At 44.9% G+C, this 205,976-nt stretch overlaps 3 protein-coding genes and 1 long non-coding RNA gene across 6 annotated transcripts; 3 read left to right on the plus strand and 1 right to left on the minus strand.

Annotated features, from left to right (window-relative positions):
- Positions 1-2,351: 2,351 nt before the first annotated feature.
- Positions 2,352-46,535, plus strand: SLC6A13 (solute carrier family 6 member 13). Of its 2 annotated transcripts, none has more exons than XM_081878923.1 (15): positions 2,352-2,386; positions 7,416-7,702; positions 15,411-15,545; positions 18,312-18,452; positions 19,607-19,691; positions 21,285-21,417; positions 32,577-32,711; positions 35,787-35,890; positions 37,060-37,184; positions 37,890-38,002; positions 38,557-38,694; positions 41,871-41,973; positions 42,941-43,041; positions 44,598-44,768; positions 46,059-46,535. In XM_081878923.1, the coding sequence occupies exons 2-15, from the start codon at positions 7,486-7,488 to the stop codon at positions 46,176-46,178; spliced, it is 1,821 nt and encodes a 606-aa protein (XP_081735049.1). In that variant the 5' UTR covers positions 2,352-2,386; positions 7,416-7,485; the 3' UTR covers positions 46,179-46,535. The 2 variants fall into 2 exon arrangements, with proteins under 2 accessions (XP_081735049.1, XP_081735050.1); XM_081878924.1 differs by lacking the exon at positions 2,352-2,386 and adding an exon at positions 2,752-2,905.
- Positions 46,536-62,152: 15,617 nt separating this feature from the next.
- Positions 62,153-153,797, plus strand: LOC309351334 (sodium- and chloride-dependent betaine transporter-like). 2 transcript variants are annotated; one of them, XR_014160798.1, is made up of 16 exons: positions 62,153-62,417; positions 70,455-70,666; positions 71,824-71,958; positions 74,164-74,304; positions 78,419-78,506; positions 79,372-79,504; positions 81,787-81,921; positions 85,578-85,681; positions 86,779-86,903; positions 88,283-88,395; positions 90,226-90,363; positions 92,590-92,692; positions 98,713-98,813; positions 99,443-99,613; positions 110,194-113,627; positions 153,786-153,797. XR_014160798.1 is itself a non-coding variant. In XM_081878922.1 (15 exons), exons 2-15 carry the CDS (start codon positions 70,459-70,461, stop codon positions 110,338-110,340), a joined length of 1,842 nt encoding a protein of 613 aa, XP_081735048.1. In that variant the 5' UTR covers positions 62,153-62,417; positions 70,455-70,458; the 3' UTR covers positions 110,341-113,663. The 2 variants fall into 2 exon arrangements, 1 of the variants encoding a protein (XP_081735048.1); XM_081878922.1 differs by lacking the exon at positions 153,786-153,797 and having other exon boundaries at positions 110,194-113,663.
- LOC309351401 lies at positions 81,109-81,779 on the minus strand. Its single transcript, XR_014160828.1, has 2 exons — positions 81,608-81,779; positions 81,109-81,259 (listed from the first exon to the last, which is right to left on the minus strand). It is a non-coding gene; the product is annotated as an uncharacterized lncRNA (long non-coding RNA).
- LOC309351338 (sodium- and chloride-dependent GABA transporter 1-like) lies at positions 127,422-183,637 on the plus strand. Its single transcript, XM_081878930.1, has 15 exons — positions 127,422-127,462; positions 140,739-141,075; positions 147,705-147,836; positions 149,368-149,468; positions 150,974-151,083; positions 152,273-152,405; positions 153,600-153,734; positions 154,735-154,838; positions 157,014-157,138; positions 158,391-158,503; positions 162,625-162,756; positions 169,413-169,515; positions 169,731-169,831; positions 170,398-170,565; positions 182,785-183,637. Exons 2-15 carry the CDS (start codon positions 140,832-140,834, stop codon positions 182,887-182,889), a joined length of 1,806 nt encoding a protein of 601 aa, XP_081735056.1. The 5' UTR covers positions 127,422-127,462; positions 140,739-140,831; the 3' UTR covers positions 182,890-183,637.
- The last annotated feature ends 22,339 nt before the right edge of the window (positions 183,638-205,976 follow it).

Genomic DNA, 205,976 nt, shown 5'->3' on the forward strand with positions numbered 1-205,976 from the left:
ATAACAATTCATAAATCTGCAAAATTGGAAGGGACCAGTTTATAACCTTATCTTACTGCTTTCTAAAAACAAACAAACCATATTTGTGTCTTGATTCAAATAACCTAAAAGCTGAAAAATTTTCAGCAACAGTCTAGCAACATGTGGAACTTTCTTGTGTAGAGATGAATCGTTAGTCCATATCCCTCAGTGTTGCAGGGATATCTCCTAAAATTGCTACCTGGGCTCTTTTTACCTGAAGATGCCTTTGGAGATTCTGAATGCCACCGAACTATGAGCCCCTTACTATTTCTTATTTAAACAGGCTTTGGGGAACTAACAGCTTTTAATGAAAGAGCTGGCGCCATGCTGTTTTTAGCTGTAATTATACGTTTGTTTTTAATCTCTCTCTCTCTCCCCTGCATCTCTCTCTCTCTCTCTCTCTCTCACACACACACACACACACACACAGAGAGAGAGAGAGAGAGAGAGAGAGAGAGAGGTTTATCTCAATTCCCGGTATCCATGTAGGTTAACATATTTTATAATAATCTTAATAACCCAAGTATTAACTTTAAAATTAGTCTACACATTTGCAGAGAAACACTTAACTAGGACTCCTGGGATTGTCAGGTGTAGATCTCATATATATTTTATACACATCTCCTCAAGCATAGCAGAAAATATGTGCTCAGCATGCTGTGTAAATGTGGTGTCCTGTCTTTAGGCAACATAAGAAGTCACCCTAATGTCACCCCCTGGGCTGAAAAGGAAGGTGAAAAAAATATTTAAAGGGGTGAGGGCAGAAGTTGGCATTGAGTGTGTGAGGGCACAGGATAGAAATTAAGAGGTTGAAGAGTAGGCTAAAACGCAAGTGCAAGAGACATGGTTGGAAAGAGACTGTGTTTGGATGCTTATAAGCTAATGGTAGAAGCCTCCTAGCAAAGATTAGTGAGCTGGAATGCTTGGTCTTGCAAAGAATATTTAAATGCATTAATAACAGGAGACCTGCTAGGGAGGTAGTTGGGCCTTCAGATGACAAGGGAGTCAAAAGTACATTAAAGGAAAATAAGAAGAATGCAGGGATGCAGAATGAATTTTTTGCTTCTTTCCTCGCAGAATAACTTTTAGGGAAGATCTCTGTCTCTGAACTAACTTCCACAGGAAGCCTTGTCAATAAAATAAAAACAAATTGCTGGATCTGAATGCCATCTCCGTGAGAGTTCTTAAAGAACGCAAATGTGAAATAAGTAACTTGTCCCTCTGATCAGCCTCAATACCATAAAGGTTCTAGAGGGGATTCTGGAAATCACAGACTGGTTAGCTTAGCTTGCCTATTCAGTGGAGTTTTTTTTTTTTTTTTTAGAGTGTCAACAAGCACATAGATAGAGGTGTTCCAGTTGACACTGTGTACTCAGACTTTCAAAAATCTTTTCCCAAAGTACCTCATCAAGGACTCAAAAGTGAGCTTAGCAGGCATGGAATAAGAGGAGAGGTCCTCATATGGATCATGAACTGGTTTAGAAACAGGAAGAAGAGCAGGAATGAATGGGCAGTTTTCACAATGGAGGTATATAGAAAGTGGAGGGGGCCCCCCATCAGTATTGGGACCTGTGTATTTCAACCTGTTCCTAAACAATGGAGAGTTTGGGTTGAACAATGAGGTAGCAAAGTGTGCTGACGATACCAAATAGTTCTGTGTGGTTAAAATGGGGTTTATGAAGAGCTCCAAGGGGCATTCAGCCAATGCTGAGGACGCATTTCCCTGACCTGCCTTTTGACACTTGAAATGTCTATTTTAGGATTCATCTTATTTCGGTAATTTTAACTTTTAAACTGTTTTTAATATTGCGTAGTAGTGTGTTTTAATATTAGCGTTGTGTTTTAATTGTTGTAACGCACCTTCGGAACTTGGGGTGAAGGGCAAGTGGTAACAACAACAACAACAACAACAACAACAACCTCTTTGTTTGCTCCCTCAATATCTGTAATCCCCATTAAAAGATTGTTCAACAATGCTGTGGTATGTTTCAGTGGCTGGGCCTTGGAAGGTGAGACTGAACAGAAATTGACCAGTGACACAGACATGGTCACAGTGAAAAGAGAGACAGAACTTACACATTTGTGTGCATTTCTTCCACACGGACGGCGAAAAGCAGAGAAGGAGGAAAGTTGCCTGGGCAGTGGGCAAGGGCTCCTTTAGTAAGGCACATCAGAAGTCGTGTGTAGTTTATTGTACAGCCCTGGGGGGTGGGGGTGGAGGAAGGAATGTGGGCCGGGCAAAGTCTAGAATTACACCATTGCAGAATAGGTTTTTTCCTTGCATGCTTTAAATAGCCAGCACCTTTTTCTTATTGCTTTCACGGTTCCCCAGTCAGCCAGACCCCTGACAGCTCATTCCTTCAAGGTAACAACTTAGTTTTGTACCTCCTCCTCTGCTGCGTCGGGCTGTGTTGCAGTCATCAGGCGGACTGTGCGTTTGTGTGTGGTGTGCATGTGTGTGGACTGCCTAACAACTTTTAGTGGCAAAGATATCTTTATGCACCCACCTCTTTCTCCTTCTCTCCTCCCCCTGCCCCTCTGATTTAACATGATTTCTTGTTCCTTCTGTCTATGCATTCATGTGTAGCTTTCAAAGCACTTTGGGCTGTAGTATTCCTCCCTGTGTATTGGAATCTCTTGTTTTCTTCACAAAAGGAACTGGCTGAGAGAATGAATGAATCAAAGAATTTGGTTTTGACGGGCAGGCAGGGTGGTGGAGGAAAACGGTAACCTACAAATGGCTGATGCTCTTCACATGAATGATGCCATCACTATTTTCCTGGAGCGGTTCTCCAGAGGGAGCGGGATCCAAAGATCCTTTGAGGTGCATCTGGAAGTGGCATGAAGGAAGTTAGCATGTGATTGGGCCACTGTGAGTTTGTGTGTGTGTGTGAGAGAGAGAGAACTGGACCACTGTGAACTATTAAAGATTCTGAATTGGGAAGGTGGGGGAAAGGCAAAGTATACTCTGTACATGATGATTATGGGAACATTCTCTCACTGGGCAAAGCACTGAATGAGACATTTTCAAAAGGAAACACCTTGGTTGTCTTGTGCTTGAGGCAGGTGTGAAGAACATTTGGGGCTCCAGATTTTGTTGAACTACAAATGCAATCAGCCCAGCAGACCAGGGATGGTGGGAGTTTTAGTTTAGTAACATCCAGAGGGCCAAAGGGACCCTGGAGTATGAACTCAGAACTGACTCCCCCCCCCAAAAAAAACCCCACACCATTAAGAGATGGTGTGCAATAGTTGGCACATCGCTAAGGTGAACTAATGGGAAAGTGATCAAGACTCTCTACTTTTACAAGTTACAAAGAAGTAGGGATCCCAGCAGGTGGAATATCCTCTCCTACAGACTCATTAAAGCTGTGTTCTGGCTTGGCTCCCTGGATGTTGTTGGACTACAACTCCCATCATCCCTGATGATTGGCTAAAGTGGTTGAGAATGGTGGGCACTGTATTCCAGCAACATTAGGGGACCTCAGATTGAAGAACGCACTGCATTATTAAAATTACAGCAGATGTATCCTTTGTAGTTGTTCATCCTATTCTTAGCTGGCTCATTACTCCATCACATGTATGCAGTTTCTATTGAAATAATGCCCAAAATGGCCTTAAAAAGGTGGATTTGCACCAGATCCCTCATGTGCCAGATCTTCCTTGCATTTGGCCTCCCAGCTGGTATCCATTGTGTGTTTTAATAAAAGGGCAATACATGTCCAGATCTGTGAGCAGAATACAGCATCCTGAGAGTCTCATATTTTTTCCAGGGAAAGAAGCATTTCTGCTTCAGAGGAGGCAGGGGGCAGAACCAGTCACAACAGAGAGTCTGCTTAATTTTCAGAAACTAATGTGTTTGGAGAGATTTACCGGGCTCGACTACTTTTGCTAGCCTCTAAAGATCTCCCACATCCAGTCTCCGTCCCCTGTGCTGCTTCAGCCTTCCACAAAATAAAGGCTTTATGCCTAATAGTGATGTATTAATGTGCACGTATAATAAAGTCTGATTATGGAACTAGCTTTCCCTATTTCAGAATCCTCCCTATTTAGAACAATCTCCAGAGCCAGACACCGAAAGCTTTCATCTGCCTTGCAGTCCCCATTCCACTTTTAACACCACATCCAATCACCTAAAGCAGCCCTCTCTCAGCCCGAAGCCCCCCCCCCGCCATGTTACCACCTTGATAGTTACTTGGTCTTGGACTCTAATGGCCCCAAAGCACCATTGGTTTAAGAAGAATGGCAGACACACTTGCCTTGATCAATAAACAATGTTAAAGATTAGTGCGATGTGAGTTATGATGCTACAGAGCATATGCGATGCTCTCTGTCACTGCCTAATTTCTTAGGACTCACCACATTTCTTTCAGTGATGCACTTGGGATCAGTCAATGCATTGAAGGCAGAGTAGCCAAGATGTTGTGTACTCTAAATCCCACTGTCCCCAACCAGCACAGCCAATGGTCAGGGGTGATGGAAGCTGTAGCTCAAAATGTCTGGAGAACACCATTCTGACCACCCCTGGTCTAAAGCAATGGAGAGGTTTACAAGCTTTCTTCCTTCGGGCCCTGTCTTACAAGAAGGGCCGGGTTTAGGTTTGATGAGGCCCTAAGCTACTGAAGGTAATGGGGCCCTTTATATGTCCAGCTGTCCTTTGTCAACAACAAATTGTTGCTGTTTTTTGTGTTGAATATATGCTATATGGTAATTTATGGATCTAATAGGTATCTAAAGCCATTTGCACATAACAAAATATGTATTTTATCAAATAATTGTTATATTTTGGAAATGTACATCCAGTTTTTTTCCTTTAAATTTTTTTGGGGGCCCCCAAGAGAGTTGGGCCCTAAGCTATAGCTTGTTTAGCTTATAAGTAAATCCAGCACTGCTTTCAAGGGAACACTGCCTACCTGCTACAGAACCACAATCTGTTGCAAGGGGTTTCTGGTACATATTCAGGATTGTCCACTTCATTTGTATGGGGCAGCGGTCAGGCCTGTTGGGTCTCACTGTTGCACAGCTTAACTGAAAATGTCCTCCAGGACAAGGGTTGGAAACTTGTGCTCGTCTCCCCCCACCCCCAGATGTTGCTACAGTTCTCATAACCCTTGGCTGTTGGCCATGCCAGCTGAGTCCAATGGGAATTGGAGTCCAGCAACCTCTGCAGGGCCACATGCTTCCCCACCCCTGATCTAGAGCAGGGTTTCCCAAACTTGGACCTCCAGCTATTGTTGGACTACAACTCCCATCATCTCTAGCCAGCAGGACTAGTGGTCAGGGACGATGGGAACTGTAGTCCAGAAACAGCAGGAGACCCAACTTTGGGACATCCTGATCTAGAGCAATGTTCTTCAACCTCAGGTCCCCAGATGTTGCTGGACTACAGCTCCCATCATCTCTGACCATTAGCCTAAGCTGCCTGGGAATGATGGGAGTTGTACTCCAAGAGCTATTAAGTATAGAAAGAGAATATGGGAATGAAAATGTATTTCAACACAAGTCACCTTCAACTGTGTTGCTTAAATACTGGTAATTTAACTGGGCCACAATTTAGGGAGGCAGTTGAGGCTAGTATTTATCTAAAGTCATGTTCATTTTCTGATGGTAAGAGCTGTTTGACAGTGGAATGGACTCCCTTGGAAGGTGGTGGACTCTCCTTCATTGGAGGTTTTTAAGCAGAGTTTGGAGTGCCACCTATCAGCGATGCTCTAGTTGAGCTTCCTGCATTTCAGGGGGTTGGACTAGATGACCCTCAGGGACCCTGCCAACTCTACAATTCTATGATTCCATGGTTTGGCTTATTTTGATGAGTGCAGAAAGCCAATATGAAAAAACCCGGAAAGTGCAATTTTAAAAGTAAACAAGCAAACACTACCACCTCCACTTGTCAGTCTCTACCTGGAATACTCTAAAAGAATTTAGAAGTTAAATAGTGTCACCACCATTTTTTTGCAGTTGGGGGGGTTGGTTTTTTTTATAAAATAAGGGGACAGAATATGTGCCCATGAGAACAAAGCATAGAAGTCTGGGATTTAAAGGTGGATAAATCTCAGCAGACTCCCCACCCCTCTTCAAAAGCATCAGTAAGGTTCACCTCTGGTCTGAAGACTGGTGCTTTCCCCTTAGTTACAGGATGGGTCTGAGCTCTGAAAAAATTGGAGTCTACTGGTGTACAGAAAAAATGGGGAACCTTGGCCCTCCTAATGAATGATGCTCTTCAACCCCCATCAGTCCCAGCCAGCATTGGCAATGGTCAGCGATTATGGGAGCTGTAGTCCCATCTGGAGTACATCTCAAATAATAATAATAATAATAATAATAATAATAATAATAATATTTATACCCCACCTATTGGCTGGGTTTTCCGAACCACTCTGGGACTGCTCCCAACAGAATATTAAAAACATGATAAAACATCAAACATTAAAAATTTCCCTAAACAGGGCTGCCTACAGATGTCTTCTAAAAGTCAGGTAGCTATTTATTTCCTTGACATCTGATAGGAGGGTATTCCACAGGATGTGTGCCACTACCGAGAAGGCCTTCTGCCTGGTTTCCTGTAACTTCACTTCTCTCAGTGAGGGAACCACCAGAAGGCCCTCGGAGCTGGATCTCAGTGTCTGGGCTGAACGATGGGGGTGGAGATGCTCCTTCAGGTATACTGGGCCGAGGCTGTTTAAGGCTTTAAAGGTCAGCACCAACACTTTGAATTGTGCTTGGAAATGTACTGGGAGTCAATGTAGGTCTTTCAGGGCCGGTGTTATGTGGTCTCAGCGGCCACTCTCAGTCATCAGTCTAGGTGCAGGTTCTCCATCCCTGACACAGATCACAGGAGCATCCAGCTGGTGGTCAGCTATTGTTCAGGTATCCCAGCCCCAGGTTGTGAAGGATATTGCACTGATGCTCCATGGCAAATGTGAATACATTTTCTTGAAGGGGATCATAGGGCTGTTTCTATGGGTCTGGGAGGATGTGATGGGCCAGAGACAGGAGCAAACATGGCCCAAAACATGTCTGAGCCCAGTGCTTCTAGGCACACTTTTGTAAAAGCAAACAGGATTGCAATATCTTCACTGAATTGTTTTCACAAGTGAAATGAATTAAAATGAAAAGGGGAAGTAAATAAACAAAATACCTGGTGGTGTACAAAACATCGGCGAATGCTTACTGAAAGGATACTCTGTGAGGAACCAGAACATTTTGAGATGAATCATTTAAAAATTAAGCTGACACTGTTCTTCTAATCCAAAGTAAATACCTCCTGCCTCAGTAAAGTCTATGGGTACATCTTGTGCACTTGGAATGTCAACATATCCAGCTGTTGTAAGCAAGGAAGCTGTGGTGTGAACTTTTGAGCGTGTCCCTGAGTTTGTCTCTCACTTTTCCTCCAGCTTGAGAATTTGATTGTTGTAAGCATAACAGTGGAGGGGCGAAAGGCGACACTGACCTTTTGAAGGTGGGATGGATTACAGAGTCCCCGGGGCAGTGATCAATGGAGAAATACCTGCACAAGCCTCTGGGGAGAAGAAGAAGAAGAAGAAGCAAGAAGCAAGAGATCAAACACTAGAACGCGACCACTGGAACAACAAAATGGAATATGTGCTCTCTGTAGCAGGAGAAATCATCGGCTTGGGGAACGTCTGGCGGTTCCCTTATCTCTGCTACAAGAACGGTGGTGGTAAGTGCAGCTCTTGCCTAGCAAATTTACATCGCATCTGCTAGATGTCTCAACTGTGTCACTTTCCCATTGATCACAAGAGAACCTGCACACCTGCAGTTGCATACCATGGGGGGTGGGTGGGAAGGAATCAATAATGCCAGCCGAAGCAAGCCAAGTGCCAGCCTTTTTCAGTGTACAAAATGTTTTGCAAAGTTTATGCCATTTATCTTCACAGCACCCTTATGTGGTAGGTTAGGGTGAGAGAGAAAGAGGAACTTGCACAAAACCACCTAAGAGCTTCCTCTTCAAACCCCAGTACAAGGTGGGGAGGGGGGGGGGACTTAGGATCCCGAAAACTGTTTGTGTCCTTGAGAGCTAAGTGTAAAACCACACACAACATGAGATCTCCCGACATTACTAAAAAGAATACATAAATATTCATGCAACTATAAAGGCCTTTTATTTTTTTTGACTGAAGCAACGGTGCTGAGGTTCTTGGTGAACTTTTCCTTCCCATGTCGTTTTCCACTCCCATCCCATCAAAAAAAGAAAAAGGAGGCACACACAGACCATGCTTAATGCATGGAAAGCAGAAATAAGCAAACTAACCCCAACCCCATCCCCACTAATTCCCCTGGCATACCACCCATTATTCCGTCATGCAGCACAAAACCTTCAGATAAAAACCTGGCAAACCAAAGGCCTATATCACCAACAGACTTCTATAAAAATAACAAACCCTTGTCAACACAAGAAATACAAGACAAACTAGAAGACACCCAAATGCCTTGGTTAACACATCACCAATTACATGCCCTCGTAAACAATCCAGTAGTAAAATCAGCAGCAACTAAGCCCCTGACAACCTTTGAAAACCTCCTCCTAACAACAAAGGGACATGGCAAAGGAATGGTAACCGCAATACACAAAATGCTACTCCAAAATCCCACGAACCCCCTGGACGTAATCAAAAAACAATGGGAGGACAACATAGGCTATGAGATTTACCCCACTCAGTGGACCAGAATGTGGTCTAAACCCCCCTTTAAATCCATATCAATGGGAAAAAAAGAACTTACCTACAGGTGGTACCTAACACCAAGGAAATTAGCGCTAATTCACCTGGGAACCTCACCAAAATGCTGGAGAGGGTGCACCTCCACAGGCACATACCTCCACATGTGGTGGGAATGCCCCAAAATCCAACTATTCTGGACAACAGCCATACGAGAAATATGTAAAATAACTAAGCAAGTACAGTGGTACCTCGGGTTACAGACGCTTAAGGTTACAGACTCCACTAACCCAGAAATAGTACCTCGGGTTAAGAACTTTACTTCAGGATGAGAACAGAAATTGTGTGGCGGTGGCGCAGCGGCAGCAGGAGGCCCCATTAGCTAAAGTGGTACCTCAGGTTAAGAACAGTTTCAGGTTAAGAACAGGACCTCCAAAACGAAAAGTTCTTAACCCAAGGTACCATTGTATTAGAAATCACCCCAGAATTGGCCCTGCTGAACATCTTCCAAGACAATAATGCCCACTCACATCACAAATAACTCATAACCCACCTACTCTCAACAACCAGAAATATCATAACCAGACACTGGAGAGACCTGTCAGGAGTAAGCATGGACCAATGGTACCAAACAGTATGGGAAACAGCCCTACCAGAAAAATTAACCAATAAACTGAAACTGACACAGGAACAAAAATAGAAAAAGATGCCTTCACCGCAGTATGGCTCCCCTTTATCACATATACAGCCCAACAAGACAATGACAAGAATCCACCAATAGCATACAAATCAATATGGCTAATCTGATTCAAGAACACCCACCCACCCCACTCACACACAAAAACAAAGTTCACCACAGCCAATCACAAACAAGCAATCACACCCTAGGCCAACCCCAACCTCTCTCACCACCAAAGGAACACAAGCGAATAGCAAAGAGAACCTGCACAAACGACACTGACACAAAACCCCACACATACCTTAAGTAAAATAGAAACATCGTCTCCCGGCCCCCCCCCCACATGTCCCCCTCCACCTCTTCCCCCTTTTTCTTCCTAATATAACCCTAATGTCTCAACAAACGAAACTGACCTATGGAAAATGTAACTTGAAAAAAGAGACATTGTGCATACCTTTGTAAACCAAAAAAATCTTTAATAAAAAAGGGGGGGGAGGGGAAAAAAGAGAGCAGCTATTAACCCTACAAGCAGAAACAAAATGGACAAAGTTGAATTCATCCAAGTCCTACTCAGAGTAGACCCACTGAAATTGATGAACCTAAGTTAGTCATGTTTATTTCAGTGGGCCTACTTTGAATAAGGACTAGCATTGAATATCATCCATACGTTCCTTTCCAACCAAAGCTTGTGCTGATTAACATTCTATGGCCTTTTCAATGTGTTTGTGGGAGAGGAGTTATTGGTTTGTTTTTGCTCATGTCATGTGCACAATCTCATGATGCAAGCACGGTGCACGGCATGCGCACATCATGGCAGGATATTGAGGGCTCCCCCTAGCTGGCGCCCCTGTGTCCCAGTCTGCATGTAACAGACTTGACTGTGGCTTCATGGCTTCTTTCCTCACTCATGCTAAAGAAGCGAAAGGGCTGCACCTGTGTGCCCAGAACTCATTAGTATTTTGGAGCCTGGTTTTGATTGTCCAAACGTGGCTACTGGCTTCCTGTCCCTCTATGGATGCTTAATTTACAAAGCGAGTCTAGGATGACTGCTTTGTAGTGCTGAAATGGTTGCCGTACTTATTTTCCATGCTTGAATTGATCGGTTTCAGAAGGCACATTCTGCATTCCATGGCCATTTTCTCCTACTGCTTTTTGCTCTACGCTGTGTCCGTGTGTCTATCTCTCTCACTCACAAATATCCATAGAGAACAGTTCCTCATGCATCTGAAGTGAATGTGTGTCTACGAAAGCTCATGCCATAACAAATTAGCTAGTCTTTAAGCTTGCTACAGGACTTTTACTGTAAAAACAACAACCATCTGACTAATCTTGACAAGAGCTTGGAAAGCCAGGCAGAGTTATTGCTATATTGAGAGAAGAAGGACTAAAAACCTGGCTATAACATTATGGCTCTGTAATAAGGTTACCAGATGTCACTGTTTCCCGGGGACAGTCCCCGGATTTACAAATCAGTCCCCATACAAAATCCATTGAAGTTGAAAAGTGTTTCCGGATTCATTGAAAGAAATCTGGTAGCCTTACAGTCTGTAATGGGTTAGCATCCCAAAAATGACTCCCAAAAGTAAGGAAGACAGGAATGGCTTTGAAGCACTGGTTCCTCTCTCCTCCTCCTCCCTTCCTCTGCTGGGAGCCCCAACTAGTCAAATTAGTAGAAATAGTTCCTTGCATGAAGGAAGAAATTATTCTGTGTTCCCACTAAAGGCAGGGCTTTCCCCCTTCCCTTACCCATCTTTTGGAATGAGAGGACAGCATGACTCCTTTCCACAACATTACAATTTTGCCTCACATGGTGCATAGTCCTAAGATGTAATGAAGAGAGTTGCCACGGAGAGGTCTTCTTTTACTCTGTCCTTAGAAAGCTCTCTCTCTCTCAGACACACACTCGTTTACTTGTGGGTAAGGATGAGGGAGAAATTTGAATCAGGACACATTTAAAGGAGAACCTACCTAACCCACACTTTCTGAAATAATGTGCAAACCAAAACACAATAAGAGCCACGCTTCTCCAAATTTTGCCAGGCACATCCTAGGATAAAATGTGCATAAAATGTTCATATTTGTGAAAACAACATATAAGCATGTGCAGGATTAGGGGGAAAATTATTTGTAAAAATATGTATTTTAGGGGAAGTTGCATACAAATTTCTATACTGGAAGAAATTCACACTACAATGCTGACAAATTTTTCATGAGATCTTTTTTTTAAAAAATCACAAAGGTGGAGAAATGAATTTAAGATGGGAAAATGAGGTACTGAGAGAAACTGAAATTGACAGATTCTCCCATCTGTCCTTGTGGGGCATTCAAAATGAGGTAGGCAAGGGGTGAAGAGACTTGTTATGAGTCTCACAGTGATGTCCCAACAAGACACACATGAAATTATCATCCACAAAACAAAATATGTTGGGGCGAGAGAATTAGTTTTCTAGCACCATGTTAAGATGTTTGTGCTAGTAAACTAAATTTCCCCTCACAATGGAAGCATGTAGCAGAGAACACTATATAGGTGGGTTAGTGAGGCCCACCATTCGTTGCCATACCTGCTAAAAAAGGGCCCCATGGTTTTCTTTTTATGTTACAAAAAATAAAGTCAAGAAAATGTTTTCGTCTCTATATTAGTACCACTGGTGTGATAAGTTGCAGTTTGGAGATAATAGGTGTTCATCTCAACCAGCTCCACTGAAGTAAAAAGTGCAGTAACTGTCTTAGTAAGATTTTAAATCCGAAGAGTTGTATAATATGAGTACAGAAGTTCTTCTCTTCAGTTAAGATAATTTATAGGCTTTTGCAGTACAAGAACCTATTATAATAACGTTTCCTTTAAAAGACTCAACAGGAGTCATCTGCCACAGAGACGCTCTGTGCTGTCGTGTGGGTTATGTATGTGTTCTGGAAAAAATTACCTAGAGACGTATTTGGGAATTGTTCTCCTTGTTTTGTTTGATAACTATTTACTTAATCTGACTTTCTGGAAGCTTGTAGAAAAACAGGTTAGAAGGACTTGGTACTGGTAAGAGTTATCGGTGAGTAGATTTATGAACTCTGGTCTGAAATCTTTTGGATTTGCCTTAGAGGCCTACCTAAACCGCTTTCCCACCCTGACAGCATGAAAGGGATTAGCTACTTCCATGCCGGCTTTCCTTTTTGTTTCTCTTTCTGCTTGAGAATTTTGTTTTTGAGGAGGGATTAGAGGGGAGGCTTGTTTTTATTTTTGTGAGGCTGGAATGTTCCTAAACTTGAGTTCGCCAACCCTATGCATGTTTACTAAGAAGCCCCATTGTTACTTCGGGAACAGGCAACATGGTGCACTTCAGATGTTGCTTGACTATCAACTGCGCTAACTCCCATCAACCCCGCTACAATGGCCAATGGTCAGGGATGATTTCAATATTTATTTTAAACCATTTTTATACTGCTTAATATATAAAATTTCTCTTGGTGATGCATACCCTCTAACAACTTGATGGCAAAATCCAAGTCACAATATTCCCAGACGCCATCTTCCTGTTTTTTCTCAAGAGAATGTTGGCCGTTTTGGATGTCTTGATCTCGTGTGGTTTTGCACCACAATCCTGCCCCCTGAAAAAGAGCTTTTTTTCAGGCATGGTGCTCCAAATTGTGTATTTTGGGGACACTGCACAAGATCACAGCCTCAGGAAATAATTGTGGTGTGCAATTGCGTGAGATCATGGCATCCAAAATGGCCAACATTCTCTCGCAACAAAAGAAAAACCACAGGATGTCTTGATTTTTTCTAGGACACTTTTGGGGTCTGGTGATGTACAACAAATTAAACCAAACCAAAGCAATTATTACAAAAATATACAATGCAACCATCAATACAAATTGGAAATCAATACAATATAATAAATATATACTGGTAGCAATACTGTAATTGAATACTGATGATGGATATTCCTATCCACTCAACCACTCTGATGAGTTTTCTTTCTTTTTTTTACAGTCAAGTGATATATAAATTTTATTAAATAAATAAGTAAGTAGCAAACCTCCCCTTCATATAATGCTGCTTTAAATGTATGGTGTTGAATGTGGCCCTAGTCTCCCTGCCTTCTACCTCCCAGCCCCATTGACACCAGCCACCACTGACACTCAGTTCAAACTTGACCTACATGTGGATCTCGCTATTGGTTCCATTCCTTGTTCCTCTAAAATATGACCTGGCATCATGTTTTAATTGGACCCTGGATTTCTCTTTCAGCAAGAAAAAGGAATCATCTTTCAGCTGGTGTTCTTGACTAAACTGAAAGGTACATGACCTTTTAGCACACACACAAAAAGCAATGAAAAGCATGGAGGATACTAGCCCAGTTTCTGCTGTCAGGCTTAGTAAAGCATCCTCCTTTACTATTGGCTAGGAACAGAGGAAGGCAACCAGAGGAGTGATCTCACCTCCCTCTGCCCCCCAGGGTCTGAAAGCTCATTGCTTCCATAGCAGGCACAGCCTCCTGCCATGCCAGCTTGGTGTGGACTTCAGTCAAAGGGCAGGGAGCCCAGTCCAGCCTGCTAAGAGCTGGAACCGTTAAAGGGATTTCGGAGCAAATTAAAGTTAATTGTGATTTTCCAGTCAGTTAAATATTGGCTTGATCCTGGAATGGATGGAGGTGTTGAAAGTGGCTAGCAATTAACGCCAAGGAGCAGAGTCTGCATCTGTCCAAACCTGGACACAAAAGGCATTAGAATTGCTTTAATTCCTTCCCTTTTCAATCAAAATGTTAGTCATGGGTTGTATCTACAGTAGTGTTGAGTAGTGCATCCCATCAGTGCAAAAATTTCTGCTTGCTCAGTGGGACTTGACCCGCCTCCCCGTTCATGCCTCCAACCCTCCAGTCTAGATTTGGGGAGGACATGGGGTGGGAAGGAGAGGAGGGGGGGAGTCCTGTTGCAGAAATCCTTGTGTTGATGGGATGTGTTAGTTGGATACTGCCCCATATGTCACAAGGGGCCACCAGTTTGAACATTGCTGAATAGGTTGGTGCTACTGTGATAAGCATCTTTTGACTGCTTTAATGCTGGGCCAGCATCAAATATTAACACCATTTGATATTACATGACAACTACTGAATGCTATCTAATATTAACTATGGTTGCATGTCAGCTGTAAAAAATAACTTGCAAGGTATCCTTGCATGGCAGCAGTTGAGCACTGTTGAGTACGGAATACCATGTTGTATCAAGTATCAAACATTATTCTGGTATCAAATAGTGAAGCGAATATTGTATGTAAAATATAGATTTCCAATCCTGAGTAAGTATTTGGCAAACGATAAGAGTATTCCCAAAATATCTTCAACATGTGCAAAGTTTGCAGAGCAAAATATTGTGGAGAATAGTTGGGAGCATATTCATTTGGGCTCTGAAGACTAATGAATTGATAGGCTTGCTTTGTGCAGAGGGTTAAGTTAGACAGTGTTTTTGTTCCACGGCTGACTCTGTGATGTTACTAAACTCATTTTTTTAAATGCAATTTGTCTGTGATCAAATACAATCAAAGTTGCATTTGTCTCATCCTGATCAAAGGTTTGAACCTTCTTGTTCTGGTATGAAGTATTCAAAACCATATTTGTTGTAGTCTGAGCTTTCTTTCTAAAAACCATGCTATACCTGCTCACTGGGCCATTGGGTCAATGTGTCCACAAGCTCAACATTTTGCTGGCAGAATCCCGGAGAGGTGTATTGCTATTGGTTGGCCCAAACCCAAGGGATTATCTTCAAACACCTCTGAGGGTCAAACTACTTCAATTGTGTGGTTACAAACATATCTTTTCTAATAATAATAATAATAATAATAATAATAATAATAATAATTCAGTTTGGTTTTCTGAATATAACAAATGAACAACAAAAACATGCATAAATAAATAAATAAATAAATAAATAAATAAATAAATAAATAAATGCCCTTCCCTACTTGGCTCTTTGTCATCACCATAGCTTCCTATTTTGAAAGCCTGAGCATCTAACACCTCCATGTGTTTGTGAACCTGTAGGTGCCTTCTTCATCCCCTACCTCATCTTCCTTTTCACCTGCGGGATCCCAGTATTCTTCCTGGAGACGGCACTTGGGCAGTACACCAGCCAGGGAGGTGTCACGTCCTGGCGGAGACTGTGCCCTCTCTTTGAAGGTGAGTTGGGTATGATGGGGCCAGCTTGTTTGCTAGAAACTCTGTACCACCTTTTGCACTAAAGGAGCTATCTTACATAGGGCATCAATGGGATTTTCTGGGCCCAGTACACTTGCATGTGGATTGGACCCTCTGCCTGGCTTTCAAAAAGGGGCGCATAATTGCATAACATTTCCATACACTTTGTATCACGTGAAGATCTTTTTGCTCTGTGGCAGGTGGGGTGGAGGGCCCTAGCATAAATCAGAGGCCACGCTCAAGTAAATAAGATGTCTGATGGACAGACAGAACGTGAACAGGTAAATCCTTTGCCTCCCTGCGCACCCACAAGATTCAGCTGGGGGTGTCAGCATTCACATGCAGATGTCAACGTTTGCCCAATTTTGGATGTTGGCTGTAGCATTAGCATCAGATCATCGTGCATCAGCACTATTTTGGGTTTTAAACGACTGTGTCTCTTGCAACAGCAGCACCACTGCTTCTTGAAGCTTGAGAGTGATACCTGTCAGTGGAAAATGCAAACGCCCTCAGTTGTGACAAAGATCACTGTTGTGGAGGCAACAGAGTGTGGCTGAAGTGACCACAGGAATCTCAATTTTTATAGAAGAGGAAAATTAACATGATGAAAAGGGAAAACAGAAGCTCAGGTTGCACATTAGCTGAAAGAAAATGTTAAATGCAGATGTTTACTGATTAAAAGAAAGGATCTACCAGGTTGGGGGAAATTGTATTAATGCAGTGCCAATCAGCATGGGGTGGGTGCTAATCAAAGATCGTCCTTCTTTTTTTGTTTTGCTCTGTAAAATGCATGCTTATGTCTACTTTTGATGTTTTTATGTTTGTTTTAAATCAAAGATTCCCTCACTCTCTTCCGGCTGGGGTAAGGTCTGTTGGGAATCTGAGATGAGATCCCCACACAGCGGAAGTTGCCTCCATATCCAGTCACCACACAGAGGCAGCTTAGAGCCCCAAATAGTCTACTGCTGCAGAAGATAAAGCTTCAGTAATACAGTTCTGGATGCTGAGAAATATATATACAGGATGTAGCATATACAGCTACAGACACATACAAGTACAAAGCATATCTGTTGCTCCAGCAATTCAAGACGTAATGCCGACTCCCTTCACAAAACTGACCCGGACACACAACACACCCTGGCACAGATGAGCTGGCATGCATCAATCCTTACATAGGCGACCCTGGGCCATTGCCATAGCAACGGGCTTGGCTGGCCTTGCACCGCTGGCCTTTTCTAATATATAGAGTGATTTGTGCTCATGTAGGAAATTAACACCTTCCTCATGCCCAGTTCCTCCAACAAGGGCTGCCGTGCCAAAATCAAGACATAAGGCACACTTCGTAACTAGTGTAAAGTAACAGAGAAAAGGGGAAGCCTCTACTTGTTTTCCTGTAGGATTGTAAGATTCTGGAATATATGACACCTAGGAAATGTACAGTGCATAAACAGGTGCAGGGAAAATTAAAAAAGTAAGTGGAAATTAAACCAAGGGGAAGACATGGTGAATGAAAGGAACACCCAGAATGGTGAATGGAGCACCTGAGAAAATGGGAAAAAAAAGTTGATGTATCCTGCAATGAGAATGCATGCCCTATGGGGATTTTATGAAAATTATGGATTAGGGCAGGCGTCTCCAATCAGCCTCAGCCAGCATGGCAAATAGCCTGTTCTGAATCCCCTATCCTTCAGATTCAGTGGATGACACCCCCTCTTCCAAGTTCTAGTATAATGGAGCACTTCACTTTCTGATCAGATGTTTGCATGATTTTAAGGTTACTCAAAATCTGGATCAAATGGAAAGTTGAGGCTAAAAGGTTCCTGGGTAATTAGGGACTCTTGATTTATTTCTGCTTCATTCCAGGACAAATTACTGTGTTAATCACAGCCTGGCAGTTAGCTCAGGTAGGTAGAAGTGGATGGAGTTCATTGTTCACTGTAACATCGTAAGCAAAGGGCTGCTGGAATTTCTTGCCCATGTCAACAAAGGCAGTTGTTTCAATGCAATCAACAACTGATAGCCAGCTGACTTTAGCAAAGGGAACTTCAAGTCCTGGGGGCCAAGTATAGTCCTCCAGAGGATTTAATTTGTCCCTCAGGCCTCTCCTCAGGCCACACACCACCCCAAGGGGCCAGATACTCCTTTGCCTGGCTGGAATGAACCCTTGAACCCTTTGTTTGCATGGAAGGAGAATGGAGAGGGGTGTTATATGAAGCATAAGTGAGTGTGCTTGTGTTTGTGTATAGAAACCACTGACTTTTACAACTTGCTTGCCCACCACTGGGATGCAACCCAGGGCAGATCTACTATGAAATTTAAGAATCTTAAGTTTCAGAGCCTTTAACTCCAGAGGGGCCCCAGAAATGTATATAACATTTCCCTATTTCTCACCCCCTCCCAAGAACTTGAAAACTACAAGGCATGGGAAATATTTATTTACTGCAGTGACTTTGACATGGGAGATAATCCAGTATAGCAATTTTAATCAAGATCTGAGATGTCGTAGTTATTATTATTACTATTATTAAAATAATTGTGGGGATCTGTCGTGGTACAACCCCACTGAAGAAGATAACCAGTGGTTAACGAGACCTCCTTGCTGGTTGCAAAGGGGGCCCCATAACAGTTCAAGCTTCGGGGCACCCCCAAATGTAGGTGCAACCCTGAAAAAACTAAACCACCCTATCTTTATTACTCCAATTAATTTTCTTAAAATCCCCTTCCCTGTTTCTTTTGTTCACTCTGCAGGAATTGGTTATGCTTCCCAGGTGATTGTTGTACTACTTAATTTCTATTACATTATTGTTCTGGCCTGGGCCTTGTTTTACCTCTTCAGCTCATTCACCATAGACCTTCCATGGGGCAGCTGTGATCATGAGTGGAACACAGGTAATCTGGAGTCCCTCCCTTGCTGTTCTGCAAGATGCTTTGTATTACTTTGTACTGATTCCACCCCCACCCCCCTGCTAGCAATAACCATCTACAGTACTTCATTTCCCATCGTGGCTTCAACCCTTTGGAACTCCCTGTCCAGGGAGATCCACATGGCCACGTTCTTACTCTTCTGCCCCTCCTTCCCTGTGGGAGGCCAACCCAGCATATGCCCTCCTTGTGCATTAAACACAAACAAACTTCTACCCACTTTTGACAAGGCAGTGCAGGCTGCCTTGTCTTGCCCTCTGTCCATTACATATGGACATGGATATTATTGCAGATGACGGGCTGAAATTTAGCCCTAGCCCCACACAGGATTGGTATCATGGGGGGGGGGGGGAGAGGGGAATCCACCTCTGAACTAGCTGTAGTCTTGAGCTGTTAAGTCCTGAACTTCATGGGCTCTGAAAGAAGAAGAAGAAGAGTTTGGATTTGATATCCCGCTTGATCACTACCCAAAGGAGTCTCAAAGCGGCTGACATTCTCCTTTCCCTTCCTCCCCTACAACAAACACTCTGTGAGGTGAGTGGAGCTGAGAGACTTCAAAGAAGTGTGACTGGCCCAAGGTCACCCAGCAGCTGCAGGTGGAGGAGCGGGGACACGAACCCGGTTCCCCAGATTATGAGACTACCGCTCTTAACCACTACACCACAATGGTGTAGTGGCCAGTCAATTAAGAGTAGCCAATCTTGTCTAGGAAAGAACATGCCTCATCCTTTTCATAAATATATAGGCTTGGATGCCCAGTCACACTCATGAAGAGCTATCTCAATCAGGTTTGGCGCCAAACTTTGAGGTCAGTGGGTTCGGCATGATGCTGGTGTTGAGCACCTCACCATGTGCTCACCATCCTCATCGCTTCCCAGAAGTGCTTCAGTGGTAGATGGGCCCCACTTTGCTGGACACCACTCCCAGGCCTGCTCTCTGTAGGATCCTAGCCTCATGTGACACAGACACTTTCTTTCCTGAGCATCCTATTGCGTTCTGCAGTTTTATTCCTGGTCTCTCCCCCCCCCCCGCCTTTTTTAGGAAAGTGGATTAGTTGCATTTTGTGGGGATGTCTTCCAATTGTATGTTTTCAGTTTCTGTCACTTGGGCCTGTCTTACAGAGAACTGTGTGGAATTCCAGAAGACAAACACTTCGCTAAATGTGTCGGCCGAAAATGCCACCTCTCCTGTTATAGAGTTTTGGGAGTAAGTGAAGATTCCCTCCATTTTCAGGTTCGGTTTCCGCAGCTATGACCAACCACCAGCCGCAGGAGTGTTCTTCTGTTGGACGTGCGAAGTCTAACGATCTCGATAGCTCACATTGCTAACTGGGAAAGGCATGAACTGTGGGAATGGAATCTTGGTCTCTGAGCACCTTAACTCTTAATTTGCGATTTAAATCAGTTAAGTTCTGCACAAAGCGGAATGTAAAACTGGCCTTGGGTTTCTCGTCTATTCCTCATCTTTTGCATATTTTTAAAATGAACTATGAAAATTTCAATGCATACCTTGCCTGTAGGATGCATGCTCTTAACGTAAGGTCCACCCATCCGGTATCTTGTGGCAGCTGCTGTCTGCACCTTTGTACCAACCCAACAATGAACCCCCTCCTTCTGATTCCAGGCACAAAAGCAATAATGGTTGTTCGCTGCTTTCTCATAGATCGAGTGTACAAATACATAAATATAGATTTGTATATAAATCAGAAGAAGCAGTGAAGGAGGTGGCAGGAGAGGGCTGGCACTGGAAATGACTCAGGAGCACATAATGTATGCTCCAGCACAGTGAGCACATGGCACCTGCCTGGTTTCAGAAGCAGTGCAGGAGTGGCACTTTTTCGTGATCTAATCCTGTTTTTCCTCCACACATGCATTTACACCTCTGCACTCCTTTACCAGAGAGGACAATTAGGTCATTTCCATAGAAACCGCCCTTGCGTCTTCCTTTCTGAAATCAACTCTCTGCGTCAAATACTTGGAGGTTATTCAAACCCACAACACCAAAACCCACAAAGGAGCACTGTAAGAACGTGGCTTCTTTGGCGAGAAAATTTGTTTCAACGCATCATGACATCGGATGTTTGTCAGGTTCGTGGCCCTGCCCACCTGTCAAAATTGACCTGTGGGGTGGCAGGAGATAATGTTCTGGGCCACCGGGCCAGAACCGCCCCCCCACTCCTGCCCTTCATCAACAAACAAAGAGCTATCACATATATATGCCCTTGTTTTGAAGCATATTACAATGAATTCCTTAATGGATGCACAAAGAGGGAACTGCTCCATTTACTTGCTTGCTGTCACCTGCAGCTGTGCAAAGTCAGAATTGACCAGGGCTCCAAACCAGTCGGAAAGGACAGTGTGTGGGGGCAGAGCATGTACTGGGCATGCAGGTGTGCTCTAGGTTCACCCCCTCCTCAGAAACTCTGATGATCAGTATGGGGACTTGCTTGAATAGGTTAAATAAGTTTGCAGGCTACCAAAACATCAGGTTGGGGTTCCATAATCCAGTGGGAAATATTTTGACTTGGGCGACAAAATAACTTGACTGGCCTTGAGTATTGCTTTTCATTTTGACCTGGCAGGTGTGGAGGGTGAGGTGATTTGCCTCAGCCTGCAACATGGCTTGAAGTGGCCCAGCTCCTTCTGAGGTTCCCATGGCAACCCTCCACGACATTGCAAGGGGGCACCATGTGCAAAACAGTGTATTTGGGGGGAAGTGGTCAGGGGGGAAGTGGTCAGGCTGCAACATGTTACAAAGTGGACCCAGAAGAAATCAAGCCAGGCTCTGTTTCTTCCGCAGGAGGAGAGTACTCAACATTTCTGACGGCATAGAGCACTTGGGAGGTGTGCGGTGGGAACTGGCTCTCTGTCTCCTGCTGGCCTGGATCATCTGCTACTTCTGCATCTGGAAAGGAGTCAAGTCCACAGGCAAGGTGGGCATGTTTTATTTCTCTCTCTCGCTTCCTCCATCACAATACAAACTACTTGTAGCCCTCTGCAGCTGTGGGCTTAACAACATGTTACAGTACATTAGTTGTGTGGCTATTAGCCACATCAAGGAATTTAAATACACCACCCAGGAGAGGGTGGCAGCAATTATACATGTGCAGGATGCCAAGTTATGGAAAGATTGCCACTTGTACAGTGGTACCTCGGGTTACAGACGCTTCAGGTTACAGACTCTGCTAACCCAGAAATAGTACCTCGGGTTAAGAACTTTGTTTCAGGATGAGAACAGAAATCGTGCGGCAGCAGCGGGAGGCCCCATTAGCTAAAGTTGTGCTTCAGTTTAAGAACAGTTTCAGGTTAAGAACGGACCTCCAGAATGAATTAAGTTCTTAACCCGAGGTACCACTGTACCTATTTTTCCTGTGTGAGTGACAGGCAGAAATTCAACTTGGGCAGCTTTTCCTAGAATGCAAACATAAGAACAGAAGACAAGCCTGCTGGATCAAGCCAATGGCCTATATAGTCCAGCCTCCTCTTCTCGTAGTGGCCAACTAGATCCTGCAAGCAGAACCTGAGCACAACAGCACTCTTCTCGGCTGTGACTCCCAGCAACTGGTATTCAGAGGCATACTGTGTCAGGCAGTGGAGGTGGAACACAGCCATTGAAGCTGGTAGCCACTGGTAGCCTTATCCTCCATGAATTTGTCCGGTCCCCTTTGGAAGATATAAAGATAGTGGGAGGCAGGAGGCAACGCCTGAACTGATTTGGCTGCTGAACAAAGCCAGCAATTAAAAGGCATGGAGCTTATCTCAGCAAAAAGTGGTGCTAACTGGGTCCTTGGAAGGGGGGGGGGCTCTTTAGGATGTTTCCCATCCCCTAGGGAAGTCTGCTATCATGCAACATTCACATGCAAGGGGAAGCTATGCCAGCCCTTTCATTAGACAGAGGTCATTGGGGTGGGAGCCCATGCACAACCCTGCTACTCATGCATTTAGTATCATACTTATTTTGCCCCAAGAAAGTGCTTTATGCTTTACAGGAGAAAACACGCAGGCACCTCACAATGACCTCAGTGTTTTGCAGCCTTAGGAAAAGCCTAGTTTCTGTTGGTTTCCTGTGTCTCCATGTATGCAGTAACGGTTGGTTGTGCGCAGTACTGGACTCATGGCAGGCCATCACAGGTGCTCAAAATAGGAGGATGTTGCCAAAAACCAACATGGAAAAGGCTGCCCCCTCCCTGGTGTGTACTATGCGTTAAGGTGATTACGAGTTGGCCTCTCAACCGTTCCATCTCGTCTGCCTCCATCTCGGTTTTCACAATATGTCGCTGTCATTTGGCTGTGCTCATTAGTGTGTTTTTAATACACTCCCCTGAGCCATTCCCAGCCAGCTTTCTGTTTTCACTTCCATCTGTTCTTAAACTTCAAAATCATCGTCATGAGGAGACCGTCTTTTCCTGATAAGGTGCAAACCACAGCGTGGTTATTAGGCCAGATGGAATCAACACATGCGTGGCAAAGGTTTCCGTATTATTTTCCTCCACTGCAAAATGAAATGAGAGTCTGCCTTGAGCCTTGACACTGTAATGAGAGACAGAGCCTTATCAGCAGGTTTCCGTCAAGCTCCCCGCTGCCACAACACCCCCAATAATGAAATGGAGATTTGTTTGTTTGTTTATTTGTTTGTTAAATGTATATCCCGCCCTCCCTCCCAGGGTGACAAACAACAGCTGACGAAACACTAAAGACATCTTAAAAACAATTCCAATGCAGACACAGACTGTGAATGTTCTCTGCTTGAAAGTCTTGTTGGCAGATGAGAGTCTTCATGAGGCACCTTCAGGAGAGGGTATTCCAAAGGGTAGGGGGGTTAAAACACTAAAGGCCTGATTCTCATATTGTGTGGAAACAGTGCTTTTTTTCTGGCGCTATTGAATGGTACGCAGTACCGGCACCTCCCCCCCCCCCCAAATCTTGAAATAAGGTAAATAGAGGGTGGGGAGAGCAAGCAGGCAACCGTGACTAGAAGGGGGATTGCGAAAAGCAGGAGGCTGAGGTGGCGAGGAAAAGGAGGCCCTTGTTCAGAGCTGTAGTTGCTGCTCTCAGTTGACAGGTTGCACCATTTCCCCTCAGCTGCCCCACAATGGCGCTCTCTCTCCCTAGACGGGCCGCTATGCCGCTGCCTTGCTGCGCGGCAAGTGGACGGGCTAGTGTGAGCCCCTCTTCCCTTCTGTGTTTTCTCGCTCTTTTCAGAAGGAGAAGGGGGAAGGTGGGATGCTGGGTGGGTGTGAAGAGCAGATGGGGCAAGGTGGGGAGGTGTGGGTTGAAGAATGGGGAGGGGACATGCAAAATGGGGCTTTAATTAATTGGGAGGGAACAGGAGACAGTGTGTGTGTTAGAGAAAATGGGGCTGGGGAAGAGGACCATGGTGAGCACCTTTGTTTTCTAGAAAGAAAGCACTGTGTGGAACAGATCTCAAATGGAGTGGGAAGACAGTTCCAGAAAGGCGTTGGAGGGCTGCCATGTGTGTGCTCTACCTTGTTGCTCTTTGGGCATGGTAGAAGATGCTGCTCCGTCTCCAGACAGAGTCAGCTGCCAGGCTTCCGTACAAGGAACCAGGGAGGAGATGCTATCTTGTGTTTTGTCTCAGGCAGCAAAATGTATTGGGCTGGCCCTGCTTGGAATGTAGAAAAATAAGACCAAACATGCTGATGGATGACTGATGTAGTGGGGAAAAAAACCCATGTCTTGTGAAGCATATGCTATGTGAAAGCAAAGCTGGCATGCGACACAGAAACTCCGAAGAGAAGATCTAAGAATGGAAACTGTGAAAATGTGAAGTCTTCGGCACACATTCCCTGAATGGAGAGGGGCTGTTTACATTTTGCCCAGAGAACTTTGTATGGGGAGGCATGCAGATATTTAATAAGTAAAATAAGCAACTGTTAGTAACGAAAAAGTAACTCACTACTAACAAGAACAGATATGGGTAATCTATGGCCCTCCTAGATGTTGTCAGATTATAACTCCCTTCAAGTCAGGCCAGATTAGCCCAATGGTCAGGGATGATGGAAGTTGTAGTCCCACAACTTTTAATGGGCCACCAGTCCCACAGCCTTCTATATGCGATGCCACAACATGCTCTGGACTGAGTTTCCCTATTCAGGAAAACCGAAACAGCAATAATAAATTTACTATTCAATGCTTAAATTGTCTACAATTCCATTTTGTTCCACATTCCCTCCCACTGCTAACGTTTGTTGTTCAATTTCTCCTTAACGTTTCAGCTGTCTTGTTTCATTCTTGGGAGGTATCTCTGCGTTCATATTTTATGTCAATATAATAGAGTGCAAATGGATCTCTTTGTCTGGAATAACCTGGAAGTAATCTAGGAATATGTCTTAAACTTCGGCTCATTAAGATAAACACTAAATTTGCATTGAGCTCCAAATGACCAAAAACAACCCTGACTTGGCTTCTTTCCCAACACATGCTGGGCTCCTGTTGTGTGAGGAAATGAACATGATGAAAGTGTTCTCTTACAGCTTTGGAAGGCCCAAGAGGTCAAGGAAGGATTAAGGTAGGACAGGAAAAACACCCTTTCTAAAGGCATGTACACAGGTGCTTATTCTGTGATCCCTGTAGCCCACTTTCTATGAGAAACATTGGTCTGTGTTATGACTACCTCTCTGTAGCTGATTCACAACCAGTGGCTATGGTTTTGAGGCCAGTGCTACTCAAAAGTGGTGGTCCATGAACCAGCGCTGGTTCACAAGCCATCTGCTGCCTGTCTGCATTGGACTCCACCCCAGGTTGAGTGGGATGCTTGAGGGACCAAATACAGTACCGGTCCTCAGCAAATTGGGGCAGGGTAAATTGCTGGTCCACTGCATTAAATAGTTTGAGAAGCCCAGACATAAGAACTTGGTTTTGATAGGAATATTCTGGAAGCGGAATTTGTGAGAGGACCTCAGCAGCTACGGGGGAGTTGTGGTTAAGGAGATGTTGGTAATGTACTTTCCAGCACAGTGCAATAGCTTCTTTATCTTTTAGAACTGTGGTACCATCTGCTGAGCATAGGGGGCATATGCCATGATTTATTGGCCCATAGATGGTCTTTGTGGCTTTAAAGAAACTCTGTGCATCATGAGTGTCGAAGACAGGTGAACTAATATCAGTGTACTGGATGAAGCAAAGATCACCAGTGTTGAAGCAATGATTCTTCAACATCAGCTTCGTTGGACTGGTCATCTTGTGTGGATGTCTGATTATCGTCTTCTGAACTTAAAAATGGAAAGTGTAATGCTGGTGGTCAACAAAAGAGGTTTAAAGACTCTCTCAAGGCAAATCTAAAAAAATGTAGTATAAACACCGAAAACTGGGAAACACTGGCCTGCTAGCGCTCCAACTGGAGAACAGCCTTGACCAAAGGTGTCATGGACTTTGAAGATACTCAAACTCAAAACACAAGGGAGAAACTTGCTAAGAGGAAGGCACGCTTGGCAAATCCACATCGTGATCAGCTCCCGCCTTGGAACCAATGTCCCTACTGTGGAAGGACGTGTGGATCCAGAATTGGCCTCCACAGTCACTTATGGACTCACTGTTAAAACCATGTTTATGGAAGACAATCTCACTCGGCTACAAGTGATCACCAAAGAAAAGAAGATTCTGGGAGCAAAAGTGCTGGCCTTTTCCATGAATGCTTCCTGTGTTTTTAGTTTGGATTTATAAGAGCCAAACTAGATGTGATGCAGCAGCTGCATGATTCATGGAGGATAAGTCTGTCAATGTCTGTTAGTGATGACAAGTGGGACTGGACCTGCAACATTAATGTTGCACTATAGACTGCTCCTGCTGTTTAGGGTTCAAGCCAATAAGTTATTCCATCTTCTAGGGGATGCCTTTATTTCCCGCAGCTGATGGCTTTCTGGTTCTCTCCCCTACAACAAGCATTCCATGCATACACGTGCTCTGTCCTCACTGGGTGGTCTCCGCAGTTTCTTCAGACCTCCTGACACCTCCCTCTCATCCGTGGAGGGTGCCATTTTGGCTACATAACGACCAGCACTCAGAGGATTGAGTTCAGTATTAGTGTACATAACAGCTATATGCAGCTTGCAGGATTCAGAGACACCTCTGAAATTACCAGTTGCTGAGGAAAGACAGGAGCAGGCTATTGCCCTTAGCTTTGCAAGCCCAGTCTGTTTGCATCCCCCTTGTTGCTTTTAAGTCTTTTAAAAGAGTTGGGAGTTCTGATAATGTAGCTCCCACATAAGGATAAGTGTATCTGTCAGTTTTGGTTTCTCTCATTTTAAATTTTCCAGTCTTCAGTTCTCCATATTTCCACATCACTTTGCATTTTTGTTACAGTGTTTTGTTCAGCACTGTATTCATCCTAATATAGACATGGTTTTTATGCAGTTTTGCCTAATAACACACATTTTTGCAAAAGGTTTTCCCTTGATATAATGCTGCTATTTCATGAATATGCACAACTTACCCTAATATTTGCATTTTTGTACACATAACTTGGCTGGTGAACTGCAAATAGAGGCTGAAGGCCCAGCAAGACGGGAATTTACCTTTGCCCTTAACACGGGGCCAAGCGCCGCTATTGGTCAGCTGGTCCCACGCCCAGGGTACACACACTAATTCCTGTCACCATTGGCCAATTGGGTGGCAGGAGGATGATCTGGCCTGCAATAAGCCGGTTCACAGAGGAGGTCTGGGGGCCGCCCACAAAACTGCCTGCCTGAGAAGGGGCGAATGGACTTCTCCCACATCCCATGCCACTTTTTTTTTTTTTTTTTAAATGCTCTAAGTGGCTGTCTTAGGCCAGAGACAGATATTAGTATTTTGGAGAGGTGCCATCATTGTCTGCGATGTGACTGCTGGCTTTTTCCATTCCACCAGAGCAGGAGCTTCATGCACTGAACAGATGCATAAACTTGTCAGTGCTACAGGAAACACAAAAGTTGATATTTTGTCCCCTTCAATGGCATGGATGGAATAATTTGGCACTGATGATGCATGGACCAGATCCAAACAAAACCCTATCTGTTATAAAACAACGTGAGTCAAAGCACAATGTCTTTGATCACAGTTGGCTTTTTCATAGTCAAGTCAGTGTGAACAGTGCTCTAAAAATGCCAGGGCGGCGGGGGGGGGGGAGGGAGGTCACAACTAAGCCGAACATCTGCTATTGTTTCATTGAACCAACAATGGTTGGATTTGGGCCAGTCATTTACACCGGAGCAAATATTTTGCTCTTTTCAGGCACACAGTCCCATCACAAATTCTTGTAGGAGTTGGGAAAAGGCTTTGTCATTGCAGTTGTGTGCCTGTGTGGTACTCATATGGGATTTGAGAGGTGCAGAGTGTGGGAATTGAGGGAATCCTCCACCCAATGCATGAGTTCACAAACGCAGACCCTGCAAGTATCCCTATTTTCCAGGGATGCACCTGATTTAGAGAAGCCACCCTGGTTTCTGATTTGATCCCAGAATGTCCCACTTTCCCTTAGGACGTCCCTATTTTCATTGGGGAAATGTTGGAGGGTATGGAGTTATCTGACCCTCGAGCCATCTGAAGACAATCCTGTATAGGGAAGTTTTTAAAAATGTTTTATTATGTTTATATATACCTTAGAAGCTGCCCAGAGTGGCTGGGGCAACCCAGTAAGATGTGTGGGATATAAATAGTAAAATTATTATTATGGAATGGGACGTCCCTATTTCCATCAGAGAAATGTTAGAGGGTATGCGTAACATGGAGGAAGAAGGTGTTTGTCCATGGTTTGGGGGGAACCAGTTCCATAGGAGCAGTGAGCAAGTCCCTTTTGCCATGAGGAAAATTCATAATGAATAATTGGACTGGGAATGAATGGTTCTGAGCATATGTATGCGACATCTATAACAGTTTTATTCATGTTACAGATAGGTAGCCGTGTTGGTCTGCCATGGTCAAAACAAAATAAAAAAATTCCTTCCAGTAGCACCTTAAAGACCAACTGAGTTAGTTCTAGGTATGAGCTTTCGTGTGCATGCACACTTCTTCAGATACATGTGTATCTGAAGAAGTGTGCATGCACACGAAAGCTCATACCTAGAACTAACTCAGTTGGTCTTTAAGGTGCTACTGGAAGGAATTTTTTTATTTAGTTTTATTCATGCTTTTGATCCCCCTGGCTCCCCCTCAAAGAATCTAGTGAACTGTAGTTTGATGAGAGCGCTGACTCTCTCTGTTGGGTAGCCCAAGAGTGCAAGTATAAACACACACACACACACCAGAATTTGGGGAAGAAAAAATGACTAGGACACTAGTGTGGGTATACCTTCCATGTAGGCAACTAGGTTTCAAAGGATGGGTGTGTTTCAGCTCACATATTGTTTTGGAAAGTGACTTCACCTTTAAAATGCAAAACTGAAACAAATTTCTTTCCCCAACCCTAAATCTCAGTGAATTTGACTTCCACGTGCCTTCATTATTATGTTTTAATAAGGAGACCAGGAGGAGAATACTTGTGTGAAAGCAATTTTTGTTGTTGTATTCTACTGGGTGAGAGCATTAATGTGTCCTGCCTTGGGCTTTGGGGAGAAAGGTTCAGCTTAGGAGGGATTTATGCTGTTTCTAGGTTACAAACTGCAAATCCAAATAAATATAAAAGCTGGTTGTTTTGCTGTTGATGTTGTATGTGCATTTTTTTAAAGGAGGAATGCAGATGCAGAGGAAGACCATGGCTAGGATTCTTCCTTACTTATTTTGCGTATTTATTACATTTCCTCCAAGGGGCTTACAGAAGTGTAAATAAAAAGTCCCCCCCTCCCATTTTTTTATCCTCACAACCACCCTGTGAGGTAGGTTCAGCTGAGAGGGTGTGACTGGGCCAAAATCCCCTCATGGCTAAGAAGGAACTTGAACCTGGATCTCCCCAGTCCAGCTCTCTGACCACTGCATCACACTAGATCTCTCTCTCTTCAAACCCAGTTTTTATGTTCTAAGAAAGACATTAGCGTATTTTTCGCCCCATAGGACGCACTTTTCCCCCTCCAAAAATGAAGGGGAAATATGTTTGCGTCCTATGGGGCGAATGCAGGCTTTCGCTGAAGCCTGGAGAGCGAGAGGCATCGGTGCGCACCGACCCCTCTCGCTCTCCAGGCTTCAGGAATCTATCTGCAAGCCTTGCAAGCCCGGCGGGAGTTCCCACGGGCTCACAAGGCTTGCGGGCAGCAGCCTGCAGCCCCGGCGAGTGTCCGCAAGCCTTGCGCGCCCGGCGGGAGGTCCCGCCGAGCGCGCGAGGCTTGGGGCAGCAGCCTGCCGCCCGAAGCACGCGGAGCCCTCTGGAGGGTGCCCCGTGCTTCAGGCAGGTGTGTGCAAGGCTTGGGGCGGCAGCCGCGGCTGGGGGGGAGTGTCTGTGCTTCGGGTGAGTGTCTGCAAGCCTTGCACGCCCGGCGGGACGTCCCGCCGAGCGCGCGAGGCTTGGGGCGGCAGCCTGCAGCCCGAAGCACGCAGAGCCCTCCGGAGGGTGCCCCGTGCTTCAGGCAGGTGTGTGCAAGGCTTGGGGCGGCAGCCGCGGCTGGGGGGGAAAATAATTTTTTTTATTCATTTCCCCCCCAAAAAACGAGGTGCGTCCTATGGGCCGGTGCGCCCTATAGGACGAAAAATACGGTAATTTGTGTTCTGTGATCAGTCACCACTGGAAGTTGTTAGATTCTTATGTCTACTACTTGAGTGACAAACCTACAAGTAGGTTAAATGACTGTGTGCTATTTATTTATTTATTTAGGACTGTGTGCTTTTTAAATTGTGCGTCTGTTTGCCAGCCTGGGTTCCTTGGAGGAAGGGCGAGTTATTTCAATCAATCAGTCAATCAATCAATCAATCAATCAATCAATCAATCCTTGATCACTACAGCCTGTCGCTTCTTCAGCACCCAACCATTCCTCCTGCCATCCTCCCTTTGAGTACTCCTCAGTGTCCTACCTCCAATCCCTGGGCTCTGAGCCTTCCTCCTCTGGGGCTTCTCTTGGGGGTTCCCCATCTGGTACCACTCCTGTTATCTAGGGACTCAGCTAGACTGGTAAAGAAAAAGCGATTGATACGTGTTGTATATGCGATATAACATTGTGCCACCAGATGGTGCTGTGGAGTCCTGTTTTTCTCTACTTGTTTCCCCTGATTAAATTTACAACGCGTTTAACTGGAACGCTTCTTTGATGTGTCTAGATCCAGCCATGGATTCAGCTATACAGCTGCAAATAAAACGTTTTAAGTGTGTTTTAAGTGCAATATACAATGTGATGCTAGATGGCGATGATGAGCCCTATGGAAAATTCAATGTATTTTTAAAAAACACTTTTTTTGGAGGGGGGGAAAAGCATTTTCAGAATGGTTTTTATATGTGTGTGTAGATTCCACCTTAGCCAGTCCCTGACGTGCTGTAAGATCTGGACTCCCTCTGTCTAAATTCAAGTGCAAATATGTGAATAAACCATATTTCTTAAAGGTACTGCATCTTCAAATCTCCAATGCAGCACAGACCCTGCTTGAGGGCCAAAACCCCTGGAATTCCATGTGTGGCTTGGCAGAGATTGGGGTGGCCTGTAACAATATTCAATAACTGCCTCCCTCTCCCTTGATTCAATGTGATGGCAGGTCTATCTAGGGGAGCCTGCTGTGGCAGGTACTTCAACTCAGGTGACCCACAAACTCTGTTCCAGCCCTGTTGTTTCAATTCAGAAATAAGTAAGAGGAAAATTTCCACTTGGATTGTCTCCAGAACCATATAAAGCAAGGGAGGGGGGACAGACTATGCTTTTGTTTGAGAGTCCTCATTGATATATTCAGTTTTCACCTGAACTGCTGTTTTGTTTTAGCTTGGATCTTAGCGATCTTGAGATGGAAAAAATATCGAACAAAAAGATTCGCCCAGAAACCTCCAGTTCCTTCATTCAGCAATTAAGTTGGTCTTCTCAATTAAGTTAGTGGCAGTTAAAATTGTCAGGGTTGAGTATTGGAGATTGGATTTGGTGCCCTTTGTTTTTATAAGCACTTAAACACTTGCTATAGTAGGAATGGAGAAACGGGCTAAATTCCAACTGCACTTATTTATTAATTGCTTGGATACATATTGCAGTCAAGCGCTGCTAAAGTCATATATTCTATTTAATAATGTGTTCTATATCTGTGTATATTCTCATGATCTTCATAGGGAATATTAATGTACCAGGAAATGACATGTGAGCTGCTACATGGAGATGTGGGGCAGCTGGAATAAGGAAAAATCCTCTAATATCTGGGTCATCCACGATGTATTTGAGCCCTCCCAAGTCACCTTACCTTTCTGCATTCTCGATTTATATTCTTAGCTGTCACTTCTATGTATTCTAGTACACCTGAACAGCAGCAAAATTTGTAGAGTGACCTATTTGTTGTTATTTACTGCCTTTATATCCTACGTTTTCCTTCAAGGCTCTCAAGGAGAGCTTTGCCCCTCTCCAGATTATCCTCACAGCAACCCTGTGATTAAGGTTGGAGACTGTGAGAGACAATGACTGGCCCTGGGTCACCCAGTGAGCTTTGTGTCTGAGGAGGGATTTGAACCCTGCTCTCCCAGGTTCTAGTCCAGCATTCTAACCACTGCACCACATTTGCAGCTTTGACTGGAGGCCTGGATAAACAGAAGAGTCCAGCTGCAATGGCAAAGTCTCCATTTCAGTGAGCTTTCAGAGGGAACACGTTCCTTCCTTGCTTCCACCATCCCATCCCTTATACAGTGGTACCTTGGGTTAAGAACTTAATTCGTTCTGGAGGTCCGTTCTTAACCCGAAACAGTTCTTAACCTGAAGCACCACTTTAGCTAACGGGGCCTCCCGCTGCCGCCGCGCCACCACCACATGATTTCTGTTCTCATCCTGAAGCAAAGTTCTTAACCCGAGGTACTATTTCTGGGTTAGCGGAGTCTGTAACCTGAAGTGTCTGTAACATGAAGCGTCTGTAACCCGAGGTACCACTGTAATGTTTGAAGGCTAAGCAGGCTTTGCTGTAGGTCTACTCGAAGCTCCGGCCACCTGCCTGCCTAACCCAGCTGTTCTTCGCAGCAAATTGCTGATGCTGTGCCTGCGTTTTGCCCTCTTGCCAGGTGGTGTACTTCACTGCTACGTTCCCATACCTCATGCTGGTAGTTCTGCTGATCAGGGGTGTCTCCCTTCCTGGGGCATCTAAAGGGATCCTCTTCTACCTTTACCCAGACCTCACTCGGCTCAGTGATCCACAGGTAAGCTGAGAGAAGCAATGAGAGGCTTCCTTATCATCGTGTATCCCTTTTGCAAATCTCTCTTATCCCCCACCCACCCACAACCTGCTTCCTTTATGTTTCTTTTTTCTTTGTCTCCTTTTAAGGATGCCTCCAGACAGGTGTGTGTTGTGGGATTGATGCTGCTCATGTATGCAGGTTGTTTGCAGCACCTGCTGCATCACTGACATCAAAATGACACCCTTTAACCCCCCCCTTTAACCCGGATTTATCCTTTCTGTGGAAAATCTCATCAGATTTTTTTTTTTTAAATATAACCTTGCTGCCAATGAACCTTTTAGGAACATACCGATCTGCCTTATACGGAACCAGACAAAAAGCAGAGGAGGGGGTGACCCCGATACAGGTAACAAAAAAGGCAAAGTTGCGGGAACCTGATTAAGAACGATGTTGCTATAAATACGTGGAACAATACAAGCCAAGGCCGTTAAGTGCTAAGGCCGCTGTGTGAACGAAAACACTGCAATTTCCCAAACAATACAGAATATGTGGAAAATGAAACAATTCTGCAAAGAAAACGGGGGGGGGGATCTCTAGGGCTGAACCTCCGTATTATTTTTTATTTCTTCAACAAATGGAGGATATCCATGGATGACAGCAATTAACCCATTTTTGCCTCAGTTTTTCTTTCTGGATTTTTCTCCTGCCCAGGGGAATCTCCTTGTTGCAATTCTGTTATATGCTCCTGGGCAACAAAGGTGGTTGTGACTCCAAACACTATGATGAATCTTCCTTCATCAAGCAGGGCTGAAAATCCAGCTTTTATGTATACAAGCGCCCACCTCTACCATGGGACTCTCCCCACACTGCACCTCCTCCTCAGCCACCAAACCTCCTCTTCCCAGGCCATGACACAACCCTCAGTATGGTGCCCATAGATGCCTTTGGTGGCAGTCACTTTTTGTTTCTTAAAGGCAACATTGTGCCACCTTTATGCTTTTTATGGGCCTTAGTGAGTGATAGCTTTTTTCGATGCTCAGGTGCTTAGAGTTTGCTGAGGGGCAACAACAAGCGGTAAACGGATCTGGTGCATCTGTTCAGAAGCAGCTGTTGTAGCCTCCTTGGCCCCGCAACTGCTCCCCCCTCCTCGCCTCTCCTTTTCCCCTCAGTCACCAAAGCTCGTTCCACTTTGCCTGGCTGAAAAGTTCCTTGCCCAACTGCCCTCTTTTAATCTCTTCAAGACAAGTTCCTCCATGTCAAATCCTGGTTCCAGCTGAGCTGCTGTGCCAGCCTTTTTGTGTGGAGGAGGTGTCTACAAAGGAGATTAAGGGGGTGCCTGCCTGGGGGGGGGGAGGTCAGCAAAATCCTTTGTAACCCCTTTAAACCCCTCCCAGGCCAGCCTAGAAGCTTTATTTTGACAGCATCAGTAGAGAGGTGCTATTCCTGGAGGATAAGGCAATCAATGGCTACAAGCAATGATGGCTGTATTCTGCTTTCACGGCTGAAGGTACACTCCTCAAAATTATTCTTTGAATTTCAAAGGAGAGATGGTTACCCAGTCATTCTTTTCAGGTTTCAATATTTTTCCAAAAATTCTCTGAAAACCTGGCCGCTGTATTAAATTCCGACAGTTGAAAATTTTGCAATATTTGATAGTTCACGCAAAGGGATATTGAGTATTTGGCAGTACTGAAAGCCAGTGTCGTGTAGTGGTTAAGAGCGGTAGTCTCGCAATCTGGTGAACCGGGTTCACTTCCCCGCTCCTCCACATGCAGCTGCTGGGTGACCTTGGGCCAGTCACACTTCTCTGAAGTCTCTCAGCCCCACTCACCTCACAGAGTGTTTGTTGTGGGGGCAGAAGGGAAAGGAGAATGTTAGCCACTTTGAGACTCCTGAAGGGGAGTGAAAGGCGGGATATCAAATCCAAACTCCTCCTCCTCCTCGTCTTCTTCTTCTTCTGATGGCAGATGGTGTAACACAGTTGTTTTCAAGTCTGTTACCTTCAGTGAGCACAGCGGTGGAGGATTTTGTCACCCCCTCTGGGATGACACCTGGTGTGGACCGCCCCCACCGCCCCCCTTCCTACGCCCCTGAGTGAGCACTTTCCAAGTCAACATGTGCCAAATGCATGTCTACTGCAACATTCCTGCACACCAAGGAGGATTTTAGGTTATGTTCCAGGCTGCGTGTTGCCTGCATTTGCATGTTGATATTTCAGCTTAATCGGCTGAGATGTGGATGGGCATCATGCACCCACATGCATCCCTTTGCTGTCACCATGATCTTTCCTTTGCACCAACCAGGTTGTTTCCTGTAACATGCAGATGGAGAAACTAGGGCAAATGGCTTCTAAGCAAAGCAGAATATGAAGCCATGCTTTAAAGTGGGCTTGCAGATATTGGTTTATTTGGCAGCCATTTGCTATAATTCTGGGTTCAAATGTGATGAAAAGCTGTAGTTAATTATGGCTTCCTGGCTTATATAATACCTTCCAACTTTTCCCGATGCAAAACCGGAACGCACGTCTTTGGGATATGCTTCCGGGTGAGTCACGTGAACTGCACCTTGCTCCTGCCCTGGAAAATGTGCTATTTTGGAAGGGGTGGGGTGAGATTGTGGTCCCAGGAAAAGTGCCATGCTTTTTCATGAAACCACTGTAAACACTTGGGAGTCACCACACAAACAGTTTTGTAATCAGAGCGAAAGTGGCTTTGTGGAAACCGCATCAAATCCCAGTATTTCAGAAGAAGCCAGAGGATTGAGAGTAATTGTGGATAACATCATGTGTACATGGATTCGAAGGCTGGCGTGAAAATAGACTAAAGCCAGACGAAAGGGTAATGTGTGACAGAGGGACCTCACTTGACACAACAGATCAGCTTCCCTTTTTCTTCCCTACTTAATTTTACTGTTAGGGAAGGGGGACAGAAAAGGACTTTCTTTTGGGGAGGTAAATTGCCTCTTGATACTGTAGGCTGAGGTATTTTCTCTAGTGGAGTTATTGACAAACAAGTCCCATCCACTGTCTTTCAAGTGGCAAAGCTTCCTTGAGGTGATGCTCATTCCACTTTGCAATGTTTTTTCTGTTGCTTACAGGTATGGATGGATGCAGGTACTCAGATCTTCTTCTCTTATGCCATTTGTCTGGGATGCCTGACAGCTCTGGGCAGCTACAACAAGTATCATAACAACTGCTTCAGGTAACTGAATGTGAGTCCACCATGCAAAGTCCTGCCCTTTTCACTTGTTGTTGTTTTCTTTCTGAACCTTCAGTATACTTTCTGCAAAGCAGCAGAACTTTACTGGATTAAAATAATCCCTGCTCTGATCCTGTGTGTTGTGTTTCTCAAACTGCCTGTCTTTTCCAAATGAGTTTTTAAATTTGTTCGTTTTCCAGAAACTAAAAGGTGAGTCATCTGTTACAAGAAACACAAGGCTTCTACCAAAAATGGATCTTCCATATCAAGTTGTCCCCTTCCAGCCCTCTGTAAAATGTAGCAAAATTTAACCCACTTTTTCACATTGGTTGGTTCCACAATACTAACATAATCTGGAATTGCCATCCTTCACTCACTCACTCACTCACTCACTCACTCACTCACTTTTTACAGAAAATCCAGACAATGTCATTGCCAGCATTTAATTTCCCCCCTTCTCATCCTGTGTTTTCCCCCCAGACCTAATTTGTGACAAATCTTTAATTTACATTTTAAATGTAAAAGAAAATTGTCACTGGCAAAAAGTGAATTGAGGTTATTAGGAGTTACTGTGCCTTTAGTTACAAGCTTACTCCTTGCATCTTCTCCCTCCTCTGTTCCTTCCTATTTCTTGTGGCAGCAACTACACAGTTAAAACATCTAATAATAATTGTGAAGGAATAAATGAGACAGAAACTGCAAAGAGTAAGCTACTAATTAAAAGCACAGTAACCCTGAAAAACTTCAACACACTTTGCCAGCTATAGCTGTCTTTTAAATTTAAAATGTAAATTACTATTTTTTAAACTGTATTCCACTCATCCTGTTCCCTCCATGGTGTAGAGATGGGGCCTTAATTACAAAAAAAGAAAACAAGAAAAAAAAAGATAGAAAACCAGTAAATAAATCTGCTTTCCCTTCCACCAGGTAGAACAGCAAATGAGAAACTAAGCTCCAATTAATAGGCTATTCATCAGTAACTGATTGATTAATAATTCATGCAATTAATTTAGTGATTTCCCTAAGATGGACACATCTTCATTTGATTAATTCAGTCTTGTTGGCTATTGGTGGTGCTTATCATTTGATTGGCTGCCCGTCTTTATAAATGTTTCATTCTTACTAGATGTATGGTTTGTTTTGTTGCTCTGACATTCACCTGTTCTTCCTAGGGACTGCATTGCTCTGTGTTTTTTGAACAGTGGGACAAGTTTTGTGGCTGGTGTTGCAATCTTTTCCATCTTGGGCTTTATGGCACAGGAGCAGGGAGTGCCTATTTCTGAGGTAGCTGAGTCAGGTGAGTGGTTTATGCAGAAAAGTAGCATTATGATCATCAGCATCCTAGAATGCTGTATGTGACTGCACTTTTGGGGGGCGGGGGCAACGTGCCTTGATTCTATAAAGGGAGAGCCAAATTAGACTGGGAGGCCTTTTCTCTTCCCCCTTCCCCCTTCTCTTGTAGCAGTGCCCACAGCCAGTGCGGTGTAGTGGTTAAGAGCGGTAGTCTCGTAATCTGGGGAACTGGGTTCACATCTCCACTCCTCCACATGCAGCTGCTGAGTGTCCTTGGGCTAGTCACACTTCTTTGAAGTCTCTCAGCCCCACTCGCCTCACAGAGTGTTTGTTGTGGGGGAGGAAGGGAAAGGAGAATGTTAGCCGCTTTGAGACTCCTTAAAGGGAGTGAAAGGCGGGATATCAAATCCAAACTCCTCCTCCTCCTCCTCCTCCTCCTCCTCCTCTTCTTCTTCTTCTTCTTCTTCTTCTTCTTCTTCTTCCTGCTGAAGATGGTACCCAACACTTTAGCAGCCTTGTTTCTTTATTAATACTGTGCATGGCAGTGCAACAAAGATCCGGGAAAGAGGCTGGACTGCCATATAAATATAATTTGGCGAATGTGGCTTACATTTTGTCATTGTTCTCACTGCCTGTCGGGTGTTCATAACACCTCTTCGCAAAACTCTCTGATTCCAGCACACCTCACTTAGCCCCTTTCTCTCGGCAGGGCCTGGCTTGGCGTTCATTGCATACCCGCGAGCTGTCGTCATGCTGCCTTTCTCACCATTATGGGCCTGCTTCTTCTTCATCATGGTGGTTCTGCTGGGACTGGACAGCCAGGTAATAATGCCTTGAGAGGGTAGGTTCAGCCAAGAACTTAACCTCTCGCCTGGGAGGCAGAAGACACCTTGCTTCTTTTGCTGTGGGTGATAAACCACAACTTCACACTGAGGAAAAGGGCCTCGGACAGACCTAACAGGGCATGAAATATATTTTTCCCTACCTGATTAGACTTATCTTGGTGTGCTTACCCAACTCATCATCTGCCGGGGAAGGTGCAGGAGGCTGGAATCTTGTTGTCTGAAGGAGAACTTGTAATGTTACCTTCAATTAATTCATTGCTTGGGTGAGCAGCCAACGTTGAAGGTAAAAATGCTGTTCATGTTGGTTGGGCTCAGGACTGGAATCAAGCTTTGGGGACCCGGTCTGCTCACGTCTTAAGGTGTGGCAAGCATTAGAAGCCCTCAAATTCTTCTCCAGCTCAGAACTGCTAGGGCCGTGTTATGTTCAATACTTTGTGGAGAACTTGTTGAGTTGAATGATGAGGGAGGGTCTAAATTGGGTGATCTTCGGTGATAGGAAATTGTTGATGGGTGCCTAAATTATCTCCCTAGTTTGTCTGTGTGGAGAGCCTGGTGACAGCCCTAGTTGACATGTATCCTGGAATCTTCCGGAAAAAGAACCGCAGAGAAATGCTAATCCTTATTGTGTCCATCCTCTCATTCCTCGTGGGACTGGTCATGATCACAGAGGTATCGGAACTTACATTTCCTTTGCTAATATAACTTCTGCATAAAAAGGGAGGGAAAGAGGGTTTGCTGTTGTTGCAAATACAACATACTCTTTTTAACCCCATGGGTGCCAGTGGCACTAAAATGGACAAATTGCTCTACTTCCCCCTCAAGACACCCCTCTCGTAAGGAAATGAAAGTCACCTCAGAGGATCCTGTGGTCTCCCACTCCATACTGGGAGGAGTGCCCTGTTAAGGCAAGGAGCTGCCAGGGAGACTCAAACAGGATTTGAGCAGGGGTGGGAAACCTTTGACGCTTGAGATGTTGCTGGACTACGGTTCCCATCATCCTTCACCACTGGCAATGCTTGCTGAGGCTGAGAGGAGTTTAAGCATCTGGAGAGCCAAAGGTTCACCACCCCTGAATGAAGAGGCAACAAATTGGGGCTCTGCCTTTAACTGATCACCAGCACTTTATCAGTTGGTTTGAGTAATCAATCAACACTGCAGCCTGGGTTTTCATAGACAGCCAACTATCTAATCATGAAATGTAGCATAGGAGCCAATTCCTAGGGGCCAAAGGGTGTTTGCCCCCACCAATAAAATATTTGAAGGGGCTGCCCCCCAGCTGATGGGCATTGCCATTCAAATGGTTGCATGCACCATGTCATGTGATCAATTATGCTTGGTGGGTCTTACCTGCCCCCATATTTTATTTAAGTTGGCACCCCTGAAAGGTAGCCACATTAAGAAAGTCTCCTACTATCTGCTAGAAAATGTATCATCACAGTTGAGTTCCTTGTTATGACAGAGATTCCCCTCCTAATGCTGGTTAATTTTGAAGATTTAAGAAAAACATACAATAATCAGCACCTTTCATGAAATATATAAAAAACTGCAATTTTGCTGCCTTGGTTATGCATAAATTGTTCTCTGTTGATTTATGCACATTGCCTGGAAACATCAACAATTAATAACCACAAATTTAATAGCAAACAATCCAGAACAGAAAGCATAATGGAAGGACTAAAAAATTATTTGCTGAGATACGGGTCTAATAATACAGGTCTTCTGGAAAACAAGACTTGCATCTTCCTGGTCAAGCATACTTTTTCTTAGACTTCTGATATTAATGTCTAGAAGTTATGTGAAAGTGTATGAACCGCAGGTCCACTGTTGTGTTGTGAATTATCAGGAATTGCCTTCCTGGTCATGCCCTATGGCAGGAGTGGGAAACCTCAGGCCTGGGGGCTAAATATAACCCTCCAAGCCTCTCTAGCTGACCTTCAGGACCAGGCCATGCAAACCTCCCTGGCTTCACCTCTCACTGTTCCTGCCTTGCGCTCCCTTTGAGAGGTTTTGCCTGGCTGGGTGTTGTCCTCTGACAATGCCTCTTGCTTGCCTGAATGGAGGAGAGAGAGGGGTGTCTGAGAAACTATCTCACTGCACAAGACTAACGTTTACATTAATTGCTCTGCCCACTTTTGCCCTGCTTGCCACTGGGATGTGGCCCTTGGAAGTTGGCCCCAAAGAGAATGTGGCCCTTAGACCGAAATAAGTTTTCGGTCCTACCCTATGGGCTTCTGAAGGCTGATAAGGTGCCTTTTGGATGGAGATGAACAGCTGCCACACAGTGCATGGACATCTGTGCAGCGGAGCTCCCTCTTTTCCAGCTTTCTACAGAGGCATGAAATGACACAAGAGTTTTTGTAACTCGTCCTCCTGGATACCTTAGATTCCTAGTTTCTCGCCATGTGGAGGCTTAAATATAGGCCTGCTGCATACTTCTGCATTCCCAGACTATAACTTATCGTCTCTTTTCTGTCTCGTGGTAACAAGAGGCTGAAAGGAGAACATTGCTAAGATTGCATTCCAGAGACATTGGCTTTCCATCATGATGCGGCGTATTTAAGGAATAGTCCCTGGGGTTGGACTTTTACAATAAATTACTTATTATCCATCTTGGACCCCACTCCCGACAACATGCACACCAGTTGCTGCGTAGAGTACTTAACATTAAATAGTGCAATATATATAAACAGCCACTAGGGCCTATGTTATGCTACTACTTATTATTATTATATGACCTTTGCAGAGAGGGGAATTCAGAGTTGATACTGGAGCAACAGTGGTTTCCCCTAAATTCAGATATTTTTTGGCAGCAGCGAAGAAGGAAAAAGCAACAACAGGAATCTGGAGGGAGCAGATGGAGTCCACTGCCAATATAAGATACACTGACAGGATCTCCAAATACCAAATAATGGCCCAGTGGATGATAAATAAGCCAAGATGTGGACCACTGTAGAATCATAGGATTGTAGTGTTGGAAGGGACCCTGAGGATCATCTGGTCCAGCTCCCTGCAATCCAGGAATCCTGCCCACAGCTGTCCCTGGATGGGCTTGAACCACCAACCTTCTGGTTAACAGAAGGTTGCACTGACCCATTGCACCACAGGCTCTGTTTGCAATCACTTTGATTTTCCCTTTGCATGATTAAGCCAGGATGCAGTTAACCCTAGTTTCCCATTGTGTCTGAACTGGAAACTATGGTCAATGGCTTCCAAACAAGCCAGAATCTGGTAGCCAATTTTAAATCATGGCTTCATGTTCGGATTTTGTTTGGATGCCATTACCCATTGTTTCTTGGTTTTGATGTAATTTTTGTCTATCCACATGTGTAAAGGGAGACTGTATTGAAATGCCAAGTTGAGATAAGATAGTCTCCCAAACTGATATTTGGAGAGGAGGTTTCTAGATAAAAGAAAGTTATACTATACAGTGGTACCTTGGTTCTTGAACTTAATCCGTTCTGGGAGTCCGTTCGACCCCCGAAACTGTTCAAAAACTGAGGTGCAGCTTCTGATTGGCTGCAGGAGCTCCCTGCACTCAGGTGGAAGCTGCGTCGGACGTTTGGATTCCGAAAAACGTTCGCAAACCAGAACACTTATTTCTTGGTTTGCGATGTTCGGGAGCTGATTTGTTCGGGAGCCAAGCTCTTCGAGTACCAAGGTACCACTGTATTGAAGATCAGATCAGTAGAAAGCTATACTAGATCAATATTAGAATATTAGATCAATATTAGAAGAATTCATGCTGTCACTGGTTGCTTGGGAAGAGAGGCTCTGTGCACTAACTACAACCCTTGGCTTTCTCTCCTCTGTCTCCTTCTTTCTGCATCCTTAATTCCCCTTCTTAGGGTGGGATGTATGTCTTCCAACTGTTTGACTACTATGCTGCTAGTGGGATGTGCCTGCTCTTTGTCGCCATTTTTGAAACCCTGTGCATTGGATGGGTATATGGTAAGTGCAAATGCGATGGAAAAACATGCCACTGTTTAAAGAGCACATCTCTATTGTTTCTGAAGCAGGCATTAAAACCACCAGATGAGGGGCTTCCCAAGATGTCATTTTTAACACACATTAATGATTTGTGCTCACAATACTAATGGGGTGGTTGGAAGTGATGCCTCTTTCAATATCGTTTCTACCCGCAAAGGTTTTGAGGTGGTCGCATCACTTTATTTGCAATCAGTACACATCTCATAACTTCCTGCTGAAATCTCATAACTTTTTATATCACAAGTGCCCTGGTTTACAGTGGTACCTTGGGTTAAGTACTTAATTCGTTCTGGAGGTCCGTTCTTAACCTGAAACTGTTCTCAACCTGAAGCACCACTTTAGCTAATGGGGCCTCCTGCTGCCACTGCACCGCCAGAGCACGATTTCTGGGTTAGCGGAGTCTGTAACCTGAAGCATATGTAACCTGAAGCATATGTAACCCGAGGTACCACTGTATTTTCGTCCTGCTTCTGGTGCACTGTAGCCCCTCCAGATAGCAACAATGTGGGAGGATCGGTCAAACATTGCAGAACAATGCTAAAACACTAGTGCACTATTATTTTTAATGTTTGATGTCTTACTATGTTTTTATATTTTGCTGGAAGCTGCCCAGAGTGGCTGGAGAAACCTAGACAGATGGGCGTGGTATAATAATAATAATAATAATAATAATAATAATAATAATAGTAATAATGTCAAGAGCATGTTGCAGAATATACCTGCAATAATACTGAAGAGGCCTTAGAAAAACTCCTAGTGAATGAGGCACCTTGATGTCACTTCTCTGGCCTACCCTATATTGCCTTACTGGCCAGAGAAGTTGCCAATCATTGCTTTGATACCTTAAACAGGTGCTGCTAGCCTTTCCTTCTCCCCACCATATGTTTCTAGAAGACTGCTTTCCCACTCCTCTTTTTGCTTTTCACAGGCGCTGACCGTTTCTATGATAACATCGAAGACATGATTGGCTACCGGCCATGGGCTGTCATCAAATACTGTTGGCTATTCATCACTCCAGCTGTCTGCGTGGTGAGTTAGACATCCCAGTCATTTGATCAGGAGGCACAACAGGAAAGAGTGCACTTGGGCAAAGGGGCAGTGGGCAGTGATTTTCCAAAATTGGGGTACCGATAGTCTTTATTCTTGCTGTACTGTACTGCAGGTGGGATGCGGGTGGTGCTGTGGGTAAAACCACAGTGCCTAGGACTTGCCAATCATATGGTTGGCGGTTCGAATCCCCGCGGTGGGGTGAGCTCCTGTCTTTCGGTCCCAGCTCCTGCCCACCTAGCAGTTCGAAAGCACCCTTAAAGTGCAAGTAGATAAATAGGTACCGCTTTATAGCGGGAAGGTAAGCGGCGTTCCGTGTGCTGCGCTGGTGCAGGCCCGCCAGAGCAGCGATGTCACACTGGCCACGTGACCCAGAAGTGTCTGCGGACAGCGCCGGCTCCCGGCCTCTAGAGTGAGATGAGCGCACAACCCTAGAGTCTGACAAGACTGGCCCGTATGGGCAGGGGTACCTTTACCTTTACTGTACTGCAGTGTGTGGTTCCTCAAGGAACTGGGGGATAATGATAGGATTCTGCATAAGTGGAAACAGACAGAATCCAGAAGAAGTTCAGGATGCCTAAACCCAAAACTGGATGCAGGTTGGTTCATGTCCTGTAGTTCAACATCCTGACAGTTATGGGATTGGCCCTTTCCCACGTCTACTGTTACATGTTTGTGCTGGAGTTATAATACTTTAATTCTGATGGAGGTGGGTAATAAATGGGGCAGAAGTTGATAGACAGGTTCTGTTACCCAAAATGCAATGTGTGGTCAAATATTGCATTGTGGGTAATTGGCCATGGCAGGTGACTGTAGCGGATCGGACTCAAAAGTGCTGCCACTCACCAGAAGAAAATGGGCCCTTCTGAGCTCCAGGGGCCTGACTACACCAACCCCTGACAATGGGCCTGGGAAGATATTTGATTGTGGATCACCAAGGCCAGCCTATACTATTGGGCAGAGTTCCAGCTAATTTTTGGGTGCCAGGCAGCTAATTTTTGGGTGTCAAGAAACGGCAGCAAATGCTTCGTTATTTAATGGATGGTGATAATGATACATCTGCTGCTATGGGAGAGGTGTCTGTGAGATTATTATTTTTTGCCTCAGATGCCAAAATAGCTTGGCCAGCCATGAGTATTATGAGTGGGGAAGTGGGGAGTGGCATTTGCTGCTTTGCCTCAGGCAGCAAAACATATTGGGCTGTCCCTGCACATCTCACCTAGCTCGGCCCTGATGGTATCTATATGCTGTGGATAGCCAACAAGATATGGTTGGGCTCTGAGACTCTTCTTCCCCAGCCAGCTGTAGTTCAACAACATCTGGAAACTAACCACATTGCCTACCTCTCCTACTGTGTGTGTATGCATTGTGTGTGTGTGTGTTGGGTCATCAGGAGAAGTACTTCCTTGGCCAGAACTCAGAAATCTTGGTCAGGGAGGTTCTCATTGTGTCAAGGCCATTTTGCTCTGGCCATAAAGTGAGCAACATGAATTAGGTATGGATGGTGTGCTTAACCCTTCCTCCTCTCCTCTCCCCAGGCTACATTTCTCTTTTCTCTCATTAAATACACCCCACTGACATACAACAAGAAATATGTGTACCCATGGTGGGGAGACACGGTGGGCTGGCTGCTGGGACTCTCATCCATGATCTGCATCCCGCTCTGGATTGTCTATAAACTTTCCACCATCAAGGGCTCCCTGAGAGAGGTGAGGTTGTTGTTGTTGTGTTTAAGAATTGGACTTTGAGAGGCTGCTTGGGCGAGGGAGGCTTGCTGGTTACTCAGCCTATTGACGCGATGCACTTTGGAGGCCGGCTTGTTGTGCTGCAAAAGTAATTAACGGGGACATTGCACTAATTTTTGCCAAGGATCATTCAGTTACTGGCAAGAGGAGTTCACGGCTTTATCGAGCTCCGCTTGGCTCGAGGGCTAGGCAGATGAAAACTGCCTTCCTGTGAGCTTGTTATTGACTGCACAGCATTTTTAAAATGTCACCATTTGAGAGCTTCGCTTTGCAGTGCTCTCTGGCTCCCTTCCTTCCCCTCCTCCTCTGCTTATTGACTTCCAGAGAAAACACTTCATGTATTTCCTGTGTGATATTTTAAATTTGTTTTCCACTATTCAGAGCTATTGAAGAAGTTGCAGTATCATGAATGCCGTGGGGGGGGGGATTGCCACCCCCCTCCCCCGTAGTTGGAGCTGTGCCTTCTTAAAGCCATTTCAAGTTTCTTTCTCTACCCCCCAAATAATTCATAGCAAGTTTCAAAAGCCTTATTCAGTATTAAATTACACAATACAACAGTATTCTCAGCCCATGCTGCTTTGTTCTATTTCTTCTTTTCTACATGTTATGATTCTTAGTCATGGTGATTGATTGATTGATTAATTAATAAATGTTGATTATATGTTGATATTTCTTGACTTTATTTCAGTACCATTCCTAATAATTTGGAATGGTGTTCTCAGTTATGGGACCTGATATAGACAAACTAACAGCGTATGTGCAGGAAAGGAGATCGGGCCAAAAATCCAAAGGGTTCCTCCCCACTGTTTGGCATGACTTTATCACCTATGCAACACTGAATGAGCATGGGCACAGAACCCTGCCACCACACAGAGTCCTTTGGAACAGTACTTTCATTTGATAAAAATGCCAAGTTTCACTTGTTTCACTTTTTAATTGCTTTGCTTTTAATTTCTGCAGGGCAGGGGGAGGCTGGAGGAGGAAGAGGGCTTTTTTGTTTCTTCTGAATTATAAAATAATAACAATAAAAAGCTGGAGAAGAATTTGTAGTTGGTGACAACTTTATAAGCTTATCAGGGGGTTAATGAACTCAGGAAACCCTGATCTCGATTGACCAGTAGCCTGACTTAGGATAGAGCAGCTTCTAGTGTGTGTGTGTGTGTGTGTGTGTGTGTGTGTGTACAGAGTGACACTTTGATTGCTTAGAGGAATAATCTTCCTTCCCCTTTCTCTTCTTCCTACTTTGTTTTTCAGAGATTCCATCAACTTGTCTGTCCAGATGAAGACTTGCCCCAAGGCATGTGCCCAAGACAATCTTTTCCAGCCTCCAAAACTAGGCTCTTGATGCTGACTGAGCTGGATTCTCACTGTTAGAGGGAAGCAAGCCCCTTCTGCATTGGACAATCCTGGACTTTGCCTGTGGCCAAGGAGAGAGGGACCCTGGAGCTGATTTCCCCTTCCCCCCTTCCGAAGGATCCGTGGTGGCTGCTAGGGAAAGAGAGTTCTCCCAAGACGTTGTGGTGGAAGCTGATTCAGCTTCGTCTTTTCTCTGGGGGCACAACCACAGGAGATGGTTCAAACCAAAATGTTCCTCTTGTGAGATCTTCCAGGAGTGGGACTGGAAGGACAGAAGCCTGGGATGGAAATACTTAACACCGTCACAGAAGCATTTTATCTTGCATGGGTTTTAGGGAGCTTCCCATTCCATCTATAAAATCATTGTTCTTTCCACATATTTGTGATGTGCATTATTGTCTATTAAAGTGGATGGTGATCTGCTGCTCAAGGCTTTGCACCTGTTCCATTTCCAACTTGTAGAAACATATGGCTTGGGACAGAAGTACAGTATTCCAGTATTGGCCTTTTACCTTGTTGCAGTAGGATTTTGTCCCCCTTCCCTTTTTTCTTTAAGGCCCAAACTGTGTACAGCATCAACAGTAGCTCCTTTCCTCATGGGCTGAAAGTAGCTCTTTTGGGAGGTGGAAGCAGTCATCATAACCACGGCAGGGAGGTGTGATTTTAAAAAATCCAATGGTCCCATTTCTTCTGACCCCCAACAGCTGCTGCAATTATTACTATTACAGTCGTACCTTAGTTTTCGAACAGAATGCGTTCCGGAAGTCCATTTGACTTTGGAAACCAAGGCGTGGCTTCTGATTGGCTGCAGGTGTGTCCTGCAGCCAATCAGAAGCTGCGCAGGACGTTCAGCTTCTGAGGCAAAGTTCGCAAACTAGAACACCTGACTCTCCAAATGATCTTACCACATCCATAAGCAAAGATGTTTTCTGCATAATGTCTTTCCTTCCATAACATTTGGTAATCCCTGTTCCTTCACTTGCTTACCTATTGGGACTTTTGTTACTCATTTTAAAGAACACTATTAGCTTCTATCACCACCACTCCTAGATGCAAAATTGCACACAAACATGTGCATATTAGGGTAAATTCCCACTAAAATGCTCATGAATTTTAGGGAGGATTTATATCTATTGTAGGAATGTGGGTGGTGCTGTGGGTTAAACCACAGAGCCTAGGACTTGCTTCATAAATATGGTAGTATTAGCAATTGTAGCAATTATTAGCCAGCAACGCAAAACATTTCGTAGAAATAGACTGCAGCTGGCATCATTTAGGGCCCTGCCCTCCTAGGCCAAGTGGAAATGAATGAGACAGAATATGGGGGACCAACCCTTTCAAGACTCAAGGGTTTGCATTTTAGTACCAACCTATATAACTCATGGGACGCGGGTGGCGCTGTGGATTAAACCACAGAGCCTGGGACTTGCCGATCAGAAGGTTGGCGGTTCAAATCCCCGCGACGGGGTGAGCTCCCATTGCTCGGTCCCTGCTCCTGCCAACCTAGCAGTTCGAAAGCACGTCAAAGTGCAAGTAGATAAATAGGGACCGCTCCGCCGGGAAGGTAAACGGCGTTTCCATGCGCTGCTCTGGTTCACCAGAAGCAGCTTAGTCATGCTGGCCACATGACCCGGAAGCTGTACGCCGGCTCCCTCAGCCAGTAAAGCGAGATGAGCGCCGCAACCCCAGAGTCAGCCACGACTGGACCTAATGTTCAGGGGTCCCTTTACCTTTACTTTATATCTATTGTAAACGTGGAGAACCAAACATGAGACTGGAAAAAATAGAAGGCGAAATCAACATATACGCCCATCCCTAATCGCAATGAGCACAAGCAAGGGCATGGAACATCTTCTTTGTTAATGGCAGTGAGGGTGTCTTCCTACATGCAGGATTCCTTTTTGAGCTGTTGCTGTGCCTTCTGAGCAGAATAGTGGCTGTCTAGTGGCCCATGGAAGGGGAAAGATTAATTATATAGCAATGCTGTTCAAATATTCAAAGCAAATGTTTTTGCTGAAAATGATGGCCAGCTTTTTTTTTTTAAACAGAAATCTTGCAAGTATTTGTTGCCACAATTTTTTGTGTGTGAAAGAAATCATTTTTCTTTTGTAGTCCAGGCATGAAGACATTTGTTATTCAGCAGTTCATTATTCACTGACTTCATTATTTGTCCATTATTCAGTATAGGTTGGCAAGCTGCAGACTGATGAAACTGCATCACATGATGAAGAAGGAGGTGCTGAGGTGCTGTAGTGTGGAATACTAACAATTATTTGGGCAGCAGTCCAGCATATTGATGGAACATTGTAAAAAGTCCTAGATTCTTTGAGGGAGATGGATTGAGGATTAAATCTGTAGATTAAAATTTAAACCTCCTATACACATGTGTGGGAGAAATGGAAAAGTAAGCAGGCTGCGAAGCCTCTGTAGCTGAGCAAAAACACTTATATGTTTTACAGTTTGCTGAAGTTTAAGAATTACGAAGTTATACTGTTTTACCCCCTTTTATTTGTGATCTGCTGACCTTCCTCTCTTCACCCCCGTTGCAGAGAATGAACCAGACATTTTCAGTAAGATAAGCAAAAGGTTTTACTTACATTTCAATGAAGGCAGCAAATGCATCAAAGTAGTGTGCAGAAAAATACTTCTAAGTTACCATAATATAAAAGTTGGTAGTCTCAAAATAGTGTGTGTGTGTGCGTGCGCATGCGTGCATACTTGAAGCCCCAGACACATGTCTGCCTCAGACACATGTCAGAGGCAGAAGGAAGTGTAAGGGATTATCACATTTGTTACAGAATTGCGCTGAGAAGGCAAAGGAAGTGGCCTCACACAGAGGGTCCTAGCAAAACATGCACTTGTGATTTGGCTACAAACCCCACAGATTCCATGTATGATTTCATACATTTTATCTCACTGGTTTTCCAGCTCTAGCAAATTATTCTATTCTATTCTATTCTATTCTATTCTATTCTATTCTATTCTATTCCTGCATAATACACCACTTGATTGTAAAAGTATATATCACAAAGTGGTTTAGAAAAGATAAAACAGAAGCAAGAAACATACAAAAGTTAAAACGCTAAAATTAAGATTACAATTACCTCAACTTTCTAAGCATCTGCAGAAAGGAAGACTGCACAGTGCAGGCCACTGGTGAAATGACTTGTAGAATGAAAGAACACTTGCAGGCAGGGCCGTCTTAAGCATATCCGGCGCCGTGGTGCAAAGATCCCTCCAGCGTCCGTCCCCCCCGTTTCCAAGAATTGACCTTTTTTAAGGGGGGGACGACACCCCAAAGTTGTTGACCTTTTAAAGGAAAGGTTCCCCTGAGTTGTTGACCTTTTTTTAGGGAGCTGACACCACGCTTAACATAAACGAAGAACCAGTAAACAGTTAGGCTGCAGCTTAACTATATCAGAAAAGCACCCAGCCAATTTGGTTGCCAATAAATACTCCTGCTGAAATTTCTGAGATCATGGTCTTTCCAACTAGTGGCTCTGTTAATTGTCTTACTTTAAATGTTGTGATTATCCTCTGCCCTTTTAAAATGTGGTTTTGGGAGTGGGAGGTTATTAGGGTTGTTGTTTTTATTTTGATTATGTATTTTGTGGTTTTATATTTTGATTTTATTCAGTGAAGCGCCCCGAGACTTGGGGTATAGGGCAGTATATTATTATTAATAATAATAATAATAATAATAATAATAATAATAATAATCCCACTTCCTACCATCCACATGCCCCTTTTTGTCCCTTTACACTGTCATGTTTTGCACCAGCTTTCTTCCAACTAGCATAAATAGATGAAACTGGAAGTGGGTGGAGGGGGAGAGAGGTAGCAGTGAGAGAAGAGAGACAGACATCCCCTCCCATATCCTATGCCTTCCTGCAGCACTACTCAGAAGTAAATCTGACACTGTATACAATGGGGCTTCCTCTCAGGTGCATTTACGTAGGATTATCATTGCTGCAGAAATGATACCTTTATATTGCTTTTAATTATCACCTGCCCCAGGAAGGTGACCTTTGCAAAATGAAATCGCAAGGCTGCGTTGCAAGATCAGAAATACCGAATATAAAAGTGGTTGGCAAAGGGTGAAGGGTGGAGACAGATGGCTGGTGACGCACAAACTACAATGCTTCATCCAGCCCACATCATAGAAACAGCTCCCCCACCCCTTCCCCTTTTAATTTCGTGGGGAGGGGAGAGCAGGGGACCCTTATCAGCCGCACTCAATAGAAATCATACCCCACCACATAAAGGTAAAGGTAAAGGGACCCCTGACCATTAGGTCCAGTCGCGGACGACTCTGGGGTTGCGCGCTCATCTCGCTTTATTGGCTGAGGGAGCCAGCGTACAGTTTCCGGGTCATGTGTCAAGCATGACTAAGCCACTTCTGGCGAACCAGAGCAGCGCACAGAAACGCCGTTTACCTTCCCGCTGGAGCGGTACCTGTTTATCTACTTGCACTTTGACGGGCTTTCAAACTGCTAGGTTGGCAGGAGCAGGGACCGAGAAACAGGAGCTCACCCCATCATGGGGATTTGAACTGCCGACGTTCTAATCTGCAAGTCCTAGGCTCTGTGGTTTAACCCACAGCACCACCCGTGTCCCTCTCCCCACCACATACCCAACTATTAAAACTCCCTCTTGCCAAGCAGCAGGGGCAGGCACAGCGACGAAGGAGGTCTCTCGGCACTGCCCATAGGGAAGGCGTGGGAGCTGCCCAGAAGGCAGAAAAAGGGGACATGGGCTGGGAGGGATGCAGTCCTTGGCTCACCCCCACCCGCAGCCACCTTCGTCTCCTCCTCCTTTCAGGGCAGGGCGGGGACTCAGAGCCTCGCTGGAAGCTGGAGAAAGCCCCTTGACAGCTCTATGCTAATCCCAGGCACCCAGGGAGGAGCCAGGAGGCCACCTCAGTGCCTCGCTTGGCCTCGAACTCACGCAGAGCCGCAGTGAAAGAGCCTGCTCGGCGCCCCTGGGAGCCCAGCACTGTGGCGCCACGCGCCACTAGAGACAATGGTTAAGATGTCCCTGCTTTCAGGCAAGCTTCAAACATCTCAAAAATGTGTAACGAAAGACTCTGCATTCCCCCCGCCCTGTGAAAATTTCACCGAAATTATGTTAACTTTTGAATGCAGTTGGTTTAAAATTAATTGATTGAAAAATAGTCAGGAAAATAGCGGGAGAAGGTTTTGGCACTTACAATTCAGTATTACTTCAGCTCAGCACTTGAACACAGTAAAGGTGAGCTACACCTGGGATCTTATAGGTACGGAAGGCTCGCATGAACTTGCCTAGGTCTAGAGCAGTGGTTTACAGAGGCCTTTGCTTTTGGCCATTTGATTATTATTATTTAAACAATGAGGGGCAAAGAACTAGAATATATTGTAAATCAGAGGACTTCTGCAAAAAACAACAACCCCAAAAAACAACAAACCATATCCCCACACCCCTATAGTACCAGTGGGGAGTTTTATTTACCAGGAATGTCCATCGCTCAGTGGTAGAGCATCTGTTTTGCATGCAGGTTCAACCTCTTGCCACCTCAGGTAGGTATGGCTAGGAATGCCCCCTACCTGAAACCCTGGAGCTCCACTGCCTGTCCGTGTAGACAGTTCTGAACAACACCATACCAAGGCTCTGACTTGGTATATAAGGCAGCTTGCTATGTTCCTACCAGGCCAAAATAAATAAATGACCATTTGAGTACATATAGCTCCCATGATGTCTTACTGATTAGCTTTGTGGGTGATATCCCTCAGCAATTTCTCACAGCAGCAGCAACTGGGATTGCATTTTAAATAAAATTATAAACTTCATTCTAGCAGCCACAAGGTGTCCCCAGTACTTTAGCTCCTTTTGGTGATCTGGGTGCCCTGCACAGCAATCGGATTGGAATTTGGGAAAAGCAATTTAAATGAACTTTAAACAGTTGGATTCAAGGGTGATGCTGAGTCTTTTGCAGCAACAGGATTCCTGTACACTGCGGAGAGTCCAAAATACGCCCATGGCATGTACTGTATTTCCTGATTCCAAAGCATCATCCTAAGGGTTCTTTTAAAAAAATGACTCTATGATTGCTGAGTACCCTTGGGGAGCTCATTCACGAGAAAGGCTTTGGGAGTAAACCCTGAGGAAAAATCTATACCCACTGCCTTGCAGGACATATTCAGGAGAAGAAAAGGCCGAGTAAATCCTACCCAAATCTGGAGTGGAGTCCCTAACATGGTTGAATGGTGCCCTGTTCGCCTTCTTCAAGCAATTCCTGCAGCCAGGCTGGTGCCAAGCATATTGCTCTGCTTTCCTTTTGGACCACATTAGTGAGGCTGAAAGAGGGTCTTCTTCTCTGGGTAGCCCAGGACCTCCATACACACTGCCCAGGCTTGTGCCTCAGAGAGGTGATTTCACTGCTGCTAATGCAGCAAAATCAATCAGCGCTGTGATTCTCCATTGGTTTGACTTATTCCCTGGAGGCGCACTCCATTGTCTCTCGAGACAGACAGTTGTTGCCAACAACAACAACAACCCTTGGGGAAGCCAGCTTTCCTGGGTACCCAGTCACTATAGCTCCCATGGCGTCTGATTGGGTAGGATTAATCAGATGGGATGAATCCAGTAAATGAATGGATGGTACATATAGGAATATAACTTACAACTGGCAAGTGGTGTTTAATACTTTATTATAGGAGTGGGGAGCCTTTGCACCCCCCAGGTATTGCTAAACTACAGCTTCCATCATCCCTAGCAAGCACGGCCAATAGCAAGGGGTGATGGGAATTGTAGTTTAGCAACACTTGGTGCTTTTTTAGCTGTTCTGTAATGTGTTTTTGAGTATGGTTTTGCCCAAGGTAAGGTGCAACACCCACCTCACCTTCAAGGAATGGTGTGTTTGCACATGTAGGACCTGCACCATGTAGGACAGTGCACCTCAATGTCAGGATGTTCTCCTGTTCAGGCTTCCTTCCAACTTGCAAAAAGTGTGAGGAGCTCAAGCAGAACATTCTCTGCTCCCTCCCATTTTCTATTTTACTTCTCCAACAAACACCAGCTCTCCCTGTGTGTGTTGAGGTTCCTTTGGTTTTTGGCCCCAATAGTGTTGTTGTTGTTGTTTTAAAAAAGTTTTGTTTCTACATCTGCAAACACCTGCTCCCCTGTGTAACTGAATGCCTCCCTCTTTCTCAGAGGTCTCATTCTAGCCCTATTTTTTTGTCAGCACTCATCATCTTGGTTTGCTAGTAGAGGGAGTGATTAATGATCTAGCAGGAGTCTTCTCATCTGTCAGGCAGTGCTGCTGTTTTGGTTCCCTGCCTAAGACAATCTTGGTGACACAGAAGAGCTGCCACAGTGTGCATGATGCCAGGAGGAGCTGCCTCAGCACAAGGATTTTCAATGCTGCATCTCCCCTGTGTTTTGGGGAGACTTCTCCCATGCCTCCTGAGATGCACCGCAGCACACAAGGGGTTCCTTGGCAGGAAGGCAATTCAGAAATACTCCAAGTAAATAAATGATGGAGCCTTCTGCATTATCTATAAGGACTGCAGACTTCCTGCTGTTCAGAGGGCTTTACCCTAAATGTTCGATTGCCTGGCAGAATTCTAAACCTCCAAAAAGAGAGAGAGAAGAAATATTTTCATTTTGCAGTTGGATATGGAGGGTGATTTTAGGTGTCCAAATGGAATACCTGCTGGTCTGGTTCATGACTTGGGCATAGGGGTGTTATGTTACAAATGGCTCAAAGTTTAGAAAAGGATGGGATGCTCCATGTTACAGAACTGGCTTGGACAGCTGTTTATTGTCCAGGACAGCTGTTTATCAGCTCCATCTGGTACGCAGGCTGAGACCCTACCTACCCACAGACTGCCTCGCCAGAGTGGTGCATGCTCTGGTTATCTCCCGCTTGGACTACTGCAATGTGCTCTATGTGGGGCTACCTTTGAAGGTGACCCAGAAACTACAATTAATCCAGAATGCAGCAGCTAGACTGGTGACTGGGAGTGGCTGCCGAGACCATCTAACACCAGTCTTGAAAGACCTACATTGGCTCCCAGTACGTTTCTGAGCACAATTCAAAGTGTTGGTGCTGACCTTTAAAGCCCTAAACAGCTTCAGCCCAGTATACCTGAAAGAGCTTCTCCACCTCCATCATTCTGCCCGGACACTGAGGTCCAGCGCCTAGGGCCTTCTGGCGGTTCCCTCGCTGCGAGAAGCCAAGTTACAGGGAACCAGGCAGAGGGCTTCTCGGTAGTGGCACCCGCCCTGTGGAACGCCCTCCCATCAGATGTCAAAGAGAAAAATAACTACCAAACTTTTAGAAGACATCTAAAGGCAGCCCTATTTAGGGAAGCTTTTAATGTTTAATAGGTTATTGTATTTTAGTGTTTTGTTGGAAGCCGCCCAGAGTGGCTGGGGGGACCCAGCCAGATGGGCGGGGTATAAATAATAAATTATTATTATTATTATTATTGGTGAAACCAGAGCTACAGAAGCTGCAGATGAAAAGTCCCTCATTTAAGAAGCCTCTGTGCACACTTTGGAAACTGATTGTGGACATTGCAGAGCTGATGCCAGCCACTTGCCTGGTCCTTTCTGTGGTGTAAGCTGTGCCAGGCATAGAGAGGTAACCAGCAGCACCATTGGTGGTGCCATTTCTGTGCACATATTGTACTGCAGGGGCTTTCAAAGGCCATCACCGCTGTGCCTTTGGAAAATCTCGGAGCAGTTGAGCCCTAAAATCACTGGTGGTATCTCTTCCCCAGATTTCAGGCGACAGCATGGAAAGCTTAAAGCAGCCAACATCTGCTTGCTTGTTTCCCCAGCCTTTGAGTAACAAATCCCTTCTCTGACTTTCAGCTTACATAGCGTAATCTTGACAAGTGGATCCTTTGGCAGTTTCCTCTTCATGGAGATGCAGCTTTCCCCACCTATATTTCTTCTATTGAGGGGGGAAAAATGTAGTTTCCATATGAACTAAAATAAATTGGAAAGAGAGCTCCACAAAAGCCTAGGCTTAGGGCGCCATTCACGTTTAAAGCGTTACGATATGATTTTAAACAGTCATGGCTTACCCCATGGAATTCTGGGAGCTGTTAAGGGTGCTGGGAGTTTCCTGTGAAAAGGGATTTACTGTTAAGTGACTCTGATAATTGTAGCTCCAGGAGGGGAATAGAGATCTAACAATTGTTAACACCCTTAACTACAGCTCCCAGAATACTTTGGGGGAATGTCATGACTGTTTGAAGTGTTATGACAGTGTTTTAAATGTCTGGGGGTGTGGGTGACCTAGGTCTAGAGTCAGGCCACAGAAAGATACTTGGCTTTCCTGATCCTTAAATATAATGGACTGCAGGTCTTGTTCATTCAACCTTCCCCAAGCAGGCATTAGCTGTGTCACAGATGAACACTTAGAATCTCTGTAACAGGACATGTATCCAGATGCCTTCACACAATACATTTTTAGCTGTTTACAGATTTCATGCTGAAAGAGTAATGTGTGAAATGTCTAAAAAGCAACAAATGCGCTTTACAAATGCACATATCATACAGGTGGGCACATCAGGGGACTGTGATTGGCTAATGACCCACAAGCCCACATTTACTTGGTATGGTGACTCATTGATTTATTATCACATGAATTTTGGACCTTAGGTCTTCAGCAGATGCCTGCTTCATGCATTTTAACTTCAAACGTTTGCCAATTTTATAACCATGACTTGAGGCACCTAAGCAAAAAATTACTTAACTCCTATGAGCACCTTATGGCAAACGCTCACTGGATCTTCTGTCAGCTGCCAGAGAGCAGTTCCCAAGTGTTAAAATGTAAGACTTGATCCTTCCCAAAGTTCAGCTGCAGATGTCAACACAACATTATAATATGCCAACAAAACAAAAGTTGTAAGTGATATTCATCATACCAGTTAAGGATTGCAACCAATAATTATTTTGGATTTACTTATGGAGCCTGCAACCCACTTGCACAGGTGAGCCACAGATTGGGAAGTGCTGAGGTAGAGACCTGGATTCCAAGTGCTTAGCAACTGAGGCAGCACATCAAATTCAAACCATGTGTCTATTATCTGGAGGACATTGGGACAGAATGCAATCAAATAAGAACTCAAATACTGCATCTAGATTGAGGTTGGTTTTTTGTCCGGCATCTTTCCAAAACCCACAACTTGCTGGCCAAGATCATGATGATTGACAAGAGCAAACCTAAGCCAAAGAAGCAAGGAAGTGGAAAAGGGTATACCAAGCACAGAAGTACCATAGGTGGAAGTCCAACCACAGGCAATGCAGGAATCTCAGCTATAGCATCCATGACAGATGGCCATCCAACCTCTGCTTAAAAACCTTGAAGGAAGGAGAGTCCCCAACTTCCCGAGGGAGACTGTTCCACAGTTGAACAGCTCTTGTGTGGGATAACAATTGCTTGGTGCATAACTTCCCCAGAAACAAATCAGAATGAATGATCACTGAACAGCCAGCATTATATAACATCCCCATAAGCTTTTGCAAATAAATCAAGATGAATTCTCAGTTAATAGGTGGCCTGGAGCTGACCTCTGTGTGGACTTCTGCTTTCTCTGTCTCCAGCACAAGGCTTGTGTGACAGGAAGGGAGTTCCCTGGAACATCTCCCAATGGATCTTTCAGAAAGACATCCGCAGTGTTAACAGACCAGGTGGGAGGGCCGTGAGTCAGCCCAAGCAGTTCTATTAAAATCTCTGCACCTGTTTCAGGAAGAAAAGGGCCAAGCAGAATAGGAGACAGAGGAGGCTCTGCCAGCTGGCAAGAGATGAATAGAGGAAGAAGAGGGCTTGTCGGAAGAAGAAAACTGCTGAGATGTGGCTTTTCCCCATTGTTAGGTTTAGTATTTGGTAAGACAGGAAGGAGACTGCAGCACAACACAGGTTATGGAAGAATAACTGAATCCCGACTCAAACATTGGGATTAATCCAGCAGTGGGTGGTGTTGTCAGTCAGGGATGGCAGGGAGGAAGACAGCCAGTTTACTGGTAGGTGGTGAGACAAAAGCAGGCAGGTGGGAACTGGCTGAGGGCAGACTTGAGGCTGGTGGGGCACTGGTCCATTCACCCTCATGAACCAGCCCCAAGCAGATTAGTCTTCTGCCATGTCTGGTGTGCAGTTAGCAAGCCAAATGGAGATATTTTGCATAGGGGCAGTAAAGAATGCTGGGAATGCATGTAGTTTCTGATACTATAAAAGGTAAAGGTAAAGGGACCCCTGACCATTAGGTCCAGTCGTGACCAACTCTGGGGTTGTGGCACTCATTTCGCTTTATTGGCCGAGGGAGCCGGCGTACAGATTCCGGGTCATGTGGCCAGCATGACTAAGCTGCTTCTGGCGAACCAGAGCAGCGCACGGAAACACCATTTACCTTCCCGCTGGAGCGGTACCTATTTATCTACTTGTACTTTGACATGCTTTTGAACTGCTAGGTTGGCAGGAGAAGGACCGAGCAACGGGAGCTCACCCTGTCGCGGGGATTCAAACCCCCGACCTTCTGATCAGCAAGCCCTAACCTCTGTGGTTTAACCCACAGTGCCACCTGCGTCCCTTTTGATACTATAGTGGTTTTTAAATAAAGCAAAAATTGGGGTGTATGGGGTGTTGGGGGACACAGTGTGCTCCTTGTGGGGTAGTTTGACCACTTTTGGTCCCCACCCCGTACTCAGCCTGTGGCTCCTAGAAGCTGCCATCACGCAACAGCAGTCACATCATGGGAATGGCTTCAACTGGCTGGCTAAACCAGGTGAAGGTAGCCAATGGGTCTCAAACTCTTGGTGAGTTAGGAACTTCCCTTGCATTTGAAGACAGGCTCTAAGAGATTGAGTGGGTGAGATCAATAGTGGGTCCAACAGTCAAGGAAGCAGTTTCTGCACATGCTGTAGAGGAAAGTGAGGGGCAGATGTGGCCTGTCAGCTTGGGAAGGTAGCTCACCTAGGAGAAGGAAAACTCTGATCCTTCAAGATGGTGGCATACATTTAAAAGCAACATTATAAAATGCAATGTAGTAAAAGCAAATTAGTTTAAAACAATAATTAAAATACACCCAAACCCCTTTAAAACCAGCAATTAAAAACAGCCTGCCCTGACAGCGGTCCAGTGATCAGCATTGTATATACCTTAATTTTTGGAATAAGGTCTTAGCCTGTTGGTGGAAGGATAACAAAGAGGGAGCCAAGTGAGCCATTATTGGGAGAGAATTTCATAATGTGGGAGCAACCATGGAAAAGGCTCTCTCTTATGATGATGATGGAACAGAGGGAAGGTGTTCACTCAAAGATCTTACCACCTCGTCAGGTTCATAGAACCACATAGGGCTTTATAAGTCACGGCCAGCACTTTGAATCGTGCCCAGAAATTAGTAGTTAGTGAAATTGTTTTAACCAAGGGTCAGGGTTGGGGCTTTGTCTTCTGTAACTAAAGGTGACTGGGGCCTCTCCTTTCAGAGGATACTTTATAAACTTCCTAATTTGGCTAGAACAATATAGGTGGCAGCACTAACTGACTTCTAAACTTTTCGAATACAGATCGACAAACTTCTGTCCGTTGAACCCTATTATTGCACTTTGGAACTTTTTTTGTCAGCAAAGTTTTTAAATAGATTGTGTAGCGATGTGGCAAGGATAGCAAATTCCCAAATGAACTTCGTATAGTATTCCCTACAAATACAAAGGTTTTCTAATCCTTGTCATAGGATCTCCTCATTCATGCAAATCTTCAGTTTTTGACTCTCTGCTGCTATTCCTTCAGCAGCAGAAGATTGCCTCTTTAAAGAGTCTTGTTTAAACAATTAGCTTCTTTAAAACGTTGGCATTTTACTCTAGACCCCTACCATAAGCAATGATGCCTATTCAACATTGCTTTTTTTTAAAAAGCAAACCATCTGGCTGCCTAATTATATTTCAATGAAAATGTTATTGTATGGGGTAATATGGTTTGGTGGAATTTTTATATAGATATAAAAAGAGTATCAGGTACCTAGTATGGTTTTAAAAGGGTTTAGGATATGGCACATGGGTCTACTGCTCATTGAGAAAGTACCCCTAGTTTCAAAAGTGGTTTGCCATTTGGTATTCAAGGTCTGCTGCCTTAGAACCTAAAGCCCAGAAGAAGAAGAAGAGGAGTTCGGATTTGATATCCTGCTTTATCACTACCCAAAGGAGTCTCAAAGCGGCTAACATTCTCCTTTCCCTTCCTCCCCCACAACAAACACTCTGTGAGGTGAGTGGGGCTGAGAGACTTCAGAGAAGTGTGACTGGCCCAAGGTCACCCAGCAGCTGCATGTGGAGGAGCGGAGATGCGAACCCGGTTCCCCAGATTATGAGTCTACCGCTCTTAACCACCACACTGGCTCTCATTTCTTCTCTGATGTATCATATGAAAATACAGCTGAGGGAAGAGTGGAATATAAGATATCATAGTCTAGATCAGGAATGTATAGTAGTCAAAGGAGAAATTGTATTTGTTAGGTAAACTAATTGAAAACAAGTCGGACCCAGAGCCTGTTTGCCATGTTGTTCTCAGCATCCTGGCCACTGGGAATAAAGGCTGTGGCATTCAACATTCAGCTGCTGTGTTCCCTCACCCCACTTTTCTGGTCATGCAAACTGACTCAGTCTCCTCCTTATTTATGTCTTTTAATAACATCTATGGGCATTTCAAGGCAGTGGTTCAGGGAAGGTGCTCTAATGTTAGAAGGGTCAAGTGGGTGCAACCGGGCGTGGTTCGAAATGTACAATAGCAAATAATGTGGATATTGTATGAAGGGTTTATCAATTCGGAAAGGTGTGGGAGGGCCCTTATTGCCAGATGTTTTAAAAAGAGCATAGCTTCTGTTTGCTTAACTTAACTGTGCGATTCTGGAATGTTGCTGATTAGCAATATGCACTGGGAACTAGAGAGTAATCGCTTTTTAAAGAACCTGGCCCTGATTTGGATGTGGTATAGTGGCTAGGAACAGGGAAAATCTGGGTTCAGTTCTCTGATCAACCATCAATTCTCTGGGTTACCTTAGGCAACCCATGACTCCTGGCCAAGATACTGTAACAGGATTGTTTTGGACAGTGGCGTAGCGTGGGGGGTGCAGGGGGGGCGGCCGCACCGGGCGCAACATCTGGGGGTTAGGGTTAGGGGGCGCAAATCCACGGGTTAGGGGGCGCAAATCCACGGGTTAGGGGGCGCAAATCCACGGGTTAGGGGGCGCAAATTACTTGCCTTGCCCCGGGTGCTGACAACCCACGCTACGCCACTGGTTTTGGAGGATGAACCCATGAATAATGCCCCGATTTCCTTGGAGGAAGCAAGGCATACAATTAAGAAACTTGCAGCACAGAGGTCCACTACAATTGTCTGTCCCCTTGCCAGCCCTTACATTAAATGCTAGTTTTATGGCCCTGGCTGCATGCCCTAGTCTCTGCAGCCAGTTCTGCAACATTAGTTTCCCAGCTTTTAGCAATCTTTATTCTGGCTGCATAAAGCCAATTAGATATTTATGTGACATTCCTTCATTCTCCCCTTCCCATACATTTAGCAAGCTCTTGCTTTGTAAATTTCATTCCTTGAAAATTAACTCCCAGTGCTTATATACCTCCTCGCAATGCCAGCACATGTGAGGATACAAGCCTCTTTGATTGCATCCCCTACCGCTGAATCCATTTACGAATTTTCATAAATAAGTATCCTGTATGAAGTTTCCCAAATTGTTGCCAGGATGGACTTGATGGGCTTTTCCCTCCGCAATCTAACCAAAGCTAATAACTTTTAAATCTTGTTTATTCAACAAACAAACAAACAAACATTTATTTTATTTATTTCCCAACTCAACTTAGGTGGAGGCGTGATTTGCTTGTCAGCCTCTGCCTCTCAGTTTAAGCTGCCTTCCGGGGTTGTTGTGAGGGTAAAACACGGCCATCCTGAGCATTTTTGAGGCAGGAGAGTGGAAAATAGAAATGAAATGGATAAATCCAATGCTATACAGTGGTACCTTGGGTTACATACGCTTCCGGTTACCTACGCTTCAGGTTACACACTCAGCTAACCCAGAAATAGTGCTTCATGTTAAGAACTTTGCTTCAGGATGAGAACAGAAATTGTGCTCCGGCGGCGCAGCGGCAGCAGGAGGCCTCATTAGCTAAAGTGGTCTTCAGGTTAAGAATGGTTTCAGGTTAAGAACGGACCTCCGGAATGAATTAAGTACTTAACCTGAGGTACCACTGTAGTTGCAGAACATGGGCCCACTTTGCGGCTCACTTTCGTGGTCATTCAAACAGCAATAAAGTGGTAGCATTAAGGAAGAATTGCACAGCAAATTAAAGCCGCATGAACCCACTGCTAATGCATTATTATGGTGACAAGAACACCCCCCACAAGGTCATGCCCACACCATACATTTATTTTTGCAAAACACTTAGAGGTGTGTGTGTGTGTGTGTGTTACAATCAAGTGGTACAGAAATCTTGCTTAAAGAAATATATTCACAGCACCTGGCTTCCCCCAGAGAATCCCAGGGACTGTAGATTACACCCTACAGAGCTACAATTTCCAGCACCCTTAAAAAAAAAGCCTATGGTTCCCAGGATTATAATTTATTTTTTTTGAGGGGGAGAGCTATGTGCTTTATACATGCTAGAAATGTATGGTTCCAGTTGTTAGCTCCCTCCTTCCCTCCCTCTTTGACAGCCAATTGAGATGCTTTTTACTTGGGCACAAGTCCCACAGAGTTAACTTCCTAGCAAGCACATTTATGACGGCACAAGTCGCATGTGTGAAAAACGCCCCCTCAGTGTTGTGAAATGATCACGGTCTCCACATTTTTGGCCTGCCTGCTGGCCTCCCTCCCGCCTTCTCCTCTCACTGCTTCATAAAGAGAAGTATTATAAGGCAATCTGAGAGAGAAAAAGAGAGAGAGAGAGAGAGAGAGAGAGAGAGAGAGAGAGAGAGAGAGGGCCCTTTCTCCCCCCTCTTCAGAAATGCATATACACACCCTGACCCTCCACCCACAAGAGAACTCTGGTGATAATTCGCTTGGAATATCTCATGTAAGGGGAGGGAAAAGAGGAGGAGAGAAAGAGGAGAGAGAAGGGTTTGTTTGCTCAGCCAACTCTCTCTCCCTCTCTCTTTAGTGGCTCCGGATTTGCTTTTTCCTTAATATTTTGTTGATGTTGTGGCATTCTCCAGCTGGTTTGTGGTGACTTAACAGGAACAAGACGGAGGCGTTTGTGGGACCTCGGGTGAGTGGCTTTTCTTTTTGCCTGTCACTGATTTTGGTGCCCTGCTTCAGTCGGAGAAGCCTTGAGAACCAGCACAATGCAACATAGGAAATTGTACTGGAGACAGCAATGCTTTGGCCCAGGGAGAGTAGACTAATAGTGCAGTCCTAAGCCCCTCTGTGTTCAGTGGGGCTTTGGCCCCATCGGCAATATATGTTCAAAACAGCACCATGCCACTTTAAACAGTCATGACTCCCCTGCAAAGAATCCTGGGAGATCTAGTTTGTAAAGGGTGGTGAGTGTTGTTAGGAGACCCCTATTCCCCAACACGCATAGTTACAATTTACAGAGTGATTTAACAGTCAACGCCTGTTCCCAGGGGATTCTGGGAAGTGCAGCTCCACGTGTGCCTAGGATTGCAAGCTGATAAAATCCTGTGCAAGCAGGATTTTTTCCTGTTTTTACACTCCTGTCCACTGGGGAGCCCTAAAGAAAACGGTGTTGAGAGTAGGGATGGATGAGAAATCTGATTCAGTTCCCATTTGAAGATGAACCCACCAAAATTTCACTTTCTGAAACAATATGCAAACTGAGACCCAGCCATCTTCTGAAAATCACACTTCTCTAAATTTTCAGTGCAGTTCTGCAGCCAAGTAATGCTGCATATACTAGGGTAAAAATGCACATGTCAGTGGAAAACACCCGCAAAAATGTGTTATATTAAGGAAAATTGCTTTGCAAAATTGTGTATATTGGGACAAATCCTCATTTAAAATGCTGGTGAATATTCACAAGGGCCATTTAAAAAAATCACACACTTATGTGGAAATGTGGAGAACTGAATTTAAGGTTGGAAAAAAGGGAAAATGGGGAGAAACTGAAATGAACAGGCTCCCTCATACCTAGCGATGGAAATGGAGAGGAACAGGGCAATGAAGAAGTTGTATGTGGGTGTGGAAGGACAGGCCATGACAGGGTCAAGCAACATGAATCACAGGCTGGAAATGAATTGTGAAACACTGCAGACTGAAGGCCCAGTGGTGTGTGTGTACATGTATGGAAAACAGCAGACCAGACTCCAAGAATTTGTTTTCATTTCACTGAGGTTGAGAAATCACATTGCTTCCCTGAAAACAAGCACCTTGGGGAAAACATGGTTTGGTGCTTGGTGTGTGTGAGAGCCAGGCTAATACCTCTGTGAAACAAATCTAGGCTCCTTGATATATTCTTTTTATTGTGCATCCATAATGATTTGGTCTCATGATGTTATTGGAGCGGTCATACGCAATACCATTGGCACTTGCCAACGTTTTGGGGCAGGGATACTGCTCCATTCACACCTCTTGCCCCCATGATAGAGGGGACCCAGGGCCGTGTGACATCAGTGCAATGTTTGTGCATGCCTCACGGTGTGCAAGCATGACATCAGCATACAGGTTTGTGCCCATGTTTTTGCCCTCAAATGAGCACACATCAACCCAGTGCTGGCCCGCCCATGAGGCAAGGTGAGGCAACTGCCTTGGGCGGCAGGATCCATGGGGCAGCAGATCCTGATGTAGATCTTTATTTCCCACCCCCTCCTGTTCCTGATGTAGCTTTTCATGCACCCATTTTTCCCTGGTGGAGAGGAGGATGCCATTCTGTGGTTTGCCTCAGGCTCCCAAATGTCTTGAGCAAGCCGTGCATCATCCCGTGTGGGGTTTATTGCTGCATATATCAATTTGTCTGTATGTGAGCCTGCAGCAGATAATTTAAAAGAGTTCCTAAAGGAAGTCCCTTATCTATTGACCTTAATATTGCTGCTGTGAGCACAGTTGCGCCACTCCTTCAACTAGCAATTGCTGACACAAGGTGTCAAACCTTGGACTTTACCTCTGGGGCTGTTCCTCAGTCTGGCTTGGCAGGCCTGTTCTGAACACTGGCAAAGAGAGTTGCTTCCATAGAGATGTAGGCAGAGATTAACTTGGCCAAAAGTCACCTGGGATGAACTGCAAATGTCTCGATTGCTTAGCAAATTGACTCTCTCACCTGCATAGGTGTGCAGCAGGACAGCCCACCCACCACAGGGAATTGTGGGCAGTCCAGAGTGCACTGTTGATGATCCCTCATCTCAACCAATGCCATCGTCTGAGACAGGGCTGTGCCAAACCAAACATTTAGGAATCCCAACCAGCCACCCCTTTTAATGGAGCAATTGGTGGCAGTGCTGGTGGTGGGGAACCCTGGTGTTATAGCCATATCTCTGTTTAGAAGTAATCATCACTGAGTTAGATGGGACCTACTCCCATGTAAGTGTGGATAGGACCCCAGGTGTGATCTAGTGCAATCCTCTGCAATGCAGGAATCTCAAATACAGTGGTACCTCGGGTTAAGTACTTAATTCGTTCCGGAGGTCCGTTCTTAACCTGAAACTGTTCTTAACCTGAAGCACCACTTTAGCTAATGGGGCCTCCTGCTGCTGCTGTGCCGCCGGAGCACGATTTCTGTTCTCATCCTGAAGCAAAGTTCTTAATCTGAAGCACCATTTCTGGGTTAGCGGAGTCTGGAACCTGAAGCATCTGGAACCTGAAGCGTATGTAACCCGAGGTACCACTGTAAAGCATTTAAGACAGATGGCCATCCAACCTCTGCTTTAAAATTTCCAAGGAAGGGGAATCCTATGTGGTCATCTCCATTGTGTTGGTATATCTTTTATGGGACTTTGTTGATTTTATTGCTTCATGTATGAACAGGAATTGAAGGCATGAGTCTGCTACAGTGCAATCCTCTGCATATTTACTCAGAAGTAAATCCTACCAAGTTTGCTTACTCCCAGGTAAGTGTGCACGGGATTGAAGTTTTAATTAAGGATCCCAAAGTGCAATCTGCAAACTCAAAATGGAAGGTCCCCTGCCTTCCATTTCGGAAATGGTCATTCTTTCTAGACTAGCTCTTATAGTATCCATACATAGTATCCTTGGGGGGAAAAGGTGTTTTGCAAAATTTCTGGAAATGGGAATGCAGAGTCCTCCCCTTAGGAGTCTAGTCTAAAGGCAGCAATATATACTGCATACAAACTATTATAATGTAAACCTGATACCCTTGTCTTATACGGACAAACTTTGTGAATGGACTGCTGTCTCTCTTTAAAAAAAATTTATACAGCCGAGGGAGACCCAATTTGGATTGGAAAGGTGGTGCTATAGCTGCTGGAGGTGAGGAAATGCAACACATTTTTTTAAAAAGGATGAAAGAGGGTGCAGATTTGAATAAATTTTACATATGCTAATTTATACCTATAAATGCGGATTTAGGAACACACACACACACACACACACACACATAACACACACACACACAATTATAAAATAAACAGAAACAAATGCATCACACCATACTGGGAAAGACTGCGACTAGAGGCACTTGCAGTCTTGCAATTTTCAGGTGGGATGCATAAAAGGTAAAGGGACCCCTGACCATTAGGTCCAGTCATGGCTGACTCTGGGGTTGTGGTGCTCATCTCGCTTTACTGGCTGAGGGAGCTGGCGTACAGCTTCCAGGTCATGGCCAGCATGACTAAGCCGCTTCTGGCGAACCAAAGCAGCGCACGGAAACGCCGTTTAGCTTCCCGCCAGAGCGGTACCTATTTATCTACTTGCACTTTGACGTGCTTTCGAACTGCTAGGTTGGCAGGAGCAGGGACTGAGCAATGGGAGCTCACCCCGTCATGGGGATTCGAACCACTGACCTTCTGATTGGCAAGCCCTAGGCTCTGTGGTTTAGACCACAGTGCCACCCACGTCCCTTGTGGGATGCATACAAACCAGCAAACTCAGGTTGCATGATTATAGTTGAATGGGAGGTCCTGAGTTACCAGCCAACTTTCCTGAAATTGCAAACTTTTTGCAGTAAATAAAATGAAGGGGGAATGGAAAACGAGCAAGGTCCCAACCAAAGAAGAATGGTAACTTAAACTGATGGAATATGCGCAGCTTGCAGATTTAGCATGTAGAATAAGAGAACATGAAGAATGTATATTTAAAGAAGTCTGGAAAATGTTTACTGAATATATGGGTGAAAACTGTGTTCATTTAAAAATGCTGGTAGCACTGAGATAAATTCAACAGTGTATATAAGTTTTGGTGGATGTAACAATAGATTACTGAATGGTTTGGTTCATATAAAATATGCAGGGATGTATGATATGCAAAATGAACTATGGAAAGAGAAGAATGGAAGTCATTGATTTAAGGTTGTTTAAATGGTTATTTTGAAATGTATATTAGAAAATTTAATGATTATATATATATATAGGAACTGCACATGCACACATGCGCCTGCAGGCGCATGGATCCCTACCTTTCCATCTAGGCATGCAAGAGGCAAGATCCTATTCCTGCACCAGCAAAAGGTGAACCAAAGCACAGACCAGAGGTGGGGAAAGGTGTAGTCTGGGGAGTGGGTATGGGCTGGAGAGAGTCCTGAGGGCCAGTTAGAGAAGCCTTGAGGGCCACATTTGACCTCCAGTTGGCTTGAGGTTCCCCATGTTGTAGATTGTGCAGGGATTTCCATCAGTTTGTCCATTCCAATTCCGATTCTTGTCTACAGAGCTCAGCAAGCCCAGGTCCATCCCTGTAGAGGCGCCAGTAAGGAATGGCGCTGATGAATCCTACAAACAGAGAGACACAATTCAGGCTTTAATCATACTGGACATATGACTTGGGAGTGCTTTGCAAGCGTCATGCCACATTATACGAAGTGCTTAAAATAGTCTTCTTAGCAATTTCATAGTGGTCTGTGAATTTTGCAATGATAAATCGATCTACAGAACTCCCCTTTCTGCTCTTGCCTTAAAAAAAAAATAAGATATAGGAAGCTGACTTATAACACATTCTGGCCAATAGGCTCATCTAGCCCAGGGCTGTTTATCCTGACTGGCTGCTGTTCTCCAGGATTTCTCTGGCAGAAGTGATTAAACCTTGGATTTTGTACATACTAAGTATGTACTTTTGGGGAAAGTTGCAGGAACTTTGAATTCTGATTTCTGCAGTGGTATGGATTTTCTGAAAAATTCTGAATGGGGAAATTTTCCAGTAGTTTTTGCTGATGTAAACAACCCTGTGCAAATCTACATAACGTAGTTTGCACCAAAAATGTTCCTGATGCCCCAGAGAAGGATCCAGTTTAGCACGTTTGCTTTACTTGCATTTATATGCAGTAAACAAAGTCAAAAACTTTTGAAACTGCCAAGCTGGCTTAATATTATATTTGCACTTGGCACCCATTCATTTCTACTAACAAACTTATTAAATGGACAAAAAAGAATTCTGCAGAAAAGATTCAGCTCCGCATCGATGTAAGACCGTCAAGGTTTGTGCTTCATCAGAACAAGTGTCTGATCGAGTGTTCTCATAATGCAAGTAAATAGTTATAAAAACAGGTTGGCTATGGAGATAGGCTTTGTTTTCATCCCTAATAAGCAAATAAATTGAAGTTAGATCTTCTGCTGTCTGCCCATAATGACATTGCTAATAAGCGTTGTCCGAAGCACTGCTCTGCTTGATGATTTGCATTTGGCAGACGCAAATTGGAATGCGGTGAAGACTGTGACAGTTCAGAACAGGTTCCATTACAAAGCATTGGCTTGCGTTCACTTGACAAGCCATGGAGCTCTGACGAGATGGAGGAGGCATCTGCGCTGAACAGGCATTTTCCTTAGCTGATCAGCCAGATGGCATATTTGCAACAGATCTGGATACAGCAGATGACTCTCTTAGCAATCTGAGGATCTTGGAGAAGCAGGGTGGTGTGTGTGTGTTTGCAAACAGCGAAGCTGATCCTCAGCGCAGCAGGTGGCAGGCCATCAGTGAAAAAGGACAAGGTGAAAATAGGGTTCATTGGGTCAGGGTCATTATACAGCAAGCATATCAGGTTTGCTGACACATGCGAGGCACAGACATGGGAAGGCAATATGGGATAGGACAAAGAGGAGAAGAGAAGAAGAGTTTGGATTTGATATCCTGCTTTATCACTACCCGAAGGAGTCTCAAAGCGGCTACCATTCTCCTTGCCCTTCCTCCCCCACAACAAACACTCTGTGAGGTGAGTGGGGCTGAGAGACTTCAGAGAAGTGTGACTGGCCCAAGGTCACCCAGCTGCTGCATGTGGAGGAGCGGAGACGCGAACCCGGTTCACCAGATTACGAGTCTACCGCTCTTAACCACTACACCACACTGGCTCTCACCACCTTTGAGAGGAGGGTGCAGGGCCTGGGATGGAGGAGAGGAAACAGGAGTGAGGGAAAAAGGGGAGAAACACAAATAGTTTTGTGCGCTGCCACCATCCAGCTTCCTGTGGCGGCCCCTCCCTACAACTGCTGCCACAGGGATTTCTGAGGGAGCATCTTGCCCTGAGGAGAGAAGCAGAAACAACTTCAGGAGTCAGGCTCCCTGCTGCCTTATATAAAGTTTAAAAAGAAAAGATGCTCATTGTAAGGAACTTACGCAAAGTGTCTTGTGAGTTCTGCCTAAAAAGTGGTGTATAAATATCTTGAATGAATGAAAAATGGTGCCTTGTAGGAAGGGTTATTGTGTGCCTTGTGGTGGTGGTGGGGTTGTCAAGAGAAACTGAAGTTTTTAAATCTTGTCTCACTGCAATTTATCTTATGGTTAGGTATTTGGGATTTTTTAAAATATAAGTTCAGAATTTGAATCACTGAAATTCAAAAATTCTGAGTTCAAATAGCACATGTAAACGACACTATTTGAGTTTAGTCTTTGGATTGAATTAAATATTGGGGTGTTATAATTGTGCAGGCAGTAGGATGCGCACTGGTTTTTTTATTTGCGATGATGAATTTTCTTCAGGTTTTTCATCATATACAAAAATGGCTTCACAGATATAAATTAGCTTGCTTTTCACTATTATTGCTTTTACTGATAGATGAAAGTTCTCAAGGTTACTACCAGGGCAAGCCTATATTTGCCTAAGCTGTTGCAAATTAGACTGAAGTGATGCAAAGCTTCTGAGGAATGGTTCAGCTAGATAAGGATTATAGAATCCGTTACTTCTGGTTAAACAGTTACATTCAAGGTTTTAAATTTTAGTTTCATTTTCTTTTCTTTTCCTCCTTCCTTCCTTCCTTCCTTCCTTCCTTCCTTCCTTCCTTTCTTCCTTTCTTTCTTTCTTTCTTTCTCATGCTCTGGCCATTGCCGATTCACATAGATGTGAAGAAGTGGTTTTAGACCAGTGAGGGCTGTGGATTGAATCCAATGTAAGCCATAATTGGAGTAGACCCATTGGAATAATGGACACGACTTAGGTTTATTCATTTCAATGGGTGTACTATGAATAGAGTAAATACAACCCTGTATCATTTTCCCCACAAAGGTCCGCCTCAAGTAGCAATTTCTGTAGTTTATATTTCTCATTTTTCCAACCTTAAATTCAGTTTGCTGCTGCTGCTGCTGCTGCTAATAATAATAATAATAATAATAATAATAATAATATAAAATGTGTGTACTGCCCTATACCTGCAGGCCTCAGGTTGTTGTTATTTTTTAAAAAGATCCTCATGAAAATTCATCAGCATTTTAGTGCAAATTTCACTGAATAAATACATTTTTGCATGTGGTTTTGTCTAATGTACACATTCTTTGCTGATAATTTCCCCTAAAATAATGCCCTTTTGGATGTTATTTTCATGAATATATTTATTTTTATGCACACCATCTCTAATATATGCATTTTTTTAAAAACAACAACAACAACCCATTGTTTGGAAAATTGCACCTCAAAATTTGGAGAAGTGTGAATTTTGAAGGATGGCTGTGTTTTAGTTCTCATGTTATTTTGGAAAGTGCAGATTCAATAGATTCACCCTTGGATGCAAACTGGATCCAATTTCACCCCCCTTATTTTCACTGTCTCACTCCTTGGTTCATGGTCACCTTGAACATAAGAAACTGTTTGGACAAAGCAAAGCAAAGCAAAGCAAAGCAAAACAGCTTGATAGGTATCCTATGAGAATTCCCCATGTCATGTGATCTGCCTTCCCCTCTGTCATCCCTTGCCCTTCAGAGCCATGGAAAGCAAAGGACCTTGGGATGGGGAATCCAGTGGGATTATGGTTGTGCCAGCGGTAGAAGAAAAGTCAGAAGAGAGGAAGGATGAGCTTGAGGACAGAGGACAGTGGACCAACAAAGTGGAGTTTCTACTGTCTGTGGCTGGAGAGATCATTGGTCTGGGCAATGTATGGAGATTCCCTTATCTCTGCTACAAGAACGGAGGTGGTAAGTGCACAGCATCCATAATTTTTCTAGTGCCCTTTATTTCATTGTAGCCATTGGTCATCAGGAAACAATAAAAAAATAATCGTAGCAGCACATTTTAAGCTTGCAATACAGCAAGCCATATGCAATATGCAGACTAAACATAAAACTCACTATAAAATTTATGACGTGCAATGAAGAAACTAATTAAAAATATATCAGATTAAAAAAAAATCATTAGATAAGATGGTCCCCTTAGCAGCTGCTAATCATATTTTGTGCAGCAGATTTATTGCAAAGAGGACTATTTTATGAGCTAGATATTTGTCACAAAGTAGATAACAGATTTCCACAGCCTTGCACAAGATAGGTTTTTTTTGAAACTGTGCAATCATTTTTTTGTGTCAAAGAACTGTGAGCTCGGTTCACCCCCTCCCCAGTGGTGGCACCAGAATTTTTTTGGGGGGAGGAGGACACACATAAGGGGCATAGTATATCTCTAGGTGGATGAGCTGTTTCCCACATGATCACTTCCGGATTTGTGGTGTTCGGGAGCCAAAACGCTTGAGAACTGAAAAAATTAGTAGCATATGTTATTGACAGGAGTCCAGCAAAGGGGAGGGGCCAGTGGGAGAGGTAAGCACCTTGTTTGGGTGGGTGCTTGCCTCCCTTGCCCCCTGTTGAGAGAGGGGGAAAGTAGCTGGGGGTGTTTTAGAACAGAGAAGAGGTAGTCAGCATAAGGATTCCACTTCTTCACTGCTTCTCTGCTCTCGTTTGTCACTGCCCTCCATTTTGTAAAAACAAAAAATAGTGATGGAACTCTAGTGCAGTCATACCTTGGAAGTTGAACAGAATCCATTCCAGAAGTCCTTTTGACTTCCAAAATATTCAGAAACCAAAGAGCGGCTTCTGATTGGCTGCAGGAAGCCCTGTCGGATTCCCAAAAATGTTCACAAACTGGAACACTCACTTCCGGATTTGTGGTGTTCGGGAGCCAAAACGTTTGAGAACTAAGCTGTTCGAAAACCAAGGTACGACTCTAAATGTGCATTTGTGGAGGCAGCTATTTTGCAAGATCATTAATCCAGCCCTGTGAAAATATCACTTTCCCCTCTTTTTAACAAAGGTGTTAATAATGAATTTGCTTCAGCTTCTCTCTCTGCTCTCTTTCCCCACAGGTGCCTTCTTCATCCCATACCTCATATTCCTCTTTGCTTGTGGGATCCCAGTATTCTTGCTGGAGACAGCCCTTGGGCAGTATACCAGTCAGGGTGGGATCACTGCCTGGAGACGGATCTGCCCTATCTTTGAAGGCAAGTTGGTAATACAAGGGAAGTCCTGGTAGCTTTCCGCCAAACACGCACTGTACTTTTTGATCTAATTCCCTCTGAGCTCCCCTGCTACAGGGCATGGCTCAGAGCCAGCTGCCGTTGTACCTGTTCAGAACTGCAGTCTAAGTCAAAAGCGCGAGTCATTCTGAAGTGTAGATATTGGAGGCAGAGCTGGTTCTCAGTACAGAGTCAAAAGGTGGTGGCAAAGAAGCAGCCAAAAGCAAAACAAGTTTAAAACTGCAGAGCCCCTGCCAAGGCAGGTGTGAAAGGGCAGATATTCAGAGGAGGAAGAAGCGGTGGCGACAACAAGGAACCACAAGTCCGCAAGTCTTTCTGTGTTTAAGATAAAAACGTGAGCTCCCTGTCTGCAGCAGCAGTGAGGAGTTGAAGAGTGAGGTGATTTCCTGCAAGGCATTGTTTATGCTAGGAGTGGTAGGTTACGCTGCAGAGGTACTAACTGATCATGTACAACAGGGATGGGGAACCTCATGCAAAGGGCCAAATGTGGCCCTCCAGGTCTCTCTGCCTGGCCCTAGGAACTCTCCACAGGCCACACTCCTCATGGCCATTGCTTCACCCCCAAGTGGTTTTGCCTGCCTGGAATGTGTCCTTGAATTCTGGTAATGTTTATTGCTTGCCTGGATGGAGGATAGAGGTGTGTGTGTGAGAGAGAGAGAGAGAAAGAGAGAGAACTGTCTCTGAAAATTTACACATCACTTGGGAAGACAGGCGAACTAATACTGGCGTACTGGAAGAAGCAACAATCACCAGTGTTGAAGCAATGGTTCTTCAACATCAACTTCGTTGGACTGGTCATGTTGTGCGGTTGCCTGATTATCGTCTTCTAAAGCAACTACTCTATTCCAGACTTAAAAATGGAAAGCGTAATGCTGGTGGTCAACAAAAGAGGTTTAAAGACTGTCTCAAGGCAGTTTTTAAAAATGTAGTATAAACACCAACAATTGGGAAACACTGGCCTGCGAGCGCTCCAATTGGAGAACAGCCTTTACCAAAGGTGTAATGGGCTTTGAAGACACTCAAACTCAGGACGCAAGGGAGAAACGTGCTAAGAGGAAGGCACACTTGGCAAATCCACATCGTGATCAACTCCCGCCTGGGAACTAATGTCCCCACTGTGGAAGGATGTGTGGATCCAGAATTGGCCTCCACAGTCACTTACGGACTCAATGTCAAAACCATGTTTATGGAAATACAATCTTACTTGGCTACGAGCAGGGGCGTAGCGTGGGGGGTGCAGGGGGGGCCGGCCACACCAGGCACAACATCTGGGGGGGGCGTGCTCACCGCCTCCGGAGTCGCTGAAGAGCCTCGGGCGCAGGCTGTAGCAGAGCCCCATGTCTCGCGGAACCGACGAGCTGTGCGCGCGTCTGGGCTGAAGGCGTCCAGCAGGCAGCGGCTCTCAGCACTCACCGCGGTCCCTGCGTGTCAGGGCCGCAGAAGGCGCGCCAGGCAGCCCCTCCTCACAGCCCCGCTGCTGCTGCTGCTGCTGCAGCTGCTGGGCCATGTTGCATTTTCCTCGCCTCTCTGCCCTCCTCCTCCGGGCAAGCGGCGTCGTTTGGGCGGCAGCGCCAGCGGCAACTCGCCTCAGATCACCTGACACGGACCCGCCGCCGCCGCCGTGGCTACCTTACCGTAAATACCCCAGCCCAGGCAGCAGCAAGAAGGAGCTGGCAGCGGTGGCAGGTTAGGGGTTAGGGGGCGCAAATTACTTGCCTTGCCCTGGGTTAGGGGGCGCAAATTACTTGCCTTGCCCCGGGTGCTGACAACCCACGCTACGCCGCTGGCTACGAGTGATCGCCAAAGAGGAAGACTCTACAAATATGAAATTTGCATCCATTGCCCTGTCCACTGTGAAGCAATGGTTCTGCCCTCCACAGGCATGTGGATCTCACCTGCCTTCAGACCAGAGTTGGGGAACTAGTGACCTTCTGGACATTGCTGGACTCCAGTTCCCATCAGCCCCTGTGAGCACGGCCTGGGATGATGGCAGTCACATCTGGAGACCCACAGCTTCCCCACCTCTGCTTCTGGCCAGTCTCTGAACTATGTTTGGTCCTATCAGTAACTGAAAACCTATGTCTTTTTCAATCACAGCTTGACAGGAAATTGTGGCCCTTTTTGTCTGTTTTTAACCATCACCTTTATCTCTCTCTCTCTGCCACTCAGGAATTGGCTATGCTTCCCAAGTCATCGAATCGTTCCTGAATGTCTACTACATCATCATATTGGCTTGGGCCCTGTTCTACCTATTTAACTCCTTCACTGCTGTTCTACCCTGGGCCAGCTGCAGTAATACCTGGAACACAGGTATGACTCTGGCAAGCTGCCACCTCCTGCCTGGCTTTCTGAAGAAATGGAACTGTAGTTCTTCTTACTTTGCTATATAAGTTCAGGCGCAAGATACGTTGGCAGACGAAATTAAAAATGGAAATCCTTTTTCTCACCCCCTTGCTGGTGAAAATATAATAAGTAATTGGCAATTTAAAGTAGCAAAAAATATTGGCATTTGAATATTGTCACTTCTGATGTGACATTTGTGTCCATTTATTCTTTTGCGTAGACTGACTGCTTAGTCCTATGTAGGACATTATTGGCAGATGATAACATAAACTGGGTTGTATCCAATGCTACTCAGAATAGACTTATGGAAATTAATGTACATGGCTAACTTAGGCCCATTAATTTCAATGGGTCTGTTCTGAGTTAGGACCTAGATGGGCAGGTGAATGAACCCCAGATGTTGTGGTTGATACTACTGGAAGAATTCAAAGGCTATCCCAAATCTGTTGGCTGAGGTTTCTCCATCATTCTCTGCCTAAGGTTAGGGATGGCTCTGGACCAAGGCAACCTAGCGCTTGTGATACGTCTTTGTCTTGTCTTTCAGAAGATTTGATATGGTCTATTTTCTCTCTGAGCCCAATCACGATGATAGAGATGTGGGGTGTACCTTTATTTTATTTATTTTATTTTAAAAAGACCTCATGATGTCTTGGAATGAAAAACCCTTGTGTGAGGGTTGTGGCTGTTTTAATCTCATGAGTGCAACTCCCAGAGAGTGGTATTTGTTTTTGTTTTGCTTTTGGGGGCATAGGGGAAAAAAGAGAGAGGAAATACTCACTGCACATTCTTCTCTTTGCTTTCCTCCTTAGATATGTTGTAGTCAATTCTGTTCTGAGTAAAAAAAAAAGTCTAGTTCTTTTCCCTTAAAGCCTTTGTGTGTGTGCCTGGCTGGTTCCTGGCTTTGTGGACAGCCTTTCTGTGAGCTGAACATGACCTTCTGAACTCATGACTGAAAGGATAAGAATGTTGTACCACTGACCTCCTCACATGGCAATAAACACTGCAACCCCCCCCCCCGCCTGCCTCTCTCTTTCAAGTCGCTGAAGAGACCAGAGTCTCATGCAGTGGGGCTGTGAACTCCACCTTTGTACACTCAGCCTTTGCTTTATTTCATTTTATTCAGAATCCACAGGGCCCTGGAGAAGCAAGGCAGAGGTTCCACCTGGCCTCTGAATGCCTCTTGCCTTCTGTTACAGTCTTTTGCCTCTTTCTCTGCAGGCTGGAACAAGTGTATCCACATTAAAGGTACCCCTGCCCGTACGGGCCAGTCGTGTCCGACTCTAGGGTTGTGCGCCCATCTCACTTAAGAGGCCGGGGGCCAGCGCTGTCCGGAGACACTTCCGGGTCACGTGGCCAGCATGACGAAGATGCTCTGGTGAGCCAGCACCAGCGCAGCACACAGAAACGCCGTTTACCTTCCCGCTTTAAAGCGGTACCTATTTATCTACTTGCACTTAGGGGTGCTTTCGAACTGCTAGGTGGGCAGGAGCTGGGACCGAAAGACGGGAGCTCACCCCGCCGTGGGGATTCGAACCACCGACCATGCAATCGGCAAGTCCTAGGTAAAACCACAGTGCCACCCGCGTCCCCGTATCCATATTACAAACCACCATTTTCCTTTTACTCATACCAGGCATTTAATCTTTAATGACATCTTTATTTATTTATTTTTTTTAAATAATTTTTATTAAGGTTTTCCAAATTAAAACAAATTAAATCCAATTTATAAACTTTTTCCAATAACTAGGACTTCCCCTCCCCACCCCCTCATGTATTCCAAATCTTCCAAATAAACAATTAGGTTCAACAAATTCTTATCCCCAAATTTAATGACATCTTTAGGCTCTGATCCCTGTTCCCAGTCTGGAGGTGGCCTTCCCTTCACAATTTCCAAGTAAGGGCACCCATGCCACAAGTTAACAGTATATCTAGCGCACATCTGAATAGCATGACACCCCCCAAATAATAACAGGAACTGTGGTTTGTTAATGGTGCTGGGGAATGGCATCTCTGTGAAGGGGAAACCATAGTTCCCAGAATTCTTTGAGGGAGGGTAGTCATGTGCTTTAAACTTGATTTAAATGTGTGGTCTGGATCTGCCCATAGTTTGCTAATTTTAGACTCTTTATGGTCCTCCCGGGGGGTGGGGAGCAGGTGACGATTATCTCTTTATAAATGGCCATGGGTAAAACGTCACTTACTCTAGAATGGAGTAAGCCAGCCCTGCTGCATTTGGGGTCCTTCATGCTCACGGCACTGTGGTCTAAATTACTGAGCCTCTTGGGCTTGCCAATCAGAAGGTTGGAGGTTTGAATCCCCACGATGGAGTGAGCTCCCGTTGCTCTGTCCCAGCTCCTGCCAACCTAGCAGTTCTAAAGCACACCAGTGCAAGTAGATAAATAGGTACAGCTGTGGCAGGAAGGTAAATGGCATTTCCGTGCGCTCTGGTTTCTGTTAAGGTGTTCCATTGCACCAGAAGTGGTTTAGTCAAGCTAGCCCCATAACCCAGAAAGCTGCCTGTGGACAAACGCTGGCTCCCTTGGCCTGAAAGCGTGATGAGTGCCACAACCCCATAGTCGCCTTTGACAGGACTTAACCGGCCAGGGGTCCTTTACCTTTACCTTTTACTGTTGGAGGCAGTATGCCTCTGAATATCTGAATGGTTGCTGGGATTGGAGGGAGGGAGAGTGTGATGTGAACCTCAGGACCTTCTTTGCAGATTTTTTGTGGGTTTCTGGTTTGCCACTGAGAGAAGAAGGTGATGGACTCGGCTGGACTTTGGCTTGGCTCAGCAGGGCCATTATTATTATTATTATTATTATTATTATTATTATTATTATGCCACCCATTTGACTGGATTACCCCAGCCATTCTGGGTAGCTCCCAACAAAATATTAAAAACACGAAAAAACATCAAACATTAAAAACTTTCCTGTACATTGAAGTTCTTATCGGACCCTGGAGGCATCACCCAAAAAGAGGACCCATATTTGATTTTTAGATTTATATAAGTCTGAATATTTATATACATAGAGACAATTTTAAAATTATCACTATCACTTAAAAATACAACACACCCAATACTTTTTGGGGCATTTTTTTTTTTTTAAGAGAGGTGCTGTATTCCTATCTTGGTGTGTGTGCCAGCACACAATGGCTGCCAAGGGCAACAAAGAAAGAGGTGATGGTCCTCCTTGCTGATTTATACCACCACAAAACCCCCAAACACTGCATGAATTTCCCACAATATTGGGAAAGAAAGTGACCAAGTGTCTTAGGCGGCTGCTCAGTCTGCTCTCCAGGCACTAAGTGTTGATGGGCAATGTCAAAGTCCTGGCTGCTCTCTCTTCTTGTGGTTCTTCTGCATCTTTAGCATGGACAACTCTTCAGATAGAGAGAGGGCTCCTTCAAACAGAGAGCTGCCCTTTCTAAAGTAAGACACAGAGCCCACCCTATGAGTGTGTATGTATGTGTGTGCGTGTGTGTGTGTAGGGGGCAGTACTGACACCTGCTCCACAGCCTTGCCCTTGCCTTGATGGCACCACTGCAAGAAAGGTTCAGTCCTTCTTCTCCAAATGATCGAGAAGCGAGGATGTTTTCTTGTGAATGTCTTTCCTTCCAAAAATACGACGATGATGATTGCTTTATGTTTAACATTTGCTAATTTCTGCTCCTTCTCTTGCATTTCCTCTTGGGCTTTCATTACTCATTTAAAATACGTTGTTAGCTTCTATCGCCACCACTGCTAGATGCTCTGCGACTTACTTCCCTCTCTAGGAATTTCACCAATAAACTTCTCTCTCTCACAGCCCCTCCCCATGTGTAAGTGAGGGTGGACTTGGATGAATGCAAAGCGATGACAGAAGGCGAGTGTGTGGGGGAAAGGAGGAGGGGAAACGGGAGTTTGTATCTGTGTTGCTCAGTAATAACCTGCATACCACAAACATCTGGATTCTGTATAAATAAGGAGCTGCCATTTCCTTCTGAAACTCTGGGCAGGGGAGGGTTCCGGTCAAAGCCAGGCCAGAATGTTGTTGGAGCGCTGCAGACTCTCACCCAATCTCTTTCTCCTTTTCCACAGCTCTTTGTGTGGACTTTCTGAACAGCTCGAGTTTGGAGGACAATATCATGCCAGCTAACGCCACCTCTCCAGCCATTGAGTTCTGGGAGTATGTATTCAGATTTTTCTGATTCCTCCCCCCCCCCCCAATAATTTTAAGGCAGGAGACTTTTGAATGTGGCCTCTGTAATGTTCCAGCAAAAGGAAGTTACAAGGAGCATGCACAGAAGATCCAGGCAAAGGGGAACTCATGTGTTTATTGAGAGGGGCACTGAAAAAAAGCCAGGGACAAGGATGTGAACATTTGTACGCCTCAAGTTCTGTGCAAGATAGAAAGGCTAAATGTCCACTGTCCAAAGGAGGGGAAACCATGCAATGTGATGAGCGGGGAGGGGAAGTCTGTGAAAAGAGGGCAGTGGCCATTGCTCAAGATAATAAGATAAATTGAAACCAAGTACAAAGGTCAAATGGAAGAAGATGAAGGAAAGTCGTTTAGTATTGGCACTGTAAGTGATGGGTTCTAAAGGAAACCGACTACAGTGGTGCCCCGCAAGACAAATGCTTCGCAAGACGAAAAACCCGCTAGATGAAAGGGTTTTTCGATGCGCTTCGCAAGACGAATTTCCCTATGGGCTTGCTTTGCAAGACGAAAACGTCTTGCGAGTCTTGCGTTTTTTTCCGCTCCCCCCCTTTTTCTAAGCCTTTTAGCCGCTAAGCCGCTAAGCCTTTAATAGCCGCTAAGCCGCTAAGCCGCTAATAGTGCTAATCCGCTAAGCCGCTAATAGGGTTGCTTCGCAAGACGAAAAAACAGCTAGACGAAGAGACTCGCGGAACGGATTATTTTCGTCTTGCGAGGCACCACTGTATATGGGGGTCTAAGTCAAAATAATCAGGAAGGGGCTGGAGTTGGCTAATAGTGAAATGTCAGGCTTGGGACATCACCCTGTATCTTGTCTTTTAATCCACACTGGCAGGAGGAGAGTTTTGGGAATAACGGATGGGATACATAATCTGGGCACCGTGAGGTGGGAACTGGCTCTCTGTCTCCTGCTGGCCTGGATCATCTGCTACTTCTGCATCTGGAAAGGAGTCAAGTCCACTGGCAAAGTAGGAGCAACCATGTGCTTGTCATTTCCTAAAATATATTGATCTGATCTGTCAGGTTCCCTGTGTCAAAGAAGGAGCAGAAAGGAAGAGGGAGGAGACCCAAGGGTTCCTTCCTTCCTTCCTTCCTTCCTTCCTTCCTTCCTTCCTTCCTTCCTTCCTTCCTTCCTTCCTTCCTTCCTCTCTCTCCTTCTCTCTCTCTCTGATATTTTTTTATTAGTTTTCAATTACAATAATCCAATAATAGCCTCATTATACATAGCTGTCAACTTCCCCCTTTTCTTGCGAGAATCCTGTTCAGAATAAGGGAATTTACCTTAAAAAACGGGGAAAGTTGCCAGCTATGTCATTATAACAATGCCAAATTATAATGCAATTACTAAAACCAAAGGTTCAGATGCCAAATTATGTAATTTAGGCAGCCCCCCATGCTAGAATTGATGGTTTGATGATTTACTTTATTTCAGCGTTCCAAAATCTTATTAATTTTAATTACACTCCAGTCAAAATAGCAATCCCTTATACAACAACTGCAATATTAACAACTTCTATTCGTATAGACACATTAAATGATTTCTAAATCAACAGGTGAAGCATTCAAACTATATCCTTGTTCTTCCTGTGTGTGGCAATTATTCTGTCCACGATGTTTCTTTCTGTCCCGGTTGTTGTTGTTCTCCTTCATGCCTTGGGTGGAGCTAATATCCCATTGTTGTTTCAGAAGTTCTCCATTGCTCCGTCCCGTGCTTGATTGTTCTGTAACTTCAACAGCAGCTGCAAAAATCACACTGTCCCAATAAATAACTTGTTTTTGCCATTTTTTCCCTCTCAGCCTGGGAAGGAGAGTGATCTGCAAATAACTCAGTAATGACCCGATCAGCTCCTTGTGTGGCAAGCTCGCAGATTCCTTTCATCCCTCCGTTCAGCTGAAGATAAACCCGAGGGTCAATTTCAGGTAGCATCACCTACCATGTGTGGTGATGTTATGGCAAGGTGCATTCCAGCATCCTTGGCTCACAGCATGCTCATGTTGGAGGCAGGGAAATGCGCAGTGCGGTGTCACCCAAGGATGCTGGGTAATTTCACACATAATATTAGTTCACATGTTGAGCTAAGCCATGGTTTAGTGCAAATGTGTGGGCTCTGGAAGAGGAGATGGCAGGTGCTTTGCTTCTGCCTGGTGGTTCTGCTACAGAGCTGAGCTAAGCCATGGGTTGGTTGAGAGTTTTGTCTGAACCCAGGCTTGTGATTTAGCTCTCTCTAGACTAACCAAGGTTTGTCTGATGGATTATGTCTTGTAATCTGAAACCATGAGCTGTGATTAATGCAGTGTGGTGTCTGATGGATTATGTCTTGTAATCTGAAACCATGAGCTGTGATTAATGCAGTGCAGTGAAGTGAAGCAATGCAGCTGAATGACTGAGGAAAAGCGAAACAGCCACCTTCTTCAGATTCAGAAGCCTATGCACATTCACACTAAACCATGGCTTGGCTTAGCGTGATATGTGAACATAGTTACTTTGCTTGATTGGCAGTTCTGACTGCCAATGAGATGTCCCTAAATGTCACCTGCTTTTAACAGCAGCAACAATAGTTCTTAAAAAAAAAAGTTTTTGCTCAGCCCAGGATAAAATAATCTGTTTTTAGCACCTTTAAAACGCCCAATGAATTGTTTCATTGTTATAATATTCCCATAATATTACTGTAACCGTCATACCTTCCTTCAGGGTTATGTATGTTTAAGTACCTAGTACTAACCTTATTAAGGGACGCGGGTGGCGCTGTGGGTTAAACCACTGAGCCTAGGGCTTGCTGATCAGAAGGTCAGTGGTTCTGATCGATGGGGTGAGCTCCCATTGCTTGGTCCCTGCTCCTGCCCACCTAGCAGTTCAAAAGCACAAAGTGCAAGTAGATAAATAGGTACCACTCCGGCGGGAAGGTAAACGGCGTTTCCGCGCACTGCTCTGGTTCACCAGAAGTGGCTCAGTCACGCTGGCCACATGACCTGGAAGCTGTACGCTGGCTCCCTCGGCCAATAAAGCGAGATGAGCGCCGTAACCCCAGAGTCGGCCACGATTGGTCAGGGGTCCCTTTACCTTTACTAACCTTATTATTTCTATATTCCCCCTGCATGGGCTGATTGTGTCTTGGATCTTAGTATTCCAGTATGTTGTAAATAAGCTCCACTTTTCTACAATGTTGTTCTCAGATTACCTTCCTTCTCTAACCCCGATCACAGTCCTAAATTCAGGAGGTCTCTACATCTTCATTCTGCTTGCCTGCAGGTGGTCTACTTCACTGCCACATTTCCTTACCTGATGTTGATTGTTCTGCTGGTTCGAGGGGTCACTCTTCCTGGTGCAACCGAAGGGATTCTGTTCTATTTGAAGCCAGACATTTCAAGGCTAGCAGATCCCCAGGTGAGTTTATGCCTGATTCTGATCTGATGGGCTTGAATTTGGTGGCTAGAAACCACAAGATCTGATTTTTCTCCTCCATACCTACCTAAAGAACCAAAGCTCTAAGAACATGACACCAGATTAAACCAGTAGAATAAAATGTCCATGCAAACATAAAAGATTACATATTAAAGAGGATGGGGAAATCTGCCAATTTCTCTCATTTTTTCTGATCTTAAGTTCATATTTCTGCATCAGTTTGGATTTATTTTTATTTTTTTAAAAAAGAATCCTCATGGACAAAAATATCTAGGTCACACAGGGCAACCTTGCTCCCTCTAAAGCAGTTTTTAGCATTCCACCTTAAAGGCAACAGCCCTTTCTAAAGGGCAGCAGAAGTTTACTCTAGCACGAGGACTGCTGTTTGCCAGAATATTTTAAAATATGGATATGTTAGGCCATTGGCACTTAAGGCACAGCAAATGCGGCCGCTCCTATTAAATATTCAATACCTGACAGATGGCTTCACCGAGCCCTAAGTGAAAATGATTAAGAAAGAGAAAGATAATGTCTCTTCTAATTTACTGGGATCTGGCTTTAGTTTCTCATGGATAACGTCAGAATTTCCCCAGAGAGGCCAGAGTTTCTAGCCAAAGAAAAACCCCTGAAAAATCACATAGTTATCATCTCAACTGCAAGCAGTCAGGAATATTAGAAATATGGGAACTATTTCTGCATAGTTTGTGGTTCAACAATTATGAACAGGGTAGCTGGGTGCTTTATTATTTTTTTTTACAGTGGACAGTCCTCTATTTGATAGGCTGTTGGGTCCAAGACTAGTTTAAAGATAACATTCAGACTGAGCAGTTAACATTCAGACTGAGCAGGCATAGAGGCCGCCATCTTCTCACTGTAGTGAGATGTGTTGCATTGCTATTGAAATTATAGTAATTGGGTTGTGATCAACTAAGTCCTACTCAGAGTAGACCCACTGAAATAAATGCACCTAAATGAGTCAGGGCAATTGATTTCAATGGTTCTACTCTGAGTAGGACCAGCAAATATTATGCAAATATTATGAAATTCTTCTGCACTACTATTTTTTTTGGGGGGGGGTGGATTTCCTCTATTTTGGTGGTTCACATATGCAATGCTTCTTTGTGATTATACCTGCTGGTACAGAGTACCATCTACTTTTGTAGCCTTTTACTGTGCAGGTACCCATAGCACTTTGCACTGGCATCTCATTATTTTTTACCAAAAAAAATCACTGTACAGTGGTACCTCGGGTTACAGATGCTTCAGGTTACAGACGCTTCAGGTTACAGACTCTGCTAACCCAGAAATAATACCTCGGGTTAAGAACTTTGCCTCAGGATGAGAATAGAAATCGCGCGGCGGCGGCGGCGCAGCAGCAGGAGGCCCCATCAGCTAAAGTGGTACCTCAGGTTAAGAACAGTTTCAGGTTAAGAACGGACCTCCAGAACAAATTAAGTTCTTAACCCGAGGTACCACTGTACAGTACAAGTGGCTACTCTGAATATGAAACTATTGACGGGCTATCCTTTCTGCTACAGGTTTATGCCCCATTGCCATTTATTTTTTTTAAAGAGGGTGTTTTGTGTCCATTGTTTCTAAAGACATTTCTACCATGCTTTTTGATCACACGGGCTACCCATACATTGCTTACATGTTGGGTGGTATGGTGTGAGAATTGTCTGTAGCTCTGTTGGCGCCATGATCACATGACCACATGGCCACATGATCCCAAGCAGATAATCAGTCGCATTGCCAACGTTGGGCAGGCAGGTCCACCCGACCCCACATGCCACTGCTGTTAACGTATATCTTTAGCAATAGAAAATAAACAATAATAAAACCAAGGCAAGCTGAAAATACATCCCAGAAAGCAGATTAAACGAATAGTTTCAGCAGCCAAGAAATGAACGGAGAGCACAAGCAACCAAATAATGCTCGAAGCCAAGCAGTCAACAAATCAGTAAATGGGCACAACTAAAACATAAATATATCAGACATGCTTCATAAATATGGTAGTATTAGCAATTGTAGCAATTATTAGCCGGCAACGCAAAACATTTCGTAGAAACAGACTGCAGCTGGCATCATTTAGGGCTCTGCCCTCCTAGGCCAAGTGGAAATGAATGAGACAGAATATGGGGGACCAACCCTTTCAAGACTCAAGGGTTTGCATTTTAGTACCAACCTATATAACTCATGGGACGTGGGTGGCGCTGTGGATTAAACCACAGAGCCTAGGACTTGCCGATCAGAAGGTCGGCAGTTCGAATCCCTGCGACGGGGTGAGTTCCCGTTGCTCAGTCCCTGCTCCTGCCAACCTAGCAGTTCGAAAGCATGTCAAAGTGCAAGTAGATAAATAGGTACCGCTCCAGCAGGAAGGTAAACAGCGTTTCCGTGCACTGCTCTGGTTTGCCAGAAGCGGCTTAGTCATGCTGGTCACATGACCCGGAAGCTGTACACCGGCTCCCTTGGCCAATAAAGCGAGATGAGCGCCGCAACCCCAGAGTCGGTCACGACTGGACGTAATGGTCAGGGGTTCCTTTACCTTTACCTTTACCTTTACCTTTACCTTTACCTTTACCTTTACCTTTATATAACTCACATTTCTCGAACGGCTTAGTTGTTGAACAAATCGGCTCCCAAATGTCGCAAACCTGGAAGTAAGTGTTCTGGTTTATGAACGATTTTCGGAAGCTGAAAGTCCGACGCAGCTTCCGCTTGAGTACAGGAAGCTCCTGCAGCCAGTTGGAAGCTGTGCCTTGGTTTTTGTACAGTTTCGGGAGTCGAATGGACTCCCGGAACGGATTAAGTCCGAGAACCAAGATACCACTGTACATGAAAAAGAGTGAATTTTTCACTTCCCTGAAGTTTGCAATACTGTTCTCAACCCCAAAGTGTGCCCTAGAGTACATATATTAATGAAAATAAAGCACACATACTGTACACACTACATTGCATTAGAGGAGGAAGTTTCCAGAAATGCATATATTGTGCAAAATTGTATACAAAAAAAATCACATATTAGGAGGAGAATTCTGCACACAAATGCACATGAATTTTCTTGTGAATGTTTCATAGGAAAATGTGCAAATGCAGAAATGGAGTAAACGAAGCATAAAGTAGGGAAGAGAACAAAGTGAGAGAAACTGAAGTTGAGAGATTCCTCTGTCCCTATGCTCAGCTAAATGTATAGCATGATGGAAACGACAGGTGCTGCATCTTCATCTTTAGTCATCTCATTTATATACCGCTTTATATGTTGTTGTTGTTTTTTTTTAAAAAAACCCTAAACCATCAAATAAAACATCCCAGAATAAAACATCACCAAAGAAAGTTGGATATAAAGTGTGCATTCAAAGCAGTGTAATAAGCAAGAAACTGAAATATTATCTTAAAGATTTCAAAATAAAACATTACAAAGGTCAAGAATGCACATTTAACACAAGAAAGTTAATAGGGCTTCTCCCACTCTGTTCCCAAAGCAGCAATTGTCACATGGGCATAAAAGACATGACCTAAGCACGGCAGTTGACACAGATGCAGGATTTGTGCCTGGCATCTCAAATGATGCCCTGTCTGCCAGACTGTGATTGTTTGCTTTCTGAATCTAGAAATGATTGCCCTTTGCTTTGCTCTAGGTATGGATGGACGCAGGCACTCAGATCTTCTTCTCTTATGCCATCTGCCAGGGGTGCCTCATAGCTTTGGGCAGCTACAACAAGTACAACAACAATTGCTACAGGTAAGGAGATGTTCCCCAAAAAATCTCAGCTACTTTGACAAAAAGTAAACAAACAAAAAAACTCAAAAACTTTGTCCAGATTTTCACTTTGGGGAATATTGCAACCCTGCTCAGCTGTGCTTCACTGTGATCAGACTCCCTTGGGATTCTGCAGCAAGAGGTTCCAAATTCCATGACTGGAGTAGAATTTTTCACTTCATCAAGGTTTTGGACATGGATTTTCCTCTACTCATGATGCTTCCTTTTGAGTTGTCCAAATTATTTCATCGCACCCCACCTCCAATATGCTCATCATGATTCAACCAATCTCATTCGCAGTGAGACTTGTGAGCCACTTGGAGAATACCCTCCCCATAAAAGTCCACATATAATTTTGGTGCCAATTAAAGGCTTGTCTCTTTGCCTCTGCATTTGCAGTGGTTATCATTTAGTTGAAAGTAGGTTAGCCTGTTCTGTTATTTTAGCTGCTCTTATTGTTTATTGATGATTTATTATTGTGCCTTATGTGATTTTATACCTTCTCCGTTTTGTACTAAGCTCTGGGATCCACTGAGGTGAAGGGCAGACTACAAAGGCTCTTCATAAGTAATGTAAATAAAGTAATTACCTGGATTAATTTTGTGAGGACATTCAGCTAACAATGATTTAATGGTTGCTTTTGGGGTGTGGGTTTTTTTGGACTGATGGCCTCTGTGTGTGTGTGTGTTTGTTTGTGTGTGTGTGTGTGTGTGTGTGTGAGAGAGAGAGAGAGAGAGAGAGAGAGAGAGAGAACACACACACACCATATATGAAGTCATAACACTGTTGACTATGACGAGACTAGGAACCATACTCCAACCTCCTCAGCAAAGGTCTCTTGGAGACCTATCAGGAGATGTGAGGGCTGGGCTTGAATGTAAGATCTTCTGCCTTGCAAACTGTTTGCTCTGCTAATAAGTACTGGTAGGTCCAGTGCTCAAATTCTGTGATAAAAGGTGGAGGGGGGATTTAATTTAATTTAATGCACAAGCCTTTAATGCACAAGCTCCAGCCTGGTGGTGCAAAGGACAGGCACATCCTCCAGTTGTAACCCACTCACCTTCGTTTTGCCCCGACAGGGATTGCTTTATGCTCTGCTTCCTGAATAGTGCCACCAGTTTTGTGGCTGGCTTTGCCATCTTCTCCGTGTTGGGCTTCATGGCACATGAACAGGGTGTGCCCGTCTCATATGTGGCTGAATCAGGTGAGCATGCAGGGACTGCAACAAAGAGACTGGTGAAATATAAAGCATGGCTTGGGGTCTTAAGAATGGAACTATGAACAGGAAGCTGCCATATACTGAGCCCATAGGTCCATCTAGCTCAGTATTGTCCACAATGACCAGCAGTGGCTCTCCAGGACTTCAGGCAGGGGGCATTCCCAACCCTACCTTGAAATGCTGGGGTTTGAACCCAGGACCTTTTGCATGCAAAGCAGATGTTCTACCACTGAGCTATGGCCCTTCCCAAGCCTGAAGAGATGCATAAAAGTTATCAGGACTATGGGTGGAAAACATTTTTTATTGCCTCTAAAACTGTTGATGTTCTGAGTTTGTTCTTTGGCCAGAACCAGCTGACATTACATATCAGGACATAGTGGAATAATGCATATCTTCATGCCACTTCTCAGAGCCAAGATTGCATTCATGCCCTACAAAAATTCCTAGAACATGTGATCCATTCTGTATTATTGTGCAATACCTGGCTTTTCATATAGTAGCTCATTTATGGATCATTATGAGAGCTAGTTAAATCCACTGACTGAGACCATCGAGACAATGGGAAGACCCCACTCCACCAGGAAGCTCTAAACCTAACCTACTTGGTGGGGTTGTTATGAAGGTAAAATAGATGTGGGGAGGAATAACAGACCCCCACCCTGATGGGATGGACTGAGCATGTTTAGAGGGTGTGGAATCCAGACTGACTGTTGGGAATGAGAGGGCCAGAATTGAGTGGATGGGATCCCAGAACCTGGAAGCTTTTGTTGTAGGTTCCAGGATCCCACTATGACACTAAAGGAGGTTAAAAAAAATTGCTAGAAAGGCCAGCATAAAATATTAGATTGAGCATCTGGTTAGAAAGATAAACGGCACTGCGTTGTATCCAATAAATTATATCCCGAGTAGACCCATTGAGTTCAATGGACTTGACTAACTTGAGTCCATTGGTGTGAACAGATCTACTATGAGTATGACTTGGTTTGATGCAACTGTTTGGGTGGAATTCTGTGTAGCACGAAGGAGATTGTTCTATCAGTACAACCATTATATGCTTGTCTGATGGAAGAATCTCTCCTTTCCTCCCACCTGTTCACTGTTCTGGGATTTTGCCAAATCCTCCAGAGCAGATTTGGCGGATGCACAGGGTGAATGACGGGAGGGAGTGGAAAGTCCTGTTCTGCTAGTGGAAGTCCTTGCACCAACTTCTGACAGCTGAATGGGGTAGTTGAATCTGGCCCTTTCCCTCCACCTTGTTGTACATGGAAAGACACCTCATGATAGATGTAGATGTGTCTAGATCAACCCAGTTTATCTATTGGGTTAGTGAAACATCAGTTCACCTGTTTCTGCTCAATTGGTAGGTCCTGGCTTAGCATTTATTGCCTACCCAAAAGCTGTCACCATGATGCCTGTGTCTCAGATCTGGGCCTGCTTGTTCTTCCTTATGCTGATCTTCTTGGGACTGGACAGTCAAGTATGGAAAAATATTTATCATTTTCCTGAGTTTGGGGGTGGTATGTCTGTAATAGTATCTTGCAGGGGGGAAACCTACTAAATGGTATCTGGAAAAAAGGAGCGACACGAATAAATGATAAGCATTAATTTTGTTGTATAGATTGGTGAAAAGATGTGGGAAGCTGTCACTTTGACCTGCATCAGATGTGCATTATTAATTAATTAACTGATTAATTAATTAAATTTTTATACTTCCCTTCATCCAAAGATCACAGGGAAGTTCACAACATAAAAATACATAATACATAATAAAACAAAACAAACCACCACCAATAACCCCCTCTCACAAACACATTTAAAAGGCCATAGAATGTTAATCAGCCAAAGGCCAGGTTATAGAGAATGTTTTTGCCTGGAGCCTAAAGACAGGTAATGAAGGTGCCAGGTGAACCGTCACGATCCACAGATTTTGCTAACACAAATGCAAGCTTCCTTCTTGTTGCATCCATTCCCCCCCCCCCACCTTTTTGGTTTCCCAAATGAAACGTCATTTCTCAAGCTGCTTACATGGTTAAATATTATGCAGTGGGGAGAGATAATAATAATAATAATAATAATAATAATAATAATAATAATAATTTATTTCTACCCCACCCATCTAGCTGGGCTTCCCCAGCCACTCTCGGCGGCTTCCAACAAAAGATTAAAAATGCATTAAAACATCAGTCATTTAAAACTTCCCTAAACAGGGCTGCCTTCAGATGTCTTCTAAATGTCAGATAGTTGTTTATTTCTTTGACATCTGGTGGGAGGGCATTCCACATGGCAGGCGCCACTACCACGAAGGCCCTCTGCCTGGTTCCCTGTAACTTCACTTTTCGCAGTGAGGGAACCACCAGCTGGACCTCAGTGTCCAGGCTGAACAATGGGGGTGGAGACTCTCCTTCAGGTATACTGGACCGAGGCTGTTTAGGGCTTTAAAGGTCAGCACCAACACTTTGAATTGTGCTCGGAAACGTACTGGGAGCCAATGTAGGTCTTTCAAGACGGGTGTTATGTGGTCTCAGCGGCTGCTCCCAGTCACCAGTCTAAAGAAGAAAAAGCAGCTGAATTGGCTAATTAACGATATACTAACACACATCCATTACAATGCATGGTGGCCACTATTTATAGATCTACACACACACACACACACACACACACACACACACACACGTATACAGATGATGGCCCATCTAATGCAGTACTGTCTATGGTGATTGGCACAGTCTTTCTAGGGTCTTGTATGGAGGTATCTCCTGAGCCTTTTAACTGGAGCTGCCAAGAATTAACCGTGGGTCTTCTGCATGCGGAAAAAATGTTCTCTCATTGCTGAGTTACAAACCCTCCCCAGGGGTAAGGGGAAGTTTTGGCTTCCAGCCACTTTGACTTGTGCCAAGGCAGTCATGCACACACCCACATGGAAGGATTCAGGCCACGTGACGCATGCCATTGCAAACACTGTGTGTGGTAGGGTGGGGTTGGTTTCCAGCAGTGTATCTCAAGTCCAGTCCTGCATGTGCTGGGAGATGTGCGTGACCGGGTTATGGCTACAAGAAGTTATGACTAAGAGCAGGCATAGGCAAACTCTGGCCCTCCAGATGTTTGGGACTACAATTCCCATCATCCCTGACCACTGGTCCTGTTAAGCTAGGGAAGACGGGAATTGTAGTCCCAAACATCTGGAGGGTTGGAGTTTGCCTATTCCTGGCTAAGAGTGAACACTGACAAGGAAATTGGAGGAGAGGGAGGACTGAGGAAGGGGAGCTCTGGAATGTGGTATTTCCTGATACGACTATTTCTTCCATAGTTTGTCTGTGTCGAGAGCTTGGTGACAGCCATTGTTGACTTGTTCCCGGACATCTTCCGTAAGAAAGGACGTCGGGAGATGCTGATCCTGGGCATTGCAGTGATCTGCTACTTGATTGGCTTGCTACTGGTCACTGAGGTGAGAAGCAGAGCTCAGTGGGAGGGCAGAAGAGGCGTTTGGAAATAACATCTGCTCTATCAACCACACAATGGCATATAATCATTATTATCCAGCACTCTAAGCTCACATAAATGGTTAGAAGAAGCTGCAATGCAATTTGCATTTCCATATGCTATATAGTTGTACTTTGGAAGTCAAACGGGATGTGTTCCGGGAGTCTGGTTGACTTCCAAAATGTTCAAAAACTGAAGCGTGGCTTCTGATTGGCTGCAGGAAGCTCCTGCAGCCAATTGGAAGTCGTGGAAGCTTCCAAAAATCATTCAAAAACTGGAACACTCACGGTTTTGATTGTTCAGGAGCCGATTTGTTCGGGAGCCAAGGCATTTGAGATCCAAGGTATGACTGTATATATCCTTTCCCCCAGTGACAATCCATGTCTTTTGGTGCCTGACCCAAATAAATCACTACCCCTCTTTTCCTCCTGGTTTTGTCTCTGGAGTGCCTTTTGAACCAGGGGTGGAGAACTATTTTCATCCTGAGAGCTGTGTTCCTTCAAAGGTCATCTTCTGGAGGCAAAAGTGGGTGGAACAACAAATACGATTTTTATCTTTGTACATTAGGCTACATATCCAGCCACACAGAAGTTATTGGTTTCTTCACGCAAACCCATCCTCCACCCAGGCAAGCAATCAGAAAAGCCCCCAAAGTCTCCATTCATTGTGAGAGGAGAGGCTGGGGGCCTTGGTGAAGGTTTGAGAGTGCTTTGATGCCAATGGGTGTCACACAAGGGACCCCAGAGGCAAGTGTCCCCATTTCCACTGTGAAATGATGGAGAATATGAGGCACATCTGTACTATGTGAGGATTCAGAGTCTGTTTGTTGTGGGGGAGGAAGGGAAAGGAGAATGTTAGCCGCTTTGAGACGCCTTCGGATACTGATAAAGCGGGATATCAAATCCAAACTACCACTACTACTACTACTACTACTACTCTTCTTCTTCTTCTTCTTCTTCTTCTTCTTCTTCTTCTTCTTTGCATCAAGCCCTCAAATGGCCCACCTTAGAGAACATACATGTACCATCTGTGCAAGGAACCCAAAGCTGGCACCAAAGGTCAGGCGTGTTCTCAGCAGCAGAAGAGCGTAGGAGTCTCGTTCCATTTCCTCTTTCAGGCCCCTATTCCATGGAGTATTGGGAACTTGCCCCAGAGGCTCATGAATCATTCTATTTTCCAGGTGGATGTGCACAATATCAAGTCCCTCCGCCTTGTGGAATTGCAAAAATGTGTAGGCATTCTGTGGAATGTAGGAAATGAGAAGGACTGTGATCCTCTTTCACTAAGACCTGTAATCCAGGAAGGGAGAACCTGGTGCTCTCCAATTGTTGCTGGACTACAACTCCCAGCATCCTTAAGCACTGGCCATGTGGGCTGGGGCTGATGGGAGCTGGAGTCCACCAACATCTGAAGGGCTGCAAAATGCAAGGCATTTTGACAACACCCTGCCACAGTGAGGAGGCATTTAGGTGGGTTTGCTTGACAGATTTTTTTTTAATAGCAAGGTGAGTTCTTCTGTGCTTCTTAACACCATACTAATATAGGTGACAGCAGCCACGAAATTAAAAGACGCCTGCTTCTTGGGAGAAAAGCAGTGACAAACCTAGACAGCATCTTAAAAAGCAGAGACATCACCTTGCCAACAAAGGTCCGTATAGTTAAAGCTATGGTTTTCCCAGTAGTGATGTATGGAAGTGAGAGCTGGACATAAAGAAGGCTGATCGCCGAAGAATTGATGCTTTTGAATTATGGTGCTGGGGGAGACTCTTGAGAGTCCCATGGACTGCAAGAAGATCAAACCTTTCCATTCTGAAGGAAATCAGCCCTGAGTGCTCACTGGAAGGACAGTGAAGCTGAGGCTCCAATACTTTGGGCACCTCATGAGAAGAGTAGACTCCCTGGAAAAGACCCTATTGTTGGGAAAGATGGAGGGCACAAGGAGAAGGGGACGACAGAGGACGAGATGGTTGGACAGTGTTCTCGAAGCTACCAGCATGAGTTTGACCACACTGCGGGAGGCAGTGGAAGACAGGAGTCCCTGGCGTGTTCTGGTCCATGGGGTCACGAAGAGTCGGACACGACTAAACGCCTAAACAACAACAATATAGCTCACCGGTTTGTTGGCTTCTTCAGCCGTTTTGCTCTAGTTGTTTGCAAATGGTCTTCCTTTTCCCCTTTGTGCCTCTTGCAGGGTGGAATGTACATCTTCCAGCTGTTTGATTATTACGCAGCCAGTGGGACATGCCTGCTTTTCCTCGCTATCTTCGAAGTCGTCTGCATTGGATGGGTTTATGGTATGTAGAAGTTCTGAGATTGGGGAGAAATTTGGTTCGAGTTCACATTTTAAGGCATATATATCCACAATTTGCACTTCCTGAAACGATGTGTGACTTGAGATGCAACTGTCCTTTGAAAATCACGCTTCGCTGAATTTTGCAATACATGCTTCCAACCCTGAAATGTGCACAAAAATGCATGTCTTAGTGAAAACAGCATCTGAAAAGGGCCCTCCTTCTCTACTGCAAGGATCTTTCCCTCCAATCAGCAGGGAGAGAGGAGGGGGAAGTTTAAACTTTCTCTTCTCCTGATCTCTCCTCTGCCAATTAGCAGGAAACAGCTCAGAAGCAGAGAACAGGGTGGAAGGCTGAGTCTGTCTCCTGAGCTGTCCATGCCAGGAAGAGAGCAAACCTGCTTTCCCTTTTAAAAAATAATAATAATATTTTTTATTAGTTTTCAATTACAATCCAATAATAGCCTCATTATAACAATACCAATTTATAATGCAATTATTAATACCAATTGTTCAAGTAACGAATTATATATTTTAGATAAAGTGGCCCCTGCATGCTAGAATTGATGGCTTGATTATTTCTGCATTCCAAAATTTTATTAATTTCCATAATCTTCCAGTCATAATAATAATCCTTTATACAACAACTGCAATATTAATAACTTCGGTTTGTGTTGACACATTAAATGATTTCTAAAGCTACAAGTGAGGAACTCAAACTATATCCTTGTTCTTCCAGTGTGTCTGGAGGTTATTCTGTCCATGGTGTTTCTTCCAGTCCTTGTAAGATGTTACGTCTTTCTTTCCCCTGGTTGCTGCTCCCACACCCCAATCCCAAGGTGTGCCCCTCGGGGCGGGTAGTTATCACATTCTTGACCTGCATGACAACTGTATTTCTCAACACATGCTTATCTATCTCATTCGTGTGACATATTTAGGTGTACATCTAAAATAGGTTTATTTGCTTTTCCTGCTGGTTAATTTCAATATTTGACTGGTGTGCTCGCTTGTTATGCCAGTTGCCCATCCTGAACTATCCCAGTGTTAACATCCCAGCAACTCCTTCTGCAAACGAGGGACTTGTTGGAAGACTTGTGCCCAGGGATTGCTGCTCCTCTTGCCCTCTCTCCACCTGAGGATATGTAGTTTGGCAGCCCAGATCTGCTTTGCTTATGCTGCAAAGGTTTACAGCAAACATCGTAAATAAAGACACATGTTTCAGACTTGCCTGTTGGCAGCCATGATGCTGCCACCCACATAGCCTGGCAGCTTTCCCCCTGCCTGTCAAGCAGACACCGTGACAAAGATTTGAGGATTTCCTGCATATGGCTTCATTTCTGTGAAAGGAGTATGCCACTTCCAGCCAACTTTTGGTTGCTGTTGCTATTGCAGTTGCCAAAAGTAAGAGTCTAGATGGGAGTCTTCTCTCTCTCTCTCTCTCTCTCTCTCTCTCTCTCTCTCTCTCTCCCTCCCTCTCTTTCTCTCTCTCACACACCATGCATGTTTTAAAAAGATTGGAATAATAACACAGCCCAGGGAGCATTTTCTGAACAGCGCCAGTGTATATGACCGCAAGATTACTTGTTCAGAAAGAGATCTTCTCCTGCTGGAGAAGAATTCGGGTTTAAGCTGTTGGAATCTTAGATAACCAGGTTTGGCACTGGGTGAAAGAATGCTCAGGGCAATTTTCTGTGTGGCCTTGAAATGAATCCATGGCCTGTCTCTAATAATTTCCAATAAATGTATCTTTCTTGTACAAGCACACAGACAAATTCGGATAGGCAGAATTGGTGTGGCAAAGAGTGCAAGCTGTGAAATGGGATATTCCCACCCCCTTCGGATCTTACCCAGTTGCAAACTTGCAAGATCGCATTAAGATTAGGGTAATATGCAGTTCCCTCAGCTTTTCTCTGCAATATTCAGAGTGAGTGGGTAATAATATTTCTGGCCTTTGATTCAGAACTGTTATAAAGGATTCTGCAATAATAGGCGGGGAGGGTGCGTGTTCAGAATGCCTGAGATGTGCTATTAAAATGCTAAGTATGGTTATGCTAGTACAGTGGCACCTCGGGTTACATACGCTTCAGGTTACATAGGCTCCAGGTTACAGACTCCGCTAACCCAGAAATAGAACCTCGGGTTAAGAACCTTGCTTCAGGATCAGAACAGAAATCGGGCTCCGGCGGTGCAACGGCAGCAGGAGGCCCCATTAGCTAAAGTAGTGCTTCAGGTTAAGAACAGTTTCAGGTTAAGAACAGAGCTCCAGAATGAATTAAGTATGTAACCCGAGGTACCACTGTATTTGGGCAGAGGCGTTGCAAGTTGGACACCTATGCCCGGTGAGCAATCAGGAGCAGGCTGAAGATATACTATGGTACAGAGGTGGAGCACTGACCATTTCTTGGGGCATGGGGAGCACCTTGTTGCATGGTAGTTGCTGGGATGACCAGGGACCAAGAAGCTATTTGACACACGGCGCATACTGCTTTCATGGCCTGCTGCTTTGTGACCGTATTTCAGTTTGTGTGCTTTAGGTTGTCCAGGATAACAGTGAACACCTCCATTTACTTAAACAAAGCTCTCCCTAAGGAGTTATTCAAGGCCCTTCTCTACGGCAGTGTACATAATCTTTTTGAATAGATGACCGGGGGTGGGGAGGCTGTGCCACATCCTTCTTCCAGCTTCCACTTTTGCTGGAGAGCAGCGCAGGCTGACTGAACTGATGACTCCTTAAGCCTGATTAATTTTTTTTCATCATCATTTTGAAATATAGAGCATGCCAACCTCCCCGTTCAAGGACTCGGTAAATCCATTCATGTCAGGTTCCATTGCTTTCTACTATGTCACCCCCTGCCTTTGATGGCTTGGGCTGAAACCTTTGCAGTGCAGCATTTCTGCAAGGAGGCAGATGAGTAAAGAAAGCTTTAACAATGCTACCATAGTCATAGAATCATAGAATTGCAGAGTTGGAAGGGAACACGTGGGTCATCTAGTCTAACCCCCTGCAATGCAGGAACCTTTCGCCTAACATGGGACTCAAACCCACTATCCTGAGATTAAGATTCTCATGCTCTACCAGCTGAACAGTATTGGTGGATATGTCCCAAACTGCTGCTGTTGCTCACTTTTTGCTTATCTAAAATGTTTCCTTTTCTCTCCCCATCCACTAGATTACCATTCCCCTGAACTAGCAAAATGTCTGCTTTTTATAAAAAGTTGTATCTCAGTATCTCATAATAAGTCATCCTTGACTTCTGATGTTGCTTGCATCCCAATTTGGTAACCTTCCCTGATGTCACAGCAGGCATATGTGCATTGGGGTGTGGAGAAGGTTTCATAGTGACTTTCCAGTGGTTTACTTGCTGTGATTCACAGAGAGACTGAGCCACTTGGGATCAGCACTTGGACCTTTGACTCTGAATCCCAGCTCCAGAAGTAACTTTTTAATTAAATGCAACTCTTTCATTTCTATCTAAATGCTACGGGCTTTGGAATATGATTCCTTGTTTGCTCAGTCAGAACCTGAAGATGAAAACAGAGAGATGGCACTTGCTGCTTGTTTGACTCTGAAATTTAAAAACTAGCATTAACTTCAACAGTGCTACAAGCAGGACAAGTTATGGCTAATGTTTTGTGATACTCCATTTCAAATGTTCACAGAGCAGGGAGCAGGCCTGAGCCTACAGTTCCATTTCCTGACCTCCACACATTCATCCATAGATCTGAATAAAGTACCGCTGGGTTAAAGTATCACCCACAAATTTGGCGTAAAATGTGGAGGATTGGGTTTTTGTTGGGAGTGAAATGCAGCAGTGTACCATGGCCAGGGTTGGGTTGTGGTGGCTCAGTGACTGCTGACTGCCCCAGGATTGTAGAGATGAACAGAGCCATACTCTGGTTTCTGTCACTAGCCAGGCCATCAAGATTGACTGGACCCAGCACCCCTGCTTTCCAGGAAAATCAAGCATAACTGCCTCAATGGATACTATCCTCTTCTAACTACATTTCCCCCTCTTTTCTGTAATATCCATTAGATTGTGATATTTAAGGGAAACATGCCTTATCTTTTCATATATGTACAGCCCTTCGAAAACATTGGGTGCCCTATAAGATAATAATAATAATAATAATAAGAAGAAGAATAAGAATAAGAATAATAATAATAATGCTCGCAGCACAGAAAGACTTCTAGTGCTATGCTCCAGCCTAGCACCAGAAATTTAGGCAAGTATCCCTGCATTGCCCAGATGGTTGGGCAATGCTTCCTGTCACTGGTAGAGAGTGAGCATTGTACAATAACCTAGGCAACAGAGGGCCATTTTGTCTCCTCATGTCACTGCCCCAGAAGCTAGGCAAGCATCCCTGGGTTGCCTAGGCAACTGTGCAATGCTCACTCTCTTCTGGCAAGAAGGACAGGTTTTTTGGCAATGCAGGGATGCCTAATGTCCAGAGCCATGGGAGGTGGAGACTATCAGTGGAAGCAGGCAATGACTGGTGCTAGTGAAATATGGGCAGGTAAGAACAAGACCTTGGACAGCTCTGAAAGCCAGTAGCAACTGTAGATGTTGCCTCTGCAGGGAGTTGGTGCCACGCGAAGCCTTATGTAAGCAGACAAAACCTGGAGTGTGGTAGGCCTTGCCTTGCAGGAGTTGTGAAAGGGGAATCACCTCATTCTGTAGTCCTCAAGGCAGCAGAGACAGAGGTACTGCAAAGGACTCTTCCCCTGAGTCAGAGAATGGTGGCAGGGCTGTGGCTTCTGGTTGCGAGTGTCCTGAACAAGATATTGGCAGATCTTCCCCACATTCATGAAGGAAGCAGTTTGTCATACCCTGAAGAGCCTTGTCCAAGAAATATGGCCCTCTTGCTGAGAGTGGCCAAACTCTGGTTTGAATGCTTTCTTTTGGGTTAAAAAGGATGGGGGGAATCCTTGGCCATCTCATAACACCCCACCTTGATAGTTCTTAGAATTTCACCCTACCTCTAAAGATTAATCCAATTTTCAGAGGGTGTTCCCCCCCCCCCAGCCAAGCTTATAAAAATAACAAGACCCAGCACTCCTTATGACTAAACAGATAAGACACCACTAAAACCGACCAACCGTATAAGAACAAAAACTGCTATTTTTATGGAACATAAAACAGCATTATGCCTAAAGATGAAAAATAACAATAAAACATTTTAACTCTGAAGATAAGATACAAGAAGACAATAAATAAAATGCCTTGTAAATCACCAAAAAGGGTTACTTCTAACAGAACTTTGTTTGCATTCCAAAGCACTATATTTTTTTTTTTTTTTTTTATAATAATTTTTATTGATTTTACAGCATAAACAAAAAACAAACAAACATAATGCTTGGGGAATGTTTGGGGAAGTCGCATTATGCATTCCAAAGCACTATAGAAGTTTTCAGGTTTCCCTTCAATTCCTTAAAAAATGGTCTAACAACAATAACAATAATTTTATTATTTATAACCTGCCTGTCTGGCTGGGTTGTCCCAGCCACTCTGGGAGGCTTCGAACACATATAAAAACATAATATTATGAATACACTAACTATTTTTCATAACAGCAAGATCTCCTCAGTTTACTTCATGACTGGTAATGAAGTGAAGTTGCTAGAACAGGGATGAGGTGTTTGTGGCCCTCTGAACATGATGGGGACTCCCAGCTTCCCCCAGCAAGCAAGACCCATTCTCAGGGATGATGGGAGTTAGTGTTCAACAGCATCTGGAGGTGGTCCCCATCCCTGGGTTAGTGATGGTTGAGATATAGGAAACCCAGCTTCAAAACCCCAGTCAGCCATGAAGTTGACAAAATGGCCTCTTGATATGGTTGTTGTTTGGTTTCCCAGATCTATTTGGAGAAAAGAAGGAATGGAAACATACAAATAAACTACAGAGCTGATGATTGTCTAGATGTGTGTGTGTGTAATCAAGTTAATCCGTGTCATCTGGTTCATAATATTATGAATTTATGTTGATTTTTTAAAAACCACCCTTCTCTTTCTTTGTGGGCATCAAGGAGCAGACCGTTTCTATGACAACATCGAGGATATGATTGGCTACCGACCATGGCCCTTGGTTAAAGTGTGCTGGCTCTTTCTCACACCTGGAGTTTGTCTGGTAGGTAGATTGAATCTTTTGTGCCATGTTTTAGGTCATTAATGCATCTCTGAATGAGGATGAAACATTGAACCTTCCATGAGGATTGCAGTAAAGAACTTCTTGTTCTTCGGTGCAGTGTTGTTGAAGTAGCAATGTAGTTCAGAATACTAAAAACAGAATAAAACTTCAAACATTAAAAACTACCCTAAACATGGCTGCCTTCAGATGTCTTCTAAAAGTCAGATGGTTGTTTATTTCCTTGACATCTGATGGAAGGTCGTTCCACAGGGTGGGCGCCACTACAGAGAAGGCCCTCTGCCTGGTTCCCTGTAACCTCACTTCTTGCAGTGAGGGAACCTCCAGAAGGCCCCCATTACCCCTGCTTATTGGCCATACTAGCTGGGAACTGTAGTCCACACCATCTGGAGGGCGCCAGGTCAGGAAGGGCAGCCCAAGAGGATCTTCACAATCACCTCTCCATGGGCTACCATGACTCAAGTTCAGTGTTGGTTGTCTTCCTCTCCACAGCTTAAATCATTCTGCTACAAAGTATCAAGCTATAAATATCAGTATACAGCTCTTTTCCAGAGTTATCTTCTCATTTCACTTAGCATAGCAGTCATGCTTTCTGCTTTTGTCTTCTTCAGGCCACCTTCCTGTTTTCACTCATTAGGTACACACCGCTCACGTATAACAAAGTATACGAATATCCGCCATGGGGTATTGCTGTGGGCTGGTTGATGGCGCTGTCCTCTATCATCTGCATCCCGCTGTATGCTGTGTTCATCCTCCTGAAAACCAAAGGATCATTAAAAGAGGTAAAAGAAAGTGAGGCATCTTTAAGGTCACAGAACTTGGGTAGGGCTGTTCACTGGCTTGCAAGATGTGAAATTGGCAGCTTCGGTGATTTCCGTTGTAGTATAGAAAGTCAGAATGGCCTTGGTTTGCTGTGTCCCAAAATAATTGGGTGTTAGTGACATCCTAAGCCATGAAGCAATGCTCTGGTTATTTCAGAGGACCTAACCCTGAATTCTGCTTAATTGCAGGCATTCCTTTTTTTATAAACTTAATAGCATATTTAAAAGCGTACCTGGCTTGATATGCATGCAGTTCCCCATGAACAACAGGTTGCCACCATACATTGGATTGAGTATGGCAGACCAAGAGCCGTATGCAAGGCCCTTGTTGGATTGTTACATGAAGGTGATGGTCAATCTGTTTGGATAAAGGAAGACCCCTATACAACAGCAGGAATCATGCCAAACTATGGTTTAGGAATGTTTACTTTGTTTTGGGGTAATGTGTGAATTGACAGATCATTGTTTGTGAGTGTGATGTTGATGTTATTTATTTATTTACTAAATGTTTAACCCACCTTCAACACCCCAAGTTGTTAAAAACCCAACCAATATAACAAGAGCATGCTAAAAGTCAAGTTACTAAAATCTGACTGGCAAACTCAAATCAGAGACTGTGGTTTGAAGTCAATTGGCAAACCAGGATTTGTCACAGCTATGGTTTGATGCAGTGTCTGAACTGACAAATTACAGCTCTAAAGGTTGGAGTGCTGAACAGATGAGAGCAACCAAGAAGTTCTAAATTATGATTTGCTTGCAAATTTGGAACAGAGGTGGGCAACGTGCTAATTTTATGCAGCCCCGAACCTTGGGAGAGGAAAAATGGAGAAGGGAGTCAAAATTAGCAGAGTGATGGAAAGATGAGAGGAGAAAGCTCTCTGCAGGCGATCAGTTCATAACTCTGGCTAGAATGATCTGTCTAGTCCCCAGCTACCTGTTGGCAGGAAGTGGGAGGGAAGGCAAATGGAGTGGGGGAGAGGTGGCAGAAAGAGTGAGAAGGGGCAGCCCTGCCTGCCTCTGGTGTTATCTCCTCCCACCGCTGGCATGAAATCCCTGGCAGACCACTGCAGAGAGAGTGAGGCCTTCAATAGAAGAAAGTTCCCTCACCCCGATTTGGACCCTTGCAGCTTGTTCTGGGGTTCTAAAACAATGCTTCATACAAACCACAGTTTGATGTGATGTCTAAATCGAGCCGTTGACTTTTAATCTTGTGCATTTTTGGTGCAAGATCATTGTTGTTGGCTTGCTGGAAACTGCAGCTTTTGGAATGACAGATAATTTGAAAAGGATGAAATGCAATCTTCTAGGCGCACACCTCGTTGGGTGGTGCGTCTGCATGTTTCCTGGTGAAGCAATTTAAGTCGCAGTGACAAGTGGCTGGGAAATCTCACACACTAGCACTGAAGAGAATGAACTTTGCAGAGGGTGCCCTTCCTAGTGCTCTGACCTCCGGGAAGGTGATGTTGTGCCCGCAGGCCCTTGTTTACTGACTAGGGATTCTAACATAATGAGGAATGACAGGCTGTACGCCGGCACTGATTTAATGTCCACCTCAGGTGGACAAGTTGTGAGGCAAAGCCCCAGACAGGGAAGAAAAGGAAGGGGAGCCTTGAGGAAAACACACAGATGAGGCAAAGGGCACAAACAAATGAAAAATATGCAGTGGGAAGGAAAGATCAGAAATATTGCATTATAAAAAGACTTCACTGTTTCCAGTTGGGTGTATCCACAGCTACATGTAGTACAATGACCCTTTTTCTTGTGTGTGATGAGGAGAGCACCTACCTGAAGGGGAACGAGGGATGTGGCTCACTTGTTGACAGGGAGTGAATTGCTAGTGGAGTTTTTGACAGGTGGACAACTTTTTGTTTGGAGAGGGAAAGCAAAGGTGTGTTTTCAGGAGACAATTTGGTTCCACCTTGATGTTGCCTTTAACACCTTTGAAGACAGCTGCACCATTTCCAGTCAACTGTGTTGACACAGCATGCCTCATACGGTCAAAGTGGAATGAAAAGGAATATTCTTTGTTCTCTGGAGGTTTCAATTCACCGCTACTGAGGTATTAACTGTAAGATCTTTAAATGATCTTTAAATGTGTTGTCTTCAATATGCAGTACTTTCCTGTCTTCAAGTCATAACATGAGGAGCTTAGCGATGTGAATGTCTCCATTGTTGAGGATCGTACTCAAAAGGAATAATAATAATTGCCGTAATTTAATAGGTTTCTGAGCCTCTTTTCTCCTTGCAACACTCTAACTGCACAGAAGTAAGTCCTTTTGAATTCAGTGAGGACCACTCCCTGGCAAATGGGGTTAGGACTGTAGCCTTAGTGATTTCCAGAAAGTAAAAACCATGTGAAATTGACAATTCTTAATTTACACACTTATTATGGAGACATTGATTTACTGGCTATCTACAAAAGAGGAGTGCAAGTGTAGCTACCTGGCAAGTTACAGCTGCTGAAATTCTCTCTTCTACACAACAAGGACCAGAAAGTGGCCAATATAACTCCATTTCAAGGTGGGGGGAGGATCCAGAGTGGAATTTGGGAAGTTACAGGTCAGTTACCTTAACATCTGTTCTGGGAAAGCTGGTAGAAAGCATAAATATAGAATTACCAAGCATACGGAAAAACGAGACTTGCTGAAGCAAAACCAGCAAGGCTTCTGTAAGGGTAAGGTCTGTCTTACTAACCCAGGCATAGGAGACCTCTGGGCCATGGGTCTTATTAGGGCCACCAGGCCTCCGAATTGGCCTGCCAGGCCATTTTGGGCAAACCACACCTACCTGTCATTCACCTGACATCAGGGATGGAGATAAGACATTTATTATCTTTGCTCTTAGCACTGAGCACCATAGCTCTAAGATCAGAGATAAGCCTCTGACTTCTTTTTGACAATGAATTGTCGAAGTTCAGGCAGCACCTGCAATCTTAGTGCTGTGAGACCACACTGCTAAGATAAGAAATAGGTCTCTGCTGTCTTTTTACCATCAAAGAGCAACCAGAGGCACCACGTAACTTTAAGACTAGGGTTGCCTTTCCTCAGGTTAGTTCTAGAGGAGAAGAAGAGTTTGGATTTGATATCCCGCTTTATCACTACCCGAAAGAGTCTCAAAGCGGCTAACATTCTCCTTTCCCTTCCTTCCCCACAACAAACACTCTGTGAGGTGAGTGAGGCTGAGAGACTTCAGAGAAGTGTGACTAGCCCAAGGTCACCCAGCAGCTGCATGTGGAGGAGCGGGGAAGCGAAACCAGGTCACCAGATTATGAGTCCACCGCTCTTAACCACTACACCACACTGGCTCTTGGGCACAGTCATTTAGGCTATCTAGCAATGTTACCTCTTTGTTTATGTGAACAAACATTTACCAGTCTATGTGAAGGTATTTTTTTTTTTTTATAAATATTTATTAAAGTTTTTAAATATAAATGCACAAATAATAAACAGTCTTACTTCTATCACAGACATAATTTCATCACTTCTTTGGACTTCCTCACGTCTCCCGCTCCCATTTACATCGTTAAAAGTTTTTTCCAAACAAATTATCAACTTGTTTACAATCTCATGTCCACTCATTCAAATATAATCTAGCACTTCTTCCAAAAAATTTTATATTTTCTTTAGTCTCACTTATCATCAAATTTCAAATCTAATTTAGTGGTGGCCAGTTTTTTATAATCTAGCATCCTTCTTAGCATTCAACCAAATTACAATGTTTTTGTAGATACTTCTTGAATTTCTCCCAGTCTTCCTCCATCTTCTCTTCTCCCAGGTTACGGATTCTGCCTGTCATCTCGGCCAGTTGCATATAGTCCATCAGTTGCATCTGCCACTCTTCCAGTGTGGGTAGATCTTGAGTTTTCCAGTTTTTTGCGATGAGTATCCTTGCTGCCGTTGTTGCATACATAAAGAATGTTCGGTCCTTCTTTAACACCTTCTGGCCGACAATACCCAGAAGGAAGGCCTCTGGTTTCTTAGTGAAGGTATACTTAAATACCTTTTTCAGCTCATTATATATCATTTCCCAGAAGACCTTCACCTTAGGGCATGTCCACCAGAGGTGAAAGAATGTTCCTTCGTTTTCTTTACATTTCCAACATTTATTATCAGACGAATGGTATATTTTGGCAAGTTTAACTGGGGTCATGTACCATCTATATATCATTTTCATTACATTTTCCTTCAGAGCATTACATGCGGTGAAGTTCAGCCCCGTGGTCCACAACCTTTCCCAGTCCTCAAACATAATGTTATGCCCAATGTCCTGTGCCCATTTTATCATAACCGATTTAACCATTTCGTCTTGTGTATTCCATTTTAACAGCAAGTTATACATTCTAGATAATACCTTAGTCTTTGGTTCTAACAATTCAGTTTCTAACTTCGATTTCTCCACCTGGAACCCTAACTTTTTATCATTTTTAAAAACTTCTTTAATCTGAGCATAATGTAACCAGTCTCGCACCTTATCCTTCATTTTCTCTAAACTCTGCAATTTCCAATTGTCTCCATCTTTTTCTAATATTTCCCAATATTTTGGCCATTTAGCCTCCATATTGGGTCTTTTTAGGGCCTTAGCCTCCAGAGGTGAGAGCCACCTTGGAGTTTTATTTTCCAGTAAGTCTTTGTATTTTGTCCAGACATTAAACACTGCTTTCCTGACAATATGGTTCTTAAAGGCCTTATTGATCTTAACTTTGTCATACCATAGGTATGCATGCCAACCAAAAGCATTGTTAAAACCTTCCAAGTCCAACACGTCAGTGTCTTCGAGAAGTAGCCAGTCTTTTAGCCAGCAAAAAGCTGCGGCTTCATAGTACAACTTTAAGTCTGGCAGGGCAAAGCCCCCTCTTTCTTTCGCATCTGTTAATATCTTAAACTTAATTCTGGGCTTTTTGCCCTGCCAGACAAATCTGGATATATCTATGTGAAGGTATTGGTCCATTATTACATTTCCTCTTATGGATGTTTCCTTAGTTTCATTCAGCATCTCAGGATAACTCTGGACATTTAGTATAGTCGTACCTTGAAAGTCGAGAAACTTAGTACCTGAACGTTTTGGCTCCCGAATGCCTCAAACCCAGAAGTGACTGTTCCGGTTTGGAAACCGAACGTCCGCCGGGGCTTCAGCGGCTTCTGATTGGCTGCAGAAGCTTCCTGCAGCCAATCAGAAACCACACTTCGGTTTTTGAACATTCTGAAAGTCGAACGGACTTCCAGAATGGATTTTGTTCGACTTCCAAGGTACGACTGTATGTTCCCAGTACTAACTTATTCTTTGCTCCAGGTATCACCATCCACAGTGAGTGTGTGGATGAGTCTGCCCTTTTGGGGGGTTTTTTTAGCTTGTAGGTCTTTGACATACATATTGGTGTCTCCTTCATTATGCCCTCCCTTGTTCTTCCTATAGACTTTTATCTCGAGATAAGTGCCCCCCACTGTTTCTGTCACTATTCCCCCAGGTTTCTGCTGTGCTCACTATATCATCTATCCTTTCCTTTAAAATCAAGCACTTCAGCTCACCCATCTCGGCTTGGAGTCTTCAAGCATTAATACATAAACACCTGCACACGATGTGTCTTCATGTCTCTGTCATATGCATTTTGCCCTACGATGCTCTGGCTTCTTTGAATCAGCCTCTGTTCCAGCTGGCTGTGGAACAGCAATGCCTGAGCAGCATTAAAGGGCCCTGGTGTGGAATCAGCTTAAGACAATAAAAAGAAACTACAGCACCAATAACCCAAGAAATAGACAGCATTAAACCATTTGTACTGGATTGCCTTGTTGATTTCAGTTTATTGTCGTAGCCAAAGGTCATAACAAATACCACTGAATATAGTTAGCATGCACAGATGGGGAAAACATTACAAAACAGAACAATTAAATATATACAAATAGAACAAATATCGACTCTCCCCACTTTCTGTTCTAATAAAATTAAAATAATAAAGATTTGTGTGTTTTAAAAAATAGCATTTGGTTCAGAGCAATTCTTACACAACTTTTAATTAGGTAAAACAAAACAAATATTATTATTTTTTTAAAAACCCAGTGCAAAACATCCTAGCAGCAAGATGATCTGGTTTGCCAAGTTACTTAATTCCACCAGAAATGAAATCCAGGCCTTTAGGAAACCCAGAAAAGCAAGAGCAGCACCAGTTATGCCCTTCAAGCTTAATTTCTGATATTAACTGGATCTCATAACAGGAAAGCTAATATTTTCTTCTATCATTCAAGCAGCTTAGAAAAATAGTAAAAACGAAAGAAAAAAAATGCAATTCTTAAAGTACAACCGGATGAGAACAGAGTTGTCATAACGATTCTTTTAACAATCAATGACATTGAGAAGGTCATTGTGAAGAACAGCCACCAATTCAAATAGAAACACATATCCAGTGTTTATAGCACTATTCACCTGGTCATGGGGGGGCATCACAACCTCTCTTTGTGCTTTGTCACATGATAGATTCAGATTTGAAGAAAATCTCCTAGGGAAATATGGACCAGCTGTGAAAATACAGGCAGTGAAGAACTAGAGAGAAACCCAAGTGCCATTTATATTTAGCAGGGGCAGAGGATCTCTCCCCCCTGCAGGCATCATTCCAGTTGTGGGCGGGGCTAGAGGCAAAAGTGGGCGGTGCAATGGATGGGATTCTTACAGGAGGCTACATTCCACCCATGCAGCAGTCGGATGTTTCTACCTTCCTATATAGACACATATTACTCTCCATCCAGACAAGCAAATGGCATTATAATAGTACAAGGACATATTCCAGCTAGGCAAAAGCACTTGAGGAGAGTGCAGAGCAGGGGGCCATGAGGGGCATGGCCAGGGAAGTGGCTGTGGCTTAGGGGGAATCCTGAGGACCAGGAAAAGAGGCATGGAGAGCTGCATTTGACCAAGTGGAGAAGGGGAACCTTCTTGGAGCAGCCTAGGCTGGCTGCTTTATTCATTTATTTACAGCATTTTCAAACCAACACTTTCTCCAGAGGGTTTACAGCTAGGAGTGGACTAAATAGGCTAATTTCACCTGCATGTAGTTTGCTGGCATTTAATGTTCTGTTCCTCTTTGTGTGGAGTATTTTTTTAAAGAGCACATGAAAAGCCCACATTGAAATTGTGCACGTTTTCTATGTGCTTTGTACATAAAACACACATTTGCAATGTTTTTCAATGCATTCCCTCACAAAATAGGCATCTTTATGTGAAATACATACTGTATTTTCCCCCACATGTGTTTTGCACACTGCTCACAGACGTGTGAGCAGTGTGAGCAGACGTGGGGGTCGGGGCTCAATTTTGATAGGTCCAGTAACATACCAATCACCTTACACCATAGGGCGTCACTGTCAGAGGCAGTAATGCTTCTGAATACCAGTTGCTGGAAGCCACAGCTGTTGCGCTGAGGTCCTGCTTGCAGGTTTCCCATAAGCGTCTGGCTGGACATTGTGAGAACAGGTTGTTGGGCACCGCCTTTTACTGAATCGAACCTTTGCTCAATCTAAATTAGTCTTCCCTATACTGACTGGCTGACCTGCCAACCTAGCAGTTCGAAAGCACACCAGTGCAAGTAGATAAATAGGTACCGCTCCGGCGGAAAGGTAAACGGTGTTTCCGTGCACTGCTCTTGTTCGCCAGAAGTGGCTTAGTCATACTGGCCATATGACCTGGAAGCTGTATGCCGGCTCCCTCAGCCAATAAAGCAGGATGAGTGCTGCAACCCCAGAGTCGTCTGTGACTGGACCTAATGGTCAGGGGTCCCTTTACCTTTATACTGACTGGCGATGTCTCTCCAGGGTTTCAGACAGGAATCTTTCCCATCCGTACCTGGAAGCACCAGTGATTGGACTTGGGACCTTCTGCAAGCCAAGCAGTTGCCCTACAGTTGAACCACATCCCTTCTGCTACTTTCCTCCTACTTTATGCTATAAAGTGTGCACCACGTTGGCGTTACTGAAAGTCACTTTTTTTGACATGGGTTTGGGAGGAGGAAGGGGCCTTGTACTTTGAGTCAATCCCAGAAGTGATTTAAAACAACAACAACCTACACACTTTGCAGCAAACTGTATTTCTGTGATTTTATTCTCGCCTTTGAAAAGTTTTGAAAAATTAAATGATAAAAAACCTTTGAGTTAACAGCCCACTCCCTTGCTGACATATCATTCTGATTTGGTGCCTTCTGCTCACATGAAGAATTCGAGATTTATTATGTTTAGAAGGCTTTTGTAGAAACATCAGAGTAACTAATTAACTCCAGGAAACACTTTCAAAAATGAAAGCATTTCTTCTTGCTTCTGGGATTCCAGTAATGATAGGAACAGGCAGGCATATGTACTTTCCTGCCATCATATTTTTCAAACTCCTCTCAGGGATCCTGAGGGCTAGAGACTTCATTAAACAAAAACAAAAAAAAAATAGTCAAAAAAAAAATAAAAAAATTCCTTCCAGTAGCACCTTAAAGACCAACTAAGTTAGTTCTAGGTATGAGCTTTCGTGTGCATGCACACTTCTTCAGATACCCTGAAGAATCTGAAGAAGTGTGCATGCACACGAAAGCTCATACCTAGAACTAACTTAGTTGGTCTTTAAGGTGCTACTGGAAGGAATTTTTTTATTTTGTTTTGACTATGGCAGACCAACATGGCTACCTATCTGTAAAAAAAAAATTAGAACTGAGATTCTTAAGGCTTCATCACAAGCTTCCAGGCCTCATGTTGCTCACAACAGTTGGGTTAACCAGTGCTTCATGAATCAGAGCAATGTACCCAGTCCTGAAATTGTGAAGTGCCAAGGTTAATTAACTTTGCAAAACTCCCAGATGCAAATTCTGACATTTAACTGACCTATGCTAGTGCATGCTTTTAGTTTAAGGATGTGAAGGGTGCTGTTTTGCGCTATTGTTTTAGACAGGTACTTCCTATATGCCTGTGTGCCGTCTTGAGTCTCGGTCTGAGCCAAAGGCGGGCTATTAATATTACTAGTATTAATAATAAGTGGATGCTCTTGCCATGGCACCAGATTGGGCCAGATCTTGAGCATTTTATCAAAAAGAGAAAGCAACTCCATGGTACTGAAAAAAATTGCACTGTATTAAGTGATTCACCATTTCTGTATTCCATAGTGGGGCGGCTAATCTGCATTGGCATTGCAGTGAGCATAGGAGTCCCCTGCTCCTCAAGCTGATGGCTGGAGTGGACTGCTACTGCTTGAAATGATGGTTACAAATAAGCCGTCCGAGGGCTTGCTCTGGATAAAAGGCAGGCAGTGCAGCAGCCTGAAAAACATGAAGCTTAAGAAGGTTCAGCACAGCCAGCGGAGGCTTGTGAGGCTGGTGGATGGAGGCAGCAGCATCCTTCCATTGGCAGCTTTGCACTTGTCAAGATGGAGCAAGGCAAGAGAGTGAGATCAGGGGTACTCCAGGTGGGAATGTATCTGTGGGGCTGCTGCCATTCCACCCCTATCCCAACCTTGTCCCAGCACACCCACCAAGAGGTCACCATTACCACCATCACCAGCTGCAAGTAGCATAGGGGAGGAATTTGATTCAGGTTGCATTTGAAGTCCATCTATCGCTATGCACTTTCTGAAATCAAAAGCAACTGAAACACAGCCAACATGTATTTCAAGCCAAACACATATTTACTTGGTTAACATAAGGGTGGTTGAAGCTGTCCATTATCACAAGCAGAGATACTGCTCTGGCCTACTGAATCTAATGCTGAAATAAGATGGATTAGTATCCTGTTCTGCTGCTGGTTAGGGCACACGGAGGACGTGGCAATGAATTTTAGAATTTCATCCAGTGAGTCATGTCTGAAACGAGGCAAATCAGGACCCTGGTCAGCTCCCATGGGGCCCTGCTACTTGAGTTGGCAAGATGTCTCAGCTAACAAAGCTATAAAAAGGCTAGCAGGGCCTGTCTTTCAAATGTCTCTGTCCTCTTGGCAGAGCTGTTTGCATTGTTTTAAATGGCCTGTGACCTAGTCTGCAGCTGCATTCTCCTCCAGGGGAATCACCTACTAATTCACACCGTTCTTCTGTCATTCATCCAGACAAACAAGAAGCACTATCAGAGTTTGAGGACACATTCCAGCCAGGCAAAAACACTCCACTGTGGGGTGTGGCTGGGGGAGAGGGGTGTGGCTGAGGAGGTGTGGCCTAGGGAGTGTCCCAAGGACCAGATAGAGAAGCCTGGAGGATCACACTTTGAGGTGTCCCAGGATGCTTTGCTGTTCTCCCCAAACCTGTGCCAACCGCACTACCTATCCACTCATCTGTAAGCACTGCTGAATGTTTATTGGGCTCTACCACATGGCGACAAAAAGTGAGCCTAAAGGCAAAATGGATCAGAATGTTACGTTGTTTCCCTTCTGCTCTTTTAGATGTGTCTTCCAATAATCATGCATTAGGAAGTACAATGGATTTGCTCATGGAATGTCTTTGCCCAGAGCTATGGATACAGATGGCTATTGAGTGGTTGTCTGTCTAACAGCTATATTGACAGCTACACTGTCTGCTCCCTGCTTGTCTTTCTACAGCGGTTACGCCAGCTCACTTCTGCAGCAGAGGACTTGCCCCAGCCCAAGAAGCACCTGATTGCCTTATCTGGACAGTACTTCAAGCCCGGAGGTCAACATCCATGCAAGGATGTGCTCATCACCACAGAGAAGGAAACCAACTTCTAGATCTCCCAGGGAAGAAGTTCTTTACCTTCTGGAGACATCTCTCCTTATTTCTTTTGTCTTCTGCTTACATCTGGGATGAGTTGCTGCTCAGGGTCTCTTAAGATGCCAGCACCATCTTCCCTTTGCATTTACTTAGCATACAGACTGGAATAGGGCCAATGGAACAGTCACTGTAGAGGTGAAAAATTGTCTGTGAAGGGTCCAGAGCTCAGAGGAAACCTGAATTCCTGTTTACTGGCAGTGCTAGGGGATTGAACCTGGCATATTCTGCATGCAACACAGGTGCTTTAACCACTGTGCTATACACTCCTTCCCATTTATAAGAAATAAATTAGCAGCAAGGTGTCGGAAAAGACAGTGAATAAAGCTAGCCAGTTCAAGTTCCCAGTGACTTCCTGAAAGTTTCTTCCACTGCTGGCTTAACTCCTTGGCAAAAACATTTCACATTCCTTGAACACCTGAATCTTCAGCCATATCTGCATGACCTAACTGCAGGAATTGTAGCAAATTTGGTGGATTACTGTTGTGTTGTTTTTAAATTTAAAATTCACAAAGATCTTTGCTGTAGGTGAGATTCCTTTTTTGTTTTTATCTTAAGAAGAGTGGCAACAATCCTCATTTGGATGTAGAAACCAGAGCTTGATCACTCAGCCTCTCCCATTACGCAGGAGGCCCTGGAGGGGGGAAAGGCGATAAATTGGAAGCAAGATGAGTTTGTCAGAAAAAGAGCATGTCAAAGCCACTTAAGATCTTTCTCTTTTTTCCCCCTTTGAGAAGAGACTAGTGCAGAAAGGAAATGGAGCAGGCAGACAGTATTTCAGCTTGAATATCCATTGTTTGATTCAGCTCTGTGTGACATCCTTGAGTTGCTGGAAAAACCTGAGAAATGCAAGTTGAATGCAACTGCCATATAAGTAAATGCCAAAACTGCATTAGAAGTGCAGGACAGTCTGGATCGTATAGGAGATAACAAAGCTGAAGTCTCTGACCGCATGATGCTAGCTTAGCATTTGTGATACAGAGGTTGGCATATGGTCTGTGGCACAAAATAAGAGGTAGTGGGGGTGGGAGGGAAATGGAAGACGCAACAAGCTAGAAAATCAATTTCTGTGCACAGAGTCCCGGTTTGCTTTCATTTATTTCTTGTGTAAATGTTCACTGCTAACCAAGGTCAATTCAATATCCTAAACACCAACAGGGAACTCTCCTTGCATTGTGAATGTTGTGGCTGCAGCAAGGGATGTTGGAGAATTCTGACGAAAATGGAAACAGGAGTGGAATGGAAACAGGAGTGGCCTGTGTTTGTTTATTTGTCCCATGTCCAGAAATCCATTAAGTATGATCAGTAATTGCTGCTGTTGTTGCTTTCAGCCCTCAAACGATAAGCCATTGATTCCAACCCTTCTCTCCCATATTTGCACTGTGTTTCCTTTGTATTCCTTGCAGAATTTTGGAGAAGAGCAAAAGAGTTAAAAGTTTACTGCATCTCAATCTGCCTATTGCTTCAAGGAGTGTGAATTACATAAACTTGGCTTAAAATGCAAGTGGAGCCAAATTTCACCTCCACCCCTAGAATGGGCAAGGTGTGCTGTCTCAGTAATGGAAAGGCCAGTCCTGAAATGGTCAAATCATATACCACGAATGTCAATAGGTGGCAGATGTGGAGCCAGGGTCCATTTCAGCACTTGGAACTCCTTGACCAGTTGCTGAGAGCCCAGTGCCTGGTAGGGCACACCAGCACTAACACCTACCTTTGGCCCTCATGTCAGCTATACGGGTCTGTGAATCACCATTCAACTGTCCCACAATGACCCAGAACAGCTGGCTGTTTCTTGTTCTGCTAAGGCAAAACTTATGCACACTTACCTAGGACAGTCTCTTTGAATGTTCATAGGATCTGTTTGTAGACAATAGTTTGACCCAATGCAGCGCTAAGTTGAAGTCTCTTGGTGGTATACTTGTTTCACTGGAAAAATGTGTTGCACCAATGGAGCACTGATGCATGAGAGAATGCATAAGCAGCTTGCTGGTAACTTTGTTGTACAATAGACTGTGCAGTCTCTTATGGAACAAGTTTCTGCTAGCACAACTGTTGCAGAGAATCCTCTGTTGCATTACATTAAAACTCAGCCACCCACTTGCACAAGTACCCTTGTGCTAGTGGACAGAAAACACTGAATACAGCCCATAGAAATGATGCGCTCATCAGAGTTTTGATCTGTCAGGGTTTTTTTTTTCCACCAGCAGAAGTTATTCCTAATTCCAAGGTGTTCATCAGCAACTTGAATGTTCATAAAAAGCCATCTAACTCTTGTTTACAGCATTTGTGTGTACAGAAGACATCCCATAAAGGATTGACAAGTGGGTTTTTTTTTTACTCTGCTCCCATGCCTTCCCTAGCAGCCTGGTATGCAGAAATGAAGCAACTGAAGTGTTTCCTATCACTCTGGGCCAATTACCAGTCTTCAGTAGTTCCTGGTAGAGTGCCACAGAAGAACAGGAGGCAATAGGTTTGCAGCCAGGTGGTGTCCATGCCGTTTGCCAGAATCCTAAGCTACCACTATTTTGCAAATCGCAACAGCCACACAAGTCTTCTCATTATCTATCCAAATAGTACTTCCATCTGACAATCTCTCAGTTGCCAGCAATGGCCCTGCATGTTCCTTTGGCACCCTGTTTGCAAAATTTAACAATTCCAAAATACAGATGAGCTTTCACTTTCACAAGATTAATATACTGTCTTCGGCTGTATTGAGGGTTGATTTCAAAAAATTCCACTGGAAAAACGGTTATGTCCATGTGGAGGTGGCAGTATAGAGTCAGTGGCTCATGTGCTTCTGGCTTGCACTCTTTATAAAGATTTGAGGAGTGAGGTTATTACCCCTCTATTATTGTCCATGCCAGGTCGCTCAACCATTGCTACTGTGTCCTTTCTTTTAGCAGATCAAGATGATCAGGTTACAGCAAAAAAGCAATGTTTTTAGTGGGTGCAATTAGAATAAGATCTATTATTTGATTGTTGTAAACCTCCCAAATGTATTTTCTATTGTTAAGTTTTTACCTCTGTCTTTAGTGCATTTTGTTATGTTTTATTGTTATGGCTAGTGGCCGATGCAAATAAAGATTCTTCTGATTCTGATTGTTCCAAACCGGGGAATGCACCATTGGCTAAATGTCAGGCTGCACAGGAAGAAAGAGCTGGCAACACCAGCTCACTGAATTTTATATGTCATAGTTGTACATTTATATCTTTATATTTTTCATAAACTTTTGTACTTAAGATATACGCAATAAACAGCATTTATTTCATTATGAACCAACAATGGTTGTGGTTTTGCTTTCTTTCCTATGGAGCAGAGGAGGTCCAGAAGACGTAACCTCTGGTCAAGAGAAAAACCCAGAGAATTTCAATCTATTAGCAGCTGACAGAATTTAATGGAAGGAGTGGCGCTTTTGAGTCGTGAACTTGGACACAACCTATGCTTCATTTTAATAGCTAGAGAAAACATTTGACTGATACTTTACAGAAGGTCAGGAGGGAGCATGCAGTGGATTTCTTGCCTCAACAGAACCAGCCCCTTCTGCCTTGAGATCAACTAAAATGCTTGCTGGAGGAGGCCTGTGATTTGTCTTTTGACCTTTCAAACACACACCATTGGTAGAGAATGAGTACAGTCTTGCAAAGTGGAATTCTTCTTCAAGGTAGGGGGGAGAAAGAGGAAAAGAACAGACACCCCTACCCCAGGCTTCTGAGAAACTATGGTACAGTTTCTCCAAACGCCTGGATAGCTCAGTTGGTTAAGAGTGTGGTGCTGATAGTGCCAAGGTTGCAGGTTTGATCCCTGTGTGGGGCAACTGCATATTCCTGCACTGTAGGGTGTAGGGCATTGTATTCCTGCATTGTAGATTAGATGATCCTCAAGGTCCCTTCCAACTCTACAAGTCTATGGTTCTATGGACTAAATATACAAATGGTTCTAATCTCAAGCCTCCATCACTTACCCATGCTCACTTACCTCTCCTCCTGCATCTACCTGGTTCCAATTGTTACCCTCAGTCCCTTGTAAAAAGTTAAGCACTCCTAAGCTCTTGCAGGCATCTCTGAGCTCATGGACATATACGCCGGCACGATGCCCTCCAGATGCTGACTCCAGCTCCCATCATCTCTGTCTACAGGCCATGCTGGCTTGGGTTGATGGGAGCTGTCATCCAAAGCACATGAATGGCACCAGGTTGGGAAAGGCTGGAGTAGAGGCTCCTTACGGTGGTCTTGTTGTTGGCTCGCATGACTGGAGTTCAGCATTCTGTGACTACTGAACAAATTCTTTGTGTGTGTATGGTCCTCTCAACTCAGATTTTTCCTAATTGCTTTTTGTATTTTTGCAAGTGTTGTGGTTTCACCCCCAGTCCAGTGGGTGCTATTTGCATGATGTCATTTTGGCTCATAAGCAATGGCACTCACAACCTGGACACTGGAAATTGAGGGACACCCCATTCCCCTCTCCTGGAAAGGAGGTCAGAGTAGCGTGCATAGAATTAAAATTCAGCGAACGCCTCTGCTCATGGCAGCACCTGTGCTTGCAAAAATAATGTGGACACTTAAGCATTGCAATTTTACAAATACTTAGCACCTAAGTAAACTGAAAAGCATTTTACTTTGGTTGAGAAATTGTCACAGTTGCTCCTATCCCAGGAGAAATGTTGTGTATTTCCCAGCTATTCTGGTTCTCCCCCTAGTCACCTTTGCAAAGAAACATTGGGTTTTTAAACAACACGTTTTTATTATTATTTAACACCTAAGTGTCTTACCATGGTTCAGAATGTCTAATGTGGGTTCATGCCAAAGAAACTGTCCATTGCTCAGAAGCAGCCCCACTGAATTCCATGGGGATTGCTCTCTGATAAATATGTGTAGAACTGCAGCCTTAATTGGTTAAAGGTGCCAATAGGACTTCCAACACAGATGAGGTGTGGCCTTCAAGGAAACAACTCTGAGCATGCTCAAAACAAATGTATTAACTCAGGTCAACTGCAGACCTGATAAAATGAAATTTATTATAAGCCTGCCATTATGACAACAGGAGTGAGAGAGAAACTGCACAGCCAGGACTAACAGCCAGTAGTTCTGGTAAGATCATAATTACTACTACACTACTACATATTCCCCCCCCCCCCCCCCGGTCTGGGGACAGATGGGTGGGACCTCCTGGCCATAGCAATCCTTTTGGATGGAGATTGACTGGGTGGTGCAGAGATTTGATTGGCCAGGGATTGGAGATGGGCAGAAAAAGCATCTCTCTGTTAAAATGGATTGTAGAAGGATCTGTGTAACAGGAAAGAGCATGGTATAGAGATTTTGGGGGAAACGTTTTGAAAAAAAAATTGCTTGGCATTTTGCTTGATGGGGCTGAGCCCCAATGGATCAGACTATAGTACATGGGTACCAGAAAAGGGACTTGCTCACGAACTTGCCCCCCTGCTTTTTTTCTTCCACCGTGAATGTTGCTGTCATTTTATGCTTCATTTGCCAGTGCGCCAGTTGTCAAGAAAGCAGGAATTTGCCTTTGGGAAGCAGGGAGAGCAGCACAACTGAATCTTAAAAACAGTATAAAAGAAAATAACAAAAGCATTCTTTTTTAAAAAAAACACACCACACAGTTCTGTGCCTCCTACCTACAACCCTTTTCTCTCAAGTAGGGTGTTTATTTTTAGATCCGTCTGTCTGTTCCAGTTCATCAAGCTTCGGCATGGAAAGTCATGTAGAAAGGAAAGGAATTCCCAGGAAGAAATGCAGGCAGTGTTCCTGGCAACTCTGCTGGGATATCCAGCATCTTCATTCATGCTGCAATATGTTAAGGAACTGGGAAGTCCATGAAAAATGTGATTAGTATAAATTTAATGTTCGTTTTTAAAAAGATTATATACACACTCCTGTTAAATATTGCCATCAACATCTGATGTGTATGAAAGGCAGTATAAAAATATTTTTAATTGAATAATATAAATTCCCCACAAAGTTCTTCTCTGGCTCAGAATGTGAACTCAGATCCTGCACACAAGCTATCGGGGTTCAAGAAACCAGTTGCCAAAAATGAGACAAAGTCATAGAAGTTATTTAATATTACCCCTTTCCTCTTGACGAAACTCTTGTTTGTTGCTGTGAAACCACAAAACCTCCAGCAGCTTGGTAGTCAATCTGCCGAGAAGTTATTTCGGTTAACTTTTAATAAAATTCACCTTGTTTGCTTTCTGAACTACACAGAGTACATTTGACCAAGCAAGCTTTTGATGGGTGAGTGGCCAATCAATTCTGTTAATTGTTTCCTGTAAACATTTCATAGGGTTGTTGGTCTCCATCCCAGATGTAAAACCCTCTGCTTGACACGGAAAGTTATTTTGAAATAGAGGTAAAAATAAGGCAAAAACAGCAACAAACAACAGAGACCATCACCTTAACAATACAATACCATAAGATGGAGGGAGGAAGAGAAAAGTCAGTTTTGAAGTGTATCATGGGTATAAAGGAAGAAACACACTAACTACTGAGATACACTGGATGTGCAAGTCATAAAATCCAGATAATGGACAGAAGATAGATAAATCATTGTCAGGAAAAGAATATGCACCAGCACTTGATTGGAATGCTATGAGATGTTTGAAGTGTTCCTACATATCAATTAAAATGAAACAGTGTTGCCATAATATCCTTTTAAAAATTGGAATTCCTTGAGCAAGTTTGTATGTAATCATGGTCACCCTAATTGAATAAGGAAGTTTGCTTGGAACACAGGAAGCTGTGTTACACTGAGTCAAACCACCAGACCATTCATCTGGCTGTTGCCTACACTGACTGGTGGCAGCTCTCCAGGACTTCAGCAAAGAGTCTTTCCCAGAGACTGATCCTGTGATCTGTTGAATGCAAAGCCTGTGCTCTACCACTGAGTTATGACCCTTTCCCTATGGCAGTGAAAAGTAACTTTCCAAGCAGCCCTCTGCCATAGGTTGTGAGGCAAAGGAACCCATGTTAGACTTTCTAGGGGGAAATGCCATAACACACATGATTGTGGTACATCAGTGTGTATGCACCAACACTAGGACTTTTTTTCCTCACTAAGAAAGCTGGTAAATACTAAACCAATTCCAAATCAAACTGAGAAGAGTTCACCCATTTCTGAGGATGATGGGACATGTTGCTCCATTCCATTTAAAATGGTTTAAGTTCTCCGGGTTGGCGCCATCGCCGAATGGCGGACTCCCTCCGAGCTCCAGAGGGAGCCTGCTCGGCAGGGGCTGGGTTCTACCGCGTCGGCGTTGCGGGGACCCTCAAAAACCATGGGCGCTGAAACCCATGGGCATGGTGACTCGGCGGGCACCGTTTGCGCCCCCCCGACCCGCGAAGGAGCCTTTTTAAAGGCTACGGAGCGGGTGCCGGGGGGGGGTTGCTATGAGTCCTCCGCTTCCCCTACTGAGCGAAGCTGCATGCCATTTGGCGGAGAGCGCTGACTTCTTCCTTTGAAAATTCGGATTAAAAAGAACAACCCGTGAGTAATTGGAAACTGGACTTAAAAAGGGAAAAAAATTCGGAGCGAGCGGGGGAGGTGCAAAAAGGAAGTCAGTCTCCCCCCTGTCGTAGAGGATTTAAAGCAAAGGATTTAACAACTAAGATCGAGTGCTACCTTATTTTGATAAAGTCACTAATTTCACGATGGAAAATTATAAGACTGGGCTGGAGGAGAAAAGTAGAACGTGAGCTAAAATGCAACCCCCCCCCCCCGGGAACCAGGAGCGATCCACGAGAGCGCCGGGAGAGGAGAAACAGAGGCTTTGACAGCTGTCAAAGGAGCTGTCAAAGCTGAAGAATAAAAAGAGAACTTTGTTATGAGGACTTTGCCGGTTACATTTGTTACAAATTAGATATAAATTGTTTAAAACAAGGAATAACAAGTTACTTTGACTGTTGGGTGCGATCTGGAAGGAAACTGAGTTACTATAATCCTTCTAGAGGGGCTGTGGGACACTACAAGTATTGCTGGCATGGAATTTGAATTGGACTTTTTATCTCCTGGGAAACTGCAGAAATGGAACACTATTTTGTCTACAGAGGTTTCTACACTAAAGGAGACAATAGATTTATCTATTGAAGAATGGAAGGGACTTGACGTAAAGTTTTGTTCCTGAATAACAAAGCCTCTGTAGGGGATTTAGAAGCTTTTGGAATTGGAACATTTTTGCAGGAGAGCAGGAAAAGAAACTAGAGGAAAGTGAGGAGAGAGAATAATAAGAACAACATGAACAACAAGAATCGGACAAAGCTGGAAGTGGGAACATTTGGGACATCCAGATTTGAAAGGTCTAAAGAAACAAAATTGGAGTTTTTACTCTTAAATACAGAGATCTGGATGGAAAAAATGGACCTTTTTGAGATAGAGCTTTTCCAAGATTGGACGCTTGAAACTAGAGATGATCAAAAAGACGGCAAAGACTATTAAAAAGACGGCAAAGTGGACTTGTGAAGGATTTCGGCCTAGATGTGGGATCTCCAGGATGACAACAGGCATTGATGGACATTGGGGAACGCAACCGGGAAAGGGGGGAGGGAAATTTGGAATCCAAAGGGTGTTAAATTATATTTTATTCTTTGTTCTATTTTCTTTTATTTTAATCTGTTCTGCATATTAAAGAGGGGAACTCGTGGAAGGGAGCGGGGTCGATTTTAGGGGATGGAAAAACATTCTTAACATTGGGTTAACTATAATAAGTTTAAAATTTGGGGTAAGAACTTGCTGAATCTATTTGAAGGAATTGGAATACAAGAGGGGGTGGGGTGGGGAAGTCCTGTCAAGATGCTAATGAAAATAAGGTTATAAAATGGATGTTTTATTTCTTTTCTTTTTTCTGTTATATTTGAAAATGTTCAATAAATATTATTAAAAAATTAAAAAATTAAAAAAAATAAAATGGTTTAAGTTCACCATGGTTTTGTGGGTTTTTTGTTCCTAAATGTCAAGCCTTTCATTTCACAACGGATGTTCATATAGTCAGCAGCTCAAATTTCCCCCTCAAGGTGTTCAATTTTCTTTTCCTTTCTCCACAGATAAATATCTTTCCATTGAAGCTTTGCATCTTGGACCATAGTTGTGACAATACATGCCTTTTGGCTATGGTGTCTATATACAATGGTCTGAGCAGCCCTTTCATTTCGGAAGTGTCTGTGACTGAAGTGATGCAGCACTTGTGAGCAATCACTGAGTGGCCAACAGGTGCTATCTTTGGAGCTAATAACTGTATTTACCCATGTGGGGAATCTTTCCTGTTTGAGTGATCTGACTGTTTTCCAGCCACTCAGCAAGATGAATTTGGAGCCATCAACAGGTGTCTACATTTTTTTGAACTGTTATTTTGTAGAGATTGTTTCACCATATGTACATTAAACTAAATCATTTCTTAATATATATTTAGTGCACAATTTCCAGTTTCAGGGTCATAGAATCATAGTATCATAGAGTTAGAAGGGACATCGCCTGTCTCATAGGTAGGAATGACCAAATCTGTCAATTTCAGTTTCCCTCTGTTTCTTATTTTCACAATCTTAAATTAAGTTCCCCACATTCCTACTTCAGTTTGTGATTTCTTTTAAAAAGTCCTCATGAAAATTCACCAGCAAATTTCTCCCACTAAACAACTTTTTATAGGCAATACACATTATTGCAAAGCAAGTTTGCCTGATGTAATCCATTTTGTACATTGCGTGGACAGGCGGAGTCCCCAGATCCCACGCAGTCCCCCCCCCCGTCATGTGGAATAACGACTCAAGACAACGTGTTATGGGATTAAATTGGCCACAACTTTATTAAATTTCAAATGTGGGTAGACCTTGGCTCAGGCATTAGGCGTACTCCCTCCCCAGTCCCCAGCCGGGGACCTAGGGAGCATCAGGGTTATCCAGTGTGGGGGGGGATGGGCCGGCTCTGGAGAACATATGTTCAAGCAGAGATAGCCGCCCCCGTTACGCCGCCGCCGCAGGGGAGAGCAATGACGACCTTTCGGCGTATGGTCAAAGCCTCCCTTCAGAAACCCCTTTAACGGGGAACCCTGGTATCGCCGCCGCAAAGAGGAAGATGGACTAAAGGATTCCGCCTAAGGCCTGATACTGCCAAAGTTGTGACGTTTTGCTACAGGAAAGGCGAAACCTGCCAATGTAGGGAAATTCCTTTCCAGCCCTTTAACAGCGACCTTAACGTAGCAGCACCCGCATACCTGTGAAGAAAGGCTAACCTGCAAAACCTGTGAAGAAAAATTAACCTGCAAAATAAGACATTAACTGAGGGTGGGTAGGGCGGGAGAAGCTCTGGAGCCAAGTGAGGATTCCCAGGTAAGATCCTCCCTCTATTGTGTGGGCAGGTAATCCCTCCCCTACCTGGCCTGGTCTCCTTGGCAACACCTCCCCCAGGTGGGATTGGACAACTGACTGAGGTAGGCGGAGACCTCCAGGTATCCCACCTGAGGGAGGCAAAGCCAAGCCTATGCTGTTGGAGCCGCTTCAGATCTAGGGGCTGCGCGTGTCCACGCAAAGGGCGCCCCCCGTTTTAAGCGGGGAGCGGTCATTATTTTCACCAATATATGCATTTTTGTGCACATACATTTTACCATAATGTATGCCTTTTTGCACTCCTGATTTGGTTGGAGAACTACAAAATTCAGGAAAGTGCACATTTTGCGGAATCACTGTTTCGGTTCACATCTTGTTTCAGAAAACGAGAATTTGGTAAGTTCACCTTTAAACGTGAAATGAATTGAAATTCAGAGTGTGAGCTGCTGAGCTCCACAATGGCTCCTCTCAGAGCAGGGTGTGGAGTCTGCAAACACCTGGCTTCCCCACCCCCCAAAAATTAAACTTCTCAGAACTGATTACCAACAAAAGTGAGCCTCTTTTTCAAAGCCAAGAAGGGGAAATTTAGGTCCAGTGGTCTAACATGACCCTAAATCTGACTCTGAAGACTCTCCCTATGACATCCCCTCACCCCAGGCCACACATCTCACTGGTCCTCCTCCTTGTAGGCTTTGAATGCTTTTGCCTGTCTGGAATGTGCCCTTGAGCTGTGATCATGCCTCTTTCTTGAATGGATGGGGGGTGGTGTGTGTGTGTGTGTGTGTGTGAGAGAGAGAGAGAGAGAGAGAGAGAGAGAGAGAGAGAGAGGGAGGGAGAGAGAGAACCTCTGGTTTTTGATGGCTGGAAGGTTGCTTCTTGTAGAAAGAGAAATGTCATGCGCATTGCACTGCCCACTTTTGCCTCTGGCCACTCCCCTCCTGGCATGCGGGCTCCCATAACTTTGCCCATGATGAAATGCGGCTCTTGAACCATGAAAGGCTCCTCTTCTAAGTGATCTTCAGTGCAAGATGATTGATCTCTTTGTCATGTGCTTTTCATAATGCATCCATTAATGGCTCCTCTGAATGCCAAACAGGAAATAATGCCTTTCACACAATTAGCAACTGGCACGAATGGCATTTGAAAGGGTAAATAGCAATCATGGGTACCTCAATCCAGATCAACCCTGGCAGAGGGCCAGGGGAGCATTAAGCCTTTGCCCTCCACTTCAGTCACAATCTGGATCAGCTGCTATTTGTTTTGGAAGAAAAACTTCCATGGCACAAATGGGACGTGAGGAGGAGACACAGGGGATTGATCTTTTTCCCCCTGATGGAGCCATCCAACCAGAGAGGCAGTCTGCTAACAAAACACCCAGCCATTGAGGCACAAAGCATGCCAACCTGCTTCCGAATGGCCATCCGACCAGCTTTCCAGACAGCCTGCCACCATCCAAGCAAGCAAGGCAGACAGACAGTCAATGGACTAAACCAGCCTTGAATATATACAAATACAAGGCAAATCTTGGGGGGCGTTAAGCAGTTTTCTTTACAAGCACCTTTGGTTCATGAAAGATATCAAAGTTTTCTGCATCGTGACAAATATCCAGGGGTCCCTCTGCTAACTGTAGAAACAAGTTAGATCAACAGAGAATAAATTCCTCATCTTAAAAGAGGTATAGATAATTTCTGCCAACGAAAAGGAGTCAAGGTGTCAGGCACTGAGGGAGTTCAGATTGGGGACCCTGTGAGTCAAGCGTTAGCCCCTGTTTCCTGTACCACCAGGGCTTCTTTCTGGAGAATGGAGCTACAGAAAGCTTAAGCCAAGATGCTCTAATCAGAGTCCAGTATCCTCCTGGTCCTGAAAAATCAGGTGACACTGTACAGCCAATCCTGTCCTGTTTTGTATGTGACCACAGTGCTTATGGGATGCAGGGTTTGCACTTGTTCTGAAAACATCAGCTTTGCTCATGGGATGAGATGTTTATCTGACTGTGTATATGAAGTTCTTGTGCTCTCTGCACCCTAGAATAATACATATGCATGAATGCCTTGGAAAGAGAATGAATGTCCTTGTATTTTCCATTTCTTAATTGCCCCGGTCTGATGTACATGTTGTGACAGGATCCTGCTGAATAAATATATCACTGTTGGCATTGCAAGTATGTGAGACTTTGGTTCGCCGCTATAAATAGAGATGCTTTGCAACCTTGATAGAGCATTCGGAAGTCTCCCTCTCTCGTTGGAAGAAACTGGCCAGGGGTGGGGAGGGAGGGAGGGAGGGAAGCTCCTCTGCAGTGACCCCAGGCAGAGGTGTCATCAGCACCTACAGGTAATTCAGTCAGTAATACTGCCAAGGGGCTGACATATGGCCTATGAAGTGACTGCAAAGCAATTTCTAGCTGTCCAATTCTATTGACAGCAATAACTCCCCCATGGGGGATGAAATCATATCACCAGAGACAAATGCTCATTTCCTGCCAACAGGTCACATGAGCAAGCAAGCTGCAGGATTTACACACACACACACACACACACACACACACACACACCATTCCTCGAGCTACACAGTTTTCTGCCCTGCATTGCTCTGCTCTGGCGTTTCGACACTCTTCACATCCATTTCACGTTCCAGGCTCTTCCCACAATTATCTTTTTTTCTTTTCTTTCACTCCATTCCAACTATTTATTTATTTAGTTCATTTGGATCCCAGCCTTCAGCCAAAAAAGGCTCCCAGGGCGGTTTATGTACAATCCATTAAAGCAAGACAGTCCCTGCCTGCAGGCTTACAATCTAAAACAAAAAAAATGACACACAAGGGGAAACGGACAGGGAGGGAAGAGGGGAGATCAATCTTAGGCACCAACTTTCAAACAGTTGTTCTTATAATGACTAGCTGGCACAGTACAAGGGTAGGAGGTGTGCGATACAGCTGGTCTTTTGGCGAAGCTGGTGGAATGCTTCCCTTTCTTTCCCAGTGGGGCAGCATGATGGAATGTCCTCTTATCACTCCTACAACTCTTATTTGGGCTTATCCACACTGACCCCTTTGCCTCACTCTTTCCAGGCACAAGTCTGCACTTTAAAGCTCCATTTCTAAGTGTCCCTTTTTTCGCTCTGGAGCTTTGCCCGCAAAAATCCACTCCTTAAAGCTGAATTGGAGCAAATGGCAATTCAGGTTTCCCACAGATTACTATTTGTTCTGATTCAGCTTTAAAGAGCGGGTTTTCATAGGCAAAACTCCAGAGGGGGGAAAAAAGCACTGAGATATGGAGCTTTAAAGTTTGAACCATACCTGGAAAGTATGGAGAGATGGTAAGTGTGGATAAGCCCTTTCTCTCTCCATTACCAACTGGAGCATTTGTTAAAGCCCCCACATGTTATATCTTTAGGTGTGTTTTAACTGCACACCCTGATATGTAAAGCAAGAGTGTGCAACCTGACAAGATTCATCTTGAAAAGGTTACACTTGATTGCATATTATAGATCAGTATCCTCTTTAATTGTAGGGTGTGGAAACACGCTTTAAACAAAAAGAAGTCAGTACTGGCCTAGTGAATGCAGCGTACAGCTGGTGAAGAAGAGCCTTCAGCAATGTGAGGGCATCTCAGAAGCACTGACCCTTGCTGAAAGAACAAGGATGTTAAATTACAAGTACAAAAGAGCATCCCTATTTTTGACTGACATTATTGGATTCGGCTCTCTGGCGGAGGTGTTGTTGAAGTGGGTATTATGAGTATTTCCATATTCTGAATCAAATACAGACACTGCTCAACAATGTAGACTTGAGTGGGCATCTATAAGCAGTGGCCCATTGGCTTCATGAACTGCTAATTTAAATCTGTCAGTGACTGCCTCTTGAGGTCAAACTAGACAGGAATGTGTCATTGGACTAGCTGGACGAAATGCGTCATTAGAAACATCATCAGGGTTTAAAAATAATAACTGTGGAGGGTGGTTTTTATTGGGACTGCAGCATATGTAGGTAAGAGGTTTAAGCCTTCCCTCCCCAGCTGTGATTTGGACAAAAAATGTCCCTATGCTGCTATGAAGTGCCACCAACAGGAACTTTTTTCTAGAGCTAATAGCAGCACAGGGGAACTTTAGTCAGGATTGCAGCTGTGAGGGGATGGGTTAAACTTCCCATTCCTATGCACTAGAGTCCAGATGAAAATCCACCCATATATATTAAACTCTGATGTTCTTTCTTAAATATGCATTTTGCTCAACTCTGGTTTGGACCATGGTACTCACCACAAAAGATAAGAGTTCTGTAGCACCTTAAAGACTAATAAACTTATTGTGGCATAGGCTTTCTACTAAATATGTGACATATTCTATGGGGGACAGGTTGTTCTGCTTAGAGACAAAACTGATCCTCAGTATTTTGGTGCCCTTATCTCTAAAAACACCAGAAGAGCCGTGGTGGATCAAGCTGAAGAGACACCCAGTCCATGTTCTCACAAAGGCCAAGCAGATGCCTATAGGAAACCCACAAGCAGAACATGAGTGCAACTGTACTCTACGAGATATATTTTTGTCTTATGGGCACAGCACTCTCACAAGCCTTCCAGACCAGGATCCAGAATTTGTCCTTCTCCCATTCTCTGAGACCCAGAGCCCTCAAAGACTCATCTTCCCATGTATAATAATATACGTTGTTGTTGTTGTTGTTGTTGTTGTTGTTGTTGTTGTTGTTGTTGTTGTTAATACCCTGCCCATCTGGCTGGTTTCCCCAGCCACTCTGGGCGGCTCACAACAGAATATTAAAAACACGATAAAACATCAAACATTAAAAACTTCCCTAAACAGGGCTGCCTTCAGATGTCTTCTAAAAGTCAGATATTTGTTTCCTTGAGATCTGATGAGAGGGCATTCCACAGGGCAGGTGCCGCTACTGAGAAGGCCCTCTGCCTGGTTCCCTGTAGCCTCACTTCTCACAGTGAGGGAACCGCCAGAAGACCCTTGGTGTTGGACCTCAGCGTCCGGGCAGAACGATGGGGGTGGAGATGCTCCTTCAGGAATACTGGGCCGAGGCCATTTAGGGCTTTAAAGGTCAGTACCAATTGAAGCTCTCTTCAATTTCCTTATAGAGGATCCTATTTGTTTTCATAGAATTGTGGAATTGTAGAGTTGGAAAGGACCTTGAGGCTTATCCAGTCCAACAGCTTGCAATGCAGGAATCTCAACTAAAGCATCCATGGCGGATTGCCATCCAACCACTGCTTAAAAACTTTGAATGAAGGATGGTCCACCGCTTTCCAAGGGAGTCTGTTCCACTGTCAAGCAGCTCAGCCCAAATGAATTAGAGAGGTTGTGCAAATGTACATCAGTCCAATCCAGATCCGATTCACACAGCTTTACTCCTAATGGTTTTATAAATCACAGCTGACAGCCAAGCTACGTAATTAGCAGCTGCACCTGATGTATCAATTGCCAGACTATTCCACTTCTGAATGCATGGAGTTGGCGGTTGTTTGAATGCTTTCCCACATTAAAAAACACAAACATTTCTGCACATTCTAATGGAGTCATCCCCTTTGACATATGAGAGTGTATTAGCAAGGAGGAGCTCTTCACATGAGGCGATATCCCAGCATTTTATCACACTCTGAAGTGGTGCGATTGATTACTTAAGATTGTGTGTGTTGCCTCTGAACTTGCAAATCCACACTACTGAAAAGCCTTAGCATACCGTTGAGGTGATATGGGTGTTGCCTCTGTGGTGTTTGATCCATGATTTCTAATTCAGAAGAAGAAGAAGAAGAGTTTGGATTTGATATCCCGCCTTTCACTCCCCTTCAGGAGTCTCAAAGCGGCTAACATTCTCCTTTCCCTTCCTCCCCCACAACAAACACTCTGTGAGGTGAGTGAGGCTGAGAGACTTCAAAGAAGTGTGACTGGCCCAAGGTCACCCAGCAGCTGCATGTGGAAGAGCGGGGAATCGAACCCGGTTCCCCAGATTACAAGACTACCGCTCTTAACCACTACACCACACTGGCTCTCACACAGTCATCAGATGAGGACTATTCATGTGTGAGCCTGCCCTCAGTGAGGACTGGGTTGTTGGAATTATGTCCACCATGACTACTCAGCTGATTAAGACATCTGATGCCATGCAATGACCCAGCCCACACGGCTTCATTGGAGCAAAATGGGAGGGGGGGGGCACACACAGTTGGTTTGAAGTGTATCCATAATGGTGCTTGAAAGAAAAATTACATCCATCTGCTACTCCAGCAAAAGTGTTGGCTCTTAAGCAGGTTTCCGGGGGCTGTCATCAAGAGTCATCAAGTAGTAAAATCAGCCATAGTGCATAGTTCCCACTCTAATTCCAGTGTATGATCTTGACACATTTCCTCTTAAACTGTTCTTCAAAGTTCCTATAGCTCCTTGAGTCCCATGCCAGCCCTCTCTCTTTTTGGCAATGCCTCTCTTTGGTTTCCCCATGTACTCTTTTGCCCTTGAATAGTCGTCTCTCCAGGCCATGGCTGCAAGAACACGTGGGGTTGTGTTTTTCCCCAATAGAGTCCAGCCAAGTGTCGAATTGATCAGACATGAGTTCAGAGCTTATTAGCAGCTTGTCAATATCAGTAAGGACATACTGTGTGGGGAGGAGGATCACAAGCTCACGGTGCAGTGGGGACTCAAACTCTCCAACTGGGGCTGTTTGGTATGCATTTCCTCTGCCAGATGCTCCCTCCAGCTGCCCTGGATACCACAAAAAGATCTTATGCAAGACCTTGATAGGAGGTAGGTGCCTCTTTGGGTTTCTAAGCATGAATTCCTAGGGAAATTCTCAGCATGGAGATATGATGCAACAGGGGCAAATCCATCAACAGAGATCAGAGTATGTGCTCAGTCAATACCTTCTTCAGCACTTTGCAAGAGTCTGCTAAATTAAATTCCATACCCACAATGCACTATAGCTGTAGGGATCTTATGTGCTTGCCTTTTATTTTCCTATTTTTAAAATGTATAGTCCCTTGATGGGGTGATAGCTGTAGACTGCAGTTGTCCATGCATAGTTTTTCTCCTTCCAGTGCTCCTGTGTTTTAAGCAGCTGAACAGCAGGCCAGGAGTCAACGGCGAAAGCTTCTCTGATTTGAAGTTGTAGCAGCGTAGCAAGCTTCAGCTGTTGGGTTTTTTTCAGGAGACCTTCCAGGGGGAAAACTGCTGACAGTTCCTACAGCATTTAATTCATGGGATTATGGAATTGCTCTTCATGCAGTCTGCTTAATTTATCACATTCATTTGCTTCTCATCCTTCCTCTAAGAAGCTCAGGATGGCTTACTTGGGGAGTGGAATTGATACCATTTTACCTCAAAACAACCCTGTGATGTAAGCAAGGCTGAAAATGTGATTGGTCCAAGGTTACCCAATCAGCTTCTAAGAGAGGTGGGGGATTTGAAACTGGATCTCTGCGGTTTACGTATGACTAACCACTCCAGCACAACACCGGTGTGCTCTATTTCTTTCATGGGTTCAAAATAGGATATGGAGCCCATTGCGATATATATATATATATATATATATATATATATATATATATATATATATAAAAAAATAGAGGCATTAGGACATAAAGCTACACAATCAGCTACCCACACCATGATCCTAGATGTAAGGTGGTGGTGGGGGCAACAAGATATTGGATTCAGTAGGGAGGTAAATTTGCCCAGAACAAGCTCAGAAGTATTCCTCTTCAGTCAGTCTTGCTGGGACTGAGAGGGGTCTGGAAGCAGACTCTGCGAGTGGATACCAATTGCACTGGCTTCCAAATGACAGAGACCTTTTAAAGAAGGCTTCTGCCCATTGGCAGCCAATACAAGCAGTTGTTGGCATCCATCTGTCTCAAGAGACAATGGAGTGCACCTCCGGAGGTGAAGTCAAACTGCTGCATCAGCAGCACCCAAGTGGCCTCTGCAGAGCGCAAGCTTGGGCAGTGTGTATGGAGGTCCTGGGCTGCCCAGACGACAAGACCCCTCTCTCAGCTTTACTGATGTGGTCCAAAGGAAAACAGAGCAACACAATCGGCACCGGCTTGGCTGCAGAAGTTGCCAGAAGGAGGCATACAAGGCACCATCCAACCGACTCCACTCCGGATTTGTGTAGAGATTACTCCTTAGCCTTTTCTGTGTGGTGTAGTGGTTAAGAGCGGTAGTCTCGTAATCTGGGGAACCGGGTTCGCGTCTCCGCTCCTCCACATGCAGCTGCTGGGTGACCTTGGGCCAGTCACACTTCTTTGAAGTCTCTCAGCCCCACTCACCTCACAGAGTGTTTGTTGTGGGGGAGGAAGGGAAAGGAGAATGTTAGCCGCTTTGAGACTCCTTAAAGGGAGTGAAAGGCGGGATATCAAATCCAAACTACTTTTCTTCTTCTTCTTCTTCTTCTTCTTCTTCTTCTTCTTCTTCTTCTTCTTCTCCCAAAGATATCCCACAAGGCAGTGGAGGTTAAGGATAGAGTTTTTCTTCTCCTAGGTGGGCTACCTTCCCAGGTTGATGAACCCCATCTGCTCCTCGGAGGCAGAGCTAGCTGCTCCGGCACCTGGAGCGGCATGCACCTGGCGGGTGGGGCTGTCGGGACCGTGGGATGGAAAGCCAGCTGGCTTGGCCCCAGCCAGAGTGTCTCCCTTCTCAGCCTTGCTGCTGCAGAGATCCATCAGTCATCCTCCTCCAAGGTACATTCATGACTCCAGCTATTTAGCAGGAGCACACATTACACAGCAGAGTAAACACACAACAGATCAGGCTCAAGGCATGGATACTATACTAAACTACACATTTATTATATATAAATCAGGACAAAGAAAAACATGGCCTCTCTCCTTGTCGTTCTTCTCGGAGAGAGAGAAAACAAAAGCAATGCAGAGTGGATGTTCCACTCACGTGCTGGAATGTAAACAGACGTGTGACATGTAACAATCCCATGTATCTGCAGCAGAGGGTGGGGTGTGTATCCCAGGGGTGTGCCCCCCCACAGCAAGTATCAGGGGTGGGGGTGATGTCACCCCCCCGGGATGGCACCCGGGGCAAACTGCACCCACCGCACCCACCTTTCTCTGCCTCTGCTACTCCTCCCTTCCCTCTGCAGCACATGAAGAACCTTAACCATTGGACCCACTATTGGTCTTGTCCGGTCAATCCGCTGGAGCCTGTCTTCACATGCAGGGAAAGTCCCTAACTCAGCAAGAGTTTGAGACCCATTGGCTCCCCTTACCTGGCTTAGCTGGCATATTAAAGCCGTTTCTGGGATGTGGCTGCTGTCACATGCCGACAGCTTCTAGGACTCACAGGTGAAAGCTGAGTGCAGGGTGGGAACCAAAGGTGGAAAAACTACCCCAGAAGGAGATGCCACCCCATACACCCTATGCAAACAGTAGCATTTGATGAATACAGGAAAGAAGGTGAAAGTCCTTAACATGCTACCCTACAGATGTTGCTGGACTTCAACTGCCATAATCTCTGACCATTGGGCCATGAAGTCTGGGACTAGGGATAGAGGAGAAATTTGATTCAGTTCTCATTTAAAGGTGAGAAAGGTGCAAATTTGCACTTTCTGAAACAACAGGTAAACCGAAACTCAGCTATCCTTTGAAATTCACACTTCTGTGAACTTTGCAATGCAGCACTCTAACCAAACAGTGTTTACAAACCTGCATGTATTAAGGAGAAGTGTGTTGGAAAAGGAACATATTCATGAATATAGCATATGAAAATGCATTGTATTAGGGGAAATTGCTTGCAAAAAAACACCAGGCATACAAAAATGTGTTTCTTTGGAGAAATTCGCATTAAAATGCTGATGAACTCTCAAGAGAATTTCTTTAAATGAATAAATAAAAAGAATTCTCCAATTGCTGCAGAAATGTGGAGAACTGAATTTAAGACTGGAAAAACGAGAGAACCAAAACTGGCAGATCCTTCTACCCCCAGCTAAGAATTATGGGAATTATGGGCTTCAGAACCTTCGTCATCCAGCACCTCATTGGCTACCTTTGGTCTTGATACTAACCCAGGTATGAAGGGCATTGATTACATGCAGTCCCACCCTCTCTAAAAGGATAATGTGTTAATTGACCTTCACTGTCAGCCTTCTATCATGATTGTGGTGAGGCTAAAAGAAGCTGTTCTGAGCTCCATATCAACACACATATTGCATGTTTATGTTCTCTTTTATCCTGGACACCAGTGGCGTAGCGTGGGGGGTGCAGGGGGGGCCGGGCGCACCGGGCGCAACATCTGGGGGTTAGGGAAATCCACGGGTTAGGGGGCGCAAATCCACGGGTTAGGGGGTGCAAATCCATGGGTTAGGGGGCGCAAATTACTTGCCTTGCCCCGGGTGCTGACAACCCACGCTACGCCACTGCTGGACACTCTTCTTGAGGGAGGGGAGATTCTATTTAGAGCTCTAGGTGAGGCATATTTTGAATGCACTTGACAATAGGCCATGGCATTCTTGCCAGAACAGACCATTTATTGATGCTAAAATTGCCCCATGCTTTAATTAACTTCTGTTACCAAATATTCAGCCTGTTGGGCATGATTTGATAGCTGAATTCAAATTGCTGCTGGAAGCCTGGCTTTTAAAAAAACTAATTCCTTTCTTCGAGTAGCGAAGCGGCAGGAAAGGAAACAGTGGTTTGTTAAGAAAACAATAGCATAGAAAGTAAAATGCTGAAAATCTCTTTGGGGGACTGAATGAATACAGGGCTGGCAGGATAATTAGCTATGCCTGAAGACAAAACAAATGAGACAAACGAAAGGACCAGTAGAAGCCATTTTATGGCATTGCATTGTGTTTTTGTACTCTCAAGCAAAAAGTCTGCAGTTAGAAGTTCTGTGCTATTGTACGTAGCCCAGATTGCCTGTCACCCACATTTGCCAAAGCTGCAAAGGCAAATAATTTGAGAAAACCATCACATTATTTCTCTGTTTGATGTTAAGAACATCAGTGCTCTTCAAACAGCAGTTGAATGTGGCTGTTGCAGAAGAGTATGTCCTATTAGAGAATAAACTGTGATAGAAGAAAGCCATTTTTTTTTTATTTTTAAAAATGGAGTTTGATTACTGGTTTTCCCTCACAAATAGCTTTCATTTCAAAATGTTACATTTCCCTACCACACAGAAAGCCATTTTTTTTTGTACATGAAAGCTGGGTCCCTAGGAAGTGTCCCAGGGACCATAGGATTCTTCAGCACAGTTGTACCTTGGATATTGAACGCCTTGGCTCCCAAACAAATTGGTTCCTGAACAATCAAAACCCAGAAATGAAGGTTCCAGTTTTTGAACGCTTTTCGGAAGCTGAACGTCTGGTGCGGCTTTTGCAGCTTTTTGCAAAGCTGCACTTTGGTTTCCAAACATTTTGGAAGTTGAATGGACTTCCAGAATGGATTCCATTCGACTTCTGAGGTATGACTGTATTTCCTGTCTGAGGGCAGAAAGAGAGTTTTACCCTCAAAGAGGGGTATCCTCTGGGAGGCTGAAGAGGGCTTGCAACTGATACCCCTTCAACATCACAGAGGGCACAGAGAAGGCATTCTGGGAGCAGGTTGAGGGCATGTCAGGAGATCCACAGAAAATAATAATAATAATAATAATAATAATAATAATAATAATAATAATAATAATAATGTCTTCCTGTTCTCCCAATATGGGCCCCAAATGGGACAGACGAAGACAGGCTTTGTTTTTCTCCCTCAGGAACCAAAATGTCTTCTTGGGTCAGTCCTGCCTCAGACTTACGTCCCAGAAAAAGCCTTCACAGGAGTCTTAGGCCAAACAGTTCAACCGAACAAAGCCCAAAGTAGAGCACTCCTCTTCCATCAACCTTCTGAATCATGTACTGTCTCGGTTGAGGGGGAGTAGTTGAGGCTGCCAACCTTGCTTAGAGAAAGTGCCTAGGAATCTGCCACTGTAGCAAGAAGTGATGTAGGATGGGACTTATCTGACGTGTCACCCTATCTGAAAATAGAGGGAAAGGATGTTCTGGAGTGGCAGTGATAAGGAGAGAATGCAAGTCACCTGTGACAGGGAAAGCAGAGGAGATGACAGCGGTAATGGCAACAGCACCAACCACTGCTCAAGCTCAGGGCTTTGTTGCTGTGACTCATTGCCTGCTATGGTACCATCTCATGCTCAGCCCTGCTGCTACTGGATATTTATTTCTTCTTCTCCTTCAGTAGTGTCCCAAAGGCTCCTAATGTGTGGTGCTGGGAGCTACATGTAGTATATATGGGTGCTAGCTTTCCATGTAGCACAAGCTCTCTAATAGCTTTTGGATTGAGGCCTTCCCTCAGGGGGCACATCCTGCTTGGCAGAATATAACGTCCCTTGGGCACAGGCCTGCTTCAACCCAGCTGGAGCTACTTTAGGTGGATGTGACCCAGTTATAGGATGAAAGCCTTAGGCGCAGCTCGAATGGAGCTGGCTGAGGGGAACTGATTTGGAGGGAAAGCTTTCAAGTTTGGAAACTCAGAGGACGGGAGCTGAGGGAGAGACAAGTCTTTGTAGAGTGGAGCGGGTGGGAAGGTAACATGAGGTACTTGATTTCTAGAAAGAGCTTTGTTCACAAACAAGAACAGCTGTTCATGAACTGGGAACAATCACAGGAACATACCTTCCCCCACTTCTGGATTAATTGTTCTGGAATGGATGTATCTGCATATTATTTGGGGACAGGGAGTTAGTGGTGCACACTGTCTCCATCAGTTCAGCCCAGTCTTGAGCCTCTCCTGTTTTCGTTTGACCTAGGACAGGGGTCCCCAAACTATAGTCTATAAACTATAGTTTATTCCTGCATTGCAGGGGGTGGGACTAGATAACTAGATGACGCTTGGGGTCCCTTCCAACTCTACAATTCTATGATTCTATGACCATCAGTGGCTTGTGGAGTATCTATGGAGAACACTTACAATTTGAATTCTATGGAATATACAAAATATGATATAAATAGATCAAGGAAGCAATACAATACAATTTAAGAAACATACAACACCCTGCACAGTGCATTGCAATTGCTACAGCAGGCAGAAAAAAGCATGAAGTGATCCACCGAGACCCCTGGCTGTTTGCAAATGGTGCACGGGGGAAAATGTGTGGATGTAAAACTGCAGTCAAGTACAACATTCCTACAGTGGACATGTTAGGGGATGTTTTGTACCACTTTGGGATGAGCAAAGTTTTAACCTGCTGTCTAAACTCTATCTGTGGGGGAACCTGGTGAATATGGCATTGAGCAAGGCTTTTCTCTATAGTGATGTCCCCTGTCGTCATCACCCCCTCCAATATTCACTTCTATAGATACATTCCCAATAGCCCAGAACACTTTTGCCCTTGCTTAGATGTCATAAGGCTGACAGCGGGTGGTGCTGTGGGTAAAACCTCAGTGCCTAGGACTTGCCGATAGTATGGTTGGCGGTTCGAATCCCCGCGGCGGGGTGAGCTCCCGTCGTTCGGTCCCAGCTCCTGCCCACCTAGCAGTTCGAAAGCACTCTTAAGTGCAAGTAGATAAATAGGTACCGCTTTATAGCGGGAAGGTGAACAGCGTTTCCGTGCGCTGCGCTGGTGCTGGCTCGCCAGAGCAGCTTCTTCACGCTGGCCACGTGACCCGGAAGTGTCTTTGGACAGCGCTGGCTCCCGGCCTCTTAAGCGAGATGAACACGCAACCCCAGAGTCGGTCACGACTGGCCCGTACGGGCAGGGGTACTTTTACCTTTTTAGATGTCATAAATGGATACTTCATGTTCTCATTTCTGGTTTCTTTTGGAATTGCTGTTGATCCTAATTGCTTTATTATTGTGGTTTTGAATTGCATTTTAAGATTATGTAATTTTATTGCTTTGGTTGCTATATATAAAGCTCTTGGAGGTTGCTTTGTGATGGAAAGCAGTTTAGAAAAGCAGTCAGCACCCATGTACAAGACAAACAGAGCTACCCAAGTCCTCCCCTTACCCTGGGCTGGTTGGGGGGCTTGGATGGAGTGGAGCTACCCCTCCACTCAGCTCTGCTGGCTTAGCCAGCTTCTCACAGGTGGTGTAGCCCCATCAGTAGAGACCAGGAGAAAGCCCTAAAACAGGGTGACCCAAAGGCAGGGGTGGGACTAAGCTAGACTAGGATCCGCTGCATCCTGAACCAGTCCCATTGCTATCTGGATCTGATTTGGCTTGGAGCTGAGACAGGGTTCGTGCCTGAACATCTTCCCCACCCCCTGCAACTTTCCACCGCAGCCACCATGAGAAATGACTACAGTGGTACCTCAGGTTAAGTACTTAATTCGTTCCAGAGGTCCATACTTAACCTGAAACTGTTCTTAAACTGAAGCACCACTTTAGCTAATGGTGCCTCCTGCTGCCGCCGCGCCGCCGGAGCACGATTTCTGTTCTCATTCTGAAGCAAAGTTCTTAACCTGAAGCATTATTTCTGGGTTAGCGGAGTCTGTAACCTGAAGCGTATGTAACCTGAGGTACCACTGTATTGAAAAGGTGCTTTCAGTTTGCGGAGGTGATCAGCGTAAAACAACCATTCAAATTACACAGGAAGGCGAAATTGTCACAAATGTGAAATAGTTTTACATAGAACAAAGAGAAAAATTGCCACAAAGGATTGCTAGGGGAAAATGTTTCCGTCCCTTTGGCAAATATATAATCGCTACCAAGATGATTTCTCTTTCTCTCTTTTTTTTTACCCAGACAGGTAGCTCTATAATTAATTTAATTTGAGAGTTGGGGCTGTTGTTCACTCAATTAGACATCTGCTTCTGTCCCCACAATTTTAATGACAGCCAACTTGCCTGGGGCCATTATGACTTGCGTAGAATTGCGACCAGCTAATAAAGCCCCCATAGACACGGTGATTATGTTTTCTCTTTGGAGAGAGAGAGAGGGGGGAAAAACATGTTTTGATCTCTTCTGTTTCAGAAGCCTTTGATATTATTAGCATTATTTTATTCAAAGGACATTAAAAAAAAAATCTTCTGAATGGCTCTTGGATGCATTTTAGGCCCCACCTACACTAAAAATTTAAAGCAGTATCATACCACTTTAAGCAGCTGTGGGTTTGGGCAAAGAACCCTGGGAGCTGTAGTTTGTTAAGGGTTCAGAGAGCTGTTAGGACAAGCTATTCCCCTCACAGACCTCCATTTCCCAGATTTTCCTGGGAAGGGGCAATTGACAGTGAAATCACTCTGAGAACTGTAGCTCTGTAAGGGGAATAGGGTTCTCCTAGCAACTCTCAGCACCCTGAACGAACTCCAGTTCCCAGGAATCTTCGGGGGAAAACCCTGCTCTATTCTGCACCAAGGCAAGCATCCCATTTCAGCCTAGCAAAAACACTCAAGGAGGTTCAGAGCTAGGCCAGTGAGGCAGTGTGACCTGGTGTGGGTTCCCAGGGTCAAATACCGTATTTTTCGCTCTATAGGACGCACTTTTCCCCCTCCAAAAATTAAGGGGAAATGTGTGTGTGTCCTATGGGGCGAATGCAGGCTCCTTGGCTTCAGCAATAGCAACACGAAGCCTCCAAAGCGCACAGGGAGCGCTCCCTCCGTGCTCCGGAGGCTACGCGTTGCTTTCGCTAAAGCCTGGAGAGCGAGAGGGGTCAGTGCACCGCCTGAAGCCTTTGGAGCGCAGCGGGAACTCGCGCTGTGCTCCGAAGGCTTTGGGTTCCTTTTGCTGAAGCCGGGAAAGCAAGACTCTCCTGGCTTCAGCAGAGAGAGAGCTGCACAGCGCCCCTTCAGCTAAGCGGGAGGAGAAATGGAAGGGGCTCCGTTTCTCCTGCCGCTTCCCTGAAGGGGCGCTGAGCAGAGAGGGGGAGAATTTTTTCTTGTTCTCCCCCTCTAAAATAAGGTGCGTCCTATGGTCAGTGTTCTATAGAGCGAAAAATACAGTATTTGGCTCCCTCGTTCCCCATCCCTGGTGTATATGTTTCTGTTGTACACAGCCTGACCTCTCATGTTCAAGCAGTGCTGTTTGTCAGCCTTCAGCAGGTAGAATACTTGAGGATACTTTTCAACATTCCTCAGATGAAAATTGGGACATTTCTCATGCCTCCTCCCACTGACCCTCCTTGACCTCCCATTCTTGTCCCCCCCCCCTTCACAGAGCATTTCCTATCAGAAGAAGGGCAAGTGCTGCCACCACAACACCACTGGGACACACTCTCCACTGTCCTGAGAAAACCCCTTGATCCCATTTTATATATACACACACACACACACACACACACACACACACTTTGGTAGATTTACAAAAAGACACACCAATAGCTAAATTTTAGAAAGGGGCAACATTAGACAGAGACACATGTTATGTACTGATGTTCTCACCCTGGGCCAACAGGGGGATACTGTAGATAGTTATGCAAATGAAGGATTGAAAGTTTTAGAAGTTGCAACAGTTACAATTGTTCTGGAGCTCTATATAAGCAGGCTGACTGAGCTCCTCAGTAAGTTCTGTTCCAGCTTACAAATAAAGAGCTTCTTTGGAAGAATCGCTGTGTCGTCTGATAGGTTCGCCCACAACTTAACAACACACAAAGCATTCTTTTAAAAAAATAATAAAAATCAAGACTCCTTGCTCTCCACTTTGCTCCCCCTTTCTCCCCACCCAGGGTGGCCCTGCCCTCTGCCTGCCCCTCAGAGCCAGCACATCGCAGGGGGTTGGGTCTTGGCAATGGCAGCCTCTTCCCCTCACTTGCTCTTCAGCAGTTCCATGAGCCATCCAAGGGAGGAGGCCGGCAGTGGCAGCCATGGAGAGGCAATGGGATACTCTCTCATTACCGCGGCCACCACTCAGGGCAAGTGCCAGTTCACTCTCCTCCCCGAGCTTGGCACTGGCACTGGCAGAGGAAATAGGGACATTCCAGGATCAAATCAGCAGCTGTGCAGAATGCCACGGCGAGACTCCTTCGGGGTCCTCGCTGCAGGATCACAATTCACCCAGTGCTATACCAGCTGCACTGGCCCCTGGTGGAGTACAGGATCAGGTTTAAGGTGCTGGTTTTAATCTTTAAAGCCCTATATGGCCTAGGACCCCCATACCTACAGGACCGCCTCTCCTGGTATGTCCCACGGAGGACCTTACGGTCATCAAACAAAAACATCTTGGAAGTCCCAGGCCACAGGGAGGTTAGGCTGGCTTCAACCAGAGCCAGGGCTTTTTCGGCTGTGGCTCCGATCTGGTGGAACGCTCTGTCACAAGAGACTGGGGCCCTGCAAGACTTGACATCTTTCCACAGGGCCTGCAAGACAGAGCTGTTCCATCAGGCCTTTGGCCAAGGCACAGCCTGACCCCCTCCTTTGGTAATCCTCACAGAACTCTAGCCCAATGGTTGCCATTAATTTGATTTGAACTGATTTTATAATGAATTGATTTTAGACTGCTGTATTATTTTACTGTTGTTAGCCGCTCTGAGCCCGGCTTCGGCTGGGGAGGGTGGGATATAAATAATTTTTTATTATTATTATAATTCCAGGACTGTCCCTGGAAAATCAGGACACTTGGAGGGTAGGCTTGAGAAACTGGTGGCGAAGGCCCTCCCATGCAAGGCTTAGCTTACTGTAAGGTTTGTTAGCTTTTGATTTCAAAGACCAAATTGGAGTCCCTCCTTATATCCAGCAAATTAAACACATTATGCTGCTGAGATGAAAAGCATTGGCAGTCATATTTGCTGGGATAATGTTCGCCCAATGCAAACAAGCAGAGGAGAAATAGTAATAATAAAAATACTATTAAGACTTTCGTGCAATGAACAGCAGCTTTTCTGAAACAGATAAGCCATTAAAGATCATTGTTGGAAGAGGCAAAACGTGCATTCCCATTATGTTGCATAAAAGCTAAAATGCGAGTTAAATTATTCAGCTCATAGTAAAGAAGAGGAATTCTCATGAATGCTTCAAGTTAATAAGCACTCATTAATTCCTCTGCTGTTCACACTGAGATAGGAAAGTGAGCACACTCTTCTGAATAACAGTGAGGAGCAAAATCTGGACCAGCACCATATTTTTTAAGCGAACCTGGGCAAGCTGCCCTAAGTGACCCCCCAAGATCCAACTGGACACCCCCTTAGCATCTACCACAACTTGGAGGGAGCCTAGCAGTGATACTGAATGCAGTCACCAACCATGTCCCCACCCCCCACATACAAGCAGGCTTACCTGGTAACTGTAGGTCTGTAATGGGATGGTTACAGTACCATTTTAGCCAGATGAGCCCATGAGTTCACATGTGGGGGAGGCTGGTGGCTGTAGCAGCGCCACTAGATGCCCCCTGTGATAGCAGGAACTGTGTCAGCTCCAGTGGGATGTTTGCTTACTTGGCTCACATCTGGAACAGGAATCCATCCAGCAAACACAATTGCTATTTGCCATTGTTACTGCTTTCAGTCCACAAATGGGAAAAATTGGATTACATAGCAAACAACAACCAATAAAACAATACAAACCTATTGAAAAATGAAATTAAGGGGATGGGATAACATAATGTCAATGTAACTTGCCCAGTTAATCGCATACGTTATGGAATTTCACCATAAGGAAGGCAGTGTGATGGATAGCGTCGTTTTGGGTGGAAGACCAACTGCAGCAGAACGGAAACAGAGCTGCATGGAATGACTAGAGGGCAGAACAGAAAATGATGCCTTCTTACATCCCTACTCTTGACCCAGTTTGGATAGGTGAGCTGCTCTCAGTTAATAAGAGAAAGGTTTTGAGAAAGTATTTGTCACTAGATGTAGAGAGGAAGGTATTTCTGAGACATGATGGGCTATTACTAGCTCTTCTTGCTCAGCAGGGCTGGCAGCACAGTGTTTGACCATTCATCAGGTTGTCTTCATCTAACCCCAATAAATGGCAATCTTATTTCAACCCAGTCAGGCAGACAGGGGAGAAACATATTGGAAGATTTACTGAGTCATTACCTTGGGCGTAGATTTAAATGAAATTTACTGGCTTGGTAAATGGTTTCAGGGCTGTAGGCCTAGAGCTCCTGCTATAAATCATAGGTGACGCAGGGTATTTTTTGGGGAGGAAATTCTTTGACTGTGATTTCCTTTGGTGTTCTTAAGCAAGTTGGTTTCTTGCAACTAATATGGTGCTTCTCTAGTCTGCCATATCAAAATTGTGTAGGTGAAAATAATAATAGTAAAAAACAAGAGTTTCCGGGCTCTGAGCCCGGCCTTGGCTGGGGAGGGCGGGGTATAAATAAAAAAATATTATTATTATTATTATTATTATTATTATTATTATTATTATTATTATTAAATGTAGCAGTGTGTTCACCCAATGGCCCTTGGTTACCTTTGGTGGAAGGTATGTGTATTTTAGAAATAATCTTACCTCTTTGACAGTCACTTTATTCCCTAAACCACAGCAACAGGGTCACCTTGGGGGGAGCCTTCCTTATTTGCAATCCATTGCAGAATTGCTTTGACATTCTGCAACACCCCCCCCCCCAATATTGGCTTAAGTGGGAAACCAGCAAACAGGACCCAAGTACAAGAGTAGGGGCGTAGGAAGGGGGGGTGCAGGGGATGCGGCCTGCCCTGGGTATCATCCCTGAGGGAGTGACAAAATGGTACACCATGGGGGGGTGGCCTGGCCTGGAGCGCACCTGAGCCACGCATCTCTCCTGGGAGTGACGCAGTGGCTTGGGGCCCCACGCTGCCTGAAACGGCAGTGTGGGGCTTGCATCCACCAGGCAGGCTCCATGGGCAGCTCACCACAGTGCCTTCCTGGGCGGATCGCCACGGCGCCCCCCACCCTGGGCAGAGCGCGGATCACCACGGCTTCCCAATTCAGAGCTCGGCCCGCTCCCACCACTTCGGGTGCTGGAGCAGCTAACTACGCCCGTGCACAAAAGCACTCTGCCTCTTCTGCAATTCCCAGTAGCTGGTATTCACACACACACATATTTGCATCCAGTTCAAAGCCCGGCAATTGTTTAAAACACTTTGTCTTTTACATACAACATGCCTCAAGAAGTCTTAACCCTCTTGTTGACTGGCTGCCAAAGATAACTTCTCTTATACTTTTCAGGTACCACTGAGGAATTTGCCCACTGTGATCCAACCGTCTTGATCTTCTGAGGGTCTCTCCTCCCCTTCCTCCATGACGTAAATGTAAGCAGAAATGGGAAAGATCGACACCACGTCTGTGGAGCTGAACTCGCCTTTGGAGATGAAGGAAGCTGCCCTAGAGGAGTCGGAGGAGCCCATTGACTCAGAAAGCAAATACGCCAGCAAGAAGAAAAAGGAGGTCCCAGACAGAGGATCTTGGAAAGGCAAATTCGACTTCCTGCTCTCCTGCATAGGATATGCCATTGGCTTAGGCAATGTTTGGCGTTTCCCATATCTCTGTGGCAAGAATGGAGGAGGTGAGATTGACCTGATCAAGACTTTGTTTACTCATTACGATCATTTCTATCCCACATTTCAGGATATAATCCTACTGAAATTTATTATTCAATTATATATTTTCACTTGACGGTTGATAGAAGGTGGAGGTGATGAGCCGCTCCCTTTGTTCCTAGGCCTCACGCTCTCTCGCGGTTTCAGAATGTTTACAAACCAATCCTAGATGCAGGGCTGGCCCAAGACATGTTGGCGCCTGAGGCAAACCACAAAATGCCTCCCTATTCCAGCCGTGGAAGAAGGGGTGAGTGAAGATCTGTATCAGGAACAGGTGTGGAATGAAGATCTATGTTGGGAACAAGGTGGGGAATCAAATTAAACTTACCCAACAGCTGAAGTGGCAATCAAAGGCCACTGCGGAGGTGTGGGCACTCTGAATCATGCCAGGGGGTGCAGAGGAGACCCCAAAGGGCAACCCCTCTCATTTCTTCCTTAGGAGGGGACCAGCAACACCTCCTATTCACTGAGAGGCTGCTGTAGGGACAGCTCTTGCTGCTGAGGAGATGGAAGATCTTGCCTCCAAGGAGCGCACTGCAGCTGTTGCTGCCACCACAGCAGTGGCAGCAGCAAGTAATGCATTCCTTAGAGCAGCAGTTCTCAACCTGTGGGTCCCCAGATGTTGTTGGACTACAACTCCCATCATCCCTGAGCTGTGGCCTTGCTAGCTAGGGATGATGGGAGTTGTAGTCCAACAACATCTGGGGACCCACAGGTTGAGAACCGCTGCCTTAGAGGATGGATCTGCTGCCCCTGTGCATTCTGCTGCCTGAGGCAGTCACCTCACCTTGCCTCATGAGTGAGCCGGCCTTGCCTAGATATGTTTACTCAGAAGTGAGTTTCTCTCACTGACAGCAAGATCTGCCTCCAAAGAGGTGTGCAGGGGCTTGCAGTCTTAAAGGGGCACAAAAGACTTCCAAAGTGCAATCAAGCCAATACCCAACTGAAAATCTCAAGCAAGGCTCTATGGTTGCTCTTGAAGAAAAAGAACCTGTCTCCTCAGTTCCAGGCTCTATTGCTCCTAATTTTTCTTAATGCAATTTGCCTACTTACTTTAATTATATCGTTGCCTCTCCATCTGTTACTAAATCAGTTCTGATTAGGGTTGCCAGCATTCAGTGGCCATGTGTCCTACTTTACAGAGGACAGCCCTCTGCTTGAAGGTGTCCTCTATATGACGGTCCATTTTAAAGAACCATCAGAAGGGAGAGGAGACAGGGGCCTTGAAGTTGCCCATCAACAGTTAGCAGCTAGACAGCAGACTGAGCAAGCACACAGGTCACCTGCTCACCTTCTTCACTACTATGGCAAATGTTTTGTGCTTCGATTCAAGCTATAGTGAGTATTTATGAATTTGCATCTACACATGCAAAGTTAACATATTCAATTCAGCACCTTGCTTTGTCTTCGTCTGGTGATGCATTTTTTCTTTCTTGTTGATGGCATAACTAGCCAGCCTAGAGCCATTCCCGACCTAGAGGGCATCCCTTTCCCTTCCCTTTTGTGATTGCGCAGAAGAAAACACTGCAGCAGTCATGAGTTTTCTTGTCATGTCTGAAGCAGTTGATCGAATTGGCTTTAAAGTGTTTTATCTACCACAAGCTAATGCGCAAGTATGGAGAGGGATTTGCCGTAAATCTGAGCAATGTGCTGTGAGTGTGATTTAGAGTTTCTATAAGGAAGCTACACAGCTTCTCTTGCTGGAATTATGATTTCTGAGAAGTGTTTATCTTGCTTACTTGACAAAATTCATAAGGTACTTACAAAAATATTTTTAAAAAAACTTTAAAATGCATAAAATTATCAAGTCCAAGAGCAGCATTCTAACAGAAGAACTATGTTGAATCTATGTAGACGGCTGCCATTGAAAGATGGCTGTTTTGCTTCTTTGGTGGGTTTTAATGGCTGTGTGGAAGCAAAAACTCAGCAGGGAAACTGGTGCATCTTGTATAAACTGAACTACCCTGTGATAGGAACATAGGAAGCTTCCTTAAGTCAGTTAAGGCTAATTTGTTCAGCTAGTCTAGTACTGCATACTCTGACTGGCAGAGACTCTCCAGGGTCTCAGGCAGAGGCTTCTATCTCCTGCTATCTGATCTTTTCAAATGGACATGTCTGGGATTAATCCTGGGACCTGCTTCTGTGTTCAAATACTATGGTGCCTCCCTTAGGCTTTCCAGAGAGAGGGGCAGCAATTTGAATCCAGTTCTTTCTGGTCCAGCTCCAACACTCTTATCTACTGTTTTACTATATTTTCCCCCTCTAGATTTCTTTTAACCATAGCAATCTGGGTAGAAAATGCAGGTACAGTGGTACTTCAGGTTAAGTACTTAATTCGTTCTGGAGGTCCGTTCTTAACCTGAAACTGTTCTTAACCTGAAGCACCACTTTAGCTAATGGGGACTTCTGCTGCTGCTACACCTCTGGAGCACGATTTCTGTTCTCATCCTGAGGCAAAGTTCTTAACCTGAAGCACTATTTCTGGGTTAGCGGAGTCTGTAACCTGAAGCGTATGTAACCTGAAGTGTATGTAACCCGAGGTACCACTGTACAAGGCTGAAAGAAGAATCTTTAAGTGGGAATAAAGGCTGTTGTGCAAAAACAGGCCAGTTGAACTTCCAGTTAACAGAAAAGATTGAGATTTCAAACGGTGGACATGGCCACATTTTTGCAAACAATGTGAAGTTCCTGAGAGTCTGGATAGCTTGGTTCACAACTTGCAAATAGTGCTATGGAAATGGAAAGACAATGTTGCAACCCCAGCCCCCATCTGCCTTTTTTCTATTCTTCTCAATAAGTAGAACCAGACTGGCAGTCATCGCTGTATTAATTAGGAATCATTATTTGTGTTACCATTTGCATTAACGGCTGCAGATCTAATTTCTTACCTCAGCGCTTCCAAAGGCCAGTTTCATACTGGAATCTTTGTTATGCTAGGCACACAGAGCCCTCCATTTCTAGCCAAACAGGGTAAGATAATAAAAAAAGAATCAAATCAGAAGGAATTTCCAGGCACACAAAGCCTTCCATCAAGATGTAAATTATAAACGAAGGGCAATTCAAGACTGTCACATTTTCAGGAGGGCAACCAATCATATACTGGCAAATTCAAGTGGCATAATGGGAGCTGATTTGGAGCTTTTGTGTAAGGAACGTGCTTCCCTCGGAAATCTCCCCCCTGGAGAAATGCCCTGGAAAGTGAAAGAGAACACTTGCTTGGTGCAACATCATCTAACCTGACTGCAAACAAAACAGGATGAATGCTGCATAAAGAGGTCATTTGGAAGTGAACTAAATTAATAATACAGTGGTGCCTCGCAAGACGAAATTAATTCGTTCCACAAGTTTTTTCTTCTTGCGAGTTTTTCGTCTTGCGAAGCACGGTTTCCCATAGGAATGCATTGAAAATCAATTAATGCGTTCCTAGGGAGACCGCCTTCAGACCAGGTCCGGGGACAGTCTCTTCTGAAGGCTGGGGGGGGGGGGAGAAGGACTGAAGGCTGGGGGGGGGGAAAGCCCTTCTCCCGCCGCCAGCCTTCAGAAGAGTTCCTGCAGGGCTGCCTAGGCTGCGGATAGCAGCCTGCTGCCCGGTGCGAGGGACGCTCTGAAGCAGAGCGCCCCTCGTGCGGGGCAGACATCTGCAGCTTGGGGAGCCCTGCAGGACTTCCCCGCAGGGCTCTCCAAGCTGCGGATAGCAGCCTGCTGCCCCTCGCGAGGGGCGCTCTGCTTCAGAGCGCCCCTCGCGCGGGGCAGACATCTGCAGCTTGGGGAGCCCTGCAGGACTTCCCCGCAGGGCTCTCCAAGCTGCGGATAGCAGCCTGCTGCCCCGCGCTCTGAAGCAGAGCGCCCCTCGCGCGGGGCAGACATTCGCAGCTTGGGGAGCCCTGCAGGACTTCCCCGCAGGGCTCTCCAAGCTGCGGATAGCAGCCTGCTGCCCCGCGTGAGGGGCGCTCTTAAGCAGAGCGCCCCTTGCGCGGGGCAGACATCTGCAGCTTGGGGAGCCCTGCAGGACTTCCCCGCAGGGCTCTCCAAGCTGTGGATAGGGGCAGCAGGCTGCTATCCGCAGCTTGGAGAGCCCTGCGGGGAACTCTTCTGAAGGCTGGCGGGGGAGAAGGGCTTTTCCTCCCACCGCCAGCCTTCAGTACAGCCTTCTGAATGTTGGCGGTGGGGAGGAAAAACCCTCCTCCCACCGCAAGCCCCGGGAACAGAGGAGAGGCGCTGCGCGCCTTCTCCTCTGTTCCCGGACCTCTCACCGCAAGCCTTCAGGACAGGTCCGGGAACAGAGGAGAAGACGCGCTGCGCTTCTCCGCTGTCCCCGGAGATTTCCCTATGGGCTTTCGTCTTGTGAAGCAAGCCCATAGGGAAATTCGTCTTGCGAAGCCGCTAAAAATCGGAAAACCCTTTCGTCTTGCGGGTTTTTCGTTTAGCGAGGCATTCGTCTTGCGGGGCACCACTGTACCTGTTAGACATTTATTTTAAAAATTAAAAAATTGTTCAGTAGCACCTTAGAGACCAACTAAGTTTGTTATTGGTATGAGCTTTTGTGTGCATGCAAAGAAGTGGACAATTTTTTTATTTTTTAAATATATTTCTACTTGTCAGACCAACATGGCCGCCTACCTGAATGTTAGACATTTATCCACTTTCCTTCTTCGAAGGAGAAGAAGCAAAAACCAGAGAAGTTTCCATAAGCTTCCTGGGATGTCTTTGTCCCACCCACTGCTGTAAAGCTAATAAGAAAAATTAAAAGGGATGGGAAATAGCAGGAGTGAATTTGGGAGGAAGCACTCAGGGACTGCAGTTAATAACAGAGTATTTGTCTTGCAGGAGGATTTTATTACATTTACAGCCCTGTTAAACACTTTACTGGCATGAACTGACTCTGTCAACTAACAGATAGTGAAGATTTTATAGTATTCTTATTAATATCAAAGTCAGGAGAGGGAGTCAATTTTGATGATGATGATGATGATGATCTCTCGTGTATAGATTTAGAGAAGGTAATATATACATTAGAATAATCCTTTGGTCATCACTGGACAACAAATATTTTCTTAAACCAAAGATAAAATTATTTTTTATTGTTTAAATGCCTGAAATATTAAGTTAAGAGAGCACCATATAGTTGAAATGAACAGAGAGAGGCAGATATAGAAGGGAGAAATCAGAAAATGTGAATAATACTTATGGATTTTTCACCTTTTGCCGTCCCTTAATGTCAATTTATGTCTCCTCTCATTCTCCTCCTTCCCCCCTTTTTAATATAGCAAAATAGAGCTATTTCACTAAAAGAACAGAAAAAAGAGAGGAATTAAGCAACCAAGCCAGCTTCCAGGGAACAGGAGGTGGCATAAAGGGGAAATTCAGAAAAGCAATTGAAGGGGTAATTAATGGGTTATTTGCAAATAATCCCACTGCCATACTCAACAGGAAGCAGAAAACTTTTAATTACTATTGGAAGGTATCTTTGTTTAATGAGACTTCATTTTGGATCAAAATCACAGCAAGAGCTTGTCCATGTTTGTGGCTGGTGCCAGAACAGAGCTACACCTTTCATTCTGCTTCCAGCTGATAGAGAAGGGAAAGGCAAGTTTCAGCTGTGGGGTAAAAGGCTCTAGCGAGGAAGCAAATTGTTAGAGAACTTGTAAGCAATTAAGCAAAATAAGAAGATGTTATCATACTAGCCAATGATCCTGCCAATATATATAAGAACAACTAACATTCAGTGGAAAAGGGACGCGGGTGGCGCTGTGGGTTAAACCACAGAGCCTAGGGCTTGCTGATCAGAAGGTCATCGGTTCGAATGCCCATGGCGGGGTGAGCTCCTGTTGCCCGGTCCCTGCTCCTGCCAACCTAGTAGTTTGAAAGCTCATCAAAGTGCAAGTAGATAAATAGGCACCACGCTGGTGGGAAGGTAAACGGCGTTTCCGTGCGCTGCTCTGGTTCGCCAGAAGTGGCTTAGTCATGCTGGCCACATGACCCGGAAGCTGTACGCCGCCTCCCTTGGCCAATAAAGCGAGATGAGCGCCGCAACCCCAGAGTCGGCCACGACTGGACCTAATGGTCAGGGGCCCCTTTACCTTTACCTTTAACAGTCAGGGAAGGTTAGTTCATTGGGGGGCAAATGGGGCACTGTCTCACCCGCCCCCAACCTGCCTGCCTTCTTACTTACAACTAGTCCGGAGGGTTGTACTGTGTGCTAGTTTCTTCCTCTAATTTCCATGTTGCCCTTGTAGAACTCAGAAGGGAGGCTGGTGGGCACAAAATTAGTTGGCTTAGTCTTTCATGGGCTCTGGCTCCACCTACTGTTGTCCTCCCTGCCTTCCACCCTCCTAGCCCTTATGGGCACCACCTTCTACTGCTAATAGTGCACCCTGAGATTATAACCTAATGATGGGGAAACCTCTGGTCCTACTCATTTTTAGCTCTGGCTGTGACCACCACTGACAGATTACCCCGAAAGGAATGAAGCACTTATTAACAATGGGAAATATATATATTTCTACCAAGTTTTTTTGCATGTCTTGATGCACACATGGTTTACCAGCCATAACAAAGCAGATGCAGTGAGATGTTTTCCACTTTTTCCTCCAAGGTGCCTTCCTGATTCCCTATTTTCTGACATTGGTGTTTGCTGGGATTCCACTTTTCCTGCTGGAGACAGCTCTTGGGCAATACACCTCCGTCGGTGGACTTGGAGTATGGAAACTTGCACCCATGTTTAAAGGTACGATGAGGTCATGGCATTGATGCAAAATAAACAGGCCACAAGAACATCGGAAACTGCTTTGTCAGGCAATCGGCCCATCTAGCTAAGGTGAGACTACCCACCTGAAAATGATGGCGATTGAACAGAGGACCTTCTGCATGCAAAGCAGTTGCCATACACTGAGCCACAGCCCTTCCCCATAGAGTTGCAGTGGATGTGAGCATTGGGCGAAGGGCACTGCAAACAGCTTGTTGCATCCCTATGAGGCTGGAGACTTTAAGACCCTGAAAGCCACTGCATAATATTGGCTCTGGCAGAAAAAAACGGAATTTGGTCAGTAGAGACTTGTGCATTAGGACAAATAGGGCACTGATCCAACAACCGCAGTCTGCAACTCAGCCAGCCCCTACCTGCCTGTCTTCTTACCTATGACCAGTCCACAGATGAGAAGTCCAGGACTGGCAACACTGGCTGTCAGTTTCCTTTTCCCTAGACTTGATGTTGCTCTCATAGAACTCAACAGGGAGGAAGATGGGGACCAAATTATTTGGCTTGCTTCTTGTTGGCTCTGGCTTTTGTTTGTACCTTTAATCATTTGCTGCCACCTATGCTTTGACAAAAAAGGGACGCGGGTGGCGCTGTGGGTTGAACCATAGAGCTTAGGAGTTGCTGATCAGGAGGTCGCCGGTTCGAATCCCCGTGATGGGATGAGCTCCTGTTGCTCGGTTCCAGCTCCTGCTAACCTAGCAGTTCAAAAGCACGTCAAAGTGCAAGTAGATAAATAGGTACCGCTCTGGCGGGAAGGTAAACGGTGTTTCCGTGTGCTGCTCTGGTTCTCCAGAAGCGGCTTAGTCATGCTGGTCACATGACCCGGAAGCTGTACGCCGGCTCCCTTGGCCAATAAAGCGAGATGAGTGCCGCAACCCCAGAGTCGTCCACGACTGGACCTAATGGTCAGGGGTCCCTTTACCTTTACCTATGCTTTGACAAAAAATCCTGAACTCACACCGTTCAACAACATAGTGTCAAGTCTTCCAGGTCACTGCCATCCACTGCTCTCTTCACTACCACCCTACAAGGGGGGGAAAAGAGAAATTTAACTCAGTTCACATTTAAAGGCAAACCTACATAATTTACACTTTTCAGCACAATATGTGAATCAAAACGCAGCCATCCTTTGAAATTTGCACTGCTCTGAATTTTGCAATGCAGTTCTCTAGCCGAATAATGTGTACAAAAATCCAAATACTGGGGTAAAGTGTGTGTAAAAATGCATACATTAGTGAAAATAATGTCAACATGCATTATATTAGGAGAAATGTTTTGTCAAAAAAATGGATGTGTTAGGGGTGATTCGCTGACAAATTTTCATGAAAACTTTTTTTAAAAAAATATCACAACTTGATGTAGAAATGTAGAACTGAACTTGAGTCTAGGAAAAATAGAAACTGAAATAAATCAGAATTGACAGATTTTCCCACCCCTACACCCTACCCATGTCAGCTTTGACACGACAGCTTCTCAATATACTATATTTCTTGTCTCTTAGGAGTGGGCCTGGCTGCAGTGGTTCTCTCGTTCTGGCTGAATATCTATTACATTGTCATTATTTCCTGGGCACTGTATTATCTCTTCAACTCTTTCACCGTGGTGAGTTTCTGCCATCCTCTCTTTGGTGAAGCACATGGATGGAGCAATGTATGCAAATTCCACCTTTGCACAGCACACTAGTTATTCCATAGTCATTCATCGTGCTCTATCCACCTCCCAGGCATTATAAGGGACATTATCAGAGTTGAAGGATGCATTCCAGATGGGCAAAAACACTCAAGGGGTGCGTGGGAAGCTGGGGCAGTGAAGGGCATTGCCTGGAGAGAATGGGTGTGGTGTGGAATGGGGCAGACAGAGAGGCTTGATCTGGAACCCTGGTAATGTGAGGTTCTTGGTCACGGAGAGGCTTCTTGGCTCAGTGCAAGAAGGTAGGAGTGAAATAGATGGGAATACTGGGAGTCTGACCACCACCACCACCACCCTGCTCGCTATGCTATCATTCTTTGGTGTGGAACAAGGAATTGCTAGTGCAAATGTTATACAGTGGTACCTCGGGTTAAATATGCTTCAGGTTACAGACTCCGCTAACCCAGAAATAGTACCTCGGGTTAAGAACTTTGCTTCAGGATGAGAACAGAAATCGTGCTCCGGCGATGCAGCAGCAGGAGGAGGCCCCATTAGCTAAAGTGGTGCTTCACGTTAAGAACAGTTTCAGGTTAAGAACGGACCTCCTGAACGGATTAAGTATGTAACCAGAGGTACCACTGTAATGCAGTCACAGACCTGTTAAGAACAAAAGACTTAGTTGTAGTGTACATTGAGTTAAATATATGGCACATATAGAAAACAGGAAAGAGCAAAACAGTAACCATATTGACTTCTAACACCTTATTTCTGAAGTATTTCAGGGGGGTGATGACCAGGGTTTGTTGGGTTCTTTCTCCACAACGCATTTCATGGCAGTGAAGCCATTCTGATCAACGTAAAAGGCTCCTTTGAAAGATGACTCTCCAAGCAATCAATAGACATACAAAGCATCTGTGCTTATTGCGCCCTGGGATTCCACTTTATTTAGACACACAGCTGCTAAGAGGCTGTGTGTGTATCTTGGGCTTCTGTCCACTTTAGGGCTTTTGTTTGACTGTGTTCCACAAACACCAGTGAAACATCTTGCCAAAATATTTGTATTGTTGAGCCACTTCAGAGCCATATGTCGATAGTCCCCAGAGCAAACCAGACACCTGCAACTTCTGCTCTTGTCACTAAAATGCCGCCTAGTCATTTGTACAGATTACATTGTCGGGGCTTTGGAGGATTTCCAAAACAGAACTTTAGATCGGGACTTTGCCCTCTCCTGAGCCCAGAATGGGTAGTGACAGTTTTACAATGGTACAATAGCTTATATTACGGGAGAATCTCTTGCGCCTCTGTTTGCCCACCTGCCGCCTTCTCCTGAACCATTTTGCTGGCACAAGCAGCAGGAAATTGGGTTGCCCACCCTTTGACAACCTCAAGCCTCCTGTGCACTTGACAGCTGCACCACAGTCAGAAATTCAACAGATGAAGCTGACCGTCAACCTCTCTGCTGACCTTTTCCCACTCAGGACCTGCCATGGCAGAGCTGTGGAAATGCCTGGAACACAGACCAATGCTTTTCCAACTACTCCCTCAATGACACCACCAACCTGACCAGCGCTGTGACGGAGTTCTGGGAGTACGTCACCAGCCTAAGTCAGGTTTTGCCATCATTGGGGTCATCTCGTCAGTGCAGGGGCTGGGGTGAGAAGGAAGGAGGGAGGGATGAAAAGGGTGGTGGGACTTTCTCATTCACCTTCTGTAGAAGTACCCTTATGTTGTTGTTGTTGTTGTTGGCATCTGTCTGTCTTGGGAGACAATGGGAGAGTCCACCTTCAGGGGTGAAGTCAAAGTGTAGGAAGGTTACAGCACCTGCCCTTACATCACTCATATTTAAACACATTATTTGTGTTGCGAAAAAGGAGGAGAGCATCGAAATGCTGAATATAGGCATTCTTATTGTTCTACTTAATATTTGGTTGGTGTTCTCCTTCCCCTCCCCAACCTCTGCTTTGGAGACGGTTTGGTGTTGTCATGAGCTAACCTCTGCCTGGAGCAAGGCATGGTCTTGTTCCTCATCCTTGGCCAACAAGTGCAGGTGGGATGGATCTCACAGCTTTACCCCTCCCTCAATTTGGGTTGATGGGGACCAGCAAGCTTCCTGTCAACACACCTCCATAATGGACCAGCTCAGGGCAGAGTCATCTTGGGCATCTGCTCCATTGCACTGCCTGTATAGCATGGAGTTCCATCTTTGATTTTTTCTTTTACTTGACTGGCTAAGTGAAGGACAAAAGAGAACCAGCAGCCCTTCCAGTGGATCCCTAGACTGGCTTCTCCAAACCAGACTTGAAACTGGATTGAAATGGAACTAAGTTAAGCCGCAGCATCCAACATTGTCTGGGATTGAGAGGCCATCTTTCTGTGCTCCCCTTGCTCTCTTCTGGACCAGGGGAAAAAAAGGTCTTTCATTGGACCCCTAAATGAATCCTAAAGGCTGCTGTCACCTTTGCCCAGACAGTTCGTTTTCTCCCCTTCATACCTCTTGGCATCCCATCTGACAGAGTCAGGTACATGTGAAACTAGACCCACTGAATTGTTTCCCCTCTCCCCTTAAAAAGAAAGCATGCCAGTTTGTCTTGGGTTAGCTCAGCCTGCTGTTGCCCCTGACTCTACCCACAGCTGGCTTCATTTACCATTAGCTGCCCTTCCCACCATCCCCAATGGACATCAGTCACCATTGCAAATGACTCTCAGCCTCTGGGGAATCTAGTCATTCAGTCTCTCTGGATCTCAGTTGTTCTTATTTTCTCCCCGTTTTCTTGCAGGAGAAATATGCACCAAATCTCCGGAGGCCTGGGGGAACCGGGTAATATCCGCTGGCCTTTGGCTGGCACTCTGGCGTTGGCCTGGGTTCTGGTCTATTTCTCCATATGGAAAGGTGTTGAGTGGACCGGAAAGGTACTTCATGCTCCTTGTGTTATCCAATACTACTGTACCTTTGATTGCTGCATTCATTTCTTTATCTTGAAACTAAAATGTGCTCCAGGGTTTTTAAATATTTTTTATTTGCCTGAGTGCCTATAATGAAGGTTTCTACCTTAAATAGATGTTAGTGCAATCCAGTTTTGACCTTAACCATCCCCAGCCACAGCTTTAACAATGGTTACTTTTCCATATATATATATATATATATATATATATATATATATATATATAAAATAATAATTATAATAAAAAAATCTCTAAGCAGTTTGCATTTTTTAATTGTCGTTATTGCATTTATACTGTGATAAAGTTACCTTAAAAACTGGATAGAATCAAGTTAAATACACAATACAATAGCAAATGTGAGCACGGATTTCTTGTTGGAACATTTTCCAACTCCCCTAAACTGAACAAGCTGAGGAGTTTTAAGACTAAATTTAAGCTTTTAAAATTGCCAAAGCAGAAATGGGGCACGTGTGGCTGTCCAGGGGTTGTTGGGTTCTAGTTCTGAGTTCTTAGCATGAGTCACTTTTTGAACCTGAGAGATCTGTGACTTGATTTAATGACTGCTTGGCATGTTGTAAATGGATGTGAAATGAAGTTTCACAACCATTTTGAAACCTGGAAATTTTTAAGTAAGCTTTTGGTGATGAAATTTGAATGCAAAATACAACATGCAAAATTTAGAAACATGCAAACCAGCAAGCAAACAACAACAATTCCTTCTGTTGGAAATTTGCATCCTGATGCTAACTGATGTTGAATGTCTGTTGCCAGAAACTGCCACATACCAACATCTACCTGCCAGATGTTATCAAATATTGACTGCCACTGTAAATCTGCTCTCTCAAAAAATTCAAATATTGCTATATATCAGATGTTGTCAAATACTTATTGTTACTGCAGGTCAGCTGCTAGGTATTATCACATGCTGAACACTGCATATTGAATACTGTCAAATATTCAACTGCCACTGTATGTTAGCAGGCAGTTTGCATCCCATAATTACTAACAACTGAATCTGCTTTAGAATCTGACGTCTGTATATTTCTTCCCCCATCCTAATTTTGGGATACCTTTTTGGAGTGTGGTGCGGGTAAACTAGATTCAGTTTTAACATTTAACAGCAGCTTCCAAAACCTTTCTCTCTGTTCTTCTTGCCTGTAGGTTGTCTACTTCTCCGCCACGTACCCTTACTTCATGCTCTTTATCCTGTTCTTTCGTGGAGTCACCTTGCCAGGAGCCAAGGAGGGAATCCTCTTTTACATCACGCCCGATTTCAGCAAACTCTCCAAGTCTGAGGTTTGTATTTTCATCTGATCCGTGCGACAGGGGAACTAATTACTGCTGCAGACAATAAACAGCCTGTTCTCCCGGCAAGTTCCTAGAATCTAAAATGGAAATAGGAATTGAATCATTTAGATCAATGCTTCCCAAAGAACGTCTTATAAATGCCCTGGTGCATCATGACACAGGACCACTTCTTGCTTGATATCTGCCATGTGGAGAATGCTGAAGATGTTGCCGCAGGCCAGCTGCTCCACCCCAACATCACAAAACAGACAATCCATTAACAAGGGACAGTGGTTGCCTTCATACCCTGCTTGAGAGCTCACCAGAGGCTTCCGTTTAGCTCCTGTCGGAAACAAAATGTAGATCTTTGGGCCAGTCCCACAGAGCTCTTCTTATGTGGGAAGGAACACAGTGCAGTGGTGGAACATGTGCTTTTCATGAAGAAGGTCTGAGGGCCAATCCCTGCTGGCATCTCCTATTAAAAGTATCAGGTACACAACACTAAGGGAATCTCCCATCCAAGTGTTAAACCATTGCTCTGCCTAAGAACATGAGATGAGCTTGCTGGATTCAGCATCCTGTTTTCACAGTGTCCAACCAGATGCCTATGGGAAACCCACAAGCAGGAACAAAATACAAGAGCACTGTCGCTTTCTGCAGTTTCCAGAAACTGGTATTTAGAAGCATTTTGCCTTCAACTGTGGAGGCGGAATATAGCCATCCAGGCTAGTAGCTGTTGATAAGCTTCTCCTCCATGAAATTGTCCCAGTGCTCCACGTTGGTGGCCATCCCGTGGGAGCCAGTTGCATAGTCTAACTCCATGCTTTGTGAATGAGGACTTTGTTTTGTCTGTCACCCAACGTACAGCTTCATTAGATGTTCCCTACCATGGTATTATCTACACACTGACAGGCAGGCACTCTTCAAGGTTCTAGACAATGGTACATCTAATCCCTTTCTAGACGATGCTCCCCTTATAGGATTTTAAACCATCTTCTTCCTTTTGTAGGTCTGGATGGATGCAGCCACACAGATCTTTTTTTCCTATGGTCTGGGGTTGGGGTCTCTGATTGCCTTGGGAAGCTATAACACATTTCACAACAACGTTTACAGGTTTGTCATGTATACATTTATGTTCAATAATAATTCCAATGATGCTTTTTCAAAAGCGTTTAATACCACATTTGTAGGTGTGGAAAGCACTTCACGTGAATTCATTCATTGCAATCCCAGCTGTTGTTTTTAATCCCATATTGCAGATGAGGCAGGGTGAGGGTAAAAGAAAGTCAAGGCCACCCTAGCCATCTCATGGTTGAGGTGAGATTTGAACCAAGGTTTATTTCCCCTGACTGTATTTCCTGACTGATGATCGTTCAGCGGCACACAATCTGCCCAACACAGGCAGCAGACTGCTATATAAGAACATTCCCATATCAGTAAGTGTTTTAAAACCCATCACTATCACCGTACTTGGTTCATTAGCAAAAGTTGTATAACAATTTCTATCTGGTCCTGTCTTCTCTGTGCCAGTCACTCCCAAACACTTACGTTTTTCCCTGACACAATCTTTCCATTATGAGGAACCTTTCTCAGGGCCACTGAGCATCAGATGTTCCTTCAGATATGGGTTTGGACTGCCCTCTGCTTATTCATAGGTAATATGTTTCCCATGAGAGGCTGAAGAGGCCTTTCACATGGAAAACCTCTTCAACCCAGTTTTCTCTTCTTAACACATTAACGAGAAACCCAGGCCTTGCTTAGAAACCTCAAGCTCAATTTCAGGCTGTCCATCCATGAAGAAACAATTTGTGGTGGCAATCAAGCTGCTGCCTAAACACCAAACTGGGCCTTCCTCTTTGCTCTCATTTGTTCTGCCATCTCACTCTGTCTTCTTTGTGCAATGCTCTTTTGTTATAATTTCTGCTTTTGAACTCATTTATTCATTCATCCCTTTGTTCTATATTTCATCATGTTCCAAAGTACTGGGGCAGATAACTTTCAGGGTATTCAAGAGGTGATTCCCATGACAGGGTCTTTGCAGTAGTGGCTGCTATTATTATTATTATTATTATTATTATTTGTTATTCTTATTCTTATTAGTTGTTATTATTATTATTCCAGCAAGTTTTAAAATATATGAGAGTATTGCTGTAATAATTGTTCAGTTTATGACTTCATTGATTCATGATAGTATTAGATTTTTATATCTGAGAGTCACTTGGCTTGTAAACTCAGAAAAGTGGGATAAAAATTACTGGAACTAAGATAGATAGATAGATAGATAGATAGATAGATAGATAGATAGATAGATGGTAGATGATAGATGATAGATGATAGATGATAGATGATAGATGATAGATAGATAGATAGATAGATAGATAGATAGATAGATGGATAGATAGATAGATGATAGATGATAGATGATAGATGATAGATAGATATAGATAGATAGATAGATAGATAGATAGATAGATAGATAGCATTTCTGGAATCAGAATGCCCTAGAACAATGAAAACCATCCTCTCTGTCCCAGACCAGTAAAAGGCAACATACTTTTTTCATTAGAAAAAATGCCTTGATGTATTGAAGGACACTCCAAAGTTGATGTTCCATGGCTGAGATCACCTCTCTCTTCACCTTTGCTGCCTTATTGTGCTACATAGGCAGGAAACGTAATACTTCTAGCTCCTTGTCTACTTCAGAGGTTGTGATGGAACAGAGCAGTTTGAGCTGGGCTCTCTGATTGGTTGGCCTCAGACCGTTTATTGGGCTTTGTAGGTCCTTCTTCACCAGTCCTCTCTCAACCTGCACTGCATTCTGATTTGCTACTGGGCCAAATTCAAGTTTCTGCTTTTGACCTACATAGTTTGGGATCTAACAGACCACCACCTCCTGTGCATGGCTGCCTGCATGCTAACATTATCTACAGTTCCACCATTTGGTGAAGACATGAGAGGGGATATTCTTACTAGAGGTACCTAGATTGTAGAACTTCCTCCTGAAAGTGGTTGGCTCCCTCTCTTTTATGTTTTAGGAGCACCTCAGACTTTTCTATTCCATCATGCCTTTAATCTATTTTAACCAGCTGAAGTGGCAGTGTAAACCGGCCCATTTCTCTCATGCCCTCAGGCTGCAGTTTTAACGATTTGACTTATATTGTGCTTGGTTTCATCTCATTATTTTTATTGCATTTTTGTGTTTTAATCCGGAAGCCACCCTAAGGCTGAAAAGCAATGCAGAAAAATACATACATATATTTTCTCTCTCTCTCTCTTCTCCCCCTCCAGAGACTCCATAATTGTTTGTGGCATAAATTCTTCAACAAGCATATTTGCAGGATTTGTTATTTTCTCCATTGTCGGCTTCATGGCCCACATCACCAAGAAGTCAATAGCTGAATTGGCATCCTCAGGTACAATCTCTTCAATAGGGAATGTGAGCCGGTATAGTCAAGGAGCATAAGTTTGGCAGCACTGTGGAAACAAACTAAACTTCAGGCATTTCTATAAAAAAATGGACTATTTTGTGGGGTAATGGCTGCAGTTGTTCTTTGCTGAAGGAAAAGCACATGAGGCATCAGTGGTGGCTGTTGGTTCCCATTGGGACTGATGGGATGGAAGGAACCGAGATGGGTAGTCCGTTGAGGGCAGACTGAGGTTGGTGAAGCAGTGCTCCATTTGCCATCATGGACCATCTTACACCATAATACACATGTTCAGAGGTACTTCATTGTATAATATTTATACCTGTTAATCAGACACAATCTTGGTGGAGCTCCAAGATTCACATCCCTGCAAGAGTTTTTTTATCACCATTTGCTTGCAAAAACGAACTTCTTCATTTGTATTTATTTATTTATTATTTGTACTTACACCAGATGATCCCATAGCAAATTACAAAGATGTTATTACAAAAAGGGCTCCTCCATTTGCCTGGCACTGAGACGGATGCAATAAGGGCCATCTTTTCTTCATATACTGTCAGATAGCATATCTACTTTGACAAGAACCCTACTTAGCCATTGATTCACAATTGGTATTGTCAGCTTTCTTGACACCTGTTTAATCTAATATTGGCAACGATCAAAGAATTTACAACAGGGGTAGGCAACCTAAGGCCCATGGACCGGATACGGCCCAATCGCCTTCTCAATCCGGCACATGGACGGTCTGGGAATCAACATGGTTTTTACATGAGTAGATTGTGTCCTTTTATTTAAAATGCATCTCTGGGTTATTTGTGGGGCATAGGAATTCACTCATTCCCCCCACCATTCATTCATTGGCCTACCACATGGTCTGAGGGACAGTGGACCGGCCCATGGCTGAAAAAGTTTGCCGACCCCTGGTTTACAACATGAAATGTTTATCAAAGGTTGAATCCCATCAGTCCAAAACTTAAAGAGAGCCCAAATTAAGTTTAAGCCCAAGTATCTGATCTATTACTTCCAGATGTTGTTGCCAGTATCCCTGCTCCAAGCGACAATTCCATCTCACACCACTGAACCTTTTGACAGAAGGGAAAATGCTTGTGGAAAGTACAACTTACCATAACTCAGTAACCGCTTAAGAGATGCAATAATGTGCTCACCTTGCTGTGACTTGTGTCTGACTCATATCACAAAATAAAACTATAACCATTCATTGTGTCCTTCATGGCTACAGGTCCAGGATTGGCTTTCCTTGCCTACCCGCAAGTCGTCACGCAGCTGCCCATGTCTCCTCTCTGGTCGATCCTCTTCTTTTCAATGCTAATGATGCTTGGCCTTGACAGCCAGGTAAGGATAACCCGTTAAAAAATAACATCATGTATGGCTGTGCAGTAAGAAGAGCCCTGCTGGATCAGATTAAAGGCCTCTCTGGTTCAGCATCCTTTTCTCGCAGAGGCCATCTGGGTGCCTCTGAGAAGCCCACAAGCAGGTCATGAGTGCAATAGCACCCTCCTGCAACTATGTGAACAGAGGCATGGTGCCTCTGATCCTGGAGTAAGGATAGCCTTATATTCCATGGACTTGTCTTATGCCATCTAAGTTGGTGGCCATCACCACTGTTTTTACAGGTGGAAGTTCTGTAGCAACAGACTGTACTAATTCCCTTCCCTTCTCTATAATCATCCCCTTCTTAGCAGGATTGACATAAACTGGTGTAGCAAGAGATACAGTGGTACCTCAGGTTAAGAACTTAATTTGTTCTGGAGGTCCTTTCTTAACCTGAAACTGTTCTTAATCTGAGGTACCACTTTAGCTAATGGGGCCTCCTGCTGCTGCCCTGCCACCGCTGTGCGATTTCTGTTCTCATCCTGAAGCAAAGTTCTTAACCTGAAGCACTATTTCTGGGTTAGTGGAGTCTGTAACCTGAAGCATCTGTAACCTGAAGCATCTGTAACCCGAGGTACCACTGTAATTAAAAAAAAATACAATGGGAAGTTAATAATTTTTTATAAATGGGACATGCAATAGTAAAAAAGATATAGACTAAGTAATCGCAGAAAGGAGGGGAAGGAAGTTGAAGACAACACAATGTAAAGATTGTTTTTCTGTTTAAATTTATGTAAAATGAGAAAATGGAAGAATAAAATATGGGGGGGGGAATCTTCCCCTTTGCATGGGTCAAGCTCCTTTGGCCCACAGGGGCTTCCAGTCAGAATCCACACGCTTCTGATCCCAAGGACCTGCTTCCCTTATCATGAATCTTTGATCAGCAACAGCCCACCTCTGTACTTCTGCTGCTAATTCCCATGCCATCTCATCCCATTGCTGAACCCTTATATTTAGGATCTTTCTCCTAAATTTGCTTGCCTGAAATTCGAGCCCCAGTGCTTTGATGACAAATAAAATAAATAAGCAATGCAAAATCAGTGAGGCCTTCATAGTTGCTTATGCACCTGAAATATAAGTGCCTGATAACTCTCCATTCTTGCTCTGGACAGGAACTCATTTTTTTTCAATGACAGGCTAAGATTGAGTTCTCTAGAGATGAGGGCTGGAGGCATGAAATTGGTGCTTCCTTTGGAATCTACCACCTCAAGCTACTGCTTCACATAGCTTTGTGGTGAGATTATTCGCCCTGTATAAACGGTGAATCAATCAACCCTAGACACCAACTAGAAATATAAAATATAATAATGTAGCTGCATCTCAGAACCTATCTACACATGCGGCAGAACCACGTGGTGCAACTTCTCCTGGGCTGTACAATTCACACTGCAGATGAGGAAGGGGGATAAACTCCTTTTGTCAAATGTTCTGCTGTGAGGAGTGGGGGAGTCCTTGTACATAGAAAATTACCTGTATTAGCTAACTTGCAACTCTTCTCCTCCACATTCTAATTTTATAGGCACAGTTTGAATGATTAAATGGGGTAGGCTTTTGCGGTGTGTATAGTAGCAGCTATTATGGAATCCATGACAAATTGATTGGCTTTCAAATTTGTATTGTATCCCAGCCTTTTCAGAGGAGTGTGTGTGTGTGTCCTTGCTTTCCCGCAAACTCCATTTATTTTCCATATATTGTGTTGGCTATTTATAATTTAATACTCCTAGGAGCTGCAGTTGTAGCTGTATTTGACCCAGTTCATAATTTAGAGACCTTTTTAAAATGACGCAAATGCTAACTGAACAGCTACTTTAATTCATTATATATATTTTTTATTCCACTAAATACCATTTTTCTTAAAGCATTTAATTTTACATGATTTTATCGAGTGCTGCTTGTTTCCCCAAGGTGCCTCTTGGATTCTTTTAAAGTGACAGCTCTCGCTAAGCTCTCAAACACTTCTAAAATTAATGACTTTGTGTGTTGCTTCTTAATCAGTTTGCACACAGAAGTGGCCCACAGGGTTGCGCCGTTCAAGAGTCCTTTTGAAGAGTGACATCTGAGAGCTGTCTGGAGTTGCCCCCTCTCAACCATTAGTATTACATATGTCATGACAAAGGCTTACCCCTGAAGCCTTTCGGGTTAAGAATTTGGGGGGGGGGGTTGTTCCTCTGACAAACAGCTTGCCAATCAAACAATGGGTGGGGGCAAATGAAGCATTGTTGCAAAAATTATTTGTTCATATAACAAGCATGGAAGCAAAATGAAATTAATGCCATCTTCTCTGTGGATTGCACATCTGTTGTTGGTAAAACACAGAAACAACGTATGGGCAAATCCTCAGTTTAAATGGAGAGCCCCTTCTCTGCGTCCTATGGAAGTTGAAGGCACAGTTGGTGGCAACAAGCAACAGGGCCTTCTCAGTGTCTGCCCCAATACAGTGAAGTATGGATGGCCTCTCCTCTGGTTGTCTTTCACCAGTTGGGAAATACATTTTTATTCTGTCATATTTTACCTGTGCTCTTTGACTTTATTGGTTGATATCCAACTAGGGGCTCAATCAGACTTTTGTTTGTTTCATGACTGAAAATCCGAGAGATTTTAGTTTTGTTCCATTGCATTACCTGGGAAATTCTCCTATGTACTGCTGAATCAGAAGGAATGTTTTATGCAGATTGATGTTGCTGTGTTTGACAAAAGGGGAAATGTAGGTAAAATAAAAGGAGAATTTCCTGGATGCCTAGGCTCAGTTTTGGGACAAGTACTCTTTGGTGACAGAGCCCCAGCAGAGATTTAAAATTACAAAACATGCAACAAAGTAAACATGAAAATATAGGTGGTTAGACCTTTAAAATATCCTAGTCTAAGTTGCTTCTTTGATACAGAAAACCCCCCACACATTTTGTAGGTTAAAAATGGCTTACTTACAAACTGTTCAAATGTCAGATTCATGTGCTTTTCCATACAGCAGCAAGAAAAGACAGGCAGTATAACTTAGGTTCCAAAATGGTAAACATTTCTAAATTATTTGTACAGAAACACAAAAACGACTTGCTTAAGCCATACAGTCTAAACTTGGAGCATCCATCTTAGATTTCCTTACTGGTAATGGTGGAACCGGAGAGAACAAAGTATTTGGTAACCCTCCCACAGTGAGGGGAAGTGACCTAGCTAAGCCTGTCAGGACAGTTTATTCTGTGGTCTTAACCCCTTCATGCTTCGATTAGACTTAAGCATGTTGGCTATACGCGACTAATTTATCTCACAGACATTTTGTTCCAATTTGGCAGTAAAAGTAGATTTTCCCAGAGAAAGCAGTGGGACAAAACTAAAGCTTCTTGGGCCTGTGACTAGAAATCATGTGACAGTGTGGACGAACCCCAAGTTAGAGCAGACCCACTGAAATCAAGGAAGTTACTTAAGCCCATTGAGTTCAATGGGTCTGCTCTGTGCACGACTAACATTGGATATCACCACTGTATTTTTAATGTTGTGTATTTAAAAATTATTGTATTTATAATATATTTTTAATACATTTTAAGACAATGTGATTTTAAAATTCTTATTGGCTTGTCCTGAGTGGTGCAAAGATGCTAGAAGTGTAGGGTAGAAATCTCCATATAAGTAAATAAAAACAAATGCAGGTTTCCTAAATTCTCCTCATTCAAATTATAGTTTGCTATTTTTTAAATTAAATTTGTATACCACCCTTCATTTGTAGATCTCATGGTGGTTCACAACATAAAAATACAAGATATAAACACAAAATAGGCAATAAAAACAAGAATAAAACCCCCCACCAAACAATAACCCCCTCCCTCTCTGCCCTGGGTGTGTAACAACGGTTTGCCTTAAACCAGGAGGCAAGGAAGGGAATTACCATGAACATATAATGGAAGGAGAAATGAAGGGGAGCATACCAATTTGTGGCCCTTTGAACGCTCTTTCTAATAGCGTCAAACCACGGTTTGATGTTACGTCTGAACCAAGCTACTGTGTGGATTCAAAGGCCGATGTGGAAAGCTAAGGAGATACAGATTCAACAAGGAGGTTGCTGATGTATTCCTATTAATTTCTTCTTGCAGTTTTGCACAGTGGAAGGCTTCATCACAGCCCTGATGGATGAGTTTCCACATGTGCTGAGAGCAAGGAAGAAAATATTTATTGCAGTGGTGTGTTTCATCTCTTACCTCATTGGATTCTCTAACATCACCCAGGTATTAAAAACGGTGCATACCCTTTTACTATTAGATGCTGATGATCTCTTAGTTTTAGTGCTTATTCAGGTGTGGATCCAGTATTCTAAGTCTCTTTTTGATGACAGATCTGTTATCCAAACAAAGTAGGGAGCTCTAAGTAGGCAACTGTTATCCATTTCAAGTCAGGGTGATCCTTCTACTCTGGAGCTTTAGCTTGAATAGCATCTGGTGGCTCCTGTTCTTTGACTCTTGGATGGGGACAGAGTGTGCTTTCATCATTGCTTCTACATAGGGTCCCACAGCACCAGGCAGTCAGAGCACAGTGCTCTTTCTGGCAGGAAGAGGGAAATGAAGCTCCCTGCTGGTATTCTTTCTTTGGTAAATGGTAGGGCCAGGCAGTGAGAGATTTTACTTTTTTGGGCTCCATGATCACTGCAGATGGTGACAACAGCCACAAAATTAAAAGACATCTGCTTCTTGGGAGAAAGGCGATGGCAAACCTAGACAGCATCTTAAAAAGCAGAGACATAATAATAATAATAATAATAAATTTTATTTATATCCCGCCCTCCCCAGCCGAAGCCGGGCTCAGGGCGGCTAACAACACTAAAACAATACAACATTATAAAACATTATAAAAATGAGTTAAAAACAAAATTAATGGCAACCATAAGCTAAAGTCTTGAAAAGATTGCCAAAGGAGGGAGTCAGGCTGCGCCCTAACAAAAGGCCAGGTGGAACAGCTCTGTCTTGCAGGCCCTGCGGAAAGATGTCAAGTCCTGCAGGGCCCTTGTCTCTTGTGACAGAGCGTTCCACCAGGTTGGAGCCGCAGCCGAAAAAGCCCTGGCTCTGGTTGAGGCCAGCCTAACCTCTCTGTGGCTTGGGACCTTCAAGGTGTTTTTATTTGAAGACCGTAAGTTCCTCTGTGGGGCATACCAGGAGAGGCGGTCCCGTAGGTACGAGGGCCCTAGGCCGTATAGGGCTTTGAAGGTTAAAACCAGCACCTTAAACCTGATCCTGTACTCCACCGGGAGCCAGTGCAGCTTGTATAGCACCGGATGAATGTGATCTCTAAGCGAAGACCCCGTAAGGAGTCTCGCTGCGGCATTCTGCACCCGTTGGAGTTTCTGGGTCAGTCTCAAGGGCAGCCCCACGTAGAGCGAGTTACAATAATCCAGTCTGGAGGTGACCGTCGCGTGGATCACAGTGGCTAGGTCAGGGCGAGAGAGGTAAGGAGCCAACTGCTTAGCTTGGCGGAGATGAAAAAATGCCGCCTTTGTTATAGCTGCAATCTGCGCCTCCATAGAGAGGGAGGTATCGAAGATTACACCCAAACTCTTAACGGATGGTGCTGGCACTAATTGCACCCCCGCAAGAGATGGGAGTTGCCCCCTCAGTCCCAAGTCGTCCCGTCCCAGCCAGAGGACCTCTGTCTTCGAAGGATTTAACTTCAACCGGCTCCCACGAAACCATCCAGCCACAGCCTCCAAGCATCTGATCAGTGTGTCTGGGGCCGAGTCCGGGTGGCCGTCCATCAACAGATAGAGTTGGGTGTCATCAGCATACTGATGGCAGCCCAGCCCAAAACTCCGGACAAGCTGGGCGAGGGGGCGCATAAAGATGTTAAAAAGCATCGGGGAGAGTATTGCACCCTGGGGCACACCACACACCAAGGAGTGGCGGGATGACAATTCCCCCCCAAGCGCCACCCTCTGTCCCCGACCAGAGAGAAACGAGCGCAGCCATTGAAGGACTGTGCCCTGGATCCCCACGTCGGCAAGGCGGTGGTCTAGGAGTTCGTGATCGACCATGTCGAAGGCTGCTGACAGGTCTAGAAGAATCAGCAGCCCCGACCCGCCTCGATCCAGCTGCCTGCGGAGATCATCTGTTAGGGCGACCAGAGCCGTCTCGGTCCCATGACCAGCGCGGAAGCCGGACTGGAATGGATCCAGAGCTGATGTTTCATCCAGAAACCTACCAAGCTGTTCAGCAACCGCCATACTCGCTCTAGCCGTCTGAGGTCCCGCTTCATTTTCCGGAGCTCCTCGGTAAACCAGGGAGCCCGGTTTCTGCGGGGTCGCAGAGGGCGCTTAGGTGCGATCTCATCGATGGCTGCCAGGAGCTGGGTATTCCAGGCCTCAACAAGCTCAGTCAATGAGTCGCCAGGGGGAGAAAGGTCCCGCAAGGCTTGACGGAATCTATCAGGGTCCATCAGCCTCTGCGGGCGAGCCCAAATTGGCTCGCCACCCAAGCAGGGTGGGGGTGGAACGTCAATCCTGGCTTTCAGAGCATAGTGATCAGACCATGGCACCTTCATTGAAGGAAACATGATCACATCTATACCGATGCCAAAGATCAAATCCAGCGTGTGGCCTGCTTGATGTGTGGGGCCCGAAACAAACTGGGAGAGCCCTAGTGTCGCCATGGAAGACACCAGGTCCAGAGCCTGTGAGGAGGGAGTGGCATCAGCATGGATGTTGAAGTCCCCCAATACCAATAGGTTAGGGAACTCCAAGGCCCAGCCAGCCACCGCCTCCAGCAGGCCTGACAGGGTGGCTGCTGGTGTGCTAGGTGGCCGGTACACCAGCCAGACAGCCAAGCTCACCTCGGAGCCCCACACTAGGCCAACACATTCAATGCCGGGGATCGATGGCGAAGGTAGAGCCCTGAAAGAACAATCTTCCCGGATTAATAACGCCACCCCTCCCCCCCGGCCCACAGTCCGCGACTGGTGAAGGACGGAGAAACCCGGGGGCGCCATCTCTCGTAAGGGAACAGTATCCCCTTCACGCACCCAGGTCTCAGTCACACATGCCAGGTCAACCCCCTGCGAGGTGAAGAAATCTCGCAGGGTGGCGGTTTTGTTGCCTATAGACCTGGCATTGCACAACACCAGTGACGGAGGTGAGTAATCCTTGCTCACCCTACCCTCGTCTCTCGGGATGGGGCGCAGATTGGAAGGGGTACGAGCATATCCGTATCTCGATCCCCTTCGCCTATGACATCTGCCCCCACCGCCATACCTCCCTCGCCCCTGCACAGTAGGAATCCCAAGCCTAATATTCGCCTCCATTTACAGAATATAAAAACAAACAAATAAAAACAATTACATGAAAACAAAACCAATCCCCACCCCACTCCACAACCACCCAACCCTGACCCAAAATAAACCAAAACAAAAAAACCCTGACCCAAAATAAACCAAAACAAAATAAAAATACATAGATAAAAACCACCGCTTATGGTGGTACAACTAAGCAAAAAATAAAAACCGTTTAAAACATATAAAAACACTTCAAACAACCACTGCAGCAGCACTAGTGTCCCCCAAAGCTGCGGCAGTGGTAAGCGTGGGCCCCGCCCCCTGGCCTGATGGAAAGTGGGCCTGCAGGGGGAAGAGCCCTCCCCACAGATGCACGGCAAAGCGGCAGCAGCAATGATTCCAAGGGCTCCAATGCTGAGATGGAGTCTGGGGCCCGCCCCCAGGCCCAAGGTGGAGAATGGGCTTGCAGGGGGAGCGGTCCTCCCCAAGACTCACCGGCAAAGCGGCAGCAGCAGTGTTCCGGGCCTCCTTGGAGTCTTTTATGCTGGGGTGGAGTCTGGGGCCCGTCCCCAGGCCCAAGATGGAAAATGGGCCTGCAGGGGAAAGAGCCCTCCCCACAAACGCACGGCAAAGCGGCAGCAGCGATGTTCCAAGGCCTCCTTGGGGCCTTATATGCTGAGGTGGAGTCTGGGGCCCGCCCCCAGGCCCAAGGTGGAGAATGGGCCTGCAGGGGGAGCGGTCCTCCCCAAGACTCACCGGCAAAGCGGCAGCAGCAGTGTTCCGGGCCTCCTTGGAGTCTTTTATGCTGGGGTGGAGTCTGGGGCCCGTCCCCAGGCCCAAGATGGAAAATGGGCCTGCAGGGGAAAGAGCCCTCCCCACAAACGCACGGCAAAGCGGCAGCAGCGATGTTCCAAGGCCTCCTTGGGGCCTTATATGCTGAGGTGGAGTCTGGGGCCCGCCCCCAGGCCCAAGGTGGAGAATGGGCCTGCAGGGGGAGCGGTCCTCCCCAAGACTCACCGGCAAAGCGGCAGCAGCAGTGTTCCGGGCCTCCTTGGAGTCTTTTATGCTGGGGTGGAGTCTGGGGCCCGTCCCCAGGCCCAAGATGGAAAATGGGCCTGCAGGGGAAAGAGCCCTCCCCACAAACGCACGGCAAAGCGGCAGCAGCGATGTTCCAAGGCCTCCTTGGGGCCTTATATGCTGAGGTGGAGTCTGGGGCCCGCCCCCAGGCCCAAGGTGGAGAATGGGCCTGCAGGGGGAGCGGTCCTCCCCAAGACTCACCGGCAAAGCGGCAGCAGCAGTGTTCCGGGCCTCCTTGGAGTCTTTTATGCTGGGGTGGAGTCTGGGGCCCGTCCCCAGGCCCAAGATGGAAAATGGGCCTGCAGGGGAAAGAGCCCTCCCCACAAACGCACGGCAAAGCGGCAGCAGCGATGTTCCAAGGCCTCCTTGGGGCCTTATATGCTGAGGTGGAGTCTGGGGCCCGCCCCCAGGCCCAAGGTGGAGAATGGGCCTGCAGGGGGAGCGGTCCTCCCCAAGACTCACCGGCAAAGCGGCAGCAGCAGTGTTCCGGGCCTCCTTGGAGTCTTTTATGCTGGGGTGGAGTCTGGGGCCCGTCCCCAGGCCCAAGATGGAAAATGGGCCTGCAGGGGAAAGAGCCCTCCCCACAAACGCACGGCAAAGCGGCAGCAGCGATGTTCCAAGGCCTCCTTGGGGCCTTATATGCTGAGGTGGAGTCTGGGGCCCGCCCCCAGGCCCAAGGTGGAGAATGGGCCTGCAGGGGGAGCGGTCCTCCCCAAGACTCACCGGCAAAGCGGCAGCAGCAGTGTTCCGGGCCTCCTTGGAGTCTTTTATGCTGGGGTGGAGTCTGGGGCCCGTCCCCAGGCCCAAGATGGAAAATGGGCCTGCAGGGGAAAGAGCCCTCCCCACAAACGCACGGCAAAGCGGCAGCAGCGATGTTCCAAGGCCTCCTTGGGGCCTTATATGCTGAGGTGGAGTCTGGGGCCCGCCCCCAGGCCCAAGGTGGAGAATGGGCCTGCAGGGGGAGCGGTCCTCCCCAAGACTCACCGGCAAAGCGGCAGCAGCAGTGTTCCGGGCCTCCTTGGAGTCTTTTATGCTGGGGTGGAGTCTGGGGCCCGTCCCCAGGCCCAAGATGGAAAATGGGCCTGCAGGGGAAAGAGCCCTCCCCACAAACGCACGGCAAAGCGGCAGCTCTCCATCCCAGTAAATACCATAATCACCTTGCCAACAAAGGTCCGTATAGTTAAAGCTATGGTTTTCCCAGTAGTGATGTATGGAAGTGAGAGCTGGACCATAAAGAAGGCTGATGGCTGAAGAATTGATGCTTTTGAATTATGGTGCTGGAGGAGACCCCTGAGAGTCCCATGGACTGCAAAAAGATCAAACGCATCCATTCTTAAGGAAATCAGCCCTGAGTGCTCACTGGAAGGACAGATCGTGAAGCTGAGGCTCTAATACTTTGGCCACCTCATGAGAAGAGAAGACTCCCTGGAAAAGACCCTGATGTTGGGAAAGATGGAGGGCACAAGGAGAAGGGGACGACAGAGGACGAGATGGTTGGATAGTGTTCTCAAAGCCACAAACATGAGTCTGACCAAACTGCGGGAGGCAGTGGAAGACAGGAGTGCCTGGCGTGCTCTGGTCCATGGGGTCACCAAGAGTTGGACACGACTAAATGACTAAACAACAACAGGGCCAGGTTGGTCTCGCGCTTGCTTCAAAGTTACTCTTAGGAGGCAGGTCATTCAGCCTTCCAGTGCACTGCAATGGAGAAAACAGAAAGAAGAAGAGAAGGGCAAAGGTCACAAGGGACTGATTGGGACAATTGCAGTTACAGCAACATATAAAGCTAAGATTGGAAAGGAGGGTTGAGGGGTTGAGCCAAAGACCCTGCAAAAAGAGTGGGTCTCTAGCTCTCCATCCCAGTAAATACCATAATCATGTAGAAAACACTGGAAAAGACCAGTGCACAGCTGATGTCTGTAAAAGAGGAGACACGGGCCTTTTCTTCGGGCCAGTGGGCAGCCCTATAATCTCACTACCCTGGTCAAACTACCATCCCAGAGGTCTTTGTGGAAATCCATGAAGACTGGAGTAAAACGAAGATACCAGAAATGTGTGGTTGCATTTGATGGGTTTCATTTTTCCAGACAAAATGGCATGTCTAGGGAGAGCCCAGATCAAGGATCAGGACCATGCCATAGAAGGAGTGAGGGATTCCATCCTTTCTTCCCCATAGCATGCTCCTGTCGGTATAGGGCAGTATGCAAATTTTAAGAAGAAGAGGAGGAGGAGGAGGAGGAGGAGCTTGGGGTGGGTTTTCATCAGGATCATGCCAAAGGAGTCAATGCTGGCGGCATCCTTCTCACATGGTGAGGTCCCAGCCCTGATTGCTCTCCTATTTTGCAATACAAGCCTAGTATTTCCATTTTTAAATAAATGAAAGAAAAACATGCACAACTTCTGTCCTGCAATGTTGTTCTTAACCGTCAAACCTGCACATGAGACAGTATTGCAAAGCTCCAGGCAAAAACCTCCCTTCAAATGAAATTCTTATAATTTCATTTGCTTTGCTTGCTCTCTAAGTGCATTAAGGGCTCGTATTGTGTCCCCACAGGGTGGCATCTATGTTTTCAAGCTGTTTGATTATTACTCAGCCAGTGGCATGTGCCTGCTCTTCCTTGTCTTCTTCGAGACCATCTCCATCTCTTGGTGTTATGGTAAGTAAGTGAAAGCTGGCCCCTCTTTGCAAACTCCATCAGGGTCAGGATTGGGTTTCCATGGCACTTTGTGCTGGGCCAGCTTGTTCACCTGACTGTCTGTCTGCTCACACAATTTCTGTACCACCAAAAGTGGCAACAATCACCTTAGGGATTCATCTGAATCCAAAGTACACCTCTCCTTCCATCCGCTTAACAGATATTTCTGATTTCAGGTGTGAATAGATTTTACGGTAACATTGAAGAGATGATTGGTTATAAGCCCTGTGGATGGTGGAAGCTCTGCTGGGCCTTCTTCACTCCACTTGTCTGCTTGGTAAGATGGTCAAACCTAAGAATCTCATTTCCAGGTCTGTGGTCTCTTTTTAAAGGGCCAAACTAGACAAGATAGTAAGTGTTGGTGTCATTAGTGCTTCATTTGTGTTTCCTTTTAAAACAACAACAGCTGCAGCAGTGATTGAACTGGCTAAGAACTATGGGGTGTAGGAAGGGGGCCTTAGCCTTTAGATAGAGCTAGTTGGTCCTTTGTCTACATCTGAAATGTGACTACTAATATTCTTATCCTCTGTGAACTTGTTTAATGAACTGCACAAGTTACACTAAAAGGAGATTGGATGGGTGCTATTACACAGCCACCCCTGGGGCATGTTAAGAGTAGCTCCCTGGGCTGAGGGCAGTGGAGAAGTCATCTATGGAGAGTCTAGACCAGCTTTTGCTACGTTGGTGCGCTTTAGACATTTTGGACTACCTCTGATGACAGTTGTAGTTCAAAACATCAGGTTGGCATAGTCTGGTCTAGAAGAAAGGTCAGCATCCTCAAACAAATCTGTTGCTTTCTGTGCTGTTGCTGAGCTGCAACATTTTCTTCTTCTCTTTGTTCAGGGTGTTTTCTTCTTCAGTGTGTTTGAAATGACTCCCCTGAGTCTAGGGAAATACGTTTATCCTGCTTGGGGCCAAGGGATTGGCTGGACCATGGCTTTGTCATCTATGATCTTGATCCCAGGATATATGCTGTACTTCTTCTTCACTACAAAGGGAACGGTCCAACAGGTAAGGGCAAATTGTATTGCCACTTTCCTTGGTGTTGAGTGGAGACTTCATTGGAGCAAAACAAACAAACAGCCATTTCACCACAGCAGTGACTCAGGTGCAGAGACACACCACCAGCAAACTCAGCATGATGTATTTGTTGTTGGACAGTATGGAAATGCTATCTGTCTATTTATGGGCTTTATGTGCTCCCTTTCTGTCAAACACATGCCTTTCAAGGAGGTTGAGCAAAAGAGCATAAACACATTTTCATAAAAACAAAACAACCATTGCAAAATAAAAGCAAAAAGCAGGATAAAAGCACTTATTTATTCTTAAAAGCAGCAATTAAGAAATCCAGCAGAAACACTAAGCCCAAACCACAGAGCAAACCAGGGAAACAAGGACATCAAATCTGGAAGCGCAGTGTAATAAATAACAATGAAAGTAGCAGCCATGAACTTCCAGAAGCTCTGCCTGAACAGGACAGACTTTGCCTGGCATGCAGAGCAAGAATGGGGGACCTGTGGCCATCAAGATGTTTTTGGAATCTGACTTCCATCGTCCCTGACTTTTGCCCATGCTACCTGGGGCTCAAGAAAGTCCAATGTCATCTGGAGGGCCATAGGTCCTCATTCCCAGCCTAAAGGATAATAATGAAAGTGCCAGGCAGATCTCTTTGGGGAGGGAGTTCCATAGTTGGAATACAACCCCAGAAAAGGCCCTCTCACTGGTAGCTAGACACCTGACCTTTGCAGACAACAGCAACTGAACTCAACTTCAATGAGTTCAGTTGTGCAGCAGATTCATATTGGAACAAATTGACTTTAGGTTTCTAGGGTTCTTTCTCAGCTTTCAAAGAGCTTCCCATTGATTGTGATATTACAGTGATAATAATGTCTCTGAAATATTTACAACCCTTTAAGGCAGATCAATATTATTGTACACTTATTGCAGATACAGTGGTTGGTATGAAATAATAAGGTTATTGTGTGAGTTCACAGTGAGAGTGAGAATTGATCTTAAGATTTGTTGTTAGAACAACAACTTTCAGCCATTATCTTACACTAGCTTTTGCAGCCTAGAAAGTTCAGATAAACATGTGCTGATAATGCAGCATGGCTCTTTAGACTCAGACCTTCTCAGACACATTTTATCCTCATCATCTATCATCCCTCTTCATATCCTCAAAGCTATTCTTTAAGCTTCTTTCTGATTTTGGCAAAGACCTTCCGTTATCCAATAGAAAGCCCTTCCTTCTTGGAGGATTAAGTGGCTCAGGGGATTGTATGTGTTATGTATGTCTGACCTTTAGGCTACTGATTGCACTCTGTTGCAGGCTGATAGACATCATTTCTTAACCTTCATCATGCTTGGCTCATATACTCTGAATGGCCCAGAACTCAATGAAAATTCATTTGTTGTTGGGGGAAATGATGCTCAGGCTATATATTTTCTACTTCCATGTTTGTACTGTGCACACGTCAAATTTAGTAAATCAAAAACAGAATTCCTTATCCAGAGGATCTCAGATTTTGGAACCTTTTTTCCTTTTCCTTTAAAAATCCTTGCCTCTGTTTTTAAAAGTGGCAGTACCAGGAAAGATGTCTGTTTGAGACCTTGGAAAACCACAACCTGCTAGCTACAGGAATGGAAGCAGATGGGCCAATAAATTAACTCAGTATGGCCAGGTATACACACATTTGGTTACAGCATCCACATGAAACTGCTGAGCAGAGTCATATGGAGTTTTGGAGTATGCTGTCAGCAATATGCTGATGACACACAGCTCTACTTCTTCACATCTGCAGGTGAGGCAGTGGATGTGATAGATCAATGTCTTCTCTCAGCAATGGACTAGAAGAGAGCCAGTAAGCTGAAGCTCGACCCAGAGAAGAATGAGGCACTGTTAGTGAGTGGTTTCTTTGATTGCATAGGTGGGGTCAACCTCTTCTAGATGGGGTTGACCTCCCCCTGAAGGGGAAGGTACATGGCTTGTGGGTAGTTCTCAATCCATTATTGTTGCTTGAGGCCCAAGTGGCCTCTGCAACACAGAGTACATTCCATCAGCTTCAGTACCCCTATCTGGATAGGACAGCTTCTGTTGCCTACACTCAGATAATTTCTATGTTGGGCTGTATCTGAAGACAGTTCAGATACTGCAACTGGACAAATTGTTGACCAAGACAAGGTAGTCTGAGCATAGAACACCAATTCTGGCATGACTGCACTGGCTTCTCAATAGTTTCTGTTCGACAGCAGACCAGACTTTCATGAAAGGTGGTGGACTCCCCTTCCTTGGAAGTTTTTAAGCAGAGGTTGGATGGCCATCTGTCATGGATGCTTTAGTTGAGATTTCTGCATTGCAGGGGGTTGGACTAGAAGACTCTCAGGGCATCTTATAACTCATAAGTCTATGATTCTGTGACTCATGGTGCTGGTTTTAACCTATAAAGCCTTATGGGACTCATGATTCCAATACCTCAAGGACTGCCTCTCCACACATGAACCCTGCATTCATCTCTCAAGATGCTCAGATATATATATATATATATATATATATATATATATATATATATATATACAGCTTGTAGGCTTCTGCAGATGCAGATTTATACAGATATATACAAATATTCTCCTGCCAACCTAGCAGTTCGAAAGCACATCAAAGTGCAAGTAGATAGATAGGTACCGCTCCAGCGGGAAGGTAAACGGTGTTTCTGTGAGCTGCTCTGGTTCGCCATAAGCGGCTTAGTCATGCTGGCCACATGACCCAGAAGCTGTACGCCGGCTCCCTCAGCCAATAAAGTGAGATGAGCGCCCCAGAGTCGGCCACGACTGGACCTAATGGTCAGGGGTCCCTTTACCTTTTATACAAATATTACTCTAAATACCTTCAGCAATTCAAGACGTAATACCAGATAAGTAACACGGACTAACAGATAGACAACTGCAGACTCCTGGAAACTGGCATACATTAATCACAGATATAGTCGGGGCACTGGGCCATTACCATAACAACCAGATTGACTGACCCTGCACCTGTGATTAGCCCATCCAGGGGGTGATTTGTGCTTATGAAGGAAATCAACCCCTTCTTACATCCAGTTACTCCAAGAGGGGTGGGGAACCTCAGGCCTTGGGGCCAAATGCAGCCCTTCAAGCCTGTCTATCTGGTCCTTAGGACTCTTCCCAGGCCACACACACTCTGTGGGCCACATGCCTCATGAACCCTGCTCTGTGTTGCCCTTGAGCATTTTTGCGTGGCTGGAATTTGTTCTTGAACTCTGATCATGCTTCTTGCTCATCTAGATGGAGTGGGGATGTAAAGAAAGGATGTGAGCATCTCTGAGTTCTGTGTGGCTGCAATGTAGGCTGCATCTGCGGCTCTGCCCACTTTTGCCTCTATCCCACCACCACCACTGCTTTGTGGCCCCCAGAATGTTGCCCTCAAGCTGAAAAAAAAAACCCCAACCCTAGTTAACAGTAATCTTCCCTCTCTTTTTTCACATCACCATTTCTATTACGTTCCATTTCCATTACAAATCTGACTTTGAGAATATTTCAGGGAAATTCTAGGTTTCGGTCACCTTTACACATTTTAGGGTACAACGTCAGGCAATCCAAGAAAAAGAATGAAGACTTGATACCAGTTACATAGTTTTCTTGCTGTCTTGTGGGGCTTTTGGTACTCCTTTCTCCCAGGGTAATGATGAAATGGTATTCTTGCCTCTCATATCAAACTCTCCAGTAATTATTATATATAAAAACCCCCCAAAACCAAACTAATTTTCAGGATTCAAAGACACTGTCCCGAAATTTAGACACCTTCATTTTGACTCCATCATCTACATCCTGCTGAGAGAATAATTTAATACAATTCGACTTAACTTTGATTTACCTTTCACCAGCCGAGGGGAGAGACGAATTCCAAACACAATAGTGTCAAGATCCATATATTTCCTCAAATGCTCCATCTTGCATTCACATGTGAGGTGGTGGTTGTAGAGAGAGAGAGACTGTTGATACAAAACCAGATTCCAATCAGTGCTTTGTTTATGCCAAATTTAGCCAGGGGGTTATGTTACTTCTGGTTAATTTGGCTTAACTTGACGAACTGAATCATATTTCTCCTTCATCCCTGCAGCAGGGGCTATTTTGATCGAGGTGCCAGAAATTGAACTGGGGACATTCAGCTGGCAAACTAGATATTCAGCTCCTGAGTTTTGCCCGCCCCCCCCCCACCTCCAAAACTCATAAAGAGATTAGTGATAGTAAAGCAGATGCAAGGTGGCCATTGTCTGACAGTGTCTCCAAACTGAAACCAAAATGTTCCACAAGTACATCTTGGTTAGGAAAGCAGTCAGGGTGTCATGAGCGAGCCAGCAGTAAATCACACAAAGTAGATGAAGTTAACTCTTCTTTAGAAGAGGTCTGCACAGGAGGCCTGATGAGGGCAGCAACTCTTTTTCGGTTGGTCTTGCCCCTATGAGGCCATTTGTGAAGACTGAAGGTGTTCCCACAGCTGTCTATATCCTCTCCTCGCCTGGGTCCTTCCCAAGCAATCTGAGATTGCGTCTGCATGTAGATTGTGTCGATTGGGCGCAGAGGGCGAGGGCAAGGAAGTGGACGGTGGTTTCCAAGAGAGGAGGAGTGGGTTGGCTGATGGCATACTGTTTTCCCTCACAAATCGCCCTAAAATCAGCCATGGAAGTAGCTCTGGGGAATCCCAACTAGGGAACAGAAACAAGGTATGAGCCAAGCTGAAGAATACAGGGGAAAGTGGAGGAAAGCAGTCAACTGTGAGAAAAATCCTTCCTAGCTGTAAATCTAATCGGAGACCCATTCAACCGAAAGGCAGCTGCTGTCCTCCGAAGAGAAAGCTTCCTTGGACTCTTTCCACCTGTCCTGTAGAGCTGAATAGTTACAGCAATGCAATACCTCCATTTATTGTGCCCAGACGTTAGAAGAAATAGGGAAAAGATCCCTCTGTGCAGTTGAAAGAGGCTTTGATAGGAATTGCTCTTCTCTCTTTGTACAGTTCTCCCTATTCATTTTGCATAATTTGGTCCATATCAGAGCAAAAACACTATTACTGCAGGGCTGAGGCTAGTTGGTGAGGTCAGGCTGATCTTATGTGAGGACAATAAATAAGTGTGTCTAGAAGAAAGATAGGCAAAGGGTTGGGGTTAATCAGGCTTGTGGCCTTTCCAGCAGACTGCCTGGATAATGAAATAAATCTGCTTGATCCTAACAAAGATAGGCTTGAATACAAATCCCCTGGAGAACAGATAGAGCATTATTTTTCAAACTAGCACCTCAAGTCAAAATTTCATGCTTTCACAAAGAGGGAAACTAGTTAGCTTCAAGGTTATTGGTACTTTAAAAATAGCTTTTTTAGGCTCGGGAGAAACAAACAAACAAAAAAAGGCAGTTCCTTGCCCTTACACTTTTCAGACAAGCAACTGCTTCTGGATCCATGTTCGCATAGTCTCCAACTGCCCTGAAAATGGTGGGACCATCATGAAAACCCTTAAGCCATCACAGCTTCTCCTTATGTCGCGCAGAATCCCAAATTCTGCAAGCGGGGAAAGGGAGTGAGGAAGGAGGGGCAGGACGAGGAGGAGGAGGAAGCCTGGCTCTTCATGGTAGCAGAGTGGGACCTGCAGCGAGGGGAGGAGGAGGAAGAGGAAGAGGAGGAGGAGGAGCACCAGTTGCTGCTGGTGCTGTGCTCCTCAGCTCTGCCAGCCAGTACCGCTCAGCATATCAGAGTATGGTGATGGTGGTGGCAGGAGGGGCCTAAGGGGGCCCAGCTTACACAGGTGCAAAAGGGTGCTTATAGCTGCTGACCATGGAGACTACGCTGCTGGTGCCAAAGTGCCACCTTGTAAACATCTGGCATGGGTGCCTCCTCTGATGCCTTGCAGTTTTACCATATATCATCTAAGGCTCCTGCAGATAACCAAGACAGTTGCTGGTATGGTATTGCTACATACCCCTCTTGGCAACAGCTGTTGGGGCATCTCAGCCAGACCCAGTCTTTCCCTATATTCTATCAGCAGTCCAAGTACAGTGGTACCTCGGGTTAAGAACTTAATTTGTTCCAGAGGTCCGTTCTTAACCTGAAACTGTTCTTAACCTGAGGTCCCACTTTAGCTAATGGGGCCTCCCGCTGCCGCCGCCGCACAATTTCTGTTCTCATCCTGAAGCAAAGTTCTTCACCCAAGGTACTATTTCTGGGTTAGTGGAGTCTGTAACCTGAAGCGTCTGTAACCTGAAGTGTCTGTAACCCAAGGTACCACCTTATATAGGGGGTTCGGGGGGGGCAGACACTGATGTAGAATAGAATGTCCCTATTTTAATACGAGGAAAGTTGGAGGGTATGTGCTCATATATTGCATGACCCTCCACAGTTGTGTTCAGAATGAAATATAGAGCTGAGCCTGATCATAAAAAATCCTTCCCTATCAAAGTCAATTTCACAAGGTAGGGACTGGCGAAGCTGCCAAGTTCAGTTTCTCCTTCGTTTTTCATTTTTCTGACCTTAAATTCAGTTTGCCCCAATTAATGGTTTGTTTGTTTTTAAATTTGCATTTTTGTGTGCATTTCTCTCAATATGTACATTTTTGTATGCAGTTTTGTCCAATTTTTGCAAGTGGCTTTCCCCTAATACTATGCAATTTTGGTATGCTACTTTTCACTAATTTGTGCATTTCTGTGCACACTTTTTTGGCTGAAGGGCTGCATCACAAATTGGAGAGGACAGCACATTTTTTTGCTGTGTTTTCATTATAGCCTCAGGAGGTGCAAATTAGTTAAAATGCAGACCAAATAAATTTTCCCCCTATCTCTGCTGCAAGTTCAGGGAGATGTGTTGCTGCTGTTTGCTATCTTGCTGCAAGCAGCAGTAGAGGTGAGCCACTCCTCACTCTAACTCAGTGTTTCCCAAACTTCTCCAGCTGCTTTTGGACTACAATTCCCATCATCCCTTACCACTGCTCTTGCTAGCTAGGGGTGATGGGAGTTGTAGTCCAAAAATATCTGGAGATCCAAGTTTGGGAAACACTGCTCTAACTCAAGTCAGGTTGGTTTGCGGTGGGGAGTCCACCTACTTTTCCAAGTTAATGGAAATAGGTTGGCTTAATTTCCAAGCCAACATTAGATGTGGTGTTAGGGCTCCTCCAGTTTATAGTGCTTTTACTGGTGTCTTCTGCAATATGTTCTTGACACAATAATAGTGCATTAACAGTGGGTTTATTCTGCCTGAGTTTTGTTCTGCAGTGTTTCCCCAATGCTACCACAGGACTGCTGTGCAGAGGTGCTACAGTGATGCCAAAGTGGGGCCAAAATTATTGGATTTCAGCTGAAGGTTACAGGATGTGCAGTGGCTGTAAATGAAGCAGTGTGACAGTGTGCAAACAGTGTCGAAAGCGGGGGTCCCATGTGACACCCCCTCCCAGATAGCAACATCAGCACAAATCACAATGAATGTATAATACAAAGGACATCGGAAGGATCCTCTAGTCCAGGCATAGGCAAACTCGGCCCTCCAGATGTTTTGGGACTACAACTCCCATCATCCCTGACCACTGGTCCTGTTAGCTAGGGATGATGGGAATTGTAGTCCCAAAACAGCTGGAGGGCCGAATTTGCCTGCTCTAGTGCTTGGGAAAATTACATTTCCAAAGGACAAGCAGTATTTTTCTTTGGCCGCAAGATGAAAGGAAAGAGAAATTTCCCTCTTCCTGTGGCCAGAGTGCCAATCCCACTTCTGCCACAGCTTGGTCAGTGTTCTTTGAAGGGAACAGGGTTGTGTTGTGTTTGTGAAGGACAGGATAAGCCAGGAATTACTGAGCACTGCATACTTCCAAATCCAGGCCAAGCAAGCTTCACTGCCGTCTTTAGTTAGAAGTTACAGATAGGTAGCCGTGTTGGTCTGCCATGGTCAAAACAAAATAAAAAAATTTCTTCCAGTAGCACCTTAAAGACCAACTGAGTTAGTTCTAGTTAGAAGAACACCTGCACAACTATGGGACGCATTATTGATCTCATGCTGCGTTCAAAGGCGGGATCCAGATAACAAATGAACTGACTCCTAGGAGGAAAACAAGAGGAAAAATTCCTTGGCTTATTGTGTGCAATGCAGAAACTATATTTTGCAACAAGGTTAAAACCATGAAATCCAAAGTTAAGCCCAAATTAGCACCCTCAATTAATTGGTGATAAAAAGCAGATGAGGAGTAAATTGAGGGAGGTTTTCATGGTTGTGCTTAGAATATAATTTCTGTTGAAGGGCAAAGGATTGGCAGAGGCCAAAAATAAAATAATAGTTGACAAGTACAAAGTGTGTCCTGGGCAAATTTTAAACAATATGACTGCAGAGGCACAAGCAATCAGGGCCAGCCCACAACATTTTGCTGCCTGAAGCAAAGGGTAGGATGCCCTCCCTCTCCAATTCTAGCAAAATTCTTAGCACTCTTAACATGACTGCCTCTTCAATTGCAGCTGAGGGCAGCAAACTACCTTAGGGGGACACAGCGCAGGCCATGCAGCGCACATCTCCAATATCTTGGCATTGCTGCTGCCCCCCAGCACCTGCCACCTGAGTCAGCTGCCTCACTCTGCCTAATGGTAGGGCCAGGCCTGCAAGTGACTTAAAAGCCAAAAATTAATATTATGCATCATATCCAGGGATGTGCATGAGATGAAATGCAGTAGAGATCATGGGGGCAAAAGAGTAGGCTATTCTTTGTGATGGGAAAGCTATTGTATGGAATTATTCCAAATCCTTATTTGATGTCCTCTTCCTGCATCATTCATTCATTAAACGAGTCTCTTCCAATGAAATATCTCAAAGTTATTTAATAGTAAAAAATATCAACATTGATAATATAGAGAAAAACAATTTCAAATCCGATACAGATGCAGACTAGAATACACACACACACACACACACCCCTCTTAAAAGGCCAGTTGAAAAAGGATTTTTTTAAAGGTGCATATCTGTTAGGGTTCCAAGGGGTTGCTTGAGAGCAAGCAGGCAAATACCTCCCTGCTCTGCTGTGAAGCCTTGCTTTTGATGCCAAAATAAACTTTATCTGTCCAGAGCGCCACTCTCCCATGGCTGGCTCATTCACTGGCAGAATCCATGAGTGGATGGTCCTTAAACCTTCCCCAGCAGAGTAGTTTCTTGATGCCCAGTCTGTGCCTCCCCTCTCGGCGCGAAACCTTACTGCGCAAGGAGGGCGTGGGTAATGGAGGACCTCTCTCCTCCCCGCTTTGCCCAGGCAAGGTGTCCTGGCACCGCCTCGCCTCCTCTGAGCCCTGAAGCTCCTCTCCACTGGAGGTGTGGTTACTCTCCTCCGCTAAGGAGGAGCTGCTTCCCACGATCTTTGGGGGCTCTCTGTCATCCATCCGACTTTTCCCCTCTCCCCCCTGAGCCGATGGCAGTTCCCTGACAATATCTATGCATTTAGCTCAAGTAAAACACTTAGAATGTGAAGTGTGGGTTCCTTCTTTCCCCCTGTGCCCTCTGACCCTCCTACACAGCACAGTGGGATGCTATTTTTATAGGAAGGCAGCCTACAATCAATGCCCGCGTTCCTCCCTCCGTTCTCCGCTGGATTCTCCATCGTGGCAGCAAACAGCAGGTGGCAGCAGGGAGATTTGCGTGCGATGTTGTGGCCTCTTGTCTGCAATGATCCTGGATTAGTTTGTAACGGAGCTGAGGCTTGGAGGGAAATTAGATGTTGGTGCAGAATAAAGTGGTTCTGACAGACAGGAAAGATTATAGGCCATTTCTGTCCTACTGAGCATAAATGTAAAGAGGTACACACACACACACACACACACACACACACACACACACACACACCAGTGGTAGAAACGCTAGGCTAAATGCTTTCTAGACCTCATCCAGGAAAAGGCATTTCAGCTGCCTTCTGATTTGGAAACAGAGGGCTTCTTCCTCTCTCCTGAAGGCACCACATCCCTGCCTCGTTCAAGAACATCTCTGCATAACAGTGCTGAGACAGTGGGAGCAAGTTCTTCCAATCCGTCGGGTGAGAAAGAGATCGCAGCTGCCTGCCCCATCGACTGGGCAAACCTTCACCTACTGTATAGGATGGCCGGGCTTCCATGCATGAGATTTGATTCATTAATTTGGAGGGATCTACACCCTCCTCTTCCAGTGCAGACGCAGTGTTCAAAACAACCACGAGTCATCCATCAAAGGGAAAGCAGCACAGGAAACCATTAAAAGCAAAGGCAGGCACATAAAAATAATTTAACTGGTCATTGCACCCAAATTCCGCTGGTCTGGCATGCCAAATGCCTGCTTGGGGGGAAAAAACCTGCCTTATTTAGGTGGTGGGAAAAGGTCCAGCAGACCTTCTGAGTTTGGGAGTCTCAAATCCAGGCATGGCAAGCAAGAGGATCATGACCCATCCAGTTAGGACATCCCTGCAGACCATAGTTAGTGGCAGGAAAGCTGTGTTTTAAGGACTTGCTATTTTATCTGGATTGTTTTGGTTGGAATTGGTGGTACTATACTCTGCCCTGAGATCAGCCTGATGAATGCTGTTAGAAATGGATGGATGGATGGATGGATGGATGAAGACAATCCTTTAGATATCCTAGGTCCAAAACCTCCATAGCTATAAAGGTGATAATCAGCATCTTGAGTGGGGCTCCAGAAACAAACCAGAGACTGATGGAACAATGGTGTTATGTCCCCAAGGACAATCTACCCTGTCAAACCCCTCCCCTGGTGCCATATTCTGAACCAGCAGAAGTTTCCAGAGAATCTTTAAAGGCAGCCCCCATGTAAAGTACATTGCAGTAATCTGGTCTGGATGTAACTAAGAAATGCTTCACCATGGGCAAGTCTGATCTTCCTCAAAATGAGTGCAGCTGGTACTTGAAGGTGGGCAAAAGTATGTGCTACATGAGCACCAAGGAACAAAATTGGGTTTTTCAGGAGAGCGCTACCCCATACAAAGAAGGTAGAACTCCTGTTTTCAGATCGGTCCCTTTCCTAACCAGGATCACATTTGGATTAAGCTTCAATTAATACAGAGAGGGCTATCACACTTACTTAGGGTTGAGGCACATGCAGTCCAGTGTTCCATGCCTTGTAGTTGTTTCCCATATTTTAAGTGGCTAAATGACCACACAAGTTGGACTTCATGTTATTACCTTTGCACATGTAGGCCTTTCACAAACGTTGCACCTGAAATGTGGAGATCCTGTGAGCCCACACACAGGAACACTCAGTGGGTGTGTGCCCATAACTCTACTTCCCCTGCCGTGTGTGGGCTGTAGACTGGGGTAGCCAACACAATGCCCTCCATATGTTGCTGGACTACAACTCCCATCATCCCTAGCCAGCATGGGCTACAGTCAGGGATTATGGGTGCAGCATTTGGAGGGCACCACTTTGGCTACACATGCTCTGTATCCCCGCCTTGTGTTCTGCCTCATCTTCTATGCTGCATCCCAATTATGTGACTTGCTCCTGCATCAAATCGAAGGTTCAACCTCTATGTTCTGTCACTGGCTTCAACCTAAGTTGGTTAGAGTAGGGCCTAAGCCCAATGGGCATTTCCAAAATTTGCACCTTTATTGATATTGGAGTGTCTGTGTTGCTTTATTTTTCAACTTTCTAATATGCACTAAAGTTGAGTTTTGATATTCACCACCAACGATTAACCAGATAGAGCATGGGGTAGGCAAATTGGTGCCTCCCCATATGCTGTGGGTTATAATCGTCTCCAGCCAGCATGGACAAAACATCCAAAGAGTACCATGTTTCCTACTCTAGCTCAAGAGTCTATAGCTTGGTAACATGGCACCCCGTGCAAGGTCGACATTTTACGCCCCCTCCAGCCCAAAGTCAGGTAAGCGAGGACCAGGCTTTGGGAAGAAGGCGTGAGGCTCTGGTAGGGTCCAAAACCCTTCTTCCTAAAGCTGGACAAGGTTAACTAGGCTTTGGGAAGGAGACAGGAAGGCATTCGCTTGGCCCCTGCACTCTGTGCCGGCAAACCATTCGCTCTGCCCTAAATCCACCTCTGACTATAACAAGGTGTGGAATTTGTTAAATGGCCCAAGAGCACCGTAGTAGATTTAGTGTAGTGCAGGATGTGTAACACAAGGGAAGATGTATCCATTTCTGTCCCTTGTTCTTGCTAAGGTTGTTTGTATTGTCTTTGTTTTGGTAATCTTCGCCTATCCTTTGGCCAGCGCTTCCAACTGATGACCCAGCCGACACAAGACACAGACGTTCAGCACAATGGACTGCGGCCAAATACTCCACTAAGTGGAAGTGTCTCTGAAGCTCCAGTGTAGGTGGAGAAGAAAACCTTACTGTGGCCTGTAGCTGCTCACTCTCTGCCCTTTGACCTACTTTGACGCAGCACGTACTCTTTTTAGCACTTTTATATATTTTTACCCCACTTTTTTTCCATCGTGGAACCCAAGGCGCCATTCACATCTCTGCCATTGGTTTCAATCAGGAAAGAAAGAAAGAAAGAAAGAAAGAAAGAAAGAAAGAAAGAAAGAAAGAAAGAAAAGAAAAGAAAAGAAAAGAAAAGAAAAGAAAAGAAAAGAAAAGAAAAGAAAAGAGCCTTATTGGAAAAGCCGTTTTCTGCATCCTTTGAGTGATTTCATATCCCACATCCTCAAGGACAATGTGCAGGCATCACTTTGCCCCTTGGTGATTCCCTTCCTTATGTGACGTCCTGAGAGGAATCGCCTTCCTCTTCTCCACAGCTTTAATGTTGGCTCTCAAGGGACCCTGTTTGTGATGTTCTTAAAAGCTTTTTTCCTTAAATGCTCCCCCAGTTATTCTCCACTGGTCAACAATATGATCTTCCTTTCTGCGCTTCATGTTCTGACTCAGTCTCTCCATGCTTCAGGATTTGTTTGATGTTTCACCTCATGGACCCAACCACTGCTTCCCATCTCTATCCATTTTCCTTGGGTGCTCCTTGTGTGTGGATTGCTTAACCCAACACATGATACAGACTCCCTCTGTGTGTATTTTTAAAATTAAACAACTTGCCGTCTTTCTCTTCCAGGGCTTTTCCCACTTAAGTTTTCCCTTCTAACTTTTCTATTCCTTCCCTGTGGCCTTCTGTGTATGAATGCAGCACGGAATGCCTACAAGCACTGGGTCTGTTAACTTTCACTTTGCTTCGTGCAGTGCCAAGGTTCTTAGGCACTTAAGGAACCGTGAGTGTGGATTGTTATTGCCACCATATAAAAACTGCCGATTTGCGCCTACGAATTAAGCTCCCAGTTGTTTAGCATGAAGCACCTTTAACTTTGGCAGGTGGTGCTAAATTGGTATGAATTGCTCTTGCTGCGCAGCTGAATGGAATGCACAATGGTGCAGAGGATATGATTTGCCAGGATAGAGAGGTTAAGGGTCACCAACCTCTTTGAGCTAGTGGCCACATTTTGGATTTTGAGAAAGTGTCATGGGTTCCAGACAACAAAACGTCTGCTGTGGGAGGGTGGCATAACACAAAGTGGCTACTACATCCTGAAGAGCAGGAAAAGAGCCAAAAATACAAAATTGTGTGGGCACGCCTCCACCCCATCAATGCGGAGAAAGCAATCTTCATCAGTCACCACCACACTCTTTCACAGAAAATTCTTTGCACCTCTTCTCTGTTCAGAATGGGAGGGGAAGGTGTCCAGTTTTCACATCCAGTGAAATGTGGGCATGTTCAAGATAGGAGAGGCTGAGCCAGTGCAAACAGAAACTAAACAGGAACAGCAAACAGTCTCTCGTGTGTTATGGATTTTTGAGGAGATTTCACTGAGCACACTTGGTGCCATGTTGGTGACCCCTAAACTACTGCTTTGAGCTGAAGTGCCGTAGGAGATATTAACCTTTATAACAGGTTAATCTGTGGACCTCCAAATGTTGTCAGACTACAGTTCCCCTCATCCCTGACCACTGGCCATTCTTGCTCGGTTTGATGAGAATAGAGTCTAACCACATCTGGAGGGCTGCAGGGTATCCATTCCTGCTTTATACCTGGGCTGTCTACACCCACTAAACCCATGATGATTCCAGGCTTGTAACCAGTCACTTGCCTGCTCTCTTAAAGGTAAAGGTAAAGGGACCCCTGACCATTAGGTCCAGTCGTGGCCAACTCTGGGGTTGCGGCGCTCATCTTGCTTTACTGGTCGAGGGAGCCGGCGTACAGCTTCCGGGTCATGTGGCCAGCATGACTAAGCCGCTTCTGGAGAACCAGAGCAGCACACGGAAACACCGTTTACCTTCCCGTTTACCTATTTATCTACTTGCACTTTGACGTGCTTTCGAACTGCTAGGTTGGCAGGAGCAGGGACCGAGCAATGGGAGCTCACCCCGTTGCGGGGATTCAAACCGCCGACCTTCTGATCAGCAAGTCCTAGGCTCTGTGGTTTAACCCACAGCGCCACCCGCGTCGCCTGCTCTCTTATTGTGGTACAAATTGTAGCCCAGCAGAAGAGCCTTCGTATACAGTAAGTCTGCAAACTGCACACACTTAACTTGTGCACATTCAGTTTCAAATGTTTGGCACACATATATGTGATATATATGCTATAGATATACAGATATAGATATAGATATAGATATAGATATAGATATAGATATAGATGAAAGGGTGTGGGCTTTTGGGGGAAAAGACTCTGGCAATTCCACCCACCATTTCACCCAATGTGTTTTGAGTATACGCAATTTTGTCTTTAGACACAATCCCTGGAATGTAACCCCCAGGTAAGTTGAGAGTTTACTCCATTGGGAAGGAGCTTCTCCTTCTCCTTCTCCCAACCTCTCAGTGTGCCACCAATGACTAGCATAGGTATTAAATCTTTTAAAAACATTACTACATATTAATTCCACCCTTCTTCCAAGGAGCTGAGGGCTGAATACATGTTCCATCTCCTCCCCATTTTATTCTCACAATTTCTCTGTGGAGCAGGCTGGGCCAGGGGTGAGCAAACTTTTTCAGTCCTAATGTCTCATTTCCTTCCAGAAGCACTTGTCAGTGGTGGGTTGACCCAGAGGCAAAATGGAGGGGTGCCATTTTGAAATTTGCCCCAGGGGCCAAAATGCCTCCTGTAGGCACTCAGGGAGAGCATGGAACAGGTCTGTTGAGGGGTGGGGCCTGGTGAGAGGGTTGAAAGCCAGAGAGTGAGGCCTGGGGGGCACACATGGGTCCTGGGCCCGAGGTTACCCACCATGGCCAAAGCTGAGAGCTAGTGATTGGCCCAAGGCCACCCAGTAGCTTCATGGATGAGTGAGGGTTGAAACCCTCATCCACCAAAATCCAACACTTTAAGTAGAATGCTACACTGGCTCCATTTTGCAGGCATATTTTCAAGGTTGGATTAATCCATTCATTATTGTTCAAAAGTTTAGAATGTTAAATTATTCATAAAAAGCAATAATTGCAAAGTTTCTTTGCTCTGTCCTTAAGTGCCATTATTCACGATCTGTTCCTCAAAGAACATCCTTTCTTGTATCCCCTTACTGCCAGTTAAGTTGATCCTCAAATACCTTTGTTTTTAAAACATATTTTCCCCCATGATGTAAAGTTAGAACATCTGACATGAGGAGCAGGGCCTTTCCAACAGTAGCCCCAAAGCAGTTTGCCAGTGTCCATCTCTCATGCACTTTAGGCAAGAAGGTCAAAGAGAGTCTGCTTAGTTTACAAAGCATTTGGGCAACAGGGACATGTTGATATTGCAAAGCAACTTTCAAAGGATTGGTTTTATTGATTGGTTTTCTTTTCTCCAGTGTTTTCGCTGAGTCGTTTAAACTGTTTTCACTTTTGTGGTTGGTTTTGCATTTTTAATTGCTGTAAGCTGCCTAGAGCATGGGGAGATGTGTGCAATAAAACAGAATATTGTTCCCAGCATGGTGGGAGAGGCTTTATGTGTTGCTGGCGAAGCCATTATCTACCCCGGTACAGAAAATATGGAGATGAGACTGAACTCTTGTCTTCTGTAATCTGAGCATCATTCCGGACTCTCCTGTGCAGAGTTGGAGGCTGAAGGGGAAACTGAAGAAGTGGAGGAAAATAAATGGAAGCCTGGAACAGTCACATCTCTCAAGAATCACACAGTGAGGCATAGAATGCGGTTCCCACACACACACTTCTGCTCCACAAACTCTGGACTTAAGTGATGGGGAAATGACCACCAGCTTTCTCCAAACAAGCCTCTCTGAACTCACAGGTTCAGCCAACTTCTGACATTTGAAAACTTCTGTTTGTCATGAATCTCCTGCCCTTCAGCTCCATAGGGATACTCCAGGTTCTAGCATTAATGAGAGAGGGAGAGAAACTCCTATCCACTTTCTTCACACAATGCATAATTTTTATAAACCTCTGTCACCTCACATTATGCACCTTTTTTTCTGAACTCAAAAGCCCCTATTGCCCCCACTGCTCCGCGGCCAAAGTTGAGAAAAGTGGCCCATAAAAGCACATTTCTATTACCTAGGATAGCTGTGAATCTCCTTTGATGTTTGTGCTCAGAATGAAGAAACCTTAGTTCACTATCATCCACGCGGAATGTATAATAATATAACTCCAAGGGTGCCGACAAGCAGGAGTTTCTATGTATAAAAGCCTCTGAATAAAAATATCTGATATTGTCTAATGTTATTCTCCCCTTTCCTCTTTGCTTCTGCCGTTTATTTATACCATCACAGAGCTTTTTACATCAGCATTGCGTGATCATGTCCTGTAGAGATATAATTCAATGTTCCTTGAAATAAAAAAGAAAGGGTGCTTGCCAAATGCCTTGTGCTGAGGTAAAGGCTGTACAAATGACGTCCAGGCAGGGATGGAGGAACCATTCGTCTGCTTTGCATAACTTCCACTTCCTGAACCGCCATGTCAACCAAAATGCAGCCATGCTTTGAAAATTGCATTTCTCTGAATTTTGCGACACTGCTCTCCAAATGAAAAATGCATATTTTAGGGGAAAGTGCACCCAAAAATACAGGCATTAGTGAAATTAATGTGCAAAGATGCATTTATTAGGCAAAGTTGCATATTTAAGTGCATATATTAGCAGAGAAGCATGTTAAAAGCACATACAAAGCACATAAGGAGAGCCCTGCTGGTTCAAACCAAAATCCCACCTATCTAGTGCAGTATCTTGTTTCCCAGAGTTGGGACAGTTATTCACTGCCTGCCTAATCCCAAGAAGCAGTGGGAGTCAGCAGAACTTCAGTAATTTTGTTTATGAGCAACAGAACGACTCAGCGTAGCATCAGGCAAGACCGACATTCCAAGGAGTTCCCAGCTATAGAGAGAATCACGCCAAGAGTGGGGAGGGGTGTTTCAATAATAGAACAGGTGCCTCCAAGACAGGCCACACACACTGGAATAGTGACTAACCAGAACGCTGTGGGTAATGCAGAAACTGAATGCTGGAGCTGACTTGCAAATATGTTGGGAAAAGTCAAACACGGCATTGTTGTTGTTGTTTAGTCGTTTAGTTGTGTCCGACTCTTCGTGACCCCATGGACCAGAGCACGCCAGGCACTCCTGTCTTCCACTGCCTCCCACAGATTGGTCAAACTCATGCTGGTAGCTTCAAGAACACTATCCAACCATCTCGTCCTCTATCGTCCCCTTCTCCTTGTGCCCTCCATCTTTCCCAACATCAGGGTCTTTTCCAGGGAGTCTTCTCTTCTCATAAGGTGGCCAAAGTCTTGGAGCCTCAGCTTCAGGATCTGTCCTACCAGTGAGCACTCAGGGCTGATTTCCTTAAGAATGGATAGGATTGATCTTCTTGCAGACCACGGGACTCTCAAGAGTCTCCTCCAGCACCATAATTCAAAAGCATCAATTCTTCGGTGATCAGCCTTCTTTACATGGCATACACACCGCCAAATATTTAAAGCACATGGCTTCCTCCAAAGGATTCTGGGTACTGTAGTTTGCTAAAGATGCTTGGAATTGGCACTCTGCAAGGGGTAAACTACAGTTCCCAGGATTCTTTGGGGGAAGGCGTGTGCCTTAGATGTATGGTGTGTATGGAGCCCTAAGTGGGCACAACTAACTAGTATGCACTTGCAGATGGGTTCACCATCTCTTAATCCAAGGGGTGAGGGTGTGGTCTGCATCTCTTCATGCCAATGTGGCCCTGAGTCCACACTCAAGCGTCGCCATAGCCATGGTCTTCCTGGCTCAACCACCATTGTTTGAAACCCTTGCTTGATCGTTTGTCTCACGGAAATCTGTTCGCTGACAACTGCAGCAAAAAAAACCCCAAAACATGCCAGGCAGCCTGCGATTTGTAGCCAGGGAAGACATGTGCAAGGAACAACGAGGCAGAGCCAAGAGCCCTTATTAAAGAGCGCACTCAGAGATAAAAACCCAAAGCCATCTGTTGCCGTGCTGCATTCAGTAGAGCTGGCACCGTAATTGCTAGCAGAGGGAAACAGGGAAGAGATTCCAGATAAACACAGGAGGGCTTTTGCACTTAGTATAAGCTTATTATTACGGGCTCAGGAGGGGAATGTGAACAGTGGCAGGGTGGAACGATCCCCAGAGAGCAGCTTCTGTCCTTGGCTCTCCTCTCCTCTCCAACCTTTCCCCCACATATCTATGAAGCTGGTGGCATTTCCACATGGCCTGAATAAATAGACCGGCCGTGATGGGAAGGATAGACAGTACCAATATCTGATGCAGCCTTAGGTGCATTTTTATGCTCTGAACTGCCCTGTAATCTTCAGATGAAGGGAGTTATACAAATTTAAATAATAATAGTGCTTTAATGCATTTCCAACTGAGAAAGGGTTTCCCTGATTCAAAAGCTCTAAGGCAAGAGTGGGGAACCTTTAGTCATCCTTGGCCACTGGCCATACTTGCCAGGGCTGATGGGAGTTGTTACTCAGCAACATCTAGAGGGCCAAGAGTTTCCTAGTCCTGCTGTAGGGCAAGAAATTGCCAGGTTCCAGCCTGGCCTGACCTTCAACAGTTGAAGGGTAGCAGGAAGAGGCTGCTCTGTGGCCGCAACGCACAAGCAACCGATGGGGCTGTCCCTTCCAGAAGTCTCTCTGAGATGCTCCTTTCAGGACAGGATCTGGTTAGCCTACGGATGTGATCTGTACAAGGGCTTCTCTGTTGCCAATTCAGGCAAGAGAACATCCCTCTTTGGGCATTATAATGAAGGATTTGGTTACCACACTGGGGAGGAGGGGGGAATAGATGTACCGTATTTTTCGCCCTATAGGACGCACTTTTTCCCCTCCAAAAATGATGGGGAAATGTGTGTGCGTCCTATGGGGCAGATGCAGGCTTTCGCTGAAGCCTGGAGAGCGAGAGGGGTCGGTGCGCACCGACCCCTCTCGCTCTCCAGGCTTCAGGAAGCTATCCGCAAGGCTTGCAAGCCCGGCGGGAGTTCCCGCGGGCTCGCAAGGCTTGTGGGCAGCAGCCTGAAGCCCGAAGCATGGGGAGCCCTCCAGAGGGCGCCCCGTGCTTCGCACAGGTGTCTGCAAGCCTTGCGAGCCCGGCAGGAGTTCCCGCGGGCTCGCAAGGCTTGCGGCAGCAGCCTGCAGCCCACAAGCTCCCCGACCTGGTTTGGAGACTGATCTCCACATTGCCAAATTCTGCAGGTCAAGCTGCACAGACTGGGGGTGTTGCAGATTTTATTTTCTGCATCCCTAGACAGGGAACATCTCTCTAAAACGATGGATGTCTAAGAAAACATCTGCTGAGCTGTTGGTTGCATTCCTTGCCCTTCCCAGAGCCACAATGGAGGCTGGCGCTGATGGAATGTCACTGCAACACTGAATTGAGTAACTGCCAAGAACATTATGACGGCCACTGCTATGATGACACCTGTCACTGCCAATATGTTATTGCTACACCACCACCAATTCACCGCCAGACTGTTTGCTAGGTCATCGGCACAGAAACACTGTGGTGGCTGTTAATAGCTTTCTTCTCACATTGCAAGGGTGTCTGCTGTGCTCTCTCAGATCTCGACAATGCACACACAAAGAGGCGAAACTATGATGTCTCTTAAAGCTCTAGGAAGCCCCACCTTTCCGGCTGTTGGCACTGTTGTCTTTAGAAAGCAGTTGAATGTTCACAGTACAAACCCAGAGAAGGAAAGTACCACTGCTAAGCCCGATGGCTTAGGAAGAAAGATGGCTTGTCACAAGTCAGTTTGAATGAGCTGCTTTGAAAGTGGAGAGGGATCCTGCATCTTTAAGTGTTTGGAGGACGAGTCGTTATATGGCAGGCAAAGCTTGGTGTGCAGGAGATAATGATAAAAGAGACAGAAACCCCACCCTCCTTTGCACCTAGTGTCAGGGGCGGAGGAGTGCAGTGGGGGCGGGCCACCCCAGGTGTCTTCACTGTGGGGGCAGTCGTGGGCAGGTGGTGCACCAAATATCTGCCATCGGCGGCTCGCTCCACCCATGTGGGCAGCTCACTCTGCCCCCGGCTGCAGGGCGTGCGTGCCACCCGTGCACCTGAGCAGCTATCCCGCACCTGGGAGGGCAACCTCCATGCTGCACCCCCTTGGGAGTGCGCCTGCCCTGCACAGCACGGGTATATGCTCTGCCGCTGCCTACTGTACCATGGTACCTCGGGTTAAGTACTTAATTCATTCCGGAGGTCTGTTCTTAACCTGAAACTGTTCTTAACCTGAAGCACCACTTTAGCCTATGGGGCTTCCTGCTGCCGCCGCACCCCCGGAGCACGATTTCTGTTCTCATCCTGAAGCAAAGTTCTTAACCCGAGGTACTATTTCTGGGTTAGCAGAGTCTGTAACCTGAAGTGTATGTAACCTGAAGCATATGTAACCCGAGTTACCACTGTATTGTAAATCCACTCCAATGCATCATCATTATTTATTAAATGTCTGTACCACCCTTCATCCAGGATCACAGGGCAGTCTGAAAGATAAAAACACAAAAATACACAACATAGCAACAAACAAAAACAATACCCCCACGCCAACAGTATTATTATTTTTATTATGAAGGCTCATAAAGAGGTCAAAGTTCATTAAGTAGAGCTGACATTTTTTGTTTTTGTTTTTCTGAGTCCTGCTCTTGAGCTTGTAAGGGCAGTTCGATTAGCAGACACAAGCAGGGAACAATGTTTCTCCTCCATGCTGCAAAAAGCACTTGCTTATTTCCAGCAAAGCTAACTTACGTTCCAGGCAGACTGGTTTCTTTTTCCTGATCAGTTGGCAACTTAATGTTCTGGGATTGTTTAATTGTATCACTTTCTAGTAGAGGATGCTTTAAATAGGAAGTAGGGGGAGGAGGTTGGCGGGCTTCTAACAACTCCCCTCTTCCCCCACTAGTTGTGTGCCCAAAATTGGCTGTGCGAATGACTCAGAAGCAGCGCTTTGCATGGCTATGCAATGTGACTGCTGGATGATCTCTCTCTCTCTCTCTCTCTCTCATCTCTGGCAAGAGCCACACAGCCTCTTGTGACTTCCTCCTGATGCCGCTGATGCCCTGCTTCGTTCATATTCATGGCACAGAGGTGGGGGATCAGAACAGATCACAGAACTGCAGCTCTTCTCCCTCATCACAGGCATGTTTTGAAGAGGAGCTGAGATGCCACTGGCAGAGGAGGAGGAAGAATTCGATTCAGCACCCATTTAAAGGTGGATTTATCAAACTCACTCTTTCTGAAACAATTCACATGAATGAAACACACACACCCTTCAAGATTCGCACGTATTTTAATTTTGCAATGCAGTTCTCCAACCAATCAATGTTTTTCACCCCAAAATATATGCATATATTGGGGAAAAGTGTGCATAAGAATAAAGGTAGCAGTGAAAATAACATGCAGGAGTATTAGGGGAAATTGCAAAAAATGTGGGCATTAGTCTAAATTGCATATTAAAATCGTGCAGGATGGGTCTATAGGCTGATTCCATGTAGACGGCTGCTTCTTTTATTTCTTTCACCACTGCACATTCAAACTGCTGCTAATAGGCCCTTGCTTTAAGCAAGCATGCCTTCGAAATCTCACAGCTCCAGGAAACTCTATAGAGGTTGGACGCAGCATCTCCAAAGGGGTCACTACTGTTAACTATATATGCAGTAGGATTTTTGAATGCCCACACACACAGTAGAAATGCCTGGAAGCAGCTGAGAACCCTTTTGGCCTGGCCCTTTCCTGCTGTCTTGCACAAGAATCAGAAGATGCAGTTTCCCTCTTTCCATGAGACAATTCAGCTTCTGTGAACTGCAAACGCACCCGAGTTATTTTTAAAGGTGCGTCAGCTTCTACGTCTGCATCAGCAAGAGAGAGGCATCAATGGCAGTTACAGCAGCAGCATTGGCTCAGGGGAGGACTTGAGCTGGCAAAGATCCCAGGCTGCTTCCAGTGTGGACTAAAATATGTGAAGCAGTTTGGGGAGGGTCACATAAATTTATGTAGGGCTGGGGCTGGAAGGACTATAAAGGTCTCTGATCCAAGCCTAGGCACCGTGGCAAGAAAATGAGGGGGGCACATCTGACCAGTGGCTTTCACCACTCACCAAGGAGTGCAAATTAAGAGTGGCGAAATCCCAGTTTTGCTTGGTGGAAAAGCAGTAAGGGAGGGGAGGATCCAGTGGCTTGTGCTTTGAGTTGTTGTCTGTGATACTGATCAGTATCATAGAATCACAGAATTGTAGAGTTAGAATGGACCCAAAGGTCGTCTAGTCTGACCCCCTGCACTGCAGGAATCACAGCTAAAGCATCCATGACAGATGGCCATCCAACCTCTGCTTAAAAACATCCAAGGAAGGAGAGTCCACAACCTTCCAAGGGAGACCGTTCCACTGTTGAACAGCTCTTACTGTCAGAAAGTTTTTCCTGATATTTAGTCATCTCCTTTCTTGTAACTTGAAGTCATTGGTTTGAGTCCTACCCTCCAGACCAGGAGAAAACAAGCTTGTTCCGTCTTCCATATTTGAAGATGGCTATCCTATCTCCTCCCAGTCTCCTCTTCTCCAGGATAAACATACCTGGCTTATTCGACCCCTCGTCATAAGGCTTGGTTTCCAGACCCTTGATCATCTTGGTTGCCCTTGTTCCAACTTGTCAACATCCTTCTTAAAAATTGTGGTGCCCAGAAATGGACACAGTACTCCAGGTGTGGTCTGACCAAGGCAGAATAGAGCAGTACTATGGGTTCCCTTGATATGGACACTATACAGTTTAATGCCTATATCTTTAAGCAAATCTATTTTGTATAGTCATATCATTCCTCAAGGGTTGAGGGTTGATACAGAGCGCACGTAAGCAGTTCTTTTGTATTGAGTCAGAGAGCTGGTCCACCTACCTCAGTACTGCCTCCATTGATTGGCAGTGGCTCTCCAGGGTTTCAGGTAGAAGGTATTATAAGTCCTACCTGGAGATGCCAGGAATTGAACCTGGGATCTTTTGTATGCGAAACACGTGCTTTTTATAGCAGATACGGTAGAAAGGGAAATAGCTTGCTCTTCTCAAAGCACAATAATAATTCAACTATAAAACCCAACTAATAACGCAACCCAGTCATAAATCTTTAAAGCTTATCTAGATGTGATATTCATAACGTTCCCCAAGCTGAAGGTCAATTGAGATGTTAACATGTCAGAGCAGATATAGCAGACGGGGAAACGACTTGCACGTCTGGACACATATTTATAACTCAACCTAGCAGAGGACATGACTTTCTGTGTTACGGTAAAGGGGACAACGGGCATGGGGCATGGATGTCAGCCTTCCCACAGGTCTCATAGTGCCAGGGGCTTCTTGCAGGGTCTGCCTGTATATATTGTGACAGCTTGACATGAGCAAAGAATAGCCAACAGATAATGCTAAGGGCTTGGGCCATTTTCCTCCCTGTCCAGACTTGATTTTAGAAAGAGGATTGACCCAATTCATGTTGGATAAGGCAATCAATGGGTCCTGACCATGAGGGCTGTGTTCTTCACTGTTGGAGGCCACTTTGTGGGAATCTCCAGTGGGGAGAGTGCTGTTGCACTCATGTCCTGCTTGTGGGCTTCATCCAGGCATCTGGTTGGCCTGCTCCAGCAGAGCTGCTGTTTGCGCAACTTTTTCCATGGAGATGAATGGTTTGCATAAGGATATGTTCTGTTTCTTTCTGTTTCGTTGCTTGGTACATCTAATGTACCTTCCCACTTGCACTTATGCATAGTCAGGCTCACAGCCTGAAATGAACTCCAGAGCATATGGATCTGACTATGAACGAGAATGGCGAGCTGCTGACTCAGATGAGCACAACGTGTCTCTTCCCTACCAACACCTCTGAATGGTGCAACATTCAGGTCATCCCTCTAGTTACTTCCTGGTGACTCCTCCCCCCATTTATTTATTTTTAATCTATGTGAAGTGGCTCACGTTCCTCCATATGCTGGCTGCCAAGAGCCCAACCTTCATGATCATCATTATAGCTCAGACCCGGAGCTGCTGCTGCAGTTATCAGTGTCATGCAGACCCATGGGAACATGGCTCAGGCTGTGGGATTCATAGTCAGCAGGCAATGTTAAGTCATGGGAGACCTCATGTGACCTCTTCACCATCAGCACTATTGTAGAAAAAGCTGAAAATAAGATGCAGATGACAGGCCAGTTGGAAAGTGTTTTCCGGCAGGGTGAGCTTAGTGCCAATAAGAATCTGTGGGTGAACTCCAACGTGGCACTAAGTCTCTCATTCCACCAGTGCCATGGAATGTTCTCTTTACACAATGGAATGTTCTCCCCCATCTCCCCTCCCCCCGTGCCCCCTAAATCTGTTTGAGGGGTTCCTCTGACCCTCTGGAGAAGATTTGTGTAGCTTCTTAAGTTCCCCATGCTGCAGTATAGTATCAGAAGACAATGGGAGATACAATCCCATTTTTCACTCAGCGTCACCTTGCTAGAAGTAACCTAAGAAGCCAGAGAGTGAAAGTTGGGGTGAAATAAATGAACAGGCATAGTGGGTGGAGGAATATTTTAGAATCAGTTTCAGTTTTCATCCCTATGGGGATGAAAACTGAAACTGACTCTTACATTGTCGTCCACGAGAGATATATGATTGTACTAAATTCACACAGGCATTTGTGGAAATCCCTTCATTGTGAGCAGACAGGTGTGTAGGTTGCAGTAGTGAAGCCACATGCTGAAGACTTGCTATCCTCTGTTGAAATGTTACTTGTGTTCTCATAGACTTCCCTGCCTAGCTCGTTTTTAAATATATATATATATATATCATCATCAATTTATGATTCCTAATCTTAGGCCAGTCTTCATGGGAAGCAATTGCATTATTAGGGGGCACCCATAATACACGCCTCATCCCATCCTGTCAAGGTTGTAAGTTCTTGTTCCTGCAACATAAGCAATTTCTTGGCTATCCTCAGCTCCAGCTTAGTTAGGGTTTTGTTGTGCCTAGATTAGAACACAATAATCAGGGCAGCCACTTACAAAGTGTTGTAATGTGCTCCCAGTTCTTAATTCCCAGCTGGGGCTAGGCAATAGCCACATTCCACACCTGCTGAAGCTTCTAGGTCGCAGTTGACTGCAAGCACATATATGTAAAACAAAACGTAGTTGGCTAGTTTCTAGGATATGAAGACTGAACCTGACAAAATACTTGTAGCTAGGTGGAGCCGGCCATGCTCACAGATTCAAATTAGCACAACCTACCCACTGGCATGTAAATCCCACTGAAAATAGTAGAAATTTGCCTGGTTCAAGAGCCATGCATCAAGAGCCATGTGTGAATTGCACTGCAGTCCACACAGCTCTTAATCCTGGCCTTTGACACCCAATATATACGTGATCCCTTTTGACTGTTTTTAAAACAGTTGTATCCTGCCCTTGAAACCTCATGGTGAAGGGCAGGTGAGAAACTGAATTAATAATAATTTAATAATAAAAATGGCAACAATGAATCAGAGAGCCAGATTAGCTGCAGCTAACTTAAGGGTTACTGAAATGAATGGTGAAAACTACTTGTAACTACCTTGTCCCATTGATTTCAATGGAACTTAAGTGCATCTGTCCCTGTTCTGAATTGGGACCATGACATTTCACCTACATGAGTGGGGGGGGGGGACTGCATCCACCATCACTGGAAGGTGGTTAAGGCTGCAGTCCTTATACACACTTACTTGGAAGTAAGTTTAATACAGCGTGGTTTTCTTCTGAGTGGACATATATAGGATCACACTGTAAACTGTCTATAGATGTTCTGCAATGCTTGTGACTAATTGGCAGATAGATTTCAGGTTGTGCAACACATTACGTTAATCAAGTGCATTATGGAGCTTCAGGGAATGATAATAATGAAGCTGCCCATAGAATTATTTGTAAAGAGCTCCTTCATGTTTACCCTCACAATTTCCCTGAAACGGAGGGACTCCCATTGACTGAATTCATCCACTGGTGACTTGAAAGGGAGGCGCAGCTGGTACATAAATGTTTGGCAATGTGTTAACATTAAGAGAAGAACTGCATTCAAAGGAAAGCAAAGGCAAACAAATGCAAACAAAGCTCGCTGTGAAAGGATACCTGGACCGTCTTTCTAAAGAAACCAATGCACATGCCATGTGGATTTTCATATTCAGACCACAGGGCACAAGCCACTAGGTAGCTGTCAAACACAATTCAGTTGAATGGAAACTCTGTAAGAGCACAAGCCCTCCTATGATCTTCCTCTCTAGTACAGGGGAATGAGCAGCTGAGGTGCATAAATAAGAGGGCTCCGTCACATCCTCTGCCTCCGCAGAGTTTAATGAATCCTTTTATTTTTCTCTTTGCTCTCACTGAAGAGATTGGGTGGGTAGGCTTTGGTGGAGACGACTCCATCCAGAGTTCTAGATTTTATTTTAAGGGCATTTTCACAGGTGTATCCACAATCCGATGGATCATGTCCATGTGTTAAAAGACTTCTTTTAGAGGGTTTGGTAAATGTCAAGCCTACGGCTGAAAAAAGGTATTATTCCGGAAGGGAATCCAATCCGTAAAGTTCAGTGTGCTGAGAGATCACTTGCAAATAATGATGCACTTTTCACAACTGGAGCTGGTCTACTGTCCCGGTAATCATTTTAAATTGTATGGCTGTGTCCGTCATGATAACTCATGGGGCGGGGGCGGGGAGTGAGGGGACATGTTTCAAGAACACCCTTCCACACGCTGCTTCCAGCAGGGTGATCAGCATTGTCCAAACTGAGAGAGAGACCACCACCTTTTGGGCACAGAAATCCTGGTGCCACCAAAGATTTGTTACTCAAAGTAAGCCCCCCCAGCCCATGTGCATTCAATAGTATTGGGGAAGGAGGGGGCACAGGACACGACGGAGGCAAAGAACACAGATTTGCACAAGTGACATATCTCAATATAATTTCTAAAACTCTATTAATTGAACAGATAAAATACATCTTGTCTATTTCTGTTACAAAATATTAGCCATTTGGAGTCTTTGCTAGATGTGAGCACACCGCTGTTCCCAAAGGAAGCTTCTCTTGTACAGCAGGAAACAGGTACAGACAGACGGACAGACAGGTGCTCTCGAATAGCCTACACACACAGGTAAGTAACATTTGTTTTCTTGCTCGGAGAACAGAAAGAAAGATTCGGTGGGATGTGCCAAGTGACAACTGAATGGAGAGGAAAGGAACAAAAACAGAGAGATCTTTAAAGCTTCTGAACCATGGAGCAGTGAAGAGACAATGGGCTTAGCAGCCACTAGAGTGTAACAGACATCACTCAAGAACTACTACCAACAGTTCTAGGCTCTAGTCTGGCCTCATTGGTGGGTTCACAGGAGATGGAATATACTATGTAGGCCTGGCAGAGCAACATGTTGAAAATCCTCTCCTACCCCACAAACTGCTACTTCTATTTTTATTTTAAAGGCAGAATCTTCCTGGCAGGCATCAAATCCAGAGATCCAAGGGACACTGATTGTTTCAGATATCCCCTAAATTCCCAAGAAGTGCTGCTTCAAAGCCAACCATATTATGTGATGGTTATAAGAAGGTTAGGCTACAAAAGAACACACCGGTCCCTATAATAACACTGCTGTGAAGTGGAAGCTGTTAGTGCCATTAGTGACTAATACTGCTTTCTTTGAGGAGAAAAAACTATGATGTTTCTGTTCCAGTTTGAAGCCTAACCACACACACATATATCTTTAGGAGCTGAAAAGAGGTGGTGGTGGGGGAAACAAGGTGAAAATGCATTTTTGAAATATGCCCTACAAGATACTACACTGTAATAGACAGAAAGTAATGGCTCAAATCATGATTTATTTTACATTTCAAATAGGGGAGGAAAAAGTAATTGAGCCTTTGCCCTACATTGATTCTCCAGACACTATCGGCAGCTTCGCTGATTAAACAATATCACATGGAGAAGCTGGGGAGGAATTGTCTATCCAAGACGCTGGAGGTCCTTCTACATTTGTGACTAACAATAGTGAGCCAGATGGATCACTCACTCACATATCCACTGCAATAATCCTAGAAACCTATCTACACTGCAGACTTTACCTATCAAGGCCCTTCCCAGAGACCCAGAAATGGTGCCACTTACACACACACACACACACACACACACACACTATTATAGACTAATAGTGCCCAGGACGAGGAATTTAATGTTAAATCAGGTTAACTCTGTAGTGTAGAACTGACATCCTTTATGTTAAAAGCTATGCAAAAGGTGCATGTTATTGCAACTCTTCTCCAGCTCTCATTACTTAATAGGCTTTCCTTATTTCAGGTGTTGTAGCTCTTCAATGGGGATAGGGAACTTGCAGCTCTCCAGTTCTGGCTGGACTCCAACTCCCATGAGCCCCAATGGTGAAGGACGAAGGGAGTTGTAATCTAATAACATCTGGAGGGCTGGAAGTTTTCCATCCCTGCTCTATAGAAGCCTTTGCTAACTTTGTGTGTTTTGGACTACAACTCCCATCAGCTCCAGGAAGCATAACTGTACTGACCGGTGTAGTAGTACAAAACATCTGGAGTATATCAGGTTGGTTGGTGAAGGCAGCAGAATATCCTTCATTTGGGCCTTGCTGGCTGGCTGTTGGGAGTTGTAGTCCAGAACATCTGGAGGGCACCGGGTTCTTGAAGGCTTTTCTAGAGTGTCCTTCATTTTGGAAATGCTTATTAATCTACTGTAGCCGATTCCTAAATTAAGGCTAGGAAGCTACTTAATTGGGATGGAAGTGTTCAAGAGTGACTTGTACACAAAGGTCATAATCCAGAAATATATGAACTTACATCCTGCTGAAATTAGTGTGTGTGCATAACCTTGTGCTGCGTTATGGCCCAAGAATATGATGAGATGATCTTACAGGTCTTTAATTTACAGAATGAATGACCATCTTCTAGCCTGAGTGATTATTCCATCTTTACCTCCATAGTGTTGCATGGATGCACACCATCCCAGCTTGACTATTTCTCTAGCCAACTGCTGTTTGCTTCTCTTTTTAAAATACAGGATAAACCAAAGGCAGTGGCAGCTGTCAGCAATGTGGCATGGCTTGCAGACTTTCTTCAAGCAAAGCTCCCTGCTTAAACTTGTGACCACAAAAGATCCCTGCTGTTCTCACCACTGGAAAAAACGCCATCGCCTAAGTCTGTGAATTGCTTTGGGCAACATCATCACACATAGCAAGTGGCACATCAGGTTCCAAAATCCACCACTCATTTAATATGTTTTAAATTCCCATCTCCCTAACTGCACACAACACTAGAGATTAGACGGACTGCAGTTGTGTATCTGGGAGGGCATTGGTGTGAACATTTTCTAATAGTTAACCAACCAAGGCAATTGTGGCCTTTTAAACACAGACTTTAATTAACATGGACTTCCAATTAAATACTTGTGTGTCATCCTCAAGAAACTCCCAGTGTAAGTATGGGACTACTAGACCTCAATTTTGATGGTGATGGGATATGCCTGATTCTCTTTTTCAGTACTGTATCTCATGACTTTCCTAAACCACACACTTCCATATGACATAGTCCTGAAACATGAAGACATGTCGGTGTTGCCACAGTAATCTAGAAACTCAGGCAAAGGCAGTCTTTTTGAGCCTGAACCCCTCCAGATATTGCTGGACTCCCATTCCCATCAACGTGTCCAATTGCCAGGGATCATGGGAGTTGTGATACACAAAATCTGGAGGGTACCAGGTTATGGAAGGCTGACCTGGGGTGTACACTGAGCGTAACTGGAAACAATGTGTCTTTGGTTTCACCCGGGGCAAATTAAGATGGGCTAGCTTCGAGAACTGCTCAGCCAAACACCAAAACACATACTTTCCTATATTATGGCTGCCATTTTCTCTAATGGCCATGACTAATATCTGCCTAGGCTAGCCTCCCCCAACCTGGTGCCCCTCCCCATTTTGGATTGTAATTTTGGATTACCACTTCCATTGGCTGTGGGCATCATGGCCAATGATCAAGAATTATGGGAGCTATAGTCAAATATCTGGATGACGTAAGGTTGGGGAAGGCTAAGTTAGGTTGACCCAGATATGCTCAAGATTTAAGAATGGCCTATAAAATATGCATACACAACTAAACACAGTTGGTTATAACAGAAAGTATCTGGCAACCATTTAGAATAAGTAGAGATAGGAATTCTACATGGTTACTCATTATGGTTCTTTGGTTCACAAGCACTGATATTCTGCCTTCAGTGCTCCAAATTGGAGTGATTTAGTATCCAAGCATTTCACATAGAAAATAACTCCAAACAATTGCACAGAAATCAAGGCCCAACCCTTGTAAATGGAGGCAACATTTTCTGGTTCAATAACTTGAGCTACATATGGTGTTGAGCTCATAGTAGCCTTATACACTCATTCTTCATGGGTTTAACTTGACTCAGGACCCCAGCCCTAGAACATACTTGAAATTTGTGAAATAATAATACTAGCAATTAGGGACCGAGAATAATTTCAGGAAGGAGGGGAGATTGGATAATAGCATCCTCCCTGCTCAGAAATCCCCTAGCCGTTATGAACTACAATCTCACGTTTGAATTTTGCTTTGGCTGGTCATCTCTGGTTCCAGCCTGTACTTTCCCCCACACTTATCAAACTTGGGGGTGGGAGAGAAACAGGGAGGGGGACATCAGCCAAGACTAAAACCAAAGCCTGTTTCCAACATGCCCTTAGTATAGGGTTACCAGATGTACCCGGATTTGCAAATCTGTCCCCGGACAAATTCCATCCCCGGAATGTCCCCAAATTTGCAAATTTGTCCCCAGGAAACATGGAATTGCAGCCTCAGCAGCCTGGAGCCAGCCTGGTAGCGCAGTTGGCTCTGGCTGGCTTCAGGAGCTGCTCACTGCTCGCTGCCACTGCTGAAGGGGAACCAATGATGTCCGGCGGTACCGATCTCCTGCCCCCTTTGTTTTGACAGATCGGGGGAGGCTTGGGAGTCACAGGTGGGTGTTGCCCAGAAGGGGTGCAAGGTGCATGGTTTCTCTGCCAGGCAAGGTGCAAAACCCTTCTTTTGCACCCTGTGAAACATAAATGTGCAGAGTTTTTTTAAAAAAAACTGGGCAACAGCCACCCACAGTGTGAGCCAGTGTGGTGTAGTGGTTAAGAGCAGTAGTCTCGTAATCTGGGGAACTGGGTTCGCGTCCCCGCTCCTCCACATGCAGCTGCTGGGTGACCTTGGGCCAGTCACACTTCTTTGAAGTCTCTCAGCCCCACTCACCTCACAGAGTGTTTGTTGTGGGGGAGGAAGGGAAAGGAGAATGTTAGCTGCTTTGAGACTCCTGAAGGGGAGTGAAAGGCAGGATATCAAATCCAAACTCTTCTTCTTCTTCACCAGTGACTCCTGAGCCTGCCCCAATCAGTCAAAACAACGGAAGAAGGGGGCAGGAGATTGGGGGAGGCTCAGGAGTCATGGGCTTGTGGAGTGCTGTTGCCCAGTTTTTTTTAAAAAAACTGCACATTTATGTTTCACAGGGTGCAAAAGAAGGTCTTTGCACCTTTATACAATATGCATGTGTGCTTGGGCCCAGGGTCTTTTGCCTCACCATCCCCACTACTTACTCCCTGTTGCTACTCAGCTTCAAAAAAAGTGTGTCCGGATTCATTGAAAAAAATATGGTAAGTATGCCTTAGTACTTAATTGCAGTTAGCCAGAAACTTTCTTTTTATAAATAATATTGGCTGCTCTTTTCCTTCCTCCTCCCTGCTCCCAGCAAGTTGTATGTTTAGGGAACTGTGTGGGTGTGTGGAATAAGAATAAAATGCCAGAGAGGGCTGCTGGTGAATGGATTTGTTTCGGACCTTTAGAGAATTCATACTCTGAACCCTGCTCCCCAAGGGCCACTGGGAGGCTGCACACACACCTTACCTCCCAGGAAGAACGTCATGGCAAAGGAGAGACCAAACTGGTACCATCCATCATCCCAGGAAGGAGCAGCTGCTCCCAATGCTTACTTTCCCCTCCACTCCCCATGTGTTTTGCCTTTTCCATCTTGTATTGGGGACTGCCATCTTTTAATAAATGGACAGTGCTTAGGAAATCTTAGATACCTTAAACCTGCTAAATCACCCCCACCCCCACCCCCAAAGGCTCAGGAATACCCACTATTTGCTCACAGGGCCAATCAAGCAATCAAAGCGCAGCAAGCTGGGATTGGGGAGAATGAGGCAGGATAGCTCAGTCGATAGAGCACAAGACTCTTAATCTCAGGGTTGTGGGTTTGAGTCCCACACTGGGTGAAAGATTCCTGGATTGCAGGAGGTTTGAATGGATAACCGCAGTGGCTCCTTCCAATTCTACAATTCATTTATTCTATCTCTATCTCTATTTGGCCATAGAAGGAAGGAAGGAAGGAAGGAAGGAAGGAAGGAAGGAAGGAAGGAAGGAAGGAAGGGAAGGTTGATTCCAGCCAGTGCAGTCAGCACTGAGCTAGGTGTGACAAGAGTCTGATTCAGTATAAGGTAGTTTCTTATGTTCCTATGATCTGATACTTTAATACAGTCATTCTCAATCTCCAGGACTTTTCAAGTTAGAAATTAAACAGAATAGAGGAAGGGGAGAGATTGACATCTGAGGCAGTACGTCCTATGAAGCATATCTTCACATCATCCCAAATCTATTATTAATTACCCTGATCTTTCTCTCTTCTCAGAACTTCATAGACTGCCATAAATATTTCATCCAAAAAACAATTATTTCATCAAATACTTCAAGGTTTCTGTAGTCAATTTGTGTTAAATGTCAAGTGAAATTTAATTTATTTATCTAAACACACCAATCCACCCATGCTTTAACTAAGGAACTGTGCAGAAACATACATGCCTTCCAAGGCTGCAACAGATGCCAAAAGAGAAACTGACAGTGATTCCTAGATGCTCTGAACAGAGACCCAGGTTAAAGGTTTGGGCCCAAACATTTCAATCATTGCCCCTCTTGGCAAAAAGCTTTCCATTAAGGGAGAAGAGGCTGAATTGTGCATTACACTGTATACTGCCTCCATTTCTCTTCCCTTTCCCCTTAAAGGTTACCAGTACTGTGGGAGGGGAGCTTCTTAGGTGTGTATTAGCTCAGCTTTAATTCTTAATTTTGCAACTTCATGTCTCCTGTCTCAGAGGCCACACCTGGGCTACACAAATTTCCGTGCTATAGTAACAGGACAAGTGTGACAACAGGGCAAAGCAGGCATACTAAACAGGGACAGCCCTCCCATTAGGCAACCTGAGAATGGCGGTCTGATTTTTGGCTGCCATAATAATAGGAATGGATCCCTCTGTCAGTTGATTCTTGCAGTTTCTCATTTTCCCAATCCTAAAATCAATTCTCTGCATTTTTGGAGCAATTTGCAATGTATGCATTTTTTATGCATACAGTATATGCAATTTTGTACCCATGACTAGGCTGGAGAACTGCATTACAAAGTTCAGATAAGTGCGAAGTTTGAAGGACGGCTGTGTTCCCGTTCCTGGATTGCTCCAGAAAGTTTGAATTTGGTAGGCTTGCCTTTAGATGCAAGCTGAATCGAATTTCTCCCACACCTCTAGCAGAAAATCTTTAGTTACTTAATTTATTACTGCTGAATTCTCATTGCCAGAGAAGGATAGGGGTGCTGGTGGGATTTTCTGCCTCAGATACCAAAATAACTTGACTTGACTTTGGCATTAGGCACCTCAGGCAGCAACTGATCTTGGGCTGGTCTGACTTGAAAATGAAAACTTAACAAAGCACAACCAAGAAAGATGCCTTGGTTCAGAGACAGTGGGCAGGAAGGAAAATCCTTCTCTCCCTCTCATAATACTACAACCTTGGCTCATCCAATGAAGCTGAAAGGTGCAAAATTCAGGACAGACTAAAGGAAAAACTCCTTCACACAGTACATAACTGAACAATGGAACGGCTACCACAAGAAGTTGTGATGTCCACCAACTTGGACAGCTTTAGAGGATTAGACAAATCCACAGAGGATTAGGCTACTAATCATGGTGACTATACACTAGCTCTGGTATCAGAGGCAGTAGGCCTCTAAACACCAGTTGCTTGAGAACATGACCAAAAGAGTGCTGTGGTAGCCATGTTCTGGAAGTTTCCATGGGCATTTGTTTGGCCACTGAGGAAACAGAATGCTGGTCTAGGTGGGCCTTTGGTCTGACCCAGCAGGGGTCTTCTTACGTAGGGATTTTAAAGACACACGCACACACAGAAAGAATATGAATGCAGTTGAAACTAAATTTAGCATCATTCAGCGATAACATTTGATCTAAGTCAGTGGCAGGGAACCTTTTCCACCCTGAGGGATGCATTCCCTTCTGGCCAACCTACTAGATGCCAGTGGTAGTTGGGGCCCGAGGCAAAAGCTGGTGTAGCAACCCATGTTAATCTAACTTTTCTATGGTAGACTTATTTCTATCTGCATCTATACCATACATCTGGGCAAGCAAGAGGCATTGTTAAGAGTCCAGCAAGGTAGGCTGTGAAGAAGGGCCAAGGCTGAGGTGGGGGTGTAGCCTGGAAGAGGCCTGAAAGCCTGTGTCCATCCCACATGCCATGTGCTGGATGTGTTAAAGAACCACCACTGGGCCATAAAACCAGGTATAGAAGGCATTGCCTTATTCCTCAGGCCCTCCTCATGTGAATAAGCCTCATAATGCCCAAAGCAGCAAGTGTGCTGAAAGCAACCTCTTGACATAACGTCACACTGTAGCTCTAACTCGATGGTGCTACATGGGTGCCTCTCCAGCCTTGCCATCAAAACTGCTGACTCCTGTGTTTCTGCCACACATGAGAAGTGAAAACCCAAAGCTCTCTTTCTTTCTCTCTTTCACACACACACATACGCACACAGTCTTTAAAAATAAATAAATAAGAGACTTAGAACTTGTTCTGCCCTATTTCCAAATCCTAAAGTTGATCTTCTTAAGCCTCACAGGGAAATACGAGTGA

Source organism: Podarcis erhardii (assembly GCF_964252035.2).
Source record: "Podarcis erhardii genome assembly, chromosome: 10".
NCBI lineage: Eukaryota > Metazoa > Chordata > Lepidosauria > Squamata > Lacertidae > Podarcis > Podarcis erhardii.

Bases quoted from the DNA above. Each gene is read 5' to 3' on its own strand.
- LOC309351334 (XM_081878922.1), top strand. From the start codon at position 70,459: ATGGAAAGCAAAGGACCTTGGGATGGGGAATCCAGTGGGATTATGGTT. The intron at 74,305-78,418 runs GTATGACTCTGG...CCTTTTCCACAG, and splicing joins CAGTAATACCTGGAACACAG to CTCTTTGTGTGGACTTTCTG. The intron at 98,814-99,442 runs GTAGGTAGATTG...TGTCTTCTTCAG, and splicing joins TCACACCTGGAGTTTGTCTG to GCCACCTTCCTGTTTTCACT.
- LOC309351338 (XM_081878930.1), top strand. From the start codon at position 140,832: ATGGGAAAGATCGACACCACGTCTGTGGAGCTGAACTCGCCTTTGGAG. The intron at 152,406-153,599 runs GTACTTCATGCT...TCTTGCCTGTAG, and splicing joins GTGTTGAGTGGACCGGAAAG to GTTGTCTACTTCTCCGCCAC. The intron at 153,735-154,734 runs GTTTGTATTTTC...TTCCTTTTGTAG, and splicing joins GCAAACTCTCCAAGTCTGAG to GTCTGGATGGATGCAGCCAC.
- SLC6A13 (XM_081878923.1), top strand. From the start codon at position 7,486: ATGGATTACAGAGTCCCCGGGGCAGTGATCAATGGAGAAATACCTGCA. The intron at 15,546-18,311 runs GTGAGTTGGGTA...TTCACTCTGCAG, and splicing joins ACTGTGCCCTCTCTTTGAAG to GAATTGGTTATGCTTCCCAG. The intron at 44,769-46,058 runs GTGAGGTTGTTG...TTTGTTTTTCAG, and splicing joins TCAAGGGCTCCCTGAGAGAG to AGATTCCATCAACTTGTCTG.